This window comes from Triturus cristatus, chromosome 6 (assembly GCF_964204655.1).
Source record: "Triturus cristatus chromosome 6, aTriCri1.1, whole genome shotgun sequence".
NCBI lineage: Eukaryota > Metazoa > Chordata > Amphibia > Caudata > Salamandridae > Triturus > Triturus cristatus.
Window position 1 is genome coordinate 1017481451 of NC_140589.1, and position 288358 is coordinate 1017769808.

Here is a 288358-nt window from a genome sequence, read left to right on the forward strand (position 1 = left end):
AAAAAACTGAGGTTATGTTGATGGGAAAAGCCATAAATAGTTGGTCTGATGACTGGTGGCCTATCCAATTGGGCCAGGCCCCTACCCCTAAACAGTCAGTAAAAAATCTCGGCCTAAAATTGGATCAGGCCTTGACCATGAAAGGTCATGTGGCCGCGACAGTAAGCTCATGTTACTATGGTTTAAGGCTTCTCAGGAAAATCTTTCCCTATCTGCCTACTTTCCAGCGCAGAACCTTCGTCCAGGCGATGGTTATTAGCCGTCTGGACTATGGCAATGCCTTGCTGGCTGAAGTGGGACAAACTCAACTGGCTAAACTGCAAGTGATTCAGAATATGGCAGCACGACTGATTTTGAATCGCCCGGCAGGGTCAGCTTCGACCCCCTTCCTGAGGGAGTTGCACTGGCTAACAATAAAGAACAGATCTTTTTTCAAGATCTGTTGCCCTACACATAACGCATTGAAGGAAAGAGGTCCTCTTTACCTGCGAAAAAAACTATTTATGTACTCTCCAGGTAGGAAACTTAGATCCAGCACTTTAGACCTTCTCCAGGTCCCCAGAATTCGTCTTACCCGCACCGGAGGGAGATCTTTTTCATATTTAGCTCCTAGCTATTGGAATAAGCTCCCTATAGCTGTTCATAAAATTCCATCGCTAATCATCTTTAGGAAACCTCTAAAAGCGTTCTTGTTCCAAATATGACACCCCTTTTAAGATGCAGTTTCTTCCATCCTCAGTATAGTCCCCCAGTCAGCGCCTAGATGCCCCAGGGTGAGTTGTGCGCTTTATAAAAACGACCTAACATAACATAACTACATGTTTACCACCCCTTATCACCCACAAGCAAATGGTCTTGTTGAGAGAGTCAACAAAACTCTGCAGGGCATGATAAATGGGTTGTCAGAGAAACTCAGGAGGAGATGGGATGTTCTCCTCCCATGCTTACTCTTTGCCTACAGGGAGGTGCCACAGAAGGGGGTTGGTTTCAATCCCTTTGAGTTGTTGTTTGGACACCCTGTGAGGGGGCCATTGAGCCTGCTAAGAGAGTCTTTAGAGAAGCCTCTTAAAGAAGCTAAGGACAATGTGCTTGACTATGTGCTAGGCCTGAGATCTAGAATGGCAGAGTACATGTACAAGGCAAACCGAAAACTGGAGGCCAGCCAGGAGTTAATGAAGCACTGGCATGACCAAAGGCTACTATGCCTGAGTATACCCCAGGACAATTGGTGTGGGTGTTGGAGCCTGTGGCTCCCAGGGCCCTCCATGACAAGTGGAGTGGGCCCTATCCAATCTTAGAAAGGAAGGGTGAGGTTACCTATTTGGTTGACCTTGGCACCCCCAGGAACCATCATAGGGTCCTGCATGTGAAAAGATTGAAACCCCACCATAACAGGGCAGACATGACCATGTTACTGGTCACTGATGAGGGTGTGGAGGAGGAAACTGAGCCTGTGCCTGACCTCCTTTCCACTAATATGCAAGATGGGTCAATGGAGGGAGTTGTACTCTCTCCCAAATTGACAGACCAGCAGCACAGAGACTATAAGCAAATGCTGGAACAGTTTGCTAGCCTGTTCTCTGGGACCCCAGGCATCACTGAGTGTTGTGTGCACCACATTGACACTGGTGACAGCCTACCTGTCAAAAATAAACTGTACAGGTTGTCTGACCATGTCAGAGCCAGCATTAAAGCCGAGGTTGCTAAGATGCTGGAATTGGGGGTAATTGAATTGTCTGAGAGTCCATGGACCAGTCCAGTGGTGCTGGTACCTAAACCTAATCCTCAGGGGGGACCCAAGAAGTTAAGGTTCTGTGTGGACTACATAGGATTAAATGCAGTCACAAAGACTGACGCTCACCCTATACCTAGAGCTGATGAGCTCATTGATAGGTTAGGGCTGCTAAGTACCCGAGTATTTTTGATTTGACTTAAGGTTACTGGCAGATTGCCCTCACTGATGGAGCAAATGAGAGGTTGGCATTCTCCACACCAGAGGGACATTATCAGTTCAAGGTAATACCATTTGGCTTAAAGAATGCACCTGCCACCTTCCAAAGGTTGGTGAACAGGGTTTTCTCTGGGTTGGAACAGTTTAGTGCAGCTTACCTGGATGATATAGCTGTATACAGTTCTACCTGGGGGGGATCGCTTAAGCCACCTAAGGGAAGTGCTTCAGGCCATGCAGCAGGCAGGCCTGACTATTGAAGCAAGTAAGTGCCAAATAGAACAGAGTTCTGTGGTGTACCTGGGCCACCTGGTAGGTGGGGGCCATGTACAGCCTCTCCAATCTAAAATCCAAACGATTTTTGATTTGGAAACTCCAGTTACCCCTCAGGTCAGGGCATTCCTTGGCCTGACAGGGTACTATAGAAGATTTGTTCAAAATGATGGGACCATTGTGGGGCCCCTAACAGAACTCACTTCTAAAAAGAGGCCAAAGAAGGTGATTTGGACCCCAGAGTGTCAGAAGGCTTGTGACACTCTGGAAGCTGTCATGTGTTCAGCACCAGTGCTACTAGCCCCTGACTACACAAAGGAATTTGTGGCTCAGAGAAATGCCCCAGAGCAAGGGATTGGGGCAGTGTTGTCACAGCTAAAAGAAGGGGGCCTTGATCAGCCAGTTGCCTTTATTAGCAGGAGGCTTCTTCCCAGAGAGCAGAGGAGTGCCATTGAGAGAGAGACTTTTGCTGTGGTCCCTGAAAAAGTTGAGACCATATTTGTTTGGGACTCGCTTTCGTGTTCAAACTGACCACAGAACTCTCAGATGGCCCATGCAGATGAGAGGGAAGAATCCCAAGCTGTTAAGGTGGTCCATTTCCCTACAGGGAATGGACTTTACAGTGGAACACAGACCTTGGGTTGCCCATGCAAATGCAGATGGACTTTCCAGGTTTTTCCACTTAGCTGATGAGGACTACCAGGGTGAAGGTTAGTAACCCATCACCTTTTGTTTGGGGGGCTATGTTGCAAAGTCATCCTGTGCCCTGGGCACCCCCCAACGTTTTGCTGACTGATACTGGTGGTATCTGACTCTGAATGACCCTGGGCTCTGCCTAACCAGGCCCAGGGCCAGTGCTATGCTGAAAGAAACACATTAGAATACATTTAAAACACCTACATACACTAGGGTACACAATGGTATGGTAGGGTACCCCTGCGATTGGCATGACCTACCCTATAAGCCCCTAGTATATAATAGGGCAGGGGGATTGAAACTACCTAGAAGACCCTAGTACCCTAGGGCATGGCAGTTTAGAGGCCAGCAGCTCTTTGTGAACTTGCATGTGTGCACTGCTGAAGCCTGAGGCCAGTTTAAAAACAGCCCTGGGTGCCAGGAGTGCTTTTATAAAGTAAATTGTGCCCAAACTTCACTTTGGTGTTTGGGGCACTTAAAAATGGATAACCTACAATGTTTTAGCATATTAGGGACCCCCTAGGTATCCCAGGGGTGGGGAGTCAGATATGTATAAGGTACACCCTTATAAAATGAGTTTTTATATGCCTGGGTAAAGTGAAATTTCACATTTCACTCCCCACATTGTGGTAAAGTGCTGCTCAAATCCGACTTTGAGACTAGGAGCACTGTGGAGGGAGGATCTGCAATATTCCTACAGATTCAGAACCCCTAATGTCTCCCCTAGTTGCACATAGGGTGGGGTTCCTGTAGATATAAGACAAGTACTTATAAAATATGCTTTTGTATGTCCTGGTGCTGGAAAAATGGCCCAAGTCATGTTTCCCATTGCCAATCCCCTGTTAGATAGGTTAACATGGTAGAACATTATTGATTAATAACTCTTGATAGGAGAGGGCTAAAAGTGCCATTCAAAGACATACCAGAATGGTATTAAGGAATCCAACAATATCATCATCAATCTTGAGCACCTGAGAAGACTAAGGAACTCTTACAATAGGAAGATTCTTAAGGCAAAGGCAGACTATTTCAGAACTCAGCTGAACCAAGCTAGCAACCGGCCAAAAAAACTCTTTGAAATCGTCAAGCAACTATCATGCAATACAACTAATTCTATGGAATCAAACGACCTGGCCATACCTACCTGTGATGTGCTTGCCAATTTTTTCCACGAAAAGACTAAGTCCATCGAACTTGATATACAATCCAAGTTGGCGCTACCGCAAACTAAGGGTAAAGATTCCAACTGTAGCGATTTATTCAAAGTACATATTGATAATCCAGGGGAAGTCACAAAAAACAATGCCTCTTGGCACACCTTCTCGCCAATCTCTCAACAAATTATAGACAACACTCTTCAAGCAATCAACCCCTCCAATCATTTCTTTGACCCCCTGCCCCCCGCCTTGTTCAAAATTTTAAAACCATCTATCCTACCATTATGGGCTAAAATTGTAAATGTAAGTCAAGGAGTCATTCCAGACTGCATTAAAATAGGGCAGGTCACACCTATACTTAAGAAAGCTGACGCCACTCCATCTGATCTAAACAACTACCGGCCCATAACCAGCATCCCTACGTTGGCAAAACTATTGGAGAAATGTGTACAAATCCAATTATGCAATCACATTGAACTCTATAACCTCTTAGATATTCACCAATCGGGCTTCCGTCAAGGGCACAGCACAGAATCTGCACTCACTCATATTATGGATGACATCCTCAAAATACTTGACTGCAATGAATCATGCCTACTGATTCTTTTTGATTTGTCCTCTGCCTTCGATACTGTCAAGCATGACAAACTTCTGTCCCTACTGGAACGAAGGATGGGCGTCTTGGGCACAGTGCAGCAATGGTTCTCCTCCTTCTTGAATAACAGAACTCAAAGATTCAAGATGAGGAACTCACTCTCGCAATCCTCCTTGGTCACCCTTGGTGTTCCTCAGGGATCTGCCCTATCACCCATTCTTTTCAACCTCCTAATGGAGCCTTTGGCGAACGCATTGAGATCTGCGAACATCCTGTATCATTTATATGCTGATGACACCCAACTGTATCTGAAAATCACCTCGCCAGAAGATTTCATTGCCCTCAACTCTATTCTACTGAACACGCAAAGCTGGCTCACTAACAACCACCTCATGCTGAATATCAAAAAAACGGAATTCATCCTCATCTCGCCACCGAGCCACACACCAAAGCTAGACTTATGGTTAAAACACCTAACCTCCTTTGACTGCGTCCCCCTCATTATTGACTCAGCAAAATCACTAGGAATCACCTTAGACAAACATCTGAATATGCAGTCGCACATATCTAATGCCTCCAAGGGAGCTAATTACAAGCTGAGTATACTAAGGAACCTCAAACCCTTTCTCCCTCAGGCTGATCTAAAAATGGCAGTACAAGCCCTTGTGTTACCCAGTTTAGATTACGGGAGCACCACCCTCTGTGGTCTTCCTAAATACAAGCTGGCTCCGCTAAAAGCAGCATTGAATTCTGCGGCTAGACTGGTATCTGGAACCAAGAGAAAATGTCACGTCTCTCCAACCTTGAAAGCCTTGAATTGGCTGCCCTACGAGGCAAGAATACACCTTAAAGTGGCCTGCATGACACACAAAGCAATTCACAACAATACGCCTAGTTATCTGGCTTTAAAGTTGGAAAGGTCTGGAGGCTGCAGACGACTTTGAAGTGCAAGCACCCTCCTTCTGAAACCCCAATCCTTCCATAAGAAGAGAACCGACTGTAGAGCTTTTTCAGGGATCGCACCAATGATCTGGAACTCCCTACCTCCAGCAGTTTGTGGAATCACTTCCCTTACCGCCTTCAAAAAAGAAGTAAAAACACTACTAATGAACAAATACATACCATAAGTCTGATTTCTATGATGTCACTGAGTCATCTTTATGATTGGAATACTTTTGCCGACTTCAAGTGGAATGATTGAGTCCTTTTTATGTATGACGAATGTCACTACCCTTACTGTTCAATTGCTGTATGTAGTGTAAAGCTTAGCTAGTGGTGGGTCTCTCTTGGGTTTATCTATACACCTCTTGTCCACTGGGATCCGATCATAGTTATAATATGTATGTTTTCTAGCACACTCATCTAAGGTTTTTTAACTGTATATTGTTCTACGGCCTACAGTATCATGGTCCTCTATTCATATCTTCTATTCCTTTTGTACGAATTGACACTTTTGAATGTATGTATACTACCTCAACCAATTTTTGTTCTTATACTGTAAAGCGCTCTGATACCCTCGTGGGTTACATTCGCGCTGTATAAAACTTTATAAATAAATAACATTTTTAAATTTCTCTTAAAGTGTACATACAAGAAGTTATAAGACTTTCTAAGTCCAAATTCAGCCTTCCAGTGGTCTGCCATGATTGGTCAGAGTTAAGTGGATTAGCCAGGCTGCCTTGCAGAGGTGATAAAGAGCCCCTGGGGTTAACCAGCTCTGCTGGCAGGGCAGTGTGCTGTTCCATAGGAATGCCAGGCCAAGGGGAGGAGTCGTAAACTATGGTCTTCAAAGAGGAGAGCAGAAACCAGTGTCATTTACAACTCTGAACTTACCACCTCAGGCAGATTGTAGGATTAAGGAAGGTATGAGCAGATGCAGGGGGAGAGTCTAAGTTAATGAGCCATCCTAGGGGTGTGTTTAGCCAGCTCTTACCTCCTTGCTGGAAAATCAGCCATTATGGATTTGGAAGATTTAATGCACTTTGGGACAAAATAATGCCACACTCTACAGGATGTGGTCATACACTTTGAGGAGTTACCCTGCTGCCATTGGTCAGAAGTGACCTCCTGCATGACCCAGAGAACTTGGAATAAGTATCTGAGAGGGGCAGAGCCTCTGAGATCTACTGCTTGAAACTTACTGAAGCAAGAAGTGCCCTGTTGAGAAGTTTTGCTGTGCAAAGATTTCTAAGGCCTGACCTCTGAAGACTGCACCATCGGAAAACTACAACCCTGTGGATTATCTTGCTGAAGAAGAACTAAAGAGTGGACTCCCTGAAAGCTACAGGTTAAAAGAGCTCATCTGGAACATCACCAACTAAATCTACACCTTGGAGAACCATCAGTGGATTTGTAAGGGTTTTGTACCAGTGGATTGTGGGAACTCAAGTCCTCAACTTTCAAGGACCATCTTGGAGCTTCCAGATCCTTGGAGTGAGTTTGAGACACTTTGGGGTCCCTTGAGGAACTTCAGGAATATGTTCAAGAAGTTTGGAGAACTTTGGAGCAACTTTGAAAAAAAAGCTCCATAAAGGAACTGACTCAACCTGGCCAGCCTGCCTTCAACCGCGAGTCGGCCAAGCCAACCAGGTTTGTCCTGCTAAAAGCTCCATGGGTCCAACTTCCAGAGTTTAACCGGGACTAGAAGAAAACTGAAGCTAGCGAACCCTCACTGGATCTGACTACATGAGGAGTATCGAGAGACCCCAAAAGAAAAAGCTCCAGAAAAGTTTCTAAGTGCGCTCGTAGAAAAGGTGACCTGGAGCAACCGTGAGAGCCAAGCCGCCTGCCATCCATCGCGTGTCGGCCTGGATTCCTGTGTTGCCCCGCTGAAGTGTTAAAGGAAACATTTTTAAGTCTGTTCCAGGGAAGTTGACCGGGACCTCGTCACAACTCAATCCGGCGAACCCTCACCGAATCCGGACTGGCTAGGAGCTTTGAGGGGCCTAGAGGAGAAAAGCTCCAGAAAAGTTTCTAAGTGTGAAGGTAGAAACTGAGACCGTTACCTGCCGCAAGCTGTAGCCACCCAGGGCTCTATCGCGGTCAGCCTGAAACTTTGACTTTGCCCCGGTCTATCGCGAGCAGGTATCACAATATGGTGCTATAAACTTCCAAGTGCTATATTTTATTAAATCTTTGAAAATTAATATCTCTGGTTCCCTACATTGAATTTTTGTCGTTTTGGTGTCATTTTAAAGATAAAAATGTTCCTATTTTTATAAATAGGTGTTGGATTTTTATTATGTGCTGTGTCTTAATTATTTACTGAAATGGTGTTTTTAAATGCTTTACATACCTGTCTTTGAAGTTAAGCCTGTCTGCTCGCAGCCACGTTACCAAGGGTTGAGCATTGGAATCATTTTCTAAGACCTATGCTGAGTCCTATCATGTGTTAGTGGCCTTATTGCCAGTGGCAGACCTACATTTGCCCCTACCAATAACCCACTTTCCAACAGTATACAATTCTGTCTCCATTTTTAGATTGTATGAAGAATTGGGGCACGATCTCCGGCTTTGATAACTGTGCCCCATTTGCACTGCAGTAAACTAAAGCAATGCAAAACATATTAAAATCTGTCTGTCGTTTCGATGTTTAGATGAAGGTTCGGTGGCTTGCACTGTGTTTGAACTACTCTTGAAAGAATAAGTTTATGAATATTGTTTTTGGATATAATACTGAGGGAGGATAAATCAGCTGTTAAACATTGACTATGAATAAATACATGCCCTGTAGCCAACAGAATCGGCTGAGTCAACAGTCAGGACTTACCTTCTGACTGAAGTGAACCTGTGAATGGAAACAGACCTTTTAGATTACGCTAGATATTCATTAATGCGTTTTAGAGTCAGGTGGCTCTCAGCCCTACTTGCTCCTCAAGCAGAAATGTCATTGGGAAGGAAAAGTATGCAGCAGGACAGACGCTCACTTTGCAATACAATGCACTTTTTTAGCACTTGTTATAAACATAAGAGGTCTCAGTGGGTAAAACCTTTACTGAGAACTATGGGAATGAGTCTCATAGACCTGTGCTTGGGTTTCTTTCAAAAAGCAAGTTAAGGTATGCTGATGGCCAAGACAGTTGAGAGAAGGTGATGCAGGAGAGATAGGTTAGAGAAGGTGGTGCAGGGTAGATGGAAAAAGGAAGGAGGTGAAGTGGAGGCAGACAAGGGTATTCAGAAAAATGGAACTAGATGAGGGAAGGCAGTGAAAGGGAAGTAGAATAATTTCTCTCCGCAATATCATGGCACATGAGGGAAGGGAATTAGAGGGGGATGGAGCAGCAGGTATTCCCAGATCAGCTCTTAAACCTCAAATAGACAATAGGTCTACTTTTATCCTTGATGAAGCCATTGGATGTAAGATCTCCATTTCTACTGCCTGTTCGATCTACCTGTTACTTATTTACAGATGCCCCAGAACTATTTTAAGAACAATTGGCGAAAGCAATTTGTTTTTTAATCTATCAATTACTTTACAGTGTGTCTCTGGTATGACTCCACTCTCATGGATTCCCACTTTTTAAAAAAAATGAATATCAAATTTAGATCTCCTGCAGATAATAAACTTCACACTCACCAGTCAGGCCCTACTCTTGACCTAATTTTTAGCCCTTCAGGTTTGATTCATTTTGAATCCTCTACTTCTCTTGGATGGTGAAACATTTTCTTGTCAAGTTTAACATCCAAACTCTAAATACCCCACAAAGTGTCAATACCCACTTACAAGTCGTTCCATACTTTCTGTGGGAGAAAATGAACACTACAGAGGCTGTGAACATTTCCAGCGACCTTTCAGCAAACAGGACCCCATGATTCTGCCATGAAGCATTAGTTACACTTTACAATGTAGCCCTGTCAACCAGTACCAATGACACTGTTACTAAATCTAAGGCATTCGAGTGCCATAAGATCACAGCCATGGCTCATCAGACCTCAGCCTGGCATCATTATAAGGAAGACAATCTGCTCTTTTGGCTTCATCAAACTCCTTTAGAACTCTCTTCAAACATATTAGTGACCTGACTAATCCTCACCATTTGGTTAGTACCCTCACTACATCGCAACAGTTTTGTAACAGGTTGTCTGATTAATGTATTCATAAAATCCAGAAACTATGATGACATTCTTGTCTCCAAATAATACCACACTACTTTCTCACCACAGGTTGGCGTCCTCTGATCCTCCAGTTATAAACTCCATTCCTGGAAGCAATGAGATCATGACTAAAGCACTTCTATTATCAACCAAATTTGGCTCCTAGCGATCATAATCCCACCAGAATAATATATAGGCTAGTGGACATTATTACCCAGACTTTAACTCACTTGCTTAGCTTCTCTTTCAACTCCAGCAAGGTCCCCAACTCTTGGAAAGAAAGCATAGTTAAACAGCTATTCACCAAGATTGGCTATCTCGAATATCACAACCATCTACATAAGTCCCAGACTGGTTTTAGACCTGGCACTGGGATTGAGAATGCACTAGTTCCCATTCTTAATGATCTTAGACTTAGTAGGGACAAAGGTCTGTCTGCAGGACTTCTGTTCCTTGACCTCACGGTTGCATTCAACGCAGTCAGTTATCCAATTATGGCACAGCATTTGTCGGACGTAGGGCTGAGAGGTTCTGCGTTGAGCTAGTTTAAGTATTCATCTGGACCACAGTCAAATTTTGCACTTTCAAACATTTCTAAGAAAAGACAGGTTAATTTTGGACCTCTACAAAGTCACCAGTGTCTCAGGCACATTTTATTATCTTCGTCCACCACTAGGTCTATTTTAATGGTTCCTATGGCTTGGAGTTGTGTTTAATATATAGATGATACCAAACTCTTGTACCAGTTTCAACAAACCAATATACTAGCTTGAGAATATCATCAAACCCTGCCTCAGAATTGTTTATAATAGCAGAACTAATAAATTAAGGCGTAATGTAGATAAGCCGAAACAATTCGGAATATTGGCCTTGGTTCACTTTGGATCACTCAACTGTAATCCCCTTGCCTAGGCCTTACTACCCTGATGATGAAACAGTCAAATATTTCTGATAAAAATTTTGACAAACAATCATCCAAGGCGACTATCTACAGCGATTGTCTTCTTGCACCTTCCAGCTACAGCTTTAAAATAAAACTCTAATATTCTCCTAAGTATCATCCCATTGTTGTAGAAGATTAAATCCTCTCCTGAATTGATTATGCCAATGCATGTTATTTAGGTCTTCTAAATATTTTTTTTTGCCTACAGTCGATTCACAAAAACGCCATCAGACTTGCCTGTGCCCTTCGCAAATTCAACGACATTACAGAAGCCTGACATAAGCGGTACCTTGGCAACCTGTTCCTCTTTGTATACAGTTTAAGGCATCATGCCTTATTCACAAGGCCCTCAACGTGTTCAGTGTCATCAGAATAATATGAATCGTCACTCATTCTACTTCCAAAACCCTTACTGTGTTTCCTCACTTTAGACTGGCCTGTATGGGTGGGAAATCATTTGCAGTGCTATCAGCCAATATCAGAATCAAATTCCTAAATACCTTGAGGATATTGAGGACTGCATTTTTTTAAAAACATCTTTTTAATTAATAGTTCCTCCACATACTATTCTTTAGGTATTGCTTCTTAGCCCATAACTGAATGTATATTTGTGTTTCTCTGCCTGTTACACCTTGCTTTTTTAGCACCAAGATGCTTAAGGCAAACATTGTGCTTTAAAGTACACCTATTCATTCATCTAATCAAGAGACAGTTCTTGTTCTTTATTGCTTAGCCTGTAAAAGGTAGGGGCTTTCAGTCAGAAGTACAATACACTGCACAGAGACAGAGTGCCATTGATCTGTCCTCTTCCTTCAGACCACAGGACTATGTCTTGACATCACTGTCCTATCTGAAGCCTATTGATACCATTGAGTACCCTCAAGACAGAAGGTGGGTGCCGAGACCAGATCAGATCAAGCACCTGAATAAAGAAATCCATAAGCAATACAAACCTGTAACTAATACTCAAGAATGTTATGAAGACATTTGCAATCATAATGAAAACCAAAAGATCCTGCATAGCCATTGTGGATCCAACTTGCCACATCAGATGGATCTGCTGGGACAGTAGACTAATACATCCACTCCAAGGAATGAGGCTCAACTCTGCTTTATATTCTTCCAAGGTCAAAAAAATAAACACCATTGGAAACAAATATATCACTGAGCACCAAGGTACCCCAAAGGCGGAAAGTGTGCTTTACAAACTCATAATTATGTCGCGCTTACTGCCACCTTACTTTCTTGTTCCATAGGACCTCTTGTTTCTTCTTTCCTCTCTTCTAGTGGATGGGTTGTCTACTTTCTGTTCCTACATATTATTGTTTGCCTCTTCCCTACATGATTTGTAAGAGATTGACCACCTTCAGTACATTTAGTGCGAATGAGACTCGGGTAGCATGAGTGGATAAATAGGATGCTGATGAAATAGTCTTTTCATTGTCACTACTGATCATCAACATGACACCTGGACCTATAAGATAATATTATTAATTGGGGAAGAGGTATATACCCCTAGCCCTATGTTCTTGTATAAAATAAAAAAAATAAAAAAAGAAGATGCTGGGTTACAAAGCTGTGTTTTAAGACCCTTTATACTCTCTTTGTACTGTCAATCTCTTACGTTGTTAAGGTTATTTTGCGTACCTGCCTCACAAATGTATACGGAGAGTTCATCAACCTAATCACACAAATGTCCCAGTTCCACAAATAAAGACGAGAAACACCAATTTCATTTTTTTTATTCATATAAAAAAATTCATTATGAACAACAGTCTTAAAAAACAGATTTGCAAGTATGTACAGCATTACAGAGTGAGTGATCATTCCAGGACATCTTTTTCATACCGAGTGCTCTTGCTTGGACGATCAGCAACATCTCAACCCACTAAATGTTCAAGAGAATGAGGCGTTTGTCAGCCCAAACACAATTTACAAAAAAAAATACATAACATATATGTCCGTTACGAAGGAAACCTTCAGATGAGTCATCACCTTGCTCAAAAGAGAGCCAGAAAGCAAACCTGCGCAAGATGACATATAGGTCCTAATTCTGAGTTGGCCAAAATTCAAGATTCAGCAAATAATGTAAGTTACCAACTGAATCCGGAATTACAAAGAATGCAGTAAAACCACATTCTCGATTCTCTCCCAGGAAAACGTCTGAGTGAAAATGTGGCAGAAAATGGGGAATTACACGGGAAAGATTGAGTTCCACGTAGTTCCCATTTTTAAGGGACAGCGAAGGTTGAACTCAGAATATCATGGTCATCAAGCTTTCTGGAATTACCAATTTTGGCCGGATTAGTAATTCTAGGAGCAGGAATAGTAATGTTATTCCAGACCCTCTCATAATGATGGCCATACTCTTAAAGTATCAATCGCAATGGGCACATTAATTCGAAGTATTGCACATTGAAACTGGCAACTACCCTGTCGAAACGTCATCAGTGCAAAACATGAGACAGGATAATTGCACTATAAATGCTACATTTGCTGGGTCCTAAGAAACAAAGTTAATGATCAGTCCACACGTATCCCAATCAGTGCTATATGCTTGTACCAGAGAAGCTGTTACAGCAAACAGTGGTTTGGAAGTAGGTGCAAGAATAACCTCGCCAACATCCAACTACAAAAATCATGGAAAAAGATTTACCAATTAAATATATGTAAAAGCCTACTACCTAATTTTGTTTACCAACTCTTTTGGCACAAAGTGAAATTAGCCAAAGAATGTGACTTTCTGGATTTACATACAGTGTGTGTAACAAACTCAAACGGAAACTAAGCTTCAACCGGGACCAAAAACTGTCTCCATGCTGGGTCAGGTCGCCAAATTCAAACTGGCTGCTGAGCCAGTCAATATACAAGTGGGAGCACAGATGTGCAGAGGTTTCTATGATCTGCAGGATACACCTTCTACTCCACAGCCAAAATTTTATTGAGAGTGCACCATAATGAAAATCTGCTTCCCACAGCGGCAGTGAGTGTTCCAGATTTTTAACCAATGCTGGGTAGAAACTAGGCTGAGGGAGTTTCAGGGTCTTCACAAAGGGGTGAAAATGTAGGGGGCTATAATAAATGTGCACTCTTCTATACAAAAGCTAAAGGCAAGTGCTAATTTACAACAGTAATGTTGCTTTATGGGTGAGGGCACATGCAAGCCCCTGAATTTACTGTTAAATCTGTAAACTACCTTCACGTTCACTAGTTCAGCAGTGTTTCCTTCGTTTAAAAAAGGATGTACACGTAATTACATCGACATATGAAGAGATAAGAAGCCCATACAGGGTCTATTAAAAGAAACCAGAGTGCAGGAGCGGTACCCACAACGCCCTCATGCAACGCACATTTTCTCCAGAAGTGTTTCTGCTTGCACACCTTAGTTTCGAATAAATGTTAGCTGGGGGTATAAAACATAAGTACAGTCTCAAAACCAAGCCTCAAAGCATGCAAAATGGTTGGTAGCAGTGTTCAATTTGTAAAATATAGAGCCAGGGCTCCGTCAGCAGGCCACTGCACATTGCCTCTGCTATGCTGCCAATGATAGTAACAACATAACTACTAACCATCACACTCCTACAAGTGTAACAATCCAGACAATGTCAGGCCCTCAAAGCTATAAGAAGGGCTTAGGGCCAGGTAGTAGTGATTTTTAATTATATATTGAATTGATAATTATCTGTTGTGGTCATCTCTAAATTAGCCAGACCACGCCACCTTGAGACAGACTGTCACAAGTGCAGGTGTTGACAATTAAGTGCCAGTACCAACCACCGAAACCTCTGGTTCAAATTAAGCACTGGCTGGTAGTTATAAAAATGATAGACTTCAAGGAGATAAGTTAGGCAGGCCACCATTCAGTGCAAACACGGACGTGTAGCATGAGAAGCTGATCTGCACATTTCCTGGTCACAATACATTATTGGAATGCCATGGATGCTACACAACATTATAGTACAATTAATGTGCCTAAACATGCCTGGGCAGAGCAGGACCTCTAACGCCATAAGATAAGAAAAAATGATCCAATCGGGCAACGTTTTCCCCACGAGCTGGCAGCAAAGAGAGGAGTCAATGGTAGTCAAGCTGTAAGGAAGGTGTCTTCAGGCACAAGCAATGTACACATACATTGGGGGTTTTAACATAAAAGGTAAGGTGTTATCTATTCAGAATACTTATGGCCCCTTTGCAGATGGCCTTGGTGATTTAGAAGTCAAGATATCTTCCTAACAAGCTCCTAGTACCACCATGAATCTGTTAAATATTCAGGGGGGAAAATATAGTCCAAAATGCACGGGCCTTCCTTGCTAAAGGGACTTGTCAAGCGATACCTTATTGAAAGGTGACTTGGGCAGCCTAGCATGGCAATTAAAGCAATAAGTAGGGTCTCTCACAAAGGTAGTGATAAATGGTAAGAAGAGCCTGGTGATTAGAATTGCCTTGACTTACACTTGAACCAACTTGCATGCTATTCTTATTCATGTCCTGCAATAAGGCAGGAGATTCCCAACCACACACCAAAGAAGGTAAAATCTTGGTTATGGTGGAACAACTGTAAGCATAGCAGGCAAAATATAGGTGACTTTCTTGGTGACAAAAGGAGTCAGGCGGGGGGAGGGGGAGTGCTATGCTCCAGCAGGCTGGGGAAATACATCCTTCATTTTCTAATTTGCCTACCAAAGAATCTTACTGAAGACCAGAATAACAAATCGAATTGTCTGTATGGAATTCCACTCTGAACAGTAAAGAATACAAAGAATAAATCACAATTCAAGCTAGTCATCCACTGAAGCCTACACCTTGCCCAATAAAGCAAAAACACAAAAACAGAGTTGCCACAAAAATACTAGTAGCCAATTGCTTTGATAACCAAAACCTGGTTAATACAGTGCTTCCCAAACTTTTTATAACCAAGACCCAATTTTTAGAATGTCAAACATTTGCGAACTACCTAGCTTTAATGGACATGAGACTGTGGCTTTTTTTTATGTATTAAAAGCAATCGTTTGTAAAACGTCACAACACTAACCATAGGATTCGGTATTGGACTGTGGCCAAGATTGAATCTTCCCATAAAAGTGGCAGATGGTGAACTGCACTGAAGTCTGGAGCTGGAACACATTTAGAGTGGGGTGCTGATCTGTGACACCCATTCACTATAATCACAAGGCTTATGGAACATCTTGGTGTTGATACCAGTGATTTTAGCAAACTTGCACACCCTCTACTGCATCAGGATTTGGAGGGTCGGGGTGAGGGGGTTCATGGCTTTGTGAAGTAGAAAAAATACCAATAACAACAACACTGGAAGGTTCAACCAGAGTCCTGTTTGGGAATACTTGCAAGGGTTTCTTTTAAACAACACTGGAAGGTTCAACCAGAGTCCTGTTTGGGAATACTTGCAAGGGTTTCTTTTAAACAACACTGGAAGGTTCAACCAGAGTCCTGTTTGGGAATACTTGCAAGGGTTTCTTTTAAACAACACTGGAAGGTTCAACCAGAGTCCTGTTTGGGAATACTTGCAAGGGTTTCTTTTAAACAACACTGGAAGGTTCAACCAGAGTCCTGTTTGGGAATACTTGCAAGGGTTTCTTTTAAACAACACTGGAAGGTTCAACCAGAGTCCTGTTTGGGAATACTTGCAAGGGTTTCTTTTAAAATCGAACTTATAGGCATTGTTCAGCACCTTGCACTGGTGCACCAACAGGACTAATAATTTTAAATAGTACTTACATATAGATCAGGTCATTAGCGACCCACCAAAAATCAGCTCCCAACCTAGTCTGGGAAATGCTGGGTTACACCACTATCAAAATTCACAATGGGCCAGTGTGTGTCTTGCACATCCGGTTACTAAAAAAACTGAACTGCGACACAAAGAAGAGCAAAAATGTCCTGTTCGGCATATATGCACAAAGACAAGCAGTGATTCTCAGCTCGCACCACAGACACAATAAAGATACACTTCACTAGGCTGGGTGGTCCTTGTACAGGAGACAAAAGCTAAGAGTAGGAAAGGTAAAGTGAGACAGCAAACATTAATGCAGAAGCAAGACAACGGATCCCCATTCAAGCAAAGCATGAATCCAAAGAAAAACACATGAAAAGAAATATCTTTGCATATATATTAGTTGAACCAAGAAATGTTCCTTTGTATGATTGGTGAATAGTCCAAAACACTTCAGTACCAGATGGTGTTGAGTATGGCAGAAGCTTAGATGTAAATATATTTCCTAGTTCATACAAATGCCTACTTGTTGTATATGTTAGGGAAGCCTTAGAGTAAAAAAGTTAAGTAAATACCAACCTGTCTTTAATGAGGTATGATCCCTTCGCAACTATAAGCAAGCATTTGCAATGCAATAGGTCTCGCATTTACAAGAGTTAAAGCTACTGGCATTGTAAATTACAATACCTTTTATTTATCTTGATAATTTACACAAAAGTAAAAGGCATTGTCATTTACATTACCAACAGTTCAAACTCATGTAAATGCAGGACCTATTTTGTTACAAAGAAGCGGCCGCTATTGTCCCAGGTTGCTTGGAAAGTGAAAGCGCAAATGGTGACTGAATGTTGCAGGAAAGCTGTCGTGCCGGCAGTATGAAAAACCCATTAAAGAAAATGGTGCTTACAGACTAAATAAGACATACTGTGTAACAACAGAAGTAAAAGAGCCAGTCCTCATGGAAGGTTACAAATGAAGACAAGACGGTACTAAGGAGGAACTAACAGGATAATAAAGAATCATAATCCAGCATTTACAAAGGACAATTACACTAGCCAATGACAAAAATGGGCGGAGAGTGGGTGGGCTTCAAGTCCATAATCGAATACAGCATGCGCTGCCCAGGCTCAACCTAAACATTTTGTATCCCAAAAGCAAGTCATGAAGACTTTTACAGAGCGCTGTTTAGACACTGAACTTTGCGCATTTTAAAACTTAAATCTCAGTCTGTTGTTGAGACTGCATGGAACAAGTCTTGCATGCAGCAGGTGACTGTTGTGCCTTTAAGGGCCCGTAGGTCTTGAAAGTATGCTTCTCACCTGATGCACTAGCAAGTGTTAGTACCAAACTCCAATATCTATAAAGCAGAAAATGAATAATCAAGTGTGCATTTTGATTAAAGAAAATATTTTGGTGCACGAGTAATCCTGCAAGCCATTAATTTTAGCAATGACAAAGGCGTTGAGATACCTTAAGCTTTTCGTGGGTATTTGTGAAATGCACGATTCAAACCTTCAACCAATAATACTTCCTGCACATGGAAATAGCAGCTACTAATATGAAGAATATCTCAAATGTTGCCCAGATTTAGGTTACGTTCTTCACTTGCATGCCAGCACGGCAAAAAAGGAATAGAGGGTAGTCATTTGTTTTTTTTTCTACTTTAGAAGACAAGCTGAGACCCCCAATAGCTAGCTTTGTTGGTGATTCCCTTACAGCGGCACAGCTTCTGTGCAAGTCGATAAAAGGCACGTTTTTGTGGCACATTGCGCAATGTCCTAGTCACTACTATAGGAGGCTGTCGATTCGTCTATCTAGCAGATGGGCTAATCAAATAAGCCACTGCTGTATGTTAAAGGATGTGAAAATATTGGTTAGCAAATTTCGCCCATGCCATAGATGAGACAATGTCAGGAATAACCTTTCCCTTCACCTCCAGTTGTAACTACATGAACCCGTGCCAGACGGGGCTATCTGGAATGTGAGGAAATTCAGAGCCTGAAAATTACAGATCAACAGAGGTTCAGTCACAAAGTTATTTGCAAAAACAAAATAACACAGATAGGCATCCTCTGGTAACCGCTTGCTCTGGTACTGACTGAAGGAAAAAAAGAAGTTTCGTGGCATGTCAAAATGGGTTCAAGTAGCAAAATTTATATAAGAATGAAAATCTATGCTGAAAGCTTGTCTGCCCAATCCAATATTTATTGGGTACCGCTTGCTGGCTGGCTCTCAAGAAACATAAATACTTTTATGCTTAGAATGAAAGGGAAGCACCTATTGTGTACAGAATTCACACTTGAACCAATAAGAGATCTGATGAATGTCCAAAAAAACAGAGGACTATAAGAAAAGTCTAGAGAATCAATGTATTGTATTGTAATTGCATTTATATAGCGCTTACCACCCCTGACGAGGCATCGAAGCGCTTAATATTAAAGAGTGAACTAAATCTCTTGACTCCTTTTTTTTTTTTTACATCAGACTATTTTGTCTCAGAAGCTGAAAGATGAATTTTCCTTGTAGTGATCATTAACCAGCCCAGCCAAAATAAAAAAGGCTGCCAGCACAAAATGGGATACATGGTCATTGGAAGCTATCCTATACTGGTAGGCCTTTAAAGGACGGTGTACAAAGGCAACAAGGGAATGAATGCCTTGCTAACCTCTGGAATACTCAAATAGACGTACACGTAAAACATGCTAGGCTAGAGCTGCTGGCCAGTACACACCTTTGTACAACAAACAGTAATTTTTCTTAGTGGCTAAAGCAATGATAGTCAGAGTTTCAGATAGTCTTGGTCACAATTGCTTCACATTCGAGAGCTAGGATTGTCCAGGTGTTGTTGAGTTTACCAGAATTAAGGCAAGTGAATCTTCAGGCACCCGAACAGTGCATATGTGAATAGACTACATATTCCCTGTAGATTAGGGATAAGAGGCCTTTGAGTCAACACCAAGGAGCAGTTGCATACTTAAAGTCTGGTAAAAGCGTAATATGGTAAAGACAGAATGTGGAGTCAAAATATCTGTATTTGAAAGGCAAAATACTTTGAAAAATTGGAAACTTGGCGATCTAGTCAAAAAACAACATTGTTTTAGTCCTTATTCCACAAACCAAATGGAAAACATGAAAGAAAGCAGAGCATGAATAAGTAGAAGTCATTTGATAATGCGCAACAGCTGCAATCACACAATAACATAACAGCCAAATCAGTTCTATATGCCCAATTTAAGGCGACAACTGTTAAATTCATCAGAAATATGAAGAAGTTTAGTCTAGGACCTGGCACCGTCATAATTTACCCATCAAAGATTACAATTTTAGATGTATTTGCAGCTACAAACGTAAACTTTGGTTTACTATAAACATTGTGGACACCAACTAGTCCAAAATGTTGCAAATGGTACTATGCCGTAACAATCAGCGACACTTTCATTAAGAAAAAAAGCTAGTGGGTGACAAAATAATGCAATTAAGTAGTGTTGGTAGTTGAAGGGTATGACCAGGCGTGTGCAAACCTCAACAGTTTTTGGTCCCTCCCTCTCTCTCCGGGAAAGCAAACACACACATAGTGCCAGTGAATCCGTAAAAGAGCTTTGAGTGTGCTATTCACAAACATAGCGTTTACCTAATTACACTTCAGTTGTCAAATACCTCTTAAAGTACACAGGCATAGGTGTGCATTCCTGTGCACTTCTAACCTAAATTGGCACTTCATGGATCAACAACAGCTACGTTATTTACCTCCTGGAACATGAGCTAAAATGCTCATACCAACAGAAATCATTGTCTCTTAGCAAGCAACACGACGCACCATGTAAATGGTGCACAAAATGTCCTGAGTATTCATCTGCCAATGGCAAGAAGTCAAGATATTGTTTTCAAATTCAAATTATCAAGTCCACAACTGCACCAATCAAAGCCACTGGAAGACTATCCCTAAGAGATATCATTTGGGATTTTGTACGATTGGCCTCAGCATTTCTTTGATTTTAATGTAAGCCCTATAGGGCGTTCTCAGCTAGTCTTACTTCGTTCTTGGAGTCTGACTGAGAACACTGATGGGCCTTGACCAAGGAGGCAGGGTAGGTTAACAGAGATGGTTTTGAAGGCACATGGATAATACAAAGAAAAACTATGCAGTGCCCGATCTTTGTGCTGTGCACTGTTTGCTGCTCGTGAATCGTCGTTTATTCCTAAACTCTGTGGAAAAGCAAAAGTAGACCGAATTTAACTAAAAGGGACAATGTCAGATAACAGAGAGATAAAAAGTATGCCAGTGATGAAGACACTGCACTCACATGGCACAGTGTTCCAAACTGATCTACGAAAAAGTCATCAATAAAATAAACATAACTCAAGAGTTAAATAAGCTGAAAATAAATATAGACAATTCGATAAGAGATACAGCATCAAAGAACAGTAGATTGCATTAATTACAGAATTTAAGAATGTACAGTATTTACAGCCTATAAACTTTACAAATTGTTGAAAAAACAGTGATTCTTATTTTTATACAAAACTTACAATAAAAACAGTTAAAGATGAAAAGGCGAGCAAAAATGCACAGAGATATTTGGCTCAGTTCATAAACAGAAAATGGACTAAACTAATAAATATGCATATCTACAATTGCTGAAAATAACCCCTTGATAAAACTCCTGGAATTCATTCTCTTTTAATCGTGCATCGATATTGTTTCTTAATTACCCACATAAGATACTACATAAACATAGCTTTGGCTTTAAACTGGAAAAGCAAATGTACAATTATGAAGATAGTCTTGTCGACTATAGCTGGAGACTAGCTCTGGCTTGTTTGTGTGCCTTAAAGCTCAGGTCTTTAATCAGAACCTAAAACCCTAACCCAATCTCTTTCACATAAAAAGGGGGAAGACACCTACGTGCAGAAAGAAGCTAGTATGATGCCTAGTTTAGAATTCCCAAAGGAAGTGGTTGGTTATTGTGTTTCCCAGTGGTCAATATCTAGATTCTTTGATCAATATGTTTTTCTTTGAAAAAAAGGATGTGAGGATCGAGGCCGAAAAGAGGAAGGCAGGCATGCTCATCTCACTAATGGGGACAGTCCTGATCGCCTTAAGTCAAGTTTTGAGACATCAGTTTTTTAGCAAGCTGCTTCAAAGAAGACAGTTTCCTAGCAGAGTCCATAACAAGTTGGAACAAGCAGTGACTAAGTCAATTCGGTCTGGCCTTCATGTGTAAAAGCATGCAAAGAGCATTTGTGCATGTCTGGACATATTGGCTATGCCAATGCTGATTCATCCTGTACAGGAAGTGCTCCAGCATGCAAAACAAATAACGAGGTCTGGCTAAAACATTAAAAGATTAGGCACAATGATTGCTTTCTCTATACATAGCATATATGACAGAATTCAGTGGATGGGTGGATGGATGGAACTGTCCTTTTGAGATGTAAAATAGTCCCTTATGCACTGTAATAAAAAGTACTGAATAGTGAGTGGAATGATACATCAAACAGCCAGGCATGGGGTGAGGGACAAATACTCTAGTGAACAGACTCAGAGCCCACCCTAAGAATATGTTAAAGAATTCGTAACAGTAGATCAGAATACAACTGGGTCAGATCTAAAAATAGTTCTGAGGAGGGTAGGGAGGTTCTACAACGGAGATGTTTTTCTTTGGGGGAAGTACCTCTTTAAATGAAAGTACAAGTTCAATTAATGAGTCACACATGTTCAATTTCTCCCTTCCTGGCTGTGATATACCTAGCACAAGTATTCCATAAACCTCAAACTTAAGTCCGAAGTACTGCTCTGGTGAGTGTTGTATACGCGCAACATAAGCAAAATGTTTGGAAGGAACCTATATATCAATAGTGTACCCACTTTACAGTGAGAAGTAGATTACAGGTTTTTAGCAGAGTGTGTACCCACACATTCCGGTAAACCTGCTTTTCCAGCCTACCTGTAATTAAGAGAATGTAATTCCAGAAAATTTATGCTGACACACTGAACTGTAGGACTACTGGCAGGCCCTAGGGTGGGGCATCCCATGCCGACCAAGGGAAAGTGCATACATGCAAAAGTGTAGAGTAAACAATGGCAAAAGAAGAGTGCAAGAGCATCAATGCCAAATCTCAGATTTGGGAAAAGAAGCACATGAAAGACAAGAGGAACATTACAAACTACAATCCAGATCAACTCCACCACTCTCCCCACCAAACAAATATACTATCATCCAATGTACTTGCTCAGAAAAAAAGTTTCATATGAAAAGTTACAAAACACTTTTTTTTCCATGATTGCAGTCTGCAGAGTCTTTGTTTGAGATCTAGATCTTTCTGTCGTGGATCTACCTGCAACCATAGAGAACTCTTTAAAGTGCAACCTTTCTCTGGATTTGCCACAGATTTCACATTCCACAGTCTGAGAACAGGAGAAGGAAGATACATGAATCCTCTGCAGTATTGGGAAAGCCAAACTCGAAGGGTGCATGGAATCAAGTGCATTTTAGTGAATTAAAACTTACTCCAACCGTTCAACAAGAAAGATTGTTCTGTGGGTGTGTGTCGGGAAAAAATGGTTGCGTACACTACATACCCATCGTAGTATAACATAAAATTCCACAGCTGGTGGGGCATATTATGCAATCCAATCAATTTGTACCTGTGCAAGAAGAACATATGAAAGCTGCAGGGTTTGCTAAAGAATCCCCAGCACAGAAAACACTGTTGGCATTGTGACAAGTAACAACGTATGCCCCACAGACTGGACCCAAGCACAGGAGGATCCATCAAGAAGGTCAAGGTGAGGAATTTGTTCAATGCAACATAGCCCCAGTAATGTAAAACAAAATTAAAGATATTCGGAAGTCAGTAACAATCCAAGCGTGGGTAAAACTCCAGAAGACTTCATCCATAACTTTGCTCCTCTCTGGCTTAATACCGGTGATGAATATTAAAATAGACGAGTACCACGACCCTATGGCCATGTGAAGAAAAATGAGTTTGTATGTTTTGACTGTAAAAGCAAAGGCAGCTTGCAGAACAGTTGGCTCAGTTTACACTGCGAGAGACGCTCTGTCCTTATGATTCTTTCTTCAGATGTTTTCCTTTCCCAAAAAAACGCATGCTTTAACATCTTTTTACAATTTTAGTTTCAACATAATTTTTTTAAAATACAGCTTTTGAAAATCTAATAGTAAAAGAATTTCTATTAACAAAAAAAAAATATTTTGCAAAACCATTTGTGGTGCCAAGTTTCAGGAGATAAACTATGGCTTACAGACTGCACTGCCTCATGAGGACATTCACAGTTCAAGTCTGTTCAGAGAGGCTTGGTGATTTCTCATCCCTGCAATCCTTTCCATGTCTTGATTGAAAGAAAACGTCCATCTGTTGCATAGGTAACTATAAGGCTGCTCCTCGTCTGGAGGCTTCCACTTAAGTCAGTATCAAAAGTTCCCTTTGCGAGGGCACCCAGTCACTGCATCCGCCACACTAGGCGAAGGATATATCGAAGCATATGAAGAAGCGCAACATGGTAGACTGCAACTCCAGGCTGGACACCCAAGATCCCCTGCAACAAAAGAACAGAAGTTGAACTAAAATTCTCAGTATTAAAGAATATAAAAGTTTATACAAACAATAAAACCGGCAGTGGATTAGCATATCATGCTAGATCGGTGGGGTAGGGAAAGAAGATTCAAAGACTTGCTGTGCCTTTTATGCCTGCGGGAAAAAGTGATTTCAAAAGTGTAATAAACAAACCATTTTTCTGGTTATGTTGTCTTTAACCCAGGCCTGGGCGGAGTTTGTGGAGTTCCGCACAGAGTGCAGTTCGAACTGCCATTCATGCTGATCTTCATGCCGCTTGAGTAGAAATTCTACCCGGGAGGTAGCTCGCGCTCGCCAAATTACCGCTGGCAGCGGAGTTTTCTGCACTCCACGAGCTCCGCGCAGCGCAGGAAAACTCTGCCAACGGAGCGGAGTTCATCGCCCAGGCCTAGTTTAACGCTTTCACTGCCAGGATGTTTTTAGAACTTTATGCCAGCACATTCCCAAAATGTTGCTTTAAATTTTTCATATAGGCATACCTCTCTTGTCTGCTTGTGCAAACAATGCAATTGTTGTCCCTGGCAACGTCAGGGCTATTTTTTTATGCAGCACCAACATCAATATATGCTCGCAGGCTGAAGATCTAAGGTAAATGTGAACTGAATTTGTCATATTTATCAAACAGACACACATTAGTCCCTACACAGTAAGTAAAGAAACGCTGTTCCTCTCAACACCGTGAGTCCACCCTGTGTGGGTTTTCGTAGGGGTTATTGTATGGTAAAATAATCATCTTAACATTAATGAACCCGCCACCAGAATTCTTAATCTGTAAAACCACTGGAATCAACTGGTAAAAATCACGGCTCCATCACCCTCACTGACTGGCCAAGAGGGGGGAACAAGCATATTATGGAGTAGAATTTAACCAGCTACCCTGTAAAAATTATTTTACGTAAACAACATTTTTCCTCATGTTGATTCATTTGGATCTGCTGCATCTGGAAACATCAGACATGTATGGGTTTTCAATGGATATCGATTTGTGGAACCCCATCCTTTAGTTGCAGATTTCAGATATCTATCAAACCCGTATTTTCAACACTAGCAGACCTGAAAATAATTATTTATTATTCAACGGGTGGCTGATTTTTATAGCCCTGATTGGCTGGCTGCCTGTCAGACTAGACTTTGCAGTAAATGGCATTTTTAGATTATTTGAAATTTTTACTAAACATTAACATTTTTCTTTAGCCTTCTTCCCACAAGAGGACTGTGGTATCTTGATTTCTTCTCTACGCTCTCCTTTATTTGTGTCCTGTACTCTGCTGCTCAGCCAGTCTCAGTGATGTCATGGAGTGTTCCCTTTGTGTATGTTTGAGTCTGTCAGTTGTTGTATGTAGGCTGAGCAGCAGGGTTGCTGCTCCTGGTGAGGCTTACAATCCTGTACTTGATCACCTGGATTATTATGCTGTTCATCCTGTACCTTAATACCAAGAATAAACCTGAATCTGGATACAGCTACCACAGAGTCTATTTATTTGTATTGAATTCTACACTGGCTACAAGCTGAACAAGCATTTGCAATGCAATAGGTCTCGCATTTACTTGACTTTGAGCTATTGGCATTGTAAGTGACAATGCCTTTTATTTATGTTTTGGTTTTTAAAACAGATAAATAAAAGGCAGTGTCAGTTACAATGGCAATCGCTTAAACTTGCGTAAATGTGAGACCTATTGCATTGCAAATGCTTGTTAAAATGAGCAATGGTTTTGTGTTTGCTTTAGGGACAAGGGAAGATAAAAACAGTGTGTGCGCCAGAGAAAGACAGAGAGAGAGAAGTAACGTTGTGGAGACGAAAATGAAAGAGAGGGCCAAGGAAGAGTGGCAAGGGAGAAAACAGGAGAGAATAAGCATTACATTTTGTGCACAACATTCATTGACAGTTTTATAGCTCAGAGTACTAGGTACTAACTTTAATTCCAGACAAATGTTCTGCATCAGCTCATTAACCTTCGCAGACAGCAGACATATTTCTCTCCACGTTATCCCTGTTCCAAAGGAGCACTTCCCGCTGCATGTCACTTCTGATAGGCGTGTTACTCCGCGCTCACAACTCAGGCAGGGAGATTCCACTTCAGAGTGTTGCTGCGCATATTAATGTTCTGTCCCTCTAGCTACACACCATAAAACTTTACCGTAATTTTGTAATGAATGTCAGGATGTCTTTTGCAGCTGACTAGTTGCGCACTGGGTGAGGCAGATGGTACAGCCTGGAGCAAAGTTCCAGGCTGATAATGCGATGGGGAGTGAAGTTCCAGGAGGCCTTACCTGAGCATGGTTAGGCCACCGGAGGACTGTTTCTGCTGCGCTTTTGATTGGCTGGCCACAAGAGAACAAACCCGAAGCACACGGCAATTATGACAGAAACGCTTGGAAGAGATAATGTGCACTAAATAATGGCATCACCATGCTGCACCAATAGCAGTCTGGGCGTCATACAGGTGCTAGTTACCAACATAGCCCTAAATTAGTCCTCACTCGCATTCTACCCATGACAAAGACTGTGAGAAGTGCATCTTGTGACAGGCACTGAAGGCTCCCTCCCACCTTCCATCTCCACTGATTGCTTTTGTTATTCTCCTTCAGCTCTTTTTAACCCCTTCAGTGCCCATGACGAGCTGGACTCGTCATGGGCTGCGGTGGCGCTGTGCCCATGACGAGTCCAGCTCATCATGAACTCCGCCCGCTAATGGAAGGCGCGGCACTGGGCGGGGAAAGGGGCGGGCATGCAAGGGGTTAAAGAAATTGAAGTGGTAATACTGTGTTTAGAATTATGGGGTTTAGGAGGCAGGCGGTATAAAGGGGCTCCGCTTCAGCCTCTTTTGAGAGGTGAGTAACCAGTGGGGCGCGGGTGGCCCCCCTGCCCGCCAGGGTAATGAAGAGGGGGGTTAGCGTGTTTTTTCCTGCTCCAGATCCAATCTCTGGAGAGTGAAATGGAAGGGATCAGGTGGGGGAGGGACCGGGTATTTTATCAGGAAGTAAAGGGGATTTTAAGCCTCCCTGCTGCCTAAAAGGCGCCTGTAACCCATTAAAGCAGATTAGGATTATTTTAGCACCTTTTTTCATTTGAGCATACAGTGTCCTCGAAGGGTGTGGAAATGATTGTTAAAGTGACATAATGACACCCATCAAAGCAGCTGACTATCTGCGGACCGGGTGAGGCAGATGGTAGAGCTTGGGAGCCAAGTTTTAGGCGGGCTGCTTGGAGCATGGACAGACCACTAGAGGAGTGTTTTTGCTGCGTTTGTGCTGGGAGGGTGGGGGAGGGTTTATAACGCGAATGGGAGCAAAGTTCCAGAAGGTCTGTGCGGAGCATTGTAAGACCACCAGAGGACTGTTTCTGCTGCATTACAGGCATTTATTTGGTGGTGGGAGGGAAGGCACCCCACAGTGAGATGCAGTGTTGAAGCTGCAAGTTAAAGCTAAAGCATGCCGCTTGTGAAGCGCCTATAATGCACAGCAGTATTGTGGCGCTTTACAAATCAAGTCCGTACCTTAATCTCGTACCAAACGTGAGCAGTGTTTCTAATCTAGTCAGGTCCGCTTCCTTTTGCTATACATCATCACAGAACAGAAATATCTAAAGCATTTGAGGGCTGTCACTGCTTGCACTTCTCCCACAAACACTGAAACACGATGTCACATTATCCGGTGGGTAAAATTAAAAATATATGTATATTTATTCTGAGCTCCAAATTAATGAATAAAAGATATGAGCAACTGGAGATGCCGGGGATTGAACCCGGGGCATCATACATACAAAGCATGCGCTCTACCACTGAGCTACATTCCCTGGCTTACCACACAATTCGAATACGTTTGCCCCAATGCAAACAAAAAATTGCGTCGGGAGCAATAAAGGGGAGAATGTCACGCCGCTGGTAAAAGATCAGATCCTGGTGGGCGTGGCTAAAAGGAGACCGGGTGGCAACAAGCAGTGATTGACATGCCTTGCATGCAATCATTGCACTGCCTTCAGCATGATTCGTGATGCCTAACGACGCGCACAAATCAACACTGAAGGCGGAGCTGGGACAAGACTTCTTGGAATCATATCGATTCCAAGAAGCCTCATAAGACGAGAGCAGCGCATGCGCTGCTTACGTCACACGAGACCTAAAAAGGATCCATTTAACGAAAAGAGGACTTCACTGAACTTTAGAGATCATCCTTGCAACTAAGGACAAGTAGAGTAATGTTTAAAAATACTTTCTGGCATCTGGGTGCCCCACCGGTGTCTGAATCCAACTGACAGCCTCAACCCAGAGCATTGTCTTAACCATTGCTGAAGCAGCCTTACTTCTAAATTACCTTCAACAGGCTCTGACAAATACCCAAAGGATTTCCTGGTCTACTGCTGGTGAGTCAGTTTACTTGTAAGCAACTGTCCTGTTCACAAGAGTGATTGTGGATTACGTGTGCACTGCCTAGAAAAAAATGGCATTTAAGGTTCGCTTCCTTTTGCTTTGGATCAACTGTTTCTGCTGAACTGCAGTTTCACAGCTACTTCATCTAGTTTACACTGCACCTTTTGAGGACTAAGCTGCTTTTCATTTCAACATCCTGTGAGTACCTCTTTCTGTTTGGGGAATAACTATTTTGTGAATTTTCCCTGCACCACCTGTATGCTGTGCGTTTAATTCAATGGGTTTGCATTATTTGAACATTTTCTAACAACCGTTTATTTGCTGGAAGAGATCTGCCAGTTTCTACAAAACTGTCACCGCATCTTTTAAACTTTACTCGCACGCTCTCAAGGCTCCTTACCTCATAGCCTTGAGGAGGTGGAATCAGATTCTTCAAGGGATCTCCGCGTTGCTCTCCACAGAACTTTGTGACGTCCATGTCATGAGCTGCTTTTAGACACCGCACAACACTTACGTGCCATGAGCCACTCGGCGCGACGCGGACGACGTGCCGCCATGTTTTGACTGGACAACACTGCTCATCTTTGATAACCGCGTTTCCGATGCGAGAGTTACAGCAACATGAGGTGTCCTTCACTTCCGTTCCCACTAGTATATCCGGAAAGGTCCTTCTACTATCACCTGCTTTTGTTGGCCCATGGACTCTGTGGATACTACCTTACTTTTTGGTGGTGAGTGGCAGTTTTCTTCCGTTTTTCCTTTCGGCTACCTTCTGAGACCTTGACTGTGTTGCCTCATTCTAACATGAACCTGCTCTACGATGGTCCTACAATGTACTACACACCATCCAGATGTTTGGATTGTTGAAGATATACTTTATTTCTTGAGACTGTGACATTGCATCATAAATCTTCACTGGTCTCTATTGTGCACTACGGATTCTCGTTACTATCTTCGAGTTTTTTCTCCAGATGTATTTTTGGTGGAAAATATTTACTGTTTACCTGTTTGAATATTTTCTATGCTTTATTTATACATGCTTATGATTTACATTATTATATGTTGCACTTCTTTTTAATTACCTACAATGTTATGCTCTATGCATGTTATTACATGTATTTTTCTGTCTGAGTAAGTTATCTCACAGTGTCATTTTACAGTATTTCTCTAAATTTGAGATCTGCTTATACTTAATTCTGTTTATGCTTGCTTGTTCTTACGTACTCAATGCCGTTTAAGTTTACTGGCACTGAGCATTCCAAGTACTCATTTCTGTTTATGCTTAATTAGGCTAGATTCTGCTAACGCTAACTTGTTCCTGAGGCCATTTGGTGCTCAATTCTGGGGGGGGGGCACCTTACGCTCCCATTATTGCTTCTGTTTATGCTTGCTGAAGCTGAGCTTTTATGGTGCTTAATCCTATTGACTCGTGCTGATTCTTTTTGTGCTCAATTCTGTCGTAATCACATATGTGAGAGCAGCACGGCAGCGTGGATGTATTCCTTTAACAACAGTGAATGCGCTTAGCCTCAGACTTATCATATTGCCAGATCACAAGGTGAAAGTGTGTCGTTAGATACATATGGACAGAGAAAGAATACCCAAGGGTGGATGGTTACGTGCGTAGTTGCCACGTACATCCCCTTTGAAAAAAATGAAGCGGCGGGTTAAATTTTGACATAGTAATGATATAGGCTCGGGCTCATCTACAACTATAAAACATCGTAAACCAGATAATGCTCATGTTCATACCCTCCCCACGCTGTAGAAGGGCCACTTCGGCGAGTAGTCAGGCTGCCGAGTGAAAAAGATGTATGTGGGAGAAAGCAGCAAGGTATTTATGTATCACCCAAAGTTAAGCATCTCATACCAGATGCAGTTAAATTACCCAGTCTGCAGTGTTTGGCAGCGGTCTGGACTCACCATCTCTTCTTAGTTATAGTGCCTGTATACCTGTCGCTTGATCAGGTCTCGCCATTGATGGGCACTTGTAAAGTCGGGTAAATATAGGCAGAGGGTGGGCGTGTCATCACGTGGTATCGGTGCACGTAGTGACGTGGCGTCGTTAGGTCTCGCCTGACCCAGCGCATGCACTGGTCTGGCGAGACTTATTGAGAGGGCTCCAAAAAGTGCTACCAGGCCAGCCTAGAGCTACAGTGCATGTGGGCGGGCACGCGCGCCGCGCTTTACCGCGATTGCGCAGGCGCCGCGCTTTACCCCAATTACTTTCACTTTCGCGGCCGCTTTGATGTGTGATCGGGATCACTTTCACTTTCGCGGCTGCATCGCCGCTTTGCATAGCCAATAGGTCTCGCTTTTGGGACCTTATAAGTATTTAGTTATGCAACTGTTGCATGGCTAAACACTTATAAGGTTCCAAAGGCGAGACCTATGCCAATGTTTGTTTTTTGTTGGAGTGGAGAGCTAATCTGATGGCCATTTTGGAAGGTGTTAAAATATCATGAATGTTTACGCCTGAAGTCAGGGAAGCTCCAGGAAATGTTACATTTGATTCAGCAGAACCCTTTATATGGCTGATGTATAAAGAGACTGTCCTCATGTATAGACAGGTGAAGAATGGGGATCTGAGCTAAGTGTGTCCCTCTATATAAGCAGTTGCAATTGGATTAGCAGTGAATTAACATTGGTATGTCGGTGTTCCCTCTATAAAGTGTTGCAATAGAAATCTTTTGAACTGTTTCATAACCTATCACTTTTTCGTGCATTTTGTGTACAGTGCAGTTTTGTATAATTTTTGTCATGTATATGTGTGCACATATTTGTCCTCTTATAGGCATATAATCATGTATAAGATTTTTACAGATTTGAAGATGATAATGTGAATATATGTATATAAAACTATATAATTGAAATCTCAAAAAAATATTTAAAAAAATAGGAGTATTTTCATCAATGAAATATTCTAAATAAATAAAAATTATTTTGCGATACAAAAATACTAAAATGGCTTTTGTTGGATTTATATGCATTAAATGTATTACACTGTAGGTTGTAATGATTAAATGTATGGCCTGAAATGCTTTATATAATTATTTAACTTGTATTTAGCCGTTGTCTTTACCCCAATTGTAATTTTTCCCTACACCTAGCAAGTTCCATTGTTCATTGTAGGGGTCCCCTGTCTTACTAAATCACACCCCTAATTATAACAGAGCTGTTTGAAATAATCCCATCCAGCTCAGGAAAATCCAACATTCTTTCTTCTTTTCCTTTTTTGTCTCCCATAGGTTGTGGTCCTTAGAGAACACGGATAACACGTGTCTCGGACGCAGCGACGTCTTACCTGACCTGACGATAGGTTAAGTGGGAGTATAGGGTCTCTTTCCCAAACTCCCACTCATTAGCACTTCATGCACACAGTCCTGATGAAGCGCACAGGGATCCACTAGGGACCAACAGGTTGCGCGAAACATGTTGACCATCATCCACTTTTAGTACACCATACACTTTTTTCTCACGGTTTGAGAGCGGTGGGAACGCACCGGTCCCTCCCTTTATTTAGTCTGAAGGAGAGTCTCCAAACCTAACTATCTTTTAATTTACCTCAAGGACACATTATTAAACTTATCTGGGTACCGAGAGGTAATTTTAACTCTACTAGCACCAACTCACTTGGCCCACACACCCACATACACAAATGCGGTACCTCCTAAAAAGATCTCCATCAAAGAGCCCTCTTGCGGGGCCCGTGAGGGACTGCACCGCCACCCCCACGACGATCACTGCCCAATGATGATGCTTTACACTCGCAAGAGTGTGTGAGGGCACAAAAGAAATCAGGAGGTCTATCCCCACTTCAAGCACACCCAACCGTTATTTGGAGACATTCACATGTCACTCAGAACCATAGTTTGGTTGTGGAGCTCTTGTCCTCTTCTTTTTTTAGGAACTGTTACCACTTTGTTATAGCATATTGCCTTAGGAGCACAGGTACAGGACCTTCCCTCTTTTTCTAAAATGTGCTCCTAGTCCTCCCCTCTCTTGATAGTGTTTATTGATAGCACAGATCCCAGCAGGGTCAGTCGGCCACTCAGCTATGTATGATTATTACTGCTCAGTGTCTCAGAAAGTGCCTTTTTGAAATAATACAGCCCAGAGCCGGGCTGTGACCTAGGCTATGCGTGCCTCAGTCAGCCTCCTCTCCAGAGGTTTGCCCTGACCCCCAATCAGGCCTTATTGTGCCGTAATGTTAGTTGCTTAGACTAGCCATGCAACTTACTCTCAGGTTGATAAATAGCAGGGGGCGCCGCGCTGTAATCAAGGTATTTATTTTTATTAAGCCTGGGCAAAGCACTACGCTACGCTCGCGTAGTTTGCGCTACTTTGCACTACGCGAATTGCACGTAGCACAGTGCAAACGCGTAGCGTAGTGTAGCGGTCATTTTTTGCTTGCTTGCGGTCCTCAACGTCAAGTTGGCGACCGCGAGCAAGCAAAATGACATCCCGGCGAGACTTTTTCCTCGTTCGCGATCAGCAACATCAAGTTGCCGATCGCGAGCGTGGAAAATAAACCTCCCGGCGAGATTCTAAACGTGGGGATGTCAGGTTTCTCATTGCGAGTGGTCGCGTATGCTCGCGATCGCTCGCGATGAGAAACTACCAGTCCGCGATGAGAAAGCTGCTGCTCGAGTAAAAATCTACTCGAGCGGCAGAAAACTACAACTTGCACTGTGCAAGATGCCGTTTTCAATGATTGCACAGTGCCGGTTGATTGACCGCACTGTGCAATCATTGAAAACAGCATCTTGCACAGTGCGAACAGAATACTACGCAGTTCGCGAAGTGCTACGCGTAGCTCGCGTAGTGCGAAGTGCACTTTGCATAGCTACGCGTAGCGCTACTTCGCGAACTACGCCCAGGGTTAATTTTTATTATACTGCTCAGTGTCTCCTTTTGAAATAAATTACAGCCTGTGGCCGGGTTGTGTTCCGTAGGCTATGTGTGTGGCCTTCCATTTCTGGTGCTTTGCAGCAGTTTTAAGATCTTCCGGATAGTTTCTCGTTGCTCAAATTAGTATAATTTCAGATATTTATAGGTTTCCCTCATCTTCATTGCTTGATTTTGCTTATGAGAAGGTGTTACTGATAGTTGTTGAAATGACACTCTGATACCTTCGGATCAAGTTCGCGCTATATAAAACTCACTAATAAATAAATAAATAATAAATTACACTGAAATTATGAAAATGTCACACATAGCGATCTCAAACCTTGGCAGCTATGCATGTATACCCATGGACAGCAAAGGGGCTAAAATGCGTACTTGCCAAACATTCTAAAAACTATCAGACAATATGCAAGATTGAAGCAGCATTCTTGCAGCAAAAACAATTGCAGGAATGTTGCAAATGATTTTTAAGAAATGATGTTAAAATCCCTAGGATTCATCAACCGATTATTTACGCTTCAATAAAGTTAACATAGCTTCCTTAGAAACAGGGGCTTGAACTTCCACCGACATAAGCAACTTCCTCTTCCTATTGACTAAGATCAAGTTTTCTTGTTGTGGTGGTGTGTACCCTGCAAGAGTTGAAAAGGGAACGCTAGGGAGCAATAATCCAGGAGGTCAGGCAGACAATGAGTGGAATCTCAGAATGCTTACACTCAAGAGAAAAGTGTATTGTGAAGGTCAACAAGTATTGATGACGAATATATTTTTACGAAATATAGTCCGTGGTTACACAGGAATCCTTAATGTGCACATGTTTTTTGGTTTCTTTGATAGCTATCATATGAACTGCAGTAAATTAGAACAGATTATGAGCATTGTCAACCCCTTCCTAGCAGGCTTCAAGAAAGTGGCCAGTCACCCGCTGCGGTTGTTGTACATTTTGTAAAATGCCTTTTGGCTTGAAGTAATATTGAACTTGCACCACTGAATGGAACAAATATAAATGAACAAGCAGAGTCCAATCGTAAGTGAATTTAGAAGACTTTTCTCAGACTACAGGACAGACAACAGAGTGATACTTCCCTTACCACCGATTTAATATTGGTCAATGACTCATACTACGACTAGTGTATGAGAGAACATCGGTGCACCAATTAATCATCCAAACCACATTACTCAATTTTCAAAAAAATATTTTCAAATATTTTCAAATTATATTGGTTGCAGACAATTTAAGTTTTTTGTTTATCCTCAAACACCTTTTCCACCTCACTTCAGAGTGATTTTTGAGACATACAATAAATACAGTACAAAACATTAACACAACAAACAGGAGTTGCCAGCATTACAAACAGGACACATAGGACGGCTAATAAACGCTATGAGACATCTATGAGGAGTGGAGATACTGAAGGATCCCAACCAGCTTTAGAAACAAATAGGTACCCGCTTTGTTCCTGCATTCATGTGCAGTCACCATAGTTTAACCAGGATCGCAACTCAATAACCAACACTGCACTCACTTTCAGCTCCTACTCACTCCTCCTGCTCAGTTTTCTCAACCTAATCCTCTTAGGTCCCCACATTTACACTCACTCCCCAGTCAAGTAATCTCGCACCTCACATCCACATTGGCAGCCTGCATTCACTTGATTTGCATCATCATCGAAAAAAAAAAAAGGAAAAAAAATCGCCGACTGACACTTTATCGCAAAAAAACAACAATTATAATATTACAACACCAGGTTTTAAAGAATAATGCCTTGTGATATTACTTCAAAGGAAATGACTTATAACTTCCTCCTCTCTCTCCTGCATGTCATAAAACTGAGAAAAATCTCACACAAAGGTCCAAATGAACTACAACATCCTATTTATATAATTTTAATCATTATCTTAATACATGTCCCGTTGATTTTTCAGGCTGTCCGTCACAGCAGGTCTTCAGAGAGAATGTCTATAATCTGAGAGTTTTATGGCCTTCCTCAATTGTTCCAGAGTAGGTCAAACGATAACCTTGATTATGTAGGCTAGCAAAGATTTCAGGGGCGCTCATCACTGTTTCTGGACTAAAATAAATCAGTTATCAGCTTAACCTCTTCAGTGCCCCGCCCTTTCCCCGCCCTGTGCCGGGCGTTGAATTAGCGGGCGGGGTTCATGACGAGATAGTCTCGTCATGGGCACAGCGCAACCGCGCTCCATGACGAGACTATCTCGTCATGGGCACTGAAGGGGTTAAGCTAGAAATAAAAAAACTGCCTCAAGCAGAATATGTAGACTAGAAAGAGGAACCTGAAACATGACTATTTCTGACAACAAGTATTGGGAAAGCCAGCAGTTCTCAGCATGACATCAACTGGCTTTGCCAATGCCCCCGTAGTGTCCACCTTGGAATGATTATTCTTGAAGTTAAAAAAATAAACAAAAAACAAACATTCTACACTGGCCACTGATAATGTGCCAACATGAAATGTTTTTTGTTATGTTTTAAGAAAATGATCCACCATTGCTCTGAATGACGCTAAAAGATGCTTAATTAACAGTTAACATTTGTGGTATTACAGTTTTGAAACTTAATTCCCAGATTAAGAAACAGTAGGAACCAGGTTTGTGTGCCAAATGTTTCATACAAGAGGGTATGAAGCTCCTGGGGGAATGTGAATGGTGCATGTTTAACCAGTAATGCTACAGTTGTAGATGGTGCATGATTGTACATAAAATGGGAGATACATGTGAGATTCCAAGACCTGAATTAGTGGCTCAATATTTAATGCAAGGAGAGTTTATTCCGCGTACTCCTAGCATGAATCACACACTAACCATTTTTATCTGCAACAGATTCATCTACATCCAGAGGAACTCCCTCCTGCCAGCAGTTCCAACACTTGAGGGAAGAACAATGAGTGGGACACACAGAATATCAGACCATTCCAAGGTTTCCTGACCTTCAGAGGTTTCTCCTACGATAGATGGTCTATGGTGACAGAACAATGTTCACCAGGTGTTTTTCGGTAGATATGAAAGCACCCTCTACTGTTTTTCTTATATTGATTAAAACGGCTCTCATTCTTCGTGATGAGTCTGATGAGCAATGTGATCTTTCCTTACATTATTGCAGCCTATATTCCATGACCACAATCAGCCATGGGACTGTCCCACTCATTTCCTTCACCACTACATTCGCTCCATTTCTCTCACTGAGTTATTATTCATTGAAGAACGCTTTTGCCCACACTCTCCCATCCTCGATCCCTCCAAACAGGCTTCCTGTGGATCCATTCAGATGTCCTGGGGAAAAGTTACTCCTTTTCAGACACTATCTTTAATTTAGCCTGAAAGAAAAACGTACCTGATTCTCTTAACCCTTTCAAATAATGTATGCTACATGGGCACCTAGAGTTTGTTATTCGGAAATATCACAATCAATGCATTCAATAAGGTGTTGGACCAAAGTTACAACAGCTGTCTTGCCCCAGGTCTAGCTGACTGGATCAGGCCACAGAGCTCCTCTAACAGAACACAGACCAGCCCGACCAACTTCAGCACCGTCATCCTGCCCAGATCACAATGCTCACCTTCACTAGGATATATAACGATGACCATGAGTCACGTAGACCCTTCTTCAGTTTCATATCCTATTTTCCAACTATCCAAGCAATGTCACCACCATTTGAAGGCCGTTACTCCCTCAACTGTCACATCTGCATTCCTGTCGTCCATGCATGTTCTACAGTAAGCATTCACCCTTGCGAAACCCCAGAACCATCACTACTTTATACATCACTATTACACATCTCATGGCTGTACTAATTAGCCATCACAAACCTGCACTTCACATTGAGTACTTGTGGTTACTTGCGCCTCACTGATCCTTACTCCCTCATCACACTAGCTACTTTACCATCTTATGAACTGGTGAAATTAGAACACCACAAACCATCTCAGTCTAATTACACTGGATGGCCGCCAATAAAACCTACCTTGTGACCATTTCAAACCCACAATTCTACTCTCTATGTTCCAGCCATAATACAGGGAATGATACACTTCAACGTTTCAACCACATTCAGAGACCTTCATAGGGACACTATTAACAGTTTGACTAACACACAGAAGGTCAACTGCTGAGACAGTGTGGTTAAGTACTTCATAAACAAATCCTATTGCTCCAATGCAAGGAACACCACAAAACACAATTAATATTCAAACACATCTCTCTCCTCCACCTCCCTCTCACCTTCCAAACTCCACATCATCCTCTCCAGTCTCTGTCCCTGGAAGAATGCTCTCCTGATTACTCCAGCAAGCGAGGAGGCATTAAGATGCGCCTTTCATAGAGTTCTTTCAACTCAAGTGATTGCAGCCCACGTGTCACCCTTGAGTCTTTGATTCCCACTGTTCCCCGAGAAATGTCCGAGTGCGGATACACCCTGCCCTCCAAGGCCATGCTATTTCTGAATGCATTTACCTTGAGCTGTCTATAGAATGTTACTACCCTTCAATGTACATTTCAGAGTTTAGCAAAGTACCTTATGTGCCGATTATGTAATCTGCACCACATAACGAGCATTGCAAGACAGCCCCACATAACCACACACACTGTAAAATAAACTGGATGTATTGTAAGAGGGATTAAAAAAAGAAAACATACATGGAAAGGATTGGGTAGGTGGCCACAAATGATCAATTGTAGTTTTACACCAGCATGCTGTCATTACAGTGCTATCGTTTAACATGCTTCCCCCGTTTCTGTGTTACCCAAATAAAGCAACATTTTTTTTTTTCATTGAACTTTAAAAAAAAGAAAAAAAGGTGGTTGGCTGTTTAAAGGCTGTGTTCTCGAGTCTTATGCCTATTTTGTTCAGTGTTACAAAACTCCTGAAACGCGCACGAGTACGTCCGATCACATGTTATGAAATGCTCCACTTGTTTTCAATTAGTTTTACTACAGCCACAGCACCGTCAACACAGCCGAGTTAAAACTAATCGCCAGCACTCAGGGTAATAAAAACAACGTTAACTCAGAAAAGGATCACCCTGGAAATATTACAGATGAAAATAAACATTGATTTCAACATCAACATTCAAGGAGCTGAAAGTAAGTAATTCAGTGGCAGACACTGCTTCATTCCTCTGTGATAAGGAAGCACCTTTCTTATTATTTGTTAATTTATTAATCAGCGGAACAAGGCATCATAATCATGGTGCAATATATAACATTTTCAAAAAACAGAATAGTTAACAAACACCTAGAGAGCAGAGGCAGAAAGAGATACAAGCATTGGCAAAGCCAACATGTCTCGCCATTTTAATGAGTAATAGGCTAATTATTAGTTTTGAAAAATCCAATTTGTAAAGTCTTGTAAAACTAAGAAAAAGAAAAAACACGTCAAAATGATGGAGAAAAAAACCAAGCATATTTTAAGGTACGTTGAAACTTAACAGTCAATTCAATATTTCCAATCTCTATGAATGGCATGGTTTATCTTTCACAGAGGTTACTCTGAACAGATTTTAAAAGACTATCACACGAGATCCATCTGAAAAAGAACTCGGACCGCAAGCTGAAGGCACTTGAAAAACAGTTGCTTGAGAAAGTATCATTAAAACTGAAATGCTTGCCTTTCATTTCCAAACCACTAGGAATAATTGCTCCCGCCAGATGGTGGTACTTTGCTGGGGAGTGAATTTATGGGGCCTCTGGAGAAGAGACATCTTTCCAGTCATTCTTCTGCCTCAAATGAGGAATGAGTGCAGCTCCCCACTACCTCTACCACCAGCTTTGTGTGCCAAGCATGGCTTTCATGGCAAGACAATAAAAAAACTCTGCTCTTTAGTCATAGCTGACAAATATATACCTGTTGCTTTGTTTACTGATGATCAGGGAGGGGTGGGCAGCAAAAACAGAGTGCACTCTGAAGTCGTTGTTATGAAGGAAAAGGATGCAATGGGGGAAGCAGCACATGGTGGAGAGAGCAAACAAACACATGCCCTCCCGCAGACTACTCAAAGATAAAGAAAAAACAGTTCCCTTATGTGAGCAGTGGAAGGAAACAAGCCATACACTCAAAGCATGGTAAAGAAGCAGAACTCCAGGGGAGGAACAAACACAAGAAAAGGAAAGCCTAGATTTTGTTTTAAAACTCTGCCAGAAGGCTGCCTTCTCTACAAGTTTTCATGCTTGCTGGGATTTTACCACCTCATCAACTTCCTCAAACGTAAATGGCATCATCAGCGCTTGGGTCTTTGTCCTAACGTAGGTATAGGAAGGCTGTCCAAAAAACACGCTACAGCTTAGCGATATCCACCTCAACGTTCGGAAACCAAAGATTTTTTTTTATAATGCTGCAGAATCATATTGTGAATGATTTTGTCCTCAGTAATACGGGCTTTTACTTTTACTTTTGCCTCGAAGTGACTTAATTGTATTCTTTACTGTTGTCTCCCGTGGCTGCCAAGCTAAAAACCTTACCGAATATTCACTCTCTTCATAATATTTGTGCATATAAGCTTTACCCGACACAAATCTGCTCATACTAACAGCATTGTATCTGCCTCTTTGGTTTTCTAAGATCCAGATAATTAGTTGTAGATAAGCACCACATACCCTTTTCAACCAAAGCTCCAAGTCTCTCTATGTCTGCAATTCCTCTTTTCTGCTATATTTCTAGTGGTTAAATATTGCTTAAATAGTGGCATTGAAAGCATCTCATATCACCTCCAGGCTTGCTGAGTGGAGCCTTCATTCTGTTGAAAAATAGAGATATCTCTACCTTGATTTCTGAAACTCAGGATTCTTCTTCTAATTTCAATTTATTAAAAAAACATCTATGTGCTGATCGAATCTTTCTAATACCTGCAATATGCATCTCAACTAATTAGTGATCCGCGAAGCAAATTGCATGATGGCTGTATCATCTGAAGCTACAATCAGAGGATATTTAGAATTAATCCATTCCTGCTGCTGATTTATATCTAAAGGAAAACATAAGTGTATTTTCGCCGATTTGGGAATTTATCCCTCCAAGGACTAAATCAATTTAAACTTCTCTGGTATTTATGAAATACTTTAGGTGTTCTGAGTTTGTTTTGTCAACAGGTGGCTACTGAGGAATCTAACACCAGGCATTGAAGAAAGTTAAAACCGCTCCCTAAAATCACTTTACCATGAAAAATCATATTCGACTGAAACAGCTCAATTAGAGGCATTGGCTGTTCTTAGATAGGGGCATATATTGTAGCTATAGTAATTCGTACTCCATCTATTTGTCCATTATTCCACGTCCATCTACCCTCCTTATCTGTTTAACAAACACAAATATCTCACTTCAATTGCTTACTAATATATATTGCCACAGACCTATGAGCTGCTCTTGAACACGAAATACATAAATTAAAAAAAGGCCAGCTCCTTATTTTGTTTCATATGGGTCTCTTGCTTTAAAACTATATCTGGGGAATTGCTTCTTATCCATTCCTCAATGGCTTTAGTGCTTATTATTTAGACCATTAGAATTGAGCTATTTGATTTTCAATTTATAGATTTCTATCTTCTATCATCATGTTATGGCTTCCCGCCCAAAACTGAGTTAAACTGTACAAAATATACTGACTGCTGTGTAACCAACTATCTTTCGGATATTAAATATATGCTGCACATGTGCAAGTTTTCGCATAACGATACATGTAAACATTATCCATAAAGAGCCTACTCATCTAAACTGCATAAAATACTGAAATAGATAAATGCTGATGGAAAACCGCAACATACTTATACATATATATAACAGTATGTGACAGTCTTCTCCATACACACAAAATGCATAAAATACAAACAAAAATGCAAACAGTACCTAAAGGGCATAGCGGTTATAAAGTGAATACGATATCCATAGTGCATTCATTTTTAGCAAATTTAATAATTGATCTTTTCCCATAAATCTACCTGTTGACCGTTTTCTGTTAGGACTGTGAAATCTTCAATTTTTCAAACTACAATCACCCATCCCTTCCCTCCCTCCCTTGCCCAACAGGTTCTCACCGGCTGCAACCCTAAGGAACTCCCTCTGACCAACTGATACCCTGTCGCTGTGCCAACCCTTCCTTGCTCCTCCACTCCTACTTCCTCCCCTAGACTCCCATTATCTTGGAGACTTATTTGACCCATCTGGGCCTTGACATATTTCCTTCAAAAATCCTTGTGCCGTTAGTAACGATTTGAAGTCCCTATGAAGGCGAGCCGAGTCAATTATCATGTCCAAGAAAACTCTAAAGGAAATCACACTATTTACTTCAAAAGCTTTTTCCCGTATTGCTTCACTCAGTACATTTTCCTTAATCCAAAAATCTTTAAAGTTGACCACTTCTGCACAAGGAAATTTAGCATTTGATGGAACTTGGAAAGAAACACTATGTGCCATCAAGATAGTTAAATCCTGTGTACATTCTGGAAGAACATACCGCTTAATCGAATTGTCGACATAAGGGATTACCCCCACTGGATCTTTCTGTGTTCGGTTATCCCTGTTATCCTTAAATTGGATCTTCTGGAGTGATTTTCCAGCTCCTTTTACTTGCTTCCAAGTAGTTGTATTTTTTTCACAAGCTTATCAATCACCCCAGAGGTCTCTGACAGTCTGTCCTCGCAGTTCGAAATCTATTTCTCCATTTCCTCTAGACTATCCCGGATTTGGGGGATCTTCTCATCCATCTTTGTCACTCGCTCAGACAGCTGGTTGGTACTATCTAGTTAACATGGTTTGATATGCTTGATCTCTTAATATTTCTTATAACATTGTGGAGACTTAATTCTTTGATCCCACACTGTCTGCCACCATCCCCTGAGCGTATCATACAGCTGAGTTCTTCTTGGCTGGTTCAACGGGTTTTTCATCCCCAGACTCAAGGTATGCAGACACTTGAGAACATTGAGTTACTTTTTGACCCCTTAGCACTAAAAGGGCCACCTCTGTGCTCTTAACCTTCAGAATTCCCACGGAGCTCATATTAGCCCTCTCATTTACGAACAGAGGGAACAGCTCTGCTACCATAGCACTCTCAGAAAGGGCATTTGAGAATTGCTTTCCTTATTATTGATCAGCTGCTCCACAGATAGAGTGTTGAAGCTAGCAGTCGGGCTACCCATTCGCATATCAACATCCATGGCTTTCAGTGCACAAATCTTCCAGCTCTATTGTTTTGACCCATGTATTCATCTTGTTTTGATCAGCACACACCTTAGAGTCCAGTTCCTCTAATTCCTTTTGTGCATCTTGTAGTGCATTGAGAGAGGTTGCATCTCACCCAGGGCAGAGTACAGCTTCTTTCATTATCTCCATAATCCCTACAATTACATATGCTTCTTGCCTAGTGCCACCCTCAGCCTGATGCGCCCCAAGCTCCGCCCTTTCCTCCTCTTGGTGGCCTAAAAGGCTTAGCTAACATATCATTTCATTAGCTTTGCAATGTCCACACAGATTATCATTCATGCATAGTTGCATTTATCATATTTGAAGGGGTATCTCCTCTCAGTCTCTCATGTACATCAGCGACTCCTCCTAGCACAATGTTTTTCAGCACTCTCTAAGTTAGGTAGTTAGAAAACAAACTAATTATTCACTGATGCTCGCTGCTTGTTGCCAGTTACAAGCCCTAGATCCCACTACTACAGTGCAGCCACTAGGGAAGAGTCATATTGCTTACAGTGTACAACACAGCTCATAGCCTTTCCACAGTTTCTCCCATGTCTCTCCACAGTGATAGTAATTCCTACCAGCAGTGTTGCCTTAATATAAAAAAACAGTGGTTTTGTCGCTTGTGTTTATGTGCCTGAAGACTCTAGTGGTCCTCAGCAGACTCCCTACAAGTATTACGTAATCTGGTGGGTGTAGTTAATACATTTTATGATGCTGTGCATTCAGTTAACGGCTGCAAGCTGACGAATAAAGATGAGCAAACTAGAGCTCCGAGTGTGGTGAGGTCTGGTATATGCTCCTGAGCTGGGGAGGATGCTACAAATAGGGACGAGACAAAGGATAAGTCCCCCACGCCCCCCCCCCCAACGAAACAAAACTGCTCTCCCTGAGAGTTTGCTGGGGTCCAGCAAACTGCTCTTGCTTGTCATGTGCACCTCAAGAAGAGGTCTACAGTTGGCATAGGTGGAGTCAAAGCACACCTCCAACTTTAAAGAGGGAGGCCCTCAAAGAAAGGGAAGGCCCTACAGAGGAACACAGTTAGTGAGCCTGTCAAAAATCTATTGGTAAGGCCGAAAGAAGAGAGACTGCGCCACAGCATAACATACAGCCAGCATCAATACAGAGCAGAAATGATAAAGACAGTGATATCCGGCTACGAGAAGTGCTAAGGGCAGTGACAGTTGGGTATAATGCATAAAGTAGAGAGTGAAACGTTCAATGACTTCATGGAGACTATAGAATAAGCAGCGGACAAAAAGATCATCAAATACTTAAAGAACCTGCAGGTGACGGAGTAAAGGAGAGCATAAAGAAGATATCTCAAACTGGTAAAATATCATGTTGTCAAATCAAGAAGACAACGGAGGTCAAGTTCAATTCAATGCCGAATGTAGACTATGAATGGTACACATTAAACCAAGCAAGACATCATCCTGGTGAGATGATAGAGGAGTTTGTTGAGACTTGATAAACTTATATAGTTAGGAAAGTTCAATGAATTCAATAAAAAAGAAGCCATGCATCTTAGAGGCATTGATGGTTGCTTCTCTGACTCATTCCGACGACGCATGATGAGAGAAACACTCAGTTTGGAGGAAGTACAAGATTGGAGGAACGCGCTGATCGACAAGATGCTGATATGGAAGCTGGAACAACCAAAACAGAATCGGCTTTGAGCATGGCAAGTAAGCAGAAACACAAGGCACAGGCCCACCGAGTGATGTCTCCAAAAAAAGAAAATTGTGTTTCCACTGCATATTCTCCTTTCCACATGAATGTAAATGTTCTGCTATCGGACAAATATGCAAAGGCTGCAGAAAGGAAAATCATTTCATAACAGATTGCAAAGCAAAAGAGATACTACGTGTGTTACGAAGAGAAGATGGACGACTCAAAGTTCCAGAAATCCAAATGGCAACATCAATTAAGGCATGTGGAAAGGAAACAAAGTCGATCGTAATCAAATTCATTATCCAACAGTTCACTGATGTCATCATCGTGTGTCGATGAGGAAAATGGATGTGAGAAGGTGATGTCAGTCACAGATCAAAGTGCGCGGGTAGGATTGAATATGCTACTTACCAGTATGCATCTGTTCTTGGCATGTAGGGCTGCTGACATTCATATCTGTGCATAGATCGCCGCCTAGTGTTGGGTCCGGATGTTTGCACGTTGTTGTCCTGGAAGAGTCTTCGAAGTATCCTTGGATAGGTGACTCCTCCCCTGGACTACAGTGCGCATGGGCATCCTCTCCATCCTCAGATTGTTTTTCGCCATTGTGGCAGTGATGGAGTAGATACAGAAAGTGATGACCATGCTTGCAGTAATTCTGAGAGCTGCAGCTGCGACAGGCGCCGGGGAGGAGGGAGGGCGATATGAATGTCAGCAGCCCTACATGCCAAGAACAGATGCATACTGGTAAGTAGCATATTCAGTTCGAGGCATGTGGGCTGCTGAATTCATATCTGTGCATAGAATACATAGCAGTGCCCTCTATTAGCGGCGGCTACCCGTGCCAGCTGCAGCGGTCTGAAAAAGCGTCTTGAGAACAGCCTGACCTACAGCTGCCTGCTGTTTTGACTGCACATCTACACAATAGTGTTTTGTAAATGTGTGTGTAGTGGACCATGTGGCTGCTCTGCATATATCATGCAGGGAAATATTTCCTAGGAAGGCCATGGAAGCCCCCAACTTACGTGTTGAGTGGGCTCGTGGTGGAATAGTTAATGTGCGTTTTGCCTTTTGATAACAGATTTGAATACACTTAACTATCCATCTGGCTATCCCTGCTTTGGAGATGGCGTTACCTTTGTGGTGTGGGGCAAAGGCAACGAACAGTTGTTTTGTCTTCCTGAATGGTTTAGTCCTGTCGATGTAGTACATGAGGGCCCTCCGTACATCTAGTGTATGTAGTGCCCTTTCTGCAACAGTTTGTGGGTTTTGGAAGAAAACGGGCAGTTCAATAGTCTGATTCATGTGGAACTGCGATATTACCTTGGGCATGAATTTGGGGTTGGTACGTAGTACGACCCTGTTGGCGTGAACCTGAATAAATGGCTCTTGAACGGTTAGTGCCTGGAGTTCACTAACTCTTCTAAGGGAAGTGATCGCTACTAGGAAGGCCACTTTCCAGGTAAGGAATTGAATCTCGCATGAGTGTAGAGGTTCAAAGGGTGGACCCATCAGGCGTGTGAGGACCAAGTTGAGGTTCCACATTGGGGCCGGTGGGTGACTAGGTGGAATGACTCGTTTGAGCCCTTCCAAGAATGCTTTGATGGCAGGCACTCTGAATAGAGAGAGGTGCTGCCTGGTTTGCAGATAGGCTGATATTGCGGTCAAATGGACACGTATAGAGGTGTACGCCAGATTGCATCGGTATAGGTGTAAGAGGTAACAGATGATGTTGTGGATGGATGCGTCCAGCGGGTTGATGTCATTATTACCGCAATAAATGACGAACCTTTTCCATTTGGCTGCATAGCAAGCCCTGGTAGTGGGTCTCCTGGCCTCCTTGATGATGTCCATACAGTCAGGTGGCAGGTTGAGATAGCCAAACTCTAGGACTTCAGGAGCCAGATCGCCAGGTTCAGCTGTTGCGGATCTGGGTGCTGAACCTCTCCATGGTTCTGCGTCAAATGCGCGGGTTTGATCCGCAGCCTTTGATGCGGCACCACGGAAAGTTCGAGGAAGGTGGTGTACCACGGCTGGCGTGCCCACGTGGGAGCAACTAGGACGAGTGTCAGGGAGTGTTGTCGTAGTTTGCGAGCTACCAGCGGTATCAACGGCGCTGGGGGAAAAGCGTACGCAAATCTGCCGGACCAGTTCATCCATATCGCATTGCCCTGCGACTGCGGATGTGGGAATCTGGCGGCGAAGCTTTGGCATTTTGCATTTTCGCTTGTCGCAAATAGGTCTATCTCTGGATGACCCCACTGCTGGAAGTACGGTTGGAGTACTGATGGGTGTAACTCCCACTCGTGCATCTGGTGGCTGTGTCTGCTGAGCAGATCCGCCATCTGGTTGTCCTTGCCAGGGAGGTGTTCCGCCATGAGGAACATGTTCCTTTGAATGGCCCACTTCCACATGCTCTGAGCCAGATGAGACAACTGTGGAGAGTGTGTTCCTCCCTGCTTCTGTATGTAGTACATGGCAGTCATGTTGTCCGTCCGGATCAATACGACTTTGTTGCACAGATGTACTTTGAATGCCTTCATGGCCAGGAAGATTGCCATCAGTTCCAGAAGGTTGATGTGCATCTTCTTTTGTTGTGTAGTCCATAGTCCCTGCACTGTGTAGTGGAGTACATGAGCTCCCCATCCCTGGAGAGACGCGTCCGCTGTCAGTACTATTTGTGGAACAGGCTCTTGGAACGGTCGGCCCTTGCAAAGGTTTTGTGGATTCCACCAATGCAGAGAGTTGTATGCCCGACCGCTCACCAACACTAGGTCTTTCAACTGTCCTTGAGCCTGATTCCACTGACGTGCTAGGCACTCCTGAAGTGGGCGCATATGTAACCTCGCGTGCGGGACTATGAAGATGCAGGAGGCCATCATGCCTATCAACTGCATAAACACTCGCGCTGGAAGCGAGTGATTGGGTTTGAACTTGGAGATCAGCAGTTGTATGCTGTTGATCCTCACTAAATTTGGCTGAGCTGTGGCCGCCAGAGTGTCTATAGTCGCACCTAGGTACTGTTGTACGTGTGCGGGCTGGAGATGGGACTTTGGGTAATTTAGTGAGAATCCCAGACTGTGAAGAAGGTGAATGGTGCGGGACATGTGGCTTGCACATTGCTGGGCTGACTTCGCTTGAACGAGCCAGTCGTCTAGGTAGGGGTAGACGTGTATATGCTGCCTCCGTAAGTGCGCTGCCACCGTAGCTAGGCACTTCGTGAAAACCCTGGGCGCTGTTGTCACGCCGAAGGGAAGGACTTTGAACTGATAGTGCTGCCCCTGAACAGTGAACCTGAGGTATTTTTTGTGTGAGGGGTGGATGGGTATGTGAAAGTACGCATCCTTGAGGTCCAGTGAGGCTAGGAAGTCTCCCTGCTTGAGAAGCGGAAGGACTTGCTGTAGGGTGAGCATGTGAAAGTGCTCTGAAAGAATGTACTGGTTCAGGGGTCTCAGGTCTAATATAGGCCTGAGCGACCCGTCCTTCTTTGGAATTAAAAAGTAGAGGGAGTAAACCCCCGTACCCTGCTCGTGGATGGGTACGACCTCTATGGCGCCTTTTAGAAGCATACTTTGCACCTCTTGCTGTAAGAGCGTTAAGTGCTCTGAGGACATAGGACGGTTTCTTGGTGGTATTGTGGGTGGAGTGGAGGTTAACTCCAGACAGTAACCGTATTTTACAATATCTTTGACCCACCTGTCCGTGGTGATGGAGTTCCACGTGGACAGGAACCTTTGTAGTCTTCCCCCGACAGGTGTTGTGTGGTCGGGAGGAAGGGAGAGGGCGTCACTGCTTGTTCTTGGGGGAGGACCTGGTGTTGCCGTAGCCACGTCCTCTGCCCTTTGTACTGGAGCCACGATATCCACCTCGGGTGTTTTTATCGTAGGTGGTCTGTGTATTGCCTTTGTTATACGTTTGTTGTGACCCCTGTCCTCTACCTGCCCCCTTGTTTCCGGGGCGACGAAAGGAGCCGCTCCGAAAGGACTGAGTTTGGAGGGCGCCCATGGACTTTGCAGTGTCCGTGTCCTTTTTTATCTTTTCGAGGGTGGTGTCAACCTCTGGGCCGAATAAATAGTCGGGGTTGACGGGCTGGTTCAGTATGTTGTTTTGTACCTCAGGCTTGAATCCTGAGATTCGTAGCCAGGCATGTCGTCGCAGCATGACGCTTGTGTTTATGGCCCTGGCAGCCGTGTCTGCAGCATCTAGTGCACATTTGATGGAAGCATTTGTGAGTAGCTGTCCCTCTCTGATAAGAATTTCTGCACCTTCTTTGAACTGGTCAGGGAGATGTTGGAGTAGTTGCTCCAAGGTGTCATAGTGCGCTCTATCGTAGCGAGCGAGGAGCGCTTGAGTGTTGGCTATGCGCCATATGTTGGCAGCCTGGGCGGCAACCCGCTTGCCGGAGGTCTCTAGCACCTTGGACTCTTTGTCCGGGGGAGGAGCGTCACCTGTCGTTTGCGAGTGTGCCCTCTTGCGAGCATTCGCTACGACGATGGAGTCGAGTGGTAATTGTCCTTTGATGTAAGTAGGATCCCCAGGTGCTGATCTGTATTTTTTATCAATCCTGGGGTTTATCACTCGTGCCCTGGTGGGTTCCTTGAAAATGTCCTTAGCTGGCTTGAGGACCCCCTTCAGCATTGGCAGAGTTTTTACATGTCTTTCTGAGGATGCAAAAGTGTCCATTAGAAAGTCATCCTCGATGGTATCTGAGTGAAGCTGTACCCCATGGTTATTTGCAGCACGTTCAATAAGAGCGTTGAACGCCGCAGTATCCTCCGTGGGAGATGTTTTTGCCCCATAGAGTTGTGGGTCCTGTGTATCGAGAGGTGCACTGGGGTCTGCAGGGTCGCCCCAAGTTTGATCAGGGTCCTGCTGGTCATCAGGGTCTGTGTCTACATGGTAGGGTGCTTGGTCATCCATGTAGTCCTCCAATGCATCCGTGTCGGAGCGTGTGGGGGAGAACCGGTGTGGATCCTGGTAGGAGGAATGGAACGGTTCATAAAGGAGAGGTTCTGATTCCACAGGCAGCTTCCTTTTTAGTGGGATCCTGAAAGGGTCCAATGGCGGTTCCGAAGTTATTCTTCGGTCGTGGAGAATCATCCTGCCAGTGTCGGCGTCGATGACACGTGACGGAGACGTCTCGTCCGGTGGAACCGGAGTCTGGGTAACCCGTGTCCTGAGTTGGAACATCTTCGGGATTGTTGACGGAGGCAAGCCGAAGGTAATGTTGGCTGGCCCCGTAGAGGTTGCTGGAGCTCCGATCGGGCCGGAACCCGGCGGGTCTTTGAGGGCCGCCGTGGTTTTGTTGCTTTGCGTCGCAGCAGGCCGCACTTGGGGCGTCTTTGAGGCTTTGGCACCGGGCAGGTTCGTAGAGCCGGGCGTGGATTTTTTCGGTGCCGGCGGGTCCTCGAGTCGAGGTGTGGAGATCACCGTCGACGTCCTCGATACGTGAGGCTTCGGCGTCGTCGAGGGAGCGACGCGAGGCGAAGCAGGCGGTATTGCCCTCGGTGTAGTTGGCGTCGGTAGCCGAGTAGGTTTCTCGGTGCCGATGGCCTTTTTCCGGTTGTCGACTCCGATGTCGCCCGATTCCAGTTCGGCACCGAAGTCCCTCTTGGTGCGGTCGGTGCCGACGCGTTGCGCTGGCGTCGAAGGCGTGGAAGGCCTCGATCCGACCAGCGCCACTTTCAGTTTCGGTTTCGTATGAACCGGAGCAGCTTTCGGTTTCGGTTTCGTGGTAGGGAAACCAGCTGGCTTATGCAGCAATGGCTGCCGCTGAACGTCCGAGGCCGGGCCCGAGGGCGGGGCCGAAGAACTACGGGATGGGTCTCGGGTAAGGCCCGAAGGCGATCCCTCGACCGGAGCCAAAGGCTGTGGCGCTGGTGTTTCTTCGGTTTGAACAGGTAGGCCTTGTTCATCATTGGAGCTACTCTCTTCGGCCCCTAAGGCCTCCTCGTCGTCTCCTACCTCGGTGTCGTCTTCACCTCTGTGGAAGAGTGACTCGTCGCCCTCGTCCGATCCGGGGTCGTGTTCGGAAACGGGACTGGAGGGTATGACTTCTAATTCTTCGACGTCGGCCTCGTCGAAGATGTCTGTTGGGGCCGGTGCCGCGTGCCGCGCCTCGAGTCTCGCCGCTCTTCGGTTCCTTAGAGTCTTCTTGGAACGGAACCGGGCACAGGCCATGCATGTCGATTCGTCGTGGTCCGGCGAAAGGCATTTGTTGCACACCGGATGGACGTCGATGTGTGGGTACTTCGCATTGCATACCGGACACCTTTTGAATGGCGTCCTGGATTCCATCGTCGAAGTAGTCGATGGACAGGTAAATGCGAAAGAAGTCGGTGCTGAAAGTTAGTAAACTAACAAAATTCTATCGAAACCCGATCGATAAACAGTACCGACGCGAACTAAAGGCCTTTTGGCCTCGACCAAATATTTTCCTAACTTGAGCTAAGATAGCACATCCGAACCCAATGGCGGAAAAAAACAATCTGAGGATGGAGAGGATGCCCATGCGCACTGTAGTCCAGGGGAGGAGTCACCTATCCAAGGATACTTCGAAGACTCTTCCAGGACAACAACGTGCAAACATCCGGACCCAACACTAGGCGGCGATCTATGCACAGATATGAATTCAGCAGCCCACATGCCTCGAACGAGCAGGTTTCAAGAAAAAACACAAGTCTGAAAAGAATCACCACATGAAGCAACAAAGTTCCTTTAGACATTGTCGCTTAAGGTGAATGGGTGCCCTACAACTTTCATTACATACAGTGGTGCGTCGATAAACATAATGCCATCAGACAAGTGCAAAGTACTGTTTCTGCAATCATGTCTCACACCGTAAAAAACCAAGGTGTATACCTGGGCAGCTTCTACACCCTTGTGGAGTAAAGGAACCTTTGTGGCGACCATGCGGCAAAAGAAAACTACAGTGCAAGTGCTGATTCATATACTCTCAGGTACTTTGTGAAGCACATGCGTATTAAGTTTCAACCCTGCCGCTGACATGGGACTGATTTCTTTTAACTACAACTTCAATGCCCTTTCTGAAATAGGGAGTCGATTCCCGACATAGTTTCATGGAATTGGGAACCTTAGGACAATAAAGGTACAGCTTCACATTAATGAAGATATTCGCCCCGTTCCACAGCAACACCATCAAATTGCTCTTCACTAACAGGAAGCGGTTAAGAAAAAACTAGAAACACTGTTTAAGCATGACACAATTGAGAAATCTACTGGTCTGACACCGTAGGTTTCACCCATTGTGGTAGTTCCTAAAAAAATGAATCGTGGAGGTTCAGTGCGCATTTGTGTTGATATTCTACAGGCAAACAAAGCAATCGAAAGAGAAAAACATCCAGTTCCACACATTGTGGACATGATCACAAGGCTGAATGGCGCCAAAGTCTGTTCCCACCTTGATCTGAACAAAGGTCACCAACAACTTAACTGGAAAAAAACTGCATGTACATTACTACTTTTTCAATGCATATTGGTTTGTTCAGATACAAAAGACTCAGTTTTGGTGTGTTGTCAGCTGCAGAAATCTTTCAGGATGTAATTCGGCGAGTAATTCAGCCTATCACACATGCAATTAACTACAGTGATGATATGCTGGTGTTTGGGGCTACATAAAAGGAACATGAAAAACCCACTGACACAAGTATGCCATCTGCTTGCTGATGCAGGTCTCCGACCAAGTGCTGAGAAGTGTGAATTTCACAAAAACTGACTTTAATTCTTTGGGCATATTTTCTCTGAAAAGGGGTTGACTCCTGATCATGAAAAGGTACCAGCATTGTCATCTACTTACCTTCAAGAAGATGTGACAATGCTGTGATCCTTCTTAGGCATGGTCAGGTACCGCTCCAGGTACATTTGTGACTTTGTCACTTTCAGTGTCCCTCTAAGAGAACTAACAAAGTGACAGGTTCCGTTTTAATGGTCATCAGATTGAGACCGAAGTTTCAAGAAAATAAGACACACCATGTGAAAATGCATCTGAAATGGCTTACTTTGATCAGAAATTACACACACAGATTGTGGTGGATGCAAGCCCAGTGGGGTTGGGAGCGATCCTTACTCAACATAATGGACAACCCAATGCTCAGAGACACACTGCAGCCTATGCTAGTCGGAGTCTATCTCAGACTGAACATGCTTATTCTCAACCAGAGAAAGAAAGTTTGGCTGTAGGGTGGGTGGGTGGACACTTGCATGTGTTTCTGAACGGAAAGCAGTTCACGATTGTTACAAATCTTCAAACGTTGCTCACCATTTTCAGAAATCCTAAAGCCAAGATCCCTCCTCGCATGGAGATGTGGGGCTGCGCTTGCAGGAGTATGATTACACTATTGTGCACAAGCCAAGAAAAGATAAAAAAAAACCTGCAGGCTACTTTTCACGGGTGCCAAAACAGCATCATAGCACAACGTTCAAATTGGCTAAGGCCTACAACAAATTCATGGTAAAGTCAAGTACGCCTGCTGCTCTTTCTATTGAACAGATTCTCGCAGCTACTAATTCTTACAAAGACATGCTTAAACTCAATGAAATCATTACGACACAATCATGGAGGAAGCATAAATGACCTCTCACACATGGTGCTGAATACAAGAAATACAAAAATGCATGTGAAGAACTTTGTTACACACAATGGTGTCATACTAAGAGGGGCAAGAATAGTTATCCCTGAAAGCCTGAGGCAACAAGTTATTGAACTGGCACACAAACTACATTGTGGTATTGCTTCAACTAAAAGAGCCATCAGGGTTCGAGTGTGGTTTCTGCGTCTTGAAGAATGAGTTGGAAGGAATCTTAAAGCTTGTCATCTATACAACTGCCTGTCTCCAAAAATGACTCGCAACCTGACCATTTGTGATCTGCTAGCTTGGGAGAGGATTGCTGTTGATTTTTTCAGACCTCTCAACAACGGACATCATCTCATGGTAGTTGTCGATGAGTACACACGTTTTCCTCTGGTGGAAGACTTATCAGCCACATAAGGCCGGATCATCAAAACGTTGGATGAAAATTTCACAACATAGGTGTTTCCTCCATTATCAAATCTGAAAACGATCCGCCCTTCAATAGGCCATTCCTGCGATGCCTTTTTATATTTTATAGGTAGCAAGAGGAGCCCACTCAAGCTGTCCTCAGCGTACCTTTTGAATTTGTTGTGTTCAGTGCAGGGAAGCCAACTCCCGTACTACCATAGGGGTTGTGGCGGAGAGGCATGGACTGTGCAACCACGCCGGCTCCCATGTCAGCACACTTTATTGTGCTGGCAGTAGTCTGCTTCTCTTATTTGCTCCCAGGCAGGAACAGCTTATGTTTCTGCTCCCGCCAGGAAACAAATGTACTCCCTCCTCACCCAGCGGTAACAGTTCAGTCTCTCTGCCCGCGCACTAGTGGACAGGGAGCAAACAGTTTGTAGTGAGTAGGCTCACAAGGACACTGTACTAAGTTTCTGGCCTTGGGGCATGTTATCCCTGAGGCCCCAAACCTCCCCTTTTGAAAAACATGAGGCCTCAGGTGATTGGGTCCTCCAGGAAGGATTCAGGAAGGGGAACGGGCTGCACGCCCCTTCCCCTTTATAAATCAGGTTGCCGGGGGTGGGGGGGGGGTGTGGACTGTGGCCCCGAGGCAGTAATCAGCTCAGGGAGGTAGTGGCACCATGCAAGCCCCCAAATATTACAAATGTATGACACCCACTTGCCCACCCCGGGAGTAGTATTTATTTAAAAAAAAAAACAAAACAATAAAAAGCCTGCCATTTATTTTTGTAATCCCACAAAAAAAAAAAATCGCAGGATAAAAACTTTTTCAGTTAAGCCCCTCCCCCACACATGGGCTATGGGGGGCAGGGTATCCCTACAATTATCCTTTAATTTTTTTTTTTTTTAAATACTTTTCCAGTACAGGGGACTCCGTCACAACAATTTGTTTTATGTTGCAGCCAGCCAATCAGAGCCCTTGAACTGATTAAGTACCTTCCGCCAATCAAATGTCTTGAATTGTGGACCAACTGTGCAGATATATAAATGTTGAACCTTTATTTCCCCAAAACTGCTGAACGGATTTACACGAAATAAAAAAAGCACACTTTCTGGGCCAAGATCTGGCTTCCTGCCACATTTGCTGTAATTCTCTTCAGCAGTTTTCACAATACTGCTTTCCAAAAAAAAGTCTATTGAAAATACGCGGAGATTTTCCTTATTGGGATCCCTCCTTTTTTTGGGCCCCTGCATGACGGATCATTCCGTCTATATATATATATATACACTCTCACACACACACACACACATAACAGGTGAAAATGGGCTTCCACCTTTGAAATAACACTGAGAACACTCTGGAAGAGGACGTCAGGTTAGAGGGAGATATCTGCATTAATGCTGAATTCCAGTGGTAAATTCTCAAGATCTGGAAATATTTTAGCTTCATAAAAAGCATGGAAGAGAAATCCTCCAGCCCACCTCCCTGTATGTTCAGATGATTTCAAAGTTTGAATATTTTATGAAATATAGGTCATTACTGGAGAAAACATTGATAGCTAAAGGGATAGCAACCACACTGCAACAACAACTTTAATTAGGAAATGGTATCAGATGGGACATGGCAAATAAGATGGCCTATAAGAAATCTATGATCTGTAGAGGACCCACACCAGTTCTGGAGTGCAGCAAAATTGACACGATGTGGTGATGCCCACCTGGAGAAAAAAATCATGAGAGGTGGCTGAAGAAGAGGAGCATACAGTTAACAGTCACTCCACTAGAGTAGCAGAGACGCTGTGAGACCAATGCATGGTCACGCAGCAGCACAGTCTACTGAGGACTGTAAAAAAAGAGAGGAGTCCTCTAAAACATATCCTTAAGCCATCAGACTGAGAAGTCATATGAACTGTTCTCCAAGTTCCCTAAGAGCCAGCTTGAGAGCAGAAGATAAAAGGGGGCTTGAAACACATACAGTAAAGCTAGCTGAAGAATCTGGCCAGACTCCTCCCACTTAATTTCTTACATCATCATTTCCCCTATCACATTCCTACGTCTTACCTCACCCATTTCAGCCCACCCCACTACAAAGGTAAAGAACCCAGCCCCTGTACTAACATTAAGGTATACAAGTCCAGGGGTCTCCTCTCGCCAAGTGCATCCTCCTCTCTCTTCTTCTTATAAGTTCTCCTGATGAGTAATCTCTACTCTTACTACACATAAAAGGTTGTGCAACAAATCCTCATTTTAATACCCACCTACCTAATGTAACACAAGACTCAAATGGAACTCCGGTACATGTCTACATGTGCCCCCCCCCCTCCTTTATGTAGGGAGAACAGACCCAATTGTGTGATAAGTTGTGGATTCCTCCGATTTAAAATGTTTTGGGTGAGCTTTACGGGAGCCTAAATCTTCAGTAGGAATAGGTTTTCAAATCTTATGTCTTGCTTTATTTATGCTGATCATTCCAAGACCAGTTTCAGAACAATGGTAGTACTGTGAGAAACACATAAAAATAAAGCTAAAAAGTTAAGTAGTTTTAAGAAGTCCCCCATCAAATCTGCGATCTTTGGAGATGCCTTTCTGCAGCATAGTGTAAGCGCTACTTTTGGTTTATGTATTCCTTCACTCCAGTTCCTGATTCAATTATTCCATCAGACACCAGTTACTTGCTTCATTATTCAAAATCACTACATGCATAAACCCAAATGTGGTATGCCCATGGCTGAACTGGCCAGCTGAGACCCAAGATACCTCCAAGGGCATAGGGGCTGGGAAGGACTGACAGATCAATCCATGTCACAACTTGTGAAATTGCTACTTGGCAGTCTAGAAAGTCTAATATTTAGACTACACTGGGGGAGATAAAGGACACAAGATGTGAGTTTGACCTTTTATTATGCTGCATTGCTGCAGCATCTTGTCCCTTGGTTCGTTCGGGGTCTGCAAACAATGCGAACGGGCAAGATATTTCTCCCAATACATTTCAAAGTGTTTCACATCTGAAGGAGGCTGCCTGCGCGAGGAAGCCACTCTCAATGTGAATGTCGAAATGAATCTTAAGTTTACCATAAAAAATTGGTGTAATGCCATATTTGTCCGCGCTCTGTCCTGAGATGGAAATTGTATATTTCAAAGGACACTTAACATTAGTAATGCAACACTTAAAAGAGCAGGGATAGGCCCCACAAGAAAGCTGTAATTAGAGGGGTGTTTTGTAGTGTTGAACCACTGAGAGAACCCAGAAGACAAGTAGGAAGGAACCTTTGGGTTGCTCTGCGTTGTTTCCGCCGTTCTGTCATGTGCAAGGATCGGATTTAGCAGAAGCTTAATGGAGGAGGAAGACACCGACAACACAGCAAGCCGTCGACAATAACAAGCACTGTTTAAATTACTGACTCCGACTGCCATTCCCCAGGGGAGAAACATGGGAGCTGCAATCTATATAAGAAAGCAGTGATTTAGTACAATTTGTGGTTAAAATGCCAACACGTAGATCAACGCTAGAGAGGGATGAACTTTTGAACCTCTGCAAAGGTGGCGTAACTTCGGGGCAATCAAACACAGGTCAACACTTGATTCAAAACAATTGTAGCAGCAGAGGTATTAAAGACGCACGTTTTGGAAAAGCCTCTTTGGATTAATATCAGCCAGCTGTTTTTCAAGAGTGAAGAAGGCACCTAAGGTCTGTTTTAAAAATATATATTTATATGTCATATCTACCTTCCTGGTTTCGCTTTAGAACTACTGCAGCCTCCAGAATGCGGGTAAGCGTCGTGTACTTTGCAAAGCAAGTGCCCGGAGGCTTTCCGGAAGCCACAGCACCGGTGGTTCATTAAAATCGAAACTCAGTATGCATTGGTCAAGGTGGAGCGAAGTAAAAAAAAAAAAAAAAACATGGATACAAACCCCAGGAACTTTATGCAGGCTTAAGTTCCCGGTAAAAAGAAACATACCGCTGAGGTCTAACACGGGCTATTCGCTGCTGCTCTATATTTATACCTTATCAGACTCTCGGTTCTGAACTGGAAGACCCGATGTTGTGAGGGGCAGGTGCGGCTCAGACAAGAACTACAATGTGTCTTGCTGCATGTGAGGGCAGACCTGCAACGTTCATTTTGTCCCCGACGGCCAAAGGTACCTTCCTTTTCTTACAAGACAATGAAGGTGACCAGTTACAAATGGTTTCTACAGGGTCGAGCTACCTGCAGATGGGTTTTGTATATCTAATTGCCTGCTTTGGAAAAAACCCAAGTTGATTCCCCCTTAGGAAGCATGGAGAATTAAGTGGATGCTTGCACTGCTTTATGTGCACTAGTAGAAGACATCCAATTGGGAGCGAGGACACGTGAAGCAAACTTACACTATTCCCTGGGATCATTCATCCCACTCTTACTGACAGAGGTAAAAGGTAATAGTGGTGTTGCCCCAACGTTTTGAGGCTTTGCGACAAACAATTAAGGGTGACGTTATTGCTTTAACACTTATGCCCTCTGACCAGGTACTGTCTGATCCAATGGCTTTCTTGCTTACAGCAGCTTCCACTCAATGACTGGGATGAAAGGAGAAGCAACCTCTCCCTGGCCATCAGTTCCAAGAATCTGAAGAATGCTGGCACAACAAACATTGCACTTTTAAGGATACAAATATATTATTGGGGTTGTGAGTCTTTTTCACGCTCTTTATTAACAGATACTTAGAAAACTTGGACACGCCTACTTTTAAGGAAAACATCATACTTTGTAAAGGTACATAATCCGAAAAGTATTGGGAGTGCAATGTAGTTAGGCTACTTTAGATCATGAAAGTAGGAAAAGACACTGAAACGGGAGGACAGCTATTGGAAACATGTTAACTACACGTATTAAAGCATTCAACGCAGTAAAAAACAAACGTTTTTGGGGTCCTTAATACCGAATTCAGTGGTACCATCAAGCTAAAAGGTTAGCACGTCATAATCCAAGCCCTGCCTAGGAACGTACAGGTTAAAAACCAACTAACCACAATAATAAGACAACCATTTGCCATCTGACCAGAAGATGGCACACTCCCAACCATTGCCCAAGTCCAGCCTTGGAAAAAGAAAACAAATACTTCCCATGTGCCACGTTGGCACTAAAGGTTTGTACACCTGGGTTCCTAGGTGTCAGGTCCTAGAAACCCTATACTAACGTACACACACGCCTTGGAAGCAAAATTAGGCATATTCCATCAATGATAGGTACATATCTAACTGTGGCTGCCTGGAGGGACCCTTTCCTCGCTTGGCTTAAAAGGGCAGGGTTCGTACAACACCTGAACGGCCGTGCACTGCATCCCTTTCGTCAGTTTTAGGAAGATGATGCTAGGCAGGTTTAGCAGGAATTTGGAAACTTGTAGTGAGCACAACCACCCCCTAAAATGCCTCAGTTTATCCTCAGCTCTAGAGATTATTTGGGTCGTCTGTTTTACTGCAGTAATCGTCCTCTCTTAGGCCAGGACTAAAGGCTGTGGAGCATGTCTGAAACATTAGAGAGAAAGAGTTACATCCTGTTTGCTACAATGACAGTCCTCTTTTTCAATTTACTGGGAGGCACTAAGATTCATCAGAAAGACGACTGGTAAAGCATTCTGCAGCTGTGTGGGGGCAGTTGTGTCAATTTCAGTAAATGTCAACAAAGATCAGCATCCATTCCCCAACCCACCCCGCCCCCACCTGTCTTGGATGTGTAGAAGCGACCTAGATGTATGCTAATTACCATTGGTCCTGCAATTTGGGCAAGACGGCTCCTAATGGAGCTTGATCAAGGCTGGTTTACATATAGCTCGGTGCAATCTGAGGTGGCATTGTGTGCAAATAAAAACATGTACTTAGATGTGACAACGAGTAATTATCACTGGATGTAAATAATTCAAGCATCCCCCATCCATCACTTTTTTGTTCACTTGAGGGATCTGAAGAAGAGCAGTGCTTCTGTACTGGTGAATAACACTTCTTCCGGCCTACTCTGGCGAAAAGGGACGTATTGGAAGGACATTTCCTCCAAGACATATTTGCTGGCAAATTCCTATTTAAAAGAATTGAAGGGCAGACATAGCTGGATTAAAAAGATGACCTAGTGCCGTCTCTTCCTGCCATGTTCCACTTATAAAAGCTGTTCTACCAAAATTCATAAATGTTTCCAAATGTCTTGACTTCCTTGAAAATATTCATACACTGTGCTGAAAGACTCGTGGCCATACGGTAGGTATTCTGGAGCTGTGAAGTGAAGCTCAAAGATGGTAAACCACAATGCTTAATGCTTAAGTTCGTGATGGACAAACTAAGCATTCTAGACAGCAACCTCAAGTTCACATATGCTCACAGAAGAACTGGAAACCATCACTGGTAAGGCCACTATGGGTCTATGAAGCTCAACCTTTCGTCGGATTCCTTTAAACGAAGCAGAACCATCGGAAAGTGAAAGCAGAGAAAGGCTTGCAAAAAACATACTAATCAATCAACAGAATAGTCCTCTAGTACTTTTGCTGTTGGTGCAGAAATCTTGCCTTTTTTCTTTTCTTTTTTAAAATCCAACTGCCAAGAGGGATGTCCGCGAAGTCTATCAGACTCAAGCTTTCCACTAAAATATCTAGAATGTGTATAACCCATCTGGTATCTTCTGGAAAGTGACATGTTTAGCATGACTGCTGTTGTGTTTTTGCACAACCAGTAAATGGTTGCCAGATAGAGCTAAGGACTAGCCAACGGGGAGTATTTAAGAAAAACATTATTTTGGGATTTGTTGAATATGTAGCTACCCATATTTTTATGTAATATGAAAATGAAACTGGTCGTAAAAAAGACTGCACTCTAGACTGGAACACGCATTATCTTGAACTTAAGTGCTAACATCTTACCTATTGTGTCGCTTATAGCAGAGTATAAAACAGTTTATAGAACATATAAGTGAATAATAAATGCACTCATGTACAGCACAACATATTGAACTGGTGCGGCGTGCCACCAAAAAACATGTCCGTCTAGTTTATCAGTGCTGCAAGTATGAAAGGTATGGTATGATTGGCCCAAAATGGTACTGGCGAACTGAGCAAAACAATTTGTTTTTGCCAAAAATCAACAGTAAGCTCATTTCAAAATAGGAGAATGGAGGGATGTGTCCTGGATAAAACTCTGAGTTTCTAATAGGGAGGGCACATATTGCCGCAAAATTTACACTTTAAGAAACATAAAGCTGTTTTTTTGTGATTTTAAAGTGTTATCTCTTTATCTGTTCATTTAGAGGAAAAGACTGAGCCAGATTAACCTTTTGACTTTTAACAGCTCTCTCGACCGAAAAACGGTCCAAGGTCCTACCCATTGACAGAGATACTCCATGTTCTTTAATATCATGAAGATCCCAGGATGATAAAAGACTCCTTCCCCAAATGTGCTGCCAGATATGGCTGATCATTAAGCAGAGTGTCGGGGGTAATCACTAAGCAGAATAGGAAGAAGCTTCAGAATGTGCTGACTTTATATTTTTTGAATAGCTCGGTTTCTTTTTCGTCGGGTACTACTATTCTACTATTGGATGGCATTTGTAGCTACTTCCCACTGAACTATGATGTACGAATAATCGATCCAAGTGCATAATTTGCATTTGTTTAGGCCCATCATAGCACAGGATATTGTGTCAGGGGTAGATCCTCTTCAGAGGCTTCCTGGCATAGTGCCGCCACTGAGGCCAAGTAATTCACAGAGCTGCTGCACAAACTTTTAATAACTTTTAATAATTTAATTTAGCAGTGTTCGTACACACACAACATTTGTAGAACTCTGCAGTGCGCAGGATAGACTTCTGTCTCTCCGCCAAGCTTCTGATGACAGGGGGAGGGGCAAAGATTCAGCTACAGAGTGTTATTTAAAATCACAGCACTCTGTAGATGGAGGTCTGCATTGTACATATGGGTCGCAGTTGAATTATGATTCCCCTAACAGACATAATCCATTTTATTTAGGAGACATACTGTGCATGCCTCAGGCAGCACTACATAAATGCTAAAATGGGGCTGTCAGAGTGCACATCAGTGCATCCGCGAGGCCAATGAGGAGCCACAGAGCAGACAGGATCCTCAGAACTGTTCCAGCTTCTCATAGGGATGTGCTTTGCTTTCTGTTCTCTCAGGAAGCTGTGAGAGGGCTGGAGGGGAGTCTTCCTCCTAAATGTGGGTATGCTCCTCTGTCTGGCTCCCCGTTAGGAATCAGGGCTTGCTGGATCCAGTGTCCAGCACCCACTTCCTATTCTGCTGCTGTCACGGAGTGTCTGAGTTGCCAGCAAAGGAAAAAAAGAAGTAAGTTAAAAAATAATTAACTGCTGCTTCTCTGTGCATGTGTGAATGAAAGGGTGTTGATGAGTGACAGAGAGAATGACATTGGGTGAGAGGGCGTGTGGGTTTAGAGTGTTTGAGATTGTCAATGAGAGCGAAAGTGAGAATCAATGAATATGAATAAGTGAAAGTAAGTAACTAAAGCAGTGTGAGTGAGTTAGAATGAGTGAGGGGAGACTGTGAGGGAGTGGAGGTGAGCCAGGGGTGCCTCTGGCAATGATGCGTGCTGCATAAACAAATGATGGGCAGAATGCTGAATAAATCATGCATTCACCCCCCAGTCAAGAGACCTGGGATAAATCAATCATTCTTTTGCCCACTACGCCACCCCAGTTTAGACCCACCCATATGCAAATCAGTCTTGACCCCGTTTCCCATGGGAACTGTTCAGCCTGAACTGGCAGGGCAGGCCCTCCCTGGACCGGAAACAAGCATCCTAGGACCAGTTTCGAGGTATCACCCCTCACCAGCCAGGCTAGCTTGAATCCAGTGGCACAGCAAGCAGGGGGGGCACATCTGGACATACCCATTCCACTTAGGGCAAAAAGTGCTACAGCAACAAATGATGGACGGAATGCTAAATAAATAAAGCATTCTCCCAGAGTAAACAATGCAGCAGGTGAGGCCGCACCAGGGCCCTGGTGACCTGGTGTAACTGTACCTGCTGTACCATTAAAAATATGTTGGGTGAAAACAAACTATTGGCAAAGGGGCAGAAAGTCAAGTCAAACTATTGCTACATATAATTTAAAACAGCTCTGTATTTATCCATCACCCACTACAACTACATAGCCGTCAGGTAAAGCACCCTCAACCCACATTTCAGTCAACCCCTTCTTAATACCACAAGGATGATGTGCAAGGTTCCTTTGAGTTTCACCAAAACATGTTGATAAGACCTTCTGGTCACCCTCGTAGGAGTACCAGGTTCTTTTAAGTTCCCCATCTGTTGTGTGCATGCCCTCTGCCATAGTCAGTCATTTTCTTTATTTTTTATTTTTAGTTTTTTTTCTTTATTTTTTTAGAGTTTTATATAACGCGAACTCGACCCAAAGATATCAGGTATCAGAGCGCACCAGTTTCGTTACAGAGGAACACATTCATTTTTGTTAGGCACCGGGAGATTAAGGGATTTGCCCAGAATCACAGGATGTTGAGCGTCCCTGTTGAGACTCGAACCCGATTCCCAAGCCTCGAGGTCGACCACTCTAGCCGTAATGCCACATCCTCTCCACTTAAGTGGTAAAGCCGAAGAGTGAGTCCTTCCAACACCATTATCAGACCCTGGAATTATTTTACTTTTACTAAGTACAGTATATTGCCCTTAACATTTCTGCGTACTCTCGCTGATTCTTACGTAGATACTGTTCGTGGTCAGCTGACCTTATGGGTTACTAACCTTTAGAGCTATAAAGTTTAGCTAAAGACTGGCGTAAAAACTGATACAATAGCAAACAGATACCAGGTGTTAAAGTACTGTAATCACTTCTGTCCACTTTCTCGTATTCAGCCAAGAAGGTGGCAGAAGCTAGTTACTAACTGTGTTTGAAGGAACTCCATGCTCCATTAATCCCCTCCCGTCTGGTGGCCAAGGGCATGACCTTTCCAATGCAATCCAGCAGTCCATGCCAAGACGCGCGTTTGTCTCCACAAGGCAGGTTAACTGGGGTCATCCGGACAGCAGCCGCTGAATGAGACGGGATAGGGGAGGGGGAGGCTGGCGGCAGGGTGGAATCAAGGAATTCGCCCTTTTCCCAGCTATGCTGGTCCCTGTTCTGGGTAATGTGCTGGATTGAACGACCTCGGACTTTACCCCGAGGCGCTCTTTCCAGAGTAAGAGGGAGCGCTTTTGTTTTCTGCTGGTTTAGTGTGCATGAGCATCCCTCCAGGACCCCAACAATTAATAGAATGATTTGACATGTCCTTACGTCACACATAAATCACATTACACAAAATATAGATGGTTCAGTGTACAACAAAGACCAGTTGTTTTTCTGCCCCGCATTTTACTCTACACAACTAATATAGGCAGAGCAGATACAAAGAGATATTTTACACAGTGACGTCTCATTGCAGATGTGCAAATACTGCAGACAAGCCACAAAAAATACGGATAAGCAAGGCAAAATAGACGGAGGGCAAAGAAATGTGTACATTTCAAAAGCACTGACAAAGTCAATCACTTTGGCTTTTGAATAACGATCAACTTTTCTCTGTTTGCCATATGAGCAGAGGAGGGCGTTGTTGAGGAGAGCGAAAGGTGGAACAGTGTGCGGCGAGCAACCAGAATAGCTAACGCGGCACTACAACACAAACGGTGCTCAAAAACCACGCTGCACCACTCTCAAAGCACTTCCATTTTAGAAGGCAACTCTATGTAGGGCACAAAAAGATGAAGAGATTTGTCAAGGATGAATATCATCGAAATACATGCACGTGGAAGGCCCAGAACCCTACTACGCCAATACACTATCATGCAAGCCGTCACAAAGTCAAAGGTTGCACTGTTCCTTGAGTGGCAGGGTTTTCAAGCTTTACAAAAACACAGAATGTGCATGGCATCATACATGGCAACATTGTAGAAGATTGTGGCAGATTAAAAAATATATATAATCGGACGAATCTACTTCTATTGAAGCAGAAGTTATTTCAGGAGAGAGGCAGCCCAAATAAAGCCAGTTGCAGTGGTGCTGTGAGGCTCAGTGCTGGTTCCATACCGCTGCATAAATTACAGTGCAGAGCTGCATAAAAGTGCAACCCCTGCGCAGTGATGTCAGTTTTTTTCTTGACACTGTCAACACCCTCATACGGGGCATGTGAACGAATGCTAGTACTGGTGAACTGAGTACTTAGGCCACTATACCGAACAAAGAGGTGGAAGCGGTGAGGGATCTGTGTCACAGAAACCATCAGAAATTGCATTTCTTAAGGTGATTGACTGCTGGATACATCTAACTGCAGATTCTTCACCTTAGAATAGACACAAATGCAGCACCTCCCCAGTTGAAGGGTCTGTGGAGAGGACTCCGACCAAAAAGCCCTCTAGGATACAACGGGCAAAATGCCCTTCTAGTTGCACCTAGCTGTCAAGACAGTAGTGCTTTGTGAATGTATGCACTGACACACATGTTGCAGCCTGGCAGATGTCAAAGACGGGCACTCAATGAGCCAACGCAGTGGCAGCAGCCTTAGCCCTGATGGAATGACGCGTTCATGTAGGGGCTGCTTCTTGGCCAGCACATTGCAGATCTTCATGCAGAGGTACATTGCTTAGTACAATCAATGTATAAGCTTAAAGCCCTTTAGGGTCCAGTCAAAGGAGCCTCTCATTCTTTTATGAGGGATGAGGGGAAGCAAAAGAATTCTGGCAGAATGATGGACAGCAGAATGTGAAATGGAGAAACTACTTTTGGCAAGAATGCCGCCCAAGCCCTCAGCACAAACTTGTCTGGGAAAAAGGTGATAAATGGCAGATACACTTAAAGTGCCTTCAGTTCACTCACCTGACAATCCAACATATTTACGATGAGGAAGACAGTCTTCAAAGTTAGGAGATGAAGCAAGCAACTATGCAGCAGCTCACAGGGCATACACATGAGAAATGTCAAGACCAACTTAAGGCCCCACTGTGGCATCAAAAACGACTTAGTGGGGAACATGTGTGCCAAACCTTTAATTGAACTCATCACAACAGCTCATTTAAGGAGACAGTTTGGTAAATGTAGAAAGGCTTACTGCAAGGGCCTCCTAGGCCAAAGATAAAATAAATGCAAAACATCAGAAAGTTTTGCCTGCAAGGGATCAGTCTTATGAGTGCCAGGTCATAAATATGTCCCGGTGCATGGCATAAATGGATTTTGCAACAGGGTGTCTAGTAGCAAGGATGACATCTACTACCTCAGGCAGCAGATCAAAAGCAGTCAGTTGCTGTTACTCAATCTCCACGCTTGTAGGTGGGTTGGGATGCGGACTGGGTAATTACCAGTGGCTGAGATTATTTTAAGCATTCCATCCATCACCTTTCTGTATACTTTAGTTTGTCGCGCCTAGGTCATACAGGTATGCCCAGACGTGAGTCCTGTGCACACTGTGTCACCAGAACCTAGCTATATCTGGCTGATGAGCCCCAACTAGAGCAAAACCAGCCCTAGGTTGCTTGTATTCCGGTTCAGGGAGGACTTGGCTTGGCAGTTTGGGCTGGACTCTTTTAACTACAACAGGGTCAAGACTGATTTGCATATGGCTGGGTCCAAACTGAGATGGCATAGTGTGCAAAATAACGATGGACTGGGATGCGGCCTAGCATAATTACCAGTAACTGAGATTAATTCAAGCATTCCATCCATCACTTTTTCGTATACTTCTATTTCTTTGATTAAGCATCAATCTGTCTAATGGCTTATAAAGATCTTTCGTGCTATTAAATCTACAATAATGAATTGTAAATCAGTGGTCAAACTCTCGTTTCAAAGCTTCGAGGCATGGGTCAGGCTCTGCGTAAGCAATACTGTTCTGTATAATTCAGTTTCAATAAGCAACATAAGACCATTAAGGAACAAACTAAACAAGTACATACAACACAGACATCCATGAAGACTTAATATCTATGACTCCTGTAACACGCTCTCCTACTTCCCTCTTACCCTTCTCACAAGGGTACAACAATAAATAGACCCTAGCATCTCCTCAAAGGAAACACTTGCTGTCGTGACCTCCATCTTGCCTAATTCAATGGCCATAAGATATTTTTCCAATTTCGTTTTTGGAGACTGTCTGCTTTCTGTTTCATGCCTTATAACGAGATCTCAACGTCACTGTTGATGCAAGCATTTCTGGATGCGGCTGCATCAACAACAGAGACCCGTTATTTGTTGAAGTTTATGTACATCCTCTAACAATTTTACTTATCGATTTTGGTTCTTACCAGCTTGAAAAAGTGTTTTTAAAAAATGAACCAAGCAGTGTAATATTTATAGATTTGTATTACTACGACTGTTGTGTATGTGTTATAGTACTCATAGGTATGAAATTAAAAAAATAGAAGATGACAACAGAAAAGCACCTCGCCTGATTATAACACTACTGATTAACGAGGTTTTCACGTCGCACTTCATAACGCACTTCTGCCATGTAAATCACAAGTTACTATTACCCAATGAGATAGCACTCGAATTAGCTAACTCTGAGGGCTAAATTGGGCCTTTCTAGGATTTAAACTCGTCAAGAGCAGCTCAGCGCATGTCATGCTATGCAAGGACCCATACTATAAGGGAGCCTTTATTCGTTAGTCGCAGCACACTCTATTCTATGTGGTCCAAAATAGCTTTAGGCATTCGTTTGCTTCTCATTGAGTCTCCCTGTAGCCAAAACACTTCGTAGGAAAGTGGGTTGGGTGGGCGGAGAGGGAGAAACCACAGGGCTCTGGGAAAACCAAAGTACTCCTCAAAAGCAAAATCCTGCACCTCCAACGATTTCTTCAGCAGACAGTGGCAAGTTCACTCTGTCGAAAAAAAAGTCAGAGCTTGGCGTTTTTGCAAGTCTCTCATCGTTATCATGCCTGAAACATCATTGGTGCCTCGGCAGAAGGCTATTCGCCATTACAAAGTGAGTCACTATCATGCTGTCTGAATAAGTGCTGCTGGTCGAGGGTATACACGAGGTAAAGGGCAGGTCTTAAAACCACAGCTTATTAAATGTGCATGTCCTGACCCCCAGGAAAATGAGGGATACAAATGCTTCAGCAGAAAGAGGAATAACGAAAATAAACCATAACCTACAGAGAGACCAACACATTAGAAATGGGCTGTGGAAGGGACATTCTGAAAATGGGGCATTGGAGCAGGGTCGTGCCCTCATCAGATAGCAAAATAATTGGAACTAAAAGTATGTTTTTTAGCAGGCGTGGAAAGACATCTTTGGAAACAAAGGTTTAAATCATTACCCTGTGGTTCAGGGCAAAATAGTACCTTTTTTGCATTCTTTGGGCACAAACATGCCAGATGAAAGCAGAAGCTGGGAGGTTAACAAATGTTGCAGCTACCTTTTAATTATGGTACAACATTATCAGTATGTAAACCAACGATTAACGTCTGCACAGAGTCATCACAGAGCAGAAGAAAAGACCAGTAAATACCAAATAAAGTAGTTTTCTATAGGAGAGAGCGTAAATCCAGGGACGGATGCATCGGAATTCTTGGGCTGAAGCACAGTGATGCAGGACGGCCCACTGAAATGTGGTGTACCAATATTACACTTAATATTCACCCTTTCTGAAACAGGTTAGATTTCCCGCAACCTACTTTTAGAAACAGTCATACTTTCAGTCTCTGAAATACCTACTTCACTTTATGTTAACAGGACATTTCAATGTGAACATGAAATGTCAACGCAAGCTCACTCTCGCCACTTACACAACAACTGACCAATAAACTCACCCACAACGAGCTTGGGTAGGACAGGGAATTACTCAGGTGCTTCCACGCACCTCACATCCTCAAAAGTGGTGAGGACATCAGTGCGACGTGGGGCCGTGCTCTCTTGCATTTGGACTCCAGCTGTATTCTACTAACAAGGTTTGTGTTCCTGTTCAGAGAGACGTAGATATAATTATGGGGTTGAAATACGTGCTACTACGTTTTTGTTGCAAGGTCCTTTTTGGTTGTAAATGCTTGTGTGTGCACCCGGCGTGGCGTCTTCAATCGTGACGTCAGTTTAACAAGTATTAATATTGCACTCCCGTTCTGGGATGTGTCCCCCCTTGGGCACTCCAGAGGTCCTATGGAAATAGGTTCTTCAGTTTATGAATGAAAGAGAACAAGTTCAATTCATATGAATATCAATTCATGTATTTAATTGTTCATACATTGTATCTTCATATTCAAATCATTTTATAATTCATAGTGTGCGGACTATTTATCCATCCAATGCATTTCGGGTTTTTGACCCTTCGTCAGGGATTAGTCCTAGGATAAACGTAAAAATTACCATGAGGAATATTCTTGTTTTGTATCTAGAAAATATTATTTTGATATACTGCATGACCAAGCTGTTAGTAAAGTCGCTGACGTTGTGCATGCGTTCATTCGTTTAATGGGACACATGCTGGTTAGCCTGTGGCATTATCAACAGCATTGCAAACAACCCTAACATCATATGCCAAAAAGCAGATAAGGGAGGAGCTTTAGTTATACTCAATAAAGACAAATACAAAACAGAAGTCATCAAACATCTCTCAGACGAAGCCACTTACATTAAAATGGACACTAATCCTACAGACAGCTTTCAGACCACGTTGAAAACATTTATCAATCATGCCTTTGACAACGGAGTAATCAATGACAGAACCAAGAGATTCCTCATCAAAGAATACCCCAGAAGCCCAACCATTTACATGGTTCCCAAGATACATAAGGATTTGACACACCCACCGTTTAGACCAATAGTATCAACAAAAGGAAGTCTACACGAACCTGTCGGACAATTTATCGATCGATACCTACAACCCCTGGTGTTCAAAATGCAAAAATTTGTGAAGGACACAACAGATTTCCTAAACAAATTGAACGACACCAAAATAGACAAAGATGAAGTGATACTCATGTGTACCATAGACGTGAAGTCATTGTACACCTCAATACCGCACAAACTAGGAATAGAGGCTGTCGAACAAGCCCTTCCGAACTCGGAGATAAACTCAGAAATGCAAGTCTTTTTAATGGAAGTACTACACTTTACCTTGTTTCAAAGTTATTCCACCTGGAAAAATCAATGGTTTTTAACAGACAACAGGTACATCCATGGGCAATTGCGCCGCACTGGCGTACACAAATCTGTTCATGGATAAATTTGAACAAGATCACATCTTAACTAAGAATCCATGGAATAGACATAGCAAACTATTTTTAAGGTACATTGATGACATATTCGTCATATGGAATGGTCCAGAATCCACACTAATTGAAGCATTAAATAACTTGAATCTCATCAATGAAAGAATACAATTTACGTACGACGTACAACACAGGCAAATCACATTTTTGGACGTTCAAATAACCTTAGTCAACAACACATTTACAACTGATATTTACAGGAAACCCACCGACCGAAACAACACATTACACTATGCCATCTTCCATCAGGAGTCTCTAAAACAACATCTACCCTACTCACAGATGTTACGTGTCAAACGAATTGTCCCAAATCCACAAATAACAACCATCAGATTGAAAGAAATTATGGAACGATTTGAACAGAGGGGTTACCCCAAAAAAGTACTAGAGGATGCTGAACTAAGATGTCAACAACAAAATAGACAAGACCTATTACGAAGATCAACGGCAACTAAACAGGATCTTATAGTGATGGTGTCTAAACATTCCACGGCTAGCCCAAAATTAAAACGGATTATCAAACGCCATTGGCCAATACTAACTTTAGAACCAGACTTCAAAGACTTATTTAAAAATTTACCGACTTTTGCTTACACCAGGAACAAGAACCTGGGAGAAATGTTAAAGCGAAAAAAGATAGAAGATACTCAAAGATTCAAAGGAACCACCGCTTGCCACAACTGCAATAATATCATTACTGGAGCAAATGTAACACACCCAAGAAAAGGTCATAACATCAAACTCAGAGTCACAGCAACATGAGACACAGTGAACGTAGTTTACTTGTTAAAATACCCATGCGGCATTGTCTACGTAGGCAAAACTGAGAGAAAGATTAAAATAAGAGTTAACGAACACAAATCAAACATACGTACAAAGAACCTTAAGTCAGCTGTAGCAAATCATTTTCTCTCAAACAACCACAATATTAGCCAACTCAAATTCTTAATCCTGGAAGTGGTGCAGAAACAAGAAGGTCGCGACAACAAAAAATATCGACTTCAAAGCGAAAACTACTGGATAAAAAGACTTGATAGCACACACCCATTAGGGATGAATGAACTAATCGAATTATCATGCTATTTACAAAATGCCTTCTGATTGCTATGTATTCACGATTTAATCATGTTTAAGAATGCTTAGTGTTTTTTCTAGCATACTCTAAGATGGCCGCCCTAACACAACACCTTTTCCCTACTCTTAGTCTTCTTTTGACTTTTTCTATACTCTAGGAAGGTCCACAAACCTAGTCCTATTTCTGTTACCATCATAGATTTAAACTATACTGAGACCGCCACATAATCAACACCGACTAAACAGCACGAATGATGACCGCCACATAGTGAGGTATGAAAATCACGTTGTTCTTAACAGCTTCTTTGCCTTAGAAAAAACCGAATCGTGAGCATCGGTTTATTGTTTTTTTGTTCAGCTTCACTGAAATTCACAAATAATCGTTCACGGACCATCTTTATTTATTTTTTCCTCCACAAACCGCTCACTAACTGTTGTAACAACCGCTCCAATTCAATTCACTCTCTAGTTTTTTTCACTCATAGAGAACTTAATAGCCAGCGTCTTTTCCTCTTGTTTAATTTAACCAAAATGCACGGGGGTTACAACTAGCTAACAACCACAAATCGGTCTTCTTTTCACCCTAGAAACGCTCATGCATTTGCGCAACAATCGCTTTAATCCAGTCTAATCCACCCGTTAACCAGCACGCTTTACTATCCCCGTTTTAGCATGGCATTCTACAACACCGTATACTACTAACGTTCAAAAACTTTATCCATAAAACCACAGGCTAACCAGCATGTGTCCCATTAAACGAATGAACGCATGCACAACGTCAGCGACTTTCATGCTAATCTTAAAGCCACATTACTAACAGCTGGGTCACGCAGAGTATCAAAATAATATTTTCTAGATACAAAACAAGAATATTCCTCATGGTAATTTTTACGTTTATCCTAGGACTAATCCCTGACGAAGGGTAAAAAACCTGATATGCATTGGATGGATAAATAGTCCGCACACTATGAATTATAAAATGATTTGAATATGAAGATACAATGTATGAACAATTAAATACATGAATTGATATTCATATGAATTGAACTTGTTCTCTTTCATTCATAAACTGAAGAACCTATTTCCATAGGACCTCTGGAGTGCCCAAGGGGGACACATCCCAGAACGGGAGTGCAATATTAATACCTGTTCAGAGAGGGCCAGGCCTGGTAGTTTGGGGTGAACTGTCCCTACTGAAGAAGGACCAAGGCTGATTTTCATATTGATAGTTTTTTATCTGAGGTGGCACGGCGGGCAAAAAATAAGGACTGGTCTGCGGTCCAGAGTAATTACCAGTGGTTGAAAGTAATTCAAGCAATCCACCCATCACTTTTGTATTCCTCACATCATCCCAGTGACGATCTGGTTATCCAGCATCTTGTTACCCACCGCCCTGCTGTTGCAATTATTAGGCATGTTAATTTAGTAGTACCCAATAAACTCCCTCACACCCCTCCCAAAAACACAGCACGGTTTATGCATGGGATGTTTGTAAGTCTAGTTTCTGGTTTAACAGATTCTTGCAAGATGATGGTAAAGTAAGGTGAGAATGAAGCAAAAAGGAGAAAAAAACGTCGGCACATAGGCAATAGTGAAGCACTCAAGTCAAAAATAAAGGCTAATGTAACAAACAAAACAACTTTTTATTGCACTCAAGACTAAATCAAATGTCTACCATTGCAACAAAAATTGTTTTCTCAATCTAACAATCAATTCAGTGGCAGTCAGTAAACAAAGAGAAACTTCACTTCTGCAAAAAAAATCTGGCACGGTGACAATGCTAGATTAGAAAGGGCCAGCTCCTGAGGCCAGTTTAAGTTGTGTACAATTACATCTTGGCTACAGTCACTTGAGGAAGCAATTACCGTGAAACAGGAGTCAGACAGTCACAGAAAACTCAGATGACACTGCCGGTGCTCTGCTGAACTTCTATAAAGTTTTGGATCACCGACTCTTGAAAAAACCTCAAAATTGAAGTCTGCTGGGCAGGGCATCAGGTCGCAGCAGAGACCATGATCCAGTTAGCATATAATTTCAAATTTTGACGAGTTGTTTCAGGATTTCAAAACCACACACAAAACAGTATGATTTTAGAACGATTTAAATAACATAACTTGAATCTGTAAACAGTGATCTTTCGAGCCAAAACCATCTCTACTCCAAAGTGGATGCACAGCAACTGCGATTAATGAGAGAAGCGGGGCAGAAAACACATCATCACAGTATAGAGAAAAACATATCAGCAGGTATTAGCAAATCATTTTTTTTCTTTTTAAAAATGACCCCTACTTTCGGAGACCACACTGCTCAGAAACAAGCAACTCGTGCATCTTAGTGCACAAAAAAGGGAGCGAGCACTTTAGAACTGCAGAAAATAGATAAAGATAATAACAATAGGCCCCAAACGTGCTTTGAGTGACTTGACCAATGTGTTAATATTTAGCAATCAGGGCAAGGACTGTTGCTTACTCTCGCAAAGGACTGAGAAAGTTATGGTTTTCTAAATCATCATGTTCAATAGTAAATGGGAAAAAACTGACATTTTAAAGTGTTGATGGAGAGCTTCCAACTGAGCCAGAGTAACTAAATTTAGTTCACACAGAAGAATAATGAGGTACAGCCTAAGGCCTTTGGGATGATAAGTGCTTCTCGAAGAACACATCTGGATGAAACAAGAGAAAAACCTGGATCGCTGCCTCGAAACACTGCTGTGGCAGCAATCTGTTTAACAGTTGGGTTCAATCCCATGCTTAAGTCTTGCTGTGAGAGTGTTTAAACAACTGCAGATGAACAGTGTTCAGGCAAGTGCGCTTTTTAGGACTTGACACTTTTTTGCGAATATCAGCAGGATAAAGTAGACTGGGCGCTAAAGGGAAAATGCCATTGGTTGCTTTATACCATCCTAGGCCATTTCAGCATTAGACTTTGTTGAGGAAGCACGTCCGTTTTGGAGTTTGAATCCTAGGATAAATAACAAAAGTCACGTCGACAAAACTCAAGGGGCGAAGAAAAATGCAAATTGATCTTTCAGCGTTGCCAGAACTACCTCCAAGACGCTATTTCTCCAATGCAACAAAAGGGGGGAAAGTGTGTGATGCCCTTCTCAGAGGTGTCGGAACCTTGTGGTTTATGTACCAGAGACAAATAAGGTGAAAACAATTAACACATCATAGACATAGTAAGATGTATGAGAAATAGCAGGTGTAGCAATTGTTCTACCCTCAAGTAGTGTTTTTATGGGGGATCGAAGTTTTAACTTTTGCCATCTACGTGTAGGGACTTGGGGCCCCCATCCAAAAGAGCTGTTAAAACTAAGTTATCTCGCCCTCCCCTCTCAACTCTGCCATGTTACTGGTAAAGTTCACAGTTCCTTTTCTGTGAATCCATTTCAGGACTGCCGCCACAGAAGAGAATAAATCTAGACAGAGGCCCAAGATGTGAGGGCGCCGGTCCATGGAGTTTTCTGTGAAATTCTACATGGTGCTTAAAACACAAAATAGAAATAGATGGATCGTGATCTACTATCGTTCAATGTCCAGCACTTCTACACCAGCTGAAGTGGGTGAAAGGTGTCGTCTGATGAAATATAAAAGGAAGACACTGGATTAATTGGGCAAATCGTTTCCCCTAAACCTCAATTTGGTGGGTCCTTTCCCTTGATAACCAAAGGAAGGATACTTGTAAGCTGGAGTCACTGACTAAACGCTCTCCTCAAAAGTGTGGCCGCTGGGTGAATCTCAAAAAGTGTGTCTGAGTACGAGTGAGGGGTTGCTTTTACCAACTTTCTTGCATGCTTTTGTCTCAAAGCTTGCTTGACCAACTGAACCTCAGGAATTGAGCACGGTGGGAGACCGATTCTGAAGGTAGCTTCCCCAGAAGGCTTATGTATGGGGAAAGTGCTCACTTCTCTGGTCTAATGGGAAAGAATGTGGAGTTTTTAGGACAGGTGCGGTGTTTATCTAGTATAAACCACCTTTGCTGGTGTATCTTGTATCCCCTAAAGTTTTGTAATCTGCTTTTTTGGGAAGGTCTGCTTAAAAAGAGCTGCAATACTCCAAACATGGAACATTTGCGCCCTGATTAGCTTCACACAAATTTAATCTGGAGCTTGTTAGTATAAATCTCGCTTCGATTTGATGAAGAATAACAAGTAATCAAAGGCGATTCCTAGATGCCTTACCCCACCCTGTTTCGGAAAGAAGAAATTTAAAGTGGATGGGCCAAGAGGATGACAATGGGGCCTACAGTCTGTCCTCGACAACGTTACAGTAAGCCTAACCATCTATATACACTGCATTTTATCTCGGAATATTTACAGACTTATTTGTCAACAAGAAAACCTGAATGGATGTGCTTCTATGCCACAAATGCTCATCGGGCATCAATAAAGACCTTTAGATTTAACCAACATTACATGCATAATAAACCTACTTATATGGGCTTTCGGCTAGCTCACTTCATCCACTGGTCTGTTATGTCATTCACATTTTTCTGCCGTGTACTACAGCATACAACATGGAACAATGGGTCAGCCCACTTCAGCCTTTGGCTTTCGTCACTGTAAGTGACAACATTCTACCCTTTCACAAGGAGCAGATTCACACACAAAGTAGTTTTGTCTGTGCCAGGGACCCTTATGGCAGTGTGGGCCTGTTGAGGCAAATATCCAATATTTGTTTTGTTGTTGTTGGATTAACGATGGTCTGGCAGCTTTCCCAACAAGAGAGTTTCGTACAAAATATGACAAAACAAAATAAGCCAAGCATTGAGAAAACTGAAAGGATGAAAAAGAGCCAGGGAAGAAAGCTCCCCTCCCACACACCATTCATAGTCCTTACAAGCTCATAGAGAGCCTCTTCACTTAAACTAAGTGGCATGGTGCTTTTCAGATTACAATTTCTCAACAATAAATACTTAACTTGGGAAGGTTAAAAAAAAAAAGACTACATTTGGACATTGTCTGCTACTATTTACCACAAAGCAGAATTGCTGTGTTCCATGAGGCTAACTGTTGAGCAGCACTATAATACATTTACTGCAGTCATCTGCCTTTTGCTTCCAATACACATGGGATCATAACTGTGAACTGAAGAATTTAGGATAAGTTCTTGATTTGGGATGTTTGCTGCCTCCATAGGGATCTTCTGTTGCTCCTTGCAGTTCTGCAAACCAAGGCCCGTTTTCAGTATGACCAGTACGACTAAGCGTTGTAGAAGCCTTAGGGGGCGAGCTTGCCTGTATATTTACCAACAGCAGTGCTGTTACCCTACCCCCAAGAGTAACCTTGCACTATTCACACAGCGAGGCCCCTCAGAGTAGAGGACAGAACATCTTTACTGCGGCTTCCTCCAGGCTTTAATATGTGCTAAACAACAATACACTAAAGGTTAGGCAGTCCTCCAGTCTGCCTTCAGCAGACAGCCCCTAGGGCAGAATGACTACACTAACTGTACTAGTCATCTGGGAAAATGAGACGGGTGCAGCGGGTCCACCCAGCCAAGCCCGTGATTAATCCGAGGCGGGGATTCATCTGGTTCAGACTCTTTGTAAAGCAAATTAACAAGTGCATACCTTGCAAAAACTTCATAATTGGCCTTGTGCTGTTTGAGCCTACTCTCACACTGAATCCATTAACAAATGCACTTATTTTTACGGAATGATCGCTGGCGATTGTTCCCATTCTGAATATTACCATGGATTCAAGCAAGGGTGCACGATTATTCAAACTAACTGACCCATTTGTGCAATGGGATGTTCTTACTTTGGCCTTTAAGGCTGAACTCTGTGTGAAGACCATTCTGCCCCCATCTAAGGAATTTATTTGTGATTATTTCCTTTTTGTGTTTGGGCTCACACATACACTTTTCTGGATTCGCTGCCCCCTTTGCTTCCTTAATTTACCCGACAAGCTTAACCCATGGGCTGCATCGCCTAAACATTTAAAAATGTCACTCTAATTAGTGCAACCCTAGGGTAGCCCTTTTCCATGTAGTGTGGGATTGTCCCTAAATCGCACCCTTCTGGGAGGAGGTCTCGCAACACTTACACAGGTCCATGAAATGGACGATCCCAAAGAGAACTGAAACAATGTCTGCTGGGCCCGTAAAGAAAAAAAAGAAACTCAGCAGACGCTTTGTAATACTTGGGCTGACTCTGGCTAAGCGAGGCATAGCCATTACATGGTTGAATCCCCATGTCTGATAAATGACAGAGCTCTAAAGGAATGGGCATTAGGCAGAGGAAACCCACATGACACAGGTGAGACATGAGGATAGGCTGGTTGATGATTCAATTGCATGGGGGGGGCATGGTACACGACTTGACCACCGAAGACACTGATGACTCCTTAGCTACAGGAGAAGTGTCGGAGGAGGAACCCACTGGTATTCCTGGCACAGAAACACGGTGACCACACTATATGCACTCTGACAGGGGCTGGGTGCACTGTTGATGGAGTGGAGGGCTCTCCTTTACAGCCTTGATACTGTGGCACATGGATGCGGTGCTGCATACGATGATACTAAAACAGAGCACGGGAATTACTTTCTTACATTTTTTTTGTTTATATACTTATCTCAATGTATCTCGTTATACTATTTGGCACATGATACTGTTGTGTCGAACTGTAGATGCGCTGACCTTCAAAGTTTTACAATTGTCAGACTATGAGAAGTCACTACACATTTTATGCTGTGCATTGATGATGTATATCCTGTATCACTGTATACTGTTGAAATGACAACAAAAATGATATTTAACAAAAAAAACGAGGTTGGTCCTAAACCATCCATTGATGCATGGAGAGGGAGATATGATGGACCACATCTGCCCTCGAGTCAGCAAGGTTGGCATGTACACCATGGCAAGGGTCCCTTGGTCATCTCAAACCATAATTATGTCCAAGCTTTGAACTATAGCTCAGTTCTTGTACCTTTTCTATGGTTCTCAAAAGAGGAAATGAGGTAAATTTACTGACACTAACTTGGCCTCAGCAGATCCTAAGTGGATCATGGATGCTTTGGACATAATTGCACCCTCACAGCCGATTACGATTAACACCCAAAACAAGAGTGCTCAATAGTACAAGGAGAAGCTTGGAAAGCTGACAAATCTTCTAAAGAAGTAGAACATCATTGTCATCAAGAGTATAGTGCGGCTGTTAGATCACCTACAATCTACTGTGCAATAACAAAAAAGATGTTACCTGTAAAGCCTAATCCGCTACTATAATAGAATTAATGCCTCTAATAATTTAAAGAAATCCTTTAAAATTATCAAAGAGCTCGTCAACATAAAATGATGATGTGCAAATATTTGTGTTGCCTTGACTCTTTAGGAAGAGCTAGCAAACTATTTTTCTACTAAAATCCATGTCATTTGAATCTTTTTTCCAGCAAAAGATGTGCATGCCTGTTTTCAAAAACACCTCCTTCAGTTTTTCTGATGTCTTGATTTTCCTTGGTATACGGGAAGTTTGTTTTGATAAAACGTCCAGGCACCACTTCAGACTTCTGTCCTAAGAAACCCTTCAGCACGTAGGTCCAGCACAAATATCCAAAACTTCTTAAGCTTTGGGTCTTGTGTCCTCACGCTACATCTGAGTAAGTGTGATCAATGGTGGCATTTCGGTTATAATTTTGTTACCAGGGTTTTCTTGTATTGAGAGGGAAAGACAGAGTGTGTGTTTGTGCATGAGGATATATGTTATCTCAGTGTCAGTATCTCTTACCAAATTCTTTAACCCAACGTCACTAGAGTCCCCTCTCACAATGCAAGTGTGCTGAATGCCCCTATCTAGGTGTTTTCCTTAATTCCCTATCCTTGTATTTCTCTCTATATTTATTTGTCTATAAACTCTGCCCAGGAAGGCTAAAAGGACAAACCCTTCCTGTTTCCTCACCTTAATTGAGGAGTTTGACAAATAGATAAGTGGAGAAAACTAGGGGACGGCTGGCTGCGCACACCTTAATTTTCCCCATATCTTTGTGCTCAGATGGAAGTCTTGGTTGGACGTAGACGCCATCCCTGAGTTCCCGACGATTCCAGGCCGCCTGACCTACGATGCCTGTGCACAAAGCTTGACAAACTGTTTGCGGAGTGACAGTGTCAGCTTTAACTGATGTGACTACTGAGTGTTACCCAACTCAATGGTGTCAAACTCCACCCTGTGACTAAACGCTCTCCAGGTTCTTGGACCACATTGTTTGCTGGATTTACAGACAGACCACTGGGCTTTCGACTGCAGCTCGAGATTCTCACGCGATGGACTTTTTAGTCTATTACATTCAGCAAACTCTTCCTCAATTTCTCTAGCGTACTGAAAGTTTTATATTTCTGCAGCCTCAAATGCTTACTTTTGCATATATGTATTAAAATCGGTCATTTTTTACCTTTTACATCTATTGAGAATTCCTTCATTTTGCCAATGGGGTAATTTCTACTGCTAAATGGATAAGGAACTGGTGCTCTTCGAGTTATGCCCACATCTAGCAGAGAAGGCTTGCGATTCATGCTAGCACAGAACCCGGTTACTTGTGGCCTTGCATGCAGCAGTCTAGATGTAACGTTCTCCAAGTAAGCATCTCCAACAGACAGCAGAAAAATCACTTGCCTTTTTGCTAAAAGCCAATACATGTATTATTTTGCTACATATTTTGTTAAAGGTTAAACCACGGAGGTAAAAGAAACATCGATAAATGTAATTTTTAGATGACTGCGTGAAAGGAAACCCGTGGGAAAGGGTATTTATCAGCGTCTGAGGTCAGGGATATTCAAAGAACAGGAGGGAGAAGGAACATCGTTGCAACTTTTCAGTGATTTGTTCCTCTCCAAGCACTAGAATGCAATTTCCCAAACATCACTGCATCTTCTGACAGTCACTAGTTAAGCTCTGGCTTTACAGAGCAGCTGTCATGAGACCTATTGTTAGCAATTCTTTAAAATAAACCCAGAATGGGATTCGACTCTGCACTGAGAGCAATTTCTCTCCAAACCTATGCTAATGGCTGTGTATGTATATATTTCCAACTCCTAGAAAGTGTTTCCAGTGGAATGGATAAATAGTCCGAAAAGTACACTCAATAATCACACTTGTAGCACATTCAATTATGTATTTCCTATATGCATTCTTTGCAAAAAACAGCAGTCCTTTTTTGCTCCTTTTTCCCCAGCACTAGCAAAGATGATTAATCTGGTTGGAATGAGCCATACAATATTTGTGCTTGCTTCACATGCAAAGAGCATTTGTAAATACCTGTGTTTACATACTTTTTAGCAAATTTTTTGCCAATGCGTGCGGTTTTACACTGTGGGTAATTGCTTTTATTGTGCATGAAAAGTAAAAGCTGGGTTTTTACTTGCAAGCACATTTTAAATGTTTAATGTTTATATTTGAATATTTTCTCTTATGTGGTATCCCTGCATGCGCTGAACTCCCATTTTGTTATTCTAAGACAAGTATAAACAGTTCACCACTAAAGAAAATGAAAATGTGCACTTTTTTTTAGGATTACACTGCAGGTCTGACCACAGCCATAAGCTTAATGACAACGCCTCATCGTCTTCCAAATAAGGAGGGTGAATGTTCCCATCATACTAGAACCGTCCAGTGAGGATCAGTGAGAATCAGAATATGCTCAATTCTGACCTCATGGCAAGGTTTCTACATCTAACCAATCTGTAAGAAGGGCAATCGGCGTGACCAGTCAAATTATTGATTCATTGATCCTAAGAGTAGAGCCCACATTTAATGCTTTATTGATTTTAGCCGGCCTTCAGGATAGGGTAACAACACATCATAACATGATTCCTCGGTGTCAATTACATGAAATGTACATTTATAAAGCGCACTACTGCCAGGAGGCATCTAGGCGCTAACCAAAACCGGAGGGAAAAAAAACCCAAAGCAGGAAACAATTAAAACAATACGTCGACCTATTGGTTGAAAAGCTAAACAGGTTTTGAAACAAACAGCAGTACGATGGACAATATTATGGCCCTTTCTCACCTTGCCGAAGATGCACTAAAAGCATGAAAATGAGTGCACGTCTGTTTTATTGATTTTGAAAAAGCATCCGAAAGCATCGAATGAGGCCTCCTTTGGGCCAAACTGGTTACGTGGGGTGATCCCAAATAAAATAGTGAATACAATTATTCCTCTGTACCCCAACAACTGGGTGCAACTCAAATTAGACCTAGAAAGAACACAGAAAACTCAGGTCAATAAAGGCCTCAAGCAAGGCTGTGTGCTTGCTGGACTCTTTATTTAGTTTATTTGTTGGGGACATGGAGGCAGCAGTTGCAAATCCCAGAGCATGCCCTCCCAAGATTAACCATCATCAGCAAAGGATTTTGCGATATGCGGGCAATATTGCCATTTTAGATTTCCCAACCATAAGGCTTTAACACTCACCAAATCACTTGCATAGCTATTGTCAGTGCAATAATCTTGGCATTACAATAAAACAAAAGCCCTACCTTATACAAAGAAAAATAAAGCTAAAAGTAAATGGTCACTGGAGGTTAATCAGATTTCAAACACCTAATCATGTAAATATTCAAGGATGGATTCTGAATCAACATGCCAATACAACGCCCACATGCAAGGCGTGAGAAAGAGACAGGTGTTTTGCATTTTCCAAAAAAGCACAATATTTGAGCGGCCCAACTGGGCAACAGATACATTTGTACTACATGCAAAATTATTGACCTCATTAACCAACGGACTGATTGATTTTCCACTTAAATTCGATAATTGTCTAAACAATGTACAGGCCAGATTATATTGCATTATTTTTAAATTACCTAATTCCATCAGTCAAACTCAATCTGACTTGATTTCAATCACAGGGAGCAATCCCTAAACCAAACATCTGCGTAGTTTAAATTTTGGTTCAAACAAGTGGATAATTACATATTGAAAGCTAAGGAATCAATACAGGCCTCATCTGTAAATTCCATTGAGTATACTCCAGATAACACTACTCTGGGATTCCGATATATCCTACAAGACATACAAAACAATCACCCTACGGAATCAGGACTGTGGCGGTTGGACTGCCACGGGACTGCTGCTGCCGCCAGGGATCCACTGGTGGTGGCACAGTTGTCTGAGGCCCCTAAAATGCAAGCAGGGCCGCTACGGCACTACAAAGCATATTAGGAGTTTCCTCACTGCCACACTTTTCATGGCGGTGTGACCGCCATGAACAGTGTTGCCTCTGCGCCATGGGGTGCATGCGGGGGGGCACATGTTGTGCCTCCTATGCGCATGCACCCCCAGTTCCTGCAGGGCATGGACTTGACAGTCCATGTCCTGCCGGAACTACCTTTGACGCTCCCATTGCATTGCCTTTCAGTGGGACTGCCAAAGAACCGCCCGCCAGAGAGACAGGCGGTCTTTAATGGCTTTAGTGGTCTCGAGTGGGGCAGCAGCCCCGCTCCGAGACTAACAAAGTTACAATAAGACCCTTAGAGACCAAGCTAGGCATCAGGGTAAATTCGTGGTGGACACTTAAAATGATAAGGCTACATCAGGCTACCAGAATCTCTCACTGCCATGGGCAGCAAAAATTACTTTTTTGAGACTACAGTGCAGGCTAGTCGATGTAGGTGAAATTCATCAAATTTGGAAATATTTTAGAGTCAAGCAGGCATGTTAGTTCCGCAAGTTTCGTTAGCCCATGCCATCTGTATTTACCCTGTCTTTGAAGTAGAAAGAAGACCGGTTCTACTACAGAAGTTTCATGAGCAAATGGTAGAACATGTTACAAAGCAATTACTGTGTGCTTTGCTAGCAAAGATGGTTTGCTTATCAGCACATTCATACGGTTTATGAATATTGTCTCAAAACACAATGGCAGCCTACCGAAAATAGTGTAAAGAATAGAAGCACTCACCACGGCCATACACCACAGCAGGTGTCTCCAACCAATCAATTGCGAGCTACCAGTATGTCATTGACACCCTCAAAGTAGTTTACAGCCTTAAGTTATTTTTTTTTAAAGCACAGGGTCACATTTTTTATTTAGAGTGGGAAGGCTGTGTTTATTTTACATTTCTTTTCGTCAGGCACACAGGTGAAGAAGTGAAGCACTGCAGTATTTAACTCTTAAATAAGTCCTTGTCAACTCAATATTGGAGTGTGAGAACAAAATGATGTTTCTGAATGCTTTTAAATGGTAGAAAGTGACAATGAAAAGTTACCTTAATAATTGAGAAAACTCCGCTTGAGAAACTGGTCGCTGCTGTTTGCCATTGCCGGGACTGCCTTTGAACTTCCACCGCGCCTCGCGGCCCCCGCTTCGCGGGAGCCGCTCGAGGGACCGGGACTCTGTTGCTTGCTGCCTGGAGTATTGTTGGTGCCCTGACTCCACGCTGTCAGCTCCGCTGTGTTGTGCCTCAGTCTGGTGAGAGGACGTTGCTGGATGCTCGTATTGCTGTGAGCGCCCGGCGTACTCGGGACTGCGAGGACCAGGGTGCTGCGCGTGAAGCTGAACAGCCGCACCTGGTCCTCTTCCCGACTCCTCCCCCAACACCTTCATCAGGCGGTGCAGCCCACGCATCACGGGCTCCGCTTGAGAAACTGGTCGCTGCTGTTTGCCATTGCCGGGACTGCCTTTGAACTTCCACCGCGCCTCGCGGCCCCCGCTTCGCGGGGGCCGCTCGAGGGACCGGGACTCTGTTGCTTGCTGCCTGGAGTATTGTTGGTGCCCTGACTCCACGCTGTCAGCTCCGGTGTGTTGTGCCTCAGTCTGGTGAGAGGACATTGCTGGATGCTCGTATTACTGTGAGCGCCCGGCGTACTCGGGACTGCGAGGACCAGGGTGCTGCGCGTGAATCTGAAAAGCCGCACCTGGTCCTCTTCCCGACTCCTCCCCCAACACCTTCATCAGGCGGTGCAGCCCACGCATCACGGGCTCCGCTTGAGAAACTGGTCGCTGCTGTTTGCCATTGCCGGGACTGCCTTTGAACTTCCACCGCGCCTCGCGGCCCCCGCTTCGCGGGAGCCGCTCGAGGGACCGGGACTCTGTTGCTTGCTGCCTGGAGTATTGTTGGTGCCCTGACTCCACGCTGTCAGCTCCGCTGTGTTGTGCCTCAGTCTGGTGAGAGGACGTTGCTGGATGCCCGTATTGCTGTGAGCGCCCGGCGTACTCGGGACTGCGAGGACCAGGGTGCTGCGCGTAAAGCTGAACAGCCGCACCTGGTCCTCTTCCCGACTCCTCCCCCAACACCTTCATCAGGCGGTGCAGCCCACGCATCACGGGCTCCGCTTGAGAAACTGGTCGCTGCTGTTTGCCATTGCCGGGACTGCCTTTGAACTTCCACCGCGCCTCGCGGCCCCCGCTTCGCGGGAGCCGCTCGAGGGACCGGGACTCTGTTGCTTGCTGCCTGGAGTATTGTTGGTGCCCTGACTCCACGCTGTCAGCTCCGCTGTGTTGTGCCTCAGTCTGGTGAGAGGACGTTGCTGGATGCTCGTATTGCTGTGAGCGCCCGGCGTACTCGGGACTGCGAGGACCAGGGTGCTGCGCGTGAAGCTGAACAGCCGCACCTGGTCCTCTTCCCGACTCCTCCCCCAACACCTTCATCAGGCGGTGCAGCCCACGCATCACGGGCTCCGCTTGAGAAACTGGTCGCTGCTGTTTGCCATTGCCGGGACTGCCTTTGAACTTCCACCGCGCCTCGCGGCCCCCGCTTCGCGGGGGCCGCTCGAGGGACCGGGACTCTGTTGCTTGCTGCCTGGAGTATTGTTGGTGCCCTGACTCCACGCTGTCAGCTCCGGTGTGTTGTGCCTCAGTCTGGTGAGAGGACATTGCTGGATGCTCGTATTACTGTGAGCGCCCGGCGTACTCGGGACTGCGAGGACCAGGGTGCTGCGCGTGAATCTGAAAAGCCGCACCTGGTCCTCTTCCCGACTCCTCCCCCAACACCTTCATCAGGCGGTGCAGCCCACGCATCACGGGCTCCGCTTGAGAAACTGGTCGCTGCTGTTTGCCATTGCCGGGACTGCCTTTGAACTTCCACCGCGCCTCGCGGCCCCCGCTTCGCGGGAGCCGCTCGAGGGACCGGGACTCTGTTGCTTGCTGCCTGGAGTATTGTTGGTGCCCTGACTCCACGCTGTCAGCTCCGCTGTGTTGTGCCTCAGTCTGGTGAGAGGACGTTGCTGGATGCCCGTATTGCTGTGAGCGCCCGGCGTACTCGGGACTGCGAGGACCAGGGTGCTGCGCGTGAAGCTGAACAGCCGCACCTGGTCCTCTTCCCGACTCCTCCCCCAACACCTTCATCAGGCGGTGCAGCCCACGCATCACGGGCTCCGCTTGAGAAACTGGTCGCTGCTGTTTGCCATTGCCGGGACTGCCTTTGAACTTCCACCGCGCCTCGCGGCCCCCGCTTCGCGGGAGCCGCTCGAGGGACCGGGACTCTGTTGCTTGCTGCCTGGAGTATTGTTGGTGCCCTGACTCCACGCTGTCAGCTCCGCTGTGTTGTGCCTCAGTCTGGTGAGAGGACGTTGCTGGATGCTCGTATTGCTGTGAGCGCCCGGCGTACTCGGGACTGCGAGGACCAGGGTGCTGCGCGTGAAGCTGAACAGCCGCACCTGGTCCTCTTCCCGACTCCTCCCCCAACACCGTTTCCTTTCACCTTATAAACAACTCCTCGCATTCACGCGCTAGCGGGACGCGCGCGGGTCTCAGCACGGGGCTAAGACCGGGCAAAGAGCGGGCCGTTTGAGGCCGTTCGAGACTGGAGACACTGGGCTGGGCCACCCCACCTTGCAATTCGACCTCATCACTGAGAGAGATAACCATCTTTGAAACTGCAGGAAGAATGCCCAGGGCCAAGGGTACCGCTGCTAGTACCACTCTGGCTGGAACTCTGGACAATTTTATCATAAGAGCTGCCAACCTTTTAGAACGTGAAATTGATTTAACAGAGCGTCGTCTCTCGTTGGACCCGCCTACTGCTAAACGTTCTTCCTTAGGGACTATTGCTTCAGCTGTTTCACCTGCACCTAATAATATAAATTCTATCATAAATAATGGTACGATCAGTGAGGGGGAAAGTATTGATTTAACTATGGCCTCAAGTCTGGAAAGGAAAAGGGTTAACATCGTTAGAAATACTAATAGGTCTGACACCATCTCGTCCGATGTTGTGACCACCCAATCTGATGATGTATCCACCCGAGCTCAATCACATGTCACTTCCGATGTTATTTCCCCCCATCCTGCCTTAACTCCAGGGGCTAAACCAAAACAGAAGGCTGCCCCACGTGGTAGAAAGGGGAATAAATCAACATCGAACAAATCTAAAACTTATAAACTCCCATCCAATCAAATTCTGGGGACTGACGAACAACCTTTGCTTGAAGCAACTCCAAACAAATCCACGCAAATAGATGAGGGTTTTTTCTTAAAAATAAGGGAAGTTTTTGAACATTCAACCCGACCGATTCTGGATAGGCTTATCAAGATAGAAGAGCGCCTTAAAAAATTAGAACAAACTGCTCTAACAAATCTTGAACTTAATCAACTAATGAAGATAGATTTACACAGAGAGCATTGTAAACTTCTTGTACCTGCTAATACTGCAAGTAATTTTAAAGAGAAAACCTCCCCTCTCTTGTCTATCCCTCACTTGGCCCGGCCATTAGGTACATGCCGGAGTAATAGTGAGGACACTGCTTGCATTGAAAACTCTATTAGCATTAGCGCCATTAAAGACCAACTTACAGGAGAAATGTCTCAGCAGAAATCTCCAGATGTTAATATAACAGTAATAAATGACACGGTACAGAATACAAATGCAAAAGTGAATAGAAGGGCCTTGCCCAACGAAAATGCACATAACTTACCCACTTTAGATCTTCCACCAGAATCCGCACCATATGCTATTGTATTGACGGGTGTACCTTGTATTGGAGCAAATATCACTGAGTCATATTATGAGCTAAAGAACAAAACAATGCACTGGCTCAACAACAACCGTCCTCTCCCTCCTGGTACCCACGCCAAGATCTTGTTCGTGCGCAGAGTCAGTTGGGTGGGTAGAAGAAACAAAGATATATCAGGGGACTGTATTGTGGTTAATTTTAGCAACACACAGGCGGTAAAATACGTCCAACAGACACGACCCTCTTTACCTTCTAGTAGCATTACCCCACTACCACTTGCTTATTTTTACCCCTCCCAAGTTAACAATAATATGTGGGTTCAGGTAGGGCGAGGTAAAACCAATGGTAATTCCGTAAGAGGTGGGATGGCTACAACAGATCAGGGCTGGCTGGAGTCCTTTTCAAGTGCAAATAGGTATAGCTGCCTAGACTCGGTTGACTGACTACCCCCAAAAAATCCCCCCGCTTCTGAACCCGCTGGGAAGGTTGTAGACGAGGATGCGTCAATAGTATTGTCCGACCAACAGCCAGCACAACTGATAGCCTCCCCCAGGGATATTCCTGAAGCTACCATCACTAACATCATGATGGTAGAGACATCAAACCATCCCACAAGTCTAAACAGAGGTACACTTGACAACGTTGTCTCCCGTGAAATTACTATTCCTCCTTCTCTGCCAGAGGCTGACACACGTTCTGCCCTTACCTTTTTGTCTTGGAACATTGCAGGCCTGTCCTCTAGACTAGGAGACACGAATTGTATCACCTTTTCAAAAAAGTTTTCGTTAATCTGCCTCCAGGAATGTTGGTCAGTTGATCCTATTCACATGATGGGCTACCGTACCTATCATACGCCTGCAACATACACCACTAGAGGGAGAAACAAAGGGGGATTATGCACCTATGTTTCCAATTGTCTAAAAGACATAAAAATCTCCTTTTCACCAGTTTCTGCTTTTTATCAAATTTTGCATATAACGCTTGGGGGCAAGTTACATATAGATTTGATAAACTTTTATAATAATATCCCAAAAGACTTATGGGTCCCGACACTTAAAGAACTAATTGAATCCTTAAAAAATATGGAGGATAAGGATTCCTCTGATACTTGTGTCATTTGGCTTGGCGATTTTAATCACACCTTATGTCCATTTAGCGACCAAAATATATGTGATCTAGGGGAGAGGGAGGGCGCCCCTTCTGTACACTTTTCTCATACTCTTTTGGGAAAATACTTAAACGATATACTCTTCTCTCTGGATTTGGGCTTTGCAAATGAACTCTGCTCCCCACTAGTCCCATTCAGCCCCACTTTTATAGGTAGAGGCTGCAAATCAGTCATTGACGTCCTGCTTATATCCAAACGTTACTCCCACTATATTTGCACGTTTGAATTATGCGAGGTAGCAATGAGCGATCACCTACCCCTTAGTATGTCCCTCGCCGTTCCGAAGGGCAAAAGTAACATTGATTCTACGGTCCAGAACCTATACAACTATAGATTACGGCTTGCCAGGAAGAATGGTTACACCTTAAAATGGGACAAAGTAGAACCAGCGGCCTTCCTTGGCACTTTAATCCGCTCCAGGGAAGTGGAATTTAATACCTGTCTAACTGAGAGCGTCGATTCCCCAAAAGTGATCGATGCTTTCCTTAGTATTACTGAGGAAATTGGAAATTTACTTATAAAATCCCTGCATCCTGGGGCTAACAAAAACCAGAGGTGGTTCGATAGAGAGTGTAGCAGGACCCACGCCCATTTAATGACCCAATTAAAGCGAGATCCCAGAGTAATGGTGGAAGTAAGATCGGCTAGATTCGCCTATCAACAGGCAGTTAAAAAAAGGAAGAAACAAATTAAACAGGATGCTTGGCATACCCTTCGGGAAGCCTGTCAATCTAAAAATAACACTGCTTTTTGGAAAGCGGTGACCGCTCCTTTCTTTACTAATAACGAATCAGATTCTATCGAAATAGCCATCACCGAAGAGACCTGGGTGACTTATTTTCGGGAGCTTTATCAAGAAGACCCTCAGGTAGTCATAGAAGGGGGGCTAAATCTAAGATCACAGGATAGACTGTACTATCCAATTAACGTTGCCTTTTCCAACGAAGAAGTATTGACAGCCATTGACAAGAGCCCAGCGGGAAAGGCTCTGGGCCCGGACGGAATACCCGTGGATATATATAAGGCTAACAATAAGTTATGGGCTCCTCTTTTAACCAATGTTCTTAACAGCTTTACCACAGTGGGTTTTCCGCGGACTTGGCGGGAAGCCATCGTGGTGCCCATCTTCAAGAAAGGAGATCGTAACACACCGAAGTGTTATAGACCGATCTCCTTACTTGACTCACTCATGAAGATCGCGGGGAGAGTTATACTCAACAAACTGCAAACATGGGCCGATGAAAGAGGTATTCTCTCCCAGTTCCAATACGGTTTTAGGGAAGGTCTGGGAACTATTGAGCAAGGACTGAACCTAGCTCTATTAGTAGCCAAATATGTCGAGGCAAAAAACGAGAACTTATTCCTCACATTTGTGGATTTAAGCTCGGCTTTTGACTGCATTAATCACAACAAACTTTGGCTAACTATGCAGGACATGGGAGTAGACCCAAACCTTCTAATTTTTACCAGAGAACTATATCGAGATGCGGGTGCTAGGATGCGTTTTGGAGATAAGGGGGAGTGCACTTTCAAATTCCCTATAGGAAAGGGTGTGAGACAAGGCTGTATTTTAGCTCCTTTTTTGTTTAACTTATATATCAATTCAGCTGCATCTCACCTCCTGGAAGATAAGCAGGATTACCCAAAAATTGGCAACTCCCACATCCCCATCCTCTTATATGCAGACGATGCTGTAATCATGGCCCGGACTCAAATCGGTCTTCAAAGATCGATTAGCAAATTTTCAGAGTACATGGGCAATAGGGGCTTAAAGATCAATATCAGCAAAACTTTTAATATGTGCTGCACTAAAAAGAAGAACCTTCACTGCAATTCTTTTTTATCCAACACAAAACTTACGACCGTTAATACTTTTTCCTATCTGGGCATTAATTTTGACAAAAAGGGCACTTGGACAGCAGCAAGGGCATCAAGAAAACTAGCTTTCTCACGAGCTATAGGGGCTGTCAAACATTTCTCTAACAAGGTAGGGGGCCGTCCCGTATCAGTGCTGTTAGATATTTATAGAGCCAAATGTGTATCTACAGCACTGTACGGTGCAGGAATTTGGGGTACAGGGAATGCCTCGAGCATCCAGATTTGTCAAAATGCTTTCCTTCGTTTCCTATTGGCAGTGCCTGGGTCCACCTCCTCTTATGTCTGCCATCAAGAGCTGGGCGTACCTTATATCTCAGACCTCATCAACTTAGAGCCAATTTTGTTGTGGCACAAAGTATGGTCGGGAACTGAGACAGGTTTGAATAGGGACATAATCAGGGACTGTCTTGGTCTAGATGGGTCCCCGAGAATTTCCTGGTTCAAATACCTTAAATGTTTTTTTGCTGAGATGGGCCACCCGGAATTCTTTGATTCTCCAGACACCATGGCGAATCTATCAAGAAAGAAACTTAAGAAATTTTGTTTGCAATTTCTATCGGAGAGACGCTGGTTGCTAGAGAAATGTAAGAGTTCTGTTATGGCCAACCATCTACTTATTCTAAATCAAGGCATACAGCCATACTTGAACCTTGTCCCTAGCTGCTACTCCCGAATGCTTTTAACCCGATTCAGGGTTGATGTCTTTTTTAGACTAGTGACCTTTCCTGAGATGAATTGTTGGTTAAAGGACCTTATTCCTTGTCCTTGTGATGAGGTTTCTGTCCAATCGTCTCTTCATTGTATCCTCTTTTGCAAATATTACTCAGAACCAAGGAAAAGGTTGCTCCGACCCGTTTTAAAGAAACTAGGGCTGAGGCAATGTAGAGTGGCGCTGGTCAAATTGCAAATGTTGGATGATGAATTTCTCATTTTTTCTGTTTTAACGTTTCTTAAAACCATTATAAGATTTAGGATCTCCATGAATTAGGTTATATTTTAATTGGCATAAATTTGTATTGTTTTTTGTTAAAGATGAATTATTATATATGTATGCTTTTATGGTTTTGCTTTTAAAATCGAATAAAGCTGTTTTTGAATTTGAATTTGAGAAAACTCTTCATTAAAATGTTTTCCCATGTCAAAGATTCATATTTACAAACAGCATGCCTCAAGCTCCCAGTAGCCAGTAGACACTGTGCCATATTTATAACTGAAAAATACAGTCTTCTGTTTTTTAAATGGGAGAAATTTAATGTGAAGAAAAATATTTCTATGAAACATTAAGTCTTAATGTTTTTCTCCACTTTCAATTCAGCCAATTACATCTTAATGTTTTATGAAGCAAGTTTCTTCACTTTAAATTCCTCCCATTTAAACAAATTGCTGTATCTTTCTGTTATAAATATGGCACCTTGTCTACAGGCCATTAGGAGCAAGATGTCTGGGGTTTCTAAATGTGACACTTGGAAATGGGATCAAAATTAATTGATATGTTTTATGGAATCCATATAAACATTAAAACATTAAGTTAACTGTTCAGTTTAGTTTTCTCCCATTTCAAAGTGTTGGCTTTACACACAGCAGGTATCTTGCTTCAGTGGCTGGTAGACACGATGCTCCCTTTACACACAGCAGGCATCTTGCTTCCTGTGGCTGGTAGACATGGTGCCGCCTTTACACACAGCAGGCATCTGGCTTCCAGTGGCTGGTAGAGATAATGCCACCTTTACACACAGCAGGCATCTGGCTTCCAGTGGCTGGTAGACACAGTGCCAGTTTTACACACAGCAGGCATCTGGCTTCCAGTCGCTGGTAGACATAATGCCACCTTTACACACAGCAGGCATCTGGCTTCCAGTGGCTGGTAGACACAGTGCCAGTTTTACACACAGCAGGCATCTGGCTTCCAGTCGCTGGTAGACACCGTGCCACGGATGTATGACGTTACAACGCACACTATTACAACGCATGCACTTACAACGCATTTTTTACAACGCATAATCCATTACAACGCATGACATTACAACGCATGACACTACAACGCATTTTAAAAAAATACCTTTACAACGCACTACCATTACAACGCATACTACCTTTACAACGCATACCATTACAACGCATAATATTAAATTGCATTTAAGGTAAGTATTAGATAGTATAGGGGTAAAAATTACTATTCTAACTCCAGGGGGTGCAACAGTTGGGTAAGTGTTGGATAGTGTAGGGGTAAAAATTACTATTCTAACTCCAGGGGGTGCAACAGTAGGGTAAGTGTTGGATAGTGTAGGGGTAAAAATTACTATTCTAACTCCAGGGGGTGCAACAGTAGGGTAAGTGTTGGATAGTGTAGGGGTAAAAATTACTATTCTAACTCCAGGGGGTGCAACAGTAGGGAAAGTGTTGGATAGTATAGGGGTAAAAATTACTATTCTAACTCCAGGGGGTGCAACAGTAGGGTAAGTGTTGGATAGTATTGGGGTAAAAATTACTATTCTAACTCCAGGGGGTGCAACAGTAGGGAAAGTGTTGGATAGTATAGGGGTAAAAATTACTATTCTAACTCCAGGGGGTGCAACAGTAGGGTAAGTGTTGGATAGTATAGGGGTAAAAATTACTATTCTAACTCCAGGGGGTGCATCAGTAGGGTAAGTGTTGGATAGTATAGGGGTAAAAATTACTATTCTAACTCCAGGGGGTGCATCAGTAGGGTAAGTGTTGGATAGTATAGGGGTAAAAATTACTATTCTAACTCCAGGGGGTGCATCAGTAGGGTAAGTGTTGGATAGTATAGGGGTAAAAATTACTATTCTAACTCCAGGGGGTGCATCAGTAGGGTAAGTGTTGGATAGTATAGGGGTAAAAATTACTATTCTAACTCCAGGGGGTGCATCAGTAGGGTAAGTGTTGGATAGTATAGGGGTAAAAATTACTATTCTAACTCCAGGGGGTGCATCAGTAGGGTAAGTGTTGGATAGTATAGTGTAATATTATGCGTTGTAATGGTATGCGTTGTAATGGTAGTATGCGTTGTAATGGAATGCGTTGTAAAGGTAGTTTTTAAAAATGCGTTGTAGTGTCATGCGTTGTAATATCATGCGTTGTAATGGATTATGCGTTGTAAAAAATGCGTTGTAATGGTAGTGCGTTGTAAAAGTTGCGTTGTAAAGGTTGTTCCCCCCGTGCCACCTTTACACACAGCAGGCATCTTGCTTCCAGTGGCTGGTAGACACGGTGACATATTTACACACAGCAGGCATCTGGCTACCACTGGCTGGTAGACACGGTGCCACCTTTACACACAGCAGGAATCTTGCTTCCAGTGGTTGGTAGACACTGTGACATATGGGAGAAACCTAAAGTGCAGAAAAATGTTCCACATCATGAACATTTTTGCAGAACGTTTTCTGCACTTTAAACTTCTCCCATTTGAAAAAATGGTTATATGTTTGTATTATACATGCAACGGTGCCACATATGACTAAAGGTATTCCAGTTCCAGAAGTACATACGCCATACGCTCTGTCACCCATACACATGTGTTCCATTCATACACATACATGTTCATACAGTCCCAAAGACCACACTCTCACTGACACACATGGCAGTCCTGTCTTAGTCTAGTGCCCCTGGTCAAAATATTTTGTTCAAACCATTGCATCTGGTTCTATGGACATTATGCTTAAAGTCAATGGAGCTCGGTGTGAGGGTGTATGGTAACAACGCGTGTGAATTGCTTAGCCTTCAACAGCTCACAATGATTTTCACTGATCCGAAGTAGCTCTCACTAGAGAAAAGGTTGGAGACCCCTGCACCACAGAGACTGATTTGCATTACGTTAAATATATATATAGTGTCAGCTTAGAGCATCATACTGTTTGATACAAGAATGGGCTAGCCTGTAGGGCAACAAATTGAATTAAGCCCATGGTTCTAGAGCACTCCGTCACTTCCTGGTTAAAGGTTCAAATGACTGCAAGAACAAGACAGTCTTTCATGCTTTAGAGGTCGAAATAGCATATACATGATAGTTTGTTAACAGTAGGATGTACGTGTCAATCCCATGGAGTTTTAAAATGTTGTTGAGTGTAAGACACCTTATTTATAAACCCCAGAGAAGCACAGGAAGCCGCAATAGATCCAACACGAGGAATCTCTACTTTCAACACGAGTGTACTCTGAAGCCATAAAAAGAATTTTCAGTTATTTATTCGTCATAATTATATAGTGCGTTTGCAACACAAAAGGTCAAAAGTACAATATTGTGGCCATTCTGGTTTACAAGTAGCGAACCTTTCAAAATTGTCTTCAGTCAAACTGTCTGCCGAGATAAAAAAAAATTGACTTGGGCAGGAAAGCATGACTGGCACAATATAATTCTAGAGCCCACCTTTATACACAGTGCCTGCGCCATGCTTAAGAGGAGACCAAGGGACGTGACCAGTGGTGACAGAGGAGATGTTAGACATGGGGTCTTATAGGAAGGGTAGCACTGACGCTTTCCCGAGCAGTCCGCGATCATCTGTACTAGTTTACGAAGATTCTATTTTAAAAACAAGCTCTGCGGGTTTTACAGCGAGAGGCTGCGACTGATTACCCAATCTATGAAACTGCTGTATTGACATGAACTTTACCAGATTCAGCGTGGAGAAAAATAAAGCAAGCAGAATGACTCAGATATAAGAGACAATTATTTGTGGTCACGAAACTATACGAAACAGTAAATACACAGCAGTAATACAATCTGTAGAGAGAACACAGCTGTTAACCCATCCAACAGAAACAATAAAAATAAAAAAAGAACACGGACTGGTTGACTTGATCGTTCAAGTCAGTTTCTCCCACAACTATAGCGTTCAGTGATTCCACACCCTTCTAGGGTGTACTTTAGTGCCGTTAAGGGAGAGATGCCCTAAAAACCTACATTTTGAAAGCAAAATATTCAACTCGATGTCCATATAGGTTTTAATTAGAAACTGTATCTGAAGGTTGAGAATAAATCTTCCAGCCCAAAACCTGCTCAAGTTTACTTTCCTTTATTTTGACAATGTCCTTATGAGGGAAAGTTCTTCTACGGCCTTTGCAACACTTGTAGACATCATAAAATGATATATACAGTACATTTATAAAAAGTAGATACTTGGAAACTAAAGAGATCTAAAGTTTAAGGTCACTTTGGAAACTACCCATTGAACTGGTCTACCCTCTGAACGGGTCCCTAAACCAGTCCTCACCAGAAACGTTTGTGCTCGAGGTATTGCCACGGGAAAAAAAAGATTAAAATGAAGCCCTTTGGTGGAAGCTTGTTCTTATTAGTCGTAACAAGTCGGTCTCACTGAGCTTTCCACATTAACTCAGGGGCCTGGACTTGGTGTTGGATTTCTGCAAAGCTAGGAGCCACAAATGTACAATCTGCAGCATCAACAATATGCAAGCTCATCAGTCAGGATTTGTGAAAACAACTAAACTGGATTTGGTGCAAATTGTACACTTTTTGAAACCAGGAGCTTGCATGAAAAGTTGAAAGTTCACAAGTATTTGGAAAGCCAGATGGTCTCATCAATGCAGACATTTTGGTCTTGGCAAGGCTCTTTAGAATCAGCGGAAAAAAACTAAAACTACAAGGATGCATACACAGATATTCATAATCACGGAAGGGGCAACAGGGGAGAGGGGGGTCAGTGTTATGTGTGTGTATGTAGTACAAAAAAATAAAGAAACAAAAGAGTGCAAGACCGGAGGGAGAGGCAGCAATGGACATACAGGGGGCAGACCAGCAACATGGATACCATAGGGGGACTAGGCAATTAGCACGAGAAAGAGAATAAGAAAACACATGAACCACTAAAAAAAGAAGAAAAAAGTAGTTCCCTGAAAGTAAACAGTAGAAAGATACAAGTCGTCCAATCAAAAGGATGGTAAAGCTACGCTACAGGGGAAAGACAAACACAAGAGAAAGGACAGACATCCTATAAGAAGCAATCAAATAAGATTGACAAGAAAGCCAACCAATGGTATATGAGGGGCTGACCCACAGCCCTCTAAGTATGGTATTGTCCACAATATATCTTAGACAACAATAGTTAAAAGATGTCTGCGTGCAAGACCTAAAAAGTTGGAGCAATATTTGAACAATCTCTCATGGCATTGAAATGACTAGACAATCCTTAAAATAGACCACCAAGTAAGTACTGATGTAGAGCCCCCAAAACATCTCCAGTGAACCAGTGTCCTAAAGCACAATTTTGGTTTGGGGCTAGGAAGCAAGGGACAAAATCCTGTGACAGTCTTTTCAAAGGGTCTTTGGGTTTTGCCACTGCCGAGCATTATTTGAGATTAATATCCAGAGAGAGAATGCAACAGAACAGAGATGTGGACAGAGTGCAACAGAATCAAAATATTTCGGAAGAAAAGGAGGAATAAATATGCACACTACATCAAGTCAAAATTAAAGGAAGGTACTCAAAGGAGAACTCACCCACCACAATAACATTGCTCCTTTTCATTAGATAAAGGATACAGAAAAAAATACTTAAACAAGAAAACACAAGTATTTTTTTTAATACAAAATCTCTTTTTGCATTCTGAGAACGCAAAAGACATTTCAAGATGCAAGAGTGTCAAATCAGAGTTCTCACACACTACAAACCTGTAGGGGGAAATGCGTACCAGAACGCATCTCGAAGAAAAAGGCAAACCAATGACGGCACTTTTATTTAGGTGAATCTGATCGGCGAGTGCAAACCTATGGACTGAAAACTAGTAAGATGGCACTTGTTAAACGGTCAGAACCATCTCAATAACACAGAAGCTACAAAGTGGGGTCAAACTTTTCACATAAACACTTGTCAACCTTCTAATGCAAAGCAGCGGCATCATTAAAATCAAAGTGTGGCCCCAAATCAATATGTTAAAATGTACAAGTTACAGATGTCAAGGACAGGTAATTTGCATGTCAACACAGTGACAGCAGCCTCAGCCTTAGTACAATATGCCCTCAGTCCTTCTGGCGATTGCTTCTTGGTTAGTGCACAGCAGTCCTTAATGCATGAGACTATCCACCTTGACCGTGTCTTTTTCTGCACTGCTTTGCCTTTCTTTCTTCCTGAGAACCCCACAGAAAGCTGATCATCCCCATGATAGTTTTGCGTGCAATTGATGTAGAAGCTCACGGCTCTTTTTAGGTCCAACTGTTGGTGTCTCTCCTTGTGAGGAGGACGGTGACGAGGCGTACCGGAAGCGGCCGACGGGTGATGCGGACCCACCACACAAGCCAGAAACACTCAGTGGTCTAGTGTCCGCCAGAAAGACCGAAGAAGAGCCCCTGAAGACATCAGAAGGAGACGGCCAAAAAGACTTGGACTCGGAGATCCATGAGAGCAAAAGGAAGACGGAGGCCGAGGAGACAGAGACGAGGAGCGAGAACGACCAGCCGAGGACGGAGGCTGAGGTTGGACGCGACGGAGGGACAAAGACCCAGGAGAGCGTCTTGTGCACTGCAACCAAGCCCGGCGCCCTGCAGGAGGGAGAGGACGCCCCGGGTCCCTACGCCACGGCCCGGGTCGTGGCTCAAGGCGAGTACCTCTGAGGGTGTCTTTTTGCTGGGGAGGCACAGGGATGTAGCACATGCGTGTGATACCTTGATTCTGCACCGCGGCGATTCCCTCACACACCCCCTCCCTCACTTCCTGACATCTGGTGACGGTAGCACTTTCTGAGGAGGACAGAAACCCTGGGTTAACCCAGACTTGTTTGTTCTTTCTTTTTCCCGCACCATGGCCCAAGAGAGATGCCGCAAATTCCTGGTACCACGAGGGCCTGAGGAAGAACCCAGAGGAGCAGTGGAAGAGACTTTCCCGCAACCATTTTCGTTTTGTTAAGAGACTTTGGTGCTGACACTATTGTTGGATCTGACAATCCCCAAAAAGACCAACATAAGACAGAATAAAAGAATGCGTACCATATCTCTGGTGTGTCCCGTGGTCCCTTCTACCCACCGAACACCTCATCCCCTACACTCCTTCGATGCGTAAGGGAAAGCAGAAAATGTTGGGAAAATGATGGATTTCCCAGCGTGAAAAGCAGTCACAACTTTTGGCAAAAAGTCACCCTGGTTCTCAACACCACTTTATCTGTATAAAGGGCAGTTGCATCGAACGTACTTGGAGTACACTTACACAACTAGCCGAAGTTACCAGGACTAGGAACACTGTCTTTATATGTAATGGACAGCTGTGCATTTGTTCGAAGGGAGTGCACATGAGTGAAGACCAAACTATGCCATCATGTAGGGTTTGGGGAGAAACCTATGTGTCAAAACTTTGAGAAATCTCATCAGGCGACTTGAGCATGGATGTTTGATCCAGCAACCACAAAAAGGTCAAAAGGGCTGGCAAATAATGTTTAACCATCCCTAATGCAATTCCTTGCTGCACCAGAGACAAAAACAAACATCAAGACACCTATCATTTTTGCCTGAAAAGGGTCCATATTATGTATGCAACATCAGGTCATAAACTTGTTCCAGTGCCCAGCATGAACAGAATTTGTAGAAGGACACTGAGCAGCAAGGATGAGGTCCACAACTTTGGAAGGAAGGTCAAACACAGTCAACTGCTGTCGCTCAATCTCCATGCATGGAGATGCAGATTCTGAAGGTTTGAGTGCAGAACGCTGCCCTTCTGCTGTGACAGAAAATCCTCCCGACGGGGTAGCTTGATTGGAGGACAAATGCTCATGCCCAAAAGGTCCAGGAATCACATTTTTACTGCCGTATCGGATGACTTGGCGTGGTCATTACTAATCTTCTTGTGCATGACTATCTGAAAGAGAATCATGGAGAAAGAGCCTCTTGGAAACTCCAATGCGCAAACAGTTTGATACTGTGTATTTTAGACAGTGGTAAAAAGATCTATCCAGGGTTGTGCCCATTGCTGGGAGACTCCCTGTGCCAACTCGGGATGTAATCACCAATCCTGATACAACAGCTAATTTTTACACACTTGCTTAAAAAATACCACCAGGTTGTTCACAACAAGCCTCATTACTAGACGGTGGAAATCGCCTGCACCCCTACACTAGTGGCTTGAAATGCCTCTTTACCCATATGGGTCCTGGCAGAAAGTGTAGCGTTACACAGGGAAGACACACTGGGGCTCCGCAAGTATCCAATTGCCTCTTATTGGGTGCACTATCTCATCTGTGTTTACATCTGACTCGCAAGTACACACCTCTGATTAATTATAATCGCATTATAACATTATGTACACTGCAGCAGCATTTTTAATACGACACCTGAGACAAGCAACTCCCCTTAATGTAAATCTCGGTCTAAACACTGAATCAATGATCTTTACATTGGTAGCGTAACTCGGTCTGTAGACATGTGACGGCTGGGGGACATCAATGGGGCTCTTTGAGGGGAGTATTGCAGTTGTTTTTTCTTCACTGTTGTAGTTTTGTTTATTTTAAAATTCAATGAAAAAATGTAACTGTTTATTAACATCACCCTCATTTCTATTAGACACTGGACTATTTGATATATTGTAGTTGTATCGCACCAACTTCACTGTTGATTCTGCAGATGAATGATGACTGCTGTAACTATACTCTACTTTATATTTTGGTTGTACTGTCATTAAGATGTAAAATGTGAAACTCAAACAGATAAAAAAGAAAAAAGGGGCTCTCTCATTTGGAGGTGGTCTGCAACTGAGTGTGGCGAGCCCGCCTTCAATAGGCGGTTGTCGAGTTAGGGAAAAACTGTGATTCCCAACATTTGAGGTTATACAGGACAATCGCTTTTGTGAATTTCCAAGGGGCAATGGTGAGGCCAAAGGGGTGCACGGAAAATTGAAAATGCTCTTTGCCCACCTTAAACCACAAGTAGAGTCTGTCAGAATGCAGGACAGGCACATGAAAGTAAGTGTCCTATAGGTCCAAAGCCATCATCCAGTTACCTGGATCCAGTGCAAACAGAACCTGGACCAATATGAGCATCTTGAATTTGTACATCTACAAGAAGACATTCAGAGGGTGGAGATCTAAGTTTGGATGAAGGCCTCTGTACCTAGTCATGAGTAAATAACTGGAGTTACAACCAGTCCTGATTTCAGAGGCAGATAACTTATGTATGGCTACAATGGCTGTAAGATCTTGCTCAAAGCACTTCTTTGAGCAAGATAGAAAGGTGGTACCCTGAAAGAGGCTCTGATGTAGGTGAAAGATGCAGCAGGTCAAAAAAGAATAGGAGGGCATAGGCTTGTTGGTTGATCTATAGGATCCACCTGTCTGATGTCTTATTTTCCCCCCCTTGGTGGAACTGTATCCACCAGGTGGTTGTGTGTTGCTAGAGGAAAACTAAAGCGGCTTAGTGGTTGATATCAGCGGGACTGAGGGCAGGAAAGTCCACAAACCTGGTGGTCTGAACATTGTCTGCTTGAGCCCTACCCCAGAAAGGACTGGGGTGCCTGTTGTGAGGGCAGTGGGCAATGGCATTGCAGGTCGCCAATCCTCTTGGGTAGCCCCAAAAGGAGCAACATTGTTGAGGGCACTGACTCGCAGGGCTAGAAAGGCCTTTGGAATGAGCTGTGGCCCAGCTTTTCTTGAAATGTTCCAATGCTGAACCTGTTTTCTCTCCAAACAGGCGAGATCTGTCGAATGGCATGCTCATTAAAGAGGACTGCACATCCCCCGAGAAACCCATGGATCTCATCCAAGCTTGACGCTGAAGCAACATGCTAGTACAGATTGTCCTGCCCAAGCTGTCCGTGGTGTCCAGTCATGAACAAATGGTGCATTTGGCCGCATCCTCACCAACCTGGATGGGTTGAGCTAGGTTGACCTGAAAATTCCTCAGAGACTTCTAGCAAGATCTTGTCAACCATGTCCTATAAAGCATGGGAATATTCCACCAAGCAACCAGCTGGCACTAACAGCCCACAAGGCTAGATCAGCTGAGTAACATGCCCCCTTTCCAAACGTTTCAATTCTGTCTGTGGCAGAAGTAGGAAATGAACTGGGGGTACACCCAGTTGGTAGAAGACTGAACTACCAAACTTTCTGGTGCAGGGTGCTATGTTAAGAAGTCAGAGTCACTAGGTGCTGGTTTGTGGTGCCTAATAGCCTGCCTGCTCACCAGTGGGCAGGAAGAAGCCTTAGACCAGGCTCCCATTGGAGTGACTGTTAAGGCTTCATTTAACAGTAATAGGGGCTCAGAGGAGACCTGCCAAGTTGCAAAACTCCCATCAAGGCTTTAGTTTTGACTTGGTGGTTGAGGCTATCAGTAGGTCCAATACATTCAAATGCCGTCTCATCACCACACCAAAGGGGATTCTCTTCTGTTGATGGCCCTGGGTGAGAACACAACTTGGTGTCTGGGGAAGTGTCCAGCCCACTGGTTTTCTGTAAGTTCATGTGCAGGATGTCATCATCATAGTGTTGGGAGAATACAGTAATAGAGTTAATGAATAATCATGTGGGATGCACTGAAATGCTTGTTTGTGGCACTTTTTTGGAAATGGACCTCTATAACAGATGTCAAAAGTGTAAAAGTAATCAAACTTAAAAAATACCCACATCTAAAGGTATATGCATGTTTGGAAAAACAGTAAGCAAAAAAATGAAGAATCAAAAAAAGAAATAAAAACATGAAAACAAAAATTGGCACACCAGTCCTGGAATTGAAGTGGATATTTTTTAGCCAGATGGGCACGTGCAAGAGCAAAATGCAGTCAACATACAATGGCGGACATGGAGTGACCCACTGTCCCACAATATTTTGGTAGCAAAACGTGAATGGTGCTTGATCCACCCACTGGATGAAGAGGGCTGACCAAAAGCCACTCTGTACACATCTAATTTCAGACCACTTTTACTGAAGTTTGCATATTTCTAAAACGTACAGAAATGCATAACAGAAATAAGAGCACTTCAGAACTTAATCCACTACCACTTGTTGACACAGTACATATGTTGCAACGCCTTCAAGAAAGGACAGGAGTGTATATCTCAATAATATAGGAACATGAAAGACTGAACAGTGAGATGAACACAAGTGTGATTATCTGGAACAGGATTACAGTGTGCGATGGTACAAAATAGATAATTACCGACATTATTTATAAGGTAGATGCCTAACTGGAGAGAACCTGGTAGGTTGGAATGACATTCAGGGGCCAACAAGAGTATCTAGCTTGGGATATGTTGACCCCCTAGACCTTGGGAGCTGCTAGGGGAGAAGATCGGTGGCTTGTCGTAATCTGAGGAATGGAAATAGGTGTGGGTCACTGCCGAGATTGTGGTAGGGACACAGTAATGGGGCTCAGAGAAGGAGAAAGGGAGCTTAACAGGCTGATGGGGCCCCATCGCTCAGGAGCGTTATGAGGGTCAACCATATTGCTTCCGCTAGCCACCAATGGGGCGTTTGCGAAGGCCACAGGCTCCACCCTGCGAAGTGCAGCACCCCCACCTTCCGCTCAATGTAGCAGGTGTTGTGCCCATTTATTTAGGGAGGGAGACAGGGCAGCCCTCCATTTATTAGTGATGGCTAATTTTGTCAACAAGAGTGCCAATTCGAGGAAGCACAATGCAGTTTTTAGATGCTTGCAGATACCAAACACACAGGCCTCTCATGACTGTAGTTTCGTAAGGCACATTAGTTTTGCTATTCGAGAAATAACTGCTGAACAAAAAGATGCCAACGTGGAGCATTCGTATAGTCTGTGGAAAAAATAGCAGTCACAGTAGTCACAAGCCCTGTCAGCTGCAGGAGAACAGGCAATTGATTTTGAATTGGGGGAGGGGGAGATAGCCTCTATGCAGAATGAAGGTTTGTATTAATTTCAAACGGGCGTTGCGTGATACTTTGCACAAATATTCAAGGGGCCAGCCCACTTCTTTTTTCGTGCAATGCTCTATAGAGCTCAATTTCCCAGGTGTCCCGCAGTGATTGTAGAAGGAATTGGGCATGGGACTGGAAGGTCTTATAGAGACAGCTGACGGTTCTCCGTCCGTTTCCCACTGCATAGAAGGACTGCACCAAAGAGTGGGCCTCTGATTCCACATCAGTGATCGCCCAGCTGTCATGAAGGGTATGTAGTAATGAGGCACATGTCAGAATTTGGCCATCTTGAAACCCAAACTGCTCAGCGAGTAATTGGAATGAAAGAAGCTGTCTGTCTAGGAAAAGGCCGTCTAGAGACATTAATACCAGTCTCTCCCCACTGGTGAAAATCCAGGCCCGTAATTCTGCCCAGGAATGAGAGGAGACACAACATGGGTACTGTAGGAGCACCTGGGGTGATGGGTTTAGTAATATGTGGACTTTTAACAAAGCACTTGTGTGTGACCCTTAGGAGGCAGGGCCCCTCGTGAGTTAACCACACCCTCAGGCCTATGAGGCCCTAGAGGTTCCAGCGACTTCAGGCTGTACCCTGGATCGACAGTACATCAAGTCTCTTCTGGTGAGTCAACGAGATAGCCACTGCAGTTGCGCAACTAGGTAGTAGTGATAAAACATGGGAGCTCCCAGTCCCTCGTGGTCGACTGGAAGCTCAGCTTAACCTTTTGTACACATGTATGTATTTTATTATGATATACTTGGAAAATATGAGGCTGGGAAGACAGCTAATGCAGTCTCTACGCCAGACCTAAAAAGGTGTGCTGCAGTTTGCATGAAATTGTATTAGAAAGCCTTCTTCAGGCCACTGTAGGTAACCCATTTGGGCGCCACAATGATCCACTAAGCACCACCTTATACTTCAAGTCTCAAATATGGCTGCTGCTCACACAAAGGCCAATTTAAAGCAACCATTACATGGGCTATGTGATTCAGTGAACACTGAAGCTATCAGGAACCAATAAAAATAAATCATTCTCAATGTAGTATTGGACTTCTAGCACCGATTTCTCTCATTCCACTCATAATCCCCTTTGCATGTGCTTTAAGATCAATATGGGCAAAATAATATAGAAGCAATCAGCCATTTATTAGATACGATTACTTACAATGTACACTACTTGTTCAACATACAACTTTTTGGACTGGTTTTGGGGGAACAAAACTTTGAAATACCCCGAAATGTCTTTAAAAAAAAGACACTTTGCTCATTTGAATTTCAGAAAGCAAGGAAGTGATCAGTAACTTTACTTTGAGTGTAAAGTGGCTATATGTCCTGACCCATACTTAGATACAAAACATCTCTCTTCTCTTAGCATCTCAGACTCCAGTATGATTAGATGTGCTCTCTGGGGCCAATTGCACAACTATGTAGGATTCTATAATTTCTGGTCTTTAAGTTCCAATCGGTAAAGAAAATGACAGCTCTTTTTATTTTGATAATTACATATGATGGTAAGAAAGAACCGGTTCCCTTAACCCCTTCAGCGCGGCGCGGATTTCCGCGCCACGCTGAAGGTTCTGAGCGCGGGCGGGGCCATGACGGAACGGTTCCGTCATAAGCACAGCCCAACCGACGTGCATGACGGAACCGTTCCGTCATGCGCGTCGAAGGGGTTAAATCATTAAGAAATGGACATAGACTATGAACCAAACAACAGGAATATAAGGAACACCTCTGGGCTGCTGCTAAGACTCGCTTGACAGCGGTTCAACACAGGGTATACGAGGCTGGGGACAAGACTGTCAAACTTCTTGCTTGGTTAGACAAGAGGGAACGCGTGACTAGGTGGGTGGCAGAACTTAAGTCACAGAATGGGGATACGCTCAGAAATCCGCGAGACATTGTGGCTGCATTAGCTGTGCACTTCAAGCAGGTCTACACCTCCACAAACACGACCACAGTGCAGGAAGCACGGGACTTCCTCTGGGACATTCACATGCCAAGGCTCACTCCAGAAGAAACTAAGGACCGAGAGGCTGAATTTACAGCAGAGGAATTAAAGGGGATCATTTACAAACTCCAATCTGGCAAAGTCTGCGGGCCCCAATGGCATTCCTGTTGAACTGTATAAGCATACGGCCAACAAAGTTGGCCCCTATCTCTTGCGAATGTATGAAGAGAGCCTTACTATCGGTGAACTTCCCAGGGACCAACACGACAGCTACCATTGTAGCCATCCATAAGCCAGGGAATCCCATAGAGGAGTGTGCGTCGTATCGGCCAATATTGCTGATCAATGCGGAGGCCAAGATTTTAGCCAAGGCGCTGGTACTTAGGTTAGCCCCATATCTCACTAAACTGGTCCACCCGGACCAATCAGGATTTATGCCTGGTAGAAATACTGCCTTGAGCCTCTGCCGCCTCCATAGTGTTCTGGGCCGGAAGCACACAATCCGGGAGGACGCAGCAATCCTATCTCTTGACGCGAAAATGGCGTTTGACTCGGTGGAATGGACATTCCTTTTTGCAGCCCTCCAACACTTGGGGTTTGGGCCTAGGTTCTGCTCATGGGTACATTTCCTGTACGCCAACCCTGTCGTGCATGTGGTAGCCAACGGACACATATCATCAGACTTTACTCTGGGGCGTGGGATGAAACAGGGCTGCCCACTGTCGCCACTCCTATTTGCGCTGGTCCTGGAGATCCTGGCTGCATGGATTAGAAGAGACCCGGTTATTAGGGGATTAAAGTGGAGGGAGGGGTGAGAGGACTGTATCTCCCTCTACGCAGATGATGTTTTTATAAACATAGCTTCCCCTGCGCGATCTCTAAACGCACTGCTGGATATCTGCCGAGAGATCGGCTCGGTGTCGGGGTACATGATTAATTGGGAAAAATCGGTTCTCTATATTCTACATGGCACACCCCCTAAATTACCCCAGGGCTGTATGTTCAAGATGGTAACAGACAGCTTTAAATACCTTGGGATCTATGGGACGTCTGACCCGGACGAGTTCCAGGTGCTTAATCTTCAACCACCGCTACAAAGGCTGCGACGAGATATTCGGCACTGGAAGGGACTGCCACTCACCCTACTGGGCAAGGCGGCTCTTTTCAAAATGATGGCCTTGCCTCGATTCCTATACGCCCTCCATAATACGCCATATCGTGTGCCCGACTCCTCTTTTAAGGCAATAAACTCCGAAGTAACTAACCTCCTCTGGGACAACAAACCTGCTAGGATAGCCATGTGCAAACTCGTTAGGAGCTGGTACGACGGCGGCATTGCATTGCCCGATATCCGAGCATACTATTGGGCCTCGCAACTGACGACAGTCGATCAGTGGCTCCATGTGCCTGATACTGACCCAGCATATCGCTTAGATGAGGTGGCCCTGGGAACTGGGGGAATAAATAGGATGCTCTACAACAAGAGGAAGATGAAGGGACTCACGGGACCGACCGCACATACAATTCACGTTTGGCACACAGCAACATGACACCTCGGATGGGCCGATAAGCTCACGCAGCACACCTCACTGTGGGACACTGGTAGACTGGGTACCCTGGGAAAGAGTAAAGGGTTTCAGAAATGGGACTTGATAGGAAGCTCCCGGATAGGGGACCTATGGAGGGAGGGCAAGGTAGTCACCTTTACTTACCTGCAAGAATACTATGAGATGACCCCTGGGGAACGGTTTCAATACCTGCAGGTCAAACACACACTAGAAGCAGCACTTCCAGCTGACGACACGCTCCCTGAATCGTCCCCCTTGGAAGACCGACTACTGACTGACTATTTGCACAAGAAGGCAATCTCCCTTACATACCGAAAAATTATTAATAACCAGACAGACCCCCTGACACAACTCCTTGAGCTCTGACAGGCTGAGATTAGGGACGTGGATGGCCTGGACTGGCAGGACACGATAGCATCGCCACGAGAAGTAGCAGTCTCCTCCAAAATGCACCTCATTAAATTAAAAATACTACATAGGACATACTACACAAGGGTGACTATGCACAAAATAGGCAGAGCCTCGGACCAGTACTATTTGCACAACAGTGAGGATGTAGGCACACTCTAAAACTTTATGGGAATGTCCGGGGATCACGTCATACTGGACAGCAGTAATGGATATCATCACGGAAGTTAGCGGGAATGTGGTCCTGCTTTCTCCCAAATGCTGCCTGTTAAACATATGGGAACCTACAGAACTCAACCACGCAGACCGACAATGGACAACAACGGGGATGATTGTGGCAAAGCGAATCATTGCTCGGAACTGGGGAGCAGCGCAAACCCCAACTGTGACAGGCAGGTGTAGTGACATGGATATGATTATGATGGCAGAAAAAGCTACATATGTCCATAGAGGGTGTCCCAAGAAATGGGGGAGGGCGTGGGGCAAATGGAATGAATACAGAGCTTGTATATGTACCCCCCGTTGTAGTCATGGCTCAGACGATGAGATGCAGTAAACATAAATGTGTAATTTGTCCACCACTGTGCATTGTAATGCCCGTCAAGAGGATCTCCAAGTATTCTTATCAATATGTGGAACATTTTGCGGATTTCATTTAAAATAAAATAAAATGTTTCCCAAAAAAAAAAAAAAATGGCCATGATAGGAAGAGGGCTGAAGCTATGAAGCAACTGTGACCCCCCCCCCCCCCCCCTGCAAATAAATCAGCAGTTGGCAGGTACTGACTTGGAAAAATCAATTAAGGACGTCACAATTGGGTAGGAATCTTCTTAAGACCGATTATGGCACCAAGATCATACAGTTGAAGAATGGTACTACTATAAGATTATGTTATGATGGGACACAATTAAGGACGAAAGAGAGGAGATTCCAAGACTCGGAAGGCTGGTTTACGACGTGTCAAAGACATTCTGAATTTAGAGCTGCACCTCCATATCTATCTATCTATCTATGTATCTATATATATATTCACTGAAAAAACCATAGGTTTTAGGCACGTTATAGTTAGGCATTAGCATTTAAAAAACCTTAGAAATTCACTGAAAAAAAACATAGGTTTCAGGGGCGTTCTAGTTAGCTGGACTTTTCACTCGTACAAAACCATTGAAATTCCCCCGTTATAGTTAGTTCAGCTAACTATAACTCGCGCGCCCGCAATGCACTGCTGATGACGTCACATATTACATCACTCATGACATGGTCAGTGACATCACTCATGACATCACTGATGACATCTCAAATGACATCACTGATGACATCATCCAGTGAATGTGTGTTTTTCTGAAAATTACATATGTTTTATATATGCATATCTCAAGGTCGATGGAAGAATAAATGGGTATATAAGTGTCTAAATGGAGGATTTGTTTTTGAAAAATTGATTGTATAACTGACTGATTAAGTGTATCTTAGTGAATACATGGCTTAGTGAGTAATGTTTAAATATGTAAATATCTGTATCAGTCTCTCACTTTGTGTATAAGTGGCTGCATTAGTTGGTGAGTAGCTACATGAGTGTCTATATAGGTTATTAGTTGGTTTTTAGAGTATCAGTATGAGTGTCTGAGTGTCTGTATGGTTCGGTGGGGGGTATTACGTAGTGCATAGGTGTATGAATGAGTGACTCACTGTTTGTATGTGTTGAAGACAGCATGTGTGCAGGACTGTATGGGTGGATGAGTGTGTGCATGGGTGTGTTAGTGAGTGAATGACTGTCTCAATAGTGTCTTTATGAGTAACTACATATGTTTTAAACTAGTATATGTGACTATTGGTGTATATAAGTGAGTATATGTGAGAGTGAGAGATTGAAAGAGTTCCTGTATGAATAAGTATGTGTTTCTATAAGTGATTGTTTAAAAGACTAAGTATGTGTAAGTTTCTGTAGAAGTAAGTGTGGTGGTGTCTGTATAACTGTATATGCAAGTAAATGGATGTTTGATTCTTTATTAGCATGAGTGACTATGTGTGTGAGAAACTTTATGGATGAGTGGCGTAGTGTAACAGGATGTATAGGTGTATGAGTACATATGTTGAGTGAGTACATGTATGAGTGACTGTATAGGACTGTTGGTGAATGAGTGGATGTGTATGTGGATCTTAGAATTACTGAATAGGTTGTTGTAACTGATATTGGTATGTCAATTGTTTTGAAAATTTTAGTTTCTATTTTTGAATGTGTGTATCAAAGGTTATATTAGGGGGAGAGGAGGTCTGCCACAATATCACAAGGATGATGTCATCAGTGATGTCATTTGAGATGTCATCAGTGATGTCATGAGTGATGTCACTGACCATGTCATGAATGATGTAATATGTGACGTCATCAGCAGTGCATTGCGGGCGCGCGAGTTATAGTTAGCTGAACTAACTATAACGGGGGAATTTCAATGGTTTTGTACGAGTAAAAAGTCCAGCTAACTATAACGCCCCTGAAACCTATGGTTTTTTCAGTGAATTTCTAAGGTTTTTTAATTGCTAATTCCTAACTATAACGTGTCTAAAACCTATGGTTTTTTCAGTGAATTTCAAAGGTTTTTTAAATGCTAATTTCTAACTATGCCTACAGAGATAGAACATGTGAAGAAAGAAGAAACAACACACAGAAAGAAAAAAAAGAAATGCAGAAAGAAGCAACAGAAGTCCTCAAAGACGAAGAAAAGTGCAGGAAGAAGGATAACGTGCAGAAAGAACAAACAGAAGAGCAGAAAGAAGCCTTGTTGCAAAATCATCCTGTACCCTCAACTTTTTCAGACGGATACTGGTGGTAACTGAGTCTGACTAACCAGTCCTAGAGCCAGTGCTATGTTAAAAGACACTCAGAATACAGTGAAACCACCTACATACACTAGGGAACACTAAGCGTTGGGATCACCGTGTGATCAGCATGACCTCCTCTGTAAGCCCCTAGTATATAATAGGGCATGGGAGTAAAACTACCTCTTAAAACGCGCCACAAGGCGTGTTTGCACACGTCACCTCAGGCCCGTCCCCTCACTTCCCCACTGTGTAAACACGCCCTGTGGCTGTTTTAAGTTCGGAGATTAAGTCCCCTTGAATCCTGAGGGTCCCTAGGGTCCAACTAGACCACTAGGTACCTCCAGTAAGCGCCACAGAGCTGCGTTGCAGAGAGATGTAAAAAGGGGCACGGCCTAGACCACCTCTCTGCAACGCAGCGCTGTGGCGCTTACTGGAAGCACCTTGTGGGCTAGTTGGCCCCCAGGGTCCCTCAGGATTGAAAGGGAATTATTTCCCCAACTTAAAACGCGCCACAGGGCGTGTTTGCACACGTCACCTCAGGCCCCGTCCCCTCCCTTCACCACTGTGTAAACGCGCCCTGTGACCGTTCTAAGTTGAGAGATTAAGTCCCCTTGAATCCTAAGGGTCCCTAGGGTCAAACTAGCCCACTAGGTACCTCCAGTAAGCGCCACAGAGCTGCGTTGCATAGAGGTGTAAAAAGGGGCGTTGCCTCTGCACTCTCCTACCTGCTTTCAATTTTCAGAGTCCGTGCCCCTGGCCTCTGCCTCTCAACAGTATCCCAATGAACAACTAGATTGCTAACATTCTATATTTATTACAAAAGTGTGGAACGGCTGACGTCATCTTGATGTAATCAAAACTGTAATACCTAGAGTATTTCCTTTAGAAATTACATATATGAGAGGGTCCTATTTGCATCAAAATTATGGTTAGTGCTCTAAAAAACAAAAATGAGGACATATTTTCTGAGTTTTCAAATAGCGACAAAGAACTTTTAAATTATTTGTAATCTTTATGTTTTTTTTTTCCTGTTGACCACTTGATTAAATGTTGCACAAAGGGGAGAGGATGTGGTTTTACTTCCAGAGCTGCAGGCTTTGCGACGAGGGAACCAGGTTGGAGTTTCTGCTTCAGCTCAACATTCTGTGATTCTGGTCAAATCACTTGATCTCCCCATGTCTACAACCAAAATGAATTTGATCTTGTGTGATGTAACCAATGCTCATGTAAAGCACTCCAATACCTGACAAGTTTGCACTATATAAAACTGCAAATACACAAAAAATAAGTGTTTTGCACACTTCTGTCATTGGGCTACATGTGGGCTACATCTGGGTGATATTTGTGCTGCATTTGGGCTCTTTTGTCTCTGGTGGCCATCTTGGGAGATTTATTTGTTATGAAGTTTCCTAATTTCCTCATTTACTGCAGTCTCCTCAGTAGGAAATGCTTTCAGTTTTTTTACTTTGATTCCATCAAGAAGGTATTCAGATATGTCACACATTTGCCATAAATTCTGAATGTTAGCACTCTAGTTGCTCATTAAATCACTGTAGTAAAGCTACTGCTCACCACGGAAGTCTGCTGCTGGTATTAAAAGTGCATGCTTCAGTCTGCATATCAGAATTTATTTAATGAAATAGAAGAGGATTTGAGAAGTCACTCAAAATGTGCCCTAATTTTTCTTTCTTCAGCACTAATCATAATTTCTATGGCAAAATGAAGCCCCTCATTTTGTTCCTTTGTAAATTAAATGTTTTAAGTGTTACCACTTTATTCCAATCAAGATGGCTTCAGGTGTGCCATACTTTTGTCATAAGTAGGACTGTTAGCGCTCTAGTTGTTCGTTAGAACACTCTGGGACATTCTGTCATTGGGCTATACTTGGGCTACATCTGGGTGATATTTGGGCTACATTTGGGCTCTTTTGTCTCTTGTGGCCATTTTGGTAGACTTATTTGTTATGATGTTTCCTAATTTCCTCATTTACTACAGTATTCTCAGTAGGAAATACTTTCAGTTTTTTACTTTGATTCCATCAAGAAGGCATTCAGATGTGTCACACATTTGCCATAAATTCAGAATGTTAGCACTCTAGTTCCTTATTAGATCACTGTAGTAAAGCTACTACTCACCAGGGAAGTCTGCTGCTGGTATTGAAAGTGCATGTTTCAGTCTGCATGTCAGAATGTTTTAATGAAATAGAAGAGGATTAGAGAAGTCACTCAAAATGTGCCCTAATTTTTCTTTCTGCAGCACTAATCATACTTTCTATGGCAAAATGAACCCCCTCGTTTTGTTCTTTTTTAAATTAAATGTTTTAAGAGTTACCACTTTATTCCAACCAAGATGGCTTCAGGTGTGCCATACGCTTGTCATAAGTAGGACTGTTAGCGCTCTAGTTGTTCTTTAGAACACTCTGGGAAGCTGCAGTAGAACACAAAGGAATCAACTGACAGTCTCTGCCCTTGTTGGATGTACATGTTTTACTGAGAATGTCAGACTTCATTCTCACATGACTGAGAAAGATAATGTGAATTTACAGAAAATATGCTCTCAGTTTAGCTTATAGATCATCTTCCAAACCTCTGTGGGAAAAGCATGAGAAAATAGTTTTCTCTCAAACATGATTCATGATATCACAGCAGAAGGCTTTTTCACATGGTAAAATCACCATAGAACACACCACAATTACTAAAATGAGTATGGTACCATCAACAAATGATTTATAATGTAACTAAAGTCTTAAAACCTTCTATTAACTGCAATGCTTTTTAATGAGGTGCTATCATGTATATTGGTCCCAAGATGGCTGCCAACACTTCTTGGATGAAGTGCTGACAGCCAATCAGATCTCACGGTGAGATGTGTGGTTAGGCTCCGCCCAGATATATATGTGATTTTACTTTTGATTTTCTCAGGAACTACTGAACAGATTGACACCATATATGCAAAAGGCACATGCCTGACCTGAGGACTACCTCTTTGCCAAATTTCAAGTAATTCTGTTCAGCCGTTTGGGCTGTACCTTCGACTAAAGGTCCTATGGGAAAATGCATGGGGAAAACGTGTTTTGGGACCCCCCTTTTTTCTCAGCCCCCGCTTGACGAATCACCCCGAGACTTTCAGGGTAGGAGCTGAGCGGAGCGCCCCATTAGTTTTGAAAATTTCACTAAGATAAGTCAACCGGCGCCAAAGTTATTCAAAATAGAATTTTCAGATTTCCTATGGAAACTCGGTCCTAACTATAACTATCCACTGGCGACCGCCAGTATATATATATATATATATATATATATATATATATATATATATATATATATATAAATAAAGGTTCCGACGTGGCTGACTGCTTTCGCTTGACGGGGCTGGTGCGTTGATGAAATTATGAGTTGAGTGTTGAATTATGGCTTTCAGTGGAACCGGTGGGTCATTGTGTGTCCTCTCCAGATGTTTCATTTTTTTATTCTTGTTTTAGTCATCTTTGTTTCTTATTTTTTGCATGGTGTTCACAACTCACCACGGAGGATAGTAATCTGTCTTTCTTGCAATATCCTTCTAAACTTTATTTTAAATGTACTATGCATTACGTATTGATGACATCAGGTAGTAGCGGTTGATATCCTGCTGTGAGGGGGTTGGCGTTCAATGAGGAAAAGGGCCACTGGGCTGTAATCTCTGCTAACTTTGAGACTAATGAGTGTAAATGGTCTCATACTTTCTAAACCCCGTCTGTTGATATCATATGCAGACTCGGAATAATTTTTACATGAATTGTTGATTCAATTGTCACTGGTATGGTGCAATACCGGCAATATCAAAATATAATTACACAATTTTGTTTCAGGCACATTATGGTTTAGTGTCTGTTAATCATGCTATTTAACATTGCGACGAAAAATAATTGAGATCAACTTAAATAACTACTCACCTTGTGACGATAAACAGGTGAGCCAGGGAGTCTGTTTTCCATGCCTGAAATTAATTAGAGAATGCATTGCCTGTCCTTCATGTCACTCAATGTTCAAACACTCAAAATGGGGGTTTGTTGTCTGTGCAAACTGGCTTTGAAAAAGACCTTGTGGTCGTTAATTCAAATATAATATTTTTTGCTGGACCACGATTCTGGAGTGCGTATCTTCACTTTGTATGCGATCGCAGTACGAAGATTCCCCCCCCCCCCCAAAAAAAATATATATACACGTTGTCATGAGATCAATAAAACAAATTGGCTAACACCACTAGTTTTATCTCTTCAATAAGCTCTCATATTCTCCCAATGTCACAACATGACAAAATTTGACAGTCTATTCAGTTGCGTACAAAGTGAAACTTGTAGTACTATGATCAGCAATGAATCCAACCATGAAATGCAAGAGGTGAGCACTCTGGTCAACATCAGAAATGATATCACATTAAGGTATTACCCTTCTCGGATGATACGAGGCATTGAACTCATCACCGATGCGCCGCAGCTCGTGTGCAATCCATATCTCAGGTCGCATATTTTCAGGCAATGATGGTGACGGACTTCGGGATGCTGCAAAGGCAAAAATCCAATTGAGCTTGCTCTGGCGTATAGATTTAAAACACATTAAAGACTAGATGAATATCTATAAACGTATATAGAAGGCAAGGCAGCTTTGTAGTAGGGTGTTTGTTTTTATTGAAATAGGCCACAGGGACAAATTACATCGGTCTTAGTCTTGGATTCTTTAATCCACTCATCATCACATTCACCCTTACTTAAAATAGCTGTATCTAATAGCCTCGTTCATGTTGGCTTCATGCCTCCCCTGCCATTAGTCACAAAGCCACAGTTAAGAGAGTCTACAAACAGAAGCCCAATAGTAATATTTGTAAAGTATCAGATCTAAATCATTTTTGCTCCACAATGATCCACTAAGCACATCCTCATACCCCAAGTCTCAAATATAGCTGCTGTTCACACTAAGAGCAACTTTAAGGAACCTTTACATTGACTATATGATTCAGTGAGCCAATATAAGTAATTCTCCATGTAGAGAGTGGACGCACAGCACAGATTTATCCGCCATGTTTTGAAACACCTACTGCTGTTTTAGCCATTTAATTGCACTATAAACACGCTTTACTTCCACCAAAATAAGCAGTAGGTATTTTATTGACCTTATATTGACCTTGGAAGGAGAGAGTGTCAAGTCGGCAATGCAAACGTGTCTATTACATTGCTCAACAGTAACCGATTAACTGACTGAACTGTTGTACCAATTTCAGTCACCCCACCCCTAAGCGTGACAGCACAGGCATACTCATTGACTGTATGGCTACGCTCCACACAAGATATGAAAAACGTGGTTGGATCTTATGCATTTCAGATAGAGTTGCTGTCAAAACACCTTTCAGGGGGCTGCAGCGCACGCAGGATCTATTGGGCCCAACCGTGGTGGTTGAGGCCTTTTAATGCTGATTTACCAGGACTCGACCTACTATGGATTCGAAGCAACTGAGCCCAGTACCACTGCTTACCTGACTTGCGACTCATACCTCAAAGTGCACACAGCAATGTCAATAATTCAAAGTTCGTTTATTTTTAACTCTACACATGCAAAGGAATTACAACATTTGCAAGCATCATCACAATCTCCTTCAGGTCAGGGCACTAATGTTTGTCAGGCAAATCCCTGTACCACCTTCTTCCTTGTAATGTGGTCTGATTTCCCATACACTGGGGGTCACATCCATGGAATGCTTACTAGTAGGCCGTACTCAAGAGTTTCCCTTTGACTCTTAAGAATTAGTCAAAAGTGTCTAATGTGCTGCAGCACCTTCAGCAGGGAGCCTTCCAGGGCCCAACAGGCCAGATTCAGGTTTTACCTGCTCCAGCAGCAGAGAAGAGTTCAGCATGTCGGTGAGGACCCTGATCGCAGTCCCTTTCAAGCTATGATCCTGTTCGGCGAAGTCGAGCCGCTCGCAGAACACGTGGCAGCACAACGCAGACGCTGGCTCTCTGTGCTGTCAGTATTTGGCAGGGAGCAAAGATGCTGCCAGTCAGCTTAGATGCAGTAAGACAGTCTTTCTCACATAGGGAGGGGTTGGTCTTCCAGCTTCCAACCAGAACCCAGAAAGGGTGCGCCGTCTTCTTCCAAGGTCCTCGGGGGTCGATCAGGGGCAGATCTCGATGTGCAGGACTTAACCTGCTGCTTGCAGCCTCACTCTTGTGAGGAGAAACAGCCCAAACTCTTTGGTAACTAAGTACTGGAATACGGGGCTGCAGCGGTACCTCCGGAAACAACACAGACTCCTCCGGTGCAATCACCCACACCACTGTAGCCCCTCATGGCATACAGGGTTGCTGCTAAGGTAGTCACAAGTCCTGGTACCCTGGTCACACAATTACTTCAAAGGTGGTCCACTCTGGCATATGGGGTCAACATAACGAGGCAGTACAGGCTTGGTGCTCCCCTCACATCGCTCAATGCATGGCTACGTCCACAGCGGGCCTGTCTTGGCATACGGAGGTTGCAGACTCAATCCTGCACACAGGCAATGACCCGATCAGTGCACAACCCAATCAGTGCACAACCGTATTCTCACTCCTCAGACAAGGAATCACCTTGGTAGAGCTCGACACTGGACCTCACTCTCTCCAACGCTCTCCTCTTCCTCACAAGGCAAACTGATCTTGGCAAGCAGGCAGGCAGGCGCTGGCACTCCAGGTTAAGTGGTTTGTTTTTTCTGATTAATGTACCCTCACCCAGCAAGGAGACTAGAAAGCCTTGGCCCCCAGCCCTGGTCACAGGCAGAAGTCTTGCAGAGCTTCCTCTTCTCACACAGCCTGTCAGGCTGCTTGGCATATGACAAATTTCGGGGTCTCAACCTCCCCTTCTTATAGTCTATTCCAGACACCAAATGTGATTTAGGGTCTGAGTCGAAGTTTTATGTTAGGACTCGGTTTCTTTTGAAGTGTACACTTTTCTTTCTGTTCTTTCCTCTTGAAAGGCTGTCAAAGCAGGAAGACACTCCGAAGTGGATAATCCCCCAACACAGGCCATGGGACTGACTGAAGTTCACTCCTTGATGTCAGCCACAGTGATATGTAAATCAAAAGGTTATTCCCGGGCTCCCAGCCCCACTCTTTAGGATTCCCTTATCAGCATCCATCTCCTACCTGAGTTGTGTTCAGGTCCCTTCCTTGTGATCTATCACTGAATCAAAGGACACAATTTTGAAATGTAAAGGGAGAGTCTGTCTCCCTTCCTCCAGTTTGTCCCACTCAGTTAACAGGAATGCAGCAATACCATCATTTGTCGGGAGGGATTCCTCAACTCCTCATGTCTTCAGCAGGCAGGCACAAGCTTCCAAAAATGGAACCCAGGGTGGTCCATGCAATGGACCATTGAAGGCACACTTGCATGCAGTGTACATACACAGCACACATACTGTCCAGCACCATTGATTCCATGTATTGTGCCACAACAGCCACATATACATCACCACACACACAATCTGCACGCACTGTTAAGTACTGTAGCTTCCCAGTATTGTACCATGGCGTACTGTTTATGAGCACACATACTGTCAGCACATACACTCACCATGTGCGCAAGCACTTCACTTCAAACTTCATATATTGCACTTCTTGCAAGCACACATACATCCAACACATGCTTTAATTGCGCACACACTGCACAGCACTACATCACCAATGTACTGCATTCTCCACAGGTATATATACGCTCAGTACATGCACTAACCATTCATGCACTGCACAGCACTATTCCTGTACTATACCTTTCGCAAGCACACATGCTTCCAGGGCAGTCACTGCTCCTGCACAGCACACCTAAATCTACACAATGTAGGCCAAAGGTGAGTTAAGCACACAGCAGCTGAACTTTAAAAAGGTGAGTGAGCCTGGAGGCCTCACTCCAGTGACACAGGGTAAAAAAAGACCTGCTCACTCCTACTGATCACTACAAAGTATTCTGCCACCACCGCACTCATGCTACTTAACTGTTTGGTGAAGGTGGTAGCCTTCCACCACTATGAGGGTAGCGCTTTGGGTGCCCCTCCTGGTCCAACAAGACCACAATTCATAAGACAGGCCTATGTCATGGCGCACACACATTATCCGTGTTAGCCTAAGACAACAAAAATCAGCATTAGGGATCCAGGCAAAAGTACAGTTGGGAACTCAGGGAAGGGGTACACGTCTTTTACCATGCAGAGGACTTTTCCTTCCCAAAACTTGCCATCAACCCTGATTTTCTCTGGGAATAATATATGCAAATTGCATATTTCTGGTGCTTGTTGTTCTGCTCTTTTAGCTTTAAACTTTGAGAGGACTTACCTTTAACTTAATTAAGTGAAAAGATATAAAGATGGGCTGCACAACCCTCCCTATTTTCTGTCGTTCAAGGACAATCAGTAATGGCATTTGTCTGTTGTAGTTTTGATCCATTCAAAGGCTCTTCCGCCACATTCGCTTCAAACCCAGAAAAGAATCAGGAGAACTAGTTGGGAAAATCAAAATCATTCTGCAGTCTCACTTCACAACTTGTATCCGTGACTGAAGAAAAAACAGATAGGAGAGTGGTCTAGTTTCTCATGCTTTCTGTAATGGCAAAAGATTTGCAGGGAAAAAAGGGAAGAAAGTGTGCACAGAGTATCTCCAAGATATTGCTGCTTCCTGTGCAATTAACACCGCTCAATGATATTAAATGTATACGTTGTTTTGATATAAATAATTAAATAAATACTTAGCTTTTATGTAGCACACATAAGAAGTTTAATTATGACTTGGGGCTTAATAGTAGATGTTATTTTCCTGTCAACTCCACGGTAATTATGTTATAGACAGTACAAAATAGTTGGTTTGAATTTGCCCTTCAAGGATTCAAATCATTGCCCTAACTGATGCATGCCAACCTTTGTAATAGATGCGCAACTCGTCTGAGCCAACTTACCAGGGTTCAAACCTGGTATCTGAAGAGTACAGGCTTGCTCTACCTCAAGCATATTAACTCTGAACTATATTATGAAGATTACATTGTGTGACATGCAGATTGCACTACGAGAAGCCATTTAACCCTAAACTACACCACCAAAGGACAGGAATAGTATTTAAACTGCAACAATCTGTGGGCAAACAGAATTTTATAGGTTCAACTCTCATTGTGGCGAAGGCAGCAACCTATCTTTCTAAAGTTGAGAAAGTGAGCAACACGGAAATGAGTAATAGCACTGCATATATATATATATATATATATATATATATATCTCACACGTTCAGTCCGGCGCAATCCTTTCCAGATATAACGAAGGAATCACACAGGAGCCGTGGCCTCTATTTTCAGTGCAGATTTATTGCAGACACAAACGTCCGACGCGTTTCGGAGTAGGACACTCCTTCGTCACGGGCAAACTTTGTGCATTTCCTCTTTGTTAATAAAGTAAATCAACATGTCACGTGATATAATAAACATAAACAAAATACTCTACATATTATAATTCATATGAGTATTTACAATTTTTCGAAGTTAATATAAGGTAATTTCGTGTAAATGGTAAGTACAATGACTAGCATGTCAAGAACAATGTTTTTGCATGATTAGAAAATCCATAGTTTACAAATAACATGCACACAATAGCGCGTTCGAATAGCATGTACCAGAAAGTACATCTGTCAAATAATAACCTCCGTGTTTCCCTCCCATGTGGGATGAAAAAATGCTTAATTATGGTCGACAAAATGACAGTAGAAATTAACATACCGCACAAATAAATTAATGTCGGCCGTAAGAGTCTCATAAACCCCCTTGTTCTTTAAATCTTTTGACAGACTCTATGATATTGATTAAGGCCATGTGTTGCCATGATTCAATGGTTTTTGACTAAAGCATGCCCACTGGGGCGTTTCATTCAATAGACTTAGGCTGTCTGCATTATATAATTTTCATCTAGTCACTATGCCAGCCCAGTACAAATTAATCTTGTGGGGAGGTAAGAGAGAATACTCCCGTAGCACTATGGACTAATACACCATTGTCTTACCTTTTAACATGATGAGTTCGAGTCCCAGAACGGCCGACATTAATTTATTTGTGCGGTATGTTAATTTATACTGGTTTTATGCACGAGCAAGCGGCAGAACTGCGAGATCCACAATGCTCTGCCAGAGCCCCACCCAGGGGCGGGACTTGTTGAATCAATAAAATACGTGAAAACATATGTGCATACCTGCAGTTTATTTCCGTGATACAGCCAGTGATCAAGGGCGGGACGACGCCCGAAACGCGTTTGGCAAGCACCAGGAATGATGTGTAGCAGGCTTGAGAGGCCACCGGCGGCATTCGTGCGGTAACCCTTCCGTGTTGTGGCACTTCCAACAGGGCAACCTTTGCGTGATGTTTATGAAGCGGCTGGTCCAGTCGCGGAAGTGCCCCGCCGCTGTTGTTTAGCGGTTCCACACTGCTCATGAACTCGAGCGGTGTTCAGAACGGAGGGGGCCTGAGCCACCGGTACATATTGGTGACTCTACAGCCTGGCATCACGTCACTTTCTACCCCCTGGGGTTGGACATTTTTATCATGGACTAACAGAGGCACCCACTTGGTTTTATGCACGAGCAAGCGGCAGAACTGCGAGATCCACAATGCTCTGCCAGAGCCCCACCCAGGGGCGGGACTTGTTGAATCAATAAAATACGTGAAAACATATGTGCATACCTGCAGTTTATTTCCGTGATACAGCCAGTGATCAAGGGCGGGACGACGCCCGTAACGCGTTTGGCAAGCACCAGGAATGATGTGTAGCAGGCTTGAGAGGCCACCGGCGGCATTCGTGCGGTAACCCTTCCGTGTTGTGGCACTTCCAACAGGGCAACCTTTGCGTGTGTTTATGAAGCGGCTGGTCCAGTCGCGGAAGTGCCCCGCCGCTGTTGTTTAGCGGTTCCACACTGCTCATGAACTCGAGCGGTGTTCAGAACGGAGGGGGCCTGAGCCACCGGTACATATTGGTGACTCTACAGCCTGGCATCACGTCACTTTCTACCCACTGGGGTTGGACATTTTTATCATGGACTAACAGAGGCACCCACTTGGTTTTATGCACGAGCAAGCGGCAGAACTGCGAGATCCACAATGCTCTGCCAGAGCCCCACCCAGGGGCGGGACTTGTTGAATCAATAAAATACGTGAAAACATATGTGCATACCTGCAGTTTATTTCCGTGATACAGCCAATGATCAAGGGCGGGACGACGCCCGAAACGCATTTGGCAAGCACCAGGAATGATGTGTAGCAGGCTTGAGAGGCCACCGGCGGCATTCGTGCGGTAACCCTTCCGTGTTGTGGCACTTCCAACAGGGCAACCTTTGCGTGATGTTTATGAAGCGGCTGGTCCAGTCGCGGAAGTGCCCCGCCGCTGTTGTTTAGCGGTTCCACACATCTCATGAACTCGAGCGGTGTTCAGAACGGAGGGGACCTGAGCCACCGGTACATATTGGTGACTCTACAGCCTGGCATCACGTCACTTTCTACCCACTGGGGTTGGACATTTTTATCATGGACTAACAGAGGCACCCACTTGGTTTTATGCACGAGCAAGCGGCAGAACTGCGAGATCCACAATGCTCTGCCAGAGCCCCACCCAGGGGCGGGACTTGTTGAATCAATAAAATACGTGAAAACATATGTGCATACCTGCAGTTTATTTCCGTGATACAGCCAGTGATCAAGGGCGGGACGACGCCCGAAACGCGTTTGGCAAGCACCAGGAATGATGTGTAGCAGGCTTGAGAGGCCACCGGCGGCATTCGTGCGGTAACCCTTCCGTGTTGTGGCACTTCCAACAGGGCAACCTTTGCGTGATATATATATATATATATATATATATACAAACGAAGTTGCTCTCCAAGTGAAGCGCCACACACGAAGTACAGTTTAAACCTTGTTTTAATCAAATCGGCAACAGCAGAAGCACAGCTCACTAGACTTAGTATGTCTCTCGTAGCCTTTCGCCAGACGCGTTTCCGGAGACATTCTCCCTTCTTCAATGGCAGGCTCAGAAGGAACGGAACAGCTGCCTTGCATCTCGCATTCATTTAAATGTTCATGATACCGCCCAACAGGGCGTGTAACAACAGGGCGTGTAGCGTCGAGCATTCTGGTAAGTGTAGTTGGGGAAAATGAAATTGAATATCCCCCTTGCTCGCAGTTGTCTCTGTGGTTTCCTAAATAAATATTACATATTGCAGGTTACGCCGTTTCTGCTGCTTTACTCATGCCCAGATGAAAAAGGTGACTTTGTTCCCAAATGTTGCCCTTACGTAGAACAACCTGACATGCACCGTGAGCAGGGGGGCAGCTTCGTGGCCGGAGCAGGCCACTATATATCCAAACAAAGTTGCTCTCCAAGTGAAGCGCCACACACGAAGTACAGTTTAAACCTTCTTTTAATCAAATCGGCAACAGCAGAAGCACAGCTCATATATATACGGCTACCAAACAGCAAGGCTGAAAAATGACTGCACGTGTATGCAACAATATATGCATATACTGAGTGTGAAAAGGGGTACTGCAAAGTTACAGTTCTCTGTTCATGAGATTGGGTGTGTCAGTCAGGACTGGGTTTAAATAAGAATGTTTCTAGTTCTGGAATGAAAGTTCTGTAGTAAGAACAAAATGATCTGATGAAAAAGTAAAAAACTCAAAAGTAGGGAGACAATGAGAAAAATAATGTTTTCCTCATGCACAGTAGGAGGTTCCGGCTACACAAACTGCTGTCTTGTATAAAATGGTGCTTGGGTAAAGAAGGGTCAATCGCTGGACGGCATGACACTGAACTTTAGACAACCGGAGTCTAGCTTTGCTTTGTTGTGTTCCGCACTAAAAATCCACAGGGAAGAAGTTCATCATTGCGGCCAGAAATACTGGAGGTGTTTTAGATCAGTGGAATACTTACAACTCTAGAGCAGTTGTAAAAGGGGCAGGTGAAGCATGGGGCAAGGGTGTAACAATACATTACATGAAATACCACGGATTGTTAAATAAAATTTTATTCATAGCTTGCGGAGGTAGATAGCAAGGGAGGAGTGCAGACATTCAGAGGATGGTGTGTAGTTACGGCTTTGCACTGAAAAAGCGAATACCCACCCCAAGATCAGGGCTTAATTTGAGACAGTGGTTTCCGGTGCTCGACACCAGCACTTAATTGTCAACACCGAGGGTTGTAACAGTCTGCCACATGGTGGCACTGTCGGTCTAATTTAAAGATGAGCACAACAGTTGTTTATTAATTCAATATACACTAGAAATGACTATTGACTGTCGCCCAATCCATTCTTATAGCTCTGGGAGCCTGGAATAGACTTAATTGTCACACTTGTAGGAGTGTGATTATTAGTAATTGTGTTGGTATTGCCATTGGCAGCGCTAGAGGGGCAATTTGTGGTGCCAGAAGCTTTGGTGGCCCCTGATGAGGGCCCTGGCACTTATTTTATATTTTTACAAATTAGGCACTGCACCAGATGTAATTTTTTCCACATTTAGAGGCGGGTTCTATCAGAATGAATCACTCAGATATCCTGTATGGAGTTTTAGAAAAGGCAGACTTCATTTCGGCCCTCGCAACTAATCATTTTTAAAGAACAGGGTTCAAATTTTAACAGTTGCGTATTAACTGGATATAAACAGCCTATTTATTGCTCTTAAACGGCTACTGTAGTTTAGTTTGGTAAGTTACACCAACTACCGAGGGCACTGAAAACACTAGACCAGGGCCGGCTTTAGGGCGGTGCGACCGGTGCCACCGCACCGGGTGCTGGCTTCCTGAGGGCACCGTGCTTTCAAGTTTATTAAGGTTTTAAAGCGTCTGCTGCCCCGTTCCTTTCCTCCGGCAATTACCATGCCTCAAACAAATGTAAAGTTAACACTTGTAATTAATGTTCTTCGTGGAGATAGATTGGAGTTTTGTATAGTTGATGTTTTGATTGTTGTGTAGGTAGTGCAGAGGGTTAATGTGCCTGCTGCAAAAAACATGTACCATGTAGATTAAACAGTGCATATAATATAAATAGATCAGCAGGTTACTGCTTTTAAAAGAGACATCATTTTGTTCCTTGCAATCAATAACTTAAAGTCCTAATATAGCACAATGATTTATTAACTTTCATCATAGAGCTGCATACACACTGCAAAGTATAAATTAGAGCATAGATTAATGTTGCAAAAAGGGTCACTTTTGGTAGAAATCGATTATTTTTATTAAAGAAAACTCTCAGCTATACTGTTTCTTTTTCGACTCTGAGTTTGTGCTTCTCCACACCAAGCACTCCTAAACTATACTTATGTAACATTTCCTATAAGCTGATTACAAACCTTAGTTTAATTGTTTCTGTGTAATGTGTATGTGATGCAAAGTGCGCTGACACCCTTTACTGGTATGAGTGGCGCTACATAACTAATTCAATGAATCCAAGAGAATGGTTATGGAGACTTGGTAACTGTTGAAGGGTGCTAGTGAGAGATACCCGTGGTGGTCATTGGGGGGCGCCAACCAACATTGTCGCACTGGGCGCCACCAGCGCTAAAGCCGGCCCTGCACTAGACTCAGCAGAAGCAGAGAAACTTGCTTCTCTCTGGCAGACAAAGGTGCATTTTTTATACGGCTGCGTTACAGGTAAAGAGAAAAGCTTTCTAGCAGGCCAGTAAGGTTAGGGAGGAAGAAACTTTATTTCTTATTTAAGGAACTACAAAAAACTTCAGTTCTCTGAGAAGGTTGCTAAATTGTGTATAAACTGGGTGAAGGGTAAGAGGATGATACATCATTCCAGTACACATTACAGCTGCCTCATTAGTTAACGTTTTGCGCCTCCAACTTTCTAACTTCTGGACTAACACCCAGAAATGTACAACACAAAGCAAGTCGAGAAAACAATTCGAGTCACAAAACAATTTAGTTATTAAATGGATGCGAAAATTAGCTCACGAGCATAGTACAAGGACACAAATGAGCGATGAAGTGAGAGTCAACAGAATCAAGTCGAAAGATTATTTTGGTTTTGAATATTAATTAAGCTAGCAAAACTGCAGAAGGCAATGATCCGGGGGCAGAAATGTTTCTTTGGGCAACATGGGTCAAAAACAACCTGTAATTAAAAAAAATGGCAACATGATGGTATAGCCTGGATGCAAGGAGATCCTACCTGGTGTCTCGCTAAACATGCGATTATTGGAACTTATGCAGGGTACAATCGGCCACTAGTTCTGTATCCCTTTATGCATGTGTGTTAGACAGCTAGTAGAAACATGTTTTTGTGTGTCATAGCACCTGCTCAGATTAAAAACACGTCACAATATTTGAGGCATTCTGTCCACTTTGATGCAGGAGTGTAATTGAGTAAGACCATAAAAATATGTTAACAAAATGAGTGACAGTTGGCATTTTATTCTATAAAGAAACTAAAACCATCTGCAATTCAATCAGAAAGTGCACAGTGACGAATCACTGCATCCTCCAAATGTTTGCGTGTGATAGTGCAGCCCACACACAGCCTGATTGGAGCGGACAATACACAGTGGAGGTGGTGAATTAAACCATTCAAGAGGCTCTATGCACGGTCTGAATGATATAAAACAAGCATTGGCATAGCCTTAAGGTCTAGCATTGATGACCTACTGGCTGCACAATGGCTACAGTATTTTTGGGGAAAAAATTGTTTTTTACACAGCCGCACACACCATTTTGTATAAAATGATACAGACACTTTGCTTGTTTTCAGTTACAGATCGGGGTCAAAGCCGATAGATCTAGTAAAAAAGAGCTACTGGCTTTGGCTATGTGTTTTTGACATGTTGTACACCAGTGTGGCTGTGGATTAGCATGGTTAAAGGTTAGCTGTATGGAGTGTCCTAGAGTGGGGGGGGGGGGAGTAGAGTAGTGTAGACTGGATTTGTTGGAGTACAGTGTCAGAGTGGAGTAGGGGGAGTAGAATGTCATAGGGTTGAGTAGAGGGGAGTAGAGTTCAGTGAAGAGTGTCAGAGTGCCGCATCAGAGCGTACAGTGGCACAGAGCGGCACAGAGCCGTAGAGAACAGTGGCGCAGAGTGGCGCGGAGCGGCGCAGAGCCGCAAAGAGCGGAGTGGCATAGGGTGTCATTATGTGGAGAGGCGTGTATTGGCATAGAGTTTAATGGTGTGGCATAGACTGGCATTGTGTGGAGTAGTGTGGCACCGTGGGGCATAGAGTGGAGTGGCACAGACTAGAGTGGGGTGGTATAAAGTAGCTTTGTGTGGAGGGGCATAGAGTGACAGAGTGGTGTGGCACAGAGAGGAGAGGTGCGGTGTGGAAAGGTGTGTTCTGGCGTAGAGTAGAACGGAGTGGGATAGAGGGATACTGTGTGGAATGGTGTGGTGCTGCATGGCATGGAGTGGAGTGACACAGAGTGGAGTGGAATACAGTGGAGGGGCTTAGAGTGGCATGGAGAGGGGTAGAACGGCTTTGCATGAAGTGGCATTGTATATAGTGGAGAAGAGTGGAGTGGCTTTGTGCAGAGAGATGTGGAGATTTCATAGAATAGAGTAGAGTGGCGTATAGTGCAGTGGCACAGAGTCAAGTGGCATGGAGTATAGTGGAGTGGTGCGGAATAGAGTGGTGTGGCACAGAGTGCCACAAGGTGGCATTGTGTGGAGTAGCATATATTAATTTTTATTTTTTAATTATAAAGTTTTTTATAGCGCAAGTCAGACCCGTGAGGGTATCAGAGCACTTTACAAACGGGGGCGGGGTGGATACATCAGTACAGGACAATAATACAGTGCATTACAACAGAAATATAAACATAAGCGAGTATTAAATCTAGGAGCGCGATTTCGTTAGGAACTCAGACGGAGGTGGTTGAGATCAACAGAGTAGTAGTTCAACAGGTAAGTTCGATCGATATATAGTATAGTGACGACTTTTAGTCTAACCATTTAGAGGCAGTAGAGTGAATCAGACTAATTTCCTTCGGAAGAGAAGTACAGATTTTCGGTGCAATGCCTAAGAAAGCTCTGTTGCATGTTTTCTTCTTGTGGTAAATCTGTGGTTTCAGTAGCATGGAGCAGCTGCTACGCGATGTCCTACATCCGCCATATAGTTCCACCTTATGTGCTAGGTATCTTGGGGTGTTGAAATTTATGGCTTTATGGGTCATGCACGCAACTTTTAGATAAATTCATGCTTTTTATGAGAGCCAGTTTAGGGATTTCAGGTCAGGGGAGATGCGATTGTTTCTTTTTGATCCGGTGATGCCTCGGGATAACTAGGACTTGGACCGCGCATTTCAGATCATTTTGGGGGAGGAAGGGTTTTAGTTTCCTTAAAATGCTCATCTGGTAATTTGCTCCTTTGGTGGGGTTGCTGATGTGGTGCTGCATGTTCAGATGTTTGTCTAGTAAAATTCCCAGCGATCTCGCAGAGTCTACAAGATGTGGAGAATAATTGAGAACAGTCAGATGTTTCATCCAATGGTCGATCTTAAAATTGTGATTGGGTGGAGTAATGAGGACGAATTCAGTTTTGATGGCATTAAGCTTCAGATGGTTGAGCATGAGCCAGTTTTGAGTATTCTGTAAAATAATGTTGAGGGTATTGAGGTTATTAGGAGGGGAGATTTTCAGGTACAGTTGTGTGCACACATGTGGTAGTGAATGTTGGAGGATGATAGGGAGTCTGCTAAAGGTACCATGAATAAGTTAAAAAGAATGGGGGAGAGGGCAGATCCCTGTGGGACACCCAAGGTGACCACAGAAGGTTTGGACAGAGAGTCGTTAAACCATTGGAGGACCGATCCAGATAGACCCATCATTCTTTCAAGTAGTTTTAGAAGGTTGACATGTTTCACAGTGCCAGATGCTGAGGATGAGAAGACACGCTTCATACTGACCCAACATTGATAGGGCATCATCCACTATGTAAGTGAGTGCTGTTTCTGTGCTGTGATAGTGGCGGAAACCAGACTGGTGTTGGTCTAGGAGTTGGTTCTGATCTATGCGATTGCAGAGTTGGATCTGTACACATTTATCGCTAAGCTTCGCCAGAGTGGGAATGTTGTAGATTGGACGGAAATTGTTTAAGTCTGTTTAGTCTGCCATTGTTTTTTTAAGGATGGGGTTAAATGACCTACTTTTAGACAATCAGGGATGATGCTTTAGAGGAGAGAGGCATTTACTATCTTAGTCCATAGCGGCAGGATAGACAGTTTGATCTCTTTGAAGATGGATGGAGGTAGTCGATGAAGTGTTCAATGGTTCCAGCAGTATGAGCAAGTATTGAACGTCACTTTTACTGAGGGGGGTAAAAGTGTGCCAGGAGGAATTTTTTTTGGGGGGGAGAGCTCAGGGTAACCGATCGGGATAGCAGACTATGATGGATCATTCATGGCGGGGAAGGTAGAAGGTATAATCGCCTTCATTGTCTGTAACTCCTTTTCAATAATGGTAGTTTTATCCCTGAAGAAGGAAGCAAATTATTTGCAATTAGAAGGCTTATTGGAACCGGTATTGGGAGGGTAGGGATGGTTGTTGGATTGTTGCTTGACAATTTCAAAACGTTTTTGGAGCCGATTTCTGGCTTGGTCCAGTTGTGTTCTAAAGAAATTGGCTTTCAAGTTTCTGATTCTTTTGTTGTAAGTGTTTCTCCTTGATCTTGGTTCTTTCCAAGTTATCCATAGTAGGTGATGATCTCCAGGCTCTTTCTACTATTCTCAAATTGCGTCTTTCATTTTTGAGTTTTTCGTTGAACCATGATTTAGAAATTTTGGTGGATACATTTTTTGTTGTAGCGGAGTGATCGAGTCAAGGATGTTCAGGTTGGAGGAATTGTAATGCTCTGTTACGTCACCATGTCCACCTGGGGGGCGGGGGGTCAGGGAGTTGTGGCTCAGGGCCGATAGGTCGTCTAGGTTGACGTTCTGTAGATTTCGCTTCCAGTGTTTTTGTTTTTTAACTTGGGCATTTTTTGGGGTCACATTGGTATTGGTGATGAAGGTAATGGCATGTCCAATCGCAAGGCAGAATGGACTCCAATGTAGTGGCGTCCCATTTTGCGATGATTAGGTCTAAGGTCTCGCCTTTATTGTGGGTAGGGTGATCGCAGATTTGGGTCAACTCGAGGTCTGATCAAAAGAATTTGAAGGTGTTAACTAATTGGTCATTCAGGTAATTCCACTGAAGATTGGAGTCTCCAAGGAAGATCTGAGTAGTTTGTTGGTCAGCGTTGTTTGAGATTACTTCCATGATTTCAGGAGGGTATTGGAGTGGGCACAGACAGACCGATTGTGGAGTGGTGTATAGTGATGTAGAATAAAGTGACATAGTGAGTTGCACAAAGTGGAGTGGCATAGAGAAACATTTTATGGAGTGGAGTGGTGAAGAGTGGCACTGTATGAAGTGGAGTAGCGGAGTGAAGTAGAGTGGTGAAGGGGCGTGGAGTGGTATAGAGTGGAGTGGAGTGGTCTAAAGTGCCATGGAGTAGAGTGCCGTGGAAAGGCAGTCACCCCCTGCATGCACTGGACAATTAGGAGTCAAAGAAGAGTGCTAATGAAGCCAATAAATGGTAAGAAATGGGTGAGCTCCAAACCCCTTATTTTAAACAATACCCCAAGCAAGCGAGAGAGCATGCAGCGCACATGAGACCTAATAAACAAATAAAGAGTGTCAACAAAGCCAGCTAATAGCAAGCATGGATGGGCTCTAAGAACACTGAAAGCGGACAATAGGTCTTTTTGCAAACAGGCAACTGATACTGTCTGGTAGGAGAGACCTAAAAAGAATGTCTGGAGTTACAATAGGCTTTACTATCTGGTATTATATCAGGGGTAGACACTTCCCTTAAAATATCTTACCAAGCAACCACTACAGCTGGTAATGCCTCTCCCTCATAAACTAGTTTTACATGTATTCACTCATATTACAAGCTCACTGCATTACTTAACTGACTCTCATCTCCCACTCTCCTCACTGTCATCACACTACACCACAAGCTACTTTAATAAAGGCTGTAAACACTGCCCTTTTTTAAATTGTTCTTTACGAGACGCTAACCAGCAAACACCCAAACTACTGTCAAACACAAACTATTACCAGCTGTATCTTTGATACAATGAAAAAGCATTTCATGCTGTTATAAACAAGTGGATAGGTAACGGCCACCCACCACCAAGCAACATTTGTTTATAAAAAAAAACTCAAACACAAAAACCTTGCTGCTGCTCCATCCCCCACCACATAACTTATGCATCGTGTCTCAAATGTACTTGGTGAGAAGAACGCAAACTGTGGGTGAAATGTAGAGAAATATTTAAAGAGTTTCCATTTTTTGGCAAGAAATAAATCGAGGCCTGGCGCACTTGCATTGCTGCGACTGTAGAGAACATGAACTGATCTGTGTTTACTTGTGAGGACAACCAGGAGTGGTGACCTTAATCAGTGTCTACATGAAGGAGGAACTGTGCAAGTTGAGCCAACAAATACTGCGAACTGGGCTACTGCCAAGTTGTTATGAAAGAAGATAAGACAATGTCAAGTTGAGATGAGGAAGTCGGTCCCTGTGAAGGGTATGTTGCTCAAACGCAGATCACAATCTCATATGTACTCCTAATGCAGAACTGTGCTGTTTGGGGTATCAATACATTTTTTAAAGCTAAAACACAAATAACGAGAGGTATTCTGCAGTAAGATTATTCCTCTGCAAAAATACTTGTAAGAAAAAGATGCCCAAACCATTCCACATTTATATAACTATGGAACAAAAAGCACTCTAAATAATGGCCCTCTCTAAGAAAGTTTATCAATGCAAAATAATTAAACAAATCTTTGCAATTTCCCAAAAAGATTACAGTGCAAGGCAAAGGAGGAAGCCATAGATGGTCCAAGAACTGATTTGCTAGATACTCCATGCAGGATATCCATGATTCCTGGGAAGATAAGGGAACAATGGAATCAGGAAGTTGAACAGATTATGATCAGTCCAGTGTTTGCTAGAGGAGCCCTGCCCTGGAAGACCAAAAAGCAAATTCACCAAATTTTTCTTAGATGAGGCACAAAGCTTGTCAAGCAGAATTTACATATGGGCTGGCACATCAATACACGGAACATGGAGCAAGATATCAACTTTGGGCTGAAGTCACGCCCTAATGGAAGACTTCCACAGAGATACACCCACATTCACACTGTATATATTGTATATCACACATACACATAGGAAGCGAAGAAGCCCAGATCTGAGAATTTTCAATGAGGTGGTCGGCTGGGAAAGAGGATTGCATTCTGTTGGAAACCCTTGAAACCCTTGAAACCTGCTGCCACCTACCATCAGATCCCACCACAGACTGGTTAGGCGGCAGTTATTACCGCTCACTATTATGCTCCAGCGAAGGAGCAAAAGAGAAACATTAAGAATCCTTGTAGATTTAAAGTCTAAACTAAAAAACATAGGGTTAGACAGGAATAAGCAGGATGGTGTGTGATGTTGGCAAAACACATACTGGGGCTGCAAAGGGTTCTGGCTATTATTTTAAATAAGGCTCTAGTGAACTTCATGAACTAAATAACCCAGGAACCAACTGCTCTTTTTAATAAATCCCCTTTCGAGGTATACCAATGTTACAGCTAGGCATGGAATAGCAGGGGGGATTTTTCTAAAGGCTTTAATTTAGCTTTTTCTGTAAAGTCATTCCAAGTAGATGGTTGTTCACACAATGATTCCATTATTTCACAAACCAAGTAAGATACAAATAATTGTATTCACTTGAGTTGAAGATCGATTCCTAAGATAACTGAAAATATCCCTACAAAGAACTTCTGTTCAACATATGTTATGTGTACAATTTTAAAATAAATCACCATTTATGGCGGGTTAATGAACCAAACCCCCTACTGACAGCTCAGGGCCTTACATTTGATGTGCCCAATAGTGTCAGTGGCACCCCAGATATTACATTACATAAAACATTTAGTCCAAAGTAGAAGCTTCAAAACAATGTAGGTAGAAGGGTGCATTAACATTAATTATTAAAAGATGCCCTCATACCCATAAAGCTGCCGTTAAAAGTTGCAATACCACTGATCATTTACAAGATGACCTCATCGTTTTATATAGAGTAGCATGGTTACGACATCACTGGTACCAATAATGCTCACATTTTCGAAAATAATCTTGGGTGCCCAAATGGTGCTGTGTTTGGCACACAATCTTCAAATTTAACATCCCATTTTAAGAAATATAAATATATAGATTTGATAACTACAGTCCTTTTACTGATAATAACTATTAGAATGATATAGCTTTTATTAGACTACAGACCTTTTCCCAACTGTGACATAAGATATCGCAACAGTATAGTGGCATTTCTGTTCTCTAAAGTCCCAGCGAGGACCGTTGGTAAGGATCAGTGATATCGCAGCCTAAAATCTAAATGTCATATATATTAGGAGAACAGTGATTTTACATATGTTATCAGTTAAATAGAACGATGTCACCAGACAAGTGGCTGAGGTAATGTGGGTCTGGGAAGACATGTATGGCAGCTATGTGAAGGAGGTCGTGTAAGAGGTGGTGAGCAATGCAATTGGAAAGAAGAAGGTAGCTATACAGTCAATTTTCAGTGTTTAACAATCGTGCCCTGCAGGTTTTCCACTACCCTGAGTACCATGAAGCATGGCACTTTGACAACGGTTTTTGTATTTCTGGTTACCAACAATTTAATATTGGAATTTCAATGGAAACTAACTTCTGGGAAACCTTTGATTACTTTCTGCTTTACCAAACAGCATGCACATTTTCAAAAGCATACTTATGTAGATGTATTTCATTTTAAAAACGCGTTTTCTACAGCTGTATGCAGTACTAATACTAACTGGTACCAGGAACAAGACATTGCCCTTTCTGCGCACAGTATATAATGGTACTAATGCAAAGATCTGATTGAGGCTAATAAAGTTACATCGATGCCTTCTTGTCCGATATTTGCCTCGAAAGAAAAAAATGTGCATCTTGTTTGTGATCTATTTGCACTTGTATCTGAATTGACTTTTTCGAGAAGAAACACCCCATTCAACTGGACGATCTTCGGGCCTTAGGCAACACAGTTAAATCAGGATCTTCTACGAACCTTGCCACACCTCATGCCAGTAATAATGGCATGTCCATCATTTATCCACTTTTAACCGATCTTAACCTTTCGATTTCTATGGCACAGATTCTACCTGAATGGGAACAGCTGGTAGACCTTCCACTAATTAAAAAACCTGCCCCAGATGCAGCCAAACTTACTTTGTTTGATTTGAGCACCGAGTTTGACAAATGTCTCAAAGTTTGCTACCACGGAGCATCTACTTCTGGGCTGTGGGACTAAAAATAAAACCTTAGAGTGTATGGTTTATTTTCTAAAGGACTATTGCTTTCAGGTGTATGATATATCAAACAACAATGTCTCAGAGTGGATTTCATTTGGGGAACAAATGTGGAAGGCAAAGTCGAGTTGCTAAAGATTCAATCAGTGTAGGGGAAAACACAGGGAGACAGGTATATATGGGATTTTCTGTATTTAAAACATGTTGCACATATTCAACATCATATGTACAATCAAAAGGAGCGCAAGCACTGCGTTACATTACTGGAAATGTAACCGACAGGATACTGTGCACAAGTGCTCGTGAGATTTGTGACGGCGCAAGTGACACGTGAAGTGGTATATACAGCGGTAGTGAAGGGCGCAACAAGGAATGAAATAGTACAATAATTTTCACAGATTCGGGACAACCAACAGTCAATGGTAGGTAAATTATAATGAACAATGAGTAGGATGTCCGTAATAAGGGGGCGCCAGGATTTACGCTGTTGGAGTCGACGGCGTTTCGGCCTGTGAAAATCTAGGCCATCATCAGGACTGGTTACATACAATTTAGGGCAGTGGCTAGGCGGCGATCCAGAACCCAGTGAATGGGTGACAGTTTAGGAGACTGACTAAATCACGCGAAGGAGGGAGGGGGATGTGAACCAAGCCGGCGTGAGTCAGGTGTATGATAAGCTGATTTGTCTTCCTCTTTGCCAATTTCATCTGGAGCAACTCAGGGTTCTATCAAGTCCAACCCATTTTAACATTTGTGTCCGCCCCTTGGCAGACAATGTGGAATCTTTTGGTTTTACCATCATCACTTACGTGGACGATTCTCTGTTCATCTTGCTATCGCCTGAGCAGAGAAGTATCTGGGTAGTTAGGGAACTGCCCTTTAGCGGTGGCTGCAGGATGGAACTCAACTGCTTTAGGTTGAATGGTGGAAAAAATAAAGTGATGGTAGAAGGGAATCTGCCCCCTTTTTAGACCTCTGCTTGGAGGCCAGATGTTCTAGGCCATTTTCCCAACCCAGAGACACCAGTAAAAATGTTGGTTGACTTAAAGGATGACAGACTCACTCTAGAACTCCAGATTAAAAAGCTACCTGGCTTCTGCTTTGTGCGCCTTAGGTGCCTCAAGAAGGTACTATGGGACCTTTCTTCTAACACCCGAAAAACAGTGGTCCAGTTGATTATAGCTTATTAGGACAAGGAGAATATTTTGTGTTTTGGTGTTGCTCAGACGTATTAAAACGTCTACAAATTATACAGAATGCGGCAGCACACCTGTTTCCACATAGCCACAAACGAAATGGTTACTTACCAGAAGGAGTAGTTTTGCAGCTTGGAGAGTTTTCTGGATTCACATGCTGTGCATTATTCCTCCACCTAGTGGTTGGGTCCAGAATACTCTTTTTTTTTGTTCTTGTTTGGGGCGTCGTCGACCACCATTTGGTGCTAGGTCCATCCCCTGAGTGACGTCAGGCGGCTGCCAGAAGTTCCTGTGCGTGGTAGCCATCTTTGGATTTATTTTTCCATTTTTAATTTATAGGGAATCCTTTCAATTCTGTTGTCTTTAGATGCTACTTATATGGTTACTGTGTTATAAATTCCTACCTGTTAGTATTCCTTGTTATAGGCGAGGTGGGTGGGTCGCATGTGAATCCAGAAAACTCTTCAAGCTACAAAACTACTCTTACTGGTAAGTAACCATTTCGTTTTGCAGCATGAATCCTTTTCTGGATTCAAACAAAATCTTATCCTAAGCAAATGTCCATTCCAAAGTAAATCCAGCCGTACGTAGTTATGGAAATTTCTTTGTTTTATTCCAAATGCCAGAATTCCAAATAGGTAATATCATAGCCATTCTGAACAGAATGCAACCAACATGTGTTTCATCTCGTGGATAATTTCCACCGACTCCATCAGGGCTACAAATAATATGCAATATATAAAATATATAAGCAACAACGACCACTATTTAATTCGCTTATTCCTACTAAAGTTAATGAAGTTGTGAAAGGGTTATTTGTTCCTGGTTGGCTTTTTCTAGGACTCTTTCTAATATAGGGACTGGTGGAAAAGCGTATGCAAATGTCCCTGACCAGTTTAGTGACAGGGCTTTCCCTTTTGATGGGTGGTGATGAAACCTGGAGGAGAAAAATTGGCATTTCTTGTTCTCCATTGTTGCGAATAGATCTGTGACCGAGGTCCTCCAGAGGTTGAAGATGTGTTGCAGGGTACTCTGTTTCATTTCCCACCTGTGTGAACTTCTGTTTTGTCTGCTCAGTTGGTCCACTTCTGTGTTGTATTTCCCTGGCAGGTGTATTGTTTGTATGTTGATTTTCATTAAATTGGCCCATTTCCAAATCTCTCTGGCTAGTTTGCTTAGTGTGAATGACTTCGTACCTCCTTGTTTGTTGAGGTAGAACATAGTCGTGGTATTGTCTGGTTTTCTTCCCTATGTGCGCTGGAATGCTTTGAGTGCCAGGAACACAGTCTTCATCTCTAGGAAGTTGATGTGATTTATGGAGTCTGGGTCGTTCCATTGACCCCGTACTTTCAGGTGGCCTGAATGTGCTCCACAACCCTTGTGGGACACATTAGTTGGTCACTGAGGGAGCTGGAGTGTTGAAAGGTCTGCCTAGTGTTATGTTCTTGGATGCCCACCATTGTATTAATGTCTGAACTTTTTGTGTCACAACCACTAGATCTTCCGAACTCCCTGGGTGACCAACTGCTGCAAAGCCACTCTTGAAGAGGGCGCATGTGAAGGCGTTCATGAGTGATGAGGGGAATGCATGATGCTATCATGCATGTGAGTCTTATGATCATCCTCGCTGATACTTCTGGTACAGGTGAGTTTCTTGTTTGAGGCCTTGTATTCTCTTTTGTGTCAGGTAAGCCCATGCACTTTTTGAGCTTAATCTTGCTCCTAAGAAGGTGTTTTCTTGTTCTGGCATTGTGGATGATTTTTTGTGGTTTATTGAAAACCTCAAGTTTTGGAGTGTATTGATTACCTTACAGACATGTGCGCAACATGTTTTCTTTGATCTTGCTTTTATTAGACAGTCATCTAGACGTGGATCCCCTCTCTTCTTAGGGATGCTGCAACTGCCGCCAGCCATTTTGTGAAAAATTGTGGTGCTGATTTTATATCGAAAGGGAGGACCTTGAATTGGTAGGGAATGTTCTCGTGGAAGAACCTGAAGTATTTCCTGTGGCTTGGTCCATGGGGATGTGCAGATAGGCGCCCTTTAGATCTATTGTTGCCATGTAGTCTCCTTTTTGTAGTTGTGGGATAATTTCCTCCAATGTCGGCATTTTTAAATGCAAAGGAATTTGTTTATGAACCTGAGATCTAAGATAGGTCTTAGTGTGAGGTCCTGCTTTGGGACTAAGAAGTATGGTGAATAGTTTCCTTTGTAGTATTCCCTTTTTGGCGTCTGTTCTATTGCCTGTTTTTGCAGGACTTCCTTTATTTCTAACCTTAACTGTACGAGTTCTGATTTGAGGAACTTTTTCTTCTTTGGAGGGTTTGCTGGAGGCTTTTTTGTTAATTTTATACAATTTCCGTATTGTATCAAATTTAAAATCCAACTGTCTGTTGTATGTTTTACCATTGTTGCTGGTGGTGTGCTATCCTGCTTCCCACTGGTGTTGTGAATGGGTCCTTTGTTGAAGGCAAGACACTTTGAGTTTGCTTCTCAACTCTTAAGGGCTGCCCTCTGACTCTTCCTCTGCCTCGAAAGGGCTGCTTTGTCTACTATTGCCAAGCTTGGTACCCGGACTGCTGGTTTGACTGCTGTCTCTTGCCTTGATTTTGTTGTTGTTGTTGGCCTGCTGAGAAGACTCCCCTTCCTGTGGGTCTTCTGGTGTTAAAACCTCCTCTTTTGAAGGTGCCTCTTTGATGTAGGGCTCCTATAGCTCTGGCTGTTTCATTATCTTTCTTTAGCTGTTGTAATGACTCATCTACTTCCTTTCCAAAGAGGGTGTCCCTTGTGAAAGGTCTGTTAATAATTGAGGTTTAGATCTCCTGCTTGAAGCCTGATATTCTTAGCCAGGCGTGCCTTCATAATGACCTGTGCACATTTGTCTGCTGGCTGTATTGACTGCATCAAGGGCTGATTTCAGGCAGGTACTGGCTATGTTTTCACTTCCTTGTACAGTGGATTTTGCTCTTTTTCTGTCTTCTTCTGGGACCTTGTTCATGAGTTCCGCAATGTTATCCTATTGTTGATGGTCTTACCTGCTAAGAAAAGCATTGGAATTTGCAATGCGCCATTGTGTTGCTGCTTCTTTTTCCATTTTTCTACCCAATATGTCCCTTCTCTTGCTCAGGTGGTTGACCAGTGGCAGAGTGGGCGTTGCCCCTCTTTCTTGCTGTGGTGACAATGATTGAGTCTGGCACGGTGTTACCCTGGATGCATTTAGGGTCTTTTGTGGAGGGTTTATATTTCTTTTCAATTATTTGTGCTACTTACTTGGTTGAGGCGGGTTCTCTGAAGGCTTATTTTCACTGATCTAGAATGCTTGATAGCATTGGGAGATACTGTGTCCCTTTGGTAGAAGGAGCCAAAGTTTCAAGGAGGAAGCATGAGTCTACTTTTTCCTCCTCTAAGGGGACCCCGAAAGTGTCTGCTGCTCTTTTGATGAGGCTGTTGTAGAAGGCTATGTCATCTGGTGGTGAAGCATTCGAGGAATAGCAACAGATCTCCTCTTCAGGGCTTTCTGTGACGAGGTTGTTACATTCTTCCTCTAAATTTTCCAAGGCTGGTGCATCGAGCTCTTCTTCGACGTCTTCCTCTCGTGGTTCGGGGGTTGTCGGCAATTCAAGGATTTTCTTCGGCAGGCGTCACTGGGATACGGAATCCCTTTAGCGTTTCACCAAACTCCTTTTTTCTTTGAAGGAGTGCCGCCATTTTCGCTTTGAGGAATCTCTTCTCTTTTTCCACCTCAAGGACCTTTGCAGCATCTGAGGAAGGGGAGATCCTCTTCTTTGGTGTGGTGGTTTCCAGCTTGGGTGAAGTCTTGCCCTTCGCGGGTTCTTGCTTGACCCTTGCCTTCAGCATTTTCGATGATCTGCCCACGTCGGTATTCCTGGGGTGGGATCCATGGGGTTCTTTGATTGTTTGCTGACCCTCGATCGTCATTTTCCTTGACGCCTGGGCTGCCTTTTGCTGTGCCTTCTATTTGTGGCCCTTGGGTTCCGACGGATGTGGGTTTCTGACATTGTCCACCTTTTTCTCTGTGTCTTTCACCGCTTTCCTCACGGTATGCTTCTTTACGGCCTCATCTTCGAGTATTTTGACGTCCGGGCCTCCATGTGTCGATACTGCGGGTACACCTTGTTTGTCCTTGTCGCTCGAGAGGCCTAAGTTCTAAGTTCTTCAAGGAAGTTTGTTTCTGGCTCTGTAACATGGCTGCGTAGTGGTCTTCTCTCTGCTTTTGATATACCTTGAGTGTCTTCGACACGAACACAGCGCAGGCCTCACAGTCCTGATCTTTATGATCCTTTGGTAGGCAGAAGTTAGAGACGTTGTGTGGATTGTGCTGGGCAAACTTGTGGTGGCACTTGAATTTGAAAGGGGTATATTCCATGGCCTCTACCTCGTCCTCTCTCCATCCATATGTGTCGTTGTCTCATCTGTGTTGCTCGGCGGGAAAAATGGTCTCCAGAGGTTCTTTCTGTTCTCCGGTGTGTTCGTAGTCGATGATCGGTTGTATGTAGTCAAATTCGGTGATTCTTTCAGGGATTTTCTCCAAATCTTCGGAGAGTCTCCTTTTGCTTCCAGACCCATCGGCGGAAAAAGAATATGACAATGGCTACCACGCACAGGAACTTCTGGGCGCCGTCTGACGTCACACAAGGGATAGACCTAGCACTGAATAGTGGTCAAAAATGCCCCCAAACATGGAAATAAAACAATCACTTGATCTCCCACCTGGGAGAATTTCGTTTGCTGCCAGTTAAAAAGCAGTTCAAATTTGAGGCTCCTTGATTTGCATTTGGTGCTTTTGATAACTGTGGCCTCTGAGGTCCTCTAATCAAAAACACTGGCCCTTCTACCTAGGTTCTGCAGAGCCAGACACAGGTTTGTCAATGTTCTAGTGAAGTGAACTTTAGAAATCAATTGTTTTGTAAGTTCCTATCTAGTTGTTTGCTCTAGCGTTGGGAAAACCTGGTTGGGCAGCCATGCTCTATATACATTTTAAACCTAAACAAAAGCTATTTTGAACTCCCACCACTCCTTGGACTAGTGAATATGCATCAAGAACACTCCTTCCCCTTTCCACAATGTCACCAGTATAGTTATTTCTAGAAAGATGCAAGCAGATTTTAGAGTAATCCTCGAACATGATGCCACGTCACAAAATAGTTGCGGGAGCAATAAATCCAGATTTCATGTCCATTAAAAAAATACTGAGTTTTGAGAATGTTCACAAATCTTTTGCCATTGTAATCCAGCTATTTAAGTATTTAATTTTTTTAATTACTTTAACGCTGAGGAAATTCACCTAATTTGGAGAAGAACCCGCAAGAATGGCCTCTGTGTCTATGTGAAATTTGGTGGTATTCTCGTCAGGTTTTTTGTAGCACACTAAAGCCAACAAGCATTTGCAATGCAATAGGTTTCGCATTTACGTGAGTTTGAGCTATTGACATTGCAAATGACATTTTATTTTTGTTTCCATTTTTAAAACCTAAATAAAAGGCATTGTTATTTACAATGCCAATAGCTCAAACTCACGTAAAGGCGAGACCTATTGCATGGGGGACGACAAGGGAAGAAGAAAAACACAGCCTTCATCTTTCTTACGCTGGTAGTGTATTTATTAGCACTTAGAAGTCCTGGTGAGGCGCTGTGGCGCTTCTGAAGACGGTAAAATGGTACTTCACGGCTATGTGTGGTTGGGAGAGTGGGGCACAGAGTGAATCATGTGGGAGTGTTTTATTGACGTGTGTGATGACCAGAGATGCTCTTTTTATGACTGCGGTGTGTACTTGTGCTTCAGCGCAGGGAGAGCCCGACTCAGGAAGCCTTTCTGGGTCATGCCTATAACTTTGGTGTGGGTAGTAAGGTCAGAATTATGTTTCTTTTCGGTCGGGTGTAATTTGTTAGGGAGAGACAACTATTTAAATTTTCAACAAACATCTGTTATTCAGCGCCAAGACATCCTTCTGGGTCAACGCGCGCTTTACAAATACACGTTATGTTGTGTTGTGTTATACTCCTGCTGAGTACCCAGTGGTCTCTGTTGTTTGTTTGGTGGGTGGAAATTTTAAGGAGGTTCACAGCGTGTGTGTAGTGGATGTGTGTGGTTGGGAGAGTATGAGCTCACAGAGTGCGTCGTGTGGGAAGTGTCTTGGTGTTGTGTGTGATGACCCGAGAGATGCTCTGTGTACGGGTGCTTGTATGTTTGAAGCTGCATTTGAAAGATAAATGCATCTGCGCCCTAGGTGGGCTTGTGGGCAGTGCAGAGAGCCCGGGTGCAGGTGCGTCTGGCCAAGGATAGCAAGTGGGAGCCTAGATGGGTGGGTGATGTGGTCACTTAGTCCAGGGTGTAGAAGTCACCTGACCACTGCTTTCTGTGGCGTTTGAAGCCTTCAGAGTCGGTGGACTAGTGCCCCCAGGTACAGCCCATCCGGGACTGGATAGGGTGGGGGGGGGGTGGCCTGACCCTTCTGTGGGAAACCCATGTGCGGGAAGACGTGAGGAGGGGCCAGTGATAAAAGAGCTCCTGGTGAAATCATTCAGTTGGGGTCAAGGACAGGCTGGGTTGACTCCCAGGTTTGTTACCTCAGTGGATTTGCCAGTAGGGGGCAACGACGTCATTAACCGCCACGCCCTTGGTGAAGATGAGACCCCCCTCCTTGCTGTAAAGCGTCTATGCGGATATTTGACCAGTGTATTCTTTGGGGGACCGCCATTTGCGGCCCGCTTTCATTTGTTTCCCTTAAATAATTACATGTGTGCCAGGCGGGTGGCCTCTCCTGTGTCCCTGCTGCTGGGGGTGGACAGGCGAGTGACTGCCAGGCGAGTAAATTCCTCGGGTAAACGCTTCTGGTCCCCAAAGCCAATGATGGTGTCATATTTACTTATACCCACCTTCTACCTGAGCCTAAATGTGAAAGTCACAGCCCTTAAAGACGGCTGAACGGCGCAATGGAGCTTTCCTTAGAGGACCTTGCTACTGCATCAGTGTGAAGCCAGTGCATGCGCGCTGCGGTTTCCAAAGAGCACCTGTTCCGAGATTAGGTTAGTTTGTAGATTTATATAGCCCGTGAGGGTATCCAGGCACTGTGCATCGACACATGTGGGGTAAGTGATTTGCCCAGAATCACAGGATGGTGTGCCGACGCCGAGACTCGAACCCGGAACCCCAACTCCCGAGTTGGCAGCTCTGGCCGCTGGATTATAGTTTGAACGTAAAGGAAACTGCCACAGATCACATGGAATGCTTTCTGGCGCGAGGTTGTCTTGACTAATTAACCTAACAAAATGTAACACGTATTTGTAGACGAATGTGCCTTTCATCCCAGCCGTATTCCGAGTCGCCTTGGGCCTGATATATCCCCTGAAGTGTTAACAGGCGAACACGAACGTGACCGCCATTGATAGAGGGCCGTCGCAGAAGGAGACAGGGCGGTAACAAAAAAGCCTCACTTTCAACCGGAGGCCAGCGTTTAATATAAATGATGACGCCAGCCAATCAAAATGATTGGCGTGGCTACAAGTCCCCTTCTGAAATGTTATCGATTACTATATGCCTCGCAGAGCGAGGAGCGCATGTGCACTCTAATGCTAGGCGAGACCTAAAAATGATCAAGGGGATTTGGAAACACCTTTCAATTATGTGGCCCTTCTCCACCTAAAACATTTGAACTTCTGTATCAATCTGCACAAAACGTTCTGGGATTTAACAAAAATATGTAAAGGTTATTTTATGTAAAATTATCTGCAGATCAGTCAGTGAAACAATCATTAGCAAAACCAAAACTCAATTGCTCTGCATTTATTGATCCATCAAGAAGTACAGAGTGGCTAACTACCAACACATACACTAGCTTTACCAAGCTTTGCGCAGGACCGGCTTTAGGGCAGTGCGATTAGTGCGGCCGCACTGGGCACTGACCTCAGGGGGGGGGGGGCTGTATTTATTAATAAATTAGGATTGGAGAGATGAGGGGCACTTATGCCCGGTGGTAGTGAGAGAAACAGAGGAGGTGGTCACGGGGTGTGGGGGCACCAAAAATGATTACCGCACCGGGCGCCACCAGCTCTAAAGCCAGCCCTGGCTTTGCATTTGCAATTGTTTTGGACGTCAATATATATTGACCACACAGGTTGCTTTCTGGAGATCGTGGATTTCTTAGTGGGCAGTACTACTTACAACATTCCACATGTACACTGATTCGTTTGTCACACAAATGTATAGAAATGTTGGATAGCAACACTTCTATTAACAAATCTCACTGTGTCGAGAGCTCACACAGCTCACACCCAAGTTGACAATCTTCATGGTTAAAAAAGGAAGCCTGTTTTTGATTTTAAGACCATCTTTACACCTACTGCTGTTTAGCTTATCTGGAGATACAATAATGCCTCATTGAACCCCTAAACATGATTCCATCCCAAAGACTTTTAAATGATAGACGAAAAATTTCGCATGAGCATTATCTTCTGGCAGAGTTACTGACAAATCCTGACATTTGAACTGTGAGATTTAAATCAATTTTAAATAAATCGAAAGAAACAGGTGACTTTAATTTCAACATAAGCAAAGAAAGCAATGGCTCGTGTGGTGAAAACCAAGTGAATGTGCCTGGCTCCAGTCTTGCTGGAAAGTTTTATTCTGAGCCAGAGCTCGTAGGCTTGGAAACACTACAGTTTTGGATGAGAGACAACTGTAAGAGCTTGCCACGAAGGAGAGATCTGTCCAAGATTAGTGCGATATTTATTTATTAATATCAATTGCTGGCAGACAATCCCCCACTCAGCAAAGTCTGCCAGATACTGGAGAGAACCATTTGCGCAGCGATCTACACGGAGGGAAAAGAGCAGTGGCTTTTAAATAACTCGTGCATACAGACATAAATGCAGACATAGAACAGTACACATTTAACACCACACTCATAGGCACCCCTCACACAAAATAACACACAGACCTCCATGCACACACATAAACCAAACACTTTACAGAAACGACTTCACAGTTGTGTGCATCAGGTGATCCCAGCGAAGGATGTAGCTCGGTCATGGAAAGTCAGGTGCATAAGGTAGCACATACTGATGTGCATCAGGAAGACTCTATGCTAGGCATGCGCAGTTTATACAGTCCTATATTTAGCACTCCATTATGGTTCTCGCAGAATTCTTCCCTATTATAAATGCAGGATGTCAAGTGTTGGAATGCCCCAAAAAATCCGAACTGGATACAGCACTCATGCCCTTGCTGGGGAATACAGTACAATTTGGGAGGCAGGTTTTTTAACGGGTCTTGGAAAAGCACTGGGGTTACTTCTGCAGCGGGCCAGAGAGTACATCTTTAGTTTAATCCCTTGCCTTTAACCACCATCCTTCGTTTCCTAATCCCACCAAAAGGAAGCATATTTCCCTCGCCCCCAACAAGCCTATTCTTCCGCAAGCATTAATTAGCCTTTGTATTTATAGCCTCTACGGCCATCCCCTCCTAACATCACCCACCCTGAAGTGAGATATATTGGCACACCAGAACGCAATTTGTAAAGGTTCGAGTTATTTATATTTTTCCAAGCAATCCGAGTTCACTGCTCGAAGAAAGGGCATGACCAAAGCCATTTTAAGGCAGCAGTTTTCAATCTATCACTGTAAAGTAGAGCTGATAGCACAGGGAGTTCAGAAAATGAATATAGTGGTTTAAGTGGTTGCTTGTGAAATCAGCTGAAGGGTTTCGGAAAGGGCTTGAAGGGAGCTTTACAAGCAACATAAGAGTGTCAAGTCATAATTTGCTGAACCAAGCCACAGTCAAAAAACCCACAACATTTATTTCAACACGCAAGAACTAAAAGTTCACAAGCTGAGCTTGTACATGCAAATTTCTTGCAGTCAAAACATCCCGTTTTGTAGCAGGTCCATTCCCCCACTTAAATCGGCACTGTATGCATTATAAGCACACATGCCAGCCTGTGCCAAACAAGTTAAAGCGCCAGTAACCCAACGCCAACAGTCTGAAAAGGCTCAAAACTGGCGTAGAAGTCCCTGGCTGAACTCGGCACCACCTGTTAATCATCTCTGCACTCAAACGCCACTGCAAATTCACTGAGGGATAAAATCCATATTTTACGAGTTATGAACTAGCACCGTAGTTCAGGCACACAGCTCAGATAAGAAGAGCGACATAACAGCCTAGGCCTCCACCACGGTCTCGTTCACCCCGTTGCATAACTTCAGAATCGTGACTCTCGGCCTTCTGCGATTAGAAACAATATGTTCTGGCTCTCGGCTGCGGCACATGTGCGTGACAAGCCCGGGCAGCAGCAGAGCTGTGTTTAGAAACAGCTGCTGCGAGGAAACCGAGCCAGCGGTTTCGTGCTCCGAGGCCCGGAGTGCACCCGTGAGGTACACACCTCTCCATCTCGCACTGGTGAAGTGCGTTCAGATTAGTAATTCTATGTCGCTCGCCCACCACCTCCTCACCTGCTAAAGCAACCTCAAACAGGCGCGTGGCGGCAAGTCTGGTAGGTGACATTTACAATATGCAAGACCTGCACCCTGAACTTCGAATGGTTTGTGCCAAACCTTGGTCAAAACTACGCATCACCAACAACCTCTAATAATGAGTGAAAGGCTGCTTTAGTGTGACAGTTCTGAGTTTACAAACACTGTTTCGACTGGTTTGTGAACATAAAAAACTACCCTAGGAGGAAAAATACATTAAATACTCTTAGCCTGCCTCCAGTACTTGCCTACCTACCAGCCCTCTTAAACGTAAGCCCACATGCATCGTACCTCAGATGCCCCCTGCCCCACAACCACTCCCACCCAAAACGAGCTGCTCGACAAAGCTCTTGGAACTAACAGCCCTCCTTCGCAGCTTTGGCTTATCAGTAGTCTTTTCCTTTCCTTGAACAAGTCCATAAAACGAACAGCATTCTAACCAGTTCACTCCCTATGTGACGGCAAATACAACCAGAAAGCAAGCATTGGCAAAGCCAATAGATCTTGCTTATGCAAGAGCTTTTTGTTTTGCCAACGTGTTTTACCCATCTTGTAAACCAGCGTAGCTGCTGTTCAACATTGCTAAAAGTTAGTGGCATGGAGGGCCATAGAGGAGTGCAGTAGCATAGAGTGTAGTGGAGTAGAGTGTTGTAGGGAGGAGTGGCATAGTGTGGCAGAGAGTAGAATGGCAGAGTGGAGTGTCGTAAAGTGGAGTGTTGTAGAGTGTAGTAGAGTGGAGCAGAGGAGACCAGAGAGGAGGAGAGCGGCGTGCTGTAGAGGTGGACTTCCAGAGTGGAGTAGAGTGGCAGGGAGTAGAGTGGAGTGGCAGGGAGTAGAGTGACGTAAACCAGAGTGCAGTGGAGTGGACCACAGTGGCATGGAATGGAGTCAAGTGGAGTGGACTAGAGTGTTGTGGAGTAAAGTGGCGTGAGCCAGAGTGCCGTGGAGTAGACCAGAGTGGAGAGGACCAGAGTGGGCCAAAGTTAAGTGGGCCAGAGTGTCATAGATTGGACCAGAATGTCATAGAGTGGAGCAGCATGTTGTAGAGTGGAGTGGATCAGAGTGTCATACAGCAAAGGAGAGTGGAGTAGTGTGTTGTCGAGTGGAGTGGCACAGATTGAAGTATAGGGTCGTAGAGTGGGATAGAATGTGATAGAGTTGAGTCTAGTGTCACAGAGTAAAGTAGAGTGGGACGGAGTGGCGCAGATTGGAGTATAATGTTGCAGAGTGAAAGAGTGGGATGTAGTGCTGTAGAGTGAAGTGATTTGGAGTACAGTTTTGTAGAATGGAACTGCCTGGAGTGTGGCAGAGGGGAGTGGTGCAGAGGTGAGAGGAGTGGTGCAGAGGGGAGCAGAGCAGCGCAGAGTGGCATAGAGCAGAGTGGCGCAGAGAGGAGCAGGGTGTTGTAGTGAGGAGGAACGTAGAGAGGCACTGCGTGGAGTGGTGTAGCATGGAGTGTTGTAGTGGAGTATGCATGATTTGGTAGCACACTGTTGTTACAGACAACATGTTTACAATCGAAATTACCAAAACATTTGCACAAACATACATTGGGCTTCTCCTTTCCTTCCCAGCCAACTCTGTGGTACGAAACACTTTTGAAATTGTCACACTGCGGACAGACGTACCATTGTGGACGCCAGGTGGCAAAAACAGATCCGGCTTCTGGAGTCTTATCCTCTGATAGAATTTCCCCACATTAGTGCTCTACCTGTCTGCCTTGTCTGTTTAGGGAGTTGGCTCAAAAATGTGCTTCTTTTGTGCTTTCTTAATTTTGATATATTTGTATAGTATATTTACTGTAATTTTTCAAAGGAGTACATAATGTTTACTAATGTGAACTAGCACAAGGGAGACAACTGAAAACACGTACTCTCACAAAAAAAGAGAAAAGAAAAAAGTTCTAAGAAAGAGAGGGACATCATGGGATCCATGCGAAGCACACCATCCTTGACTCCCCAGTGTATCTCGTTTTCAGAAATGTGTGTGGCTTTGGTAGGTTTACCTAGGAGACGGATGCGTCTGGGCCCAGTTAATGCAGTTACCCCCACCATCAAACCAGGTGAGTTTTTTGACAGGAAATGTGATGTCTCCACGTTACATTTGGGGCTCTTCCTGTTGTGGACGCTAGTCCCACCCATACAAGAAGGATAGTGTTTTTATTGGAACAAGTGGGAAAATGCTGGGCAGTAGGATTTTTGTGATTCCTGTAGATTCCAGGACTTTACATCACAAATGCAAGTAAAATGGGGGATTTTAGGCAGAGATTGTGGTATGCAGCACATTGTGGACAAGAAATCGGCATGGGATCAAGGCAAGGCATACAACCCTGGACTCCCTTCGTCATCTAGTTTTCTGGTAATTTTCCCCCAGTTGGGGGCCTACCCAAGCCCAACGAGTGTAGTCATTCACCATGGCAAGTGGAACAATATTGGGATTTAACCTCCCTCCTGGTCCATATGTGAAAATAACACCCAAAAGAATAAAATGTCCTTTTGCTTGCCATTGTGATGGAATGTTTTAGTCCGCAGGGAAGCAGAAAGACTGCTGAGGCAACTTTAGGGGTGAGGATATGGCATTTTGAAATCCTTGTTGCCTAGTAGGTTTTCTGCCCCCCTGGGCAATTTGAGGGCAAGCCCTGTCTGCTGCTGTGTGGGGGAGGGGCAGGAGGGAAGTGGCAGGAAGACTAGTTTGTCCATTTTGAGGTAAGGGTATGGCCAATACCAGAGTGCAACATCTGCACCCCTTTTTTGCCCCACATGGAAAAGCCACCTATCTGCCCCTACTAGGGCAGGGGTAATGCCACCCCATTCTTTTGTTTGTTTTGGTGCCTATATTGAAATACTTGGTGTCAAGTGGGCTTTCAGCCCACGGGGCGGGGGGAGAAGCACGGGCTCATGCCCAGGGGGGCTTTTGTCCCCAAATAATTACTGCATACTGCAGTCCCTGGTGTCTAGTGGGCTTTCTGCCCCCACCTCAGGGGCAGATTGGGGATGAATGCCCCTATCCGCCCACTAGGGCAGAAAGACTTTCACTCCCTTCTGAGGTGGGGGCACGGCCACACCCATGGTGGGCAACTCCCACAGCCCTATGATTTTTTTTCTCTGAAAATCTCCCTGGTGTCTAGTGGGCTTTCTGCATACCCGCGGAGGCATACTGGGGGTAATCACCCCCATCCACCCTGGGGGGGGGGGGGGGGGGGGGGGGGATGGGCAGAAAGACTGAAAGTTTTGGGAAGTTGGGGGAGCGCAAACCTTTACCTAAGGGGTAGCTTCCACATATCCTCGAGGGCTTGAGGGTGGATCCCTGCTTAGGGATTGCTCTACTATGATGAGATACAAGCAGGGATCCACTTGGCAGAGATAACATTGGAAAGGGGAAACATTCTCCTTTCAAATGATACCTCTACCAAGCAATCAGTGCTCAGGGGGCTTAGATAAGCCCACAGAACACAGCTGCAACGAGAGTAAAACATGCCCATGGGCTCCTTTTACTGCCATTTTGCAGTAATGACGTCAGCGTACCCTGATTGCCCTTACCAAAAAAAAAGCCTTGGACTGGCCGAGCTACAAATAAAATAAGGGAATCCCTCTGGTGCTGTGCCAGAGGATCCTTTATAGTACCCGCCCAAGTGTCGGCCAATGGCCAGCAGAACTACTGGGGAGGGAGTGCGGGCTTTGGCCACTGGCAGACGCCTGCACTAAGGGGGTTAACTTACTGAACATCAATCATAACAGCATTGCTTTCTCCAGTTGGAATTGCCCATATTAGCTATTCTATTTTTGTTTTGCAATATCTATTCACAAGTTCGAATATATTTAGGATATAGTAAACCTATTAATTAGGCATTGGAGACGCCTGTACCCTAGTGTCATCCACAAACATGAACACCAACATTTATCAAGTCCCTTCTTTAAATTAGCCTATGTTAGGCTCCTAACGTCAGATTATCGATCAAGTACATGCTGAATGAATGGGAGGAGCCTAGCGCGCAACCAAGATGGCCGCGTAGGTGCGAAGCTCCCGAGGACCTCCGCGACCTCCTGAATTAATCCTGATTATATCCTGTCTTTGATGAGGGGACTGTGTCTGTGTACCCGAGCTGAGGCGGCACCCGTTTTCCGTTTTCGAATCGGACCCCGGACACTGGTGGGAGCACCGATCGAAGATTGCGGCCTTCTCCGCGCCGGCCCCCCGGATTGGAGTTGTGGGGCGATCCGGGGACAAAGCGAACAACAGCGGCGGGCAGGGCTGGGCGACTCGCGTACCCCGCGCTTTTACTTTCGCTTTTGCGCCCTCCTTGCCCTCAAGCGAGGTAGGGTTGCGGAGCGGGGTGCGGTGGTGTGGCCTTGTCCCGGTGCCCGGCTGACCCGCCGGCTGTGAGTTGTCCTGCGGTCCAGTGGTCACCCCCCCCCGGAACCCGTGAACTGGTTTATCGGCCCTTCCGAGGAGATTGGCACGACTTTGGGAGTGCGACATGTCCACAAAGCAAGATGGCGACCGGGCAAAGGTGAAATCGACCCGCCGTGGCCCGGCACATCAGTCAAACAGCATGGACCGCTACACCCTCCAGAAGGGATCCCCAGAGGCACAGCGTACATCCCCCGCGGGCCCGACTGAGGCGTCTGCTCAGCCCGCGGATCTGACCCTCCGGGACGTCATGGGCGCCATTGCCGAGATGAAGGCCTCGGTGGACCAGCGCTTTGATACTCTGGCGCAGAAGATAGACTCGGCCCTGGTGGATGTGGGCCTGGTGAGAGCCGACTTGTCTAAAACAAATGACCGGGTCGATTCCCTGGCCCACACCACCTCGAGTCTCACTACAGACGTGGCGGCCCTTCAAAAGGAGGTGCACCGGCTTGGCCAGGCGAGCGCCCTGATGGACCGTCGATTGGAGGACGCCGAGGGTCGGGCCCGGAGGAACAACGTTCGCATTGTCGGGGTGCCGGAGGGACGGGAGGAGGAGGCGGCAGATTTGTTTGTGGAGGACCTGATCCTCACCCATCTCCAGCCCCGGGGGCTGAGTAAACTTTTTGCGGTGGAACGTGCTCACAGGGTCCCCGGAGGAAGACCTAAGGCCGGAGCCCCGCCGCGGCCTCTCATTGCCCGGATTTTTAACTTTCGGGACAGAGACGCTATCCTGCAGACTTCCAGGCTACAGGGACCGGTCAAGCTCGATAATATGGACGTGAATTTCTACCCTGACTTTACTCCGACGGTCCAAAAGCAGAGAATGAGTTTTCTTGGAGTTAAACGTCGCCTACGGGACCTGAACCTTAAGTACTCAATGCTTTTTCCAGCTAAGCTGAGGGTGGAGGTGGATGGTCGCACGCACTTCTTTGACCGTCCCGAGGCGGCTGGGGACTGGTTGGATACTCTGCCTGGGGATCGGGGCCGGGGGGGTGGGGGGGGGTGCGGTTGGCGGGGAGGGCTCGCCGGATCAGAACTGAGGGGTGAATAGTAGGCCTTGCTCTGGACAACATTCCGGTTACCATTCACTGATCGTGTATGTTCCCCTCCTATGGAGGTCGTACGGGGTCCATTGGGGGCTTTCCCTCCTCCTCTGGGGGACTAGTTAGTTTTTCGTCTATGGGGCGACAGGCACACTGCACTTTGGGGGGGCTGTCTGGGCTCATGCAGGGGTGCAGGGAGGGGGGAGTTCTGTTGGGATGGGTGGGCGGGGGTGGAGTGTTGTTTGTTTGCACCGCAAGGCGAACCCTTTACTGTATTGTAGTTTTTGAGATGCTCTTTGGGGGACGAATGATGGCTTCCATGTATGATGGGGGGTAGGGATTTGACTGTGTTATCATGGAACGTTAACGGACTGGGGGATAGGATAAAGCGTGGTGTGGTCCTGCAGTATCTGAAACGAATTTCACCAGATGTGGTCTTCCTGCAGGAGACACACCTTATAGGTAATTCCTTTCATGCCATGAATCGGCGAGGCTATCGCTTGGTGGCCCATTCGGGCTTCACCTCGGGCTCGCGGGGGGTGGGCATCATGATTAAGAACTCGCTCCCATTGGAGATTGATGAGGTGCGCCATGATGAGAGGGGACGTTACACTGTCTTGGTGGGTAGAATGGAGGGCAGAGTGGTCGTTTTTGTATCAGTGTACGTTCCGCCGGGGTTGCAATCTACCACGTTTGCGGACCTGGGGCGTCTCCTCCTTGACCTCCCGGGTGGGCTTCTGGTAGTTGGGGGGGACTTCAATGCGGTGGCTTCTGGGTCTATGGATCGTCATCCCCCCAGGGACCTCCCCCGGGCACAGGCGTGGCTGTCCGGCCTTTTAGATACACTAGGATTGGTGGATTGCTGACGACTAAAGCATCCCGCGCAGCTGCAATACACCTTCCACTCGGGTGCCCATGGTAGCCTCTCACGGCTTGATTACGTCCTTGTCCCTGCGGCCTATGCTGGGAGAGTGGGAGAGGTGCGCCATTTGGCGCGGGGTATTTCAGATCACTCCCCACTACTGTTGCACTTTGATGTCTTCCCGAGGGGGGAGGGCAGGGTAGCCCCAATCAATGCCTGGTACCTGCGCGACCCCACTATTCGAGCCGAATTGATCAAATCCTTGCAGCAGTACTTTGAGGAGAATGTGGGGTCTGTCCCTTCGGCTATCTCCCTTTGGGAGGCTTTTAAGGTAGTTCTCAGGGGGGAGGCCCTCTCCTTTATCTCCCATGCTCGGAGGCGCGAGCGGGAGGAGGTAACCCGGGTGGAGGCCGAAATTACTGAACTAGAGGGTGACCTGGGGAGCGGGGTGACGGATGCCACATTGCATGTTCTACACCTCAAGCAGGCGGCCTATAGGGCCCTCGTCACGGAGGCGGCCAGGGGCCTCAGTAGAGAGCAACAGGGGCGACTGTATGATGTGGGTGATAAGGCTGGTAAATTGATTGCGTGGTTGGACAAAAAGGAGAGAGCGAGTCGTGTGGTTCCGTTGATCGAGAGGGTGGATGGTGTGTGTGTCACCGAGCCGGACGCCATTGTCTCCTGCTTCGCGGATTATTTCCGCGAGGTGTATTCCCCGGTTTCTCCCTGCTCGGAGGAGGATTCCCATGCCCTGCTTCGGGACATCGCGCTGCCCTCCCTTTCGGTGGAGGACAGGGATTCGCTGGACGCTCCTCCCACCTCGGACGAAATTGCCCTTGCTATCCGCTCGGTCGCATCTGGCAAGGCCATGGGCCCCAATGGCATCCCTATCGAGCTGTATAAGCTGCGACCGGATGTACTGGCGCCCCACCTGCGCGCGATGTTCCTGGCGGCCCGCTCGCGGGGTTCCCTTCCGCCGGACCAGCGTCTGGCCACGATCGTGGTGATCCACAAGGAGGGGAGACCCCGTGAGCGGGTCACATCCTATAGACCTATCTCGCTCTTGAACGCGGAGCCCAAAATTCTCGCCAAGGTGCTGGCCAACCGGCTGGTCGGCGTGGTGGGCGATTTGGTCCACCAAGACCAGTCCGGCTTCATACCCCATCGTAACACGGCCCTTAATCTGCGACGCTTGCACGGGGTGCTCGCGCGTGTCCCGTTCGTGCGGGAACCGGCCATCTTGGCGTCCTTGGACGCCACCATGGCGTTTGATACGCTCGAGTGGCCATACATTTGGGCGATGCTGGCGAAGTTTGGCTTCGGACCGGGCTTCATAAGCTGGGTCAAGTTGTTGTATTCCGGCCCATTGGCGCAGGTGGTGGTGAATGGACGAGTTTCGGCCCCATTCGCACTGGGACGGGGCACGCGACAGGGTTGCCCCCTGTCGCCTCTCCTGTTTGCACTGGCCCTGGAGCCCCTGGCGGAGTGGCTGCGGTGGCACCCTTCCATCCGTGGTCTCCGCTGGACCCCCGAGCATGAGGACCGTGTGTCCCTCTACGCTGATGATATCCTTCTATATCTCGCCTCCCCGCGTAAATCACTGATCGTCCTAGTTGATGTTTTGCGCTCATTCGGTCGCAACTCAGGCCTCGTCATCAACTGGGCGAAATCCTGTGTATATGTGCTTGCCGGGGAGGCTCCGGTCCTACCACGGGACTGTCCGATCCAGATTGCCTCCCAGGGGTTTCGGTACCTGGGTATATATATTACTCTGGACCCGGAGGCCCGCTACGAGCGGAATTTGCTGCCCCCCCTCCAGCGCTTGAAGGAGGACGTGGTGCGTTGGCGGCGTCTGCCGCTTTCGCCGCTCGGCCGAGCGGCCTTGTTTAAGATGATGTCGTTGCCGCGCTTTCTGTACGCTCTCCAGAACACTATGGACTTGGTCCCGGCGCGCTACTTCCGGGAGGTGGAGAGTTTGCAGCGTCGCCTGTTCTGGGACGGGAGGCCACGTATTGCCTTGGCTAAATTGACGCTCCCGTGGTACGATGGGGGGGTTGCCCTCCCGGATATTAAACGGTATTACTGGGCCTCCCAGCTAGCTGCGATTAATCATGGCCTTTACGGGCCCGCCCTGAACCCGGCATTTGAAAAGGACAAGATGCTCCTGCCCGGTGGCGACTACAATCGAGCGCTCTACTCTGGCGCGCCGGACCCTCGCCTGACGGGACCGACGCGTGTCATGGTGCGTGTATGGCACGCGGCTAACGCAGCTATGGGGTGGAAGGACCGTTTGACCCGGGCGTCACCGCTATATGCGTCTGCGAGGTTGGGCTCCCTGTGGACCTCGAAGGGCTTCGAGAAGTGGGACACGATCGGCATCAGCACAGTGGGAGATCTCTGGACGAGGGGGGGATTCAAAACTTTCGAGACGCTGCAGACGGAGTTTCAGTTGCAAGGCAGTGAGTACTTTCGGTACTTACAAGTCCGCCACGCGCTGGGCTCCGTCTTCCCGGATGTCGCGTCCATTCCGGAGTCTTCCCCCCTGGAGGACAGAGTGCTGGATGGCCATGTCCCAGACAGCACGATCTCCCTTATATATAAAAAACTGATCAACGACCGATCGGGCCTGCTGACTGGCCTCCGCGAGGCCTGGGTTGCCGATGGGCTGGAGTTGGACGACGAGGACTGGATTTCCGCGGTGGCCTCTCCGAAGGAGGTGGCCATCCCGGCTCGCCTTCGCTTCGTCCAGCTTAAGATCCTCCACCGGGTTTACGTGACGGGGCCAAGGCTTCTACGTATGGGCTTTGCTGAGGATGGACTGTGTAAGCGTGGCTGTGGTGCTTTGGCAACTTTCTTGCATATTCTGTGGGAATGCCCAAAGGTGGAGCGATTCTGGCGTGGTGTGCACGAGGTCCTGCGAGTGGTCACGCGTGTCGCGCTGTTGCCTGAAGCGAGGAGATGCTTGCTGAATGTGTGGGAGCCAACTGACTACTCGGTTCCGCAGACGCGGTGGGTGACTCTGGGATACATGATAGCTAAGCGTGACATTGCTCAATTGTGGGGATCCCAGAGGCCCCCGGCGGTGTCGGCCTGGAAAGAACACATGGATTGGTGTATGTTTCGTGAAAAGGTGGTGTATGTTGCGAGGGGTAAGCCTGGGGCGTGGGTGAAAATCTGGGGCCCCTGGAACGCCTATCGCGGGGGTATTTGCGAGCCGCCACTGCTGCCGGCTGCCTCACCAGCTCCGTCCCCCTAGCCGACCCCCTCCCCCAGCCATGGGCACGTGGTTCCCCAGTCCCTGATCTGTTCTCATTCCCCTCTTCAGAGTTTGGCGATTGGTTGGGGTCCCCCACTTAAGGAGCGCGTGCTGTCACTTGGGATTGCGGGTTGCCTTGCGGGTGTGGTTTTTTTGTGTTGTTGTGTTTCGACAAAAGGAAACCGTATTGTGGGTTTGGAGTTATGTGGCCTGCACTACTGATATCTCCTGATTTACCCTTTTTGCACCGCCAAGAGATTTTCTGTATGTATGTCATATGCTTCTGCCACTCTAGCGGCCGGCCAGACGGTTGTAGGCCCATACCTGTAACTATTTGAGATTGCAATAAACGGTTTCAAAAAAAAAAAAAAAAAAAAAAAAAAAAAGTACATGCTGAATGGAATGGGCCTAGGCTCCCAAACGTCCCATTCCGAACCACAAAACCTAAACAAAATGTCCTTGAATGGCATCAACCACGAGGGCAGAGCAGCAGCAGCGTTCTTTACCAATTGATAATCTGATATTCCATCCCTCAACTCACTCTCTTCCATCCTCACGCACTCCTGCATCCCAGGGGGTCTGTACCTCCCAACAAAAACATGCAAAGTAGTCATATTCCATCACCTTTTCCAGCCCACAATCCATTTGCTTTGATTCTGGATCTAAATTGTGGCATTTCAGAGGAACCTTAGGTTTCTTTCACAGTGTTTATTAGCAAACCCTTATCTGCCAAGTATGGGGTCCACAAATTAACAAAGATTTATCGAGTCATCTTGTCCACAATCAGCCAATGCGTCACGTGCGGCAAACAGCAGAAACTTTGCCCTTTATGGCAATTCAACCAATTCATGGAACCACAATTTGTTATGAATAATTAGCAAAAATTGCATTAACTCCAAAATCCCACTCAGAGGCAGTAATCTAATTCCATTTGATTTTCTCCAGGTCCCAGAGTTCCGAGTCATGCTTTTTTACTTCAGTTAAAACAGTAAGCTATGGTTTACAGACAGTTGTGGCAAGCAAATATGTTCTTGATTGAATTACAGTTAAGAAAAGTGCAACTTATATTCTAATAGTCAGGTACTATAAGGAAGGCTATAATAGTCCCACTGCAGCTCTGGAAGTCAACTAGCCAAGAGCCCAACAAGTGATGGATTTATCCCTCAATTCAAAATATCAACAATTATCATAATTACAGCTTACTCAAAGTCTGCCTAGGTCTGTTCCTTTAGCTGATGATAAAACAAGTTGCAAGTGATTTAAAACCAACTATTGCTTTTTCCTCTCACACTTCTACTAGGACCTATAAAATATCCCCTCAGGGAACATTTTGTTCACAGTTGATGAGAAGCCTCTATGCTTTGTGTGCCCTAGACCATATTCTGGCAGACACCTTCCCAACTCTGTTTCTTCAATGTTCACCTGATTAGGCAGGTTCAGTGCTCAGTAGCTTCAATTCAACTATGCAATTTAGATTATGATGCATACAAACCATATCGTTCTAGAGAGAAAATGTATCTGGTCCAAATCCTGCATACATTGCCTATCAATTTTTAGGTGGAGCCAGCAAAAGCCTGTGTGCTCTCGCTTGTGAGACGTATGGTTTACAAGAAAGGACTTTGTGCCCCCTCCTATTACTTGTCATTCGTTGGATCTATTGTCACCGTTCTTCGCTGCTTACAAATTGTACAGTGCCTGCCAAGCGTCACTTCCTTTTCTTTCTATGGAGCATGGACCAAGCACAGATTGGTTCAACATAATTAGTGCCTGTCTGCTGCTCGCACTGTGATGAGGTACTATTTTTTCTTCCCTCCCCCAATCACAATTGTGGGTGGTGCTTCTTTCCACTGTTAACCACCCTTCTCCGTGTTGCTCCCCCCGTCTGGTGCTCCCTCCTCCAATGTACCTCCCTCATTTTGCTTTCCCCATTCCCCCTCCTCACGTTGTCAAATATAGCTGCTTCCTTCCTGCCCTCTATTTGCTTTCCCCTCTCACTGATGCTGCTCCCACCTTCTTCTCCCACACCTTCCTCCTGTTGCTTCTCTCTTCCACTGTCCACTCTTGCTGCTCCCTCCCTCATGTGGCTAGCCCCAGCCCTTGCATCTTTTTTGAAACATAATTGCATCATATCATGTTCTAGATCCATTACTCACATGGTACGATATTTAGAATACCTGAATTAGTCATGCTGTCAGTTCTAGATGACCTCAGACCAGATATAATTTATCAGTAATGTGGAAACCCTGATTTTGCTAGCCTGATTGGCAACTTTCAATACTTTGATCACAACCTCTTTTTAAAGAAACTATACATTGCAGGCCTCAAAGGTACCACCCAGGCTGGGACCAGTTCTTTTGGACAGGATGCGCACAACAAATTGTGCTGTCTCAATTGGCGAATTGGGTTGTTCCGCAGGACTTCAGCTGCTCCTAATTTTGTTCAGCATTTACTTTACCCAGCTTTCAGACTAATCCACTAAGAAGAGGAGCTGATGACAGCCAGCTAATTTTCAAACTGAATACCAACACTGCGAACACTGTTTGGCCATCAGTAGTTTGGTCCACCATTCAAACCAACTCATTATTGTCGGATTCATGGATGTCGCTAAACCTTCTATAGCTAAATGCATCGAAGACAGAAGCATTGCTGATCAACCTGAAATATCCAGTGTGTGAAGCAGGTCCATCCCCATCATCAGACAGTAGCACCTTTAGGCCAAAGTCATTAGAAACCTCAGTCTTATTGAGCAAAATATGTCTCCACACCTGCAGGTCACTAATGCACTTTGCCCACCTAAAAACACTGATAAGAATTTTACATTCTTTAGAACAATCTCTTCATATTAAAGCAGTGAATGTGCTCAGCCAGGCCATGCTCGACTACAGGTACCGCACATATTTAGGATGCTCTGAAAGAATTTTGCCCCAGCAGCAGAAGGCCCATAATGCTACTGTAAGGTTGCTTGAAGTTCTTAGGAAATATGAAGATATTAAACATTTATGCCTCCCATTAAGAGTTTCCTCTGCACAATTATTTGAAGGCCATGGATCACAACATTTAATCTAGACCTATAAAATAAATGACATTAATAATGGTGAAAAAGGCAATGCTAATTCGCACAAAATACTTTGTTATCTTGTGCAACAACTCCTGCTAATGCATATCAACACACGTTAGCTCCTTTACAGAGCAACGTGCAAGGTGACCTACCATATAGGTTATTAAATCATCCAAAGTATTACATTATGTAGACCAATTAGACAATGTAGCACACTACTGCATCAATAAGAAATATCAACTACTAAAATGAATTCCCTAATCTGCCTCAACTCAAAAGGGTATTTTAGCAGGACTCCCATAAAACAGTATGGCTCATCAAATTAGCAAGAGAGAATGGAAAGAGCAAGGGGGTTGGATAGAAAACGCTTCATGGACTTTGTGCCCTAGTTGTCTGTTTCTTGGAGGCAAAAGTATTTGAAGCGGCCAGATGCTTAAGATAATGATGCACTGTAAACCTATGCACCTTTCCCCTTGACAAAGCAGTGTGTTTCAACCCTTTAATCGATGGGTACTATACTAATAGGGTTAACATGGTTTCTAAGGATTTGTCCCTTTTCACACAAGCCGAGCTATTCCCACCTACACTGCATGTGTGTTTCTACCCACTGTACTTTGCTAGGTTATGTTCACATTAATTATATTTTTTTTCTCAAAATAATAGTGATGGTCCATTGATAATAATGCTGAACAAAGAACAATGTGACTCAAAGTCTGAACTACTAATTTGTTAAGATTCACATTTTTAGCTTAGAGAAGATGGTATTTGAAGACAGACAAGACCACAGGAGGTAGTCTGCCTCAAAGGCAGCAGTCCTCGCCTAAGAAGTTGCTTCTTCCTGCATTTAAGAAAAGAAATTAGCATGGTTGCGGTATGAAGTAACTTGTTCAGTCAAAAAGATGGACACTGCATCAGAAGACTGCATAGAGAACTTTTAACGCAATCGCCTCTGTTATAGGTATCCAATTGTTATGGAAGTGGCCAAAGACGAAGAACAATGATCACCCTGCATCTGCTCAAGACGTTATAGTAAATACTGGAGGAAAACACAGAACTTCAAATATCTCTTGACAAACTAGCTCAGAGGTGACCAAAGTTAAAGTGACTTTAACTGCCACCCACTCTCGAAAAGCAAGATCTGCATTAGCAAGGTTGTTACTGCCTCATGTGGGGTAAATTAGCGTCCCAATCTATTACACTAGCATGCTGCTATGGACCTAATAGCGACGATCCCGAATTCTTGAATATATTATGGGGAAAGATAACAGACATAGGATCCACTCATGTTGTGTGGGAAGGGGACTTTAATTTAAGGTTAGATCCATAGATGGGCCGCTCACATCCCCAGGCCCACCATTCCACCAATGCTGAGCATCAGATACGAGAGATAGTTAACGAACACACGCTGATAGACGTTTGGCGCATCCTGCATCCAGCTAGCAGGGAGGGCACGTGTTGCTCCACAACACACTCCTTGTGGTCGCGAATAGACTGTTGGCTGATTTCTAGGGGAGTGAGGCATTAGCTCACACAAGCTAACCAGCTGGCGCGCACGTATTCTGACCACTCACTAGTGGCAATGACACTGACTCCCCCATGTACATCGATGCCTTATCAGTCCTGGAGATTGCCCCCCCATGTCCTTCTGGATACCCCATTTAGATTCGAACAGGAACAGGAACAGGAAATCGAATAATTCTTCCCGCGCAATATGGATACGGTGCCCTGCTGGCCACAGTATGGGAGGCCTTCAAAGTCACTATCCATGGGGTGTGCATAGCGAAGGGAGGTGGGATCCTGAGGAATATTCGCACCACACTCCGAAAGTTAGAAACTGACATTCAATGGATGGAAGAACAGCTAGAGAATGCCCCTAGTGAGGACTTATGGGGCAAAATTAGGGACACAATGTCCGAATATCAAGACACAGCAGAAAGAGTGCTTGTATCGAGGGAATAATCATCAAGCTCGAAGATATGGGGAGGGAGAAAGGCCAGACCCTTGCTTAACTAATCCGAAAACCGAGATTCTTTAACACCATCCTAGAGATAATAGAACCAGATGGGAAAATATGTAGAGACACGCCAGACATAATGAAGGCCTTCCACACTTTTTATACTGCTCTTTACACTACGCACAGAACGCAGCCCATAGAGTTTGAATACTACTTTGAAAATGTGGCATTGACTTGGCTGGGAGATGTCCAGAGAGAGTTCCTCTTTGCTGAGCTTGAAGAGGACGAGATCCGTACAACGATAATGCAGCTTCGTCCTGGACGGGCCCCAGGCCCGGACGGCCTTACTGCAGAATTCTATAAATGCAAAAACAACAATTGATGGACAGAATGCAGAACAATGTCATACATTCACCCCAGTACAGAGATCTGGGCCTAAATCCATCGTTTTTTTGCTCACCATGCCATTCCAGTTTGAACCCAGCCATATGCAAATCAGTCTTGACCCTGTGCCTCATGGGAACAGTCCAGCCCGAACTGCCAAGCCAGGTCCTCCCTGGACTGGAAACAAGCATCCTAGGACCGGTTTCGGGCTTTCAGCCCTCGTCAGCCAGGATAGCTTGATTCCAGTGGCATGGAGAGCATGGGACTCACGTCTGAGCATACCCTTCCCACTCGGGGTGACAAATGCAAAAACAACAATTGATGGACAGAATGCAGAACAATGTCATACATTCACCCCAGTACAGAGATCTGGGCCTAAATCCATCGTTTTTTTGCTCACCATGCCATTCCAGTTTGAACCCAGCCATATGCAAATCAGTCTTGACCCTGTGCCTCATGGGAACAGTCCAGCCCGAACTGCCAAGCCAGGTCCTCCCTGGACTGGAAACAAGCATCCTAGGACCGGTTTCGGGCTTTCAGCCCTCGTCAGCCAGGATAGCTTGATTCCAGTGGCATGGAGAGCATGGGACTCACGTCTGAGCATACCCTTCCCACTGGAGTCAAGCTATCCTGGCTGATGACGGCTGATAGCCAGAAACCGGTCCTAGGATGCTTGATTCCGGTCCAGGGAAGACATGGCTTGGCAGTTCGGGCTGGACTGTTCCCATGAGGCACAGGGTCAAGACTGATTTGCATATGGCCATGTCTGAACTGGGGTGGTGTAGTGGGCAAAAGAACGATGGATTTAACCCAGATCTTTTGACTGGGGGAGAATGTATGCATTGTCAGCATTCCGTCCATCATTTGTTTGTTGTAACGCTTTTCGCCCTAAGTGGGATGGGTTTTCCCAGACGTGGGACCCGTGCTCACTACACCACTGGAGTCAAGCTATCCTGGCTGATGACGGCTGATAGCCAGAAACCGGTCCTAGGATGCTTGATTCCGGTCCAGGGAAGACATGGCTTGGCAGTTCGGGCTGGACTGTTCCCATGAGGCACAGGGTCAAGACTGATTTGCATATGGCCATGTCTGAACTGGGGTGGTGTAGTGGGCAAAAGAACGATGGATTTAACCCAGATCTTTTGACTGGGGGAGAATGTATGCATTGTCAGCATTCCGTCCATCATTTGTTTGTTGTAACGCTTTTCGCCCTAAGTGGGATGGGTTTTCCCAGACGTGGGACCCGTGCTCACTACACCACTGGAGTCAAGCTATCCTGGCTGATGACGGCTGATAGCCAGAAACCGGTCCTAGGATGCTTGATTCCGGTCCAGGGAAGACATGGCTTGGCAGTTCGGGCTGGACTGTTCCCATGAGGCACAGGGTCAAGACTGATTTGCATATGGCCATGTCTGAACTGGGGTGGTGTAGTGGGCAAAAGAACGATGGATTTAACCCAGATCTTTTGACTGGGGGAGAATGTATGCATTGTCAGCATTCCGTCCATCATTTGTTTGTTGTAACGCTTTTCGCCCTAAGTGGGATGGGTTTTCCCAGACGTGGGACCCGTGCTCACTACACCACTGGAGTCAAGCTATCCTGGCTGATGACGGCTGATAGCCAGAAACCGGTCCTAGGATGCTTGATTCCGGTCCAGGGAAGACATGGCTTGGCAGTTCGGGCTGGACTGTTCCCATGAGGCACAGGGTCAAGACTGATTTGCATATGGCCATGTCTGAACTGGGGTGGTGTAGTGGGCAAAAGAACGATGGATTTAACCCAGATCTTTTGACTGGGGGAGAATGTATGCATTGTCAGCATTCCGTCCATCATTTGTTTGTTGTAACGCTTTTCGCCCTAAGTGGGATGGGTTTTCCCAGACGTGGGACCCGTGCTCACTACACCACTGGAGTCAAGCTATCCTGGCTGATGACGGCTGATAGCCAGAAACCGGTCCTAGGATGCTTGATTCCGGTCCAGGGAAGACATGGCTTGGCAGTTCGGGCTGGACTGTTCCCATGAGGCACAGGGTCAAGACTGATTTGCATATGGCCATGTCTGAACTGGGGTGGTGTAGTGGGCAAAAGAACGATGGATTTAACCCAGATCTTTTGACTGGGGGAGAATGTATGCATTGTCAGCATTCCGTCCATCATTTGTTTGTTGTAACGCTTTTCGCCCTAAGTGGGATGGGTTTTCCCAGACGTGGGACCCGTGCTCACTACACCACTGGAGTCAAGCTATCCTGGCTGATGACGGCTGATAGCCAGAAACCGGTCCTAGGATGCTTGATTCCGGTCCAGGGAAGACATGGCTTGGCAGTTCGGGCTGGACTGTTCCCATGAGGCACAGGGTCAAGACTGATTTGCATATGGCCATGTCTGAACTGGGGTGGTGTAGTGGGCAAAAGAACGATGGATTTAACCCAGATCTTTTGACTGGGGGAGAATGTATGCATTGTCAGCATTCCGTCCATCATTTGTTTGTTGTAACGCTTTTCGCCCTAAGTGGGATGGGTTTTCCCAGACGTGGGACCCGTGCTCACTACACCACTGGAGTCAAGCTATCCTGGCTGATGACGGCTGATAGCCAGAAACCGGTCCTAGGATGCTTGATTCCGGTCCAGGGAAGACATGGCTTGGCAGTTCGGGCTGGACTGTTCCCATGAGGCACAGGGTCAAGACTGATTTGCATATGGCCATGTCTGAACTGGGGTGGTGTAGTGGGCAAAAGAACGATGGATTTAACCCAGATCTTTTGACTGGGGGAGAATGTATGCATTGTCAGCATTCCGTCCATCATTTGTTTGTTGTAACGCTTTTCGCCCTAAGTGGGATGGGTTTTCCCAGACGTGGGACCCGTGCTCACTACACCACTGGAGTCAAGCTATCCTGGCTGATGACGGCTGATAGCCAGAAACCGGTCCTAGGATGCTTGATTCCGGTCCAGGGAAGACATGGCTTGGCAGTTCGGGCTGGACTGTTCCCATGAGGCACAGGGTCAAGACTGATTTGCATATGGCCATGTCTGAACTGGGGTGGTGTAGTGGGCAAAAGAACGATGGATTTAACCCAGATCTTTTGACTGGGGGAGAATGTATGCATTGTCAGCATTCCGTCCATCATTTGTTTGTTGTAACGCTTTTCGCCCTAAGTGGGATGGGTTTTCCCAGACGTGGGACCCGTGCTCACTACACCACTGGAGTCAAGCTATCCTGGCTGATGACGGCTGATAGCCAGAAACCGGTCCTAGGATGCTTGATTCCGGTCCAGGGAAGACATGGCTTGGCAGTTCGGGCTGGACTGTTCCCATGAGGCACAGGGTCAAGACTGATTTGCATATGGCCATGTCTGAACTGGGGTGGTGTAGTGGGCAAAAGAACGATGGATTTAACCCAGATCTTTTGACTGGGGGAGAATGTATGCATTGTCAGCATTCCGTCCATCATTTGTTTGTTGTAACGCTTTTCGCCCTAAGTGGGATGGGTTTTCCCAGACGTGGGACCCGTGCTCACTACACCACTGGAGTCAAGCTATCCTGGCTGATGACGGCTGATAGCCAGAAACCGGTCCTAGGATGCTTGATTCCGGTCCAGGGAAGACATGGCTTGGCAGTTCGGGCTGGACTGTTCCCATGAGGCACAGGGTCAAGACTGATTTGCATATGGCCATGTCTGAACTGGGGTGGTGTAGTGGGCAAAAGAACGATGGATTTAACCCAGATCTTTTGACTGGGGGAGAATGTATGCATTGTCAGCATTCCGTCCATCATTTGTTTGTTGTAACGCTTTTCGCCCTAAGTGGGATGGGTTTTCCCAGACGTGGGACCCGTGCTCACTACACCACTGGAGTCAAGCTATCCTGGCTGATGACGGCTGATAGCCAGAAACCGGTCCTAGGATGCTTGATTCCGGTCCAGGGAAGACATGGCTTGGCAGTTCGGGCTGGACTGTTCCCATGAGGCACAGGGTCAAGACTGATTTGCATATGGCCATGTCTGAACTGGGGTGGTGTAGTGGGCAAAAGAACGATGGATTTAACCCAGATCTTTTGACTGGGGGAGAATGTATGCATTGTCAGCATTCCGTCCATCATTTGTTTGTTGTAACGCTTTTCGCCCTAAGTGGGATGGGTTTTCCCAGACGTGGGACCCGTGCTCACTACACCACTGGAGTCAAGCTATCCTGGCTGATGACGGCTGATAGCCAGAAACCGGTCCTAGGATGCTTGATTCCGGTCCAGGGAAGACATGGCTTGGCAGTTCGGGCTGGACTGTTCCCATGAGGCACAGGGTCAAGACTGATTTGCATATGGCCATGTCTGAACTGGGGTGGTGTAGTGGGCAAAAGAACGATGGATTTAACCCAGATCTTTTGACTGGGGGAGAATGTATGCATTGTCAGCATTCCGTCCATCATTTGTTTGTTGTAACGCTTTTCGCCCTAAGTGGGATGGGTTTTCCCAGACGTGGGACCCGTGCTCACTACACCACTGGAGTCAAGCTATCCTGGCTGATGACGGCTGATAGCCAGAAACCGGTCCTAGGATGCTTGATTCCGGTCCAGGGAAGACATGGCTTGGCAGTTCGGGCTGGACTGTTCCCATGAGGCACAGGGTCAAGACTGATTTGCATATGGCCATGTCTGAACTGGGGTGGTGTAGTGGGCAAAAGAACGATGGATTTAACCCAGATCTTTTGACTGGGGGAGAATGTATGCATTGTCAGCATTCCGTCCATCATTTGTTTGTTGTAACGCTTTTCGCCCTAAGTGGGATGGGTTTTCCCAGACGTGGGACCCGTGCTCACTACACCACTGGAGTCAAGCTATCCTGGCTGATGACGGCTGATAGCCAGAAACCGGTCCTAGGATGCTTGATTCCGGTCCAGGGAAGACATGGCTTGGCAGTTCGGGCTGGACTGTTCCCATGAGGCACAGGGTCAAGACTGATTTGCATATGGCCATGTCTGAACTGGGGTGGTGTAGTGGGCAAAAGAACGATGGATTTAACCCAGATCTTTTGACTGGGGGAGAATGTATGCATTGTCAGCATTCCGTCCATCATTTGTTTGTTGTAACGCTTTTCGCCCTAAGTGGGATGGGTTTTCCCAGACGTGGGACCCGTGCTCACTACACCACTGGAGTCAAGCTATCCTGGCTGATGACGGCTGATAGCCAGAAACCGGTCCTAGGATGCTTGATTCCGGTCCAGGGAAGACATGGCTTGGCAGTTCGGGCTGGACTGTTCCCATGAGGCACAGGGTCAAGACTGATTTGCATATGGCCATGTCTGAACTGGGGTGGTGTAGTGGGCAAAAGAACGATGGATTTAACCCAGATCTTTTGACTGGGGGAGAATGTATGCATTGTCAGCATTCCGTCCATCATTTGTTTGTTGTAACGCTTTTCGCCCTAAGTGGGATGGGTTTTCCCAGACGTGGGACCCGTGCTCACTACACCACTGGAGTCAAGCTATCCTGGCTGATGACGGCTGATAGCCAGAAACCGGTCCTAGGATGCTTGATTCCGGTCCAGGGAAGACATGGCTTGGCAGTTCGGGCTGGACTGTTCCCATGAGGCACAGGGTCAAGACTGATTTGCATATGGCCATGTCTGAACTGGGGTGGTGTAGTGGGCAAAAGAACGATGGATTTAACCCAGATCTTTTGACTGGGGGAGAATGTATGCATTGTCAGCATTCCGTCCATCATTTGTTTGTTGTAACGCAGAATTCTATAAGACATACTGTGACTGCCTAATCCTGATACTGAAGAAGCTATATGAAGAGGCCTGCGAGAAGAGCATCCTCCCGCGGACAATGCGAGAGGCACTCATCAATCCCATATTAAATCCTGGGAAGCCGGAAGACAAATGCGTTTCATACAGGCCTCTATCGTCAATAAATTGCAATAAGAAAATACTAGCAAAAGTGCTTGTGAATCGGCTGAGCCTGCTCATGAACGTTTTAGTATTACCTGACCTGTCGGGATTTGTCCCAGGAAGGGCGACGTCACACAACCTTCGCACCCTCTTTGCCCTTATGCAAGATATAAATCCTGACTTAGCGGAGGTGGTATTTTTTTTTAGACGCCACTAAGGCATTAGACTCTCTAGAATGGGATTATCTGGGGGTTCTCCGGCGTATGGGCTTCCCGCCTCCCTTTCTGTCCTGGAATCAGCTGCTCTATACTCAACCGTAGGCCAAGGTGCTGATTAATGGGATGAGCTCCCCCCATTTCCAAATCACGAGAGGAACAAGTGATTTGTTCCCACTGTCCCCCCTGCTTTTTGCGCTGGCCATAGAGCCACTAGCAGCTAAACTCCGGCAACACCATTGAGAATAAGCAATCCCGTACCCCACAAGACATATTCTGTGGTCTCTTTATGCAGATGACATCACGCTGTATTTGCGGGACCCAGACATCAGTCTTAACCCAATACTTCGAGAAGTGATACAGTTTGGACTGTACTCTGGGATAAAAATCAACTGGGAGAAACACCAAATTTTCACACTTACCCAGTCAGTTCAGCAGTATACTCCTGACTACCCGCTAACTTTGTGTGAGAATGAGGTTAAATATCTGGGGATTACGATAACTAGAGACAAGACAGAGCTGAAGAAAAATAACTATGGCTGAACACTTGAGACCCTGACGGAGTCCATCACAAGGTGGATATCCATGCCCATCTCACTGGCGGGTAGAATTTAGTTGATTACAATGGTAATCCTTCAGAAACTTCTTTATCTCTTCTTCAATATTCTCTATGCACCCAGCATTTATTTTTTAAAGCTCTTAAAACCCAACTGATCCGACTGACTTGGGGAGGGAAACAACCCAGAATGAAATAGGAGGTCTTGACTTGCCTTTTATGTGAGGGGGTTTGAGGCACCCGATATCGAGCTATACTTTCTGTGCGCCCAAGTGCATTTCGCAGAATACTGGGTGCGACCGCCTCTGTAGATGCCACACATGGCTGTGGAGCAGGGATACAGGTCTCCTGTGCCGGTTACGGCATACCTGGGCTTTCCCATGAACCCCAGGAGCAAAGAACCGATGACGGTCGATTGTACAAAAATGGCCTGGCGCGGTATTGCTAAGCGACTACAAGTACCCATGCTGTATTTTGCACTGTTGGGAACGCAGAATCACCCAGATCTACCAGTAACACACAAGGCGAGCAGTCGGCAAATGCTCCGGAAAATCGGGGCGCTGATCTGGGAGAATCTATATAAAGGTGGAACTTTCCGCACTCGCGAGGCATTCTTCCGGGACTAACAACCAACCCCAATAGAGTTTCTAACATATATTATGTGAGTGGCTGCTTGACTGCATGTATCTGTGTGTGAGTGATGTCTGAGTGACTGTACAGGTGTGTCAGCGGGTGTGTGAGTGGCTCTATGGGAGAATAAGTGAATGTATGAGTGCCTATATGGGTGAATAAGTGGGTGTGTGAGTAACTGTATGGGTCTGACTGTGTTACTGGCTGCACTGGTGAATGAGTGAGTGGGTGTGACTGGCTGTATGGGTGAGTGAGTGGCTCCATGGATGAGTGAGTGGGGGTGTGAGTGGCTCTAAGGATGAGTGAGTGGGTGTGTAAGTGGCTTAATGGATGAGTGAATGGGTGTGTGAGTGACAGTGTGGGTCTGTGAATGGATATGTGAGTGGCTGTATGGATAACTAAGTGGCTGTGAGTTGCTATATGAGTAGCTGAGTGGTTGTTTGGTTGATTGGTGTGTGAGTGGTTGTATAGGTGAGTGAGCACACATGTGAGTATGGGTGTGTGAGTGGGTGTGTGAGCAGCTGTATGGGTGAGTGAGTGGCTCTGTGGGTGACTGTATGGATAGTGATTTACTGTGTGAGTAGGAGTATGGGAAGTGAGTGGCTGTATGGGTGAGTGGGTGTGTGAGTGGCTCTATGGATCAGTGAGTGGGTGTGTGAGTGGTTGTATGGGTGTGTGAGTGGTTCTGTGGATGATGACATCAGTGATGTCATTTGAGATATCAGTGGTCATGAGTGATGTAATATGTGAGGTCATAAGCAGTGCACTGTGAGGCGTAAGTTATAGTTAGCTCAGGTAACTATAACCGGTGAATTTCACTGGTTTGGTGTGAGTGAAATCTGTGGCTAACTATACCGTCCCTGTAACATTGTTTTTTTACAGTGAATATACATATTGCCTACTGGTGGTCGCCAGTAGGTACACTCTAACAAAAGGGTTTTTAGAAGTCAGGGAAATCACTACCCGGAACATAGTGATCGGCCGTGAAGGTTTCCTCGGTGTACTCACCGAAGATCTCCCAACTCGCTAGAATTATCGGTTCCTATGTAAGTCTTTTCCTTCACGGCGCCCCACAACGCAGACGACAGCTACCCTGCTTGCCTAATTTTGACTCCCGCACATTAGTGATTTTTTAAACTCTAGTCCACCATTACGGATCTGTGTGAGAGCGTGCCGGATGTTACTATCCACGGCACGTCTGATCCCATTTTAGCAACCCGGGTCAACCTGAATGTTTTAGCCCAGCCGGGTTGGAGTTATCACCGGCTGAGCGATGACCAAGAAACTCATCTTCTGTATACAGCCCTGAGGAAGCCGCGGAATTATTTTCCAAATACAACGAAACACGTGTTGGCTGGTTTTCTTCTGTTCGTTGGCTCTAAACTGAAGGAAAATTTAAAGACAGAACATTATTCAATACATCAGAAGATATTTCTCTCATTTATAACCATTACATTGTATTTCTTGTACTTACTCACATACTGTTTACCTACTATTATGTGTGCCTAGGTTGTTGTTTTTTGTCGCCAGTAGGTAGTTATAGTTAGGACCATGTTTCCATAGGAAAAGCGTTTTTGGATTTGCCTATAACTTTGACGCCTTTTTATCGAATTTTCACAAACCTTTCTCAAACAAGTGTGCCGGTGATTCTTGTCGCGCATGGAAAGTGTTGGGGTGATCTGTCAAGTGGGGGCAGGCGGTGTGGTGTCGAGAAAAAAAAGGGGGGGGGGGGTAAAAAAAACCCGGAGTTTCCCGTATTGATTTCCACAGACTCTTTAGACATGCCTGCAGCCCAAACCGCTACAAGGAATTACATCAAATTCAGCCGAAAGCTAGCTTTTGGTCCATGGATTGTGCTTTATGTGATTTGGTGAAAAGTAGTAGTTGTTGAGAAATGTAAGAAAATACAGTTAGGAAGTTTTGGCAGTCATGTTGGGACTCTGCCTCAGCCGAGTCCCCAAAAAATGTAGAAAAGAAAAGGGGGCAGGGTAGGAATACACTGACCATCAATCCTTGGGGTCCTCCAGCATATTTTTTAAATTGCAGTGAATTTGGGATATTCACATATTCACAGGGGGAAAAAAACACAGGTGCTTTTAATAACTCCCCTGGGTTGGCCTGGTTCCGAGGGGATACCAGAAAAATAGGAGGGGGCCACAATGAGCCCCTCCTCCTAGGGCTTATGAAAGCCCCTGGGACTGCCACCTCTTCGGGACATTAGTTTTTATGTATGCACGGGGCCGCTTCCCGGGCAATTGTTTTTAAGGTAATGGGGGGGTGGGGGGTGCCCAACAGCCCTGGGGTCAGCCACCTCCCTGGTGTACTTCAACAAGTATGCAGGTGCACGTGCCCCGGCGATAACCACCCTCCCCCGGGGGTAAAGATCAAATTAATATGGGTGGCCTGTAGGGCACTCCCGCAGTCCCGGTGACCAACACCTTCCCAGGGCAATTAATTCAAATGAAGGGCGGCCAAGTCCCCCCCCCCCCCGCCCGCAGCGATAGGGACCACTACCTACCTGGGGCTAAGTTGTACAATGGAGGGGAACGCGGGTCCCCTAAGGCCGGCTCCTGCTATGTCCCAGTGTGTGCATCCCTGGGATATAGCGGTTTGCTGTGACTTTATAGCTCCTGTTAAGTCATAGCAAACACTCTGCGTCAGCAAGCGAGAGCTGTGAAAATTCTCTCGCTTGATGGAGGCGGAGCTTTCGTCTGTTTCCCTGCCCAGTGTCAAGTGAGCAAGGAAACAGACAAATTGCTTTCAGAAAGAGGGAGCTGCATGTTTAGCAGCTCTCTGTGTGTGAAAGCAATGCCAGCTCCAGCAGCAGTCGGGAGCCGCTGGGGCCTTGAGGCTTCCCCCGCGGTCCCGGGGAAAGTGGAGAAAGGGGCAAAATAAAGGTCAGAAACAGGCAGGATAAAACCCAGCAAGAAGCAGAAAGAGGGGAAAATAAAGGTCAGCAAGAAGCAGAAAGAGGCAAAATAAAGGTGAAAGACGGGCAGAAAAAGGCAGAATAAAGGTCAGATTCGAGCAGACAGAGTTAGAATAAAGGTCAGAAACAAGCAGAAAGAGGCAAGGTCAGCAACGAGCAGTAAGAGGCAAAATAGTGGCCAGCAATGAGCAAAAAGAGGCAAAATAGAGATCAGCAACCAGCAGCAAGAGGCAAAATAAAGGTCAGAAACGAGCAGAAAGAGGCAGAATAAAAGGTCAGCAACAAGCAGTAAGAGGCAAAATAGAGGCCAGCCAGCAATGAACAGAAAGATGCAAAATAGAGGTTAGCAATGAGCAGCAACAGGTAAAATGAAGGACAACAATGAACAGAAAGAGACAAAATAGAGATACGTAACCAGCAGAAAGAGGCAAAATGAAGGACAGAAACTAGCAGAAAGAGGCAAAATACAGGTCAGAGTCAAGCAGAAAGAGGCAGAACAAAAGGTCAGCAGCAAGCAGAGAGATGCAAAATAGATGCAAGCAATGAGAAGAAAGATGCAAAATAAAGATCAGCAACGAGCAGTAAGAGGTAAAATGAAGGTCAGCAACGAGCAGAATGAGGCAAAATAGAGCTCAGAAAGAGGCAAAAAAGAGCCCAGAAAGAGGCAAAATAGAGCTCAGAAAGTAGCAGAAAGAGGCAAAATAAAGGCCAGCAAAAATTAGAAAGAGGCCAAATAGAGGTCAGAAACAGGGAGAAAGGTAAAACTGAGGTCAGAAACAAGCAGAAAGAGCCAAAATAGTGGTCAGGAACGAGCAGAAAGGCAAAACAGAGATCATAAATGACCAGAATTAGCCAATATAGGGTACGAAACAAGCCGTAAGAGCAAAATAAAGGATCATACTAATCTTAAAGTAGGATTTTGACCGAACCATGCCAGAACATTTTGTTTGGCTCTGAAGTGCTTTGGGTACGTTGAAAAACCAATGACACCATGTCTTCACTCGCCTTCCCCTTTCTAATACTCCAAAGACTGCCCCTGTTATCAAATAGTCATCACCAAATAGGTATTGCTTTAAACGGGCACGTAAATACAACCATTCACAAAAGCTACATACATGGGTTAAATGCACAAAGGCCCATTGTTTTAAAGCCTGCCATGTGGCTTATCAATGTTGGGAAATCATAACTGCTGGGGAAAAAGCAACAAAGGATTGGATTTTTACTTAGAATGCATATGTGACAAACATAACTGTTTTGCATCTGAAAAGTACAGCAATGTTATGACTATTTATACGGCACTCATATCACCCGGTAGGGTATCCTGGCACATGATACAGTTGAAGCTGTCCCGCCTGAAGCCAACTGCAAGAGCCAGGTTTTCAACTTCTTGCTGAACTTTGTGATGGAGCTGGCAGCTTAGATGTAGTTGAGGAGGTTGTTCTAGGCTTTAGGGTCCAAGTAGAAAAAGGTATGGCGTTTGTCTCTGGCTCAGTTGATGCACGGGACGTGGGTGAGAAGGTTCAACAAGTGGAGGAGCCTGGTAGGTGTGTGTGTAACTGGGTGTGGCAATTGAGATATATGGGGCCTTGCTTGTGTCGTGCCTTGTAGGTGTGTGAGGAACTTGAAGAGGACGCGTTTGTGGATCGCGAGCCAATTGAGCTTCTTGAGGAGCTTGGATATGTAACAGTGGAATGGGAGTTTGTGAGTGAGTCTGGCTGCTGCATTCTGTATGACTTGGAGTCTTCTGGTAAGTTGAGAGGTGATGATGACTTACATGGTGAAGTCATAGTCCATCCTGCAATTGATCGGGGGAAGGGGGGGGGGGGTGACAACCCACAGGTATACAACAAGATTTAAACCTATCTTTGCAGTCCACCACTGTGCCGAGTAGTTGGAAACAGGCTAAACTTTTACCACTTTTACAAAAAACCTCACTTGGTCCGACTAAATTAACTAGCTATCGCCCTATTTCTCTTCTCCCGCTATGGCTTAAGCTTGTGAGAAGGTGGTTTTCCGACAACTGGAAGCGTATGTGGAATCATCTGGCCTTCTTCACCCTGCTCAGTCTGGGTTTAGGTCATCCTACAGTACAGAGTCTGCGTTGGTAGAGGTGGCCGAGGCTATTCGGGAGTGCCTTGACGCGAGAGGCAGAGCAGCTTTGGTCTTACTCGATCTCTCTGCCGCCTTCGATACAGTCCCCCACCGGCTTCTTCTATGTCGCCTGTCAAACATTGGTATTGCTTTTCCCGCCTGGGATTGGATAAAATCCTTCCTGGTGGATCGGTCCCAGCAGGTATGGATGCCTCCCTTTTCCTCTACGGTGAGGAAGGTGTCTACAGGTGTCCCGCAGGGCTCTACCTTGAGCCCTCTGCTTTTTAATATTTACCTAACCCCTCTGATCTTTTTGGCAGAGGAGTTGGGTGCTAAAATAATTGCATATGCGGATGACACGCAACTCCTTTTCACATGGAAAGATTCTGATTTGTCAACGGTGGCTGCACAGAACTGTCTTTTAGCAGTTTTTAGGTGGCTGGTTTCCGCCCAGTTGAAATGTAACGAAGATAAGTCAGAGGTTCTTCTGTATGGTCAATTTCCATCTAATTTCAGAGAATCTCTGTGGCCATCTGATTTCCCTCGGCCGACCTCGGTGGATGTCTCTGTGAAAAATCTGGGGGTTTGGTTTGCAGAAGACCTTCGATTCACCCATCAAATTAATAAACTGGTTGGAATGTGTTTTGGCATCCTTAAGTGACTTAGAAGGTTCCTGCCGCTGTTGCCTCAGCCAGTTAAGGAAACTGTGGTTCGTGCCCTTATCCTTTCCCGCCTTGATTATGCAAATGCTTTGTATCTCGGAATTCCATGGTACTCACTTAATAAATTGCAGACTATACAGAATGCGGCAGCCAGACTCCTATTTAACATCTCAGGTAGACTTAGCGTCAAAAAACAACTGCGCGATCTGCACTGGCTGCCTGTCTTCCAAAGAGTGCAATTTAAAGCTTTGACTTTGGCGCATAGAGCACTGCATAACGTCGGTTCTCTATATATACAAAAGCGTTTTGCCTTTTATGTCCCGAATAGAGTGCTGCGGTCCGCCTCCCTGCGACGGCTACTGATCCCTCGCTTTCGCAGGGCCCGCTTGGGTGGCCAGTCTTTCAGTTAAAACAGCCATCGCATGGAACGCTCTGCCTCTGAAGCTTCGAGTCATTCAAGATGTTAGGCTTTTCAAAAAACAATTGAAAACTTTTCTATTTTCGGACCCGCTCTAATTTGGCCTTCCCACTGCGTTTCCCTTCAGTTTCCGCACCAGGACACTTTCGAGTATTAGTGCGCGCTATAAGTCTACTATAACATAACATAACAAATTAACACTTTTATGAAGAGTTTCAGCAAGTGAACACATGTGGGGGTGACGTGATCTGATTGGACATAGAGATTTGATCCCTAAGTCCTGGACAAAATTGAAGGGCTGGCTTTAGCTTTGAGTGCCACCAGGTAGAGTACCAAGGAGAATATAGTCCCTCGTGCATCTGAATAGAAGCCCTTCAAGGAAGGCGGAGTGATACAAAGGGCCAAGAGCATGAGGCAAGACAAAAATATTCCTCTCAGTGGAGCCAAACACCACTCTTGATATATTTAAAAGAATTAGTAAAATATATGTCTTGCAGGCATCTGGGTTGTCAGGGCCGATCTATTAAATGTGACGTTAAATACTCAGCTGCACCCAAGTTTACTATTTGAGCCATGTTACGCGAAGAAAAGGCAAAACAAATGAACAAGGTAGTGAAAGCCTTATCTTTTTTTATTTTAACAAATATCTAGAAGTGAGAGTAAGATAGGATACCAGAACCAACAGAAATAGTAAATATTAAAGCACCTATTTCTTTCCAGAAACCAGTTTTGACGTGTCAATGCCGCAAATGAGTCAAAGCATTATACGGTCAAAGTAACGAAAGACAGACGAAAAACAGCATGACTCCCACACTGAAGAGTTGACTCACAATGTTCAAACCACATTGCATCAGAAAGCAAGATAATTCATGAACGAGAAGGACAGTATGCCCTGCCACAGAAACAGTTCAGGTTCACAGAGAAAATTAGCTTCCAAATTCAAATGGTGCCAGAACAATTATTAACTTCTACTCATAAACGAGGCCAGATAGGATTTAGACTAAAGACTAATTATCGTAAATATAAAAAAGGCACAGGAAGGACAGCATAATGCTTAAGGAATCTTAGTCAATCACAAAAATTCTGAATAGCATTCGAAATTAAAGAGTTTATTTTGTGCAATTCATTTGTTTTATTAGGCGTTCTCAAACTCCTTGAACATTATAGGACACTGATGTGAATGTTTGAATAACAAATGATAGACTCTGCACCTATTTATGTTAACGAGATCAAAAAAGGTGAAAAGACATTAAATTAGATGATCCGAGCATGAGGTAGTGAGCATAATGAGGATTCTGAAGGGCAAACTGGTTATTGAATTCATATTTGTATTAAGAAGCTTTTTTTTCAGTGCCTTCACTAAGCAACGAAAGAAACCGTGCATGCCAGGATATACGGTAGAGCCGACTTTCAGATAGGCCCTTTCTGGTGGTGGTTTCACCTAGCACCCATTGATTTAATTGACCTTCTAAAAGATTTGAAGACAAGAGAACACCATCTATCAGGGTAGATGAGACACCTAAAAGTCAATCGTCTAAGGAGTCCATGTTATAGGACCACTTCTTTAGCTATTAACTCAGCACAATTACTGAAAGATGGTGGCACGCTTTACAAGGATCAACAAACCAAAATACAAATAAGACTTGGAAGACATTTCCACTAGCTTAATCTGCATCCGGGAAAATTACCAATTTTGGACTTAAAAGGTTGGGTGATGGGAAGAGCAAAGTTATCTGCAATCGCACCCCTAATATATTTTTTCTGCACTGTGGCATTCTTAAGTGATAAGTCAATGATGGCAAATCCTGCTTGTTTGAATAATTTGGGAAGTCCTGCAACTGCGCTGGACAGAAAGTTGTTTGGAACTTTATGACTTTATAACAGCATCACTGTCCTGTACGAAGTTAACCAGAAAAATGTAAATCACAAGCAATAATGTATTCATCTCAATAAAAATGAGTGTTCATAATTTGCTACAGAAGCCATCTCTGTAACCCAACGGTAAACCAGGTTGATATACAGTTTAAGTGTGCTTCTTTGTGGCAAAAAGTGTGTGAATTCAGTACACATGGAATGTACACTTCACACAGGAGTGAGATCGTGCAGGCCATTACGCATAACAAAAGAGGCATTAGCATGGCTTTTTAATTAGCAAGAACATGGCGAGGAAGGAGGCTAGAGACTGGCAAAAGTCTAGCAGTGAAATCCCTTTGTTTTCATTACCGTGAAAAATGTATTGTACGACTAGAAAATCCAATGGGAACTGGACATGTTCATTGTAAGCTAGTAAGTGTTTCCGAAACGGGGCACTTCCTAAATATCATATAATTTGAAGTGGAGCAAGGGTATAGTTGTACCTCAATAAGTTATATATTTTTTTGTTTGTTTTCCCTTATTTTAGGCAGCTTACGTATGTTTTTTCACAAAATGAGTTTTAATGCCTAGAAGGACAACTGCTAAAGACCTACTACTTTTAGCTGGCAAAAAGACCATACATGGTTAATGAAAATCATGTTCTATTTTTCAAAAGTAGTGTAAAACAGCTTTACAGAAAGTCAAAACTATGACAAAAAGATGCAAAGGTACTTTGTCCAGACAGCAATAGATGCTCATGCAGCCAATTGTAATATACGGTCATGTTAAGGTAGCTGTTTCATCCCCACTTTTTGGATCATCAAAAGCCTTCTCCAGGTTCTGGTGAGCACTACCCAATAAACTATTCCTTTGTCATGAATAAGCAAAATATTTTTTTTTTGCTATTGGCATAAATCAACACAAATGTGATATACAAGAATTTGAATAGTGTCAAATAGTGCATAGGCAGTAGGCTGTTCATTAAAGGTATTATTCACATGTCAGATTGCCAACATTGCGGTGCATTTTTTTTAAACTAAAAAAATACACTCACTACATAACTTGGCGAGGTACAGACATTTAAATTCTAGTGCAAATCCTAGGCTCCTTATGCACTAGAGTACTGTTATTCAACTACAAGTACTCTTTCACAACCTGCAATACTTATGCTATTGCTGTAGACATCTCTGAAGGTAGAAAGATCAAATAGAACTCTGTAGTGTGCTTTGATTTTCAACAGAATTCACCTATCTTTTGTCCAGGTAGAGAGAAACTGCACATACAATTAGTGGCGCTGCTTAACACTAACAGACAGCTATGCTTTCACCCTGTGTGAAATGGTAGTGTGAATATTGTTGTAATTTCTAGACCTCAGTTCACGACACAATTTCCCTACAAAATAAAAAGATGGGTGGTCTCGAAGAATTTATGGCAAGAAACCTGTCAGCCTCAAGGAGATTCTAATATTGGTAGAGGAGAGTAAAACATCGGTTAAAAAAAAAAAGTGGTTTAACCAAGTGGTGGTGCAGAGGTCCCAGCTATTAAGTGCTGTTTCAGTTGTGTGGGGACTGCTTGACTGTCTACAGCCCGAGAGGCACAATGTCCCCAGAACCTCTCCTTTGGTTGTTCCAGGAATTGAAAAACTGGTTCTATAGTATTAAAACGTCTGGGTCGTGAACTAAAGACCTTGGTTTCGGTTACTCAACAGAAGGTACAAGCAGTCAGGAAAAATTCTTACATTTTAGAAAGAAATCTGCTCCAAGATGAACGTAGACAGTTGCAACAGAAATCTTCCTGCCAGAAAGCGAGTAATAATGCAATGGAGAGAAAGGAATTATTCAACCAGGCAATGAAGACAGAAAACAGGCAGCCTAATTGGTGAACCACGGCATTCCAAACACTGCAATGAACCAACATATGAAGTGCTCAATTCTCTGCTGAGAACTTCACATAATTTTCCAGCTCATCTTAGCATGACAAGCTCAAAAGAAATTGTCACAGATATGTAATGACTGTAAATTGACCACTAGTACACAGACAAGTCACTTGCCCAATTCATTTTCTACGCATAGATACACCTATATTTAGTCGTCTGAGGTTTACCTTGTGTCCACAAATATTGTGTTGGAACTCAGTAAAAGGAATCTATAAGTGTCTACACCTGATCTATTTCCAAAGTGTTGTCTTTGCGATTTCTTGCAGTGCAGGGGGGAGATGGTATGTAATATCAGCACTTAGGGGGTGATTACAATGGCGGACCGACTTCAGTCAAGTCTGCCATCGTATCGGGAAGTGGGACCGCCCACCTAAAAGGCCGCGCTCCCACAGGGGAAATTACGATGTGACCACCAGCACGGGAGTCGCACCGTCTATATTTTACATTGCGGTGGGTGCTGCTAGCAGCAGCACCCGCCACAATGTAAAAACGGCACATGTTACATTTCCCTGCACTATGTGGCAGGCATCATGCAATGCCTGCCACATGTGCAGGGAAATGTAGGGGGGCACCATAGGCCCCCACCAAAAGCAAAGTGCCCGGGGGAAAGGGCGCCTGCTATGGGCCCCCAAAGTCCATCCCCACCAGACTTTCCATGACGGGTGAACCGCTATGGAAAGGCTGGCGGGGATGGACCATCATAATCCCTACGGCGGTGCCTGGTAGGCACTGCTGCCATTTCAGGGATAGGGAGGCCCTCTGCAGCACCGACGGGCTCAAGGAACCTGTCGGATGTGTGGTGGTCGGAGTTTCCTACCACCACAGCCCGCCTTAATAATATGGCGGCAGAAAATGGCCTCATAGTGGCGGTAAACCCGCCACCGACAGCCTGTCGGAGGCGGGTTCACCGCCATCATAATGAGCCCCTTAGTGTCATAGTCAATTTTATTGTATGGTTAATTAAAACCTTAACAAACAAGCATAAAAACTACAAGTGTTCAGCACACAAGACTTAAAACAGCCCAATATTGGGACATGCAGAACAATATTCAGCACACAAATATTAAAACAGTCCATTGTAAAGACTGAAAGACCAATACAAAATGCCAAGTGCAAAGCAGCATTTTTAATAGGTCCCATGAAAATCGGGGAGACTTTATAGCTCAATCAGTCGAGCGATGAATAAGCGCAATCACAAACTAGACAGGGAGTATATCACTTGCTTTCCAAGACCAAAACCAACCCAATTTAAAAACACACAGTACAATCGAAATGCAAAGTTTAACAGCTCCCAAACCAACTCATTGTAAAAGCAGACAATACAATCTAAAACACTGAGTGCAAAAGAGCAATTTTGAATGATGACACAATGTGAAAGCAAACGGAACAATATACAGTGAAAAGTGCCAAGCAGCATTTTTGATCAGTGCCACATAGATCAGGCAGTCTTTGTGGCTCGCTCAAGAGAGCAGTGTGCAAAGAACAATAACAAAGTAACCATAACTATCCCGTTTTAAAGCCCACCGGCCAATTTTAAAGCACACGGTACAATAAAGAGTGCCATACCCAAGACAAGGTTTTTGCACTCTGCCGTATAGTTGGGGGCGTTTTTCAGCACAAACCAGCCCATTATAAAAACAGGCAATATCTGATTACATGAAGTATTAAAGGTTTTGTTTGTGTCGTGCTGAGGGAAGAAATGCAATGTCATGTAAAAAGTCTAGGTGAGTTGCAGCACTTAGCATCTTGCAAATTAGCCGCTGCCATCCGGAGCTATGACATTTAATACGGTGTTGGTAGGATTCAGACTGGCTATTACTGCCTGCTGGCAACTGCGAACTCCTAAGCGAACAAAATCACTTCGAAGAAGAATTTTGTTTTGCTGCAACAAGGAAGGACAGATGCATAAAATGTGAATTAAGGTTCCCTTTTCTGGCTGCAGAGACTGTGTCGTAGAGTTCTGGGTAGAGCCGTGCCAGGAGGTGAGCTCGCATATTCTACTCTCCCAGTCTTAGTGCCACTGACCTGGCCATTATCCACAGAGGTCTGCCCAGGGAGTATAGTTCAGTTGTTTGCTAGGTGTAGTAGTTGATTATTGACCATGAACGGAAGTACTTGCTCAGTGTAGCCATTTCCTCTAGAATTAGCACTTTGCGATTTTGCCTAACATTGTAGAATTTCTACTAGCTCTTTTTCCAAAACATGAAGTATGTGAAATGCAACTGTAAATGTGTGAAATGTAAAGAGTTTATGTAAAACCAAACTGCAACCCCCACTAGATGCACCCTGCATCTTGTACAGCATTCTCTTGCTCATTAGCCAACTCTGCGCTGTTTAAGTACTAATATATGCATATAGTGAAGGACTGGGATTGATCATTTACTGTTTTATTCAAAAAAGTGACTTCAAATCCTGCGATCCCTATGCCAGTTACATCTGTACAGTGTAGATCGCAATAATCAACCAAGATATAGATATATATTTTTAAACCATCATTTTATGACATTGCTATGATCTTAATGTTATGGTTTCCTATGAGCACAGCCTAAAGCTCCCAATTCTTCCCTATGTATAGAATCAACCCTTGCTTTACACTGCTATCTTAAAAAGCATCTTCTATATTTCTAAAATTCAGCATGAAAACTGAGTTACTCAAAACTTCTGATTGTCACCTTTCCTTTTCTCTTTCAAGTGACCCTTTCCTGAACTCCACTCTTCCCGTGCCACTCCTCTCTGATCACAACCCATGTTTGTCTTAATCTTCAATAAAGTATTTTTGCAAGTTGCCCACAAACTCAGTTCAAAAACCACAACCTCTTTGTTCTTGAAAGTCATGCACCTGCAACCAAACCGTACCCTGTCTCACCTAGAACACCAATTAACCCCACCAACCATCTGCATGAACATGCCTCCTCTTCTGGTGCAACTAATCGTCACACTAAACTCGTTTTTTATTTAATCTACCACAAAGAAACTGGAGTGAATGCATGGAATGGTTTGCTTGAATGCACAAACCTAATCCCTATAATTCACAATAACCTATGACACTGGATTATGCACTAACCTTGGGTTTCAGACCAGCACGCTGTCCCGCTTAAAGCACTTAAATGCCTCATGAGGGGCAGCAAGCACTATATAAACAAGATTACAAAATTATTTTGCCAAGACAGTCTTTTGTTTCAAAGTGGCAATTGCCTAGCTACAAAGTAGACAGCCTTGCCCAGACACGCTACTCGTAGTGAGCGACGAAATACATTTCATTATCCTTTGAGGGCAAAGATACTTGTATGCGGTCTTATGAGAGCTGGTTATGTAGTCTTTATCCTCACCCTCCCACAGCTCAAACTGCATCATTGTTTGGGAAGTGCGAGAAAGGGGTTGTAACACCGCAGAACCAGTGTTTTTCCTTTGATAACTTTTTTTATTTTCAACAAGAACTGCCCGATAATGCTAACCAATAAAATTACACACGGCCTAGGTACATTGGCCTAAGTAAAGCACTTTCAAGCCTCGTCAGGGGTAGTACATTTTATATACATGCAATTACAACTACATTAGGCGGGATAAACATGACAACAGAATGTTTGGGAGGGGGGTACGTTGAGGGTCTGTCTTAAGTAGACTTAGTTTACTGTAGTGCAGTACACAAGTCTGAGATGTGGTGAATAAAAATGTACAAAATTGTGCTGAGCTCTGATCGCCATGATTAAGCGGAGTCCACATCTTGGCCTCCAGATGTGAAAGAAACAGCCCTCCTTTGATTGGAAAAGAGGCGTATCAGTGGCCCTCAAGAGGCAGTAATATTATCAGCATACATTGAGTGCTCCCACTTTAGTCAGGATGAGTTAAGTATTGTTAAAATAAATGTCAAGAATTCATGGTGGACACACTATTTATTATATACAAAATATCATAAAACAGAGTGAGCTTAAGTTATTCTATCCTGGAGGGAACAACTACAGAAGAAAGACTGCTTGGTGCCCCACTGGCTTGATCACAAAGAAGGAAGGATTTTAAAGCACATTTTGGACATATTTGGCATCAGTAAACTAGAGCTACAAGATGATCAGAGCTAACATTGTCCGCAGCCTCACGCCTTGGAGCGGCTGTGCCGGGTCACTCACATTAACAGCAGTTACACTGCCACATGTGACAGGAATGCCGGGCCGAGCCATCTTTTGCCAGCAAGCTGCTGCCAGGGACCGGGCAGTGATCCTGTACTCAGTTTCTGCAGACAATTGGAATCGCAGTCCAACAAATAAGAAGGCTATGGAATTCGGCCTTTTTTATTTTGTGTATCTAGAACAAAACTTCTGCTGCCAGCATAAGACTGAGTAGCTCCATGTGAGCATGAAACAGCAGCTTTTAGTGCCATACAAATCCTCCATGAAAAGTCTACAGCAGCAGTCCACACCAAAGCATACAGCAACATTTTTAATACAGCTATCTGCAAAGACACTACGCACAATCGTCTTAAACATATGGCTCTATGTTCTGTTGTCATCTACGGAGGTATTTTTAGGTCTAACCTAGGCAGCACATGTCTGTCTCTTCGAGACAAGCTGTATCTACTCTGTGGGTCTAGAGCCCGCCCATCACTTTTAATTTGTTGCTTTGCGTGTCCTTCGCAAAGGCTTGCTTCCCTGTGGTCAATGTTTGCTATATGTCCCTTCTTTTTGTGTGTCAACCCCTCCTATGGCGCATTGCCCAATTACTTGTAGTGTTGCCCTTTTATGCTTGTAGGTTTGTTTAAGCGCACTACATTTTTCCTTTGTTTCTGCCCGCGTTTTCAAATTGTCAAACGCAGCGGCATTTGTCATTTTGTGTCTGTTCCGTATATTGTTTTCAATCTGCATTTTTTAGGGTTTGGCCATTGTTTCCTTTTGTTTACAACAGGCGGAGACTCAAATCTGGTTCCCCAGTTACAAAGTCAGCAGCTCTCGATGTTACCCCACATCCTCTCAGACCGAGATCAAATGCCAGATGATGTTTTTTCTCTGACTTCAAAGTGATTGATTAAATGCCAGTGTCACTGGTGCTTGGGGTGCATTGCTGCTTAGTTTACATTCTTCAAGCCCGGAAATCTTCTCCCACCTCCCTTCTCGTCTAAACTTGTCAATGTTTTTGTGTAGTGCTTTGATCCTGGGTTACCTACTTCTGGGCAATTTCAGTTTCTGCACATTAGCGAGCGGAGGTCCAGAATTGCTAACTTGAAAAGCAAACTTGTTTTGCTGACCCTATTCATTTTGGATGTCGTTCTCGTTATCACTGTGCTTCTTAACGGGTTGTGCTGTCCCTGGGTATAACCTTTGCCACTGATTGGTCAACAGCTTTTAAAGCTCTCCTGTTACTGTATGACTAGTGCTCAGTTTCTAGTAGAGGCTTGTTGGCATTTACATCTGCATTACTGCTCTTTGTCTGGATCTTTGCCTTATGTCACCCATCTGTGTGAGGTAACTGGATTATGTTATGCAATATGGGGATGCTGGGGAATCAGTTCAGTCAAGGCGGTTGATGGAGTTGGAGGGTACTGTACTGTAAGGAATAAAGCTACTATCTTGAATCTACTTTCTGGCGTTAAAGTGAATTCAACAAGTGGTGATGAGCTGGAGCAACACCTGTTACCCCTTTCACTAATACAGCACAGGAGCGGTGTTGTCTCCTACCGAACCCGAAGTTCTTCTCTACATTTGGAACTGCACTGTGTGTCTTCTTGGTTCCAAAATTTGGATGAGCTGTATTGGTCACTGGTACTGTATTTTACTTTTATTTTCACCAAGAGTGCGCTGTTACATGTGCTGACTGGAGCGTGTGAGGGCAGTTTAGCTTTATGCGGCGGCTGTTCATTCAAAGAGACTGTGCCTTTTCCTCGTGTGTGTCTATGAAGTTCCACGCTTGATCGAGCGGCTTCCCGCAGATTTTTTACAACAATACACAGTTTTGCAATGCTATTTTGATGTCATGACAGAGCCACGACCGTTTCTATAATGTTTCAAATTACCCCTCGCACGCTGCCTCTCTTTCACGTGCTTGCGACAGCAGAAAAGAGGGGCTCTACCATACCGTTCGTCTGTGGAGTCATTCGTCTTCTACACTCCACAACGACGCGCCTCCTTTTGGCATTGTTCTCGGAGAAGGCAACGAGGTCATCACGCTCTACCTGTGCTCCGAGTGAAGACTAGTGTGCGTCCTGTATTGGTCTGGTGTTCTTTAGGATTTCCTGTCACGCTCATCACGCTCTACCTACGATTCACAGGAAGACTAGAGCTCGTACGGAATGCAGTCTTTTGGTGGTTTCCTTCAAACCTGTGAGGCCATTGTGTTCACTACGCGTTTCTTCTAAAACACCAGAGCGCATGGTGGTTCAGTGATTTGCACACTTGCAAGATGCAGATTGTTTCTATGATTTGCACACATACGAAGTGAAGATTGTTTTGGTGATTTGCACACTTGTCTGGTGCGGATTGTTTCTGTGATTTGCACACTCTTGTTTTGTGCAGATTCTCACGTGCAGATTTTTTCTGTGATTTGCACACTCTTGTTTTGGGCAGATTCTTACAGTGATTTGCACACTACTTCAAGTGGAGTTTGTGTTTCCAACGTTTATGCACTATTCCGTGATTTGTACTCCCTTATTTATACATATTCTCACCGTGATTTGTACACCACATTAACCTAAGATTGTGGTTTTGTGTCATTCGTCTTCAACCATGGAGTTTCAGCCTCCAACTAAGTTTCTGCAGAACAAGGGGGGTTCACCCATTCCTTGGATGCGTTGGAAAGAAGAGTTTTTGACATACATGCAGGCTCTTGATGATGATGATATGTCTAATGAGCGCAAGAGAAATATCCTCCTGCGTTGTTTGGGTTAAGAAGGACAGTTGATCTTTCGCACTCTACCACCGATTCCTATGGAGCGGGAGGGTGATGATCAGGAAGTTAATGTTTTTCAGGAGGCACTGTTAAGGTTGGAGAATAGGTTCAAACCAACAGCTAGTGCGGCTCAAGTTTTACACCAGAGCACAAGGGAGTGAGGAGAGTTTTGATGCCTTTCTAACTGCTTTGAGGGAGTTATCGTTACATTGCAATTTTGGAGTGATAACTGATCAGATGATCAGGGATCAAATTATAGTGCATGTGAAAAGTAGGATAGTGCAAGAACAATTGTAGGTCATGGGGGATCCAATGCTGCAGGATGTGATCTCCACGGCCAAGGCTTTGGAACAATCTGAAAAGTGGATGAAATCTGTGCATGTGTCAGAGAAAGTCAACAAAGTCAACAAACAACCATCACTCTGATACATTTTGGAACTTCTCAATGCATCCCTAATGGAGTCTTTCGTCCCTTCGGACTGGAAGCATGCAATGGTCGTTCCACTATTAAAAAAAGCCAACTCTGACCCGGCGCTCCCCTCAAACTATCGGCCAATCTCGCTGCTTCCTGCTCTCGCAAAGGTTTTGGAGAGACACATTAATAGCCAACTATCTAAGTTCATCGAAACAAGCAGATTTCTTCATCCTTCCCAGTCCGGCTTCAGGACCGGTTATTCTACCGAGACCACACTTTTAGGGGTCACTGAAATGCTGTGACAGAATCTTGATGCAGGTGACACTATGGCTCTGGTGCTATTGGATTTAAGCGCTGCCTTTGATACGGTTTCCCATGCCGTACTCATAAAGACCCTCCAATCCACTGGTGTAACTGGCGCTGCTCTGAGCTGGCTTATTTCCTTTCTCACAAACCACACCTTTCGGGTTTTCTCATCCTCGGCCAACTCTAAAGTCTATTCCTCACCATATGGGGTTCCACAGGGATCTATTTTCAGCCCCCTGTTATTTAACATTTATGTTAGACTCCTGGCAGCTATCGCAGAGGAATCTGGGTTGTCGCTATTCTCTTATGCTGACGACACCGAGATCATCTTCTCTCTCTCAGCTGGTAAGACCACCGAGCCTTCTGCTCTTAGGACGGGGCTCAGCAAAGTGGCGTCCTGGATGCACACCAACTTTTTAAAACCGAATAGCGATAAAACTGAGGTTCTGGTTCTTGGCAAAGATAGAGTCCTATGGGGTCCCCAACATTGGCCCACAGAAATGGGTACGTTCCCGCAACCTTCCACCCAGGTTCGCAACCTTGGATTTATCATCGACGATTCATTATCCATGCGTCAACAAGCTACCAAGGTTGCGGCAACATGCTTCACCATTGTGAAATGGCTGAGGAAGATTGTGTGGATGCTACCTGGCCCCACCCAGAGAACCGTAGTCCAGGCCCTTGTTACATCTAGGCTGGATTATGGGAACATCCTTTATCTGGGAGCTAATAAAGATGTAATGTGCAAGCTTCAGCGAGTGCATAATTCTGCCACCAGATTACTGTGTCGGGCCTCCAGAACCGCCTCGATCTCCAGTTTGCTGAGGAACCTACACTGGCTCTCGGTCGAGAAACGGGTTATGTTCAAGGCCCTGACTTACATGTTTCGTATCAAGCATGACAGAGCCCCTCGCTATTTGCAACACTTAGCCTGTCCCTACGTACCTTCTCACACTCTTCGGTCCCCTACACAAGCCAAATTCCAGGTCCCTAAGGTCAGACTCTCCCGCACAGGTGGTCGTTCCTTTTCGTATTTAGGTCCTGTACTGTGGAATGCTCTCCCTCTGTCTCCGTATTCAACCCAATCTCCTATTGTTCTGTAAGTCACTCAAAACCTGGCTTTTCAGCAATTAGGTTTCTCTCTCTCCTCTGCTGTTCCCAGATAGCCCCGGGAAACCCTTTTTGGGTGGCTGTTGCGCTGATATATAAATTTAAATAAATAAATAAATGGTGATGTGGTTTGTGCAGCAGGTGCAGATGGTGCTTCTAAATACATGTGGGGGAATGGTTAAGGAAAGGCATGAAGAATTCAATAGGACTACAGCTGAAAGCGGCAACAGGTGTGAAGGAGAGAGATATATCTAGGATGACAGGTTTTCATGTTATCGCTGTGGTAGTACAACTCACATTGCTTCCTCGCCTCGTTGTCCTGCTATTGGGAAAACATGTGTTAAGTGTGGCAGAATAGGACATTTTGCCAGGGTGTGTCGTGATTTGAGGAGAAGTAGTAATTTGGGAAATAAGAGTAAGGTATCGTACCTTGCAAGTAGAAGTGTGTGATGAAGGAACGTGGGAACATGTAAGAGGGTGTGTGAATGAAGGTGAGGGAGTCAGAGGGGTGGTTGTGTCTATTTCTGATTGGGTAGCGGAGAATATGGAGGAGGAGGGAACTCCCAAAGTGTGTTGTGAATATTAATGGTGTTGATTTAGAGCTGATGGTGGATTCTGGATCACAATGGACGATTATCACTACTGAATATTTCCTTCATATATCTGGACGTGTATGGAGCGTGGAAGGTCTGAAACCTTCAGATGTCATTGCTGAGAGTTTTAATGGGAGTGTTATTGACATTGTAGACTATGTTGCTACTGACATCCTGTTTAAAGGAAGGTAAGCGATAATAAAATTGTATGTGGCACCTAAGGGAGTGCCTGTCCTTGGTTGGAAGGATCAGTGGAAGTTGGGAATAATTCTCAACCCAAGGAATCGGGAACCAGTTTTGATAATAAAAGAAGGGAAAATTGATAGAGGTATTGTGGAAAGTTTCCCTTAAGTTTTCATGGAGAGGCTGGGAAAAATGGAAGGTTATTCCCACAAAATCAAACTTAAATCGAATGCTAAGCCTGTTATACAGAAGTTATGCAATGTACCCATCAATGTGAGGGATAAGCTCAACATATTGCTGGGAATGGTGAGTGAGGAAGTGATCGAGAGGGTGTCTCCCCTAGTTTTGGCACGTAAACCAGACAAGACTCTGTGTAAACAAAACTGCTACTATAAATCAAGCTTTTTAAGATATGCGATTAACAAAATGCCTCTGGATATCATCTGGATTGTGTACAGTCAAAAATATATCGACAAACAGGTAAATAAAATAATTTGGCCATTATTATGTTTGTCACAAGCTTTCTAGAGAAATTTTCCCTTGTTGCTTGTAAGACACCCAGACTGGTAACATACTCCCTGTTGCGCATTGATGTCATTTAGCAATACTTATTAATTTTTTTACATATTTTACCACACTTTGTGGCATTGCGCAGTGCAGCCACAAACCAGGCACGAACTGGCATCTGTGGTTTCTAGAGAGTGGCAAATGTTAGGCTGCCAGTGGAACACAGTGTATCTCGGGGGCCTAAGCAGGCTTCCCAGAGAACAGGGGAGATAATTCCAGATCATTTGTCTCACCTAAAGTACAACACAACACCAACAGACCTAAATCTCCCACCCACAGAAACCATTCCCAAAGTAAGTCAATACCATTGCTGTTGTTTACGTGATGGTTCTCCTCATCAAATTTCAAGGAAACTTCTGAGGCTGAAGAATACTAGCAACCCAGAAAATGATTTGTGTTAACTCTATTGTCATTATGCATCTTGTGTTGTCTGTTTGGTATGTTTAGCACAGTTCACATATGTTTTGGTACTAGGGGTGAAGGGTAAAGACAGCATAGCTGGATGGTTACATGCGTTGCCAGTTTTAATGGAAAAAGATTTGTACGAAGTATAATTAAAAATTGTATTAGTCAGCTCGCCCCATTAAAATACCAAAAAAACGCTTAAACCACATTCTACATAGGAAAAACAATTGCCAGGTCAATATCTTAACATTGCATGTTAATTCTAAGTTTCTTTAAAGCTTCCTTGACACAACTTTATATTACACACATGGTGTCTGTTAATCCCACCAACCAGGAAAACTTGTGTCTGGTAGTGATTTACTATTTCAATAAAATGGGTCTTATATTTTACTTTTTAAGGTTATCATAACGATGACATAGCAGAAGAAAGTGCACTTATTTTTAAAAGCCACCCAGAATGTCTATAAAAATGTTTCCTGCAAATACTTGCAATTCCACAACTCCAATCCTTTTTCTGAACACAACTCAGGCGCTCTCCTATTTAAATGCCTTTACCATCTAAATGTTTAACTTGCCACCACTTCTGAATTCATGATAATCTGCACTCTGATGGATCATGCAGCATTCCCTACCACTGTACAGTGAAGCTAAAAGGACACCAATGGAAAATCAAGTAGCATATGGACCAAGCAAGACGAGAAACGAATGCTACTTGCTTATTTCAGGAAGACAGTTTACAGTGCAGCTCTGGACGTCAGATGAAAACATGCACCACACATCACGGACTCCATATATATCTTACCATCAGTTTGCTTACCCATTGCACACAGTAAGTGGTTGAGTGCTTGACAGGGTGGGCTGGGCGTCTGTGTGGATTTGTCACAGCTCAAAGGCACGGGGCTGCGGTCCGTTTCAGAGCAATAGCCACTAGAAGAGTTTGAGAGCACAGAAGACCTCATGAACATGAACAGTGGTGATCTCGTGGTAAACGGACCGGGACTGCTCGGTGGCCCTGACGGGCTGAACGGGTCACCAGAACCCAGAACATTACCTGGGGGCAGGTTCTGTAACGAGGGCGGGGCCACCGATGCCAGTCGCCGCGACCTCGGTGGTGGTCGCTGGTGGTCCCTTGCTCCACTTTCATACACCGACTTTAAATCCGATGGTGGCTTTGCCATTGGGTCGAATATTCTGAAAAGCAAAGGTGTTGCGTCAGATATCAGATTAAAAGAAACAAGACTCAAATATTGGAACATCAACACATACCAGGAAAGACAAACAGTTAGTTCCCTGGGTTGGCCCAAAATAGGGCCATGAACTTTTCTACAACACATTCCGCCCCCACACATCTATAAGATTTACGGAGCGGGCTTGTGGGGTAGCGCACATCCATAAACTGGCACGCTCCGCACCTAGAACAATCTCAGAGACAGAAGCAAACAACGCCACTTTGCCAAGACCTGTACAGCCGGCTCTCTAGTTCACGTCGGAAAGGAACTACTTTACTGTACAATGGCTTAGCTACCGTACGCATGTTTATGCAAACGGGAAAGCCCAAGAGCACAACGCTTGTACAATATCCTCTTCCCCTCGTGTGGATGGCTGGGATCAGAAGCTTTTTTAGAACCCTTCACCTAGAATGCATGGTGGTGCACAGACCAGCTGCAACATGACACCCTCTTTTGCCATTGCCCAGGTGGGAAGCTCCCAGTCAAGACCTGTGTCTGGGAGAACATTACTTTATAGCGGCTGTGGCTTTATAACAGGCAGGCACTATGGGCCTCTTCCACATTAATCATGCAAAAAGTGTTGAAGAAATAGGTCTGTTGGATTTTCATAATGTGCAGCAGATGCCTTTTAGTCTCAGATCGTTAAAAAACTGTCTCTAACTCTAAAGTGTTATAAAGTAGAATTCAAACCTGCGGATCAAGGGTTGCGGCGTGACAAAAGTGTGACGTCACCATATACACTGTCAAAGCCATGAATGTGATGATTATAAAGCGCTGTTTACCAGTTGGTTGTATTATACTCCAGCTAGGAAAAAAAGGACAGAGCAAGCTGCTAGAGAACAAAAGTCCCAGACAGAATACTGTTCAAAAAAGCTGTACAAAAGCGAGAGCATTTCACTCTTCTGAGAAGGCACTAACAAGTACTTGTTTCCTGAAAACAACGGAGCTGCGAAAATGGCTGGGCCCTTTCTGCAGTACCACGGAAACGCCAGTGCCTGGGCCGGCTGCAAACCTCTAGACCGCCGCAGGCCAGTTACAAGTTTCAGACAAATTACCAAGTCTGGCTGGACGGTCAGGAAGAGGCTGCCAGATGCAGTGCTCGAGTGGAGACGAATAGTAGCGCAGAACGCGCTCGATACACTTCCTTACACCACGATGATGCTGTTAACCCTTCACGACATCTTTAACTCCATTTAAATAAATTACAATGTTATATTCCGGGCGTCAAATGAGCTGGCCCTCAGTCCTAAATAAACATACATCGCAGGAGGGTAAAAGAGCCCAGTTACTGTACATCGTGTCTGTGCAAATACTGCACATACACTAATGTATGTTCATGTTCGCTCAGCTAAAGCGGTTTGATCAACCTCAGACCATCACATGGAAGGTTAGTCCATGAAAGAAGGACGCCATATCATTTAAATGCCTTAACACCCAATCTGTCCCTCTCCAACCTTCAAAAACTGCATCGAACCTATCCCCAGCTCACCGACCTTACTTGCCACAGGCATTACATGTGAAATTGAAGAGACTGGACAACCAACCAAGCGCCTAGAAGATCAGACTAGCGCCAAAAACAATAGACTGAGACTTAAACCTGGATCGATAAACCCAAACACGTATGCAAACAATGGCACATCCCTGGATGAATCATCACTCACACCCACAACAACCACACGTACGACCCACGATCCCACCAAAACTGGTTGGTGGATCGCTTCCCTTAGAAAGAAAACACACCGGGTAACCCGCTGCTGAAAAAACTCAAAGAGCAGCGCAAAAACGCCACCCCGCGAAAAACACTTGAGGGGAAACTCTGAGATAGTAAGGAGAAAAGCAAGACAGAGAGGGATTCCAGCAAGCAGAGATAAGACTTTGTACACACCATGCATCAGCAGCACATCACTGGCTCAAAATCTACCAACACCATTATAGCCATGCGCACACAAGACACACTGTTTGTAGATAGTGGACAATCCTAAACTCCCCTCCCAACAATGAAAACATACTAGTCTGGGGCAACCCACAGTTTGTCAATACTGAGCGGAGGACTCCAGTTCAAGGCGAAAATATACCTCATGAACAGCACAACTCCGGGCCATAAACACACAAAGCAAAAAACAGAGATGTTAAAGCGTGATGATCAGCGAATTGCATATTCGACAGCAACACATACTGTGACAGTCACAGGTCATGCAAATCACTCATTACATCCACGTGTCCCATGTCCTTTGCGTGTATTTTACCACTGTTCTATTTTACAAATGAAGGACGGGGCGTTGATTCAAAGTGGAGAGGAGCGACGGAGATCCCGAAAGGAAAAGAAAGGGACTCCTGTAGGGAACCTCGATGGGTCAGTGGTCGTGGCTGGTCAGTAATCCAGGGGAGGGGAAAGGGGGCATTGGGATGAGGTAGGGACTTCTAAATATGCGGGCGGTGGGGGGACATCGGCGCTTAAATGGTGGTACAGAGGCAACTGCCAGGGGATAGCTTCTAAAACGAAGAGAGATACACAGTATGAAGGAGTATACCAATTAGTTATTCCAATAGAGGGGGGCCTCGTGATTGCCAAGGGGGCGCGGTATGGGAGTAGGAATTGCCGAGGGTGATTGCTACATATAGCGCAGTAGTCAAGACACCTCTCCTTGTAAAGTTTCAACCCTCACTTTAATATAAAAAAAAACATCCGTTACAAAATGAGAGCTACTTTCTTAGATCATGAAACTAAGTGCTGACCATGAGCGGTGATTCCAAGGGGGTGCCGACTTCCAGTAGGCAGCAGGGTTCAGTGAGTCCGATCCAGGTGTTGACCATGAAAGGGGGAGGGTAGAACCAATCACTGGGAGCAATGATTCCGGCGGGGCGGAAAGTGATTCTTGGTTGAAGGGAAAGAGATTCCTGGAGGTACAGCGACTCCCGTGGGTTGGTGTTCAGTATCTTGCAAGGCCCCTCCCACTAGCCTCCATCAGTAAATTTGCTGAGACAGCAGCTCCGGGTCTCTGCGAAGTCGGTGTTCATGGCAGAAGTAGAGTACTGAAAACCCGGCCTGGGCAGACTCTCGAACAATGGAGCGAGCACCTCATGCAGCAAGCGTCCCGTGCTCCACTGTGTCCCGTAAAGATAAGGCGCAACTTACGTTTCCAACTCACGAGCCTATCGCTCGAGACACAACAAGAAAAAGCCGCCTGCCGAGGCGCGAGACAGAAACAATAACAAGCTACAGGAAGCGGCGCGTGAGGACAGCTCTCAGAGGAGGTGGGCGGGGGCTCCCGACCAGCAGTGGAGTCTATGAAGCTCAACCAATCATCGCTAACTGACAGGAACCCTACAAGACCGGCCGTGCCTGCAATTGGTCCTAGCTGTTCGTTGCAACTGTCAGGAGGTGGGACCAGTAAAAAGTCTTGGTCAATCGGAGCAGTCACCGTCGGGCAGTCGCCCCGCCTACTCCGCTTTCTGGTTTCGCTGGAGCCCATTGTTTACAAACTGTCCTCACACGCACTTGGCTGGGAGTCGCGCGAGAGTGAAGTCCTAGTTTGTTTCCAGTAACCGGCCGCGCTAAATGTACAGGGAGGAGGGAAATGGGGACACCAAAAGGACGCCGAATGGGGCTACGGGAGGCGACGTTAAACGCTGAAAGGACAAACGTGAATCACAGCTGTTGCTCTGCGGAAAAGTCGCTTGGAAGGGGCAATTCTTTGAGTGGAATTGGCAATAAAAACAAATCGAGGTTACATAAAAGGGACCTGCAAAAAGTGTAAAATAACCCGAGCACTACCTCCTAATCTGATTTTCTAGGCTCAAAAGTTTCGATTTCCGTTTGCCCATGTACAAAAGAGCAGTTAGTGTCCACATAAGCGGTCTCGACATTTCGCTAGTACAGTCTCACAATCAATACAACACTGCAAGGTGGGTGAGACATTTTACGAACATAACACGGGTCCCTGCAGCTCTTCCGACGCAGGGGGTCTCCGACCATTCTGGGGGCCCTGAATCCTTCAGCCCAATGCAAATGAATATCTGTGAGATATGGGAGTCCAAGGGGCCCCTCCTCAAATTCTGCGAGGGGGGGAATCATTTTGCATTATGCCACTGGAGATGCAGTGCATTGACGCGATCTTATAGCCTTACTGCCCGCCATAGCGGGCTTTACCATTAACCCTTTCGCTGCGGCGGGAATTCCGCCGCAGCGCTGGGGGGGGTTTGGGGGCAGCGCGGTGGCGCGGTGCTCATGACGGAACCACTCCGTCATGAGCCGCGGTTGAGCTGTGCTCATGACGGAGTGGTTCCGTCATGACTCCGCCCACTGCGCTAATCGCCCGCACAGGCGGGGAATTAGCGCCGCGTGGGCGGCGCGGCCGCCAACGGCCGCAGCATGACGGAACCCCTCCGTCATGAGCACACGGCGACCGTGGCTCATGACGGAGTGGTTCCATCATGAGTGGGGAAGGGGTTAAAGGTCCGTTCTAGTATTAAAGGCCCGAGCCGTAGGAGAGGTCCTTTAACAAGGGAGCAGGCCTTTAATGGCCAGTATAGCCTGCTATGAAGGGCTCTAAGGCTATTAGAACATTCCGTCCCAGAGGGCATAATGTTCTAATTAGTAAAAAAAAGGCCTCACGGAGCCCGAGGCGGTTGACATAAACTCTGGCTCTTTGAGGCCTTTGTTTACAGCAACAGCTGTGAAAGGAAAACATTGGAATGTGTTGATACCCTGGGCTTCTACCAGCCATTAGAAGCCTGAAGTCTTCAATGGGGTGCTCAACATTCCAATGTTCTAATATAGCCTTATAGCCGGGCTATACGGCTATTAAAGGCCCGCCCCAGCGTTAAAAAAGGCCCGAGCCAAAGGCAAGGGACTTTAACAAGCGAGTGGAACTTTAATAGCCGGTATAGCCCAGCTACGAAGGGCTATAAGGCTATTAGAACATTCTGCCACTAGAGGGGAGAATGTGCCAACAAATAAAACAAAGGCCTCTTGGAGTTCAAATTCCCTCGGGCTCCAAAGGCCTTTGAAAACAATATTGGAATGTTGCTTTGCGGGCCTCTACCGGCCCGTAAAAGCATGGAGCACTCTATTGTCTTCAATGGAGCTCCCAGCATTCCAATGTTCTAATATCTCAATATCTACTTTAACCCCTTCGGTGCTCATGACGGAACGGTTCCGTCATGAGCCACGGTTGAGCTGTGCTCATGACGGAACCGTTCCGTCATGACCACGCCCGCGCAAGAAACCGTCAGCACAGCGGCGGAATTTGCGCAGCATGGAAGGGGTTAAAGAAGTATTTACACAGGCATTTGCTCCATATAGAAAGAAGAGTGAGACAATACACATTTGACAACCATGGTGTGTGGCTTGAAAGCACGGCATTAACTTTTTCAAGAGGGCTGTTACTGGAAAATATTAGACTACCAGTTAAACTTCCCACATAGCCAAGCCCTGCCCTGGGGCAGTTCATTAAACTAGCACAAGATCTATGTAGAAAAAACTGGAGTCTAAATTGCAGTCTGCGTTAGCTTTTTTTTTGTGGAAGACCTATTAACACATTAAATGGACTTTTGGGCGGCACCACGGTCATGCTTGGATGACTTTCCTATGTTTCTCACTCCCTGCTCCTGCTATAATGGATTTCCACGCTATTCTGGGGTTTGTGCTAGCTAAGGAGCATTTTCGTTTTACTGTGTTTTAATGTATAGCTTATACCATTCAGTGCTGTTGTCAGACTTTGCATTTCAGTAAATATGAGTACTCATTTCTCTCCCTATCTCTCCTTGATCCATCTTTCCTCCTCCCTTTATAAAAAGCCAAGCGTCGCAGAGCTCATCTCCAAGCCCCCTGCATGTATGTATGGGTTATTTTTATAGCATGAACCTAGCTAAAAGGCAGCATAGTGTTGTTCAAACTCGAAAGCAAGCTTAAAGTCAATGAGCAGTAGCAGAGGAAGCTGAAGTGTGGATGGTTAATGCACTTAGATGTATTGTTCTTCAAAGAGGTGTGCATTCAGCTCTTCCCTAAATTGGAGCAGTGTTGCAGCGGTCGGTCGTGATAGAAAAGCCCTGCTGTCTTGCTTCTTTTTTTTCTTTTTTATACTTCTTAGTGTGCAGTTTGATAGTGTCCTGTCTGGGAGTGTGCTGAGAACCACCAGAGATGGTGAGCTTGTCTGCAAGATAAATAGTGATGCTGGCCATCGAGGCTTTGTAAATGACAGATGGTTTTGAAGGTGGTGCGAGCCAGCAAGTGAAGCCAATGAAGAAGCAGTCATGAAATAGCAAGTAAAAATGTTAAAATATTTAAGGATTTCAAGATGTCCGCTGTGGACGAACACACACTAACTCATGCTTTAAGAAAATCCATTCATAATCGGATTTTCACAGATGCATGCACATCCATGTTGGTATTTTTTAATACATCTCTTAGACTGTAAGAAAATGCATTCAAACGTACACAGCAAGCAGACTTTTGGGGCGCTGGGGTGGGCGGGGTAAAGCATTGCCATTTCCAACTGGTTTCAAAGGCGATACCTACTTGCTTTGTCAATGTGTGTTATTTACTTTCCTCATTATGTGACGCTGTGATTGGTTCAATCAATTACAAGTATCAATTATTGTTGTTTATTCTAACTGTCTGTAGCAGGAAAATGAAGCAGAGGGTACAGTTGCCAGATGTGTCAGTGGTCAGGAGCAGGTTATCCAAACTTTAATACTCACGAACTAGCAAGGCTGTTAGCTTTCTAGCCAGGCTTCTTGTTGCACATTGGACGTTAACCCAGGGCTTTATTTGTCGTTACATACCTCCTCCACGTTTTAACCATGTGGGAATTAATGTGCACAAGAAGGTAACGCTCAGGACCAGCCTTGGGCCCAAGGCGCCAAATATTCCGAGGGGCGCAACAGGGAGCTACCTGGCTTAATAGCATGCAAATAGAAGTTCCTCCCCCCCACTCGGTCAGATGGAATTACCAAATAAAACCCAGGCTCGCCAACTCAGTGATCATTCAAAAACGAGAAAAACAAAACTGCTTAACGCCAAAAATTCCTAAAGAAGTCCATTAAAATGTAGAAAGTGCAAGTGTGTTTCATTCCAGTGCCCATTTACGCGCCCTTTAACCGTGTGTATATCTAAACGTGGGTATTTGTTTTCTAGACAGCTTCGACCTTCCTACAGAAAGCTACCAGAGATGTGGAAATCCCATGCTGCCCTCTTGTGTACACTCTCGGATCAGCCGCCTGCACTCTGAAACTACTTCGAGTTTCTTAGGAAGCAGTTTAACTCTCCCAGCCTGCAGGGTTGCCTCCTCCCCCTCCCCACCCCCCACCCCAAGTACAAATTGTTTGGGGTCTTGAAGACCTACTACGCCTGCACCCACAAGTTTATGTCAGGATTGTTGCTTACCCGTCGCTAACTGAGCAACGAGAGTGTGTGTTTTTTGTGTGGCGGGGGATTTAATACGTAGCCTAATCCCTTCAAGAGTCGCGTGCCGTTTTAGTGTGCTGTCTTCAAAAATTCAAGGAGTGTCGTCGCAAAGGTCATCGGCGAACACTAGAGACCGGCTAAAAACGGCCATAAATACCCCCCTCCACCGCTTCCCCACACACAAAATACTATCCACAGTGAATTCCGCGCGCCGCTAAAGCTAGTCGCACTTTCTACTGATGCCAAGTTTCAAGCGTGACTAGTTGAGCCGGTCCCGTGTTTTTTCTTAGAATTCTGGAACGTGTAGTCTTATTTAACCTAGTATAAAACCGTAAGACTACATGTCATAGAATTCTAAGGAAAAAAAATGGGGCTGAATAACTAGTCACGGGCGAACCATGGTCATGACATCACTCTCACGCTTGTTCGCCCGCCTATATTTTAAAGGAGATAAGGCGTCAATTGAGTAATAGCAAGAATACCTTTACGAGTATATGTTCCAACCTGCTACAGTCCCGTGGCTTTCATTTAAGATGCTGTGCATTCTGGGATATGTCGTTCTTGTTTGCTATAACGACTAAATTACAGTTTATAACGGTTTGTACTATAAAAGCCGGTGGTGGCACTTGGTGTACTGCCAACCTAGCGAACTATGGTACCTCACGTGGTTCTGTCTACCCATACATATGTTGTGAGGAGTGGCCTGAAATGTGTTCTAATGGCATTGTTGCCGACCTTGATTTTTGTACACCGCGTTTCGCATTTGACAGGAAATCGTGCGATTCTTGGGCAATCACTTAACCTGCCATTGCCTCCAAATGCAGATATGACCAAAAACATATGTACTTCAAATGTGCATAGCGCATGTTGAACGTAAAGCGCTCCGTTGCTCTCCACCTAGGTTCATTGTTTATACAACTCGCCGATGCCCTTACCCTGGCCGGTATTCAACCACGGAACAACTCATCTGTTGCTCTTTGCAGTAATTCCGAAAGTCGCGAACGTCACAAATTTAACACTACAGACAAAAAACAAAACTGTCTCGCATAAGGCGGATGCTGCCGGGGCTTCCACTCTATGCGAGAACAGTGACGCTGTGTAATAAATAGCACGCTCCTGTCAATATTACGACTTATAAAGGGCTGCACGGGAAACAATGTAACACTTTGGGAAACACCGTACCACCGGGACAGGTGTGCCATGCTAGTGCCGCGGCAGGCACTGACTATAGATGCCTGGAATGTACCATTTGTTCTCCCTGGAAAATGTTTATTTGGTGAAAAAATGGAGTTGGCCACTTCCGAGGTGCCATATTTCGTATTTGTATTCCATCTAGCTCCCTGAAGTACCCGAAAAGGACATTCCTGGCGCGGTATAAAAAAAAAGCACCACTCGGAAACAAAAACAGAATGACAATTACAGGAGCAGACCTGTTGTCCTTTGTCGCGTGCTTCCCGCGCACTTCTACCGTCTGTGCGAGCATAGCTCGGAGAAGTTGCAAAGTGCGTGGGACTAAGGGTGAAAGCCACTGATATCGGGCCGAGGGTGCCCTAAGTCCTCGTATGCCCGACCCGTGAATGCGTTCTGGGGTTCAAGAGGGGTGTGGGGCTGCAAGCTGGGCGTTGGAAACTGCACGCTGTTAGCGCCTTCCCCATAGTATGTTTAATAGGTATTACTATTACCCGATCCAACCGGGTACTCGTTTCCTTGATGCAGAGAAGCTTGCTGGGATCTGCACCTGCGACATTCAAGCAGTTCTCAGCAGTGGGTGCATCGCCCACTACGCATTTATTTTGCAGCTTTACTTAGCGCGAACTCGACCCGTTACATAACACAAGTACACGTTCCTTTGTTGTAGGGGGCAGGAGGTTAAATGATTGCCAGAATCACAAGACGTTGACTAAACGAGGAGACTCGAACCTGGTTCCCTAGCACAAAAATCGGCGGCTCTGGCCCCTGTGCCACATCTTCGCCCATTACAACTCCTCTCCCAAACATTAACAAAATAATAACCCCAGCTGCCCAACGTGGGCATTCACAGGAGAAAAGTACACGGTATTGGGAAACATATCCCTACCAGAAAACTCCAGGTGTGACAGTAGAAAACAGACGTGCTTAATTTGTGCCGGTGGTAACAGGTGGTGGGCACCGGTACTCATTTTGGAGGGACAACGACTTAATTCAAACATAGAACCAGAACAAGAGAACGCTGGCAATGGAGCTGAAGAGAAATACTAGTAAACTGCGGCTGAGAGAAAAGAACCAGCACGAGTGAGATAGGAAACGTATGCGGTGAAAGAAAGACTTGCAAGATGGGATCAACAGCCAGTGTGATATTCGGTAACCCCATTTGCGTGCTTCTACGAAACATCCTATAATGAATTTGTATTTTTATATAGTGCGAACCTGGCCCTCAGTGTTAGAGCACTTTACAACAGAACTAGATTACGTTACAGGTTAATAGAGAACACAAGTGTGCGTGATCTGCCCAGCATCGCAGGATGTTGAGCCGAGATTCACTCACGCCTGTTTCAAAATCGGCAACACAAGACTGTGGAGCGCATCTCCTCTTCGCAGTTTAGTTTTTTAACCCATTCAGCAATGCCACCCTTACCACGCTTTGAACGTGCTCCACGAGAGATGTCATGGTAATAAATGCCTCCTCCTCAACGGTGGGTATGCTGTAAAAGTGTGTGTGTGTGTGTATATATATATATATATATATATATATATATATATTAGATACGTATAGATGGATATCTTCATAGTTCCGCAAAGAGATCATGTAAACATAGCAGCATGACTCATCTTCCCTCTGGAGACTGGAAATGGTGACTTAGCAGACGGTGGCAGGACTGGCGTCTGGCGGTCGGGTGCGTGCGTGCGGTCACTGCTGCCACAGAGAGGCGCTGCGGCGCTGCCCTGTCCAGACGCTGGGCCTGCGGGGAACAAGACCAGCTCAGCCGCGAGCGCGCTGGCCCGGCACGTTGCCCTCTCCCAGCACCGCTTCGGGCTGCGCCAAGACACAGAAACCGACACAAAAGTTACAAAGTCTTAGCCGGCCCCCGTGAGACGCCTCCGAAAGTCTTAACATGGGCGCCCTGTGTCTGACCCCTCACCTGCTGGCTGCTGCGCGGACCCCGGCGGGTCATGACTGCTCCGCTGGGTGAGGCGGCCCCTTCTGCAGCCTGAGGGCGGGAGGTGCCCGGGCAGAGGCGCCCGGGTAGGAGGAGCCGCGCCGGTGTCAGCAAAAGTCAGGGAGGCTGCAGACTTCGCGGCGCTCCTTCCGCCTGCTGTGGCCCCACCCAGCCCCTGCGCAGTATCTGTTCCATCCCACTCCAGGGTCTGCCTCTCCCTCCTCCTGCGCCACAGCCCACCCCTTGCTGGGACAGCCCTCCTGTCCACCTGCACCAAAGCCCTCACTCCAAGACAGCCATGCCCACTCCCTCCACGTGACCTCGGCCCTTCCTGGTACACTGCCTACCACCTGCGCAACATCCCTGCCCATTCCCAGAGCAGTCCGGCCCATGCACGCATCCCTGTTCCTTTTCAGGGTAGCCATGCCCACTCCGCAGCACGCTCCTCTCCGACACAGGACAGCCGAAGGCGCTATCTTGAGTTTTTTTTATCCTTGTGTACCTTATGTAACTTACCTGGTTCTATTGTAAAGCGCACTAACACCTTTGGGTAAAGTTCGCGCTATAAAAAAATGCATTAAAGAAATAAAATAATTAAATATCCAAACCCCAGCACTGCCCACCGCTAGGGCAGCCTACACAAAGCCCCCGCCCCCCACACACATCTTTGCCCACTTCCAGAGCACACTGGCGTGACGCAAGATGATGGGACCACCCCCTCCCAGAATGTGAAATGGGCCCCACTAAGTAGCCAATATCTCACAAATATATTCATATTGTTTGGAATGAATGGGATCCCCCTCAAGGGTCCCCCACTCACCGCAGGGGTTTCAGTGTCATTTGTTATGCCCTTGCCCACCCCATGCACAACAGCCTTTCCCACTACACGACTTCTGTGCGCAGCACAAGTGCCCACTCTTGCCCCTGTGTCGATCGATCGCCTCGAGTCTTTTCTCCCCTTCCTGTATCTAGTTTGCTGTAACAACAGACCCACAGCCTCCTCAAGCCCACCAACCTTCGTCTGTTAGTGACTACAGCCGGCCCACATGCCCACCCAGAGCGGAGGCAGCAGCTCTCAAGGACTGCCCGCTTGAGAGCGCGGCGAGTCATAGGTTTACAGCTGCGTCACACCTGCCACCAGAGCACTCTCCAGGCAGAAGGGCCGGGAGATGCCTTCAGGTCAACGGAGTAAAATGGCGGTTTCCAAAGAATGCAATTATTTTCTAACACACGGGGGCATTTCATATTTAAGGAAAAGTGAGCATAAAAATCAAGCACTGGCAATTCCAGTAGGTCTGGACTTTTTATAATTCGCAAAGCCATCTAAACATTGGTACGCCATGCTATTTAACAGACGAAAGCCTCTCACAACGTGTAACACAACTTGGCAGTATGAGCTCTCACTAGCTTGAGTGAAAATGAGCAACGTGTTGGTGCGCGCTTTTAAAGCTTCTGCGCCGTATTTTGTTGCAATTTATAAAGCGGAAAACGCGCGTAGGCTATAGATTTAACCCGAGTGTAAGGATGCCATTCATGCATCGCCCTGTTGAAAAGCTTGACATAAATTGCATTTTATGTGAAGGGAAAATGTATTGGTTAAAAAGGAAACAGAATCTCACCATTTTTATGTCTACAGATGAGTGATTTGCACATTTGTGGGACGGGAAGACAACACCTAACAGTATTTTGCATTCACACGTATAACCATAAACCACCGTGACAAAATCAACACACGCTTCTTAGAATCTGCGCCCCTATGGTGTGCTGTTGAGTTGGCACACAGAATTTTGTCACAATATTTTCGAACCTTTTCAATACGTAAGCCTACCTGAGAAAATCCTGTTCAGGGCGTTCTTTATGCTGCTTGGGAGCTTTTTTCCTTTGGTTTCTCATCAGAAAATACTTTTTTTCCCAGCCAAGAGAATAGAATTTAGTTTGGTGCAAGGGGAACCATGCAAATACAATTTTAAGCGGGACATCGACGCAGTGGTGTATGCCAAGCCTGAAACATATTTTTCGCGATTCCTAATGTTACCCCTGGACAGATATTTGGGGGTGGTGTTCATGATGTCTGTTAAAAGGAACACAGTTCCTGCAGGGTTTTTGGACGTTTGGGGACGCCAGCCTCTCATCCTGTTTGTCCCTCAGGCTTTTCCTAAGACAGCAATACTTTTTATGCCACATTCTCTCAAGCCTGAAAAATGTATCTTTAAAGTATAGATATAGATTATATAGATTTCTTGTGGATAATTATGGCAAATTGGTGCATAGATATGTTCCAGCGCACCTCTGGGCGACGTCTGAAAGTTAATGTGAAGATAATAAGCTGCGCAGTAGTAAGGAGATGCCTACCGATACATTTCGCATCCTAGAGAAATGGTAAATAAAATGTTATTTCAGTTAATGTTTTAGTGTGCGTTCTGTGTTTTTTAAAATTATTATTATATAGCGCGAACTCGACCTGAAGGTATTGGAGCGCTTTACCCGAGCGTCACTTACATTATGCAAGGGCTCATTCATTTTTTGGTAGGCACAGGGAGATTAAGTGATTTGCCCAGAATCACAGGATGTTGAACCGACGCCGAAACTCGAACCTGGTTCCTCAGCTCCGAAGTCAGCTGCTATTCGTATGTTGACCACTGTTTAGGTATAACTGAACATTTATATAATAGAATTTGCAAAATATTAAACCATATATTTTATTGTACAGTCGAGATTGTGTGTGGGGGGGGGGGGGCGGGTGATCTCAGACAGCTGAAGGGTAGGACCAAACAATGCGGTAAGCATAACTAAATTATGCGGCAAGGACAAAAAATGACTTGATATGTATATTTATAAGTGTTGTCTGCGCACAGTGTTGTTTGAATGTACTTTTATTTGTTAATTTTTACATGGTATATATATATATATATATATATATATATATATATATATATATATATATATATATATATATATATATATATATATGTTGTCATTTATGTCAAGCGCTCTGGTGTTGACAGTGAGATCCCCCTCTCTTATTAAAACTTCATAATAACCTGAAAAAACGTAGAAACGCTAAACCTCATGGCGTTGGATTGAAAGCTGCCAGAGAGGCAAGGACTAGCTCAGAAATAATTAGGAAAAAAGGGAACTTTTTCAGTAAATACAAGCATGCAGGGGTTTTTGGTCTGCCCTCCTTATCCATTGTCCTGTACCACTGTCATTCAGACTTTGCTCCCGCCCACTACCGCATACAGAGCCTGACGTTTAGCCGAATTCTGCCACTAGCTGTCTTGCAGTTCGAGTGATGGCGTTTTACCTGATGACAAGGACACTTCTCCTAAACATTAGTGTTCTTTAGTAGGGTTAGAGTGCCAAGATGAGGGGCCAAGTACTGTGCTGTTTAATTTTTTTTTTTTTTTACTTTGACATCATATACTTTTAACCTTTAGATCGTGCCATATTTACTTTAATATTTTTAATCTGTGCATTTTAATCTTTTAAATTCAATTGCATATGCTTCCAAAAAATAAAGGAACTAGAAATAAACCACTGCGTTCTTGCCAAGGCCTGACCTCTTGGCTTTGCCAAGGCTTGTTGTCTTAGTTTCTAGTGGCTGGGGATTCTAGGCAGATGTGTCCGGTAGGAATGCTTCTGGGCAGAAGAGGTTTTGAGTCTCAATGCTTTAAGCTCCCAGTAGGGTCTCCCCGCCTGGGATGAGGAAAGCAGCTCTGACAGGTAAGGGGTTTTCCAGCTGAAGAGGAGTAGAGACATAATTTTAACTTTATCTTAACTGCAATTGGATGCCAGTTAATGTTGTGAAGTGTAAGGTCGGTGATGTTTAGTGTTTCAGAGGCGATGGCGATAGGTGTGAGAAATTCAAACATATCTGTATTTTTTCTTGTTTGATCATCTGTATTCTGATAACTTGAGCTCAGCTACCTGGGTGGGTCAGGGAGTTGAAATGTTTAGGAGTTCGAATCCCAGCAAGGGAAACTCAGCCTTTCATCCTTCTGGGATCTGTCAATTGAGCATTGTAATTCGACAATAGTAGCACCTGTTGAACACTGCTTAAAAACGACACAAGTGCAATATTCAAAACGGTATAAAAAACAAATGATCTGGAATAGGACGAGCAGAACTACTCTTACCATAATGCAATTGGAAAACAAGTCTGGGTTGGCTACTAATAACAGTTATTGCTCTTGATTTTGTATAGCGCTTCAGACTGCACTTTTGTCATTTCTAAAAGCTATAAATGACAAGTGAGCTAGCATCTGGCTTCTTGGCGCTGATTCAACATTCAATGTTAAGTAGTTGATACTTGTAAAGCGTTTAAATCCATGATAACGACATCGTTGTGCCTACTCCACCACCCTAAGCTGGGTCAGACGTAAGCCTCTTTGCTGCCACACCTTGCCGCTTTGCTTTCTGGTACTTGTGGTCCTGTATTGTAATGGACACAAACACAACGGCAAGCACCAGAATGCAAGTGGAACTAGATTAGCAACTGATGTCGGACACCGGGCAACGTGGGCCTCAAGGAGTTTATGATATGTTTAATATATTTGGTTTAATGAGATGCTGTGCATTGTTTGTTACATCGCTACTGTAGCTGCAGGTGGCTTGGAGCCCGTGGATACCATCTAGGCACTCCGTAGTTTGCAGCAACGCGTGGTGTGACGTCACTATCCATTCCGTGCTGAGTCATTTGGTTCCTAGTGGTTCAAAGGCAACAGAAATATGAAATGTGGTTTTACTTTCAAAATTGTTGTAAATATTGACTCGTTCTTTCCTTTACCTTCCTTGTTCCGCATTCTGCTAGTCTGGAAGGAGTGCTCAGAGAGTAAACGGTGTTTCCGTCACACAGTAGGTGTTAACAGCATTACATTAGCGCTTTCATACACAATCCAAAGGTCCTTTATTGCAGATATCACAGCGAGCGTTTTCGTCCCTTGATCGTGCTGCAGTGTAACCAAGGATTCCGTCCTGCCCCTAAGTAGCGGCGTGTACATATCCAGAGGCGGTACAAATCTGTGACGCAGTTTTTATTCCAAGTATATTTTGCATTTTCCCGCGCAGGTTACAAATCGCCTGCAGATTTTGCAGCCCTCCCAGGAATCATAAATGGGCTGTATTTAAGCCCTCGCTGGAGGCGGAGGACTCCTGAACTCATTTTGGGGGCTGAGACTATTTTCATCCTCAGGCTTTGATCTAGTGCGAGAGAGTGAAATGCAGAAAACTGAGAAATAAGCAATTAGAGAATAATGCGAAAAGAGTGACCACGAGAGAAGCAGTGGTGAAAAAGCACCTATAACCGCGAGAGAAATAGACAGGAATTGTAAGGAGGTGGCAGAAATACACATGACGTGGAAGCAAAACTAGGCAGCCTTGTATTCAGCCACCCTGCCTTTCAGAAGTAGCTCCAAAGAAACACTCCCTATAGTGATAATAGATGTTATAATATTAACAAACGTAAGAAAAAATCCCTTTAGAAAGGAAGGAGGCATGACAGGGGGCAGAGAAGTGGGCTGCTGTAAATATACACTACCCCACTAGAGACACTAATAGAGGCGCCATGATGGAGGCTCAGCTGAGGCACGTCGGACCGGACACGGAGCACCTCACATAGAGTGACTCACACTGAATCACCGGGTTACATGATTGTGTCAGTGGCAGTCATGGGTGAGATCCGTGGGGCAAGAATGCAATGGGGCACTTAACTGAGGGTGCAGAGCCCCTTGTAGCAGGACGCAGAGACAGTGTCTGGGGTGGAGAGAGAGGAGACACTTAGTTATAAAGACTCACAAAAGGGGGGACGGGGTAACTCAGGAGGGGAATGTGCGTAAGAGAAAGTTACTCCCGTCTTAAATATATATCACTTGGGCTGCTCCGTAAAAATTCAGGATAATTACACTTAAATACAACGAGCTCAGTTTAATTTTGTTCATTAGCTTGGAACTAACTTGATAAAGTGTGAAAAACTTTTTCGTTTTCACTTCCGTAATTGTTGCAGGTTTTCCACAATTTTCTAAAAACACATTTCTGAATATTTTCCCATATTTAGAGACAATTCGACTGCATCTACATATACTTATAGCGCAGAATAGATGGCACCTCTCAAAATGACGTGAGCATTTTGAATTGCCGTATCTGGTTGTAAAATGGTGAGTCCACATTTGCCTGGATATAAAGTAAAAGTGTGTGGTGAATAAAAGACGCCAACAATTCATCTGGCGCACCCGAGATTCTTTGGCAGCGGGAAGCGCGGTCTCCCAACCGAAAAGCCCATGTATTTCTGAAACCTTGTCAGGCTATTGCAAATTATGAAATAAACCAGGGTTGTAAACAAACCTTTATGAAAGCGGAAATTCCGAGTAGAGGTGACTCAACGCAAAACATTAGAGAACATAGCGAGAGCGCTTTCAAATGCTGACTGGCGCCACGTATTCTGATTTTAGGTGCGGGCTGTAAACAGTACTTAATATGTAAAGTGTTGTTACGTCAAAGCGCCCACAGTATTTATTAGGCGCTCGCTGCTGGGGCTACCAAAATCCATCGTCTCAGATTACCAGGACTGTTTCGTCTTGATGACGCATCATGACTCTTTCTTCCACCTCTCTACACTTCCCGTCTCTTTATTTTTACGAATGTAGGTTCCCTTTTATTCTCTTCTGTCACCATTTCCTACTGTTTTCTTGTCTTTGTATTTCACATTCACCCTTTCTGCCTTTCTCTCTTTGGATGAAGATCCTATCATAATAAATGAATCCAGGACCGACGATGCCCACCGCCTCCAGCCACTGGCGCAAATCAAGCACTGGTGTCTGTAAACAACAAGTGCCTTGTTACCCAACACAGCAAGTACTCATTTTATTATCTGCAGGATGTAAGAATGAATCACCAGGATTGGAGCCAATTACATGTACTGTGAACGAGATTCTCTGCAGCGTGCACGTGAATCCCCCACATAATTTAATGATTGCAGTAAAGGAAAGAGAAAAGCCACTTGCTATCAAGGACAATGTATTCTTAGTTGAAAACTCAAAGAAAATTGAAAAGAAGCATGATTATATCAGAAAAAGTTTATATATATATATATATATGCTCTATTGCAAGCTCAAATTTTTAACATCAGCCAGAATTCCAAAAATCAATCCAATACGAGGAATTTGACAAAATGAATCCCCCAGAAGTCTTGCGAATATGTTCAGTGTCCAACTTTTATATATGTTCAAGATACACACATTTTTCTATCAGCCCAGCCAACGCGTTTTTTCCCTTTAGGACTTCATCAGGGCTGTGAAATAAAAACAAAAAAAACAGACATCACTCATGTGTGTCATGCAATGATACTCAGATGGCATAGTGCAAAATGTGCATACATATTAACACAATAAATACCTTTGCTACATACCCCTAAAGACCCCCTACCCAAACACAATATAAATTACCAATCTATGGTGTATATTTACAATTTGAATAATCATTGTTGGAAAAAATACAGGGGCATATTTACAAGAGCTTTATCCCTGCTTTTTTGCCTTTTAAAGCCAAAAAAGCGGACATAAAACTATCGCCCTATTAATAAGAGGGTGCTAACATGCATTAGTGCATGCTAGCACCCTTTTACCCAACACCTCCCTTTGCATCTCTAATGAGATGCAAAGTGGGCGTCACTGGGCAGGACAACCTTGTAAATATGCTGATGTTCACTTCGCGATATTTACAAGGATGCCCCAGCATTTTAGCAGATGTTAGTTTTTGGAGAAAAACGCTGTTTTCTCCAAAAACTAACGTCTGCTAAAATGCAGACTTACCTACCCCTGTGTAGTATAACAGGGGTACCCCTAATAACGTTTCCTATATCAGGGTCTACTAAACAATTGTGCGAAAAATATATAGGAAACTCAATCTGGAGGAGACTAATTAATTAGAAACACATGTAATAACCCAAGGACCAATATCTGTTGAAAATACATTTTTGATCATTAAATTTTATTATATAAAAATAAAGAAAGGTCAACAGCTTTGTACATGTATATAAAGACTGTATATCATTTTTTGCATTTAGGATAAATGTCCTTTGATACAATTATTTATGTATTGATTTATACATTTACAGTCTACTTCATATAGTTGATGTCATATACCATTAGAATTGATAACAAACAATGAGAGAAGGAGGAATAGGAAACAAAGACAACAGATGGCAAATATAGTTGTCTTGCATGGCTAATTATAGTCATGTAGTCTACGCGCGTTTCGGCGAGTATGCCTTCATCAGGTAGCCATGTATTCTTAATTCCTAAAAAATAATGAAAAAAACTAATGAAAATACAAAAAAGAAAAAATATAACCTACAATGTACATGAACATTTAAAATATGTCCTCCAAAGGGTTTTACATGTGTATAGTCCTACTCATTATCTATTATGTACAGAAACACAAATATACATATATACATGGATTGTGTGGTCACAGAAAATAAAGCCAATGAAGGCTATATTGTAGATTCAATCAAGAGGTATTGCGCCTAAGAGGAGAGGACGAAAAACAAAAAATCAAGAATAATACAGGATGTAATCCACAAGAGGGGTAGAATAATTCAAATGGAAACAGACAGGGACTCTATAGTTCGTACAGGTTGATGATATACAGGGTAGTGGATATATGAACAGATATGTGGTTTGCCCCCGTTTAGATATAGTGAAAAATGCATCGTTCAAGTGGGGCATATTGAGATAAGTAGTTGGAATAGAAACAGTTACCTTATCATGAAATTCCAAGTTTGATGATTGATAAAAACGGTAAAGTATTTCAGTGTTCCTTAATTTGAGACAATGGTTGACATGTTGAATCTAAATGAAGACAGTCCCAAGAAAAAGCATAGTTAAGATAAGTGCCCTCACTACTGTGCGTGTGCCAGAAGTATAGACAATTACAACCAAGGTTGGTATGTGGCGGGATACGCTATAAATCGAGGGGCGGGGACACTCACCCTACATTCAGAAAGTCGTTGAATATGGATGTCTCTACTTGCATATGCGGGGAAATACTCTGAAACAACATAATAAAGGTAACAATCTATCATTGAAGGTCGAAGAGTCAGTATACTCTAAAAATACGTCTATCGTGATCATTCCTAAAATTTCAGAAAAACTCTGCCTGTCGTTACGAAGTGTTATCTCTAGCTGCTAGGTGTAATAGTTGCTGATAGCATAGTGTGAAGCTTTTAGGTGGCTGTAGCTTTGCTTGACGAACGACAGAGGTCAAACTGCGGCCATATTATATACTTATGAACTGGTCCGTAGTTGACTACTATCTACATAAGTTGTCTGTTATGTATGTAGGTCTAATCATGTTACGCAGCCTAGCAGTCCGTGCAGATCTTACTATTAAACACTCGTAGCATGACGTTACATAGATGAATGTACCTGATATCTTACACTGCCTGTCGTGACTCCTTTTTATCACGTAGCGGTCTCGGTGCTCATGCGGCGTTCTTTCTGGGTCTGATATCTCTGGACGGTGCCACTAACTGTTAACCCATTTCCCTGAAGTGACGGTCAATGCTGTGTAGGCGCCATATTGCCGACTCAGAGTCTAATCGCCAGGTCAAGTAGAAGTGGAAAATTCCTGCCGTGATTGTATGGAATTAGGCGAGGGTGATCTAATAGGGTGTATATATATGTGAGTTACTACAGCGCTTGCCTGACGTAACATGCAAAAACGTGAGTGAGCGTCAAATACAATAAGAACAGGACGCAAACCTGGGCGCCATCTTAACCTAGTCTGGTAAGAACGGTAACTTATAATATATAAATCAAAAGCGTATGGTCTCCAAACAATGCTGAGAACAGACAAAGGTCTCATAGACACATGTATTGATATTTAATGGGGTGAGCAAACGTAGTACAAGCAATGCGGCAAAGTATGCCAACGTGGGTCAACCCACGCATCTGAATAGGTAGTACATTGGTGGACGTCATCTTTAACAAACAAAAACGAAAGAGTGTCAACCGACATCTGTTCCCATAGATTCAGTTACTGAATGAACGTACTGGTCTAGGGTAATAGCATATCCTACCCAGTAAGATATAATAATCTTGCTGGGTAAATATCATTTCCACGATTATCAATCTGATACGTGTCTGGCCAAAAAGTTTGGCAAGTTGGCATGGAAAATGAAACGCCGGTACTAGCCCTTGCAGAAAAGAATATGCAGTTGTGCATATATGCCAAGGGTATAGCTAATTATTATTAAACCTGATCGCTTGACTCCACGGGATTTCGCTGTTGAGACCCCTTTTGTAAGTATCCAGAGTGAAAATCCAGAATACCTCCCTACGTTCCCGAATTTCTGTGCCTGTAGGGCCACTGGTATGGATTTTTTCAAGAATTACCCATTGTATGTCATCTGTGGTATGTTTCATGTCCACTTACTACCCCTAACATTGGGGTGGATTATGCTGAAATGACTCTGTGAGTCGTATCAGCAAGTTTATCACCGTTTTGCAGGGAACATCGCTGGAAAACCAGCGATGTTCCCTGCAAAACGGCGATAACATCGCTATCTCTGGAATTTTTATCGCCCTGGAGAAACGCGTTGTTAATGACGCGCTACCAGGGCGATAAATTCCAGAGATAGCCTGCGATAACTAAATTATCGCTAAGCACGGCCAGCGATTAATATCACTGGTCGTTGATAATATGCGCCACAATTCTTTATTTACACAATGATTTCCTCACTATTGCACAATACACCAATATAACATGATCACCTGCCTATATACAATCTAAAACCATTCACTAAAAGTAGGATATAATATTCTCTTTAATCACTGTCAGCATGTTATCTATTACCGTTACTTAACAGCATACTCCAAAATTATCTAAAAGCTCATAATTACACAACTTATCCATCTAGCATGTGTACAAATAACACTCACTTGGGTTTTCCATAGATTTTTTATTAGCGTAAAGTGCAACTTCAGTTTCAATTTCGTTGATTGTCTTCTATTTTTCTCCTGGGTGGTATAGTACCCCCTATTTCATCTAAAATTTAAGAGAATATGACAAGATGCAGCTCACAGAAAAAACTTTTCTCTAAAATTGAATCTTGTTAAATAATCTTAGTAAAAGTACAATATTGGAATTCTCAAGTAGTGTCCATCTCCTCCTTTCTAATTAGGGATTGTATAATTTAGAAAGGGCCTGTCTTATATTGTTCCTATCCACCAAATAAAATGCTTTCCTAAAAGACTTCAAAAGAATATGTTTCTCTATCATCTGATTTTTTTAGTGTAACCTAATTCATCCCTTACTCCCCAGTTCCCCCAACGGGTCTACTGACCTGGCTCTTTTGTGTCCTAGAGCTGAAAGCCACAAGAAAAGTGCATATAACCTGTGTTATCCAGTTAGGAGGATTTTAAAGCAACAAGTAACCAATCAATAATCAGCTTTCATTGTAATACCTCCCCTCAACCTAATGTGGGTGAATCCATTCGGCCAATCTCATATCTCCTTGCATGATTCCGACACCGCTGTCTCCATTGCGGTCCGTCCGCATTATCCTTACAAAGTTTATGTGTTAAAAAATTAAGGCTCCCTGTTTTACTGATTTTTACAGATAAATACAGACAGAAAACATTTACTTTCTTGTCTGTATTTATTTTTAAATGTGGATAAAAATGGAAATTGGGTTGCTTTTTGAGTAATTCTAAATACTGTCTGCCATGACTGCCAGGCCAATAGCTGTGTGGATTGATAGGTAAGGGGGCTAAAAAAGAAAGGGATTTTAGTAAAGAGGCTTTAACAGCAGTAGATATGCACAAGGTTGATACTGAAATTTGCATATTTTCTTATAAGTGCATTGATTTATCTTCTGCGGGTGTTTACAGCATTGAAACCTAGTAGGCATTCAAACATGAGTGCATATTTACCGGTTAAATAAAGTGGAAATATACTAATTTCAGCTTAATTTTTCCACAAAACCAAAAATAAATATGGATAAATAAAGATAAAATTAGCAAAAAATAAATATGGATAAACACCGATGGAAATGTAAAAAAAAAAATACCATAAAACTGGGAGCCCTATAAATAATATATGATAAACCAGAGACCGCTCTACCCATTATAAGGTTTTTTATATCCTAAACCTGCTCCTTTCCTTTACTTCACACGATCCGCCAATCTGGCATGTATATGGCAACAAAATGTTATGCATGTACGTCTGTTTTCCGGCAATGAGTGTATTCCTATCTGGTCCATCCAATGTTAATCAATCACAATACAGTATAGCAAATTCAGAAACTGTCAAGCAGTGGCGACACCTCCACTAAGTCGGAGGAGCGCCGCCCCACTGCTTTTAAGCCATGCAACAGAGGAAAAATAAAATGATCATAACTGAACGGTATTATCATTTTATTTGTTCCTGCGGCTGAGGCAGGTGGGGCTGCTCCGATGGCAGGGCAAAGGAGGAGTGGTTTGCACACTCCAAAGTGCACATGACTTTTTGGCCGGGCCTCTCGGCCTGGCCGGTCATGTGCACTTTCCGTGTTCTCCACACAGGCTGCATTACAGCCTGCATAGAGAACATGCCCAGGCTCATTGCATTGCAGCGTTGTTATTGGTCAGGGGAGCCTTGGTGCTTACCAATCACAATGCTGCATTGCAGAATTGTGCTTGGTCAGGGGAGCCTGGGTGCTTTCTGGTTCCAGAGTACTCATGGCGGCGAGACTCGGAACTGATATGGTATGTTATTTTCCTTTCATTCATTTTTTTACTCCCCTTCCCCGCCACCCCGATCCGTGCCGGCTGCCACTGCTGTGAAACCAACTTTGTGTCACGGCATTACACTTCAAGAGAATTACCCAAGTGGGCTATTTTCGAGTTTTTGGAAGGTGTGCGTACCTTCACTACACATATCATTATACTGACTAAACCAATGTGCCAATTTCTTTCGACAAGTAATACTCATTTGTTGTTTACCACACAATCTTCGCCCATCAGCAGACACCTTAGGCATTTTACCCCTTAAAGGAGATCTATTAAGTCCTACACATTGTGATTCCTCACAATAACATTCCAATTGTGTTTTACTTGTTGAAAGAAATCGGCCCATTGGTTTAGTGGGTATATTGATTTGTGTAGTGAAGGTATGCACCTCATAGAAGTATAGCAGTTATAGTTATCTCAAGTAACTATAACTTGTTCCCTAAGGTAACTATATATCACTTCCCCACCATGTAGTTTTCTCATCAATAATTTCACGGCAACTGATGCAGTGATATTATCAATGATCTCGTAGAAGATGTCATGAGTGATGTAATATATGGGTAATTAGTAGTGCATGGCGAGGGCATGCAATCTAGCTACCTTAGGGCATGAGTAATAGTTACTTGAGATAACTATAACGTTTTAATGCTATTTCCTAACTAAAACGTCCCTGCAACACAGGAGTGTGAATGAGTGTTTGAGTGGTTGTGTGGGTGAGTAAGTGGCTGTGTGTGATGGGTGTGTGACTGGCTGTGTGGGTCTGTGAATGGGTGTGGGAGTGACTGTGTGAGCACTTGTGTGAGTGGCTGTGAGAGTGAGAGGATGTGTGAGGGGCTGTATGGGTGTATGAGTGGGTGTGTGAGTGGTTGTCTGGCTGTGTAGGTGGGTGTGCAAAAACTGTGTGGGCCTGTGAGTGGGTACGTGAGTGGTTTCAAGAGTCTGTGACTGGGCATGTGAGTGGCTGCACAGGTGACTGGGTGTGTGCATGATTCTATGGGTATGTAAGTGCGTGTTTGAGTTAGTGTGTGAGTAGGTGTGTGAATCTGTGAGCGAGTGTATGTTTTAAGAAAAATTGGGCTCTGGATCCACAGATCCACCCAAATCCACCTGGATCTGGGGAGGATCTGTGAATCCTCACATGGTTAAAAAAAGGGGTTTGGACAATATCTTGTTCATGAGAGGTCCCTCACAGACCCCTCTATTAGTTACATGGGGTCAGGGTACCCCTACCCCGACCCCTTCTATCACTTTTTAACTTTATTTTCCCCTCTGGAAACCGAGGTCCGATGAACACAATGGCAGCCACACCATTCCTCTCAGGTTGTGGCAGGCCAATCACGGCATTGCTGTTGGAACGTGGATTCGCGTATCCAAGGAGTGTCTGCATCCCTCAATATACAAATTCGGTTTTCAGTTAATATCTCGGAAACTATTGAACGGATTTACACCAAATCACAAAAAGGACGCTTTCTGGACCAAAGATGTACTTTTCTACCAAATTTGGTGTAATTCCGTCCAGCGGCTCGGGCTGTAGTCATGTCTAAAATCCCTGTGGGAATTAATATGGGAAATTCATTTTTTTGCACCCCCCTTTTTCTTGGCCCCTGCTTGACAGGTCACCCCCCAAACATTCTGTGTACAGCTAGAATCAGCAGCGGCACCCTTTTTTGGAAACGTTTGTGAAGATTCCTCAAACGGCACCAAAGAAATAGGCAAGTCAAAAACCGCTTTCCCTATGGAAACTAGGTCCTAATTATAACGACCTACTGGCGACCACCAATAGGTAATATGTATATAACTATAAGTATAGATACATACATACATATATATGGTGTTAAAGTGATTTAGCACTGTTAGAAATGGGGGTCTCTAGTTGGCAAGGGTTTGCACCTTTTCCCAAGTAGGGACCCTTCTTCCTAGTTAGGATAAGGGAGTTGTACTCCTCAAATAACCCCTGCTCACCCCCTTGGTAGCTTGGCACAGGCAGTCAGGCTTATCTTAGAGGCAGTGTGTAAAGCATTTGCTAATAACCAACAGTAACACAATGTTAGCACTACAAAAGGACACCACACCAGTTTAGAAAAATATCCAATATTTATATACTTAAGACAAGACCAAAAACGATAAAAATCCACAATACAGTACTTAGAAATCTCCAGTTATCAAAATAACCTTGAAATACAGTTACTCGAAGTCGATAGCTCCGTCTGGGCCTATCACGGTGTCGTGAACAACTAATACAAACAGTTCTGGCTGACCGTAGCGTCGCAGGAAAGCTACGGTGTCGGGAAGACCCGCAAAACAGTACCTTTAGAAATGCATGGCGTCGGCGACCTCTCATTGAGTTCCGAAAGCATGGTGTCTGCAGGCGTCCGTTCCGGAGGTCAGAGCAGGAGTCGTCGGGCCCCTGAAGTCACACGCGTTTCAGATCGAACTTTTTGCGGTTGAAGTCAGGGGCATAGGTAGGCATCGGGTGCTGCAGTCCGATGTGCGGCATGCGGTGCCCTCAGGTCGCAGTGCAGGCAGTGGCTCGGTGTTGGTCGTCCAGCGGCATCGGTGAGACCAGGTTTGCAGGACAAACTGATGCTGTGCTCGTCGTGGGGCTGGCATGTCACGGTGCAAGCAGCGGTGGCGTAGTTGCTGAAGCGCTGTCATTGGCTGACAAACTGGAGTTGATGGCGCTTGAAGACTTTGCTGTTCTTGAACAGGGGGCAAGTACTACCTCAAACCCTTGGAGAAACACAATAAAGAAGTTGTAGAAAGTTCAAGTCCAGTCCTTTCACTGCCCAAGACAGAAGCAGCCACAACAGGCCAACACAGCAAATCACTCAGCAAAGTGCTAGTTTCTCCTCACAGCTTCTCCAGCTCTTTTTCTTGTCAGTCTTCTTGGTCCAAAATAGTTCTAAAGTTTAGGGGTTTGGGCCCCACTTTTTGTAGGTCAAAATCCTTTGTTCTCTGGGGGCAGAGAATGTCTGTGCCCAGCCAGAACCAGTTCTGTCCTCTCTGGTGCAGCTTCCTGGCAGGAGGTGGAGACAGCATTGTCCAATGCAGACAGGGCCTATTCAGGTGCAAGGGAAATCTCCTCCCACCACTCTAAATGCAGACCGGGCATATTCAGGTGCTAGTGACAACTCCTCCCACTACTCTGAATGCAGCCCAGGTCTATTCAGCCCAGCCCTGACTTATCTAGACTCTCTGGAGCCACTGCTCCTCCCCAGCCCCTGTCATCCCAAAGCCAGACAGTCAATCTACAAACCCAGCAGAGGCACACTGGATGGCTGAGCAAGAAAATACCTACTTTCTAAAAGTGGTATTTCCAAACACAGAATGTAAAAATCACCTTTACTAAAAGATGCATCTTTAGATTTCAAGCATACTAAACTTTATTTCTCTACCTTGTTCCCAGGGCCAGTTAAGATGTTATAAACAAACTCCCTATTCTGTCCTATGGGAATAGTTAGTCTTGCAACAGTGAAAAACGAAATTGGCAGTAATTCACTATCAGGACATGCCACACACACCAGGGCATGTCCTACCTTTCACATACACTGCACCCTGCCCACATGGGTACCTTGGGCCTACCTTAGTGGTGTCTGACATGTAAGAAAAGGGAAGGTTAAGGCCAGACAAGTGGGTGCAATTGCCAGGTTGACATGGTAGTTCCAGACATCACACAGGCTCTGCAATGGCAGGCCAGAGTTGAATATATGACATTAGTTTGCATGCGATACATCGCATGTCATTACAACGTGGTTGTTACAGCGACCGCCTTGTTACATTGCATAAGATTACATCACAAGTCGTTACAACGACTTGCTGTAGGGAACGCGCTGGACCTACAAATAGTATAATTTACTATTCCTACTCCAGTTTGTGCAACAGCAGGGAATGTGTTGGATTTTAAATCCAACACCTTCTGCCCCCTACAGCAAGTCGTAACGACTTTCGATGTAATCGTATGCGATGTGACAACACGGTCATTGTGACAACCGCGTTGTAATGGCATGCGATGTATCGCATGCAAACTAAACGATGTCTCCCGCCAGAGTTACCTTTTCAGGGCTCCTCATGTGGGTGGCACAATCAGTGCTGCAGGCCCACTAGTAGCATATGATTTCCAGGCCCTGTCACACTCAGTGCACTTTACTAGGGACTAACAAGTAAATCAAATATGCTAATCATGGAAACACCAATCCATAACACAATTTACCAAGAGAACATATGCACTTTAGCACTGATCAGCAGTGATAAAGTGCCCAGAGTCCTAAAACCAACACAAACAGGTCAGGAAAAAATAGGAGGAAAAAGCAAAAAGTTTGGGGATAACCCTGCAAAACTGGCCATTTCCAACAATCACATGTACTGTATTGTTCTCATAATGATCTATGATCTGGATAATTGTGTTTATCAATCATGAATCTCAAAAAACTTTATTGTATTTCAGAAGTACTCTGTATATCAACTGAATATGTAACATCAAAAAACCTGATTTCTTTATGCGCATGCACTTTTTCTTGGGTTCTATATAGGCACCTTCTTAACATCGAGAGACTGCTGCTATACAGATACTATGTTATGCTGCTGTCATAACTTCCCACTATCAGGGCAATAGTCCGACTAAAGTCATTGCATGATTTGTATATGGCATTAAAGTGTCTTAGCACATGCACTTTATTGCTCTTGTAATGCTTTGGGCATTTCACACTTTAAGATCCTTGGTCTTCGAGGAATTTTATAGCACATAGGTGATATCCACCTCACATGCAAACATATGCCAGGATGCCATACATTTATTTCTCTCTGAGAATAATCAACTCTTTGATTTAAGGTACTTTACCTAGTTGTATATAATCATGAGTTCATAATGATTGGCACCATTTCTTTACTATAGGGAAATGTAAGGATGACATGTGGAATAACAATGGTTTATATGGTAATGGTACTTCACCAGGTAAAGCTGAAACAATGATAAAATGGAGGGAATAAGTTATGTTATGTTTTCTCCTTGTGATTTACACTGTTAATATAATTGTTTATTTTGTTCTTAAATGATTTATTTTGTTGAGCCTTTTTAAACTTAAACTTCAAGCAACCTGTTGGATAAAATAGTGGCCATCTTGTGACATGGAAAAGAGCATTATGCTAGCAGTCTAGTGTTCCTTCTTTGTAAGGAAGGGGGTGGGAAGGGTCTTTCCCTTTTTTAAATGGTCACTCCAGACACTACAACTCTATGACCCAGTTCAGGGTTACGGCCAAAATGCATCTGTCTTTTCTTGCACTCCAGCACTTTGTAATGAATTTAAAAGAAGAATAAAATGATTAAGCAATAATATTGAGATGTGCCCCTTGTTTCCTCTCCGTGCCATGTGTTGGCATAAGGATTGCAGGTTTATAAGGAACAACCATAGCACATATGTATATATATATATATATTCACTGAAAAAACCATAGGTTTCACACATGTTATAGTTAGCTGGACATTTCACTCGTAAAAAACCAATGAAATTCCCCCGTTATAGTCAGTTCAGCTAATTATAACTCGCGCTCCCGCAATCCACTGCTGATGACGTCACATATTACATCACTCATGACATGGTCAGTGACATCACTCATGACATCACTGATGACATCTCAAATGACATCACTGATGACATCACTGATGACATTATCCATTGAGTATGTGTTTCTGAACAATTTTAATATGTTTAATATATATAGGGAAAGGCCTGTTGAAGAATGAGTGGGTGTACAAGTGTGTACATGGATGATTTTCTGTGGTGCGTAACTAACTCTATAAGTGAGTCATTAAATGTATCTTACTGCAGACTAGTGACTAAACTGTGTAAATGTCTGTATGTTTCTGTATGTTGGTGTATAAGTGGCTGCATGGTTTTGTGAATACCTATATGAGTGTCTATATGAGTTATTGATTGCTTGTCTCAGTATCTGTATGGGTTCCTGAGTGTTTGTGTGGGTAGGGTGTGTGTGACTCTATGCATAGATGAGTGAGTGGGTGATTCTATGGGTGCACGGTTTTAAGAGTGCATCTGTGATGGACTGTATGTTTGAGTGAGTGTATGTATAGGTGTGTTAGGGATTGAATGTATATCTCAGTGGTACATTTGTGACTAACTACATATGTGAAAGGCAGTATATATGCGTGTAAGAGTATATAAGTGGGTAGATGTGAGAGTGTGTGATTGTGACAGTGATTGTATGGATGATTGTGTGCTTGTATCAATGATTCTATAAGGGTGTAAGAATGTGATACTATTTTTTATGAGTAAGTGAACTTGAGTGTGTTTAACTGTAGAGGTGAGTAAATTGGACTGTGTTTAATTACTTGCACGACTGACTAGGTGTGTCAGTACCTCAATGGATGATTGGCGGTGTGTGAGTGTCTATATAGGTGTATAAATGCATATGATAGTCTTGTACGGAGTGACTGTAAGTATGAGTGACTGTACAGGTGAATGAGTGGAGGTGTATGTAGACCTAACAGTTAATAAGTGGGTATGTTGTTATTGGTATTGGAGTATGTATGGTTTTGAGAATGGAACTCTGAAATTTTGAGTCGGTGTATCAAAGGTTATATTAGGGTGTGAGAAGATGCACTCATTTTTCACATGGATGATGTTATCAGTGATGTCATGTGTGATGTCATTTGAGATGTCATCAGTGATGTCATGAGTGATGTCACTGACCATGTCATGAGTGATGTGATATGTGACGTCATCAGCAGTGGATTGTGGGCGCGCGAGTTATAGTTAGCTGAACTAACTATAACGGGGGAATTTCATTGGTTTTTTACGAGTGAAATGTCCAGCTAACTATAACATGTGTGAAACCTATGGTTTTTTCAGTGAATTTGCAAGGTTTTTTAAATGCTAATTCCTAACTATAACGTGTGTGAAACTTATGGTTTTTTCAGTGAATTTGCAAGGTTTTTTAAATGCTAATTCCTAACTATAACGTGTGTGAAACCTATGGTTTTTTCAGTGAATTTGCAAGGTTTTTTAAATGCTAATTCCTAACTATAACGTGTGTGAAACCTATGGTTTTTTCAGTGAATTTCAAAGGTTTTTTAAATGCTAATTTATGAATGTATTATTATATTGTTTATTTATTTATTTTACAATATGCTACTTATGTATATAATTATAGATTTACTGTATCGTGCAATATGGAATGGCTCACCTTTTTTTTTATTTTAGAAATAGTTGAACAGCATAGTTAATATCTTCTAGAAACCTCTAAACATTGTTTTAAAAATTTTTTTTTTAGGGTTTTTGATCGTGCGCGCACCGTACGCGTACCGTACGCGTACGGTATGGTACGTGTACGGTGCGCGCACGTGGCTTGCATGCGTACGTGCTCCGTGTGCGCATGCGTACGTGATTTACGTGCGCATGCGTACTTCGTGCGTGATGCGTACGCGTGTGCTCCGTACGCGCATGTGCGCGTGCTTCGTATGTGCGTGCTCCATACGCGCATGCGTGTGTCCTACGTACGCGCATGCCTGCTTGTACCGTGCACGCACACCGTAAGCGTACGGTGCGCGCATGGTAAGTCATGTGATCAAGAAACAACACTTTTCATTGGTTTATAGTAGTTTCAGTTCCAGAAACTTCGAACACCACACCCATTCCCCTCATTATTACTTCTGATTCCCTGGGAGAAGGAGCTGAGCAGCTTTTCTAGTACTTCAGTACTTCAGAATGGCAGAGCAGCAGTCATCTTCTGGGAGTGAGCAGGAGACCATTGTGAGACAGAGACAGAGGAAACAGAAAGATTCTTTTATCTGGCAATATTTTACATTTCCACAGGGGCAGAAGAAAGTGAATGCTCCCAAAGTCACCTGCACTCTTTGTGATCGTGTCTTATCAAGAGGAGATACTAAAAAGAAGTACTCTTTTAGTATCTTCACTATGATCAGGCACGTTAGAGATGTACATCCTGTGGCTTATGCTCGAGCTGCTAGAGAAAACCGTCCAGCAGCTCAGCCGAGCACATCATCAGCAGCTCAGCAGAGCACTTCATCTGCGGCGGCAGCTTCACCTTCTTCGGTTCCTCTGGATATACACCCTCTGGTTGTGAGGGTGCATATGCGGTGCAACTTGTGTCATGCTCTTATCTGTTATGCGGACACCAGCATTCCGCTAATAGAGAGGAAGATACAGCAGCACACGTGTGACACCCTATACATTTTGCCATGTCTTTTTTTTCCTCTGTCCCTCAATTAACTCAACGGCTCTTTTTAGAGCCACCTAACATCTAAACACTTATTATTTTTTTTTAATTCTATTTTTTTTGTTTTTTTCCCCGCCGTGTGCGCATGGTGCGTGCACCGAAGGATTCACACGCATCTCCAGAGTTACGATTTCTCATAAACCTGGAGATGTGTCTAGTTTTTTGAGTGTTGCGTGGGAACACCCACAACAACACCCATGGAACGCCCCTTCAACGCACAGTGCTGCCTGTGAAGTGGCTGTATTTATGTGGAAAGGAAAAGTCACGCAGGGTGGGTTTTCCTCTCCTTGTAAATATGGAGGAGCTCCCTGCGCCACCAGTACGTTATGAAAAGTGACATAGTGGTGGCGGAGGGGCCATGTTAATTTTCCCCAGAGATGTTAAGCAAATTAAGGGTAAGACAGACAAAGGGAGAGAGACTGAAACAGAGACAGAGAGCAAGGAACTGAGAAGGAGTAAGGCAGTTAGAATGACTGAGACACATGGAGACAGGGAGAGATACATGGTTGAAAGAGTTGTGATGGAGGCAGTAAACCTAGGGGAGTAGTATAGAAGGAGTGAGGGAGTTACGAAAGAGCAGTAAAGGAAGAAGAGAGAGAGAAGGGGAATGAGAAAAGCAGAGTGAGGAAAAGTGAAGAAAAGGGAGCATGAAAGTGAAGGGGTGAGAAATACAGACGTTTCAAACTTACCTGACCAACAAAATAACTTAATTATAAATAAATGTTTTTTTTTAATTGCTAGAAAAAAGGATTACATTTCCTAAATTTTCTTTCTCGATCTGAAAAAAAAGAAAAAAAGTAGTAATATTTAACTATACATTTTAGAATACAATACACATATTTTCATATTTAACAAAGTAATTTTGTGCCCTTTTTTTGCTGTTTTCAGAATATATTGAATTTCACTGCAAATTGTGAAATCAATTGCATTCATCACTTAACAGCGGGCAAAAAAGAAATTAACAATCTAAAAGATTGTTTAAAAAAAGCCCTGAATCTCTACTCAGTAAAACATACCTTGATAGAAATGTAACATATAGATTAAAAATATCATCTAAGAACAGTAACTATTTGCAATAAATTTCCTCTGTAAAATTTTTTGCCTAAGCTCATACACCAAAATAATATCTGTCAAAGAATTCCACTACAGAAACAGTTACCTTTCCATGAGGCCAAATGGTAATTTTTAAATTCTTTTTTGGTGAAATATCCAATGGTAATCCTATAAAATCGAAATAATGGTTTCTTCAGGTTCTGCAATTTGTATCTAAAATTTGGGTTTTAGAAAAATTAAGTAGGAATTTGGTAATTCTGCAGGCAAACGTTGCTTGAAAATCAATTGTGAATCATTACACAGTGTCCAGCCTTTTTCACATTTTAGATAAACTGTGTAATGACCAGAAGTTATAGAAGGTCCATCATGGAAAATTATTGCAACTGCAACAAAAGTTTTTCCTGATATTGATAATTGATTTCCTGTAAACCTCTTTATTAAAGTGTCCAATTTTGTTCCATCAGCTCTACAACGTTGCATCATTAAAATTACATACTGTCCATATTTCTTTAAAAATAACGTTGATAACATTTCTGATTTACATTGAGAACATTCCATGTTGTGATTTGAATCTTTAACTAATTTACTAAAAGTCACTGATTTACTCTCTGGTAATGTTAAATATATGAACCTTTCAGAATCAACATTAGAGCTGCATGTGTTCAAACAGTTTTCAAAACTATGTTCCCATTTATAAGAGAGACCAAACATATTTTCTATTTCTACCCCTTCATCTTCCAGTACCATAAGCATATACATTAAGAATTCCTGTGCATCTTGCTGGACATTTTGAGTAAACTGGGTACATCCTGAACATACATCTAAAAGATTTCTAACATCAGAAGCACTTTCTATTTTAGTTTTATCATTACTCAGCTTCTCATAACGAAAACTCAGCAGATAACAGAATCTTTTTTCATGATTTAGTATTATCTGCTCTTGCAAACTTTCAAGATAAAATACAACATTCAGCACTACATTAGCGTAGCAGTTGACACCAGAGCTATTTTCAAAATGACAACCAACAACCTCTTCAACATTGTCCTTTTTCTTTTTGCTTGCAATCACATCACTCTCCTTTTGTTTTCTCTGCTGTACATCCTCATTACAGATATTCTCAATTCTCCTTTTCCGACAAACAACACGTTTTTCAAACACAGGATACTGACCTAAATGAGGAGCATAGCTTCTTCTTAATCTATTATATTCCTTTACACAGTTTGCATCAGCACTAATTTTTGACTCATCAAAGTCTATCATGAATAAACCAGATATTTTTTCCACGCGTGACAAAGCAACATATGCCATACCTTCTTTAAACACACTAGATCCAATGTTTACAAAAGCACTATCTACAGTTAATCCTTGAGACTTGTGAATAGTTACAGCATATGCTAGAGAAAACGGAAACTGCTTCCTACGTACATATAAGTCTTTCACAAGCAAGAAACGAACTGAACAATGACTAATGTCTTTAACCTCTTCAATCTGATCAAAGTTTATTTTTAAAAATTCAATTCCACCTTTTGTCTGGTAATTAACAAAACCCACAACTTCACCCATAGCTCCATTCACTAAACCTTTTTCTACATCCAAATTACGTCTTAAAATTACTCGACAGTTCATACATACATAAAGATTCTTTTCTAAACCAGCTGTTTTCGATATGTTTTTCTCTAGAGAATCCAATTTAGTTGTCAATTTGCTTGTCAATATAATAGTTATTCCTTCATGTTGTATTTTATCCACAGCTTCCAGTTTTACAATCTCTTCATTTTCCAATTTCAAAAGTTCTTGATTGAATATAGAGCATTCATGTAGTGTTGGCATTAAGCAGATTACAGTATTTTTTCCAGTAATTTTCTTGTATATTTTCTCTGGAACTATTTGTTCTGTTGGAAACAAATTACATAGCAATCGACTCTGTAAAGCTTTTCTTCCATGTTCTGTGAGTAGTCCAATTCTGATATCTTTGAGAATACTTGCATAATCATCATCATTTGCTTGCCGCATATTGGTAATGAGTTCTTTGAACTCAAAGTATGTCCAAATATTCACATTACCTATACTTCCTAACGACTTTTTCGTGTCTTCATGTGTAAGAGTATGAAATACTGGTTGTCCTTTAACTGGTGTGAGCTGCAGTAGATCCCCAAAAACTATAAAATGTTTTCCTCCAAATAGCACGTCATAGTTTGTCTTTAGAGTTTACTGCATTCTTAAATGTACAAAGGCAAGCATTAAGTTTGATACCATGCTTACCTCATCAATAATGAGAACTTTCATTTTTTTCAATACTCTTGAAACTTCAAAACATGCTTCTCCTGTTAGCTTGTGGTATTGTATTTTGTTCTCATGCTCTACTGGTAACATTAGCAAACGATGGAGGGTAATTCCTTTTATGTTATATGATGCTAACCCAGTTAGAGCAGTAACAACACAAGACAAAGTTGAATCAGTTTTTTTCTGTAGGTAGCTTCTAATTACTTTAATCAAGAAACTTTTTCCAGTTCCAGCTTGTCCACTTACATACATTCTGATTGGTTCAAATGATGTGCATGAGCACTCTTTATATTCATGTAGTAATCCGTGATCAATTTGTTTCGTGACTTCGTCATAAATTTGTTGTTGTTCATCATTCAGTTGCTGTTTCAAATTTGGTAAGTTTATTAAATCTTCCTGAGCTTGATTCATAGCTGTTTCCACTTCAGTTATGGCTATTGCAGCTTCATTTTCTACGATTGGTTGTCCTAGGGGATCTTGACTGAGTGTCCCAGAACCTTGACTGTCTTGAGAACTGTCTCTAGCTACTTCAGCTGCAATTGTTGCTTCTTGTTCAATTTCTTCATTTAACATTTGTACATAAGTTGTGAAAGTACTGCATTCTATGGTATCTTTACATGCATTAAAGGAATCTTCATAGCTTTGAAAATGTCCAAGTAATTCATCCTCTGAGCGCCATGGTTTAAACAACTGTAAAAGTGCTAAGTGGTAAAATTCCTTCTTGTCAGTAGTGTCGCAACTCAGCTTTCTGTGATTAATCAAACTTCCTTTTGTTTGTTTTACCAATCATCCTTCCTCACCAATGACTTTATATTTTCCATTGTTGATGTCTTCTGTGGCATTCTGTTTATAAATGTAGTTCTGTAGCACTTCATAGAGACACATGTTCTCAAGATGATGACTTCTCTTTGGGTAATATGTGTCCAACATGTTTGTTCTTAAAATGTCTGTACTTTCAGGTTCGTACTCTGCTAAATATTCAATTTCTCGAATAGATTTCAGTACCCGATTTCGCATTCCTGCAGGGCCTAAACTTACCCAAATTATTCTTCTGGATTTGGAGTACAGACTTGCAGATGATAACCTATCTGAGCATTCGTATGACCCAATTTCTTGATGCGATAACATCTTTAAACTGAAACTGTATAGCGTTTTACTGACAGTCTTCTCGTGAGAAATCTCTTCCCACATTTCTTTCAATTCTGTTTTCTCAGATTTAGTGATGTAAGATGTGACATACCGAGCAACAGCAATAGAATTGTCAGCTACATACTGAATATCCATGTTAGCATTCCACATGGATAAAATGACTGGGTTGTAGTCATTTATATATTTTGACTCTTCTTTTCTTCCTAGGTTCTAGGTATTCTTAGGTGATTTTCTTGTAATAGTATGTCGCACAGCTGACATAAAACTGTTTACTCTTCCTTTTGAAAGAACAGGTCGTGGAAATCCAAATCGACATTTTGTGTAGAATTACTCTTTACTCTTGTACTTTCGTCGACAGTATTTTCCACACCGATGACTTTGGAAACGTAAAACTTGCTCTTTTATGTTTTTTTCTTCTGTTCTTCTGTGCTTTTAGGTATAGCACATGTTGCATATCCTTCAATGAAAGATAAAACTGCATCATCAGAATCTGTTCCAAATTTTGGGGCATCCTTGATCCACAACAGCATATGAATATGAGGAGCACCTCTTGCTTGGTACTCTTTTCTCCAAAAGAAATCCACAACTTCTCCAAGAGGTGGATTTTTTTTATTGCAGATGAAGGACATCATAGCCTCAAATCTATGATTGAAATATCTGCAAACATTAACCGGATCCAATGAGCACAATTCTCCTGCTGTCTTGTATTGGATGTTTTCAATATTTGAATTTGCCTCTCGAAGAAAATCCAGTAAATCATCCCACGCGTACTCTGCACAGCTTAGGGTAAGGAACCATGTAGGAGTTCCTAAATTCCGTAACATACATTTCAATTCTCCATGGCTTCGGTACCAATATTCATTAGTCCCACGCTGACAAGCCATTAGATTAATCAATTGAGATTCCAAATGATCATCTCGCTGTTGCACTTTGTTCAGAAAATCCTTTGCAGACACATTATGTAGATGTACTCCAGTTTTCAAAATGTGATTTACTGCATAAGATAGTGCTGATAAGTCACTTTCAAATAAAAGATGGAAGAAATAAGGAATACTTTGGCGAAATCTTGGATCTTCTGCATATAATCTTGTAGTCCGATACTCAGAAGCAGGAATCTGTACTGGACGTTCATCATATCGTCCACCTTTTCCTGTATGGAAACAGCTGGGGAAAACAACGAGCTTCCAAGCTCTCCTCCCATACACTCACGGGATTTCCTTTTGCTTTTTTCATCTGAAAGAGATCAATAGTGTTTCCCATAACTTCTTTAGAATTAGGAGGATGTATGCTGAAATGTTCATAAATTTCTTCTTCTTTTGACTTATCCACTTTTTCAATTTGCCCAGTTGGTATTCCTGTGTCTGCTAGTAAATCTTCTTCATCTTCATCTATATAAATTGATTCATACCATTTATTATTTCTTTTCAAATATAAATTTGCTCTTTGTACTTTTCGTACATCCACCAGCTCCTGCCAAATTTTCTTATTATTTGTAGGTACACCATTAACCAGAATAACTAATGGTTCAGTTTCCAAACTATCTGCATCAATTGTTTCAATATTTTTTTAAAAATCTAATGGCAAATAGACAACTCTTCCTTTTAAACCTCTTTGTAAATCTGAAGGAGGTAATTTGCCTGTTTTGGGCTCCATATGAACTATAGTCTGAAACGGATGGACACATTGAATGAGTATAGACTCATACGTATTTAAATCACTAAGTTCTGCAGGAATATCAACCAATTCTAAATTATTATGTACAGCTCTAGCAGGCATTTTATTTTCTTCTAACTTGTTATAACAGTATTTACAAATACGCTGATCTTCACCCAAATCAAAACAATTTTCCAGAAATAAATATGTAGCAAAATCCTTCCACTTAGAATTATTTTCTTTTTCACTTTTTTTATAGAGATCAACATTCCTTGTTTGAGTTTTATAATGGCTTCTCCGGCAAAAAATACAAGTAATATTTGGTCTTTCATTAGAGATGATAGTAAATTTTGTCATTTGATCTTCAAATGTATTACTAACAGTGGGTTCTACATTCTCTTCCACATTTTCTTCAATAACTGTGTCATTTCCTGCACTTTCTTGCTCTTGACCAAAGTAACAAAACTCAATATCCTCACAAACCTTCTTCACACCTGTTACAGATCCACGGAACAGAACACTATTCAACTCATGTAACTTTAGTGCTGGACTTTTAGCAAAATACAATCTTCTCACAAACTTTCTCATTTCAGTATGATGAACTGCCAGCATCCTAAAATGGTGAAAAACACTTTGACAAACTTTCCTGGAAAGACAAGCCAGAGAATGTCCTTGCAAACCAGTATTCTCTCTCACTCTGCATGGATCTGGTCTTTGAAGCACCTTAATCTTCTGTTTAACACTTTTTTTTACTACATTCTCTTAGAAAGTCACGAAATTTATCAATAGATTTCTGTCGTACAGTACACATACTACTACAATTCCAAGTGTACACTGGGGCTTTAGGACGTCTCCCCATATCCTCATCAGCTAACACTTCTTCCTCATTTCTTGGAACCATTTTCTCCTTTTCCATTACACAACCATCCTTAACTTCATATGCTCGACCACTGGTGTCAACTGCATGCAGCAAACTATTACTTTGAAGATAACTCTCTTCATTAAAAAATGGTTCAGTACTTGAACTATGCTTCCATTCTCCTAAGAACACTTTACAAAAGTTTTTTTTTTCACTTCTCTTTTTCTTTTTGACTTCATTACATTCACTAATTTATCTAATGTACGGATCCTGTTCAAAATTAAAATGAATTGTTTCCTTTTTAATTCCAAAGCCTTTGCAACAATTGATACAATATGTTTCTTTTTCTTATAAAATTTGGCTTTCTTCCTATATTTTTTCACATCCTTTAGCAAATTGAACATCACTCTTCTCTGAAACATTTTTCTACGAATGTTTTTAAAATCTATTTTTCTTTTTAAGTCATTCTTTCTTACTTCTGATTGTACATTAGCATTTAGTATATTCTGTCGATTGTCTTGTTGATTTCTACTTGAAACACTATTTCCAGTGGATATATTTTTTAAATTTTTTCTTTGCTTGAGGATATTTAAAAAAAAATCCTTAGTCTGCTTACCAGAAGGCTTTTTCTTTTTTCCAACATGAGGTTCTTCAACTAATTTTTGTTGTCCAGTTGTCTTCAAATATAGATGTTGTTGCTGTTCTTTTCTCTTTCTTGATTTTATAGGCATCTTTAATTTATTTCAGTCTTGTTCAGCAATACCTGAAAGAAACTAAAAAAAAAATACCTTTATGTAATTTATATATATTACTATATTTTTTATGAGCTTTTCAAAACCTATCATATGAGCTATCCCTTTCCTACGACTGCAAGTCTTACACAATAAAAGCGACACAAATTAAATCTCTGACAACAATTCTTGTATGCACACAGACTCATGGTGTGATTCTAGGCAGAAACCAATATTTGATTTGCAATTTCAAAACACATTTACTACTGTGCTTGAGCAAGTGATAATTACTGTAAGAGTCTGACACATTTTCATTATATTTTAGAGAGGCAGAAAAGAGCACATGTCCTAACAGCTACTTGAGAGCATGAGCATGTGGAACCTCTCTTTTGTGAGTTATTGATTTGTGCTGAATGCTAGCCATCACAGTTCAAGAAAACAAGCTGCCCCTTTCCTACAAATGCAAGTCTTACAGAACCTGACCAACACAAATTAAATCTCTGACAACAATTCCTGTGTGCACACAGATTCATGGTGTGATTCTAGGCAGAAAACATTTTTGATTGGCATTTTCATAGCACATTTACCACTGTGCTTTTTCAATTGATAATTAATGTAAAAGCCTGACACATTTTCCTTATTGTTTAGAGAGGCAGAAAAGAGCACAAGTCCTAACAGCTACTTTAGAGCATGAGCATGTGGAACCTGGGTGAGTGATTAGACTAGAGCAAAGAAAATGAGCCTTGGTGATGTTGAATGTGATAGCGTTACACACCACTATCTGAAATACCACACAGTGCTGAATACTTAGCATGGGAGTGCAGGAGAAGCTACTGCCTGTGTGATTAGAGCGTTCTTCTGGAGACTCTGTATTGTCAGGTGCCTGAGAGATCTGCATGGACGCTTGCACAACTGCATGAAGACTGCAGAGATGTATGTAAGAGTACATGTGTGATAAGTTTTAATTGCAGTTTGTAACACATAGGAACTACCTCACCCATTGCAGGAGTGAAAGGAAAATCTAGCCTGTTGTTTGCAAATGTGTTAGCATTTCCCTCTCATTTGTGAAATATTGATTTGTGCTGAATGCTAGCCATCACACTTCAACAAAACAAGCTGCCCCTTTCCTACGAATGCAAGTCTTACAGAACCAGACCACCATGAATTAAATCTCTGACAACAATTCCTTTGTGCACGCAGACTCATGGTGTGATTCTAGGAAGAAAACAATATTCCTGGGTGAAACCAATACACCTTTACTTATGGTGAAGACATACTCCATAATATCTGACAAGTTCAAGGCAGTTAAATATCTTCCAAAACATAAAATGTAAAACACAACTTTAAAACAAGAATCTCATTTATATTTTTCATATTAAAATGCACCACATACATCCCCTCTCAAATTCATAACTCACCTTTAAAAGTAGTTAGTTGAGAAAGAAATGTGGCACTCACACAGCAGATTATCAGAGCCAGAATCTCTGAACTGTACACCTCTCAGCAGAACCAGTAAATGGCAATGTTTCCCTCTCTTTTTTCACACATATACATGTTAACTTCAAATCACAGTGCTTCCCACATTTTTTCAAATGGAAACACACATTTCTATTGGTTGCAAATTTCAGCCCTTTCCAAATGATCCCTACCCCCAACATGACTTCTGCCTCCTACCATAGCAACAGGTCATGGAACACTGGTGTGAGCAGAGAGGTCAGAAGTTCAGCACACAATGTTTCTAATCCAAAGAGCAAGAGTGCTTGACTTTTCAAACCTAACAGCATATCCAAAGTAATCTTCTGTGGGAACACATTTTTCTGAACCAACACAAAACATGCTTTTAAAAATTTAAACATACAGCCTAGTTTTTAGTGTAGAGTGGTCTGAAACAGCCAATGAGCTCTTTTTATTTTAAAAAAAGTATGTAAGCCTCCATTTTACAACTATCTTTCTTTTCATATTGCCATTCTACTCAAAGACACCTTCTGAGTGCATCCAGATCTCCTTGAAAGATGTTCACAGTGTGGATTGTAGGTCATAGGTCTTCTGGAGTGAAAAGTATGCAAAAAAAGAGGTATTTTGAAAGACCTTGCTTTGCCAAATGTAGACATTAAATGGATTGGTCAGAGAGGGTTAAAGTGGCACCAATTAATGCCTTTGGTGAAATCTTTTCTACATCTCCCACAGCCTAACCTTATAACTGTGCACTGTGGTGGAAATGACCTAGGCACTTTAACTGGGGTAGGTCTGGAAATGCTTGTTAAGGACACCTTTGTGCAATTGATGTCACTTTTTCCACAAACTACCTTTGTATGTTCTAATATATGCAAAGGCAAAAGTGGAACTGGTCCAACCAATATTGTCCGCAGATTGACAAAGCAAGAAAGCACGTCAATAAGTCTGTTTCTGCTTTCCTCAGAGACTATGGTATGGGTTCTATATACCATAACAACTTGCGTTACAACATGCAAGGCATTTATAGAGGAGACGGTGTTCATTTCACAGATGAAGGCAACAGAGTCTTCCTCTTGAACTTTAGACTCTGCATCGGTACTTACTTGTAGGTACAAAAAAACACTCAATGAACACAACGGCTCTTTTTAGAACCAACCAACATCTAAATACTTAAACTTGATTTTTGAATCTATTTTTTTTTTTGAGACCTAAGAGGTCTTTCATGGTCCCCCTGAGAGGGCCTAGGGCAGTGGTTCCCAAACTTTTTGGACCTGTGGCTCCCTTGACCTAATTGGCAGTTGGCTGTGGCTCCCCATCATGTCACGTTTTTTTACCGGTGGGGGGGATGTAAGCCCTACCTTGGGAGTACTTCCAGTTTTCTCCCTGAAATTAATTGGGATGAATCTGATGAAGGTATTATAATCCTATTTGTAACAAAATGAAAATATAACAGTCGTTTAATAAAAAATTATAATTGGTTAAGTGAGAAATGATAGAAAGCTTTCGCTTACTATGAGTTGTGAGATAATACTCCTCATAATGTAAAAAATACAAACGACAAGCCCCAGAATGCACTGTCTTAAACGCTAAAAAGAGCCAAAGAGCAGCCGCAGGCGTGCCTTTTCTGTGCATTAAAGGAAGCTTGCATTGTTGCAACCCAAGCTGTATCTGTTTATGGTCAGTTAATGATGCTTTGAGAAACTTTCAATTATGAAAAAGCTAAAGCGTCTTCTATTCCCTCATCCTTTTTGTTTCTCCACCTCTTGTTGCTGCCTTTCCTCTTCAGACATTCTTTTTCTCCAGTTTCTCTGCCTTTATGTCCTGCTTTCCTTCTCTTCCCTGCTCTTCCCCTTTGATTCTTTCACACTTTGTTCTACCCCGTGTATTCCTTCTTCCACCTGCTGCTTGCCCTTATTTTCTCAAGACTGTAAGTCTTGGTGTCACTTTTAGTTCCCTGTATTTCCCTCATCCCAGAAATAAAACACACATGGCCGGCCCATTCTGGGGTGATTTAACAGCCTCTCCGATGCCCAAGTTGCTGCAGTTTGAGCTGCGATGTTTCATCCGAGGGAGTAAGTGTTTTATCCATGCAATTACAATACAATTCCAGAGACCTTATTAAAGGTTTTATAATACTTACTCATTTAATTTGAGAGGCCTTACTCTTCCTGTCACTATTATCGAGAAACATACGGAGGGAAGAATGAGGAACTTTCACAGAGGCTGAGAAGAATACAGGTTATTACAGTGACGGGGTTATTACATGCTTCTTGCCGAGCCTTGCTGAGGTCAGACTGGGGCCGGGAAACTAATCCTGTTTGCAATACGGCCTATTTCCACAGTGAGTTTTGCCGGATTTTACAAGTCAGAAATTTCAGTGGGCACAGTGTTTCCTCACACGAACAAAGTGCAGGAACAGCATATAAATACACGGGCTGCTTGGGGGTCACGAGTTTGACATGTTCCCCTTCTTTACGTCAAAGTAACAAGTAACTTAAAGCAGGGACTATTAGTGTGAAACCAACCTACTTGTCTCTTGAGAAGAGGGTCCCCAGAGGCACGACAGAACACGCTCAACATTCATTGCTGCGAATATAGGCAGAGGCTACGTGAAAGCACGTAGCTGCGCGTATGGCGGCCGTGCGCTCTTGGGTCAATCCATGATTCATGATTATACAGGTGGCATTTGTAACACCCGTGTGTAATTTAAATAAGCTCTGCTTGCTGCCTTCAGGGTAGTGCGTCAAAAGACACATCATTTTTAATTGCTTACATTCTCACATGATTACAAGCTTCCTCGGCACAAGCTCTTTCCCACATTGTGCGCGGCGCCCCTGGCAACTCCTAGCGGCGCACCAGGGAGCCGCGGCGCACAGTTTGGGAACCCCTGGCCTAGGGGGTCAGGGACTCTCTACCCTGCCCCCTTTTCACGTTCTCCACTGTGTTTTTAGCTCTCTTCTGCCTCTAAAACTCAAAATGGCGGCTGGGGGTGAACGCACCCCGCGATTTAAAAAAAAAAAAGAAAATGTTTTTTTCACCCTTCGGGGTCCTTCAGGGACCCCCTGACAAAGGCTAGGGGGTCAGGAACTCTCTACCCTGCCCCCTTTTCACGTTCTCCACCTTTCTTTTTCCCTGTCACACACACAACACACAAAATGGAGGCCGACACTTCCTGATTTCGACCGATACGAATGTTGACTGTCACGAATCCACCAATCCAAATTACGCTCGCGCACGTTAGGGTGCGCGCACCGTGCGCGGACGGTGCGCAGCTATAGATATTTATGTGCTTTTAACTGCAATTTTCTCAGGAACTACTGAACAGATTGACTCCATATATGCAAAAGGCACATCCCTGACCTGAGGACTACCTCTTTGCCAAATTTCAAGTAATTCTGTTCAGCCGTTCGGGCTGTACCTTCGACTAAAGGTCCTATGGGAAAATGCATGGGGAAAACGCGTTTTGGGACCCCCCTTTTTTCTCGGCCCCCGCTTGATGAATCCCCCCGAGACTTTCAGGGTAGGAGCTGAGCGGAGCGCCCCATTAGTTTTGAAAATTTCGTGAGGATTCGTCAACCGGCGCCAAAGTTATTCAAAATAGAATTTTGAGATTTCCTATGGAAACACGGTCCTAACTATAACTATCTACTGGCGACTGCCAGTCGATAATAAATATATATATATATATATATATATATATATATATATATATATATATATATATATATATATATATATATTACCTACTGGCGGTCGCCAGTAGGTAGTTATAGTTAGGACCCTGTTTCGATAGGAAAACCGCAACATTCTATTTGGAATAACTTTGGCGCCGGTCAACGAATCCTCGCGAAATTTTCAAAACTAATGGGGCGCTACGCTCCGCTCCTACCCTGAAAGTCTCGGGGGGATTCGTCGAGCGGGGGCTGAGATAAAAGGGGGGTCCCAAAACGCGTTTTCCCCATGCATTTTTCCATAGGACCTTTAGTCCAAGCTACAGCCCGAACGGCTGAACAGAATTACTTGAAATTTGGCAGAGAGGTAGTCCTCAGGTCAAGGAAGGGCCTTTTGTAGGTTTGGTGTAAATCTGTTCAGTAGATTCTGAGAAAATAGCCTTTAAATCAATATATATATCTGAGCCAGCTTACGGTGCGCTTACGGTGCGCTTACCGTACGCGCACGCCGCCGTGCGCGAGCGCGATTCTGATTGGCTGTTAGATCTTAGTAAACATTCGAATCGGTCGAAACCAGGAAGCGGCGGCTGCCATTTTCTCTCTCGCAGTCTGATAGGGGGTTAAAAAACAAAGCCCAAAAACATGTAAAGGGGCTGTTTAGACAGCTCCTAAGCACCTAGCCATGTTGAGGGAGTCCTCAAAGATCCCCCAAGGCCAAAAACGGAATTTTAATTTTTTTGATAAGTTCGCCGATTACGCTTACCGTACGCGTACGGTAAAAATGAAAAAAAATAAAATATCCATACTCTCCCCACCCCATGTGCAAATGGTGCCCGAAGGCCACGATTTGTGCATGGCATATCACTTATGTGAAAAATTAAAATATTACCTTTCACAACGAAGCGCATCATATGTCCTCCATGTGCGCACGGTGCGCGAAGCGCATCGTGCGTACATGGCCCATCTAGCGTAACGTGGGCACGCGGTGCGCGTAGCGCACCGCGTGCCCACCGTGCGTGCACGGCACTAACTGCGTAAAGTGGGCGCGCGGTGCGCGAAGCGCACCGTGCGTGCACGGAACGAACTGCGTTAAGTGGGCGCCCATGCCACGAATGGCGTAAAGTAACTTAGCATTTAAAAAACCGTACAAATTCACTGAAAAAACCATAGGTTTCACACACGTTATAGTTAGGAATTAGCATTTAAAAAACCTTGCAAATTCAGTGAAAAAACCATAGGTTTCACACATGTTATAGTTAGCTGGACATTTCACTCGTAAAAAACCAATGAAATTCCCCCGTTATAGTTAGTGCAGGCAACTATAACTCACGCGACCGCAATCCTCTACTGATGACATATGTGTCTTTATGAAAAAAAAATATTTGTAATATATGTATAGCTAAAATTTAATGGAAGAAGACATGGGCAAATAAGTGTCTAAATACAGTATTAGCATCAGCAGAAGATTGCGGTCGCGTGAGTTATAGTTGCCTGCACTAACTATAACGGGGGAATTTCATTGGTTTTTTACGAGTGAAATGTCCAGCTAACTATAACATGTGTGAAACCTATGGTTTTTTCACTGAATATATATATATATATATATATATATATATATATATATATATATATTCACTTAAAAAACCATAGGTTTCACACATGTTATAGTTAGGTGGATATTTCACTCGTAAAAAACCAATGAAATTCCCCTGTTATAGTTGGTTCAGATAACTATAACTCGCGCGCCCGCAATCCACTGCTCATGACGTCAGATATTACATCACTCATGACATGGTCAGTGACATCACTCATGACATCACTGATGACATCATCCTTGTGATAGAGTGGCGGTCGCGCGAGTTATAGTTATCTGAACTAACTATAACGGGGGAATTTCATTGTTTTTTTACGAGTGAAATATCCACCTAACTATAACATGTGTGAAACCTATGGTTTTTTAAGTGAATTTGCAAGGTTTTTTAAATGCTAATTCCTAACTATAACGTGTGTGAAACCTATGGTTTTTTCAGTGAATATATATATATATACATATATATGAAACAGTTTCGTCTCACCAAGTTTTTCCAAACAACAAACGAGAGTGGACCCAAGATAAGTGCTGGTTTTCTATTTTATTTCTTTAGCATGTCGCCATGACGCGTTTCGACAGCTCCCTGCTTTGATCACATGACAGCATTACTTCGTGTGCTCAATCTATTTAAAGTGACAGTGTCCAATCAAACAATTCATAGACATAAAAGACATGATTTGCATGATGTTTACGAAAGCTTGAATAATAATGGCATAAATGCTTGAACAAGTAATGCAGCTAACAGTCATATAATATAAATATATAAATACAGATAAAACTACGTTAGCAACACACTATTGTACAATACATGTATATACCAAAAAACATAATCGGAATTTAATAGTTTGCATAAATGCTTGGTTCCTGAATTATGTATTGTAAGGCATTTGCTAGTCCCATTATAAATGTTGAATATTTTTCCAAAATAGTTTGCTTAAATGCAATAGAGGACCGGTATAGCCTAATGCCTATTATGTTGAATGGACCACTTATTCAAGTGCCTAAAATGTGAGAAAATTAATAAATTATAAAAAAATCCCCCATATTACAAACAGCTATATTTTACCCTTCTTTTTCCATTGTTATAAAGTGCCCGTGCTATATTTGATAAAATATTGTCATATTACCTTTACCTCATCTATCTCCGATTAATTTCTTTTACAAAATTGAATTTTTGGAGGTAATAAAGGGTGTTTGAAGTACAAGTGTAAAGTCCAGGGTTCAAAAAAAGGAGTTTATGGATGTATTTTAGAGCAATTGATTCCCACTATTGTACTTTAAAATTAATATAAATATGTATATAAATATTAAATACATAAAATGTTAATAAATACAATCCAATTACTAAAATCTACTCCATAAAATCTTTCTAGCCATTACAATATAAAAGCAGCATAAAAGGAAGAAAATACATAGAGGATAAAAGATCACAAAACTCAGTATACGTTTGATTAAAAACCATGGGTTTATAATGTATATGTTTGTTATGTTTGTTATAGATGATGCTAATGATATCATTCTTAGTCTAAATAAGTGTGCAAATCCTCACTGGTGTTAAGGCCCCCCGGCTGCTTTGTATCCATTTCTAAAATGTATTTTGTTTCAAGGCGCCTTAGTTTGTGTTCCCGATCACCTCCTCTTTTTAGAGGAGGGATAGCATCAATGACAAAATATTTCAGATATTTAAGATTACTATCATGATGCAATTTGAAGTGCCTCGCATATATATGTATATTATCTACTGGCGGTCGCCAGTAGATAGTTATAGTTAGGACCGTGTTTCCATAGGAAATCCGCAACATTCTATTTGGAATAACTTTAGCGCCGGTTGACGAATCCTCGCAAAATGTTCAAAATAGGTGGGGCGCTCCGCTCCTACCCTGAAAGTCTCGGGGTGATTCGTCAAGCAGGGGCCGAGAAAGAAGGGGGGTCCCAAAACACGTTTTTCCCATGCAATTTTCCATAGGGACCTTTAGTCCAAGGTACAGCCCGAACGGCTGAACAGAATTACTTGAAATTTGGCAGAGAGGTAGTCCTCAGGTCAGGGATGTGCCTTTTGCAGGTCTGGTGTCAATCTGTTCAGTAGTTCCTGAGAAAACCAAAAGTAAAATCATATATATATGTGGGCAGAGCCTAACCACACATCTTATCCTGAGATCTGGTTGGCTGTGAGCACTTCATCCAAGAAGTGTTGGCAGCCATCTTGGGACCAATATACATGATAGCACCCCATTAAAAAGCATTGCAGTTAATAGAAGGTTTTAAGACTTTAGTTACATTATAAATCATTTGTTGATGGTACCATACTCATTTTAGGAATTGTGGTATGTTCTAAGGTGATTTCACCATGTGAAAAAGCCTTCTGCTGGGATATCATGATTGAGAGAAAAATATTTTCTCATGCTTTTCCCACAGAGGTTTGGAAGGTGATCTATAAGCTAAACTGAGAGCTTATTTTCTGAAGTCTGACATTCTCAGTAAAACATGTACATCCAACAAGGGCAGAAACTGTCAGTTGATTCCTTTGTGTTCTACTGCAGCTTCCCAGAGTGTTCCAAAGAACAACTAGAGCGCCAACAGTCCTACTTATGATAAACGTATGGCACACCTGAAGCCATCTTGCTTGGATTAAAGTGGTAACTCTTAAAACATTTAATTTAAAAAGGAACAAAATGAGGGGGTTCATTTTTCCATAAAAAGTATGATTAGTGCTGCAGAAAGAAAAATTAGGGCACATTTTGAGTGACTTCTCAAATCCTCTTCTATTTCATTAAAAAATTCAGACATGCAGACTGAAACATGCACTTTCAATACCAGCAGCAGTTTCCCCTGGTGAGCAGTAGCTTTACTACAGTGATCTAATGAGCAAAAAGAGTGCTAACATTCTGAATTTATGGCAAATGTGTGACACATCTGAATGCCTTCTTGATGGAAGCAAAGTAAAAAACTGAAAGTATTTCCTACTGAGGAGACTGCAGTAAATGAGGAAATTAGGAAACTTCATAATAAATAAGTCTCCCAGGATGGCCACCAGAGACAAAAGAGCCCAAATGTAGCCCAAATATCACCCAGATGTAGCCCAAGTATAGCCCAATGACAGACTGTCCCAGAGTGTTCTTAAAAACAACTAGAGCGCTTACTGTCTTCATTATGACAAAAGTATGGCACACCTGAAGCCATCTTGATTGGAATAAACTGGTAACACTTAAAACATTTAATTTAAAAAGGAACACAATGAGGGGGTTCATTTTGCCATAGAAATTATGATTAATGCTGAAGAAAGAAAATGAGGGCACATTTTGAGTGACTTCTCAAATCCTCTTCTATTTCATTAAAACATTCTGACATGCAGACTGAAACATGCACTTTTAATACCAGGAGCAGACTTCCATGGTGAACAGTAGTTTTACTACAGTGATCTAATGAGCAACTAGAGTGCTAACATTCAGAATTTATGGCAAATGTGTGACATATCTGAATACCTTCATGATGGAATCAAAGTAAAAAACTGAAAGCATTTCCTACTGAAGAGACTGCAGTACATGACGAAATTAGGAAACTTCATAACAAATAAATCTCCCAAGATGGCCACAGGAGACAAAAGAACCCAAATGTAGCCCAAAATCACCCAGATGTAGCCCAAATATAGCCCAATGACAGAAGTGTGCAAAACACTTATTATTTTGTGTTTTTGCAGTTTTATATAGTGCAGACTTGTCAGGTATTGGAGTGTTTTAAAGGAGCATTGGTTACATCACACAAGAACAAATTCATTTTGGTTGTAGACATGGGAGACTAAGTGATTTGACCAGAATCACAGAATGTCGAGCTGAAGCAGAAACTCCAACCTGGTTCCCCAGTTGCAAAGTCTGCAGTTCTGGAAGTAACACCACATCCTCTCCCCTAAGTGCAACATTTAATCAAGTGGTCAACTGGATAAAAAAACATAAAGATAACAAATAATTTAAAAGTGCTTTGTCGCTGTCAAGAGTGCACTGGAATCTTCGCAGAGGCAGAATGTTGCTTTTTCCCAATGCCCACCTCCCGGAGCTCACTGCGTTAAGCAGCTTCTCCAGGCCGGGGGAAAGGGGAGTGGACAGAGAAGAGACACTCGTGCTGGACCTGAACTCCTTCTTCGCTCTTCTTAGATGATACGGGAGCACCTAGTGCACAGAGGGAGACAACTCTTCAATTCTAACATTGTACCTACTTTTGACTTCTTCCTCTCTCTCTCTCTCTCTCTCTTTAATCCTACCAGGTTCGGCGTGAGTAATTGCTCCTCTTCTGATATTATGGAGGTGGCAGCTGGAATTGAGGGGCAGCTACTTCCTAATGCACATGGGAGAGAAAAGTAACAGTTAAACTCCCTTCCTAACCTTCTACTCTAATATCTCTACGGGCCTGTCTTCCTACCTTCTCACTATACTTGTGACTATCCAATGGAAAAGTATGAAAAATGCAATAGTCAGCAAATGGACTAAACTCCTTGGCGAACATATCCTTTGTTCTCTGGCTCCTCAAAGGAATTTCTAATCTCTGAGGTAATTCTTGAATGCAAACAGATATCCATATGCTCAGCTCAAAATGGGATTTACGCACAAAAAGGAAACTAGGAAGGAAAAAAGGTGGAGGGACAGAATAGGGTAGCACGCATGGAAGGAGGGGAGGAGGCTGAGCATGTATGATAGAAGCCTTTTAACTTGCTCTGTTCTCGATGCAGTCTTAAACTGTCTTGTGCTTACTTGGCTCTGGGCGATGAAGATAACTCGCTCACCTCGTGCTCAACGGTAAGCCTACCGAAGCAGCAAATCCTCGATTAGCTTCTCTGGATATCAATGAAGAGATAAACTGATTGCTTCTGGACTGAAATGGGCAGCTCTAGTCATAACAATGTTCTTGTCAAAATCTGCCCAAAAACCACGAACTGTGATGAGGCATTACTAGTTCAAATACTTCTGAGAGAAAATGTGGAAACACTATGATGAACGCTACCAGTTTTGACTAAACAGTAGCGTGACGCAGGAAACAGCTTCTTCTCTCGTCAAAGTTCAAATTGAAGTGCGCAGTGGAACGCGCGCGTGCCGAGGATGAAATCTCGAAATACGCGAGATCCACTCCTTCAGTACCAGCACATAAGAGGAACTGGCGAATAGGGTGGCCATCTTGAAAGGTCAATTCCTGCTTAAACGTTTACCCAGCAATTGCCACTAGAGGGCTTCACAATAACCCTATGATTGCAACCTTGATTCTTCATAACAGAAATGATGTTCACTAGATTCCTGACAGTACCCCCTCTCAAAGACCGATTGATCAGTCTTGGTTTGAAGGGGTGTTGCAAATGAAAACGTTTTATATGTAAAGGAGCATGTACCTCTTCAGCTGGTTCCCAGGATCTCTCTTCAGGACCGTACCCCTTCCAGTCAATTAGATAAAATAATTTTCCTCTAATCGTTTTAGAATCTAAGATCCATTTAACTTCGTACTCCAAATGTTCTTCAACTTTCAAAGGGGGAGGTGGTTTACCTAACCTGAGATTTGGAGCCGCAGTCTTTAAAAGGGAAACATGAAAGACGGGATGGATTCCCAAATGAGCAGGTAGTTTTAATTTAACAGTCACTGGACCTAAGACCTGTTCTATAGGAAATGGACCCACAAAACGAGGCTGAAATTTACGATTGCCTTTCAATCTGAGGTGGCGTGAGGACAATCAAACTAAATCTCCCACTTGATACTTTCTTGCTCTCTTTCTATGCTTGTCTGCTTGCTTCTTATAGCTCTCTTTTGCTTTAAATAGGTTGGATTCTGCTGACCTATGAGCTAAGGATAACTCTGTGAATAGATCTTTAACTGCGGGCACCCCAAAATCCCCTTGGGTGGTAAAAGGATTTGGATGTCTCCCAAAATTCAGAAAGAATGGAGAAAAACCTGTGGAGACATTCTTTGCATTGTTTTGTGCAAATTCAGCCATCCACAACAGGTCGGACCACTCACCTCCCTGATCCAGAAGGAACAGCCGAAGGTACTGTTCCAACTCTTGATTCATCCTCTCGGTCTGACCATCTGTATCAGGGTGGTAACTAGTGGAATGCCTGACCTCCACTCCTAAACCTTTCATAAAAGCCTTCCAGAAGTGGAACACAAATTGGGGGCCTCTGTCTGAAATTAGAATCTTGGGAATCCCATGTATCTTTACTATATGTTCGCTAAAATGCTTAGCTAACTCTGGAGCTGAAGGAACCCCTTTTACTGGGATAAAGTGACTCATCTTAGTGTAAGTGTCTACTACTACCAGTACTGTGTTGTAACCTCTACTCAATGGTAGGTCCACAATGAGGTCTAACGTGACAGTATGCCAAGGGCGTTTTGGGATGGGTAAAGGTTGCAGAAACCCCTGGGGAGCCTGTCTAGTGGATTTCCCTCGAGCACATAGCTCACAAGAATCTACATATTGTTTAATTTGGGATTTCATGTTGGGCCACCAGAAGTAACGTTGAATTAAATCTGTAGTTTTCAGGGTACCCTTATGGCCAGCCAAAGGATGATCATGACAGTCTTTCATCACATGTTCTCGAATTTCCGCAGTGGGCACATAGAGTGTTCCCTTATGATATGGTAAAGAGTTCACAATCTCTCTTCCTTCTTCCTGACTGGCCCATTCTGTCATTTCAGAGGAAGACATGTGTTTCCCAATTTCTTCTTTGTAGTCGGTCAAGGAGAGAGTACATACAATCTTTGATTCTGGAATGATTGGCTGTGGATCTATCGGGTGTTCTGTGGCTTCCGTCTGAATTCGAGATAAGGCATCCGCCTTGCCATTTTTGTTTCCAGGGCGGTAGGTAATTACAAAATCAAAATCTGCAAAATAAAGGGACCATCACAATTGGCGAGGAGTTAAGGTTCTTGCGGATTTGAGGAATTGCAAATTCTTGTGATCGGTGAACACTGTAACCGTATGTCGAGCTCCAAGCAAATAGTGTCTCTATTCGACGAAAGCATCTTTGACTGCCAATAACTCCTTCTCAGCAATTGTGTAATTGATCTCAGCTGGACTTAGTTTTCTTGAATGATACGCCACAGGATGCAATTGCCCAGTAGTTTTGTGCCGCTGGGACAAGACTCCCCCAATAGCTTGATCTGAAGCGTCTGCTTCCACATAGAATGGCTCGGTTGGATCTGCATGAAGCAAGATTGGGGCTGAAGTGAAACTCTTCTTGAGGTACTCAAAAGCTTTTTCCGCCTCAGTTGACCACTGGAACTTTACACCCTTCTTAAGCAATCGAGTAATCGGTACAATCTTTTGCGAAAATCCTTGAATAAACCTGCGATAGAAATTGGCAAAACCTAAGAAACTCTGAATTTCTCTTACATTCTTGGGTGGAAGCCATTCTATTACAGCTTGAACCTTCTTGGCGTCCATTGTGATTCCTCCAGGAGACACAAGGAATCCCAGAAATTCCACTGACTGTACACTGAAAGCACATTTTTCTAATTTTACATACAGTTGATGTTGACGTAACCTCTCTAGTACAGCCTTAACATGACCGGAATGTTCTTGAGGATCCTTTGAAAAGATTTAAATGTCATCCAAATAGATAACAGCAATCTTATCCAACAAATCTCCCATGATGTCATTGATAAAATGTTGGAAGGCCGCTGGGGCATTGCAGAGGCCAAAGGGCATAACTTGATATTCAAACAATCCATATTTGGTTCTGAAGGCGGTTTTCCATTCATGCCCCTCCTTCATACAAATAAGGTGATAGGCCCCTCTCAAATCTAGTTTGGTGAATATCTGAGCATCTTTAATCTGATCAAGAAGAACAGAGATCAGTGGTAGTGGATAACGGTTCTTAATGGTTGCTCGATTAATTGCACGATAGTCTATGCACGTCCTTAAGGAACCTTCCTTCTTCGGAATGAAAAACAGCGGAGAAGAGACCGGCAACTGAGACGGTCTAATGAACCCGTTGGCGAGATATCTATCAAGATATTCCTTGAGGTAGCCATTCTCTGCTTTGGTCAAAGCATAAATCCTACTGCAAGGCAGGGCGACTCCTGGTTCCAGGTCAATGGCACAGTCGTAGGAACGATGTGGTGGCAACTTCTCAGCTTCTTGTTCACTAAATACTTCCTTGTAATCTTCATATTCCTTTGGAATTTCCAAGGTATCGATAACTCCAATGGATTCTCCCCGAAAGGACAACAGAGTAGCTAACGAGGGTTCCAAGATCTCCTCAGCATGAGGGAAACAATGTTCTGAGCAAAAGGATGAATCCATGTTGACTGTTCGATTTTCCCAATCAATGTTGGGGTTATGCAAAGAGAGCCACGGAATTCCTAGGATTATTTGAAATTGAGGGGCGTCAATTAAATTGAATTGGATCATCTCTTGGTGACCGTTAGACTGGATGAGTTCCATCAGTTCTGTGTGGTGTGTAATAGGGCCCGGAGACAGGTTAGTACCATCCACCGCTCTAACTGATTCTTTACGTTCTTTGAGTACCGCTTGAATTCCCATCTTTCTGGCATATTTAATATCGCAAAAGTTGCCAGTAGCACCAGAATCAATCATGATTACCACACCTGTGATTTCTTTCTTTCTGAACCTTACAGTCATTTGCAAGGTTAAATGTGGAGTTTGAGTCTGAAGGGTATTCATAATTTGATGGCTCTCAGGAGTCTGATTCCCTTGTTTCACCACCTGAGCGACTCCGCCTACAGATGGTTTTGGGAGTTTCCCGAAACTACGGTCTTAGGTCTCTTAGGACACTCCTTCACAAAATGTCCAGCAACCCCACAATACATACAAAGCTTCTTTTGTCTTCTTTGTTCTTTCTCTTCTCTGGTCGAAGGACCGCGAACCGATCCAATCTGCATGGGTTCACCTTCTATGGAAGTTCCCGAACTCTTGCTCTGATCAGATCTTGCTCTATCAAATCGTGGAAAATTCCATTGTAAATCTCTTGACCTCTTTTCTCCTTTCCTCTCCGAACTTCGAAAATCGATCTCCAGAACCAGATCCACTAATTCCGAAAACTCTGTGGGGCGATTCGGAATCTGTGCCAATGTATCTTTTATGTCATCACGTAAACCCCGATAGAATAGGGCAGATCTTTTTTCCTCTGGCCAATTTGTTTCTACTAAAAGTTTATTGAAATGAGTCAAATATGTTATAAGGTCTTTGGATCCCTGACGCAACTCTAACAATTCATTATCCGTCGCTTGGGAGATTCTGCGTCTATCAAAGATCCTCAAAAATTCAGCCTTAAACAGTTCAAAATCATACAAAAAAGGATCGTCTCGTGAAACTAAAGGCATGGCCCAATTTGCAGCATCCCCACTCAGGTAAGATAAAATAAATGCTACTCGTGACTGAGCATCAGGAAAAAGAGTAGAACGACACATAAAATGTAAGGAGCACTGCGTAAGGAAAAGTTGGGCCTTTTGAGGATCCCCACTAAATCTTTCTGGGGGGGCCAAAGGAATGAGTGGGGAAACTGAATGCACTACCTGTGCTACTGTGCGTTGGTATTGGTCAGGTTGAATGTTACTAGGCAAAGACTGGGACAAAGGAACTCCTGACGTGATTTCACTAACCCTTTTTGAGAGTAACATAGTCTCTTGACGCTAAGCTAGTATGTCCTGTCTTAAATTCTTGTTGTCCTCACTAAGGGTCCCCATTTCTCGCTGAATTCCCTCTAACATTTCTCCTAAAGCCTTTAAACTAAAACCCTCAGCCATTCTGCCTGGGTGAAGAAAATTCGTGGGCACTTCAATCTGTCAAGAGTGCACTGGAATCTTCGCAGAGGCAGAATGTTGCTTTTTCCCAATGCCCACCTCCCGGAGCTCACTGCGTTAGGCAGCTTCTCCAGGCCGGGGGAAAGGGGAGTGGACAGAGAAGAGACACTCGTGCTGGACCTGAACTCCTGCTACGCTCTTCTTAGATGATACGGGAGCACTTAGTGCACAGAGGGAGACAACTCTTCAATTCTAACATTGTACCTACTTTTGACTTCTTCCTCTCTCTCTCTCTCTCTCTCTTTAATCCTACCAGGTTCGGCGTGAGTAATTGCTCCTCTTCTGATATTATGGAGGTGGCAGCTGAAATTGAGGGGCAGCTACTTCCTAATGCACATGGGAGAGAAAAGTAACAGTTAAACTCCCTTCCTAACCTTCTACTCTAATATTTCTACGGCCTGTCTTCCTACCTTCTCACTATACTTGTGACTATCCAATGGAAAAGTATGAAAAATGCAATAGTAGCAAATGGACTAAACTCCTTGGCGAACGTATCCTTTGTTCTCTGGCTCCTCAAAGGAATTTCTAATCTCTGAGGTAATTCTTGAATGCAAACAGATATCCATATGCTCAGGATTTACGCACAAAAAGGAAACTAGGTAGGAAAAAAGGTGGAGGGACAGAATAGGGTAGCACGCATGGAAGGAGGGGAGGAGGCTGAGCATGTATGATAGAAGCCTTTTAACTTGCTCTGTTCTCGATGCAGTCTTAAACTGTCTTGTGCTTACTTGGCTCTGGGCGATGAAGATAACTCGCTCACCTCGTGCTCAACGGTAAGCCTACCGGAGCAGCAAATCCTCGATTAGCTTCTCTGGATATCAATGAAGAGATAAACTGATTGCTTCTGGACTGAAAGGGGCAGCTCTAGTCACAACAATGTTCTTGTCAAAATCTGCCCAAAAACTACGAACTGTGATGAGGCATTACTAGTTCAAATACTTCTGAGAGAAAATGTGGAAACACTATGATGAACGCTACCAGTTTTGACTAAACTGTACCGTGACGCAGGAAACAGCTTCTTCTCTCGTCAAAGTTCAAATTGAAGTGCGCAGTGGAACGCGCGCGTGCCGAGGATGAAATCTCGAATCACGCGAGATCCACTCCTTCAGTACCAGCACATAAGAGGAACTGGCGAATAGGGCGGCCATCTTGAAAGGTCAATTCCTGCTTAAACGTTTACCCAGCAATTGCAACTAGAGGGCTTCACAATAACCCTATGATTGCAACCTTGATTCTTCATAACAGAAATGACGTTCACTAGATTCCTGACAGTCGCTATTTGAAAACTCAGAAAATATGTCCTTATTTTAGTCTTTTAGAGCACTAACCATAATTTTGATGCCAATAAGACCCTCTCATATATGTAATTTCTAAAGGAAATGCTCTAGGTATTACTGTTTTGATTACATCAAGATGACGTCAGGCGTTCCACACTAAATGTAGAATGTTAGCAATCTAGTTGTTCATTAGGATACTGTTGAGAGGCAGAGGCCAGGGGCACGGACTCTGAAAATTGAAGGCAGGTAGGAGGGTGCAAAGGCAACAATTTAACCACACTGAGCAGGCAGGAAGGGCCGTGGCAGCACAACAGACTATGGAGGGCAGTGGAAAGGGGGGCAGGGGCAACAAACCAACAATACAGGACTTGCAAGAGAGGCTATGGCAATGTAATAGACCATTGTGGGCAGAAGGAAGAGGCAATGGTAGTACAACCATACATGCCAACAGACCCGATTCAGCCAGGAAACGTCCAATGTTTTTAAGCTCAAATGGGCTTTATTTGATCTGTCTCCTGTCTACAATCTCCTCTTTTTCAATGTAACTCAAAGGGGAAAATCAATACCCCAGTTTTTTTTCAAAATCTCCCTCTTACCAAGTTCAAAATGTTCGCAAGTATGGTACATTGGATCATGGAAGGAAATGGGGTAGGGACATGGACTTGGATAACAGAGGACAGGAGGGACATGGAGAGGTGCACCAAACTGACCCTGCAGGGCCGGCATCAGGGTTTGCAGCAGCACAATACACCACACAGGGCATGCGGGACGGGAGTGCAGCACAATAATCCATAGAAAGCAAGAGGGAGGGGACAGGACCATGCACATGGACAACAGAGAACAAGAGAGGGGCTAGAGGCAATGGTAGCTAGCTGACCATAATGGACAGACAGGAGAGAAAGCTGCAGCATAACAGACCATAAAGGGCAGGAAGGACGGATCAGGGGCATTACAATGGAACAGACAAGCCAGGAGGGAGGGAGTAGGGGTCTGCACATGTAAACAGAGGGCTGGGGGCAAGGGGGCAGGGCAGTAGCAGCAAGATAGCCATGGAGGTCAGGCAGGATGGGCACTAGAAGCAAGACAAACCATGAAGAGCATCAGTGAGACTGTGATGGCATGCACACAGACCATGGAGGGAAGGTGGGAGGGGGTCAGGGGCAGCTAACTGACCACACAGGGAAGGTGGGAGGGGCCATGGCAGCACAGAAGACCATGCATGGCAAGTGGGAGGGTTAGTGGCAGCACAATGGCTATGATGGGCAAGAAGGAGGGTGCAGGGGCATGCACAAAGGACGATGGAGGATAGAAGGGAGGGTCAGGACCTGTGCACAGACAAGAAAGTTCAGGGGAGGGGGCCTCACAACAGACCGCACGGGGCAGGCAGGAGGAGCAGTTGCAGCACAACAGACCAGGGAGGGCAGAAGGGTGTGGCAGTACAATGGACCATGTAGGACAGGAGGAAGAGGATAGGGGCATGGCATGTGGACAGGCAGGGTGGAGGTGGCAGGGACAGGTTACAGTCATCTGACAATGGTAGGCAGGTGGGAGGGGAGTGGCAGCTCAACAGAACACTCAGAGTAGATAGGAGTGGCAGCTCCATGGAACATGGTGGGCAAAAAGGATGGAGCAGGGGCATGCACAAAGACATCGGAGGTCGGGGGAAGGAGAATAGTGGCAGCAAGCTAAGCACAGAGGCTAAGCAGGAGGTCAATGATGGGGCATAGAATTGGGCAATGGAGGGCAGGAGGAGTGGACTGGTAAATCATACTAAATTGAGGGCAGTGGCAGCACATCAGACCATGCATGGCAGGAGGGAGGAGGCTAGTCCATGGATTCACACAACAGAGGATAGGGAGGAGGGGGATGGGGCAGCAAGCTAACTGTTCAGAGAAGGCGGGTATTAGGAACTTTATTGTTTTTAAAACGTGTGTCTGTGCGAACTACTTAAAATATGAACAAGTATGCAGCATAATCTCACTTTTATTCAGGAAGAAGAGGACGTTTGTGACTGTGACTCCGGGCTCACTTGGTAGAAACACCCCCTGACCCTCCACCCCCTATCGCAAAATGTAATGCCCGTGAAAATGTAGGTGAACACAGTGTTATATAGAACATAGTCCTGAGAGCACGATTGAAAATGAAAACTAGATATAGTGTATGGTATAAACTATGCACCAAAAAGTGTGATATAAGATGAACCGGGCGTGAAATATAATATGCAATACATTGTGCGCAATGACAGATTCATTGGAGAGTGCGAGATAGCACAGGCACTAGCGCGTGCTATGCGATATGCGCCTTGGAGTGTAATATGCACAGGGCAGTTTTGTGTAACCTAACTAGTCTCTAAAGTTGTAATATAAAATATGTGCTGGGGATTGTAACATTGCATATGCACTGTGACAAAGATATGGATCCCAGATTGTAATATGTATGGCATAGCACTGTGCGTTATAACATAGGCATCGAGGAAGGCACGTTAGATGGGGCAGTATAACTCGTGCGAAGACAAGTGTGGCATGACATATTCACGGGGTGGTGTTACAGTGCACATGGGCTAGAGAGTGTCATAGCATATGCACTAGCTAGTGGAATACAACACAGAGGTGTGTGGCACTCAGCAGGAAATGGTGGGTGTAATACAGCATTGGGCTCTGCCAGGAGCGCGCTGTGACTCTCAAGTGATGTTCGTCCCCTTTCCAGAGAGTAAAATAAAAAGTATTACACATCCGGCAGTGGATGTGTGTTTTATTAACCGTGAGGGTGGTTTCTTGCATAGTTTTGGTCGAATTTTTGTCGAATCCCCTTTGAATGGCTTGGTGTGCATGTGTATTAAATGTGCCCGTCAATAGCTACCCATGTTTGTATAAATAAACGACAAGGGTGTCTACCGGGATTAGGCACGGTAGGGCATCAGACATGTCAGAGCTTCACTAGTGGTGTAAATACATTCCACGTGGATTCATTGTATGCCTTTTAATGAATATCACGCAAATCGTCATGGTGATAGGTACGTACGGTTTGTCCAGCATGTCCTAGGTGTGTCTATGAATATATATTTTTTAAAAATAATAAAAAACAGTGGCCGGCCCTGGGGATTGGGGTCAAAAAAATATAATTAGGAGACAGGCCCTGGGGGATGGGGTCATCAGGGCCAATAAATTAGAAGAAGAAGGGGAACCACACAGCCCCCCTTCTTAAAAAATTAAAATAAATAAAAGACTGGCATCGTGCCGGAGGCCACGCCCCCTCCTTGCAGCACTCTGCAAACGCGCCCCCTGGCGAGTTGTAAGTTGGGGAATTAATTCCTCTTCAATACTGAGGGTCCCTGAGGGCCAACTAGCCCAACAGGCATCTCCAGTATGCGCCAGGGAGCTGCGCTGCAGACAGGTGTTCTGAGGCCAAGCCCCTTTTTACACCTCTCTGCAACGCAGCTCTGTGGCGCTTACTGGAGGTACCTAGTGGTCTAGTTTGACCCTAGGTACCCTTAGGATTCAAGGGGACTTAATCTCTCAACTTAGAACAGCCACAGGGCGCGTTTACACAGTGGTGAAGGGAGGGGACGGGGCCTGAGGTGACGTGTGCAAACACGCACTATGGCACGTTTTAAATTGGGGATATAATTTCCCTTCAATACTGAGGGCCCCTGGGGGCTAACTAGCCCACCAAGTGCTTCCAGTAAGCGCCACTGAGCTGCATTGCAGAGAGGTGGTCCAGGCCGTGCCACTTTTTACACCTCTCTCCAACGCAGCTCTGTGGCACTCACTGGAGGTACCTAGTGGGCTAGTTGGACCCTAGGGACCCTCAGGATTCAAATGAACTTAATTTCCCAACTAAAAATGGACACAGGGCGTGTTTACACAGTGGTGAAGGGAGGGGACGGGGCCTGAGTTAACGTGTGCAAAAACGCCCTGTGGCCTGTTTTAAGAGGTAGTTTTAATCCCCCTGCCCTATTATATACTAGGGGCTTACAGAGGAGGTCATGGTAATCACAGGGGGACCCCAACGCATAATGTTCCCTAGTGTATGTAGGTGTTTTCACTGTATTCTAAGTGTCTTTTAACATAGCACTGGCTCTAGGACTGGTTAGTCAGACTCAGTTACCACCAGTATCTGTCTGAAAAAGTTGAGGGTACAGGATGATTTTGCAACAAGGCTTCTTTCTGCTCTTCTTTTTGTTCTTTCTGCACGTTATCCATCTTCCTGCACTTTTCTTCGTCTTTGAGGACTTCTGTTGCTTCTTTCTGCACTTCTTTTTTTTCTTTCTGTGCATTTTGTCTTCTTTCTTCACATGTCCTATCTCTGTAGGCATAGTTAGAAATTAGCATTTAAAAAACCTTTGAAATACACAGAAAAAACCATAGGTTTCAGGCACGTTATAGTTAGGAATTAGCATTTAAAAAACCTCAGAAATTCACTGAAAAAACCATAGGTTTCAGTGGTGTTATAGTTAGCTGGACTTTTCACTTGTACAAAACCATTGAAATTCCCCCGTTATAGTTAGTTCAGCTAACTATAACTCGCGCGCCCGCAATGCACTGCTGATGACGTCACATATTACATCACTCATGACATGGTCAGTGACATCACTCATGACATCACTGATGACATCTCAAATGACATCACTGATGACATCACTGATGACATCATCCTTGTGATAGAGTGGCAGACCTCCTCTCACCCTAATATAACCTTTGATACACACATTCAAAAATAGAGACTCAAATTTTCAAAACAATGGACATACCAATACCAGTTACAACAACCTCTTCAGTAATTCTAAGATCCACATACACATCCACTCATTCACCAACAGTCCTATACAGTCACTCATACATGTACTCAGTCATCATATGTACTCATACACCTATACATCCTGTTACACAATGCCACTCATCCATAGAGTTACTCACACACATAGTCACTCATGCTAATAAAGAATCAAACATACATTTACTTGCATATACAGTTATACACACACCACCACACTTACTTCTACGGAAACTTACACATACTTAGTCTTTTAAACAATCACTTATAGAAACACATACTTATTCATACAGGAACTCTTTCAATCTCTCACTCTCACATATACTCACTTATATACACCAATAGTCACATCTACTAGTTTAAAACATATGTAGTTACTCATAAAGACACTATTGAGACAGTCATTCACTCACTAACACACCCATACAAACACTCATCCACCCATACAGTCCTGAACACATGCTGTCTTCAACACATACAAACAGTGAGTCACTCATTCATGCACCTATGCACTACGTAATACCCCCCACCGAACCATGCAGACACTCAGACTGATACTCAAAAAACCAACTAATAACCTATATAGACACCCATGTAGCTACTCACCAACCCATGCAGCCACTTATACACAAAGTGAGAGACTGATACAGATATTTACATATTTAAACATTACTCACTAAGCCATGTATTCACTATGATACACTTGATCAGTCAGTTACACAATCAATTTTTCAAAAACAAATCATCCATTTAGACACTTATATACCCATTTATTCTTCCATCGACCTTGAGATATACATATATAAAACATATTTAATTTTCAGAAAAACACACATTCACTGGATGATGTCATCAGTGATGTCATCAGTGATGTCATTTGAGATGTCATCAGTGATGTCATGAGTGATGTCACTGACCATGTCATGAGTGATGTAATATGTGACGTCATCAGCAGTGCATTGCGGGCGCACGAGTTATAGTTAGCTGAACTAACTATAACGGGGGAATTTCAATGGTTTTGTACAAGTGAAAAGTCCAGCTAACTATAACACCCCTGAAACCTATGTTTTTTTCAGTGAATTTCTGAGGTTTTTTAAATGCTAATTCCTAACTATAACGTGCCTGAAACCTATGGTTTTTTCTGTGAATATATATATATGTCGGAGATTTCGCCTGAAAGAATCCTGCAAACCAGCAATCTTGTAGAACACAGGAACAGACGAAGACTGACCCAAGGTGCGAGTGAGTAATATGATTTTTTATTTAGCTCACAGCAATGCCTGCATGACGCGTTTCAGCCTTCCAGAGGCCTTGATCACATGACACCCGAGGAGTTGCGAGGCTGCATTTAAAAGTGCTGTAGTGCAAATGAAAACAGTGACACGATTGGCTATCAGGTAACGAGCACAATAGACATAGAAAAAATAAATAAATAAAGCATGTCAAGAGCGATGATGTTCAACATTTGATGAAAAACAACACAATGGAAGCACAATAATAATTAGTTAAAAAATCCTTATGAACATATAAAACACACATGATAAGTGTAATCATATTCAAAGGTAAAACTAAAGGAGAAAAATTTTAAAAATACATTTGAATTAAAAATGATCTCCTATATGTGCAAAGATGGACAGCATTGTGCAAAATTGGCAATATGAGAATAATACCCAAGAGGGTAAAGTCCAAAGGATGTTTCTAATCAGTAAACATACAATCGAGTAATCAGTCCAAAAAATGGATAAAAACAGAGCTATGTCAAAGTGCAAATCTCAGTGCAATATGATGTGCAAAATGCAAGACGTGATAAAAAAGTGTTGTGTAAAAAAAATATATTTAAATGAATAGCTGTTTCAGGAGGCTGACCAATACACAAAACTGTAAAAAACGCTGGAAGTCATAGAATAATCCGGTTTAGAGACAGGTGTAAAAATCTTCACTAGAATTAAGGCCTTGCAGCGTTTTGGTGTCTAATTCTAGAATGTATCTAGTTTCAAGTGCACGCAGCAAAGACTCACGGTTACCTCCCCGTCTCAAGGGGAGTACTGTGTCGATGACAAAGAACTTGAGAAGTTCACTCTTGTCATCATGTCGCTCTTTGAAATGGCGTGCAACCGGATAAGAAGCATCACTGCCATTGATTGCCCGGATGTGCTGGAGTATCCGCTTGTGAACCTGCAACTTGGTGCTGCCAACATATTGCAGGCCACACGGACACTCCAGCACATACACAGCAAAGTCGGTCTTACAAGTGAGCAGTTTGGTAATGGGTCGAGGGGTGTCGCAAAAAGGAATACGAAACTCCGTCTTGCTGGCCCCATGTCTGCAAGCTTTACAGCTGGAGCATCTCTTAAAACCCTTGCTCGCCTGTAACCATGTTTTACTAGAGCCTATTTCAGGACTAGACTTGACTAGGGAATCGCTCATAGAACGCGCTTTCCTGAATGTGATTACAGGACTAGCTGTCATCAGATCCCCAATGACAGGGTCGTTACATACCAAGCTCCAATTTTTCTTTAAGATTTTACGAAGAGCTTGGTGTTGGCGGTTATAAGTCAAAATCAATCTGACAGGCTCTTTGGCTTGGACCACTGTTGCTTTAGGTGCTTTTTTGCTCAAGACATCACTTCTAGGGATGCGATTGGCTTTAAGGATTGCATTGTCAATCGTGGAGGTTGTGTAACCCCTTGCCAAAAACTGCAATTTGCTAGCTTGCTGTGCCCTAAGACATTCCAACTACGTGCTGCAAATGCGCCTGATACGCAGCATCTCCCCGTAGGGAATGCTGCGTATGAGGTGCACTGGGTGATGGCTGGTAGCATGCAACACGGTGTATATATATATATATTATCTACTGGTGGTCGCCAGTAGATAGTTATAGTTAGGACCTATTTTCCATAGGAAATCCGCAACATTCTATTCCCAATAAGTCTGGCGCCGGTTGATGAATACTCGCGAAATTTTCCACACTTTTGGCCAGCTCCGCTCCGCTCCTACCATGAGAGTTTCGTGGTGATTCATCAAGCGGGGGCTGAGAAAAAAGGGGGGTCCCAAAATGCGTTTTCCCCATACAATTTCCCATAGGATCTGTTGTCGCAGCTACAGCCCGAACCGCTGAACGGAATTACACCAAACTTGGCAAAGAGGTAGTCCTCAGTTCAGATTCGTGCCTCTTGCATAAATGGTGTGAATCCGTTCAGTAGTTCCTGAGAAAATTAGAGTTAAACATACATAAATATCTATGACCGGGGAGGATCCGCGGACCCTACCGGCACCGTAAGCGCAACCTCCCCGAACCGAGCGCGCACCCTCCCGATCGTGCGCTGAATGCTAATTGGCTGCAGAGTGTCTGTCTACATTCGAACCCAGGAACTGTTGGTGGCCATTTTCTGCCTCGGTAGAAGCGAGGCTGAAGAAGCAAGGGGAATAAGTGTGTAAAACATATAAAGGGGGCAGAGTGGAAATACTCTGACCCTCTAGAGGTGCTTAGGGGGTCCCAGAAGGACCCCCTGGGCCCCCCCTTTAAAAAAAAAAAGAAAAACGGCAAAATGCGTGCACGATGCGCGCATCCTATCGCGTTGGATGCACAGATTCTCTCGCGGTGGGTTCGCGGATCCAATGAAAAAAAAAATGAAATTGTTGGGAGAGAAAGATTAAGGTTAAGTGTTTTGTTCTTGAGTGGCTCTAAAAAGAGCTGTTGTGTTGATTCAGAGTTTTTGGTACTTATAAGTAAGTACCTATACAGAGTCTAAAGTTGTTGAGGAAGACTCTGTTTCCTTCATCAGTAAAGTGTACTCCATCTCTTCTATACATCTCTTGCATATGAAAGCGCAGATTGTTATTGTAAATGGACCCCATTCTGCAGTCTCGGAGAAAAGCAGAAACAGATTTATTCACATGTTTCCTAGCTTTCTCAATCTGTGGACAAAAATGATCGGACCAGTTTCATTTCTGCCTTTGGCATATGTTAGAATACACAAAGGCAGTTTTAGGGAAAAGTGAAATCAGTTCTGCAAAGGTGTCCTTCATAAGCCTTTCCAGACCTACCCCAGTCAAAGTGCCTAGGTCATTGCCACCACAGTGCACTATTATGAGGCCAGGGTGTTGGATTTGCATGAAGGATTTCACCAATGGCATTAATTGGTGCCACTTTAACCCTCTCTGTCCAATCCATTTAATGTCTACATTTGGCAAACCTAGGTCTTTGTGAATGCCTTTGTTTTCTGCATACCTTTGGCTCCAGAAAATGTAGCTGTGTCCCACAATCCACACTCTAAGCATCTTGTAAGGAGGTCTGGATGCACTCAGATGGTCTCTGTAAATGAAATGGCAGTTTGGAAAGTAAGATGTTTCTAAAATGGTGGCTAAGATGCAGTTTTGAAAAAAGAAAAGAAATGATTGGTTGTTTGACAACCATCTACACTGAAAGGTAGGGTGTATATTTCTGTTTTTTAAACACATGATTCCTATTGGTTAACAAAAACTGATCGTAAGGAACATTATATATGATAAGCTGATATGTTGAGAAGTCAAGCACACTTGCTGTCTTGATTAGCAACATTGTGTGTGCTGAACTTGTGACCTGTGTGCTCAGTACAGTGTTCCATGGCATGTGTTTGCTTTTGAATTTATGTGGGAAGGAATGTGATTTGATGTTTACATGTATATGTGTGGAAAATGAGAGGGAAACTTTGCCATTCTTTGGTTCTGCTGACAGGTGCACAGTGCAGAGATTCTGTTTAAGAAAATCTGGTGTGTGACTGATATTGGGTGTGTGACTTATATACTCCTTAATATACAAAACATCTTGAAAGGTGAGTTATTCAATTGTGAGGGGATGTATGTAGACTATTTTTATTTTAATCAGACTAATGTATTTCTTCTGCTAAAGTGTAGGGAGTACTTTTTTTCTCTACAATCTTATTGACAGTGTGTGTGCATGTAGAAACCATTCTGTGATAAGCATTTGTTTTTTTCATGTGTTTGTAGACAGATAACTATGCAGTTTTTTTATTTTGGTAGAATTAGAAACCAGTCATTGTTTATGAATTCGTGAAATGAGTTATGTTTCTGCACTAAAATGTAGTACTCCTTGTAGATGAAGAAATGTGTTTTGGTATAGTGCAAGGGATAGTGTTGTTTGTCTAGAATCACACAGTGAGTTTGTGTGCATTTGGGAACCACTGTGAGAGAAGCATTTGGTAACATTGTGTATTTGCTGACAGATAACTCTTTTAAAACCTGTCATGTTGTCAAGTTTTAGTAGCATTAGAAGCCAGTCTTTGCTTATGCGTTGATTAAATGAGTCAGGCTTTGACACAAAAGTGCACTCTTGAAATATGCACATTGTGTGCAGTTCCCTTACCACTTCAATAGTAGTAAATAAGTTTTGATAAACTCCTAGGGATAGTGGTTGTTGTCTAGAATCACACTGTGAGTCTGTGTGCATTTGGGAACCACTGTGAGAGAAGCATTTTGTAACATCGTGTATTTGCTGACAGATAACTGTTTTAAAACCTGTCATGTTGTGAAGTTTTAGTAGCATTAGAATCCAGTCTTTACTTATGCGTTGATTAAATGAGTGAGGCTTTGACACAAAAGTGCAGTCCTGAAATATGTAGATTGTGTGCAGTTCCCTTACCACTTCTACTGTAGTGAATGAGTTTTGGTAAACTCCTAGGGATAGTGGTGCTTGTCTAGAATCACACTGTGAGTCTGTGTGCATTTTGAAACCACTGTGAGAGAAGCATTTGGTAACATTGTGTATTTTCTGACAGATAACTCTTTTAAAACGTGTCATGTTGTCAAGTTTTAGTAGTATTAGAATCCAGTCTTTGCCTATGCGTTGATTAAATGAGTCAGGCTTTGACACAAAAGTGCAGTCTTGAAATATGTAGATTGTGTGCAGTTCCCTTACCACTTTCATAGTAGTGAATGAGTTTTGGTAAACTCCTAGGGATAGTGTTGTTTGTCTAGAATCACACAGTGAGTCTGTGTGCATTTGGAACCACTGTGAGGGAAGTGTTTGGTAACATTGTGTATTTTCTGACAGATAACTATTTTAAAACCTGTCATGTTGTCAAGTTTTAGTAGCATTAGAAGCCAGTCTTTGCTTATGCTTTGATTAAATGAGTCAGGCTTTGACACAAAAGTGCAGTCCTGAAATATGTAGATTGTGTGCAGTTCTCTTACCACTTCCACTGTAGTGCATGAGTTTTGGTAAACTTCTAGGGATAGTGGTGCTTGTCTAGAATCACACTGTGAGTCTGTGTGCATTTGGGAACCACTGTGAGAGAAGCATTTGGTAACATTGTGTATTTGCTGACAGATAACTGTTTTAAAACCTGTCATGTTGTCAAGTTTTAGTAGCATTAGAAGCCAGTCTTTGCTTATGTGTTGATTAAATGAGTCAGGCATTGACACTAAAGTGTAGTCGTGAAATATGTAGATTGTGTGCAGTTCCCTTACCACTTCCACTGTAGTGAATGAGTTTTGGTAAACTCCTAGGAATAGTGGTGCTTGTCTAGAATCACACTGTGAGTGTGTGTGCATTTGGGAATCACTGTGAGAGAAGCATTGGGTAACATTGTGTATTTTCTTACAGATAAGTCTTTTAAAACCGGTCATGTTGTCAAGTTTTAGTAGCATTAGAAGCCAGTCTTTGCTTATGCTTTGATTAAATGAGTCAGTCTTTGACACAAAAGTGCAGTCCTGAAATATGTAGATTGTGTGCAGTTCCCTTACGACTTCCACAGTAGTGAATGAGTTTTGGTAAACTTCTAGGGATAGTGGTTGTTGTCTAGAATCACACAGTGAGTCTGTGTGCATTTGGGAACCACTGTGAGAGAAGCATTTGGTAACATAGTGTATTTGGTAGCAGATAACTGTTTTCAAACCTGTCATGTTGTCAAGTTTTAGTAGCATTAGAAGGCAGTCTTTGCTTATGCTTTGATTAAATGAGTCAGGCTTTGACACAAAAGTGCAGTCCTGAAATATGTAGATTGTGTGCAGTTCCCTTACCACTTCCACAGTAGTAAATGAGTTTTGGTAAACTTCTAGGGATAGTGGTTGTTGTCTAGAATCACACAGTGAGTCTGTGTGCATTTGGGAACCACTGTGAGAGAAGGATTGGGTAACATTGTGTATTTTCTGACAGATAACTCTTTTAAAACCGGTCATGTTGTCAAGTTTTAGTAGCATTAGAAGCTAGTCTTTGCTAATGCACTGATAAAATGAGTCAGGGTCTGCCACTAAGGTGCAGTACCATGTACTATTCTCTTCACTGTGGCAGAACTGAAAATTTAAAAGTTTTACCCAGGCACTGTCCTACAAGTAGTCTGATGATTTAGTCAGTTTCTAAGTACTTATGTTGTGAACCATTCATTACCAAATAGACTGCTTCAAATGTCTATGCAGAATGCACGTAGTGTTCTAACATACTATATACTTGTCTTTTACACCTTCAATTCCCTAGTCAGTATTCACACACTTCCAGGAAAGACCCTGTCACTCCCTTTGCAGTCCTCTAGAGACCAATTCACCACCATGTACTAATCCATTCACTGTGCCATAACCCAAACACTTATAAATTCACAAAGACACTCTCTTTCCAGTACTCTAATGAATCAGTCACTGTCTAAGTATTCATGCACTGAGCCAGGCCTTAGCACATGGACTTCTTCAAACCCCTAGCCACTATGCATGCAGTCTTCTAACCACCTAGACACTTGTCTTTCACACTTTCAATTCCCTAGTCAGTATCCATACAGTCCAGCAAACATCCTGTCACTCCCTTTGCACTCTACTAGTGACCCATTCAGTACCAAGTACTAATCCATTCCCTGCGCCAAAAGCCTACCACTTATAAATTCACCCAGGCAGTCTTTTTACTGTAGTCTAATCATTCAGTCAGTACTCAAGTACTCATGCAGTGAGCCAGGCCCTATCACATAGACTGCTTCAAACGCCTATTCACTATGCATGTAGTCCTCTAACCACCTACACAGTTGTTTTTCACACCTTCAATTCCCTAGTCAGTATCCATACACTTCCAGGAAACACCCTGTCACTCCCTTTGCTGTCCTCTAGTGACCCATTCAGCACCATGTACTAATCCATTCACTGTGCCAAAACCCAAACACTTATAAATTCACCAAGACACTCTCTTTGCAGTACTCTAATCATTCAGTCAGTGCCTAAGTATTCATGCACCGAGCCAGGCCTTAGCACATGGACTGTTTTAAACCCCTATCCACTATGCATGTACTCTTCTAACCACCTAGACACTTGTCTTTCAGACTTTCACTTCCCTAGTCAGTATCCATACCGTCCAGCAAACATCCAGTGACTCCCTTTGCACTCCTCTAGTGAGCCATTCAGTACCAAGTACTAATCCATTCCCTGCGCCAAAAGCCTACCACTTATAAATTCACCCAGGCACTCTCCTTGCTGTAGTCTAATCATTCAGTCAGTACCCAAGTACTCATGCAGTGAGCCAGGCCTTAGCACATGGACTGCTTTAAATGCCTATCCAGAATGCATTCAGTCCTCTAATCAGCTACACAGTTGTCTTTCACACCTTCAATTCCCCAGTTAGTATTCATACACTTATAGCAAACACCCTGTTACTCACCCAGTGTGTCTCCTTATAGTACTGTAATCATTCAGTCAGTTAGCATGTAGTCTTTTAGTGAGGTAGGCTTTAGGGCATGAACTGCTTCAAAGTAGTATGCACTATGCATGTAGTGTTTTAACCATCGTCACACTTGTGGTTCAGGGCTATAGTTTCTTAGTCAGTTTTTATATAAAATGTGTTTGTACAGTAATGGAATAGTGTAAATTTGAAAGTTATTAATATACATTTATTTGTGATTCTTTTTTACAGATACTGTTTTTCAACGTTAAAATAGAGAAATTATGCCAGAAAAAAGAGAAAAAGAAAAGAACAGAGACAGGAGGATTATTTGAAGAAACATCAACCACAAGTATTGAATGAACAAGATAATGTGGCTAAAAGGAAAAAATCTACTGGTAAGATCACGTAGCAATTTATTAAAAATGTTTGTAGGAGGAAACAGAATGTAGATAATGCTGGAACTTCTGAGAATTTTTCAAGTAAGAAAAAAATTCAAAATAAGAGGAAAAGTAAAAAAGCAAATGTTCAGTGAAAGGAGATAAAGTATGCTAAAAGAAGGCAAAATCAGTATAAGGAATTACGCAAAAAAATATTTTACAAGAGAGTAGTGCATAATTTGCTGAAAGATTTGAAGAAATATAAAAAGAGAGCTTTATTTTATAAAAAGAAGAAGCATATTGAAAGCATTGTGGAAAAGGCTTTTGAAGTAAAAAGGAAACTGTTTATTTTAGTGTTAAACAGAATTCAATCACTAGATAAACCAATATATGTAATGAAGGCCAAAAGTAGGAGGAAAAGAGTTATTAATAAAAAAAAAAAATTATGATTTTTTTTGGGAGAATGGAAACACAGTTCTAGTTCAGAGCCTTTTTTTAATGAAGAGAGTTATTCACTGAGCGAAAAATTATTGTATGCAGTTGACACCAGTGGTAGAGATTATGAGGTTAGTGACGGTTGTCCAATGGAGAAAGAGAAAATGGTTGAAAGAAATGCAGAAGAAGTGATAGCTGATGAAGTTTTAGGGAGACGAGCTAAAAACCCTGTGTACACTTGGGATTGCAGTAGTGTTTGCAGTGTACGACAGGAATCTATTGAAAAATTATGTCGTTTTTTACGAGCCTATACTAAAAAAGTGTAAAACAAAAGATTAAGCTGTTGCAAGGACTAGACCCTTGCAGAATGAGAAAACATACTGGTTTGCAAGGTCATTCTCTGGCTTGTCTTTCTAGGAAAGTTTGTCAAAGTGTTTTTCACCATTTCAGAATGCTGGCAGTACATCATACTCAAATGCGGAAGTTAGTGAGAAGGTTGTATTATGCAAAAAGTCCAGCACAAAAGTTAAGTGAGTTGAACAGTGCTCTTTTGCGTGGGTCAGTATCAGATGTGAAGCAGGTCTGTGAGGATATTGAGTTTGTTACTTTGGGCCTCAGCAAGAGAGTGAAGAAACTGACACATTAGTAGTACAAAATGTTGAAGACAATGTAGAACCCGTAATCACAGAAAAATTTGAGGATGAAATCACAAAGTTTAAGGTAATTTCAGGTGAAAGACCAAATGTTCCTTGTATTTGTTGTCGGCGAAGTCACTATAAAAATCAGACTAGGGGTGTCAATCTGTATTTTAAAAGTGAAATAGAAGATAATGATAAGTGGATGGAATTTGCAACTTATTTGTTGGTAGAGGATTGTTTTGATTTGGGATGTGAGCAGCGTATTTGCAAATATTGTTATAACAAATTAGATGAGAATAAAATGCCTGCTAGAGCTGTTCATAATAATCTAGAGTTGGTTGCTATTCCTCCAGAGCTGATAGATTTAAATATGTATGAGTCTATTCTCATACAATGTGTTCACCCGTTTCAGGCTATTATTCATATGGAGCCCAAAACAAGTAAATTACCTCCATCAGAGTTGCAAAGAGGATTGAAAGGAAGAGTTGTGTATTTACCATTAGATTTAAGGAAAAATATTGAAACTATTGGTGTAGATCATGAAGAAAATGAGCCACTAGTTATTCTAGTTAATGGTGTTCCTACTAAGAATAAGAAAATCTGGCAAGAGTTAGTGGATGTTAGAAAAGTGCAAAAGGCATTGTATCTGTTAAAAAAGTACTACAGAAATGTGTTTGTTGGAGAAGAAGAAATAGATTTAGCAGAAGATACTGAAACATTAAGTGGACAAATTGAAAAAGTGGACATGTCCAGATGTGAAGAGATCTATGAACATTGCAGTGTACATCCACTTCATTCCAAAGAGGTGATGGGGAATACGATTGAGTTGTTTCAAACGAAAAAAGCAACAGGAAGTCCCATGAGTGTATGGGAAGAGAGCTTGGAAGCTCGTTGTTTCCCGCAGTTGTTTCCAACAGGAAAAGGTGGACGATATGATGAACGTCCTGTGCAGATTCCTGCATCTGAATATCGGACAACAAGTTTATATGCAGAAGATCCAAGATTTCGTCAATGTATCCCTTATATGTTTCATCTTCTTTTTGAAAAGTGACTTGCCTGGACTTTCACATGCAGTAAATCACATTTTAAAAACTGGAATGCATCTTCAAAATGTAACTGCAAAGGATTTTATGGATAAAGTGCATCAGAGAGATGATAATTTAGAATCTCAGTTGATTAATCTGATGGCATGTCAGCGTGGGACTAATGAATATTGGTACCGTCGACATGGAGAACTGAAATGTATGCTACAGAACTTGGGAACTCCTACATGGTTCGTTACACTAAGCTGTGCTGAGTATGCTTGGGATGATTTACTTGAATTTCTTCGAGAGGCAAATTCCAATATAAAAAATATTGAATACAAGACACCTGGAGAATTGTGCTCTTTGGATCCTGTCAATGTATGCAGATATTTCAATCATAGATTTGAAGCTATGATGTCTTTCATCTGCAATAAAAAGAATCCTCCTCTTGGAGAAGTTGTGGAATTCTTTTGGAGAAAGGAGTATCAAGCAAGAGGTGCTCCTCACATAGATATGTTGTTATGGGTCAAGGACGCCCCCAAATTTGGAACAGATTCAGATGAAACTGTTTTGTCTTTCATTGAAGATTATGCTACATGTGCTCTTCCCAATAGCCGAGAAGACAAAAACTTAAAACAACAAATCTTACGATTTCAAAGCCACAGGTGTGGAAAATACTGTCGACGAAAGTACAAGTCAAAGGATAAGTTCTATACCAAATGTCGTTTTGGAATTCCACGTCCTGTATTATCCCAAGGAAGAGTGAACAGTTTTATGTCAGCTGTACGACATACCATCACAAGAAAGTCTCCGAAAAACACCTACAACTTAAGAAGAAGCGAAGAATCAAAATACATAAATGACTACAATCCAGTTATTTTATCCATGTGGAACGCTAACATGGATATTCAGTATGTTGCGGACAATTGTATTACTGTTGCTCGCTATCGAACGTCTTACATTACTAAATTTGAAACGACTGAATTGAAAGAAATGTGGGAAGAGATTTCTCACGAGAAGACTCTAAGTAAGAAATTATACAGTTTCAGTTTGAAGATGTAATCGCATCGTGAAATTGGAGCATATGAATGTTCAGATAGGTTATCATCTGCAAGTCTATATTCCAAAAGTAGAAGAATCATTTGGGTGAGTCTAGGTCTTGCAGGAATGCGAAATCGGGTACTGAGATCTGTTCAAGAAATTCAATATTTAGCAGAAAATGACCCTGAAAGTACAGATATTTTGAAAAACAATATATTGGACACATACTATCCAAATAGAAGTCATCATCTTGACAACATGTGTCTCTATGAAGTGCTGCAAAACTACACTTTTAAACGGAATACTACAGAGAACATCAACGATGGAAAATATGCAGTGATTGGTTCCGAAGGATGTCTGGTAAAACAAAGGAAAGGAAATTTATTTAATCACAGAAAACTGAGTTGCGACACTGCTGACTAAAGTGAATTTTACTATTTAGCCCTTTTGCAAATGTTCAAACCATGGCGTTCAGAACTGGAATTACTTGGAGATTTTCCCAGCTATGAAGATTTATTTAATGCTTGTGAAGATAGCATACAATGTAGTGCTTTCGCAAATTATGTCAAAATGTTGAATGATGAAATTGATCAAAAAGCTATAATTGCAGCTGAGATTGCTAGAGACAGTTCTCAAGACAGTCAAAGTTCTGCTGCACTGAGTGAAGATCCACTAGGACAACCAATTGTTGAAAATGAAGCAGCGATTGCAATGAATGAGGTGGAAACAGCAATGTATCAAGCACAAGAAGATGAAATACAGTTAGGAAACTTGGAAGAGCAACTAAATGTTGAACAGAAACAAATATATCAGCAAGTGAAAGAGCAGATTGACCATGGATTACTTCATGAAAAGAGAGGGTGCTCATGTACATCCTTTCAACCTATCCGAATGTATGTGAGTGGTCAAGCTGGAACAGGAAAAAGTTTCTTAATTAAAGTAATTACAAGTTATCTGCAAAAAACAACTGAGTCACATTTTTCTTGTGTTGTCACTGCTCCAACTGGGTTGGCAGCACATAACATTAAAGGAATTACTTTACATCGTTTACTAATGCTACCAGTAGAGCATGAGAACAAATTGGAATACCACAAGCTATCTGGAGAAGCTTGTTGTGAAGTTTCAAGAGTCCTGAAGAAAATGAAACTTCTCATTATTGATGAGGTGAGCATAGTTTCAAACTTGATGCTTGCCTTTATGCATTTAATAATGCAGCAAATTCTTAAAACAGAGTGTGACGTGGTATTTGGAGGAAAACACGCCATAGTTTTTGGAGATCTACTGCAACTGACTCCGGTAAAAGGACAACCGGTATTCAAAACACTTGCTCATGAAGATACCAGAAAGTCTCTTGGCAGTGTTGGTAATGTGAACATTTGGAGTAATTTTGAATACAAAGAACTGACAACAAATATGCGACAGGCAAATGATGCTGAATATGGAAGTATTCTTCAAGATATAAGAATTGGAATTCTTTCAAAACAAGGGAAAGAAGCTTTGGAGAGTCGATTACTTTGCAATGTCTTTCCAAATGAAAATGCAGTTCCTGCAAAAGTGTACGTGGAAATTGCTAAAAATAAGTCAGTGATTTGCTTAATTCCAACACTGCATGAGTGTTCAATATTCAAAGAAGAATTATTAAAACTGGAAAATGAAGAAATTGTAAAAATGGAAGCCATTGATAAAATACTGCATGAAGGAATCACTATTATTTTGATGGGTAAGTTGAGATCAAAACTGGATTGTTTAGAAAAAAAAATATCTAAAACTGCTGGTTTAGAAAAGACACTATATGCGTGTGTAAACTGTCGGGTAATTTTAAGGCGTAATTTGGATGTAGAGAAAGGTTTAGTTAATGGTGCAATGGGCAAAGTGGTGGATTTTGTGAATTATCAGAAAAAAGAAGGAATTGAATTTTTAAAAATTAAATTTGATCAGATTGAAGAAGTTAAAGAAATTGGTCGTTGTTCAGTTCGTTTTTTGCTTATTAAAGATTTATATGTCCGTAGGAAACAATTTCCATTTTCTCTGGCATATGCAGTGACTATTCATAAATCTCAAGGATTAAGTGTAGACAGTGCATTGGTGAACATTGGATCTACCGTATTTAAAGAGGGTATGGCATATGTTGCTTTGTCGCGAGTCAGAACATTATCTGGTTTGTTTTTGATTGATTTTGATGAGACAAAGGTTAATGCAGATGCAAACTGTGTAAAAGAGTATGATAGGTTAAGAAGGGTGTATTCTCTAAATTTAGGTCAATATCCTGTATTTGAAAAGCGTGTGGTTGGTCGAAAAAGAAGGTTAGAGAATATCTGTTCTGAAGGTGTCAAGAAAAGAAAAGAACAAGATAATATTGTGATTGCAGGTAAAAAGAACTTGGACACTGTTGGAGAGATTTTGGATGTGTGTTCTGGTTCTACACAATTTACACAAAATATCCACAAAAGATGCTCAGGAATTTTTAATGTATTTGCTTACCATTTTTGAAAATGAAGGTGTGGAAATAGAAAATATTTTTGGCCTTTCTTACAAATGGGAACATTATTGTGAAAATTGCATGTATACATGTAGCACCAATGTAGACACTGAGAGATTTCTGTATTTAACATTACCAGACTGTAAATCAGTGTCTTTCAATAAATTAGTGAAAGGTGCAATTGAAAACATGGAGTGTAGCCAATGTAAATCAGAAATGTTATCCACATTATTCTTAACAAAATATGGAAAATACATAATTTTAATGATGCAACGTTGTACAGCTGATGGAAGAGAATTGGATACTTTAATAAAACAATTTGTAGCAGCACAACTATCAATATCAGGAAGGACTTTTGTAGCAATTGTAATAATTTTCCATGATGGTCCTTCCACCACATCTGGACATTACACTGCCTATCTAAAATGTGACAAAGGCTGGACACTTTGCAATGATGCCCAGTTGGTTTTCAAACAACGTTTGCCTAGTGAATTACCAAATTCCTACCTAATATTTTTAAAGCCAAAGTTTTAGGAAGATAATTCACTCTCTGAGGAATTTATTATTATAATTTAATAGGACTACCGTTGGACAATTTACATAAAGAAGAAGTGCAAAAATACCATTTGGCCTCAAGGAAAAGTATATTTTTGAATTATGGACTTTTTGGTGGTCATTTATTCAGTGATTATTTTAATGCGGCAACATTTACAGTTTTTATAAGTTAAAGTTATAAAATTTTGTAATCTATAAGCATTTCATATATGTGTGATTTGTATTTTCTGGTATTTTACTGAGAATAGTATGTTGTTTTTTTTTTTTAACAATCTTTCTGATTGTTTTTTTTTTCCCGCTGTTAAGTGATGAGTATGATTGAAATCACTATTTCTAGTGAAATTCAATATATTCTGAGAACAGCGAAAAAGGCAAACAAATTACTTTGTGGAAATTATGCTGTGTTATAAAAAATGTATTATTACATGTTATAATTTTTTTTTCTTTTCTTTCACAGATCCAAATTTTAAAACAAGCAATTTATATGAATTTAGATTGCAATGAATATATGAAAAAAATGTATACCATTTTTTATTCCTATTATTGTGAAGGTAAGTTTAACTAAGTCTCAATATGCAGAATGACGAGGTCTGCAAGAAGCTACAAAGTTGAAACATGTTTCTAAAAACACTCTGTTTATACGTATGTAGTTTTCAAATCTGACCATAATAAGATATCATGTGACCTGCAAAAAAAGAGATTTGAGGGGTTCATAATATTTCCCATTGTACCTATTGAAGGACCGCAATCATTTCAATCATTCTTCTTTGAACATCTTTGGAGACAAAACTCTGTGCTTACCTTCTATCATTCGCAAGGAATTTTGAAACCGGAAATATGTCACTTTTTGTAACATAGTTATTGCACAAGACACTCTTTCATATTTACAAAGAGAGGAAAAGGCACTCTGTGCACTTTTTATACTCCATGTAAATACAACCTCATCATACTCACCACTTTGCGTTGAAAGGGTGTTCTATAAGTGTTGTTGTGCATGATTGCACTGAATACTCATAGAACAAGACACATGTCTAGATTTATCAGAAATCATGAATCTCGATATGTGTGTGAATGGTGCACCATTCTAAAAATTGGTGTAGGAAAGCACAACAAAGAGAATTGTTTTAATTTCTCCACATTTTTATATCTTCAATGCATGCTAAAATGTTCAGCATACATTGAAGGAGAAAAATGCGTTTTCTGATTGTTTTTGTGCAGCAAGGTGTGTCTTCCTGCACAAAAACAAACAGCACATGACACAGATATCCTTGCACTATGGTGCAAGGGTGCCTGTGTCACCACATGGCTGCAATTTAAGCAGCTGTGCAGAGAGAAGCATAGATTTGCAACATATTTATGAACATATGTTGCATCCCTGTGCTTCGGAAGTACTACAGCACACTGCAGTTAAAGAGGTTACTGTGTGATGCTGCAGCACTTCCTCATAGTTCTGCACTTATACATTCACCATACGCTACTAATGCATTAATTCAGTCAATTATGTACTACACATACATTCATCTAAACTTTCACACACTAACAAAGAAATTTAGCTCTTTTTTTACACCAGGAAAGTTTGTTCTTACAAGAACTTTTTTTTTCTTCTTTCTTCTTTTAGAATTTTTTTTTGAGGTTTCTGAACAATTTTTAATTTTTTTTGGTTTTTCTGCAAAAAGAACAAAAAAACAAAAAAACAGGAGAAACCAAACAATGAACTTCAGGGAACAATAAAAAATAAATAAAAAAAACTAGCAAATGTGACTTTCTTGCCGGCGGCAGATCAGATCGATCGACTGCTCACCATAGCACAAAGTCGCATTGCACTTCGTGCAGAGTATTTTTAAATATTGAAATTGAGGACGGATGTCCAAGGTTTGGGCTGATGGATGCACTCTTGATGTGCTCGGCTGCGATGAGGTGGAAGGCGCAGAAGTGTTTCTCATCCGTCGACACTCTTCTCGTGAAAGATTGTTTGGATGAAGGATCCTCATATGCTTCATCATACTTGCCGTGCCGCACGAGTATTTCTTGTTAGGATCCCCTCGTGACAGGACTCTTTTGCAAATTTGCACGTGACCAAGGTGGCATTGGTCTTATTCTACCCCTCGGGAAAAGTAAAAAATGTCCACACCACTGAAGAAAAACGTTCTTTGGGTGGTGCCTCCTCCAAAAATTAATCCTCAGAAATATGAGGAGATTCAGGTGATGCCTGCTGCCCTGAAGCCATTTTTGGTTGAAAAAAGTTAGAGCTAAGTGTAAACTTAGTCTAAAAAATCTTCTCTCCAAAGAGATGGTCCTCCAAAGATGGTCAAAAAAGAATGATTGAAAGGGGTGGGGTCTTTCAAAAGTTAGAAGAGGAAGTGTAATGAACCAATCAAATCTCTTTTTTTGCAGGTCACATGGGATCCGCGCACCCTGCGCGTACGCATCACGCACCCAGAGCGCATCTGCGAAATTGAATAAAAAAAATTATAGGATTAGATGTAAAAATATATTAGTTTTAAGACTAGTTTAGAGTTTGTCTTCAATTAATATTCACATGAAATACATATATCTGTTTTTTTAAATGTAAAATATTTTGCGGGATCCGCGCACCTACCGCATCATAGACGCAGATGACGCATTGCGGAAGCGCGTAAACGTCGCGTTACATACATCGAACGTGTCGCGTATAGACTGGGAGTCGCGTACCAGTCGCATTGCAATCGCGCACTAAACACGTACCCAACACTTACCATGTGCGGATGCTATCGCGTAGGGATTGAGAACGGTGCGCTTAGGGTGTGCAGATCCAAAAATATTGAAAAAAAGTATATAAAATAAAGTTTTGAACATATAGTTAAAAAAATATGTTTGAAAAACCCATTAAGTTCAAATAATATTTTTTAATTTTTAAAAGAATTATTGAAAAAATAAGTTAAAAAAATGGTGATAAAAAAGTATTTTAAAAAAAACGTAATTCATGAAATTGACACACTGAATTTGAAAAATATACAAATCCAATCAAAATCATTAAACATGATATCTTCAGAGATAAGTTATAGATTGGAATTAGCATTTAAAAAACCTTTGACATTCACTGAAAAAACCATAGGTTTCATGCACGTTATAGTTAGGAATTGGCATTTAAAAAACCTTTGAAATTCACTGAAAAAACCAAAGGTTTCAGGGGCGTTATAGCTAGGAATTGGCATTTAAAAAACCTTAGAAATTCACTGAAAAAACCATAGGTTTCTGGGGTGTTATAGTTAGCTGGACATTTCCCTCGTACAAAACCCTAGAAATTCCCCTGTTATAGTTAGTTCAGCTAACTATAACTAGCACCCCACAATGCACTGCTGATGACGTCACATATTACATCACTCATGACATGGTCATTGACATCACTGATGACATCACTGATGACATCTCAAATGACATCATTGATGACATCACTGATGACGTCATCCATGTGATAAATTACTGCATTTCCTCACACCCTAATTTAACCGTTGATACACCAACTCAAATTTTCAGACGTCCATTCTCAAAACCATAGATACTCCAATACCAATAACTACATACCCACTCATTAACTCTTAGGTCTACATACACCTCCACTCACTCACCTGTACAGTCACTCATACTTACAGTCACTCCGTACAAGACTATCATATGCATTTATACACCTACATAGACACTCACACACCACCAATCATCCATAGAGGTACTCTCACACCTAGTCAGTCATGCAAATAATTAATCACACTCCCATTTACTCCCCTATGCAGTTATACACACTCAAGTTCAATTACTCATAAAAATAGTACCACATTCTTACACTCTTATACAATCATTGATACAATCACACACTCTCACATATACCCACTTATATACTCTTACACGCATATATACTGCCTTTCACATATGTAGTTAGTCACACATGTACCACTGAGATACATATTCAATCCCTAACACACCCATACATACACTCACTCAACCATACAGTTAATCACAGATGCACTTTTAAAACCATGCACCCATAGAATCACCCACTCACACATCTATGCACAGAGTCACACACACCCTACCCACACAAACACTCAGGCACCCATTCAGATAGTCAGACAACCATTCAATAACCCATATAGACACTCATATAGCTATTCACAAAACCATGCAGACACTTATACACCAACAGACAGACACATACAGACATTCACACAGTTTAGTCACTAGTCTGCAGTAAGATACATTTAATGACTCACTTATAGAGTCAGTTACGCACCTAGAAAATCATCCATTCACACACTTGTACACCCACTCATTCTTCCACAGGCCTTTCACTATAAATATATAAAACATATTTAAACCTTACAGAAACACACAGTCACTGGATGACGTCATCAGTGATGTCATCAGTAATGTCATTTGAGATGTCATCAGTGATGTCATGAGTGATGTCACTGACCATGTCATGAGTGATGTAATATGTGACGTCATCAGCAGTGAATTGTGGGGGCGCGAGTTATAGTTAGCTGAACTAACTATAACAGAGGAATTTCTAGGGATTGGTACGAGGGAAATGTCCAGCTAACTATAACGCCCCTGAAACCTATGGTTTTTTCAGTGAATATATATATATATGCACCCGCCGTTGTGTTCGGCCGCCTGGTGGAACTGTGTTGTTGGATATTTTGGCGTGCCTGAACCGCCGCTGCCAGCGCCTGTCGTCCTGCAAGGGCGCGGACTATGGAGTTTGGGATGCCTCGACCATATGCGGGACATCCACAGATGCATGTGCATATTAAAATCAGCGGCTGGCGAGGGGAAGAGCTCAGTTTCCGAAATAGTAAATAGCGGCCACCCACTTGAAACAACACCAAATTGGGCCAATGCAAAGGCCATAGAAGACTTGAATAACGGAAATGGAAAAATGGTGAATTATGGGACATTGAGGCCCCTATCACCTGTTATTCATGCCGATGCGAAATGGGTTGTTCCTATTGGCTCTCGCCCCACCAATGGAGTGTATATGAGTAAGGGTTCAAAACTGAGCGAAATTCAAAATGGTTTTAGCACTGAAGAAGGTTACATACCGAAATGCATTTGCGAGAATAAATCGTTTTTAAGGATCCCCGGAGTGCTCTGCTTCTTGTAGTTGTTGTGGAACATGACGGCTTCACCCGCCGTTTTCGGATGCACCCGCCGTTGTGTTCGGCCGCCTGGTGGAACTGTGTTGTTGGATATTTTGGCGTGCCTGAACCGCCGCTGCCAGCGCCTGTCGTCCTGCAAGGGCGCGGACTATGGAGTTTGGGATGCCTCGACCATATGCGGGACATCCACAGATGCATGTGCATATTAAAATCAGCGGCTGGCGAGGGGAAGAGCTCAGTTTCCGAAATAGTAAATAGCGGCCACCCACTTGAAACAACACCAAATTGGGCCAATGCAAAGGCCATAGAAGACTTGAATAACGGAAATGGAAAAATGGTGAATTATCGGACATTGAGGCCCCTATCACCTGTTATTCATGCCGATGCGAAATGGGTTGTTCCTATTGGCTCTCGCCCCACCAATGGAGTGTATATGAGTAAGGGTTCAAAACTGAGCGAAATTCAAAATGGTTTTAGCACTGAAGAAGGTTACATACCGAAATGCATTTGCGAGAATAAACCGTTTTTAAGGATCCCTGGAGTGCTCTGCTTCTTGTAGTTGTTGTGGAACATGACGGCTTCACCCGCCGTTTTCGGATGCACCCGCCGTTGTGTTCGGCCGCCTGGTGGAACTGTGTTGTTGGATATTTTGGCGTGCCTGAACCGCCGCTGCCAGCGCCTGTCGTCCTGCAAGGGCGCGGACTATGGAGTTTGGGATGCCTCGACCATATGCGGGACATCCACAGATGCATGTGCATATTAAAATCAGCGGCTGGCGAGGGGAAGAGCTCAGTTTCCGAAATAGTAAATAGCGGCCACCCACTTGAAACAACACCAAATTGGGCCAATGCAAAGGCCATAGAAGACTTGAATAACGGAAATGGAAAAATGGTGAATTATGGGACATTGAGGCCCCTATCACCTGTTATTCATGCCGATGCGAAATGGGTTGTTCCTATTGGCTCTCGCCCCACCAATGGAGTGTATATGAGTAAGGGTTCAAAACTGAGCGAAATTCAAAATGGTTTTAGCACTGAAGAAGGTTACATACCGAAATGCATTTGCGAGAATAAACCGTTTTTAAGGATCCCCGGAGTGCTCTGCTTCTTGTAGTTGTTGTGGAACATGACGGCTTCACCCGCCGTTTTCGGATGCACCCGCCGTTGTGTTCGGCCGCCTGGTGGAACTGTGTTGTTGGATATTTTGGCGTGCCTGAACCGCCGCTGCCAGCGCCTGTCGTCCTGCAAGGGCGCGGACTATGGAGTTTGGGATGCCTCGACCATATGCGGGACATCCACAGATGCATGTGCATATTAAAATCAGCGGCTGGCGAGGGGAAGAGCTCAGTTTCCGAAATAGTAAATAGCGGCCACCCACTTGAAACAACACCAAATTGGGCCAATGCAAAGGCCATAGAAGACTTGAATAACGGAAATGGAAAAATGGTGAATTATGGGACATTGAGGCCCCTATCACCTGTTATTCATGCCGATGCGAAATGGGTTGTTCCTATTGGCTCTCGCCCCACCAATGGAGTGTATATGAGTAAGGGTTCAAAACTTTTAGAATTTTTTTTTGAGGTTTCTGAACAATTTTTAATTTTTTTTGGTTTTTCTGCAAAAAGAACAAAAAAACAAAAAAACAGGAGAAACCAAACAATGAACTTCAGGGAACAATAAAAAATAAATAAAAAAAACTAGCAAATGTGACTTTCTTGCCGGCGGCAGATCAGATCGATCGACTGCTCACCATAGCACAAAGTCGCATTGCACTTCGTGCAGAGTATTTTTAAATATTGAAATTGAGGACGGATGTCCAAGGTTTGGGCTGATGGATGCACTCTTGATGTGCTCGGCTGCGATGAGGTGGAAGGCGCAGAAGTGTTTCTCATCCGTCGACACTCTTCTCGTGAAAGATTGTTTGGATGAAGGATCCTCATATGCTTCATCATACTTGCCGTGCCGCACGAGTATTTCTTGTTAGGATCCCCTCGTGACAGGACTCTTTTGCAAATTTGCACGTGACCAAGGTGGCATTGGTCTTATTCTACCCCTCGGGAAAAGTAAAAAATGTCCACACCACTGAAGAAAAACGTTCTTTGGGTGGTGCCTCCTCCAAAAATTAATCCTCAGAAATATGAGGAGATTCAGGTGATGCCTGCTGCCCTGAAGCCATTTTTGGTTGAAAAAAGTTAGAGCTAAGTGTAAACTTAGTCTAAAAAATCTTCTCTCCAAAGAGATGGTCCTCCAAAGATGGTCAAAAAAGAATGATTGAAAGGGGTGGGGTCTTTCAAAAGTTAGAAGAGGAAGTGTAATGAACCAATCAAATCTCTTTTTTTGCAGGTCACATGGGATCCGCGCACCCTGCGCGTACGCATCACGCACCCAGAGCGCATCTGCGAAATTGAATAAAAAAAATTATAGGATTAGATGTAAAAATATATTAGTTTTAAGACTAGTTTAGAGTTTGTCTTCAATTAATATTCACATGAAATACATATATCTGTTTTTTTAAATGTAAAATATTTTGCGGGATCCGCGCACCTACCGCATCATAGACGCAGATGACGCATTGCGGAAGCGCGTAAACGTCGCGTTACATACATCGAACGTGTCGCGTATAGACTGGGAGTCGCGTACCAGTCGCATTGCAATCGCGCACTAAACACGTACCCAACACTTACCATGTGCGGATGCTATCGCGTAGGGATTGAGAACGGTGCGCTTAGGGTGTGCAGATCCAAAAATATTGAAAAAAAGTATATAAAATAAAGTTTTGAACATATAGTTAAAAAAATATGTTTGAAAAACCCATTAAGTTCAAATAATATTTTTTAATTTTTAAAAGAATTATTGAAAAAATAAGTTAAAAAAATGGTGATAAAAAAGTATTTAAAAAAAAACGTAATTCATGAAATTGACACACTGAATTTGAAAAATATACAAATCCAATCAAAATCATTAAACATGATATCTTCAGAGATAAGTTATAGATTGGAATTAGCATTTAAAAAACCTTTGACATTCACTGAAAAAACCATAGGTTTCATGCACGTTATAGTTAGGAATTGGCATTTAAAAAACCTTTGAAATTCACTGAAAAAACCAAAGGTTTCAGGGGCGTTATAGCTAGGAATTGGCATTTAAAAAACCTTAGAAATTCACTGAAAAAACCATAGGTTTCTGGGGTGTTATAGTTAGCTGGACATTTCCCTCGTACAAAACCCTAGAAATTCCCCTGTTATAGTTAGTTCAGCTAACTATAACTAGCACCCCACAATGCACTGCTGATGACGTCACATATTACATCACTCATGACATGGTCATTGACATCACTGATGACATCACTGATGACATCTCAAATGACATCATTGATGACATCACTGATGACGTCATCCATGTGATAAATTACTGCATTTCCTCACACCCTAATTTAACCGTTGATACACCAACTCAAATTTTCAGACGTCCATTCTCAAAACCATAGATACTCCAATACCAATAACTACATACCCACTCATTAACTCTTAGGTCTACATACACCTCCACTCACTCACCTGTACAGTCACTCATACTTACAGTCACTCCGTACAAGACTATCATATGCATTTATACACCTACATAGACACTCACACACCACCAATCATCCATAGAGGTACTCTCACACCTAGTCAGTCATGCAAATAATTAATCACACTCCCATTTACTCCCCTATGCAGTTATACACACTCAAGTTCAATTACTCATAAAAATAGTACCACATTCTTACACTCTTATACAATCATTGATACAATCACACACTCTCACATATACCCACTTATATACTCTTACACGCATATATACTGCCTTTCACATATGTAGTTAGTCACACATGTACCACTGAGATACATATTCAATCCCTAACACACCCATACATACACTCACTCAACCATACAGTTAATCACAGATGCACTTTTAAAACCATGCACCCATAGAATCACCCACTCACACATCTATGCACAGAGTCACACACACCCTACCCACACAAACACTCAGGCACCCATTCAGATAGTCAGACAACCATTCAATAACCCATATAGACACTCATATAGCTATTCACAAAACCATGCAGACACTTATACACCAACAGACAGACACATACAGACATTCACACAGTTTAGTCACTAGTCTGCAGTAAGATACATTTAATGACTCACTTATAGAGTCAGTTACGCACCTAGAAAATCATCCATTCACACACTTGTACACCCACTCATTCTTCCACAGGCCTTTCACTATAAATATATAAAACATATTTAAACCTTACAGAAACACACAGTCACTGGATGACGTCATCAGTGATGTCATCAGTAATGTCATTTGAGATGTCATCAGTGATGTCATGAGTGATGTCACTGACCATGTCATGAGTGATGTAATATGTGACGTCATCAGCAGTGAATTGTGGGGGCGCGAGTTATAGTTAGCTGAACTAACTATAACAGAGGAATTTCTAGGGATTGGTACGAGGGAAATGTCCAGCTAACTATAACGCCCCTGAAACCTATGGTTTTTTCAGTGAATATATATATATATGCACCCGCCGTTGTGTTCGGCCGCCTGGTGGAACTGTGTTGTTGGATATTTTGGCGTGCCTGAACCGCCGCTGCCAGCGCCTGTCGTCCTGCAAGGGCGCGGACTATGGAGTTTGGGATGCCTCGACCATATGCGGGACATCCACAGATGCATGTGCATATTAAAATCAGCGGCTGGCGAGGGGAAGAGCTCAGTTTCCGAAATAGTAAATAGCGGCCACCCACTTGAAACAACACCAAATTGGGCCAATGCAAAGGCCATAGAAGACTTGAATAACGGAAATGGAAAAATGGTGAATTATGGGACATTGAGGCCCCTATCACCTGTTATTCATGCCGATGCGAAATGGGTTGTTCCTATTGGCTCTCGCCCCACCAATGGAGTGTATATGAGTAAGGGTTCAAAACTGAGCGAAATTCAAAATGGTTTTAGCACTGAAGAAGGTTACATACCGAAATGCATTTGCGAGAATAAATCGTTTTTAAGGATCCCCGGAGTGCTCTGCTTCTTGTAGTTGTTGTGGAACATGACGGCTTCACCCGCCGTTTTCGGATGCACCCGCCGTTGTGTTCGGCCGCCTGGTGGAACTGTGTTGTTGGATATTTTGGCGTGCCTGAACCGCCGCTGCCAGCGCCTGTCGTCCTGCAAGGGCGCGGACTATGGAGTTTGGGATGCCTCGACCATATGCGGGACATCCACAGATGCATGTGCATATTAAAATCAGCGGCTGGCGAGGGGAAGAGCTCAGTTTCCGAAATAGTAAATAGCGGCCACCCACTTGAAACAACACCAAATTGGGCCAATGCAAAGGCCATAGAAGACTTGAATAACGGAAATGGAAAAATGGTGAATTATCGGACATTGAGGCCCCTATCACCTGTTATTCATGCCGATGCGAAATGGGTTGTTCCTATTGGCTCTCGCCCCACCAATGGAGTGTATATGAGTAAGGGTTCAAAACTGAGCGAAATTCAAAATGGTTTTAGCACTGAAGAAGGTTACATACCGAAATGCATTTGCGAGAATAAACCGTTTTTAAGGATCCCTGGAGTGCTCTGCTTCTTGTAGTTGTTGTGGAACATGACGGCTTCACCCGCCGTTTTCGGATGCACCCGCCGTTGTGTTCGGCCGCCTGGTGGAACTGTGTTGTTGGATATTTTGGCGTGCCTGAACCGCCGCTGCCAGCGCCTGTCGTCCTGCAAGGGCGCGGACTATGGAGTTTGGGATGCCTCGACCATATGCGGGACATCCACAGATGCATGTGCATATTAAAATCAGCGGCTGGCGAGGGGAAGAGCTCAGTTTCCGAAATAGTAAATAGCGGCCACCCACTTGAAACAACACCAAATTGGGCCAATGCAAAGGCCATAGAAGACTTGAATAACGGAAATGGAAAAATGGTGAATTATGGGACATTGAGGCCCCTATCACCTGTTATTCATGCCGATGCGAAATGGGTTGTTCCTATTGGCTCTCGCCCCACCAATGGAGTGTATATGAGTAAGGGTTCAAAACTGAGCGAAATTCAAAATGGTTTTAGCACTGAAGAAGGTTACATACCGAAATGCATTTGCGAGAATAAACCGTTTTTAAGGATCCCCGGAGTGCTCTGCTTCTTGTAGTTGTTGTGGAACATGACGGCTTCACCCGCCGTTTTCGGATGCACCCGCCGTTGTGTTCGGCCGCCTGGTGGAACTGTGTTGTTGGATATTTTGGCGTGCCTGAACCGCCGCTGCCAGCGCCTGTCGTCCTGCAAGGGCGCGGACTATGGAGTTTGGGATGCCTCGACCATATGCGGGACATCCACAGATGCATGTGCATATTAAAATCAGCGGCTGGCGAGGGGAAGAGCTCAGTTTCCGAAATAGTAAATAGCGGCCACCCACTTGAAACAACACCAAATTGGGCCAATGCAAAGGCCATAGAAGACTTGAAAACCGGAAATGGAAAAATGGTGAATTATGGGACATTGAGGCCACTATCACCTGTTATTCATGCCGATGCGAAATGGGTTGTTCCTATTGGCTCTCGCCCCACCAATGGAGTGTATATGAGTAAGGGTTCAAAACTGAGCGAAATTCAAAATGGTTTTAGCACTGAAGAAGGTTACATACCGAAATGCATTTGCGAGAATAAACCGTTTTTAAGGATCCCCGGAGTGCTCTGCTTCTTGTAGTTGTTGTGGAACATGACGGCTTCACCCACCGTTTTCGGATGCACCCGCCGTTGTGTTCGGCCGCCTGGTGGAACTGTGTTGTTGGATATTTTGGCGTGCCTGAACCGCCGCTGCCAGCGCCTGTCGTCCTGCAAGGGCGCGGACTATGGAGTTTGGGATGCCTCGACCATATGCGGGACATCCACAGATGCATGTGCATATTAAAATCAGCGGCTGGCGAGGGGAAGAGCTCAGTTTCCGAAATAGTAAATAGCGGCCACCCACTTGAAACAACACCAAATTGGGCCAATGCAAAGGCCATAGAAGACTTGAATAACGGAAATGGAAAAATGGTGAATTATGGGACATTGAGGCCCCTATCACCTGTTATTCATGCCGATGCGAAATGGGTTGTTCCTATTGGCTCTCGCCCCACCAATGGAGTGTATATGAGTAAGGGTTCAAAACTGAGCGAAATTCAAAATGGTTTTAGCACTGAAGAAGGTTACATACCGAAATGCATTTGCGAGAATAAACCGTTTTTAAGGATCCCCGGAGTGCTCTGCTTCTTGTAGTTGTTGTGGAACATGACGGCTTCACCCGCCGTTTTCGGATGCACCCGCCGTTGTGTTCGGCCGCCTGGTGGAACTGTGTTGTTGGATATTTTGGCGTGCCTGAACCGCCGCTGCCAGCGCCTGTCGTCCTGCAAGGGCGCGGACTATGGAGTTTGGGATGCCTCGACCATATGCGGGACATCCACAGATGCATGTGCATATTAAAATCAGCGGCTGGCGAGGGGAAGAGCTCAGTTTCCGAAATAGTAAATAGCGGCCACCCACTTGAAACAACACCAAATTGGGCCAATGCAAAGGCCATAGAAGACTTGAATAACGGAAATGGAAAAATGGTGAATTATGGGACATTGAGGCCCCTATCACCTGTTATTCATGCCGATGCGAAATGGGTTGTTCCTATTGGCTCTCGCCCCACCAATGGAGTGTATATGAGTAAGGGTTCAAAACTGAGCGAAATTCAAAATGGTTTTAGCACTGAAGAAGGTTACATACCGAAATGCATTTGCGAGAATAAACCGTTTTTAAGGATCCCCGGAGTGCTCTGCTTCTTGTAGTTGTTGTGGAACATGACGGCTTCACCCGCCGTTTTCGGATGCACCCGCCGTTGTGTTCGGCCGCCTGGTGGAACTGTGTTGTTGGATATTTTGGCGTGCCTGAACCGCCGCTGCCAGCGCCTGTCGTCCTGCAAGGGCGCGGACTATGGAGTTTGGGATGCCTCGACCATATGCGGGACATCCACAGATGCATGTGCATATTAAAATCAGCGGCTGGCGAGGGGAAGAGCTCAGTTTCCGAAATAGTAAATAGCGGCCACCCACTTGAAACAACACCAAATTGGGCCAATGCAAAGGCCATAGAAGACTTGAATAACGGAAATGGAAAAATTGTGAATTATGGGACATTGAGGCCCCTATCACCTGTTATTCATGCCGATGCGAAATGGGTTGTTCCTATTGGCTCTCGCCCCACCAATGGAGTGTATATGAGTAAGGGTTCAAAACTGAGCGAAATTCAAAATGGTTTTAGCACTGAAGAAGGTTACATACTGAAATGCATTTGCGAGAATAAACCGTTTTTAAGGATCCCCGGAGTGCTCTGCTTCTTGTAGTTGTTGTGGAACATGACGGCTTCACCCGCCGTTTTCGGATGCACCCGCCGTTGTGTTCGGCCGCCTGGTGGAACTGTGTTGTTGGATATTTTGGCGTGCCTGAACCGCCGCTGCCAGCGCCTGTCGTCCTGCAAGGGCGCGGACTATGGAGTTTGGGATGCCTCGACCATATGCGGGACATCCACAGATGCATGTGCATATTAAAATCAGCGGCTGGCGAGGGGAAGAGCTCAGTTTCCGAAATAGTAAATAGCGGCCACCCACTTGAAACAACACCAAATTGGGCCAATGCAAAGGCCATAGAAGACTTGAATAACGGAAATGGAAAAATGGTGAATTATGGGACATTGAGGCCCCTATCACCTGTTATTCATGCCGATGCGAAATGGGTTGTTCCTATTGGCTCTCGCCCCACCAATGGAGTGTATATGAGTAAGGGTTCAAAACTGAGCGAAATTCAAAATGGTTTTAGCACTGAAGAAGGTTACATACCGAAATGCATTTGCGAGAATAAACCGTTTTTAAGGATCCCCGGAGTGCTCTGCTTCTTGTAGTTGTTGTGGAATATGACGGCTTCACCCGCCGTTTTCGGATGCACCCGCCGTTGTGTTCGGCCGCCTGGTGGAACTGTGTTGTTATATATATATATATATATATATATATATATATATATATATATATATATATATATATTCACTGAAAAAACCATAGGTTTCAGGCACGTTATAGTTAGGAATTAGCATTTAAAAAACCTTAGAAATTCACTGAAAAAACCATAGGTTTCAGGGGCGTTATAGTTAGCTGGACATTTCCCTCGTACAAAACCCTAGAAATTCCCCTGTTGTAGTTAGTTCAGCTAACTATAACTCGCGCCCCCGCAATGCACTGCTGATGACATCACATATTACATCACTCATGACATGGTCCCACTGCAACCACTCAATCACCCACTCACACATCTAAACACAGAGTCACACACACCCTACCCACACAAACACTCAGGCACCCATACAGACACTCAGACAACCAATCAATAACCCATATAGACACTCATATAGCTATTCACAAAACCATGCAGCCACTTATACACCAACACACAGACACATACAGACACATACACATACAGACATTCACACAGTTTAGTCACTAGTCTGCAGTAAGATACATTTAATGACTCACTTATAGAGTCAGTTACACACCTAGAAAATCATCAATTCACACACTTGTACCTCCACTTATTTTTCAACAGGCCTTTCCCTATATATATTAGACATATTAAAACTGTTCAGAAACACATACTCAATGGATGATGTCATCAGTGATGTCATCAGTGATGTCATTTGAGATGTCATCAGTGATGTCACTGACCATGTCATGAGTGATGTAATATGTGACGTCATCAGCAGTGCATTGCGGGGGCGTGAGTTATAGTTAGCTGAACTAACTATAACAGGGGAATTTCTAGGGTTTTGTACGTGGAAAATTTCCAGCTAACTATAACGCCCCTGAAACCTATGTTTTTTTCAGTGAATTTCTAAGGTTTTTAAATGCTAATTTCTAACTATAACGTGCCTGAAACCTATGGTTTTTTCAGTGAATTTCAAAGGTTTTTTATATACTAATTCCTATCTATAACTTATCTCTAAAGATATCATGAAAAGCATTCTTTTTTAAAAGTAGGGTGCACATTAGTTTTGTGGAAAAGCATCTTTGTGATTGGTTAAGAAAAAGCAGTTTCAACGTGGAGTACATATCATAGGATAAAATTTTCTCAGATCAACCACACCTGCTACTTGCATTTGGAAGGCACTGTTGGAACTTAAAACAATCGTGAACTTTTAACCTGCACGTGTCGTTAAATGTTCAAGAAAATGTTGCAAAAAAATATCATTAAGTTTTAAAAAATTGATGAACTTTTAACCTGCACGTGTTGTAGAATGTTCTAGAAAGTGTGTTGATAGAATACGTTGCACTTCTGACTTCTATGTGTTGTTGAATATTAAAAAAACGGTTCATATGGAAAATTAAAAAGAAACCAATAGAGAAGTTTTGAAACCTAAAAGAATCAAGGAACTATTCTAATTTATTCTTTACATGTATTTATGTGTGCTGCAACAAATTTATAGACACAACAGCACTAGGAAGAGGAAGAAGCAGGGAGTGGGGGGAGGGGGAGATGGGCAGAATGGCACACATGCACAATTAAGTAAAACACACATATAGACTAACAATGGCCAAAATGAAACACACCAACAAGGAGCACAAGTCACACAACCCACCAACATCACACCACTAAACGAGCATAGAAACCACGCTGCATTCATACAGGATGTGTACAAAGGCCAGTCATTGGTGTTGTGGGATGTCTGCGACCGTGGTCATCATGGATGAGATGCCCAGAATGTGGCACATGGTCGAGTTCACTGTGTGTTATGTTGCCAAACGGCAGCTCCTCCCTCCCACAAGACCCCACACTTTTGTACGGTGCGCTGTTGTATCTCGTGCACTCGTACAGCACACCATTGTAATGCCTATTTGCGCATGTCCTGCTACATTCCAAATACACCATCACAGTGCCGTTTGGAGGTGGTGCATGCCACTTTACAACATCGACTGCTGCGGCTCTTGTAGCAGGCCACACCAGAACACAGAGACACACTTACCGCACTTCCTGTACACGGACATGTCCGAGACACCCCGTTCACCTTGCCGGATAGGCACACCCCTGCACTGACCTGTGAACCCCAGACCAGCACACGCCAGTTGTGCATGCAGGAGGATGCGTGCGTAGCTACATGTCCAGGCTCACTGCCAATGCTGAGGTGACAGCACACTGTGATGTTGCAGGGCTCGTGCCTATCATGCTAAGACAATGACCACAGGGACACACTTACTAAGATGTGGGTTTGGGTGGCATTGGCAGTCCTGGAGTTGTTGAGATGAGTCTTCTGGCCCTCATGGGTATCCCTGTATCATGCTCATTGACTCTATGGCACCTGTGGGTGTTCAGGTGTGGCTCTTGGCTGTGTTCCCTTTCATGGTGCAGGTAGTTGTCCTGCTTAACACCAGCAGAAAGCAGGTGTAAAATCCCTGGTGCTAACGTGTCTTATCGCCGAAATTTGTTTCGCATTGCAATTGGTGTGAAAGTTGTGATGTGATTTTTTTCGTGTGCAGAACAATATACGAACTGAGCAGTGTATCTCGTCAAGATCCAGCACCTGACGCACTATTCCCAATCAATATAAATACAATGAGATTTCCTAATAGATTTTGTGTGTACACTGTAAGTGCAGCCAATACCTCAGTGCAATTCAATACAGGATTTTAGTATTTAGAATAAATTGGAAAGGTGCAGCTTGTGTCTTTTTGCACGAGAACGGCTAGTCTCCATTTCATTATCAGCACTTTAACGGAAGTAAAGTTGAAATAAATCTAACACACTATTCAGAAGTTGGTGCAAACTGCAGATATCACCAGTATTCCAGCGATAAGTGCCCCAAAATTTAACACCATGGTGGACTCCATCAAATAACAGTAATAAGAACAAGAAAGAGTCACACAGCAGTTAAGAGAACAACCAAAAACGTTATTAATTTGTTTTTCAAACTTAATTTTTTATAATCATAAATATGTAAACGATAAACTATTTTCAAACTTTATTTTTTTATTAACATATATATGAACGATAAACTAATAAACAAAATGTAACAACAATAATACAAAACAACAAGGTGGAACACTCCTGTGGAGACCATGGATGTCGACGACAGACTTGGAAAATCAGAAAGATTGTTAAAAAAAAACAACATGGTATTCGCAACAAAATACCACAAGAAACAAATCACAGCTATATAAAATGCATACAGCTAACAAAATTTTATAAGTTTAACTTACAAAAACTGTAAATGTTGCCGCTTTAAAATATTTACCGAATCTGAGGAATTTTTTTTGCAGGAGGCACCACGCCCACAACGTTTTTCTTCAGTGGTGAGGAAATTTTTTACTTTTCCCAAGGGGCAAACAAAGACCAATGCCACCTTGATCATGCACAAGATTTTTAAAAGAGTTCTGTTATGAGGGGATCCTAACAAAAAATACTCATGCGGCACGGCAAGTATGATGAAACACCTAAGGACCCTTCATCCGAACAATCTTGCACGAGAAGAGTGCAAATCATATTCTGTATCTGTAAAAAAGAATCACAAATAAATGTATATTAATAACTTTCAAAATCATACTATTCCATTACTGTACAAACACATTTTATATAAATACTGACTAAGAAACTATGTCCCTGAACCATAAGTGTGACGATGGTTAAAACACTACATGCATAGTGCATACTGCTTTGAAGCAGTTCATGCCCTAAAGCGTACCTCACTAAAACTCTACATTCTAACTGACTAAATGATTACAGTACTATAAGGAGACACACTGTGTGAGTGACAGGGTGTTTGCTAGAATACTAACTAGGGAATTGAAGGTGTGAAACACAACTGTGTAGGTGATTAGAGGACTGCATCCATACTGCAGAGGCATTTAAAGCAGTCCATGTGCTAAGGCCTGGCTCACTGCATGACTACTTGGGTACTGACTGAATGATTAGAGTACAGCAAGGAGAGTGCCTAGGTGAATTTATAAGTGCTAGGCTATTCGCACAGGGAATGGATTAGTACTTGGTACTGAATGGGTCACTAGAGGAGTGCAAAGGCAGTGACAAGTGCTGGACTGTATGGATACGGACTAGGAAATTGAAAGTGTGGAAGACAAGTGTCTAGGTGGTTAGAAGACTGCATGCATAGTGCATAGGGGTTTGAAGCAGTCCATGTGCTAAGGCCTGGCTAAGTGCATGAATACTTAGGCACTGAGTGAAAGATTAGAGTACTGCAAAGATAGTATCTTGGTGAACTTATAAGTGTTTGGGTTTTAGCACAGTGAATGGATTAGTACATGGTGCTGAATGGGTCACTAGAGGACTGCAAAGGGAGTGCCAGAGTGTTTCCTGGAAGTGTATGGATACTGACTAGGGAATTGAAGGTGTGAAAGACAATTGTGTAGGTGGTTAGAGGACTGCATGCATAGTGGATAGGGGTTTGAAGCAGTCCGTATACTAAGGCCTGGGTCACTGGATCAGTACTTGTGTACTGACTGAATGATTAGAGTACTGCAAGGAGTGTGCCTGGGTGAATTAATAAGTGGTTGGGTTTTGGCGCAGTGAATGGATTAGTACATGATGCTGAATGGGTCACTAGAGGAGTGCAACGGAAGTGACAGGGTGTTTGCTGGAAGTGAATGGATACTGACTGGGGAATTGAAGGTGTGAAAGACAAGTGTGTAGGTGGTTAGAGGACTGCAAGCATAGTGGATAGGGGTTTGAAGAAGTCCATGTGCTAAGACCTGGCTTAGTGCATGAATACTTAGGCAGTGACTGAATCATTAGAGTACTGGAAAGAGAGTGTCTTTGTGAATTTATAAGTGTTTGGGTTTTGGCACAGTGAATGGATTAGTACATGCTGTTGAATGGGTCTCTAGAGGACTGCAAAGGAAGTGACAGGGTGTTTCCTGGAAGTGTATGGATACTGACTAGGGAATTGAAGGTGTAAAAGACAAGTATATAGTATGTTAGAACACTACATGGATACTGCATATTATTATTTATTATTATTATTATTAGGAGCTTATAAAGCGCGCTTATACCCGAAGGTGTCCTGGCGCTAAGAAACTGATCATCCCTGGAGAGCGAGTGTCTAATCCCTAAACAACCAAGTCTTCAGGCCCTTTCTGAAAGAGAAAAGTTCCTCCATTTTTCTCATATGTGCTGGCAGACAGTTCCATGCGGTGGCAGCACCATATGAAAACAGCTTTCCTCCCCAGCTGGCCTTTTTTATCCTAGGCACCACTACTAGATTGCCCTCCATAGATCGCAGTGCCCTCCCCGGCACATACTGCTTAAAACAGGCCTTCAGAAACTCTGGGCCAGTGCCTTTTAATGCCTTGAAGACTGTACACAAGGCCTTAAATTGGGAGCGTTTGTGAATTGGTAGCCAATGAAGTTTCCTCATTCCTTCTCGGATTGAGACATGTTTAGGTGTACCTGTCAACAGTCTCGCTGCCGCGTTCTGCACCAACTGCAGTCTGTACAGGTGTTTCTTTTGCAAGTTAAGGTACAGACTGTTGCAGTAGTCAAGACGCGAGAGAATGAGAACCGACACTACTAGCCGGAGACCATCCGTGGGAAGCAATGCTTTAACTCTCCTCAGTATCCTGAGGATGTGAAAGCAGGATGAGACTACACCACTGACCTGACTTCCAAAGTCCAGTTTCTGGTCCATAATCACCCCCAGATTCCTAGCTTTGGGTGTGGGCACTGGAATCTTCCCCAATACATCGGGCCACATGGCTGGGGACCAGATGTTGGGATTATTTCCGAATATCATTACCTCGGTTTTTCCAGCATTTAGTTTAAGGCAATTCGCAGCCATCCAACTCGCTATACCTTGAAGACAGTCATGACACCTTGCTGAAAGATCAACTTGGGACCCTCTTTGTACTGATAACACAATCTGTGTGTCATCAGCGTATGAGGTAAGTTGGAGTCCATAGGATCTAATCAAAGCTCCCAAGGGACTCACATATACGTTAAAGAGAGTGGGACTCAGAGATGAGCCTTGCGGGACCCCACAGGGAAGGACAAAAGGTTTAGATCTCTCTGCTCCCAATTCAACACTCTGGGATCTGTCGGCCATAAAAGACTTAAGGAGGTTCCAGGCAGTGCCTTCCACCCCGGCCAAAGCCAGTCGGTCCATCATAACGCCATGATGGACCGTATCAAAGGCCGCCGACAGATCTAGCAGAATGAGGATCGCCACACCCCCTTGATCCACCGCCACTCTGATTTCCTCAGTCGCCTTAACCAGGGCAAGTTCTGTGCTGTAGCCAGCACGAAACCCAAACTGTGTGGGATCAAGGGCCTTCGATCTTTCAAGGAAGGAGGTAAGTTGCTTGTTTATGGCCTTCTCTAATAGTTTTGCTGGTAGTGGGAGCCGCGAAATAGGCCTATAACTATTCGGGTCACACTTATCCAGAGTGGGTTTTTTAATTAATGGTAAAATGGAAGCCGCCTTCCACCTCCTGGGATAGCTACCTGACTCTATAATAGAGTTAAACAGTGGAGTGAGTGTGGCGGCAATAACCTGTGGACAATTCTGAAGAACCGCCACCGGGCATGGGTCACTGGGGGCTCCAGAACGTGCCGTCACCAGTAAACCCATAACCTCCTCTGCTTGTAGCGGGCTGAAGCCCCTAAGTTTATCCTGCGTCTCTACTGACCCAGCCTTCGTGCTCCAAACTGCCTTTCCAGCCTCTTTGTAGACTTCGGAAAAGGAGGAAAAAATCCCTGCTACCTTGTTCTGAAAAAAAGTGGCCAAGGTTTCACAAAGGTCAGAACTAGTTGAGGAGATCGGTTCAGCTGGGATCGTGAGTTTGGTTAAAGTTTTAAACAATTCTCTGGAAGATGAACTCGCCAACTCAATTTGCTCCGAAAAATATCTTTTCTTTGCCTCATGTATTTCATTTTTGTAAATAGAGAGGCTATTTTTATATTTTTCTTTATTTTTATATTTTTCTTTATCGGACGGACTGTAACCCTTCCGCCATATTCTCTCCAATCTTTTACAGTCCGATTTCATGGTCTGTAGCGCATCAGAGAACCACGGAGCCGAGGGAGAGGCCCTTCTGGGCGTGAAAGATTTAACAGGTGCAAATATATTGCAGGCCCTCTCAATCCATTCAAAGTATGAGTCTGCAGCCTTATTTGCGTCCTGTGGAACACCAGGGGCGTTGGCCATTAGGTAATTACCGAACTTTGTCCCATCTATCTTTTTCCAAGCTCGGGTCACAATCTCCTCCCTAGGCTTAGTCTTTGGTAATGTCTGGGTTCCAGTTGGGAGTGTGAAAATTATTGCGGCATGATCAGACCAAGGGAATGGCAAGACTTCCACTACATCCAGATCCGTTCGATTGGTAAAAATGCCATCAAGGGTGTGGCCAGCCGTATGCGAGGGACCCACCACCCTTTGTTCCAATCCTCCGGCATCCATAAAATCCAGCAATTGCCTGGTATCCGGATCTAGTTTGTCATCCAGGTAGAAGTTAAAGTCGCCCAAAACAGTAAATGAATGGGCACAGAAACCATCCTCTACCAGGGTGCTGAGTGACTCCAAGAAGGGCGCTCTAGGGCCTGGGGGGCGGTAAATCAACAGTGCTCTGAACGTATTTTTGGGAGAGAGGCGGATAGTGATAGAAAGTGCCTCACATGCTTGGTTGGATGCCGTGGAAAATAAAGGCTCAAGACTATTGTGATAAATAACAGCAAGTCCGCCCCCCCTTCCTGAGGGACGGTCCAACGTAAAACAGATAAAATTAGCAGGGAGAGCCTTCACAATGTCTGGGCCTGCGGCACTGTTAGTCCATGTTTCCGTAATAAAAGCCAACTTAACCTGATGCTGTTCCATGAGCAGACAGCAGTCCGTGCTGTGCTTCACTAGTGATCTAACATTCATCAGCAAACACTTCCATGGTACGGGTTTCCTTAGAAGTTGTGGGCCTGAATCCAGTCTACACCCACCTCTACCCTTGCCTGCAAGGATTTCTAGCAATGGGGCCCTGCATGACCTGCAAGCAGTACCTGAATCTCTGATGATCATTTCAGGATGGTATTTGGGACAGCCAGCCTCCCCCCCTTCAGGGTCGAGAAACCTCAGCTGGGCAGAAGTATAACTCACCAACCCCATTGTGGCAGAGCCATGGTGACTAGCCCTCAGCCCGGACCGAGCGCGGACGGGCGCAGACGGGCTTGCCTTAGGCGCGCCTTCGGCGCGCCAGCGGCGCGCCCGCTGCGCGGCCGAGGCATGCTGAGTTTAAATTTCCCCTGCCGGCTCCCGCGCCCAATCACAGCCCAGTTCCCGCCTCCGGTCTCCACCAATGACCCGCAGGTACTACGTCACTGGCGGAGCCCCGGAGAGAGATCGGTTCAAGCCCCAGCCGGTAAGCCTGTACAATCAGTGCAAGTATAATTGTAAGCGTCAAGCAGAGAAATGACACATAAAAACATTAATACTTTCACCTAAAATTCAGTGTTAAAAGCCTTCTAAAATCGGTTATCATTAAAAAAAGGAGCGTGACCTGGCGGGTATAACACACAACCCGTTCTCCAGGGATCAGCCCCGCGCGCACGAAGCAGCTGAGTTTAAATTTCCCCTGCCGGCTCCCGCGCCCAATCACAGCCCAGTTCCCGCCTCCGGTCTCCACCAATGACCCGCAGGTACTACGTCACTGGCGGAGCCCCGGAGAGAGATCGGTTCAAGCCCCAGCCGGTAAGCCTGTACAATCAGTGCAAGTATGATTGTAAGCGTCAAGCAGAGAAATGACACATAAAAACATTAATACTTTCACCTAAAATTCAGTGTTAAAAGCCTTCTAAAATCGGTTATCATTAAAAAAAGGAGCGTGACCTGGCGGGTATAACACACAACCCGTTCTCCAGGGATCAGCCCCGCGCGCACGAAGCAGCTGAGTTTAAATTTCCCCTGCCGGCTCCCGCGCCCAATCACAGCCCAGTTCCCGCCTCCGGTCTCCACCAATGACCCGCAGGTACTACGTCACTGGCGGAGCCCCGGAGAGAGATCGGTTCAAGCCCCAGCCGGTAAGCCTGTACAATCCGTGCAAGTATAATTGTAAGCGTCAAGCAGAGAAATGACACATAAAAACATTAATACTTTCACCTAAAATTCAGTGTTAAAAGCCTTCTAAAATCGGTTATCATTAAAAAAAGGAGCGTGACCTGGCGGGTATAACACACAACCCGTTCTCCAGGGAT

At 43.5% G+C, this 288358-nt stretch overlaps 1 protein-coding gene across 4 annotated transcripts; it reads right to left on the reverse strand.

Moving 5' to 3' along the window:
* Positions 1-19758: 19758 nt before the first annotated feature.
* BCL2L11 (BCL2 like 11) lies at positions 19759-198626 on the reverse strand. Of its 4 annotated transcripts, none has more exons than XM_085611810.1 (4): positions 198422-198626; positions 187483-187856; positions 113446-113558; positions 19759-23998 (listed from the first exon to the last, which is right to left on the reverse strand). In XM_085611810.1, exons 2-4 carry the CDS (start codon positions 187841-187843, stop codon positions 23903-23905), a joined length of 570 nt encoding a protein of 189 aa, XP_085467936.1. In that variant the 5' UTR covers positions 187844-187856; positions 198422-198626; the 3' UTR covers positions 19759-23902. The 4 variants fall into 4 exon arrangements, with proteins under 4 accessions (XP_085467936.1, XP_085467934.1, XP_085467935.1 ...); XM_085611808.1 differs by having other exon boundaries at positions 20868-23998; positions 187468-187856; positions 198422-198597; XM_085611809.1 differs by lacking the exon at positions 198422-198626 and adding an exon at positions 190631-191110 and having other exon boundaries at positions 20868-23998.
* Between the last annotated feature and the right edge of the window lie 89732 nt (positions 198627-288358).

Coding starts and splice junctions, on each gene's coding strand:
- BCL2L11 (XM_085611808.1), bottom strand. CDS start 187,843: ATGGCAAAGCCACCATCGGATTTAAAGTCGGTGTATGAAAGTGGAGCA. Junction 113,559..187,467: donor AATGGGTAAGCAAACTGATG/GTAAGATATATA, acceptor TTGCCTTTGCAG/CATCCCGAAGTCCGTCACCA. Junction 23,999..113,445: donor CCTCGTATCATCCGAGAAGG/GTAATACCTTAA, acceptor CTTTTGTTGCAG/GGGATCTTGGGTGTCCAGCC.